This window comes from Danio rerio, chromosome 20, assembly GCF_049306965.1.
Source record: "Danio rerio strain Tuebingen ecotype United States chromosome 20, GRCz12tu, whole genome shotgun sequence".
In the NCBI taxonomy this organism is placed as follows: Eukaryota; Metazoa; Chordata; class Actinopteri; order Cypriniformes; family Danionidae; genus Danio; species Danio rerio.
Genome location: NC_133195.1, coordinates 13442017 through 13730374, shown reverse-complemented (window position 1 = coordinate 13730374; position 288358 = coordinate 13442017).

The following is a 288358-nucleotide window of genomic DNA, read 5'->3' as shown; positions in this document are numbered from 1 at the left end:
AAGCAAATAGCAAGTGAAAATCTATGTCTCTGACTGAGTTTGCATTACTGTGATTTGACCTCTCTGCTGGCTGAGATAAGTTCATTTTCAACGTCCAATTCAGAATGTAATAAAACCAGATCCAGCCATAAAATGCATCATTCTTTTTTGTTTTAGACAACATTTCATGCACTGTTAAACATGTTAAAGCAAGTTGCAAGTGAAAATCTATGTCTCTGACTGAGTTTGCATTACTGTGATTTGACCTCTCTGCTGGCTGAGATAAGCTCATTTTCAACGTCCAATTCAGAATGTAATAAAACCAGATACAGCCATAAAATGCATCATTCTTTTTTGTTTTAGACAACATTTCATGCACTGTTAAACATGTTAAAGCAAGTTGCAAGTGAAAATCTATGTCTCTGACTGAGTTTGCATTACTGTGATTTGACCTCTCTGCTGGCTGAGATAAGCTCATTTTCAACGTCCAATTCAGAATGTAATAAAACCAGATCCAGCCATAAAATGCATCATTCTTTTTTGTTTTAGACAACATTTCATGCACTGTTAAACATGTTAAAGCAAGTTGCAAGTGAAAATCTATGTCTCTGACTGAGTTTGCATTACTGTGATTTGACCTCTCTGCTGGCTGAGATAAGCTCATTTTCAACGTCCAATTCAGAAAGTGATAAAAACAGATCCAGCCATAAAATGCATCATTCTTTTTTTGTTTTAGACAACATTTCATACACTGTTAAACATGTTAAAGCAAGTTGCAAGTGAAAATCTATGTCTCTGACTGAGTTTGCATTACTGTGATTTGACCTCTCTGCTGGCTGAGATAAGCTCATTTTCAACGTCCAATTCAGAATGTAATAAAACCTGATCCAGCTATAAAATGCATCATTCTTTTTTGTTTTAGACAACATTTCATGCACTGTTAAACATGTTAAAGCAAGTTGCAAGTGAAAATCTATGTCTCTGACTAAGTTTGCATTACTGTGATTTGACCTCTCTGCTGGCTGAGATAAGCTCATTTTCAACGTCCAATTCAGAATGTAATAAAACCTGATCCAGCTATAAAATGCATCATTCTTTTTTGTTTTAGACAACATTTCATGCACTGTTAAACATGTTAAAGCAAGTTGCAAGTGAAAATCTATGTGTCTGACTGAGTTTGCATTACTGTGATTTGACCTCTCTGCTGGCTGAGATAAGCTCATTTTCAACGTCCAATTCAGAATGTAATAAAACCAGATCCAGCTATAAAATGCATCATTCTTTTTTGTTTTAGACAACATTTCATGCATTGTTAAACATGTTATAGCAAGTTGCAAGTGAAAATCTATGTCTCTGACTGAGTTTGCATTACTGTGATTTGACCTCGCTGCTGGCTGAGATAAGCTCATTTTCAACGTCCAATTCAGAATGTAATAAAACCAGATCCAGCCATAAAATGCATCATTCTTTTTTGTTTTAGACAACATTTCATGCACTGTTAAACATGTTAAAGCAAGTTGCAAGTGAAAATCTATGTCTCTGACTGAGTTTGCATTACTGTGATTTGACCTCTCTGCTGGCTGAGATAAGCTCATTTTCAACGTCCAATTCAGAATGTAATAAAACCAGATCCAGCTATAAAATGCATCATTCTTTTTTGCTTTAGACAACATTTCATGCATTGTTAAACATGTTATAGCAAGTTGCAAGTGAAAATCTATGTCTCTGACTGAGTTTGCATTACTGTGATTTGACCTCTCTGCTGGCTGAGATAAGCTCATTTTCAACGTCCAATTCAGAATGTAATAAAACCAGATCCAGCTATAAAATGCATCATTCTTTTTTGTTTTAGATAACATTTCATGCACTGTTAAACATGTTAAAGCAAGTTGCAAGTGAAAATCTATGTCTCTGACTGAGTTTGCATTACTGTGATTTGACCTCTCTGCTGGCTGAGATAAGCTCATTTTCAACGTCCAATTCAGAATGTAATAAAACCTGATCCAGCCATAAAATGCATCATTCTTTTTTGTTTTAGACAACATTTCATGCACTGTTAAACATGTTAAAGCAAGTTGCAAGTGAAAATCTATGTCTCTGACTGAGTTTGCATTACTGTGATTTGACCTCTCTGCTGGCTGAGATAAGCTCATTTTCAATGTCCAATTCAGAATGTAATAAAACCTGATCCAGCTATAAAATGCATCATTCTTTTTTGTTTTAGACAACATTTCATGCACTGTTAAACATGTTAAAGCAAGTTGCAAGTGAAAATCTATGTCTCTGACTGAGTTTGCATTACTGTGATTTGACCTCTCTGCTGGCTGAGATAAGCTCATTTTCAACGTCCATTTCAGAAAGTGATAAAACCAGATCCAGCCATAAAATGCATCATTCTTTTTTAATTTAGACAACATTTCATGCACTGTTAAACATGTTAAAGCAAGTTGCAAGTGAAAATCTATGTCTCTGACTAAGTTTGCATTACTGTGATTTGACCTCTCTGCTGGCTGAGATAAGCTCATTTTCAACGTCCAATTCAGAATGTAATAAAACCTGATCCAGCTATAAAATGCATCATTCTTTTTTGTTTTAGACAACATTTCATGCACTGTTAAACATGTTAAAGCAAGTTGCAAGTGAAAATCTATGTCTCTGACTGAGTTTGCATTACTGTGATTTGACCTCTCTGCTGGCTGAGATAAGCTCATTTTTAACGTCCATTTCAGAAAGTGATAAAAACAGATCCAGCCATAAAATGCATCATTCTTTTTTGTTTTAGACAACATTTCATGCACTGTTAAACATGTTAAAGCAAGTTGCAAGTGAAAATCTATGTCTCTGACTGAGTTTGCATTACTGTGATTTGACCTCTCTGCTGGCTGAGATAAGCTCATTTTCAACGTCCAATTCAGAATGTAATAAAACCTGATCCAGCTATAAAATGCATCATTCTTTTTTGTTTTAGACAACATTTCATGCACTGTTAAACATGTTAAAGCAAGTTGCAAGTGAAAATCTATGTCTCTGACTGAGTTTGCATTACTGTGATTTGACCTCTCTGCTGGCTGAGATAAGCTCATTTTCAACGTCCAATTCAGAAAGTGATAAAAACAGATCCAGCTATAAAATGCATCATTCTTTTTTGTTTTAGACAACATTTCATGCACTGTTAAACATGTTAAAGCAAGTTGCAAGTGAAAATCTATGTCTCTGACTAAGTTTGCATTACTGTGATTTGACCTCTCTGCAGGCTGAGATAAGCTCATTTTCAACGTCCAATTCAGAATGTAATAAAACCTAATCCAGCTATAAAATGCATCATTCTTTTTTGTTTTAGATAACATTTCATGCACTGTTAAACATGTTAAAGCAAGTTGCAAGTGAAAATCTATGTCTCTGACTGAGTTTGCATTACTGTGATTTGACCTCTCTGCTGGCTGAGATAAGCTCATTTTCAACGTCCAATTCAGAATGTAATAAAACCTGATCCAGCCATAAAATGCATCATTCTTTTTTGTTTTAGACAACATTTCATGCACTGTTAAACATGTTAAAGCAAGTTGCAAGTGAAAATCTATGTCTCTGACTGAGTTTGCATTACTGTGATTTGACCTCTCTGCTGGCTGAGATAAGCTCATTTTCAACGTCCAATTCAGAATGTAATAAAACCTGATCCAGCTATAAAATGCATCATTCTTTTTTGTTTTAGACAACATTTCATGCACTGTTAAACATGTTAAAGCAAGTTGCAAGTGAAAATCTATGTCTCTGACTGAGTTTGCATTACTGTGATTTGACCTCTCTGCAGGCTGAGATAAGCTCATTTTCAACGTCCATTTCAGAAAGTGATAAAACCAGATCCAGCCATAAAATGCATCATTCTTTTTTAATTTAGACAACATTTCATGCACTGTTAAACATGTTAAAGCAAGTTGCAAGTGAAAATCTATGTCTCTGACTAAGTTTGCATTACTGTGATTTGACCTCTCTGCTGGCTGAGATAAGCTCATTTTCAACGTCCAATTCAGAATGTAATAAAACCTGATCCAGCTATAAAATGCATCATTCTTTTTTGTTTTAGACAACATTTCATGCACTGTTAAACATGTTAAAGCAAGTTGCAAGTGAAAATCTATGTCTCTGACTGAGTTTGCATTACTGTGATTTGACCTCTCTGCTGGCTGAGATAAGCTCATTTTCAACGTCCAATTCAGAATGTAATAAAACCAGATCCAGCCATAAAATGCATCATTCTTTTTTGTTTTAGACAACATTTCATGCACTGTTAAACATGTTAAAGCAAGTTGCAAGTGAAAATCTATGTCTCTGACTGAGTTTGCATTACTGTGATTTGACCTCTCTGCTGGCTGAGATAAGCTCATTTTCAACGTCCAATTCAGAATGTAATAAAACCAGATCCAGCCATAAAATGCATCATTCTTTTTTGTTTTAGACAACATTTCATGCACTGTTAAACATGTTAAAGCAAGTTGCAAGTGAAAATCTATGTCTCTGACTGAGTTTGCATTACTGTGATTTGACCTCTCTGCTGGCTGAGATAAGCTCATTTTCAACGTCCAATTCAGAAAGTGATAAAAATTGATCCAGACATAAAATGCATAATTCTTTTTTGTTTTAGACAACATTTCATGCACTGTTAAACATGTTAAAGCAAGTTGCAAGTGAAAATCTATGTCTCTGACTGAGTTTGCATTACTGTGATTTGACCTCTCTGCTGGCTGAGATAAGCTCATTTTCAACGTCCAATTCAGAATGTAATAAAACCTGATCCAGCTATAAAATGCATCATTCTTTTTTGTTTTAGACAACATTTCATGCACTGTTAAACATGTTAAAGCAAGTTGTAAGTGAAAATCTATGTCTCTGACTGAGTTTGCATTACTGTGATTTGACCTCTCTGCTGGCTGAGATAAGCTCATTTTCAACGTCCAATTCAGAATGTAATAAAACCAGATCCAGCCATAAAATGCATCCTTCTTTTTTGTTTTAGACAACATTTCATGCACTGTTAAACATGTTAAAGCAAGTTGCAAGTGAAAATCTATGTCTCTGACTGAGTTTGCATTACTGTGATTTGACCTCTCTGCTGGCTGAGATAAGCTCATTTTCAACGTCCAATTCAGAATGTAATAAAACCAGATCCAGCCATAAAATGCATCATTCTTTTTTGTTTTAGACAACATTTCATGTACTGTTAAACATGTTAAAGCAAGTTGCAAGTGAAAATCTATGTCTCTGACTGAGTTTGCATTACTGTGATTTGACCTCTCTGCTGGCTGAGATAAGCTCATTTTCAACGTCCAATTCAGAATGTAATAAAACCTGATCCAGCTATAAAATGCATCATTCTTTTTTGTTTTAGACAACATTTCATGCACTGTCAAACATGTTAAAGCAAGTTGCAAGTGAAAATCTATGTCTCTGATTGAGTTTGCATTACTGTGATTTGACCTCTCTGCTGGCTGAGATAAGCTCATTTTCAACGTCCATTTCAGAAAGTGATAAAAACAGATCCAGCCATAAAATGCATCATTCTTTTTTAATTTAGACAACATTTCATGCACTGTTAAACATGTTAAAGCAAGTTGCAAGTGAAAATCTATGTCTCTGACTAAGTTTGCATTACTGTGATTTGACCTCTCTGCTGGCTGAGATAAGCTCATTTTCAACGTCCAATTCAGAATGTAATAAAACCTGATCCAGCTATAAAATGCATCATTCTTTTTTGTTTTAGACAACATTTCATGCACTGTTAAACATGTTAAAGCAAGTTGCAAGTGAAAATCTATGTCTCTGACTGAGTTTGCATTACTGTGATTTGACCTCTCTGCTGGCTGAGATAAGCTCATTTTCAACGTCCATTTCAGAAAGTGATAAAAACAGATCCAGCCATAAAATGCATCATTCTTTTTTGTTTTAGACAACATTTCATGCACTGTTAAACATATTAAAGCAAGTTGCAAGTGAAAATCTATGTCTCTGACTGAGTTTGCATTACTGTGATTTGACCTCTCTGCTGGCTGAGATAAGCTCATTTTCAACGTCCAATTCAGAATGTAATAAAACCTGATCCAGCTATAAAATGCATCATTCTTTTTTGTTTTAGACAACATTTCATGCACTGTTAAACATGTTAAAGCAAGTTGCAAGTGAAAATCTATGTCTCTGACTGAGTTTGCATTACTGTGATTTGACCTCTCTGCTGGCTGAGATAAGCTCATTTTCAACGTCCAATTCAGAAAGTGATAAAACCTGATCCAGCTATAAAATGCATCATTCTTTTTTGTTTTAGACAACATTTCATGCACTGTTAAACATGTTAAAGCAAGTTGCAAGTGAAAATCTATGTCTCTGACTGAGTTTGCATTACTGTGATTTGACCTCTCTGCTGGCTGAGATAAGCTCATTTTCAACGTCCAATTCAGAATGTAATAAAACCTGATCCAGCTATAAAATGCATCATTCTTTTTTGTTTTAGACAACATTTCATGCACTGTTAAACATGTTAAAGCAAGTTGCAAGTGAAAATCTATGTCTCTGACTGAGTTTGCATTACTGTGATTTGACCTCTCTGCTGGCTGAGATAAGCACATTTTCAACGTCCAATTCAGAATGTAATAAAACCTGATCCAGCTATAAAATGCATCATTCTTTTTTGTTTTAGACAACATTTCATGCACTGTTAAACATGTTAAAGCAAGTTGCAAGTGAAAATCTATGTCTCTGACTGAGTTTGCATTACTGTGATTTGACCTCTCTGCTGGCTGAGATAAGCTCATTTTCAACGTCCAATTCAGAAAGTGATAAAAACAGATCCAGCCATAAAATGCATCATTCTTTTTTGTTTTAGACAACATTTCATGCACTGTTAAACATGTTAAAGCAAGTTGCAAGTGAAAATCTATGTCTCTGACTGAGTTTGCATTACTGTGATTTGACCTCTCTGCTGGCTGAGATAAGCTCATTTTCAACGTCCAATTCAGAAAGTGATAAAAACAGATCCAGCCATAAAATGCATCATTCTTTTTTGTTTTAGACAACATTTCATGCACTGTTAAACATGTTAAAGCAAGTTGCAAGTGAAAATCTATGTCTCTGACTGAGTTTGCATTACTGTGATTTGACCTCTCTGCTGGCTGAGATAAGCTCATTTTCAACGTCCAATTCAGAAAGTGATAAAAACAGATCCAGCCATAAAATGCATCATTCTTTTTTGTTTTAGACAACATTTCATGCACTGTTAAACATGTTAAAGCAAGTTGCAAGTGAAAATCTATGTCTCTGACTGAGTTTGCATTACTGTGATTTGACCTCTCTGCTGGCTGAGATAAGCTCATTTTCAACGTCCAATTCAGAATGTAATAAAACCAGATCCAGCCATAAAATGCATCATTCTTTTTTGTTTTAGACAACATTTCATGCACCGTTAAACATGTTAAAGCAAGTTGCAAGTGAAAATCTATGTCTCTGACTGAGTTTGCATTACTGTGATTTGACCTCTCTGCTGGCTGAGATAAGCTCATTTTCAACGTCCAATTCAGAATGTAATAAAACCAGATCCAGCCATAAAATGCATCATTCTTTTTTGTTTTAGATAACATTTCATGCACTGTTAAACATGTTAAAGCAAGTTGCAAGTGAAAATCTATGTCTCTGACTGAGTTTGCATTACTGTGATTTGACCTTTCTGCTGGCTGAGATAAGCTCATTTTCAACGTCCAATTCAGAATGTAATAAAACCTGATCCAGCCATAAAATGCATCATTCTTTTTTGTTTTAGACAACATTTCATGCACTGTTAAACATGTTAAAGCAAGTTGCAAGTGAAAATCTATGTCTCTGACTGAGTTTGCATTACTGTGATTTGACCTCTCTGCTGGCTGAGATAAGCTCATTTTCAACGTCCAATTCAGAATGTCATAAAACCTGATCCAGCTATAAAATGCATCATTCTTTTTTGTTTTAGACAACATTTCATGCACTGTTAAACATGTTAAAGCAAATAGCAAGTGAAAATCTATGTCTCTGACTGAGTTTGCATTACTGTGATTTGACCTCTCTGCTGGCTGAGATAAACTCATTTTCAACGTCCAATTCAGAATGTAATAAAACCAGATCCAGCCATAAAATGCATCATTCTTTTTTGTTTTAGACAACATTTCATGCACTGTTAAACATGTTAAAGCAAGTTGCAAGTGAAAATCTATGTCTCTGACTGAGTTTGCATTACTGTGATTTGACCTCTCTGCTGGCTGAGATAAGCTCATTTTCAACGTCCAATTCAGAATGTAATAAAACCTGATCCAGCTATAAAATGCATCATTCTTTTTTGTTTTAGACAACATTTCATGCACTGTTAAACATGTTAAAGCAAGTTGCAAGTGAAAATCTATGTCTCTGACTGAGTTTGCATTACTGTGATTTGACCTCTCTGCTGGCTGAGATAAGCTCATTTTCAACGTCCAATTCAGAAAGTGATAAAAACAGATCCAGCCATAAAATGCTTCATTCTTTTTTGTTTTAGACAACATTTCATGCACTGTTAAACATGTTAAAGCAAGTTGCAAGTGAAAATCTATGTCTCTGACTGAGTTTGCATTACTGTGATTTGACCTCTCTGCTGGCTGAGATAAGCTCATTTTCAACGTCCAATTCAGAATGTAATAAAACCTGATCCAGCTATAAAATGCATCATTCTTTTTTGTTTTAGACAACATTTCATGCACTGTTAAACATGTTAAAGCAAGTTGCAAGTGAAAATCTATGTCTCTGACTGAGTTTGCATTACTGTGATTTGACCTCTCTGCTGGCTGAGATAAGCTCATTTTCAACGTCCAATTCAGAATGTAATAAAACCTGATCCAGCTATAAAATGCATCATTCTTTTTTGTTTTAGACAACATTTCATGCACTGTTAAACATGTTAAAGCAAGTTGCAAGTGAAAATCTATGTCTCTGACTAAGTTTGCATTACTGTGATTTGACCTCTCTGCTGGCTGAGATAAGCTCATTTTCAACGTCCAATTCAGAATGTAATAAAACCTGATCCAGCTATAAAATGCATCATTCTTTTTTGTTTTAGACAACATTTCATGCACTGTTAAACACGTTAAAGCAAGTAGCAAGTGAAAATCTATGTCTCTGACTGAGTTTGCATTACTGTGATTTGACCTCTCTGCTGGCTGAGATAAGCTCATTTTCAACGTCCAATTCAGAATGTAATAAACCCAGATCCAGCCATAAAATGCATCATTCTTTTTTGTTTTAGACAACATTTCATGCACTGTTAAACATGTTAAAGCAAGTTGCAAGTGAAAATCTATGTCTCTGACTGAGTTTGCATTACTGTGATTTGACCTCTCTGCTGGCTGAGATAAGCTCATTTTCAACGTCCAATTCAGAATGTAATAAAACCAGATCCAGCTATAAAATGCATCATTCTTTTTTGTTTTAGACAACATTTCATGCACTGTTAAACATGTTAAAGCAAGTTGCAAGTGAAAATCTATGTCTCTGACTGAGTTTGCATTACTGTGATTTGACCTCTCTGCTGGCTGAGATAAGCTCATTTTCAACGTCCAATTCAGAATGTAATAAAACCTGATCCAGCTATAAAATGCATCATTCTTTTTTGTTTTAGACAACATTTCATGCACTGTTAAACATGTTAAAGCAAGTTGCAAGTGAAAATCTATGTCTCTGACTGAGTTTGCATTACTGTGATTTGACCTCTCTGCTGGCTGAGATAAGCTCATTTTCAACGTCCATTTCAGAAAGTGATAAAACCAGATCCAGCCATAAAATGCATCATTCTTTTTTAATTTAGACAACATTTCATGCACTGTTAAACATGTTAAAGCAAGTTGCAAGTGAAAATCTATGTCTCTGACTAAGTTTGCATTACTGTGATTTGACCTCTCTGCTGGCTGAGATAAGCTCATTTTCAACGTCCAATTCAGAATGTAATAAAACCAGATCCAGCTATAAAATGCATCATTCTTTTTTGTTTTAGACAACATTTCATGCATTGTTAAACTTGTTATAGCAAGTTGCAAGTGAAAATCTATGTCTCTGACTGAGTTTGCATTACTGTGATTTGACCTCTCTGCTGGCTGAGATAAGCTCATTTTCAACGTCCAATTCAGAAAGTGATAAAACCAGATCCAGCCATAAAATGCATCATTCTTTTTTGTTTTAGACAACATTTCATGCACTGTTAAACATGTTAAAGCAAGTTGCAAGTGAAAATCTATGTCTCTGACTGAGTTTGCATTACTGTGATTTGACCTCTCTGCTGGCTGAGATAAGCTCATTTTCAACGTCCAATTCAGAAAGTGATAAAAACAGATCCAGCCATAAAATGCATCATTCTTTTTTGTTTTAGACAACATTTCATGCACTGTTAAACATGTTAAAGCAAGTTGCAAGTGAAAATCTATGTCTCTGACTGAGTTTGCATTACTGTGATTTGACCTCTCTGCTGGCTGAGATAAGCTCATTTTCAACGTCCAATTCAGAATGTAATAAAACCTGATCCAGCTATAAAATGCATCATTCTTTTTTGTTTTAGACAACATTTCATGCACTGTTAAACATGTTAAAGCAAGTTGCAAGTGAAAATCTATGTCTCTGACTAAGTTTGCATTACTGTGATTTGACCTCTCTGCTGGCTGAGATAAGCTCATTTTCAACGTCCAATTCAGAATGTAATAAAACCTGATCCAGCTATAAAATGCATCATTCTTTTTTGTTTTAGACAACATTTCATGCACTGTTAAACATGTTAAAGCAAGTTGCAAGTGAAAATCTATGTCTCTGACTGAGTTTGCATTACTGTGATTTGACCTCTCTGCTGGCTGAGATAAGCTCATTTTCAACGTCCATTTCAGAAAGTGATAAAAACAGATCCAGCCATAAAATGCATCATTCTTTTTTGTTTTAGACAACATTTCATGCACTGTTAAACATGTTAAAGCAAGTTGCAAGTGAAAATCTATGTCTCTGACTGAGTTTGCATTACTGTGATTTGACCTCTCTGCTGGCTGAGATAAGCTCATTTTCAACGTCCAATTCAGAATGTAATAAAACCTGATCCAGCTATAAAATGCACCATTCTTTTTTGTTTTAGACAACATTTCATGCACTGTTAAACATGTTAAAGCAAGTTGCAAGTGAAAATCTATGTCTCTGACTGAGTTTGCATTACTGTGATTTGACCTCTCTGCTGGCTGAGATAAGCTCATTTTCAACGTCCAATTCAGAAAGTGATAAAAACAGATCCAGCTATAAAATGCATCATTCTTTTTTGTTTTAGACAACATTTCATGCACTGTTAAACATGTTAAAGCAAGTTGCAAGTGAAAATCTATGTCTCTGACTAAGTTTGCATTACTGTGATTTGACCTCTCTGCTGGCTGAGATAAGCTCATTTTCAACGTCCAATTCAGAATGTAATAAAACCTAATCCAGCTATAAAATGCATCATTCTTTTTTGTTTTAGATAACATTTCATGCACTGTTAAACATGTTAAAGCAAGTTGCAAGTGAAAATCTATGTCTCTGACTGAGTTTGCATTACTGTGATTTGACCTCTCTGCTGGCTGAGATAAGCTCATTTTCAACGTCCAATTCAGAATGTAATAAAACCTGATCCAGCCATAAAATGCATCATTCTTTTTTGTTTTAGACAACATTTCATGCACTGTTAAACATGTTAAAGCAAGTTGCAAGTGAAAATCTATGTCTCTGACTGAGTTTGCATTACTGTGATTTGACCTCTCTGCTGGCTGAGATAAGCTCATTTTCAACGTCCAATTCAGAATGTAATAAAACCTGATCCAGCTATAAAATGCATCATTCTTTTTTGTTTTAGACAACATTTCATGCACTGTTAAACATGTTAAAGCAAGTTGCAAGTGAAAATCTATGTCTCTGACTGAGTTTGCATTACTGTGATTTGACCTCTCTGCTGGCTGAGATAAGCTCATTTTCAACGTCCATTTCAGAAAGTGATAAAACCAGATCCAGCCATAAAATGCATCATTCTTTTTTAATTTAGACAACATTTCATGCACTGTTAAACATGTTAAAGCAAGTTGCAAGTGAAAATCTATGTCTCTGACTAAGTTTGCATTACTGTGATTTGACCTCTCTGCTGGCTGAGATAAGCTCATTTTCAACGTCCAATTCAGAATGTAATAAAACCTGATCCAGCTATAAAATGCATCATTCTTTTTTGTTTTAGACAACATTTCATGCACTGTTAAACATGTTAAAGCAAGTTGCAAGTGAAAATCTATGTCTCTGACTGAGTTTGCATTACTGTGATTTGACCTCTCTGCTGGCTGAGATAAGCTCATTTTCAACGTCCATTTCAGAAAGTGATAAAAACAGATCCAGCCATAAAATGCATCATTCTTTTTTGTTTTAGACAACATTTCATGCACTGTTAAACATGTTAAAGCAAGTTGCAAGTGAAAATCTATGTCTCTGACTGAGTTTGCATTACTGTGATTTGACCTCTCTGCTGGCTGAGATAAGCTCATTTTCAACGTCCAATTCAGAATGTAATAAAACCTGATCCAGCTATAAAATGCATCATTCTTTTTTGTTTTAGACAACATTTCATGCACTGTTAAACATGTTAAAGCAAGTTGCAAGTGAAAATCTATGTCTCTGACTGAGTTTGCATTACTGTGATTTGACCTCTCTGCTGGCTGAGATAAGCTCATTTTCAACGTCCAATTCAGAAAGTGATAAAAACAGATCCAGCCATAAAATGCATCATTCTTTTTTGTTTTAGACAACATTTCATGCACTGTTAAACATGTTAAAGCAAGTTGCAAGTGAAAATCTATGTCTCTGACTGAGTTTGCATTACTGTGATTTGACCTCTCTGCTGGCTGAGATAAGCTCATTTTCAACGTCTAATTCAGAATGTAATAAAACCTGATCCAGCTATAAAATGCATCATTCTTTTTTGTTTTAGACAACATTTCATGCACTGTTAAACATGTTAAAGCAAGTTGCAAGTGAAAATCTATGTCTCTGACTGAGTTTGCATTACTGTGATTTGACCTCTCTGCTGGCTGAGATAAGCTCATTTTCAACGTCCAATTCAGAATGTAATAAACCCAGATCCAGCCATAAAATGCATCCTTCTTTTTTGTTTTAGACAACATTTCATGCACTGTTAAACATGTTAAAGCAAGTTGCAAGTGAAAATCTATGTCTCTGACTGAGTTCGCATTACTGTGATTTGACCTCTCTGCTGGCTGAGATAAGCTCATTTTCAACGTCCAATTCAGAATGTAATAAAACCAGATCCAGCTATAAAATGCATCATTCTTTTTTGTTTTAGACAACATTTCATGCACTGTTAAACATGTTAAAGCAAGTTGCAAGTGAAAATCTATGTCTCTGACTGAGTTTGCATTACTGTGATTTGACCTCTCTGCTGGCTGAGATAAGCTCATTTTCAACGTCCAATTCAGAATGTAATAAAACCAGATCCAGCCATAAAATGCATCATTCTTTTTTGTTTTAGACAACATTTCATGCACTGTTAAACATGTTAAAGCAAGTTGCAAGTGAAAATCTATGTCTCTGACTGAGTTTGCATTACTGTGATTTGACCTCTCTGCTGGCTGAGATAAGCTCATTTTCAACGTCCAATTCAGAATGTCATAAAACCTGATCCAGCTATAAAATGCATCATTCTTTTTTGTTTTAGACAACATTTCATGCACTGTTAAACATGTTAAAGCAARTAGCAAGTGAAAATCTATGTCTCTGACTGAGTTTGCATTACTGTGATTTGACCTCTCTGCTGGCTGAGATAAGCTCATTTTCAACGTCCAATTCAGAATGTAATAAAACCAGATCCAGCCATAAAATGCATCATTCTTTTTTGTTTTAGACAACATTTCATGCACTGTTAAACATGTTAAAGCAAGTTGCAAGTGAAAATCTATGTCTCTGACTGAGTTTGCATTACTGTGATTTGACCTCTCTGCTGGCTGAGATAAGCTCATTTTCAACGTCCAATTCAGAATGTAATAAAACCAGATCCAGCCATAAAATGCATCATTCTTTTTTGTTTTAGACAACATTTCATGCACTGTTAAACATGTTAAAGCAAGTTGCAAGTGAAAATCTATGTCTCTGACTGAGTTTGCATTACTGTGATTTGACCTCTCTGCTGGCTGAGATAAGCTCATTTTCAACGTCCAATTCAGAATKTAATAAAACCAGATCCAGCCATAAAATGCATCATTCTTTTTTGTTTTAGACAACATTTCATGCACTGTTAAACATGTTAAAGCAAGTTGCAAGTGAAAATCTATGTCTCTGACTGAGTTTGCATTACTGTGATTTGACCTCTCTGCTGGCTGAGATAAGCTCATTTTCAACGTCCAATTCAGAATGTAATAAAACCAGATCCAGCCATAAAATGCATCATTCTTTTTTGTTTTAGACAACATTTCATGCACTGTTAAACATGTTAAAGCAAGTTGCAAGTGAAAATCTATGTCTCTGACTGAGTTTGCATTACTGTGATTTGACCTCTCTGCTGGCTGAGATAAGCTCATTTTCAACGTCCAATTCAGAATGTAATAAAACCAGATCCAGCCATAAAATGCATCATTCTTTTTTGTTTTAGACAACATTTCATGCACTGTTAAACATGTTAAAGCAAGTAGCAAGTGAAAATCTATGTCTCTGACTGAGTTTGCATTACTGTGATTTGACCTCTCTGCTGGCTGAGATAAGCTCATTTTCAACGTCCAATTCAGAATGTAATAAAACCTGATCCAGCTATAAAATGCATCATTCTTTTTTGTTTTAGACAACATTTCATGCACTGTTAAACATGTTAAAGCAAGTTGCAAGTGAAAATCTATGTCTCTGACTGAGTTTGCATTACTGTGATTTGACCTCTCTGCTGGCTGAGATAAGCTCATTTTCAACGTCCAATTCAGAAAGTGATAAAAACAGATCCAGCCATAAAATGCATCATTCTTTTTTGTTTTAGACAACATTTCATGCACTGTTAAACATGTTAAAGCAAGTTGCAAGTGAAAATCTATGTCTCTGACTGAGTTTGCATTACTGTGATTTGACCTCTCTGCTGGCTGAGATAAGCTCATTTTCAACGTCCAATTCAGAATGTAATAAAACCTGATCCAGCTATAAAATGCATCATTCTTTTTTGTTTTAGACAACATTTCATGCACTGTTAAACATGTTAAAGCAAGTTGCAAGTGAAAATCTATGTCTCTGACTGAGTTTGCATTACTGTGATTTGACCTCTCTGCTGGCTGAGATAAGCTCATTTTCAACGTCCAATTCAGAATGTAATAAAACCTGATCCAGCTATAAAATGCATCATTCTTTTTTGTTTTAGACAACATTTCATGCACTGTTAAACATGTTAAAGCAAGTTGCAAGTGAAAATCTATGTCTCTGACTAAGTTTGCATTACTGTGATTTGACCTCTCTGCTGGCTGAGATAAGCTCATTTTCAACGTCCAATTCAGAATGTAATAAAACCTGATCCAGCTATAAAATGCATCATTCTTTTTTGTTTTAGACAACATTTCATGCACTGTTAAACATGTTAAAGCAAGTTGCAAGTGAAAATCTATGTCTCTGACTGAGTTTGCATTACTGTGATTTGACCTCTCTGCTGGCTGAGATAAGCTCATTTTCAACGTCCAATTCAGAATGTAATAAAACCAGATCCAGCTATAAAATGCATCATTCTTTTTTGTTTTAGACAACATTTCATGCATTGTTAAACATGTTAWAGCAAGTTGCAAGTGAAAATCTATGTCTCTGACTGAGTTTGCATTACTGTGATTTGACCTCTCTGCTGGCTGAGATAAGCTCATTTTCAACGTCCAATTCAGAATGTAATAAAACCAGATCCAGCYATAAAATGCATCATTCTTTTTTGTTTTAGACAACATTTCATGCACTGTTAAACATGTTAAAGCAAGTTGCAAGTGAAAATCTATGTCTCTGACTGAGTTTGCATTACTGTGATTTGACCTCTCTGCTGGCTGAGATAAGCTCATTTTCAACGTCCAATTCAGAATGTAATAAAACCTGATCCAGCTATAAAATGCATCATTCTTTTTTGTTTTAGACAACATTTCATGCACTGTTAAACATGTTAAAGCAAGTTGCAAGTGAAAATCTATGTCTCTGACTRAGTTTGCATTACTGTGATTTGACCTCTCTGCTGGCTGAGATAAGCTCATTTTCAACGTCCAATTCAGAATGTAATAAAACCTGATCCAGCTATAAAATGCATCATTCTTTTTTGTTTTAGACAACATTTCATGCACTGTTAAACATGTTAAAGCAAGTAGCAAGTGAAAATCTATGTCTCTGACTGAGTTTGCATTACTGTGATTTGACCTCTCTGCTGGCTGAGATAAGCTCATTTTCAACGTCCAATTCAGAATGTAATAAACCCAGATCCAGCCATAAAATGCATCATTCTTTTTTGTTTTAGACAACATTTCATGCACTGTTAAACATGTTAAAGCAAGTTGCAAGTGAAAATCTATGTCTCTGACTGAGTTTGCATTACTGTGATTTGACCTCTCTGCTGGCTGAGATAAGCTCATTTTCAACGTCCAATTCAGAATGTAATAAAACCAGATCCAGCTATAAAATGCATCATTCTTTTTTGTTTTAGACAACATTTCATGCACTGTTAAACATGTTAAAGCAAGTTGCAAGTGAAAATCTATGTCTCTGACTGAGTTTGCATTACTGTGATTTGACCTCTCTGCTGGCTGAGATAAGCTCATTTTCAACGTCCAATTCAGAATGTAATAAAACCTGATCCAGCTATAAAATGCATCATTCTTTTTTGTTTTAGACAACATTTCATGCACTGTTAAACATGTTAAAGCAAGTTGCAAGTGAAAATCTATGTCTCTGACTGAGTTTGCATTACTGTGATTTGACCTCTCTGCTGGCTGAGATAAGCTCATTTTCAACGTCCAATTCAGAATGTAATAAAACCAGATCCAGCTATAAAATGCATCATTCTTTTTTGTTTTAGACAACATTTCATGCACTGTTAAACATGTTAAAGCAAGTTGCAAGTGAAAATCTATGTCTCTGACTAAGTTTGCATTACTGTGATTTGACCTCTCTGCTGGCTGAGATAAGCTCATTTTCAACGTCCAATTCAGAATGTAATAAAACCTGATCCAGCTATAAAATGCATCATTCTTTTTTGTTTTAGACAACATTTCATGCACTGTTAAACATGTTAAAGCAAGTTGCAAGTGAAAATCTATGTCTCTGACTGAGTTTGCATTACTGTGATTTGACCTCTCTGCTGGCTGAGATAAGCTCATTTTCAACGTCCAATTCAGAATGTAATAAAACCAGATCCAGCTATAAAATGCATCATTCTTTTTTGTTTTAGACAACATTTCATGCATTGTTAAACATGTTATAGCAAGTTGCAAGTGAAAATCTATGTCTCTGACTGAGTTTGCATTACTGTGATTTGACCTCTCTGCTGGCTGAGATAAGCTCATTTTCAACGTCCAATTCAGAATGTAATAAAACCAGATCCAGCYATAAAATGCATCATTCTTTTTTGTTTTAGACAACATTTCATGCACTGTTAAACATGTTAAAGCAAGTTGCAAGTGAAAATCTATGTCTCTGACTGAGTTTGCATTACTGTGATTTGACCTCTCTGCTGGCTGAGATAAGCTCATTTTCAACGTCCAATTCAGAATGTAATAAAACCTGATCCAGCTATAAAATGCATCATTCTTTTTTGTTTTAGACAACATTTCATGCACTGTTAAACATGTTAAAGCAAGTTGCAAGTGAAAATCTATGTCTCTGACTAAGTTTGCATTACTGTGATTTGACCTCTCTGCTGGCTGAGATAAGCTCATTTTCAACGTCCAATTCAGAATGTAATAAAACCTGATCCAGCTATAAAATGCATCATTCTTTTTTGTTTTAGACAACATTTCATGCACTGTTAAACATGTTAAAGCAAGTAGCAAGTGAAAATCTATGTCTCTGACTGAGTTTGCATTACTGTGATTTGACCTCTCTGCTGGCTGAGATAAGCTCATTTTCAACGTCCAATTCAGAATGTAATAAACCCAGATCCAGCCATAAAATGCATCATTCTTTTTTGTTTTAGACAACATTTCATGCACTGTTAAACATGTTAAAGCAAGTTGCAAGTGAAAATCTATGTCTCTGACTGAGTTTGCATTACTGTGATTTGACCTCTCTGCTGGCTGAGATAAGCTCATTTTCAACGTCCAATTCAGAATGTAATAAAACCAGATCCAGCTATAAAATGCATCATTCTTTTTTGTTTTAGACAACATTTCATGCACTGTTAAACATGTTAAAGCAAGTTGCAAGTGAAAATCTATGTCTCTGACTGAGTTTGCATTACTGTGATTTGACCTCTCTGCTGGCTGAGATAAGCTCATTTTCAACGTCCAATTCAGAATGTAATAAAACCTGATCCAGCTATAAAATGCATCATTCTTTTTTGTTTTAGACAACATTTCATGCACTGTTAAACATGTTAAAGCAAGTTGCAAGTGAAAATCTATGTCTCTGACTGAGTTTGCATTACTGTGATTTGACCTCTCTGCTGGCTGAGATAAGCTCATTTTCAACGTCCAATTCAGAATGTAATAAAACCAGATCCAGCTATAAAATGCATCATTCTTTTTTGTTTTAGACAACATTTCATGCACTGTTAAACATGTTAAAGCAAGTTGCAAGTGAAAATCTATGTCTCTGACTGAGTTTGCATTACTGTGATTTGACCTCTCTGCTGGCTGAGATAAGCTCATTTTCAACGTCCAATTCAGAATGTAATAAAACCTGATCCAGCTATAAAATGCATCATTCTTTTTTGTTTTAGACAACATTTCATGCACTGTTAAACATGTTAAAGCAAGTTGCAAGTGAAAATCTATGTCTCTGACTGAGTTTGCATTACTGTGATTTGACCTCTCTGCTGGCTGAGATAAGCTCATTTTCAACGTCCATTTCAGAAAGTGATAAAACCAGATCCAGCCATAAAATGCATCATTCTTTTTTAATTTAGACAACATTTCATGCACTGTTAAACATGTTAAAGCAAGTTGCAAGTGAAAATCTATGTCTCTGACTAAGTTTGCATTACTGTGATTTGACCTCTCTGCTGGCTGAGATAAGCTCACTTTCAACGTCCAATTCAGAATGTAATAAAACCAGATCCAGCTATAAAATGCATCATTCTTTTTTGTTTTAGACAACATTTCATGCATTGTTTAACTTGTTATAGCAAGTTGCAAGTGAAAATCTATGTCTCTGACTGAGTTTGCATTACTGTGATTTGACCTCTCTGCTGGCTGAGATAAGCTCATTTTCAACGTCCAATTCAGAAAGTGATAAAACCAGATCCAGCCATAAAATGCATCATTCTTTTTTGTTTTAGACAACATTTCATGCACTGTTAAACATGTTAAAGCAAGTTGCAAGTGAAAATCTATGTCTCTGACTGAGTTTGCATTACTGTGATTTGACCTCTCTGCTGGCTGAGATAAGCTCATTTTCAACGTCCAATTCAGAAAGTGATAAAAACAGATCCAGCCATAAAATGCATCATTCTTTTTTGTTTTAGACAACATTTCATGCACTGTTAAACATGTTAAAGCAAGTTGCAAGTGAAAATCTATGTCTCTGACTGAGTTTGCATTACTGTGATTTGACCTCTCTGCTGGCTGAGATAAGCTCATTTTCAACGTCCAATTCAGAATGTAATAAAACCTGATCCAGCTATAAAATGCATCATTCTTTTTTGTTTTAGACAACATTTCATGCACTGTTAAACATGTTAAAGCAAGTTGCAAGTGAAAATCTATGTCTCTGACTAAGTTTGCATTACTGTGATTTGACCTCTCTGCTGGCTGAGATAAGCTCATTTTCAACGTCCAATTCAGAATGTAATAAAACCTGATCCAGCTATAAAATGCATCATTCTTTTTTGTTTTAGACAACATTTCATGCACTGTTAAACATGTTAAAGCAAGTTGCAAGTGAAAATCTATGTCTCTGACTGAGTTTGCATTACTGTGATTTGACCTCTCTGCTGGCTGAGATAAGCTCATTTTCAACGTCCATTTCAGAAAGTGATAAAAACAGATCCAGCCATAAAATGCATCATTCTTTTTTGTTTTAGACAACATTTCATGCACTGTTAAACATGTTAAAGCAAGTTGCAAGTGAAAATCTATGTCTCTGACTGAGTTTGCATTACTGTGATTTGACCTCTCTGCTGGCTGAGATAAGCTCATTTTCAACGTCCAATTCAGAATGTAATAAAACCTGATCCAGCTATAAAATGCACCATTCTTTTTTGTTTTAGACAACATTTCATGCACTGTTAAACATGTTAAAGCAAGTTGCAAGTGAAAATCTATGTCTCTGACTGAGTTTGCATTACTGTGATTTGACCTCTCTGCTGGCTGAGATAAGCTCATTTTCAACGTCCAATTCAGAATGTAATAAAACCAGATCCAGCTATAAAATGCATCATTCTTTTTTGTTTTAGACAACATTTCATGCACTGTTAAACATGTTAAAGCAAGTTGCAAGTGAAAATCTATGTCTCTGACTGAGTTTGCATTACTGTGATTTGACCTCTCTGCTGGCTGAGATAAGCTCATTTTCAACGTCCAATTCAGAATGTAATAAAACCTGATCCAGCTATAAAATGCATCATTCTTTTTTGTTTTAGACAACATTTCATGCACTGTTAAACATGTTAAAGCAAGTTGCAAGTGAAAATCTATGTCTCTGACTGAGTTTGCATTACTGTGATTTGACCTCTCTGCTGGCTGAGATAAGCTCATTTTCAACGTCCAATTCAGAATGTAATAAAACCAGATCCAGCTATAAAATGCATCATTCTTTTTTGTTTTAGACAACATTTCATGCACTGTTAAACATGTTAAAGCAAGTTGCAAGTGAAAATCTATGTCTCTGACTGAGTTTGCATTACTGTGATTTGACCTCTCTGCTGGCTGAGATAAGCTCATTTTCAACGTCCAATTCAGAATGTAATAAAACCTGATCCAGCTATAAAATGCATCATTCTTTTTTGTTTTAGACAACATTTCATGCACTGTTAAACATGTTAAAGCAAGTTGCAAGTGAAAATCTATGTCTCTGACTGAGTTTGCATTACTGTGATTTGACCTCTCTGCTGGCTGAGATAAGCTCATTTTCAACGTCCATTTCAGAAAGTGATAAAACCAGATCCAGCCATAAAATGCATCATTCTTTTTTAATTTAGACAACATTTCATGCACTGTTAAACATGTTAAAGCAAGTTGCAAGTGAAAATCTATGTCTCTGACTAAGTTTGCATTACTGTGATTTGACCTCTCTGCTGGCTGAGATAAGCTCACTTTCAACGTCCAATTCAGAATGTAATAAAACCAGATCCAGCTATAAAATGCATCATTCTTTTTTGTTTTAGACAACATTTCATGCATTGTTAAACTTGTTATAGCAAGTTGCAAGTGAAAATCTATGTCTCTGACTGAGTTTGCATTACTGTGATTTGACCTCTCTGCTGGCTGAGATAAGCTCATTTTCAACGTCCAATTCAGAAAGTGATAAAACCAGATCCAGCCATAAAATGCATCATTCTTTTTTGTTTTAGACAACATTTCATGCACTGTTAAACATGTTAAAGCAAGTTGCAAGTGAAAATCTATGTCTCTGACTGAGTTTGCATTACTGTGATTTGACCTCTCTGCTGGCTGAGATAAGCTCATTTTCAACGTCCAATTCAGAAAGTGATAAAAACAGATCCAGCCATAAAATGCATCATTCTTTTTTGTTTTAGACAACATTTCATGCACTGTTAAACATGTTAAAGCAAGTTGCAAGTGAAAATCTATGTCTCTGACTGAGTTTGCATTACTGTGATTTGACCTCTCTGCTGGCTGAGATAAGCTCATTTTCAACGTCCAATTCAGAATGTAATAAAACCTGATCCAGCTATAAAATGCATCATTCTTTTTTGTTTTAGACAACATTTCATGCACTGTTAAACATGTTAAAGCAAGTTGCAAGTGAAAATCTATGTCTCTGACTAAGTTTGCATTACTGTGATTTGACCTCTCTGCTGGCTGAGATAAGCTCATTTTCAACGTCCAATTCAGAATGTAATAAAACCTGATCCAGCTATAAAATGCATCATTCTTTTTTGTTTTAGACAACATTTCATGCACTGTTAAACATGTTAAAGCAAGTTGCAAGTGAAAATCTATGTCTCTGACTGAGTTTGCATTACTGTGATTTGACCTCTCTGCTGGCTGAGATAAGCTCATTTTCAACGTCCATTTCAGAAAGTGATAAAAACAGATCCAGCCATAAAATGCATCATTCTTTTTTGTTTTAGACAACATTTCATGCACTGTTAAACATGTTAAAGCAAGTTGCAAGTGAAAATCTATGTCTCTGACTGAGTTTGCATTACTGTGATTTGACCTCTCTGCTGGCTGAGATAAGCTCATTTTCAACGTCCAATTCAGAATGTAATAAAACCTGATCCAGCTATAAAATGCACCATTCTTTTTTGTTTTAGACAACATTTCATGCACTGTTAAACATGTTAAAGCAAGTTGCAAGTGAAAATCTATGTCTCTGACTGAGTTTGCATTACTGTGATTTGACCTCTCTGCTGGCTGAGATAAGCTCATTTTCAACGTCCAATTCAGAAAGTGATAAAAACAGATCCAGCTATAAAATGCATCATTCTTTTTTGTTTTAGACAACATTTCATGCACTGTTAAACATGTTAAAGCAAGTTGCAAGTGAAAATCTATGTCTCTGACTAAGTTTGCATTACTGTGATTTGACCTCTCTGCAGGCTGAGATAAGCTCATTTTCAACGTCCAATTCAGAATGTAATAAAACCTAATCCAGCTATAAAATGCATCATTCTTTTTTGTTTTAGATAACATTTCATGCACTGTTAAACATGTTAAAGCAAGTTGCAAGTGAAAATCTATGTCTCTGACTGAGTTTGCATTACTGTGATTTGACCTCTCTGCTGGCTGAGATAAGCTCATTTTCAATGTCCAATTCAGAATGTAATAAAACCTGATCCAGCCATAAAATGCATCATTCTTTTTTGTTTTAGACAACATTTCATGCACTGTTAAACATGTTAAAGCAAGTTGCAAGTGAAAATCTATGTCTCTGACTGAGTTTGCATTACTGTGATTTGACCTCTCTGCTGGCTGAGATAAGCTCATTTTCAACGTCCAATTCAGAATGTAATAAAACCTGATCCAGCTATAAAATGCATCATTCTTTTTTGTTTTAGACAACATTTCATGCACTGTTAAACATGTTAAAGCAAGTTGCAAGTGAAAATCTATGTCTCTGACTGAGTTTGCATTACTGTGATTTGACCTCTCTGCTGGCTGAGATAAGCTCATTTTCAACGTCCAATTCAGAATGTAATAAAACCTGATCCAGCTATAAAATGCATCATTCTTTTTTGTTTTAGACAACATTTCATGCACTGTTAAACATGTTAAAGCAAGATGCAAGTGAAAATCTATGTCTCTGACTGAGTTTGCATTACTGTGATTTGACCTCTCTGCTGGCTGAGATAAGCTCATTTTCAACGTCCAATTCAGAAAGTGATAAAAACAGATCCAGCTATAAAATGCATCATTCTTTTTTGTTTTAGACAACATTTCATGCACTGTTAAACATGTTAAAGCAAGTTGCAAGTGAAAATCTATGTCTCTGACTGAGTTTGCATTACTGTGATTTGACCTCTCTGCTGGCTGAGATAAGCTCATTTTCAACGTCCAATTCAGAATGTAATAAAACCTGATCCAGCTATAAAATGCATCATTCTTTTTTGTTTTAGACAACATTTCATGCACTGTTAAACATGTTAAAGCAAGTTGCAAGTGAAAATCTATGTCTCTGACTGAGTTTGCATTACTGTGATTTGACCTCTCTGCTGGCTGAGATAAGCTCATTTTCAACGTCCAATTCAGAATGTAATAAAACCAGATCCAGCCATAAAATGCATCATTCTTTTTTGTTTTTAGACAACATTTCATGCACTGTTAAACATGTTAAAGCAAGTTGCAAGTGAAAATCTATGTCTCTGACTAAGTTTGCATTACTGTGATTTGACCTCTCTGCTGGCTGAGATAAGCTCATTTTCAACGTCCAATTCAGAATGTAATAAAACCTGATCCAGCTATAAAATGCATCATTCTTTTTTGTTTTAGACAACATTTCATGCACTGTTAAACATGTTAAAGCAAGTAGCAAGTGAAAATCTATGTCTCTGACTGAGTTTGCATTACTGTGATTTGACCTCTCTGCTGGCTGAGATAAGCTCATTTTCAACGTCCAATTCAGAATGTAATAAAACCTGATCCAGCTATAAAATGCATCATTCTTTTTTGTTTTAGACAACATTTCATGCACTGTTAAACATGTTAAAGCAAGTTGCAAGTGAAAATCTATGTCTCTGACTAAGTTTGCATTACTGTGATTTGACCTCTCTGCTGGCTGAGATAAGCTCATTTTCAACGTCCAATTCAGAATGTAATAAAACCTGATCCAGCTATAAAATGCATCATTCTTTTTTGTTTTAGACAACATTTCATGCACTGTTAAACATGTTAAAGCAAGTTGCAAGTGAAAATCTATGTCTCTGACTGAGTTTGCATTACTGTGATTTGACCTCTCTGCTGGCTGAGATAAGCTCATTTTCAACGTCCAATTCAGAATGTAATAAAACCAGATCCAGCTATAAAATGCATCATTCTTTTTTGTTTTAGACAACATTTCATGCATTGTTAAACATGTTATAGCAAGTTGCAAGTGAAAATCTATGTCTCTGACTGAGTTTGCATTACTGTGATTTGACCTCTCTGCTGGCTGAGATAAGCTCATTTTCAACGTCCAATTCAGAATGTAATAAAACCAGATCCAGCCATAAAATGCATCATTCTTTTTTGTTTTAGACAACATTTCATGCACTGTTAAACATGTTAAAGCAAGTTGCAAGTGAAAATCTATGTCTCTGACTGAGTTTGCATTACTGTGATTTGACCTCTCTGCTGGCTGAGATAAGCTCATTTTCAACGTCCAATTCAGAATGTAATAAAACCTGATCCAGCTATAAAATGCATCATTCTTTTTTGTTTTAGACAACATTTCATGCACTGTTAAACATGTTAAAGCAAGTTGCAAGTGAAAATCATGTCTCTGACTAAGTTTGCGTTACTGTGATTTGACCTCTCTGCTGGCTGAGATAAGCTCATTTTCAACGTCCAATTCAGAATGTAATAAAACCTGATCCAGCTATAAAATGCATCATTCTTTTTTGTTTTAGACAACATTTCATGCACTGTTAAACATGTTAAAGCAAGTAGCAAGTGAAAATCTATGTCTCTGACTGAGTTTGCATTACTGTGATTTGACCTCTCTGCTGGCTGAGATAAGCTCATTTTCAACGTCCAATTCAGAATGTAATAAACCCAGATCCAGCCATAAAATGCATCATTCTTTTTTGTTTTAGACAACATTTCATGCACTGTTAAACATGTTAAAGCAAGTTGCAAGTGAAAATCTATGTCTCTGACTGAGTTTGCATTACTGTGATTTGACCTCTCTGCTGGCTGAGATAAGCTCATTTTCAACGTCCAATTCAGAATGTAATAAAACCAGATCCAGCTATAAAATGCATCATTCTTTTTTGTTTTAGACAACATTTCATGCACTGTTAAACATGTTAAAGCAAGTTGCAAGTGAAAATCTATGTCTCTGACTGAGTTTGCATTACTGTGATTTGACCTCTCTGCTGGCTGAGATAAGCTCATTTTCAACGTCCAATTCAGAATGTAATAAAACCTGATCCAGCTATAAAATGCATCATTCTTTTTTGTTTTAGACAACATTTCATGCACTGTTAAACATGTTAAAGCAAGTTGCAAGTGAAAATCTATGTCTCTGACTGAGTTTGCATTACTGTGATTTGACCTCTCTGCTGGCTGAGATAAGCTCATTTTCAACGTCCAATTCAGAATGTAATAAAACCAGATCCAGCTATAAAATGCATCATTCTTTTTTGTTTTAGACAACATTTCATGCACTGTTAAACATGTTAAAGCAAGTTGCAAGTGAAAATCTATGTCTCTGACTGAGTTTGCATTACTGTGATTTGACCTCTCTGCTGGCTGAGATAAGCTCATTTTCAACGTCCAATTCAGAATGTAATAAAACCTGATCCAGCTATAAAATGCATCATTCTTTTTTGTTTTAGACAACATTTCATGCACTGTTAAACATGTTAAAGCAAGTTGCAAGTGAAAATCTATGTCTCTGACTGAGTTTGCATTACTGTGATTTGACCTCTCTGCTGGCTGAGATAAGCTCATTTTCAACGTCCATTTCAGAAAGTGATAAAACCAGATCCAGCCATAAAATGCATCATTCTTTTTTAATTTAGACAACATTTCATGCACTGTTAAACATGTTAAAGCAAGTTGCAAGTGAAAATCTATGTCTCTGACTAAGTTTGCATTACTGTGATTTGACCTCTCTGCTGGCTGAGATAAGCTCATTTTCAACGTCCATTTCAGAAAGTGATAAAAACAGATCCAGCCATAAAATGCATCATTCTTTTTTGTTTTAGACAACATTTCATGCACTGTTAAACATGTTAAAGCAAGTTGCAAGTGAAAATCTATGTCTCTGACTGAGTTTGCATTACTGTGATTTGACCTCTCTGCTGCTGAGATAAGCTCATTTTCAACGTCCAATTCAGAATGTAATAAAACCTGATCCAGCTATAAAATGCACCATTCTTTTTTGTTTTAGACAACATTTCATGCACTGTTAAACATGTTAAAGCAAGTTGCAAGTGAAAATCTATGTCTCTGACTGAGTTTGCATTACTGTGATTTGACCTCTCTGCTGGCTGAGATAAGCTCACTTTCAACGTCCAATTCAGAATGTAATAAAACCTGATCCAGCTATAAAATGCATCATTCTTTTTTGTTTTAGACAACATTTCATGCACTGTTAAACATGTTAAAGCAAGTTGCAAGTGAAAATCTATGTCTCTGACTGAGTTTGCATTACTGTGATTTGACCTCTCTGCTGGCTGAGATAAGCTCATTTTCAACGTCCATTTCAGAAAGTGATAAAACCAGATCCAGCCATAAAATGCATCATTCTTTTTTAATTTAGACAACATTTCATGCACTGTTAAACATGTTAAAGCAAGTTGCAAGTGAAAATCTATGTCTCTGACTAAGTTTGCATTACTGTGATTTGACCTCTCTGCTGGCTGAGATAAGCTCATTTTCAACGTCCAATTCAGAATGTCATAAAACCTGATCCAGCTATAAAATGCATCATTCTTTTTTGTTTTAGACAACATTTCATGCACTGTTAAACATGTTAAAGCAAATAGCAAGTGAAAATCTATGTCTCTGACTGAGTTTGCATTACTGTGATTTGACCTCTCTGCTGGCTGAGATAAGCTCATTTTCAACGTCCAATTCAGAATGTAATAAAACCAGATCCAGCCATAAAATGCATCATTCTTTTTTGTTTTAGACAACATTTCATGCACTGTTAAACATGTTAAAGCAAGTTGCAAGTGAAAATCTATGTCTCTGACTGAGTTTGCATTACTGTGATTTGACCTCTCTGCTGGCTGAGATAAGCTCATTTTCAACGTCCAATTCAGAATGTAATAAAACCAGATCCAGCCATAAAATGCATCATTCTTTTTTGTTTTAGACAACATTTCATGCACTGTTAAACATGTTAAAGCAAGTTGCAAGTGAAAATCTATGTCTCTGACTGAGTTTGCATTACTGTGATTTGACCTCTCTGCTGGCTGAGATAAGCTCATTTTCAACGTCCAATTCAGAATGTAATAAAACCAGATCCAGCCATAAAATGCATCATTCTTTTTTGTTTTAGACAACATTTCATGCACTGTTAAACATGTTAAAGCAAGTTGCAAGTGAAAATCTATGTCTCTGACTGAGTTTGCATTACTGTGATTTGACCTCTCTGCTGGCTGAGATAAGCTCATTTTCAACGTCCAATTCAGAAAGTGATAAAAACAGATCCAGCCATAAAATGCATCATTCTTTTTTGTTTTAGACAACATTTCATGCACTGTTAAACATGTTAAAGCAAGTTGCAGTTGAAAATCTATGTCTCTGACTGAGTTTGCATTACTGTGATTTGACCTCTCTGCTGGCTGAGATAAGCTCACTTTCAACGTCCAATTCAGAATGTAATAAAACCTGATCCAGCTATAAAATGCATCATTCTTTTTTGTTTTAGACAACATTTCATGCACTGTTAAACATGTTAAAGCAAGTTGCAAGTGAAAATCTATGTCTCTGACTGAGTTTGCATTACTGTGATTTGACCTCTCTGCTGGCTGAGATAAGCTCATTTTCAACGTCCATTTCAGAAAGTGATAAAACCAGATCCAGCCATAAAATGCATCATTCTTTTTTAATTTAGACAACATTTCATGCACTGTTAAACATGTTAAAGCAAGTTGCAAGTGAAAATCTATGTCTCTGACTAAGTTTGCATTACTGTGATTTGACCTCTCTGCTGGCTGAGATAAGCTCATTTTCAACGTCCAATTCAGAATGTCATAAAACCTGATCCAGCTATAAAATGCATCATTCTTTTTTGTTTTAGACAACATTTCATGCACTGTTAAACATGTTAAAGCAAATAGCAAGTGAAAATCTATGTCTCTGACTGAGTTTGCATTACTGTGATTTGACCTCTCTGCTGGCTGAGATAAGCTCATTTTCAACGTCCAATTCAGAATGTAATAAAACCAGATCCAGCCATAAAATGCATCATTCTTTTTTGTTTTAGACAACATTTCATGCACTGTTAAACATGTTAAAGCAAGTTGCAAGTGAAAATCTATGTCTCTGACTGAGTTTGCATTACTGTGATTTGACCTCTCTGCTGGCTGAGATAAGCTCATTTTCAACGTCCAATTCAGAATGTAATAAAACCAGATCCAGCCATAAAATGCATCATTCTTTTTTGTTTTAGACAACATTTCATGCACTGTTAAACATGTTAAAGCAAGTTGCAAGTGAAAATCTATGTCTCTGACTGAGTTTGCATTACTGTGATTTGACCTCTCTGCTGGCTGAGATAAGCTCATTTTCAACGTCCAATTCAGAATGTAATAAAACCAGATCCAGCCATAAAATGCATCATTCTTTTTTGTTTTAGACAACATTTCATGCACTGTTAAACATGTTAAAGCAAGTTGCAAGTGAAAATCTATGTCTCTGACTGAGTTTGCATTACTGTGATTTGACCTCTCTGCTGGCTGAGATAAGCTCATTTTCAACGTCCAATTCAGAAAGTGATAAAAACAGATCCAGCCATAAAATGCATCATTCTTTTTTGTTTTAGACAACATTTCATACACTGTTAAACATGTTAAAGCAAGTTGCAAGTGAAAATCTATGTCTCTGACTGAGTTTGCATTACTGTGATTTGACCTCTCTGCTGGCTGAGATAAGCTCATTTTCAACGTCCAATTCAGAATGTAATAAAACCTGATCCAGCTATAAAATGCATCATTCTTTTTTGTTTTAGACAACATTTCATGCATTGTTAAACATGTTAAAGCAAGTTGCAAGTGAAAATCTATGTCTCTGACTGAGTTTGCATTACTGTGATTTGACCTCTCTGCTGGCTGAGATAAGCTCATTTTCAACGTCCATTTCAGAAAGTGATAAAAACAGATCCAGCCATAAAATGCATCATTCTTTTTTGTTTTAGACAACATTTCATGCACTGTTAAACATGTTAAAGCAAGTTGCAAGTGAAAATCTATGTCTCTGACTGAGTTTGCATTACTGTGATTTGACCTCTCTGCTGGCTGAGATAAGCTCATTTTCAACGTCCAATTCAGAATGTAATAAAACCAGATCCAGCTATAAAATGCATCATTCTTTTTTGTTTTAGACAACATTTCATGCATTGTTAAACATGTTATAGCAAGTTGCAAGTGAAAATCTATGTCTCTGACTGAGTTTGCATTACTGTGATTTGACCTCTCTGCTGGCTGAGATAAGCTCATTTTCAACGTCCAATTCAGAATGTAATAAAACCAGATCCAGCCATAAAATGCATCATTCTTTTTTGTTTTAGACAACATTTCATGCACTGTTAAACATGTTAAAGCAAGTTGCAAGTGAAAATCTATGTCTCTGACTGAGTTTGCATTACTGTGATTTGACCTCTCTGCTGGCTGAGATAAGCTCATTTTCAACGTCCAATTCAGAATGTAATAAAACCTGATCCAGCTATAAAATGCATCATTCTTTTTTGTTTTAGACAACATTTCATGCACTGTTAAACATGTTAAAGCAAGTTGCAAGTGAAAATCATGTCTCTGACTAAGTTTGCGTTACTGTGATTTGACCTCTCTGCTGGCTGAGATAAGCTCATTTTCAACGTCCAATTCAGAATGTAATAAAACCTGATCCAGCTATAAAATGCATCATTCTTTTTTGTTTTAGACAACATTTCATGCACTGTTAAACATGTTAAAGCAAGTAGCAAGTGAAAATCTATGTCTCTGACTGAGTTTGCATTACTGTGATTTGACCTCTCTGCTGGCTGAGATAAGCTCATTTTCAACGTCCAATTCAGAATGTAATAAACCCAGATCCAGCCATAAAATGCATCATTCTTTTTTGTTTTAGACAACATTTCATGCACTGTTAAACATGTTAAAGCAAGTTGCAAGTGAAAATCTATGTCTCTGACTGAGTTTGTATTACTGTGATTTGACCTCTCTGCTGGCTGAGATAAGCTCATTTTCAACGTCCAATTCAGAATGTAATAAAACCAGATCCAGCTATAAAATGCATCATTCTTTTTTGTTTTAGACAACATTTCATGCACTGTTAAACATGTTAAAGCAAGTTGCAAGTGAAAATCTATGTCTCTGACTGAGTTTGCATTACTGTGATTTGACCTCTCTGCTGGCTGAGATAAGCTCATTTTCAACGTCCAATTCAGAATGTAATAAAACCTGATCCAGCTATAAAATGCATCATTCTTTTTTGTTTTAGACAACATTTCATGCACTGTTAAACATGTTAAAGCAAGTTGCAAGTGAAAATCTATGTCTCTGACTGAGTTTGCATTACTGTGATTTGACCTCTCTGCTGGCTGAGATAAGCTCATTTTCAACGTCCAATTCAGAATGTAATAAAACCAGATCCAGCTATAAAATGCATCATTCTTTTTTGTTTTAGACAACATTTCATGCACTGTTAAACATGTTAAAGCAAGTTGCAAGTGAAAATCTATGTCTCTGACTGAGTTTGCATTACTGTGATTTGACCTCTCTGCTGGCTGAGATAAGCTCATTTTCAACGTCCAATTCAGAATGTAATAAAACCTGATCCAGCTATAAAATGCATCATTCTTTTTTGTTTTAGACAACATTTCATGCACTGTTAAACATGTTAAAGCAAGTTGCAAGTGAAAATCTATGTCTCTGACTGAGTTTGCATTACTGTGATTTGACCTCTCTGCTGGCTGAGATAAGCTCATTTTCAACGTCCATTTCAGAAAGTGATAAAACCAGATCCAGCCATAAAATGCATCATTCTTTTTTAATTTAGACAACATTTCATGCACTGTTAAACATGTTAAAGCAAGTTGCAAGTGAAAATCTATGTCTCTGACTAAGTTTGCATTACTGTGATTTGACCTCTCTGCTGGCTGAGATAAGCTCATTTTCAACGTCCATTTCAGAAAGTGATAAAAACAGATCCAGCCATAAAATGCATCATTCTTTTTTGTTTTAGACAACATTTCATGCACTGTTAAACATGTTAAAGCAAGTTGCAAGTGAAAATCTATGTCTCTGACTGAGTTTGCATTACTGTGATTTGACCTCTCTGCTGCTGAGATAAGCTCATTTTCAACGTCCAATTCAGAATGTAATAAAACCTGATCCAGCTATAAAATGCACCATTCTTTTTTGTTTTAGACAACATTTCATGCACTGTTAAACATGTTAAAGCAAGTTGCAAGTGAAAATCTATGTCTCTGACTGAGTTTGCATTACTGTGATTTGACCTCTCTGCTGGCTGAGATAAGCTCACTTTCAACGTCCAATTCAGAATGTAATAAAACCTGATCCAGCTATAAAATGCATCATTCTTTTTTGTTTTAGACAACATTTCATGCACTGTTAAACATGTTAAAGCAAGTTGCAAGTGAAAATCTATGTCTCTGACTGAGTTTGCATTACTGTGATTTGACCTCTCTGCTGGCTGAGATAAGCTCATTTTCAACGTCCATTTCAGAAAGTGATAAAACCAGATCCAGCCATAAAATGCATCATTCTTTTTTAATTTAGACAACATTTCATGCACTGTTAAACATGTTAAAGCAAGTTGCAAGTGAAAATCTATGTCTCTGACTAAGTTTGCATTACTGTGATTTGACCTCTCTGCTGGCTGAGATAAGCTCATTTTCAACGTCCAATTCAGAATGTCATAAAACCTGATCCAGCTATAAAATGCATCATTCTTTTTTGTTTTAGACAACATTTCATGCACTGTTAAACATGTTAAAGCAAATAGCAAGTGAAAATCTATGTCTCTGACTGAGTTTGCATTACTGTGATTTGACCTCTCTGCTGGCTGAGATAAGCTCATTTTCAACGTCCAATTCAGAATGTAATAAAACCAGATCCAGCCATAAAATGCATCATTCTTTTTTGTTTTAGACAACATTTCATGCACTGTTAAACATGTTAAAGCAAGTTGCAAGTGAAAATCTATGTCTCTGACTGAGTTTGCATTACTGTGATTTGACCTCTCTGCTGGCTGAGATAAGCTCATTTTCAACGTCCAATTCAGAATGTAATAAAACCAGATCCAGCCATAAAATGCATCATTCTTTTTTGTTTTAGACAACATTTCATGCACTGTTAAACATGTTAAAGCAAGTTGCAAGTGAAAATCTATGTCTCTGACTGAGTTTGCATTACTGTGATTTGACCTCTCTGCTGGCTGAGATAAGCTCATTTTCAACGTCCAATTCAGAATGTAATAAAACCAGATCCAGCCATAAAATGCATCATTCTTTTTTGTTTTAGACAACATTTCATGCACTGTTAAACATGTTAAAGCAAGTTGCAAGTGAAAATCTATGTCTCTGACTGAGTTTGCATTACTGTGATTTGACCTCTCTGCTGGCTGAGATAAGCTCATTTTCAACGTCCAATTCAGAAAGTGATAAAAACAGATCCAGCCATAAAATGCATCATTCTTTTTTGTTTTAGACAACATTTCATGCACTGTTAAACATGTTAAAGCAAGTTGCAGTTGAAAATCTATGTCTCTGACTGAGTTTGCATTACTGTGATTTGACCTCTCTGCTGGCTGAGATAAGCTCACTTTCAACGTCCAATTCAGAATGTAATAAAACCTGATCCAGCTATAAAATGCATCATTCTTTTTTGTTTTAGACAACATTTCATGCACTGTTAAACATGTTAAAGCAAGTTGCAAGTGAAAATCTATGTCTCTGACTGAGTTTGCATTACTGTGATTTGACCTCTCTGCTGGCTGAGATAAGCTCATTTTCAACGTCCATTTCAGAAAGTGATAAAACCAGATCCAGCCATAAAATGCATCATTCTTTTTTAATTTAGACAACATTTCATGCACTGTTAAACATGTTAAAGCAAGTTGCAAGTGAAAATCTATGTCTCTGACTAAGTTTGCATTACTGTGATTTGACCTCTCTGCTGGCTGAGATAAGCTCATTTTCAACGTCCAATTCAGAATGTCATAAAACCTGATCCAGCTATAAAATGCATCATTCTTTTTTGTTTTAGACAACATTTCATGCACTGTTAAACATGTTAAAGCAAATAGCAAGTGAAAATCTATGTCTCTGACTGAGTTTGCATTACTGTGATTTGACCTCTCTGCTGGCTGAGATAAGCTCATTTTCAACGTCCAATTCAGAATGTAATAAAACCAGATCCAGCCATAAAATGCATCATTCTTTTTTGTTTTAGACAACATTTCATGCACTGTTAAACATGTTAAAGCAAGTTGCAAGTGAAAATCTATGTCTCTGACTGAGTTTGCATTACTGTGATTTGACCTCTCTGCTGGCTGAGATAAGCTCATTTTCAACGTCCAATTCAGAATGTAATAAAACCAGATCCAGCCATAAAATGCATCATTCTTTTTTGTTTTAGACAACATTTCATGCACTGTTAAACATGTTAAAGCAAGTTGCAAGTGAAAATCTATGTCTCTGACTGAGTTTGCATTACTGTGATTTGACCTCTCTGCTGGCTGAGATAAGCTCATTTTCAACGTCCAATTCAGAATGTAATAAAACCAGATCCAGCCATAAAATGCATCATTCTTTTTTGTTTTAGACAACATTTCATGCACTGTTAAACATGTTAAAGCAAGTTGCAAGTGAAAATCTATGTCTCTGACTGAGTTTGCATTACTGTGATTTGACCTCTCTGCTGGCTGAGATAAGCTCATTTTCAACGTCCAATTCAGAAAGTGATAAAAACAGATCCAGCCATAAAATGCATCATTCTTTTTTGTTTTAGACAACATTTCATACACTGTTAAACATGTTAAAGCAAGTTGCAAGTGAAAATCTATGTCTCTGACTGAGTTTGCATTACTGTGATTTGACCTCTCTGCTGGCTGAGATAAGCTCATTTTCAACGTCCAATTCAGAATGTAATAAAACCAGATCCAGCCGTAAAATGCATCATTCTTTTTTGTTTTAGACAACATTTCATGCACTGTTAAACATGTTAAAGCAAGTTGCAAGTGAAAATCTATGTCTCTGACTGAGTTTGCATTACTGTGATTTGACCTCTCTGCTGGCTGAGATAAGCTCATTTTCAACGTCCAATTCAGAAAGTGATAAAAACAGATCCAGCCATAAAATGCATCATTCTTTTTTGTTTTAGACAACATTTCATGCACTGTTAAACATGTTAAAGCAAGTTGCAAGTGAAAATCTATGTCTCTGACTGAGTTTGCATTACTGTGATTTGACCTCTCTGCTGGCTGAGATAAGCTCATTTTCAACGTCCAATTCAGAATGTAATAAAACCTGATCCAGCTATAAAATGCATCATTCTTTTTTGTTTTAGACAACATTTCATGCACTGTTAAACATGTTAAAGCAAGTTGCAAGTGAAAATCTATGTCTCTGACTGAGTTTGCATTACTGTGATTTGACCTCTCTGCTGGCTGAGATAAGCTCATTTTCAACGTCCATTTCAGAAAGTGATAAAACTAGATCCAGCCATAAAATGCATCATTCTTTTTTAATTTAGACAACATTTCATGCACTGTTAAACATGTTAAAGCAAGTTGCAAGTGAAAATCTATGTCTCTGACTAAGTTTGCATTACTGTGATTTGACCTCTCTGCTGGCTGAGATAAGCTCATTTTCAACGTCCAATTCAGAATGTAATAAAACCTGATCCAGCTATAAAATGCATCATTCTTTTTTGTTTTAGACAACATTTCATGCACTGTTAAACATGTTAAAGCAAGTTGCAAGTGAAAATCTATGTCTCTGACTGAGTTTGCATTACTGTGATTTGACCTCTCTGCTGGCTGAGATAAGCTCATTTTCAACGTCCATTTCAGAAAGTGATAAAAACAGATCCAGCCATAAAATGCATCATTCTTTTTTGTTTTAGACAACATTTCATGCACTGTTAAACATGTTAAAGCAAGTTGCAAGTGAAAATCTATGTCTCTGACTGAGTTTGCATTACTGTGATTTGACCTCTCTGCTGGCTGAGATAAGCTCATTTTCAACGTCCAATTCAGAATGTAATAAAACCTGATCCAGCTATAAAATGCATCATTCTTTTTTGTTTTAGACAACATTTCATGCACTGTTAAACATGTTAAAGCAAGATGCAAGTGAAAATCTATGTCTCTGACTGAGTTTGCATTACTGTGATTTGACCTCTCTGCTGGCTGAGATAAGCTCATTTTCAACGTCCAATTCAGAAAGTGATAAAAACAGATCCAGCTATAAAATGCATCATTCTTTTTTGTTTTAGACAACATTTCATGCACTGTTAAACATGTTAAAGCAAGTTGCAAGTGAAAATCTATGTCTCTGACTGAGTTTGCATTACTGTGATTTGACCTCTCTGCTGGCTGAGATAAGCTCATTTTCAACGTCCAATTCAGAATGTAACAAAACCTGATCCAGCTATAAAATGCATCATTCTTTTTTGTTTTAGACAACATTTCATGCACTGTTAAACATGTTAAAGCAAGTTGCAAGTGAAAATCTATGTCTCTGACTGAGTTTGCATTACTGTGATTTGACCTCTCTGCTGGCTGAGATAAGCTCATTTTCAACGTCCAATTCAGAATGTAATAAAACCAGATCCAGCCATAAAATGCATCATTCTTTTTTGTTTTTAGACAACATTTCATGCACTGTTAAACATGTTAAAGCAAGTTGCAAGTGAAAATCTATGTCTCTGACTAAGTTTGCATTACTGTGATTTGACCTCTCTGCTGGCTGAGATAAGCTCATTTTCAACGTCCAATTCAGAATGTAATAAAACCTGATCCAGCTATAAAATGCATCATTCTTTTTTGTTTTAGACAACATTTCATGCACTGTTAAACATGTTAAAGCAAGTAGCAAGTGAAAATCTATGTCTCTGACTGAGTTTGCATTACTGTGATTTGACCTCTCTGCTGGCTGAGATAAGCTCATTTTCAACGTCCAATTCAGAATGTAATAAACCCAGATCCAGCCATAAAATGCATCATTCTTTTTTGTTTTAGACAACATTTCATGCACTGTTAAACATGTTAAAGCAAGTTGCAAGTGAAAATCTATGTCTCTGACTGAGTTTGCATTACTGTGATTTGACCTCTCTGCTGGCTGAGATAAGCTCATTTTCAACGTCCAATTCAGAATGTAATAAAACCAGATCCAGCTATAAAATGCATCATTCTTTTTTGTTTTAGACAACATTTCATGCACTGTTAAACATGTTAAAGCAAGTTGCAAGTGAAAATCTATGTCTCTGACTGAGTTTGCATTACTGTGATTTGACCTCTCTGCTGGCTGAGATAAGCTCATTTTCAACGTCCAATTCAGAATGTAATAAAACCTGATCCAGCTATAAAATGCATCATTCTTTTTTGTTTTAGACAACATTTCATGCACTGTTAAACATGTTAAAGCAAGTAGCAAGTGAAAATCTATGTCTCTGACTGAGTTTGCATTACTGTGATTTGACCTCTCTGCTGGCTGAGATAAGCTCATTTTCAACGTCCAATTCAGAATGTAATAAAACCAGATCCAGCCATAAAATGCATCATTCTTTTTTGTTTTTAGACAACATTTCATGCACTGTTAAACATGTTAAAGCAAGTTGCAAGTGAAAATCTATGTCTCTGACTAAGTTTGCATTACTGTGATTTGACCTCTCTGCTGGCTGAGATAAGCTCATTTTCAACGTCCAATTCAGAATGTAATAAAACCTGATCCAGCTATAAAATGCATCATTCTTTTTTGTTTTAGACAACATTTCATGCACTGTTAAACATGTTAAAGCAAGTAGCAAGTGAAAATCTATGTCTCTGACTGAGTTTGCATTACTGTGATTTGACCTCTCTGCTGGCTGAGATAAGCTCATTTTCAACGTCCAATTCAGAATGTAATAAACCCAGATCCAGCCATAAAATGCATCATTCTTTTTTGTTTTAGACAACATTTCATGCACTGTTAAACATGTTAAAGCAAGTTGCAAGTGAAAATCTATGTCTCTGACTGAGTTTGCATTACTGTGATTTGACCTCTCTGCTGGCTGAGATAAGCTCATTTTCAACGTCCAATTCAGAATGTAATAAAACCAGATCCAGCTATAAAATGCATCATTCTTTTTTGTTTTAGACAACATTTCATGCACTGTTAAACATGTTAAAGCAAGTTGCAAGTGAAAATCTATGTCTCTGACTGAGTTTGCATTACTGTGATTTGACCTCTCTGCTGGCTGAGATAAGCTCATTTTCAACGTCCAATTCAGAATGTAATAAAACCTGATCCAGCTATAAAATGCATCATTCTTTTTTGTTTTAGACAACATTTCATGCACTGTTAAACATGTTAAAGCAAGTAGCAAGTGAAAATCTATGTCTCTGACTGAGTTTGCATTTCTGTGATTTGACCTCTCTGCTGGCTGAGATAAGCTCATTTTCAACGTCCAATTCAGAATGTAATAAAACCTGATCCAGCTATAAAATGCATCATTCTTTTTTGTTTTAGACAACATTTCATGCACTGTTAAACATGTTAAAGCAAGTTGCAAGTGAAAATCTATGTCTCTGACTGAGTTTGCATTACTGTGATTTGACCTCTCTGCTGGCTGAGATAAGCTCATTTTCAACGTCCAATTCAGAATGTAATAAAACCTGATCCAGCTATAAAATGCATCATTCTTTTTTGTTTTAGACAACATTTCATGCACTGTTAAACATGTTAAAGCAAGTTGCAAGTGAAAATCTATGTCTCTGACTGAGTTTGCATTACTGTGATTTGACCTCTCTGCTGGCTGAGATAAGCTCATTTTCAACGTCCATTTCAGAAAGTGATAAAACCAGATCCAGCCATAAAATGCATCATTCTTTTTTGTTTTAGACAACATTTCATGCACTGTTAAACATGTTAAAGCAAGTAGCAAGTGAAAATCTATGTCTCTGACTGAGTTTGCATTACTGTGATTTGACCTCTCTGCTGGCTGAGATAAGCTCATTTTCAACGTCCAATTCAGAATGTAATAAAACCTGATCCAGCTATAAAATGCATCATTCTTTTTTGTTTTAGACAACATTTCATGCACTGTTAAACATGTTAAAGCAAGTTGCAAGTGAAAATCTATGTCTCTGACTAAGTTTGCATTACTGTGATTTGACCTCTCTGCTGGCTGAGATAAGCTCATTTTCAACGTCCAATTCAGAATGTAATAAAACCTGATCCAGCTATAAAATGCATCATTCTTTTTTGTTTTAGACAACATTTCATGCACTGTTAAACATGTTAAAGCAAGTTGCAAGTGAAAATCTATGTCTCTGACTGAGTTTGCATTACTGTGATTTGACCTCTCTGCTGGCTGAGATAAGCTCATTTTCAACGTCCAATTCAGAATGTAATAAAACCAGATCCAGCTATAAAATGCATCATTCTTTTTTGTTTTAGACAACATTTCATGCATTGTTAAACATGTTATAGCAAGTTGCAAGTGAAAATCTATGTCTCTGACTGAGTTTGCATTACTGTGATTTGACCTCTCTGCTGGCTGAGATAAGCTCATTTTCAACGTCCAATTCAGAATGTAATAAAACCAGATCCAGCCATAAAATGCATCATTCTTTTTTGTTTTAGACAACATTTCATGCACTGTTAAACATGTTAAAGCAAGTTGCAAGTGAAAATCTATGTCTCTGACTGAGTTTGCATTACTGTGATTTGACCTCTCTGCTGGCTGAGATAAGCTCATTTTCAACGTCCAATTCAGAATGTAATAAAACCTGATCCAGCTATAAAATGCATCATTCTTTTTTGTTTTAGACAACATTTCATGCACTGTTAAACATGTTAAAGCAAGTTGCAAGTGAAAATCATGTCTCTGACTAAGTTTGCGTTACTGTGATTTGACCTCTCTGCTGGCTGAGATAAGCTCATTTTCAACGTCCAATTCAGAATGTAATAAAACCTGATCCAGCTATAAAATGCATCATTCTTTTTTGTTTTAGACAACATTTCATGCACTGTTAAACATGTTAAAGCAAGTAGCAAGTGAAAATCTATGTCTCTGACTGAGTTTGCATTACTGTGATTTGACCTCTCTGCTGGCTGAGATAAGCTCATTTTCAACGTCCAATTCAGAATGTAATAAACCCAGATCCAGCCATAAAATGCATCATTCTTTTTTGTTTTAGACAACATTTCATGCACTGTTAAACATGTTAAAGCAAGTTGCAAGTGAAAATCTATGTCTCTGACTGAGTTTGCATTACTGTGATTTGACCTCTCTGCTGGCTGAGATAAGCTCATTTTCAACGTCCAATTCAGAATGTAATAAAACCAGATCCAGCTATAAAATGCATCATTCTTTTTTGTTTTAGACAACATTTCATGCACTGTTAAACATGTTAAAGCAAGTTGCAAGTGAAAATCTATGTCTCTGACTGAGTTTGCATTACTGTGATTTGACCTCTCTGCTGGCTGAGATAAGCTCATTTTCAACGTCCAATTCAGAATGTAATAAAACCTGATCCAGCTATAAAATGCATCATTCTTTTTTGTTTTAGACAACATTTCATGCACTGTTAAACATGTTAAAGCAAGTTGCAAGTGAAAATCTATGTCTCTGACTGAGTTTGCATTACTGTGATTTGACCTCTCTGCTGGCTGAGATAAGCTCATTTTCAACGTCCAATTCAGAATGTAATAAAACCAGATCCAGCTATAAAATGCATCATTCTTTTTTGTTTTAGACAACATTTCATGCACTGTTAAACATGTTAAAGCAAGTTGCAAGTGAAAATCTATGTCTCTGACTGAGTTTGCATTACTGTGATTTGACCTCTCTGCTGGCTGAGATAAGCTCATTTTCAACGTCCAATTCAGAATGTAATAAAACCTGATCCAGCTATAAAATGCATCATTCTTTTTTGTTTTAGACAACATTTCATGCACTGTTAAACATGTTAAAGCAAGTTGCAAGTGAAAATCTATGTCTCTGACTGAGTTTGCATTACTGTGATTTGACCTCTCTGCTGGCTGAGATAAGCTCATTTTCAACGTCCATTTCAGAAAGTGATAAAACCAGATCCAGCCATAAAATGCATCATTCTTTTTTAATTTAGACAACATTTCATGCACTGTTAAACATGTTAAAGCAAGTTGCAAGTGAAAATCTATGTCTCTGACTAAGTTTGCATTACTGTGATTTGACCTCTCTGCTGGCTGAGATAAGCTCATTTTCAACGTCCATTTCAGAAAGTGATAAAAACAGATCCAGCCATAAAATGCATCATTCTTTTTTGTTTTAGACAACATTTCATGCACTGTTAAACATGTTAAAGCAAGTTGCAAGTGAAAATCTATGTCTCTGACTGAGTTTGCATTACTGTGATTTGACCTCTCTGCTGCTGAGATAAGCTCATTTTCAACGTCCAATTCAGAATGTAATAAAACCTGATCCAGCTATAAAATGCACCATTCTTTTTTGTTTTAGACAACATTTCATGCACTGTTAAACATGTTAAAGCAAGTTGCAAGTGAAAATCTATGTCTCTGACTGAGTTTGCATTACTGTGATTTGACCTCTCTGCTGGCTGAGATAAGCTCACTTTCAACGTCCAATTCAGAATGTAATAAAACCTGATCCAGCTATAAAATGCATCATTCTTTTTTGTTTTAGACAACATTTCATGCACTGTTAAACATGTTAAAGCAAGTTGCAAGTGAAAATCTATGTCTCTGACTGAGTTTGCATTACTGTGATTTGACCTCTCTGCTGGCTGAGATAAGCTCATTTTCAACGTCCATTTCAGAAAGTGATAAAACCAGATCCAGCCATAAAATGCATCATTCTTTTTTAATTTAGACAACATTTCATGCACTGTTAAACATGTTAAAGCAAGTTGCAAGTGAAAATCTATGTCTCTGACTAAGTTTGCATTACTGTGATTTGACCTCTCTGCTGGCTGAGATAAGCTCATTTTCAACGTCCAATTCAGAATGTCATAAAACCTGATCCAGCTATAAAATGCATCATTCTTTTTTGTTTTAGACAACATTTCATGCACTGTTAAACATGTTAAAGCAAATAGCAAGTGAAAATCTATGTCTCTGACTGAGTTTGCATTACTGTGATTTGACCTCTCTGCTGGCTGAGATAAGCTCATTTTCAACGTCCAATTCAGAATGTAATAAAACCAGATCCAGCCATAAAATGCATCATTCTTTTTTGTTTTAGACAACATTTCATGCACTGTTAAACATGTTAAAGCAAGTTGCAAGTGAAAATCTATGTCTCTGACTGAGTTTGCATTACTGTGATTTGACCTCTCTGCTGGCTGAGATAAGCTCATTTTCAACGTCCAATTCAGAATGTAATAAAACCAGATCCAGCCATAAAATGCATCATTCTTTTTTGTTTTAGACAACATTTCATGCACTGTTAAACATGTTAAAGCAAGTTGCAAGTGAAAATCTATGTCTCTGACTGAGTTTGCATTACTGTGATTTGACCTCTCTGCTGGCTGAGATAAGCTCATTTTCAACGTCCAATTCAGAAAGTGATAAAAACAGATCCAGCCATAAAATGCATCATTCTTTTTTGTTTTAGACAACATTTCATGCACTGTTAAACATGTTAAAGCAAGTTGCAGTTGAAAATCTATGTCTCTGACTGAGTTTGCATTACTGTGATTTGACCTCTCTGCTGGCTGAGATAAGCTCACTTTCAACGTCCAATTCAGAATGTAATAAAACCTGATCCAGCTATAAAATGCATCATTCTTTTTTGTTTTAGACAACATTTCATGCACTGTTAAACATGTTAAAGCAAGTTGCAAGTGAAAATCTATGTCTCTGACTGAGTTTGCATTACTGTGATTTGACCTCTCTGCTGGCTGAGATAAGCTCATTTTCAACGTCCATTTCAGAAAGTGATAAAACCAGATCCAGCCATAAAATGCATCATTCTTTTTTAATTTAGACAACATTTCATGCACTGTTAAACATGTTAAAGCAAGTTGCAAGTGAAAATCTATGTCTCTGACTAAGTTTGCATTACTGTGATTTGACCTCTCTGCTGGCTGAGATAAGCTCATTTTCAACGTCCAATTCAGAATGTCATAAAACCTGATCCAGCTATAAAATGCATCATTCTTTTTTGTTTTAGACAACATTTCATGCACTGTTAAACATGTTAAAGCAAATAGCAAGTGAAAATCTATGTCTCTGACTGAGTTTGCATTACTGTGATTTGACCTCTCTGCTGGCTGAGATAAGCTCATTTTCAACGTCCAATTCAGAATGTAATAAAACCAGATCCAGCCATAAAATGCATCATTCTTTTTTGTTTTAGACAACATTTCATGCACTGTTAAACATGTTAAAGCAAGTTGCAAGTGAAAATCTATGTCTCTGACTGAGTTTGCATTACTGTGATTTGACCTCTCTGCTGGCTGAGATAAGCTCATTTTCAACGTCCAATTCAGAATGTAATAAAACCAGATCCAGCCATAAAATGCATCATTCTTTTTTGTTTTAGACAACATTTCATGCACTGTTAAACATGTTAAAGCAAGTTGCAAGTGAAAATCTATGTCTCTGACTGAGTTTGCATTACTGTGATTTGACCTCTCTGCTGGCTGAGATAAGCTCATTTTCAACGTCCAATTCAGAATGTAATAAAACCAGATCCAGCCATAAAATGCATCATTCTTTTTTGTTTTAGACAACATTTCATGCACTGTTAAACATGTTAAAGCAAGTTGCAAGTGAAAATCTATGTCTCTGACTGAGTTTGCATTACTGTGATTTGACCTCTCTGCTGGCTGAGATAAGCTCATTTTCAACGTCCAATTCAGAAAGTGATAAAAACAGATCCAGCCATAAAATGCATCATTCTTTTTTGTTTTAGACAACATTTCATACACTGTTAAACATGTTAAAGCAAGTTGCAAGTGAAAATCTATGTCTCTGACTGAGTTTGCATTACTGTGATTTGACCTCTCTGCTGGCTGAGATAAGCTCATTTTCAACGTCCAATTCAGAATGTAATAAAACCAGATCCAGCCGTAAAATGCATCATTCTTTTTTGTTTTAGACAACATTTCATGCACTGTTAAACATGTTAAAGCAAGTTGCAAGTGAAAATCTATGTCTCTGACTGAGTTTGCATTACTGTGATTTGACCTCTCTGCTGGCTGAGATAAGCTCATTTTCAACGTCCAATTCAGAAAGTGATAAAAACAGATCCAGCCATAAAATGCATCATTCTTTTTTGTTTTAGACAACATTTCATGCACTGTTAAACATGTTAAAGCAAGTTGCAAGTGAAAATCTATGTCTCTGACTGAGTTTGCATTACTGTGATTTGACCTCTCTGCTGGCTGAGATAAGCTCATTTTCAACGTCCAATTCAGAATGTAATAAAACCTGATCCAGCTATAAAATGCATCATTCTTTTTTGTTTTAGACAACATTTCATGCACTGTTAAACATGTTAAAGCAAGTTGCAAGTGAAAATCTATGTCTCTGACTGAGTTTGCATTACTGTGATTTGACCTCTCTGCTGGCTGAGATAAGCTCATTTTCAACGTCCATTTCAGAAAGTGATAAAACTAGATCCAGCCATAAAATGCATCATTCTTTTTTAATTTAGACAACATTTCATGCACTGTTAAACATGTTAAAGCAAGTTGCAAGTGAAAATCTATGTCTCTGACTAAGTTTGCATTACTGTGATTTGACCTCTCTGCTGGCTGAGATAAGCTCATTTTCAACGTCCAATTCAGAATGTAATAAAACCTGATCCAGCTATAAAATGCATCATTCTTTTTTGTTTTAGACAACATTTCATGCACTGTTAAACATGTTAAAGCAAGTTGCAAGTGAAAATCTATGTCTCTGACTGAGTTTGCATTACTGTGATTTGACCTCTCTGCTGGCTGAGATAAGCTCATTTTCAACGTCCATTTCAGAAAGTGATAAAAACAGATCCAGCCATAAAATGCATCATTCTTTTTTGTTTTAGACAACATTTCATGCACTGTTAAACATGTTAAAGCAAGTTGCAAGTGAAAATCTATGTCTCTGACTGAGTTTGCATTACTGTGATTTGACCTCTCTGCTGGCTGAGATAAGCTCATTTTCAACGTCCAATTCAGAATGTAATAAAACCTGATCCAGCTATAAAATGCATCATTCTTTTTTGTTTTAGACAACATTTCATGCACTGTTAAACATGTTAAAGCAAGATGCAAGTGAAAATCTATGTCTCTGACTGAGTTTGCATTACTGTGATTTGACCTCTCTGCTGGCTGAGATAAGCTCATTTTCAACGTCCAATTCAGAAAGTGATAAAAACAGATCCAGCTATAAAATGCATCATTCTTTTTTGTTTTAGACAACATTTCATGCACTGTTAAACATGTTAAAGCAAGTTGCAAGTGAAAATCTATGTCTCTGACTGAGTTTGCATTACTGTGATTTGACCTCTCTGCTGGCTGAGATAAGCTCATTTTCAACGTCCAATTCAGAATGTAACAAAACCTGATCCAGCTATAAAATGCATCATTCTTTTTTGTTTTAGACAACATTTCATGCACTGTTAAACATGTTAAAGCAAGTTGCAAGTGAAAATCTATGTCTCTGACTGAGTTTGCATTACTGTGATTTGACCTCTCTGCTGGCTGAGATAAGCTCATTTTCAACGTCCAATTCAGAATGTAATAAAACCAGATCCAGCCATAAAATGCATCATTCTTTTTTGTTTTTAGACAACATTTCATGCACTGTTAAACATGTTAAAGCAAGTTGCAAGTGAAAATCTATGTCTCTGACTAAGTTTGCATTACTGTGATTTGACCTCTCTGCTGGCTGAGATAAGCTCATTTTCAACGTCCAATTCAGAATGTAATAAAACCTGATCCAGCTATAAAATGCATCATTCTTTTTTGTTTTAGACAACATTTCATGCACTGTTAAACATGTTAAAGCAAGTAGCAAGTGAAAATCTATGTCTCTGACTGAGTTTGCATTACTGTGATTTGACCTCTCTGCTGGCTGAGATAAGCTCATTTTCAACGTCCAATTCAGAATGTAATAAACCCAGATCCAGCCATAAAATGCATCATTCTTTTTTGTTTTAGACAACATTTCATGCACTGTTAAACATGTTAAAGCAAGTTGCAAGTGAAAATCTATGTCTCTGACTGAGTTTGCATTACTGTGATTTGACCTCTCTGCTGGCTGAGATAAGCTCATTTTCAACGTCCAATTCAGAATGTAATAAAACCAGATCCAGCTATAAAATGCATCATTCTTTTTTGTTTTAGACAACATTTCATGCACTGTTAAACATGTTAAAGCAAGTTGCAAGTGAAAATCTATGTCTCTGACTGAGTTTGCATTACTGTGATTTGACCTCTCTGCTGGCTGAGATAAGCTCATTTTCAACGTCCAATTCAGAATGTAATAAAACCTGATCCAGCTATAAAATGCATCATTCTTTTTTGTTTTAGACAACATTTCATGCACTGTTAAACATGTTAAAGCAAGTAGCAAGTGAAAATCTATGTCTCTGACTGAGTTTGCATTACTGTGATTTGACCTCTCTGCTGGCTGAGATAAGCTCATTTTCAACGTCCAATTCAGAATGTAATAAAACCTGATCCAGCTATAAAATGCATCATTCTTTTTTGTTTTAGACAACATTTCATGCACTGTTAAACATGTTAAAGCAAGTTGCAAGTGAAAATCTATGTCTCTGACTGAGTTTGCATTACTGTGATTTGACCTCTCTGCTGGCTGAGATAAGCTCATTTTCAACGTCCAATTCAGAATGTAATAAAACCTGATCCAGCTATAAAATGCATCATTCTTTTTTGTTTTAGACAACATTTCATGCACTGTTAAACATGTTAAAGCAAGTTGCAAGTGAAAATCTATGTCTCTGACTGAGTTTGCATTACTGTGATTTGACCTCTCTGCTGGCTGAGATAAGCTCATTTTCAACGTCCATTTCAGAAAGTGATAAAACCAGATCCAGCCATAAAATGCATCATTCTTTTTTAATTTAGACAACATTTCATGCACTGTTAAACATGTTAAAGCAATTTGCAAGTGAAAATCTATGTCTCTGACTAAGTTTGCATTACTGTGATTTGACCTCTCTGCTGGCTGAGATAAGCTCATTTTCAACGTCCAATTCAGAATGTAATAAAACCAGATCCAGCTATAAAATGCATCATTCTTTTTTGTTTTAGACAACATTTCATGCATTGTTAAACTTGTTATAGCAAGTTGCAAGTGAAAATCTATGTCTCTGACTGAGTTTGCATTACTGTGATTTGACCTCTCTGCTGGCTGAGATAAGCTCATTTTCAACGTCCAATTCAGAAAGTGATAAAACCAGATCCAGCCATAAAATGCATCATTCTTTTTTGTTTTAGACAACATTTCATGCACTGTTAAACATGTTAAAGCAAGTTGCAAGTGAAAATCTATGTCTCTGACTGAGTTTGCATTACTGTGATTTGACCTCTCTGCTGGCTGAGATAAGCTCATTTTCAACGTCCAATTCAGAAAGTGATAAAAACAGATCCAGCCATAAAATGCATCATTCTTTTTTGTTTTAGACAACATTTCATGCACTGTTAAACATGTTAAAGCAAGTTGCAAGTGAAAATCTATGTCTCTGACTGAGTTTGCATTACTGTGATTTGACCTCTCTGCTGGCTGAGATAAGCTCATTTTCAACGTCCAATTCAGAATGTAATAAAACCAGATCCAGCAGTAAAATGCATCATTCTTTTTTGTTTTAGACAACATTTCATGCACTGTTAAACATGTTAAAGCAAGTTGCAAGTGAAAATCTATGTCTCTGACTGAGTTTGCATTACTGTGATTTGACCTCTCTGCTGGCTGAGATAAGCTCATTTTCAACGTCCAATTCAGAAAGTGATAAAAACAGATCCAGCCATAAAATGCATCATTCTTTTTTGTTTTAGACAACATTTCATGCACTGTTAAACATGTTAAAGCAAGTTGCAAGTGAAAATCTATGTCTCTGACTGAGTTTGCATTACTGTGATTTGACCTCTCTGCTGGCTGAGATAAGCTCATTTTCAACGTCCAATTCAGAATGTAATAAAACCTGATCCAGCTATAAAATGCATCATTCTTTTTTGTTTTAGACAACATTTCATGCACTGTTAAACATGTTAAAGCAAGTTGCAAGTGAAAATCTATGTCTCTGACTGAGTTTGCATTACTGTGATTTGACCTCTCTGCTGGCTGAGATAAGCTCATTTTCAACGTCCAATTCAGAAAGTGATAAAACTAGATCCAGCCATAAAATGCATCATTCTTTTTTAATTTAGACAACATTTCATGCACTGTTAAACATGTTAAAGCAAGTTGCAAGTGAAAATCTATGTCTCTGACTAAGTTTGCATTACTGTGATTTGACCTCTCTGCTGGCTGAGATAAGCTCATTTTCAACGTCCAATTCAGAATGTAATAAAACCTGATCCAGCTATAAAATGCATCATTCTTTTTTGTTTTAGACAACATTTCATGCACTGTTAAACATGTTAAAGCAAGTTGCAAGTGAAAATCTATGTCTCTGACTGAGTTTGCATTACTGTGACTTGACCTCTCTGCTGGCTGAGATAAGCTCATTTTCAACGTCCATTTCAGAAAGTGATAAAAACAGATCCAGCCATAAAATGCATCATTCTTTTTTGTTTTAGACAACATTTCATGCACTGTTAAACATGTTAAAGCAAGTTGCAAGTGAAAATCTATGTCTCTGACTGAGTTTGCATTACTGTGATTTGACCTCTCTGCTGGCTGAGATAAGCTCATTTTCAACGTCCAATTCAGAATGTAATAAAACCTGATCCAGCTATAAAATGCATCATTCTTTTTTGTTTTAGACAACATTTCATGCACTGTTAAACATGTTAAAGCAAGATGCAAGTGAAAATCTATGTCTCTGACTGAGTTTGCATTACTGTGATTTGACCTCTCTGCTGGCTGAGATAAGCTCATTTTCAACGTCCAATTCAGAAAGTGATAAAAACAGATCCAGCTATAAAATGCATCATTCTTTTTTGTTTTAGACAACATTTCATGCACTGTTAAACATGTTAAAGCAAGTTGCAAGTGAAAATCTATGTCTCTGACTGAGTTTGCATTACTGTGATTTGACCTCTCTGCTGGCTGAGATAAGCTCATTTTCAACGTCCAATTCAGAATGTAATAAAACCTGATCCAGCTATAAAATGCATCATTCTTTTTTGTTTTAGACAACATTTCATGCACTGTTAAACATGTTAAAGCAAGTTGCAAGTGAAAATCTATGTCTCTGACTGAGTTTGCATTACTGTGATTTGACCTCTCTGCTGGCTGAGATAAGCTCATTTTCAACGTCCAATTCAGAATGTAATAAACCCAGATCCAGCCATAAAATGCATCATTCTTTTTTGTTTTAGACAACATTTCATGCACTGTTAAACATGTTAAAGCAAGTTGCAAGTGAAAATCTATGTCTCTGACTGAGTTTGCATTACTGTGATTTGACCTCTCTGCTGGCTGAGATAAGCTCATTTTCAACGTCCAATTCAGAATGTAATAAAACCAGATCCAGCTATAAAATGCATCATTCTTTTTTGTTTTAGACAACATTTCATGCACTGTTAAACATGTTAAAGCAAGTTGCAAGTGAAAATCTATGTCTCTGACTAAGTTTGCATTACTGTGATTTGACCTCTCTGCTGGCTGAGATAAGCTCATTTTCAACGTCCAATTCAGAAAGTGATAAAACCAGATCCAGCCATAAAATGCATCATTCTTTTTTGTTTTAGACAACATTTCATGCACTGTTAAACATGTTAAAGCAAGTTGCAAGTGAAAATCTATGTCTCTGACTGAGTTTGCATTACTGTGATTTGACCTCTCTGCTGGCTGAGATAAGCTCATTTTCAACGTCCAATTCAGAAAGTGATAAAAACAGATCCAGCCATAAAATGCATCATTCTTTTTTTGTTTTAGACAACATTTCATGCACTGTTAAACATGTTAAAGCAAGTTGCAAGTGAAAATCTATGTCTCTGACTGAGTTTGCATTACTGTGATTTGACCTCTCTGCTGGCTGAGATAAGCTCATTTTCAACGTCCAATTCAGAATGTAATAAAACCAGATCCAGCCGTAAAATGCATCATTCTTTTTTGTTTTAGACAACATTTCATGCACTGTTAAACATGTTAAAGCAAGTTGCAAGTGAAAATCTATGTCTCTGACTGAGTTTGCATTACTGTGATTTGACCTCTCTGCTGGCTGAGATAAGCTCATTTTCAACGTCCAATTCAGAAAGTGATAAAAACAGATCCAGCCATAAAATGCATCATTCTTTTTTTGTTTTAGACAACATTTCATGCACTGTTAAACATGTTAAAGCAAGTTGCAAGTGAAAATCTATGTCTCTGACTGAGTTTGCATTACTGTGATTTGACCTCTCTGCTGGCTGAGATAAGCTCATTTTCAACGTCCAATTCAGAATGTAATAAAACCTGATCCAGCTATAAAATGCATCATTCTTTTTTGTTTTAGACAACATTTCATGCACTGTTAAACATGTTAAAGCAAGTTGCAAGTGAAAATATATGTCTCTGACTGAGTTTGCATTACTGTGATTTGACCTCTCTGCTGGCTGAGATAAGCTCATTTTCAACGTCCATTTCAGAAAGTGATAAAACTAGATCCAGCCATAAAATGCATCATTCTTTTTTAATTTAGACAACATTTCATGCACTGTTAAACATGTTAAAGCAAGTTGCAAGTGAAAATCTATGTCTCTGACTAAGTTTGCATTACTGTGATTTGACCTCTCTGCTGGCTGAGATAAGCTCATTTTCAACGTCCAATTCAGAATGTAATAAAACCTGATCCAGCTATAAAATGCATCATTCTTTTTTGTTTTAGACAACATTTCATGCACTGTTAAACATGTTAAAGCAAGATGCAAGTGAAAATCTATGTCTCTGACTGAGTTTGCATTACTGTGATTTGACCTCTCTGCTGGCTGAGATAAGCTCATTTTCAACGTCCAATTCAGAAAGTGATAAAAACAGATCCAGCTAAAAAATGCATCATTCTTTTTTGTTTTAGACAACATTTCATGCACTGTTAAACATGTTAAAGCAAGTTGCAAGTGAAAATCTATGTCTCTGACTGAGTTTGCATTACTGTGATTTGACCTCTCTGCTGGCTGAGATAAGCTCATTTTCAACGTCCAATTCAGAATGTAATAAAACCTGATCCAGCTATAAAATGCATCATTCTTTTTTGTTTTAGACAACATTTCATGCACTGGTAAACATGTTAAAGCAAGTTGCAAGTGAAAATCTATGTCTCTGACTGAGTTTGCATTACTGTGATTTGACCTCTCTGCTGGCTGAGATAAGCTCATTTTCAACGTCCAATTCAGAATGTAATAAAACCAGATCCAGCCATAAAATGCATCATTCTTTTTTGTTTTAGACAACATTTCATGCACTGTTAAACATGTTAAAGCAAGTTGCAAGTGAAAATCTATGTCTCTGACTGAGTTTGCATTACTGTGATTTGACCTCTCTGCTGGCTGAGATAAGCTCATTTTCAACGTCCAATTCAGAATGTAATAAAACCTGATCCAGCTATAAAATGCATCATTCTTTTTTGTTTTAGACAACATTTCATGCACTGTTAAACATGTTAAAGCAAGTTGCAAGTGAAAATCTATGTCTCTGACTGAGTTTGCATTACTGTGATTTGACCTCTCTGCTGGCTGAGATAAGCTCATTTTCAACGTCCATTTCAGAAAGTGATAAAACTAGATCCAGCCATAAAATGCATCATTCTTTTTTAATTTAGACAACATTTCATGCACTGTTAAACATGTTAAAGCAAGTTGCAAGTGAAAATCTATGTCTCTGACTAAGTTTGCATTACTGTGATTTGACCTCTCTGCTGGCTGAGATAAGCTCATTTTCAACGTCCAATTCAGAATGTAATAAAACCTGATCCAGCTATAAAATGCATCATTCTTTTTTGTTTTAGACAACATTTCATGCACTGTTAAACATGTTAAAGCAAGTTGCAAGTGAAAATCTATGTCTCTGACTGAGTTTGCATTACTGTGATTTGACCTCTCTGCTGGCTGAGATAAGCTCATTTTCAACGTCCATTTCAGAAAGTGATAAAAACAGATCCAGCCATAAAATGCATCATTCTTTTTTGTTTTAGACAACATTTCATGCACTGTTAAACATGTTAAAGCAAGTTGCAAGTGAAAATCTATGTCTCTGACTGAGTTTGCATTACTGTGATTTGACCTCTCTGCTGGCTGAGATAAGCTCATTTTCAACGTCCAATTCAGAATGTAATAAAACCTGATCCAGCTATAAAATGCATCATTCTTTTTTGTTTTAGACAACATTTCATGCACTGTTAAACATGTTAAAGCAAGATGCAAGTGAAAATCTATGTCTCTGACTGAGTTTGCATTACTGTGATTTGACCTCTCTGCTGGCTGAGATAAGCTCATTTTCAACGTCCAATTCAGAAAGTGATAAAAACAGATCCAGCTAAAAAATGCATCATTCTTTTTTGTTTTAGACAACATTTCATGCACTGTTAAACATGTTAAAGCAAGTTGCAAGTGAAAATCTATGTCTCTGACTGAGTTTGCATTACTGTGATTTGACCTCTCTGCTGGCTGAGATAAGCTCATTTTCAACGTCCAATTCAGAATGTAATAAAACCTGATCCAGCTATAAAATGCATCATTCTTTTTTGTTTTAGACAACATTTCATGCACTGGTAAACATGTTAAAGCAAGTTGCAAGTGAAAATCTATGTCTCTGACTGAGTTTGCATTACTGTGATTTGACCTCTCTGCTGGCTGAGATAAGCTCATTTTCAACGTCCAATTCAGAATGTAATAAAACCAGATCCAGCCATAAAATGCATCATTCTTTTTTGTTTTTAGACAACATTTCATGCACTGTTAAACATGTTAAAGCAAGTTGCAAGTGAAAATCTATGTCTCTGACTAAGTTTGCATTACTGTGATTTGACCTCTCTGCTGGCTGAGATAAGCTCATTTTCAACGTCCAATTCAGAATGTAATAAAACCTGATCCAGCTATAAAATGCATCATTCTTTTTTGTTTTAGACAACATTTCATGCACTGTTAAACATGTTAAAGCAAGTAGCAAGTGAAAAGCTATGTCTCTGACTGAGTTTGCATTACTGTGATTTGACCTCTCTGCTGGCTGAGATAAGCTCATTTTCAACGTCCAATTCAGAATGTAATAAACCCAGATCCAGCCATAAAATGCATCATTCTTTTTTGTTTTAGACAACATTTCATGCACTGTTAAACATGTTAAAGCAAGTTGCAAGTGAAAATCTATGTCTCTGACTGAGTTTGCATTACTGTGATTTGACCTCTCTGCTGCTGAGATAAGCTCATTTTCAACGTCCAATTCAGAATGTAATAAAACCTGATCCAGCTATAAAATGCACCATTCTTTTTTGTTTTAGACAACATTTCATGCACTGTTAAACATGTTAAAGCAAGTTGCAAGTGAAAATCTATGTCTCTGACTGAGTTTGCATTACTGTGATTTGACCTCTCTGCTGGCTGAGATAAGCTCACTTTCAACGTCCAATTCAGAATGTAATAAAACCTGATCCAGCTATAAAATGCATCATTCTTTTTTGTTTTAGACAACATTTCATGCACTGTTAAACATGTTAAAGCAAGTTGCAAGTGAAAATCTATGTCTCTGACTGAGTTTGCATTACTGTGATTTGACCTCTCTGCTGGCTGAGATAAGCTCATTTTCAACGTCCATTTCAGAAAGTGATAAAACCAGATCCAGCCATAAAATGCATCATTCTTTTTTAATTTAGACAACATTTCATGCACTGTTAAACATGTTAAAGCAAGTTGCAAGTGAAAATCTATGTCTCTGACTAAGTTTGCATTACTGTGATTTGACCTCTCTGCTGGCTGAGATAAGCTCATTTTCAACGTCCAATTCAGAATGTCATAAAACCTGATCCAGCTATAAAATGCATCATTCTTTTTTGTTTTAGACAACATTTCATGCACTGTTAAACATGTTAAAGCAAATAGCAAGTGAAAATCTATGTCTCTGACTGAGTTTGCATTACTGTGATTTGACCTCTCTGCTGGCTGAGATAAGCTCATTTTCAACGTCCAATTCAGAATGTAATAAAACCAGATCCAGCCATAAAATGCATCATTCTTTTTTGTTTTAGACAACATTTCATGCACTGTTAAACATGTTAAAGCAAGTTGCAAGTGAAAATCTATGTCTCTGACTGAGTTTGCATTACTGTGATTTGACCTCTCTGCTGGCTGAGATAAGCTCATTTTCAACGTCCAATTCAGAATGTAATAAAACCAGATCCAGCCATAAAATGCATCATTCTTTTTTGTTTTAGACAACATTTCATGCACTGTTAAACATGTTAAAGCAAGTTGCAAGTGAAAATCTATGTCTCTGACTGAGTTTGCATTACTGTGATTTGACCTCTCTGCTGGCTGAGATAAGCTCATTTTCAACGTCCAATTCAGAATGTAATAAAACCAGATCCAGCCATAAAATGCATCATTCTTTTTTGTTTTAGACAACATTTCATGCACTGTTAAACATGTTAAAGCAAGTTGCAAGTGAAAATCTATGTCTCTGACTGAGTTTGCATTACTGTGATTTGACCTCTCTGCTGGCTGAGATAAGCTCATTTTCAACGTCCAATTCAGAAAGTGATAAAAACAGATCCAGCCATAAAATGCATCATTCTTTTTTGTTTTAGACAACATTTCATGCACTGTTAAACATGTTAAAGCAAGTTGCAAGTGAAAATCTATGTCTCTGACTGAGTTTGCATTACTGTGATTTGACCTCTCTGCTGGCTGAGATAAGCTCACTTTCAACGTCCAATTCAGAATGTAATAAAACCTGATCCAGCTATAAAATGCATCATTCTTTTTTGTTTTAGACAACATTTCATGCACTGTTAAACATGTTAAAGCAAGTTGCAAGTGAAAATCTATGTCTCTGACTGAGTTTGCATTACTGTGATTTGACCTCTCTGCTGGCTGAGATAAGCTCATTTTCAACGTCCATTTCAGAAAGTGATAAAACCAGATCCAGCCATAAAATGCATCATTCTTTTTTAATTTAGACAACATTTCATGCACTGTTAAACATGTTAAAGCAAGTTGCAAGTGAAAATCTATGTCTCTGACTAAGTTTGCATTACTGTGATTTGACCTCTCTGCTGGCTGAGATAAGCTCATTTTCAACGTCCAATTCAGAATGTCATAAAACCTGATCCAGCTATAAAATGCATCATTCTTTTTTGTTTTAGACAACATTTCATGCACTGTTAAACATGTTAAAGCAAATAGCAAGTGAAAATCTATGTCTCTGACTGAGTTTGCATTACTGTGATTTGACCTCTCTGCTGGCTGAGATAAGCTCATTTTCAACGTCCAATTCAGAATGTAATAAAACCAGATCCAGCCATAAAATGCATCATTCTTTTTTGTTTTAGACAACATTTCATGCACTGTTAAACATGTTAAAGCAAGTTGCAAGTGAAAATCTATGTCTCTGACTGAGTTTGCATTACTGTGATTTGACCTCTCTGCTGGCTGAGATAAGCTCATTTTCAACGTCCAATTCAGAATGTAATAAAACCAGATCCAGCCATAAAATGCATCATTCTTTTTTGTTTTAGACAACATTTCATGCACTGTTAAACATGTTAAAGCAAGTTGCAAGTGAAAATCTATGTCTCTGACTGAGTTTGCATTACTGTGATTTGACCTCTCTGCTGGCTGAGATAAGCTCATTTTCAACGTCCAATTCAGAATGTAATAAAACCAGATCCAGCCATAAAATGCATCATTCTTTTTTGTTTTAGACAACATTTCATGCACTGTTAAACATGTTAAAGCAAGTTGCAAGTGAAAATCTATGTCTCTGACTGAGTTTGCATTACTGTGATTTGACCTCTCTGCTGGCTGAGATAAGCTCATTTTCAACGTCCAATTCAGAATGTGATAAAAACAGATCCAGCCATAAAATGCATCATTCTTTTTTGTTTTAGACAACATTTCATACACTGTTAAACATGTTAAAGCAAGTTGCAAGTGAAAATCTATGTCTCTGACTGAGTTTGCATTACTGTGATTTGACCTCTCTGCTGGCTGAGATAAGCTCATTTTCAACGTCCAATTCAGAATGTAATAAAACCAGATCCAGCCGTAAAATGCATCATTCTTTTTTGTTTTAGACAACATTTCATGCACTGTTAAACATGTTAAAGCAAGTTGCAAGTGAAAATCTATGTCTCTGACTGAGTTTGCATTACTGTGATTTGACCTCTCTGCTGGCTGAGATAAGCTCATTTTCAACGTCCAATTCAGAATGTAATAAACCCATATCCAGCTATAAAATGCATCATTCTTTTTTGTTTTAGACAACATTTCATGCACTGTTAAACATGTTAAAGCAAGTAGCAAGTGAAAATCTATGTCTCTGACTGAGTTTGCATTACTGTGATTTGACCTCTCTGCTGGCTGAGATAAGCTCATTTTCAACGTCCAATTCAGAATGTAATAAACCCAGATCCAGCCATAAAATGCATCATTCTTTTTTGTTTTAGACAACATTTCATGCACTGTTAAACATGTTAAAGCAAGTTGCAAGTGAAAATCTATGTCTCTGACTGAGTTTGCATTACTGTGATTTGACCTCTCTGCTGTTGAGATAAGCTCATTTTCAACGTCCAATTCAGAATGTAATAAAACCTGATCCAGCTATAAAATGCACCATTCTTTTTTGTTTTAGACAACATTTCATGCACTGTTAAACATGTTAAAGCAAGTTGCAAGTGAAAATCTATGTCTCTGACTGAGTTTGCATTACTGTGATTTGACCTCTCTGCTGGCTGAGATAAGCTCACTTTCAACGTCCAATTCAGAATGTAATAAAACCTGATCCAGCTATAAAATGCATCATTCTTTTTTGTTTTAGACAACATTTCATGCACTGTTAAACATGTTAAAGCAAGTTGCAAGTGAAAATCTATGTCTCTGACTGAGTTTGCATTACTGTGATTTGACCTCTCTGCTGGCTGAGATAAGCTCATTTTCAACGTCCATTTCAGAAAGTGATAAAACCAGATCCAGCCATAAAATGCATCATTCTTTTTTAATTTAGACAACATTTCATGCACTGTTAAACATGTTAAAGCAAGTTGCAAGTGAAAATCTATGTCTCTGACTAAGTTTGCATTACTGTGATTTGACCTCTCTGCTGGCTGAGATAAGCTCATTTTCAACGTCCAATTCAGAATGTCATAAAACCTGATCCAGCTATAAAATGCATCATTCTTTTTTGTTTTAGACAACATTTCATGCACTGTTAAACATGTTAAAGCAAATAGCAAGTGAAAATCTATGTCTCTGACTGAGTTTGCATTACTGTGATTTGACCTCTCTGCTGGCTGAGATAAGCTCATTTTCAACGTCCAATTCAGAATGTAATAAAACCAGATCCAGCCATAAAATGCATCATTCTTTTTTGTTTTAGACAACATTTCATGCACTGTTAAACATGTTAAAGCAAGTTGCAAGTGAAAATCTATGTCTCTGACTGAGTTTGCATTACTGTGATTTGACCTCTCTGCTGGCTGAGATAAGCTCATTTTCAACGTCCAATTCAGAATGTAATAAAACCAGATCCAGCCATAAAATGCATCATTCTTTTTTGTTTTAGACAACATTTCATGCACTGTTAAACATGTTAAAGCAAGTTGCAAGTGAAAATCTATGTCTCTGACTGAGTTTGCATTACTGTGATTTGACCTCTCTGCTGGCTGAGATAAGCTCATTTTCAACGTCCAATTCAGAATGTAATAAAACCAGATCCAGCCATAAAATGCATCATTCTTTTTTGTTTTAGACAACATTTCATGCACTGTTAAACATGTTAAAGCAAGTTGCAAGTGAAAATCTATGTCTCTGACTGAGTTTGCATTACTGTGATTTGACCTCTCTGCTGGCTGAGATAAGCTCATTTTCAACGTCCAATTCAGAAAGTGATAAAAACAGATCCAGCCATAAAATGCATCATTCTTTTTTGTTTTAGACAACATTTCATGCACTGTTAAACATGTTAAAGCAAGTTGCAAGTGAAAATCTATGTCTCTGACTGAGTTTGCATTACTGTGATTTGACCTCTCTGCTGGCTGAGATAAGCTCACTTTCAACGTCCAATTCAGAATGTAATAAAACCTGATCCAGCTATAAAATGCATCATTCTTTTTTGTTTTAGACAACATTTCATGCACTGTTAAACATGTTAAAGCAAGTTGCAAGTGAAAATCTATGTCTCTGACTGAGTTTGCATTACTGTGATTTGACCTCTCTGCTGGCTGAGATAAGCTCATTTTTAACGTCCATTTCAGAAAGTGATAAAACCAGATCCAGCCATAAAATGCATCATTCTTTTTTAATTTAGACAACATTTCATGCACTGTTAAACATGTTAAAGCAAGTTGCAAGTGAAAATCTATGTCTCTGACTAAGTTTGCATTACTGTGATTTGACCTCTCTGCTGGCTGAGATAAGCTCATTTTCAACGTCCAATTCAGAATGTCATAAAACCTGATCCAGCTATAAAATGCATCATTCTTTTTTGTTTTAGACAACATTTCATGCACTGTTAAACATGTTAAAGCAAATAGCAAGTGAAAATCTATGTCTCTGACTGAGTTTGCATTACTGTGATTTGACCTCTCTGCTGGCTGAGATAAGCTCATTTTCAACGTCCAATTCAGAATGTAATAAAACCAGATCCAGCCATAAAATGCATCATTCTTTTTTGTTTTAGACAACATTTCATGCACTGTTAAACATGTTAAAGCAAGTTGCAAGTGAAAATCTATGTCTCTGACTGAGTTTGCATTACTGTGATTTGACCTCTCTGCTGGCTGAGATAAGCTCATTTTCAACGTCCAATTCAGAATGTAATAAAACCAGATCCAGCCATAAAATGCATCATTCTTTTTTGTTTTAGACAACATTTCATGCACTGTTAAACATGTTAAAGCAAGTTGCAAGTGAAAATCTATGTCTCTGACTGAGTTTGCATTACTGTGATTTGACCTCTCTGCTGGCTGAGATAAGCTCATTTTCAACGTCCAATTCAGAATGTAATAAAACCAGATCCAGCCATAAAATGCATCATTCTTTTTTGTTTTAGACAACATTTCATGCACTGTTAAACATGTTAAAGCAAGTTGCAAGTGAAAATCTATGTCTCTGACTGAGTTTGCATTACTGTGATTTGACCTCTCTGCTGGCTGAGATAAGCTCATTTTCAACGTCCAATTCAGAATGTGATAAAAACAGATCCAGCCATAAAATGCATCATTCTTTTTTGTTTTAGACAACATTTCATACACTGTTAAACATGTTAAAGCAAGTTGCAAGTGAAAATCTATGTCTCTGACTGAGTTTGCATTACTGTGATTTGACCTCTCTGCTGGCTGAGATAAGCTCATTTTCAACGTCCAATTCAGAATGTAATAAAACCAGATCCAGCCGTAAAATGCATCATTCTTTTTTGTTTTAGACAACATTTCATGCACTGTTAAACATGTTAAAGCAAGTTGCAAGTGAAAATCTATGTCTCTGACTGAGTTTGCATTACTGTGATTTGACCTCTCTGCTGGCTGAGATAAGCTCATTTTCAACGTCCAATTCAGAATGTAATAAACCCATATCCAGCTATAAAATGCATCATTCTTTTTTGTTTTAGACAACATTTCATGCACTGTTAAACATGTTAAAGCAAGTTGCAAGTGAAAATCTATGTCTCTGACTGAGTTTGCATTACTGTGATTTGACCTCTCTGCTGGCTGAGATAAGCTCATTTTCAACGTCCAATTCAGAATGTAATAAACCCATATCCAGCTATAAAATGCATCATTCTTTTTTGTTTTAGACAACATTTCATGCACTGTTAAACATGTTAAAGCAAGTTGCAAGTGAAAATCTATGTCTCTGACTGAGTTTGCATTACTGTGATTTGACCTCTCTGCTGGCTGAGATAAGCTCATTTTCAACGTCCAATTCAGAATGTAATAAAACCAGATCCAGCCATAAAATGCATCATTCTTTTTTGTTTTAGACAACATTTCATGCACTGTTAAACATGTTAAAGCAAGTTGCAAGTGAAAATCTATGTCTCTGACTGAGTTTGCATTACTGTGATTTGACCTCTCTGCTGGCTGAGATAAGCTCATTTTCAACGTCCAATTCAGAATGTAATAAAACCAGATCCAGCCATAAAATGCATCATTCTTTTTTGTTTTAGACAACATTTCATGCACTGTTAAACATGTTAAAGCAAGTTGCAAGTGAAAATCTATGTCTCTGACTGAGTTTGCATTACTGTGATTTGACCTCTCTGCTGGCTGAGATAAGCTCATTTTCAACGTCCAATTCAGAAAGTGATAAAAACAGATCCAGCCATAAAATGCATCATTCTTTTTTGTTTTAGACAACATTTCATGCACTGTTAAACGTTAAAGCAAGTTGCAAGTGAAAATCTATGTCTCTGACTGAGTTTGCATTACTGTGAATTGACCTCTCTGCTGGCTGAGATAAGCTCATTTTCAACGTCCAATTCAGAATGTAATAAAACCTGATCCAGCTATAAAATGCATCATTCTTTTTTGTTTTAGACAACATTTCATGCACTGTTAAACATGTTAAAGCAAGTTGCAAGTGAAAATCTATGTCTCTGACTGAGTTTGCATTACTGTGATTTGACCTCTCTGCTGGCTGAGATAAGCTCATTTTCAACGTCCAATTCAGAATGTAATAAAACCTGATCCAGCTATAAAATGCATCATTCTTTTTTGTTTTAGACAACATTTCATGCACTGTTAAACATGTTAAAGCAAGTTGCAAGTGAAAATCTATGTCTCTGACTAAGTTTGCATTACTGTGATTTGACCTCTCTGCTGGCTGAGATAAGCTCATTTTCAACGTCCAATTCAGAATGTAATAAAACCTGATCCAGCTATAAAATGCATCATTCTTTTTTGTTTTAGACAACATTTCATGCACTGTTAAACATGTTAAAGCAAGTTGCAAGTGAAAATCTATGTCTCTGACTGAGTTTGCATTACTGTGATTTGACCTCTCTGCTGGCTGAGATAAGCTCATTTTCAACGTCCAATTCAGAATGTAATAAAACCAGATCCAGCTATAAAATGCATCATTCTTTTTTGTTTTAGACAACATTTCATGCATTGTTAAACATGTTATAGCAAGTTGCAAGTGAAAATCTATGTCTCTGACTGAGTTTGCATTACTGTGATTTGACCTCTCTGCTGGCTGAGATAAGCTCATTTTCAACGTCCAATTCAGAATGTAATAAAACCTGATCCAGCTATAAAATGCATCATTCTTTTTTGTTTTAGACAACATTTCATGCACTGTTAAACATGTTAAAGCAAGTTGCAAGTGAAAATCTATGTCTCTGACTGAGTTTGCATTACTGTGATTTGACCTCTCTGCTGGCTGAGATAAGCTCATTTTCAACGTCCAATTCAGAATGTAATAAAACCTGATCCAGCTATAAAATGCATCATTCTTTTTTGTTTTAGACAACATTTCATGCACTGTTAAACATGTTAAAGCAAGTTGCAAGTGAAAATCTATGTCTCTGACTAAGTTTGCATTACTGTGATTTGACCTCTCTGCTGGCTGAGATAAGCTCATTTTCAACGTCCAATTCAGAATGTAATAAAACCTGATCCAGCTATAAAATGCATCATTCTTTTTTGTTTTAGACAACATTTCATGCACTGTTAAACATGTTAAAGCAAGTAGCAAGTGAAAATCTATGTCTCTGACTGAGTTTGCATTACTGTGATTTGACCTCTCTGCTGGCTGAGATAAGCTCATTTTCAACGTCCAATTCAGAATGTAATAAACCCAGATCCAGCCATAAAATGCATCATTCTTTTTTGTTTTAGACAACATTTCATGCACTGTTAAACATGTTAAAGCAAGTTGCAAGTGAAAATCTATGTCTCTGACTGAGTTTGCATTACTGTGATTTGACCTCCCTGCTGGCTGAGATAAGCTCATTTTCAACGTCCAATTCAGAATGTAATAAAACCTGATCCAGCTATAAAATGCATCATTCTTTTTTGTTTTAGACAACATTTCATGCACTGTTAAACATGTTAAAGCAAGTTGCAAGTGAAAATCTATGTCTCTGACTGAGTTTGCATTACTGTGATTTGACCTCTCTGCTGGCTGAGATAAGCTCATTTTCAACGTCCATTTCAGAAAGTGATAAAAACAGATCCAGCCATAAAATGCATCATTCTTTTTTGTTTTAGACAACATTTCATGCACTGTTAAACATGTTAAAGCAAGTTGCAAGTGAAAATCTATGTCTCTGACTGAGTTTGCATTACTGTGATTTGACGTCTCTGCTGGCTGAGATAAGCTCATTTTCAACGTCCAATTCAGAATGTAATAAAACCTGATCCAGCTATAAAATGCATCATTCTTTTTTGTTTTAGACAACATTTCATGCACTGTTAAACATGTTAAAGCAAGATGCAAGTGAAAATCTATGTCTCTGACTGAGTTTGCATTACTGTGATTTGACCTCTCTGCTGGCTGAGATAAGCTCATTTTCAACGTCCAATTCAGAAAGTGATAAAAACAGATCCAGCTATAAAATGCATCATTCTTTTTTGTTTTAGACAACATTTCATGCACTGTTAAACATGTTAAAGCAAGTTGCAAGTGAAAATCTATGTCTCTGACTGAGTTTGCATTACTGTGATTTGACCTCTCTGCTGGCTGAGATAAGCTCATTTTCAACGTCCAATTCAGAATGTAATAAAACCTGATCCAGCTATAAAATGCATCATTCTTTTTTGTTTTAGACAACATTTCATGCACTGTTAAACATGTTAAAGCAAGTTGCAAGTGAAAATCTATGTCTCTGACTGAGTTTGCATTACTGTGATTTGACCTCTCTGCTGGCTGAGATAAGCTCATTTTCAACGTCCAATTCAGAATGTAATAAAACCAGATCCAGCCATAAAATGCATCATTCTTTTTTGTTTTAGACAACATTTCATGCACTGTTAAACATGTTAAAGCAAGTTGCAAGTGAAAATCTATGTCTCTGACTAAGTTTGCATTACTGTGATTTGACCTCTCTGCTGGCTGAGATAAGCTCATTTTCAACGTCCAATTCAGAATGTAATAAAACCTGATCCAGCTATAAAATGCATCATTCTTTTTTGTTTTAGACAACATTTCATGCACTGTTAAACATGTTAAAGCAAGTAGCAAGTGAAAATCTATGTCTCTGACTGAGTTTGCATTACTGTGATTTGACCTCTCTGCTGGCTGAGATAAGCTCATTTTCAACGTCCAATTCAGAATGTAATAAACCCAGATCCAGCCATAAAATGCATCATTCTTTTTTGTTTTAGACAACATTTCATGCACTGTTAAACATGTTAAAGCAAGTTGCAAGTGAAAATCTATGTCTCTGACTGAGTTTGCATTACTGTGATTTGACCTCTCTGCTGGCTGAGATAAGCTCATTTTCAACGTCCAATTCAGAATGTAATAAAACCAGATCCAGCTATAAAATGCATCATTCTTTTTTGTTTTAGACAACATTTCATGCACTGTTAAACATGTTAAAGCAAGTTGCAAGTGAAAATCTATGTCTCTGACTGAGTTTGCATTACTGTGATTTGACCTCTCTGCTGGCTGAGATAAGCTCATTTTCAACGTCCAATTCAGAATGTAATAAAACCTGATCCAGCTATAAAATGCATCATTCTTTTTTGTTTTAGACAACATTTCATGCACTGTTAAACATGTTAAAGCAAGTTGCAAGTGAAAATCTATGTCTCTGACTGAGTTTGCATTACTGTGATTTGACCTCTCTGCTGGCTGAGATAAGCTCATTTTCAACGTCCAATTCAGAATGTAATAAAACCTGATCCAGCTATAAAATGCATCATTCTTTTTTGTTTTAGACAACATTTCATGCACTGTTAAACATGTTAAAGCAAGTTGCAAGTGAAAATCTATGTCTCTGACTGAGTTTGCATTACTGTGATTTGACCTCTCTGCTGGCTGAGATAAGCTCATTTTCAACGTCCATTTCAGAAAGTGATAAAACCAGATCCAGCCATAAAATGCATCATTCTTTTTTAATTTAGACAACATTTCATGCACTGTTAAACATGTTAAAGCAAGTTGCAAGTGAAAATCTATGTCTCTGACTAAGTTTGCATTACTGTGATTTGACCTCTCTGCTGGCTGAGATAAGCTCATTTTCAACGTCCAATTCAGAATGTAATAAAACCAGATCCAGCTATAAAATGCATCATTCTTTTTTGTTTTAGACAACATTTCATGCATTGTTAAACTTGTTATAGCAAGTTGCAAGTGAAAATCTATGTCTCTGACTGAGTTTGCATTACTGTGATTTGACCTCTCTGCTGGCTGAGATAAGCTCATTTTCAACGTCCAATTCAGAAAGTGATAAAACCAGATCCAGCCATAAAATGCATCATTCTTTTTTGTTTTAGACAACATTTCATGCACTGTTAAACATGTTAAAGCAAGTTGCAAGTGAAAATCTATGTCTCTGACTGAGTTTGCATTACTGTGATTTGACCTCTCTGCTGGCTGAGATAAGCTCATTTTCAACGTCCAATTCAGAAAGTGATAAAAACAGATCCAGCCATAAAATGCATCATTCTTTTTTGTTTTAGACAACATTTCATGCACTGTTAAACATGTTAAAGCAAGTTGCAAGTGAAAATCTATGTCTCTGACTGAGTTTGCATTACTGTGATTTGACCTCTCTGCTGGCTGAGATAAGCTCATTTTCAACGTCCAATTCAGAATGTAATAAAACCTGATCCAGCTATAAAATGCATCATTCTTTTTTGTTTTAGACAACATTTCATGCACTGTTAAACATGTTAAAGCAAGTTGCAAGTGAAAATCTATGTCTCTGACTGAGTTTGCATTACTGTGATTTGACCTCTCTGCTGGCTGAGATAAGCTCATTTTCAACGTCCAATTCAGAATGTAATAAAACCTGATCCAGCTATAAAATGCATCATTCTTTTTTGTTTTAGACAACATTTCATGCACTGTTAAACATGTTAAAGCAAGTTGCAAGTGAAAATCTATGTCTCTGACTGAGTTTGCATTACTGTGATTTGACCTCTCTGCTGGCTGAGATAAGCTCATTTTCAACGTCCAATTCAGAATGTAATAAAACCTGATCCAGCTATAAAATGCATCATTCTTTTTTGTTTTAGACAACATTTCATGCACTGTTAAACATGTTAAAGCAAGTTGCAAGTGAAAATCTATGTCTCTGACTAAGTTTGCATTACTGTGATTTGACCTCTCTGCTGGCTGAGATAAGCTCATTTTCAACGTCCAATTCAGAATGTAATAAAACCTGATCCAGCTATAAAATGCATCATTCTTTTTTGTTTTAGACAACATTTCATGCACTGTTAAACATGTTAAAGCAAGTTGCAAGTGAAAATCTATGTCTCTGACTGAGTTTGCATTACTGTGATTTGACCTCTCTGCTGGCTGAGATAAGCTCATTTTCAACGTCCAATTCAGAATGTAATAAAACCAGATCCAGCTATAAAATGCATCATTCTTTTTTGTTTTAGACAACATTTCATGCATTGTTAAACATGTTATAGCAAGTTGCAAGTGAAAATCTATGTCTCTGACTGAGTTTGCATTACTGTGATTTGACCTCTCTGCTGGCTGAGATAAGCTCATTTTCAACGTCCAATTCAGAATGTAATAAAACCAGATCCAGCCATAAAATGCATCATTCTTTTTTGTTTTAGACAACATTTCATGCACTGTTAAACATGTTAAAGCAAGTTGCAAGTGAAAATCTATGTCTCTGACTGAGTTTGCATTACTGTGATTTGACCTCTCTGCTGGCTGAGATAAGCTCATTTTCAACGTCCAATTCAGAATGTAATAAAACCTGATCCAGCTATAAAATGCATCATTCTTTTTTGTTTTAGACAACATTTCATGCACTGTTAAACATGTTAAAGCAAGTTGCAAGTGAAAATCTATGTCTCTGACTAAGTTTGCATTACTGTGATTTGACCTCTCTGCTGGCTGAGATAAGCTCATTTTCAACGTCCAATTCAGAATGTAATAAAACCTGATCCAGCTATAAAATGCATCATTCTTTTTTGTTTTAGACAACATTTCATGCACTGTTAAACATGTTAAAGCAAGTAGCAAGTGAAAATCTATGTCTCTGACTGAGTTTGCATTACTGTGATTTGACCTCTCTGCTGGCTGAGATAAGCTCATTTTCAACGTCCAATTCAGAATGTAATAAACCCAGATCCAGCCATAAAATGCATCATTCTTTTTTGTTTTAGACAACATTTCATGCACTGTTAAACATGTTAAAGCAAGTTGCAAGTGAAAATCTATGTCTCTGACTGAGTTTGCATTACTGTGATTTGACCTCCCTGCTGGCTGAGATAAGCTCATTTTCAACGTCCAATTCAGAATGTAATAAAACCTGATCCAGCTATAAAATGCATCATTCTTTTTTGTTTTAGACAACATTTCATGCACTGTTAAACATGTTAAAGCAAGTTGCAAGTGAAAATCTATGTCTCTGACTGAGTTTGCATTACTGTGATTTGACCTCTCTGCTGGCTGAGATAAGCTCATTTTCAACGTCCATTTCAGAAAGTGATAAAAACAGATCCAGCCATAAAATGCATCATTCTTTTTTGTTTTAGACAACATTTCATGCACTGTTAAACATGTTAAAGCAAGTTGCAAGTGAAAATCTATGTCTCTGACTGAGTTTGCATTACTGTGATTTGACCTCTCTGCTGGCTGAGATAAGCTCATTTTCAACGTCCAATTCAGAATGTAATAAAACCTGATCCAGCTATAAAATGCATCATTCTTTTTTGTTTTAGACAACATTTCATGCACTGTTAAACATGTTAAAGCAAGATGCAAGTGAAAATCTATGTCTCTGACTGAGTTTGCATTACTGTGATTTGACCTCTCTGCTGGCTGAGATAAGCTCATTTTCAACGTCCAATTCAGAAAGTGATAAAAACAGATCCAGCTATAAAATGCATCATTCTTTTTTGTTTTAGACAACATTTCATGCACTGTTAAACATGTTAAAGCAAGTTGCAAGTGAAAATCTATGTCTCTGACTGAGTTTGCATTACTGTGATTTGACCTCTCTGCTGGCTGAGATAAGCTCATTTTCAACGTCCAATTCAGAATGTAATAAAACCTGATCCAGCTATAAAATGCATCATTCTTTTTTGTTTTAGACAACATTTCATGCACTGTTAAACATGTTAAAGCAAGTTGCAAGTGAAAATCTATGTCTCTGACTGAGTTTGCATTACTGTGATTTGACCTCTCTGCTGGCTGAGATAAGCTCATTTTCAACGTCCAATTCAGAATGTAATAAAACCAGATCCAGCCATAAAATGCATCATTCTTTTTTGTTTTAGACAACATTTCATGCACTGTTAAACATGTTAAAGCAAGTTGCAAGTGAAAATCTATGTCTCTGACTAAGTTTGCATTACTGTGATTTGACCTCTCTGCTGGCTGAGATAAGCTCATTTTCAACGTCCAATTCAGAATGTAATAAAACCTGATCCAGCTATAAAATGCATCATTCTTTTTTGTTTTAGACAACATTTCATGCACTGTTAAACATGTTAAAGCAAGTAGCAAGTGAAAATCTATGTCTCTGACTGAGTTTGCATTACTGTGATTTGACCTCTCTGCTGGCTGAGATAAGCTCATTTTCAACGTCCAATTCAGAATGTAATAAACCCAGATCCAGCCATAAAATGCATCATTCTTTTTTGTTTTAGACAACATTTCATGCACTGTTAAACATGTTAAAGCAAGTTGCAAGTGAAAATCTATGTCTCTGACTGAGTTTGCATTACTGTGATTTGACCTCTCTGCTGGCTGAGATAAGCTCATTTTCAACGTCCAATTCAGAATGTAATAAAACCTGATCCAGCTATAAAATGCATCATTCTTTTTTGTTTTAGACAACATTTCATGCACTGTTAAACATGTTAAAGCAAGTTGCAAGTGAAAATCTATGTCTCTGACTAAGTTTGCATTACTGTGATTTGACCTCTCTGCTGGCTGAGATAAGCTCATTTTCAACGTCCAATTCAGAATGTAATAAAACCTGATCCAGCTATAAAATGCATCATTCTTTTTTGTTTTAGACAACATTTCATGCACTGTTAAACATGTTAAAGCAAGTTGCAAGTGAAAATCTATGTCTCTGACTGAGTTTGCATTACTGTGATTTGACCTCTCTGCTGGCTGAGATAAGCTCATTTTCAACGTCCAATTCAGAATGTAATAAAACCTGATCCAGCTATAAAATGCATCATTCTTTTTTGTTTTAGACAACATTTCATGCACTGTTAAACATGTTAAAGCAAGTTGCAAGTGAAAATCTATGTCTCTGACTAAGTTTGCATTACTGTGATTTGACCTCTCTGCTGGCTGAGATAAGCTCATTTTCAACGTCCAATTCAGAATGTAATAAAACCTGATCCAGCTATAAAATGCATCATTCTTTTTTGTTTTAGACAACATTTCATGCACTGTTAAACATGTTAAAGCAAGTTGCAAGTGAAAATCTATGTCTCTGACTGAGTTTGCATTACTGTGATTTGACCTCTCTGCTGGCTGAGATAAGCTCATTTTCAACGTCCAATTCAGAATGTAATAAAACCAGATCCAGCTATAAAATGCATCATTCTTTTTTGTTTTAGACAACATTTCATGCATTGTTAAACATGTTATAGCAAGTTGCAAGTGAAAATCTATGTCTCTGACTGAGTTTGCATTACTGTGATTTGACCTCTCTGCTGGCTGAGATAAGCTCATTTTCAACGTCCAATTCAGAATGTAATAAAACCAGATCCAGCCATAAAATGCATCATTCTTTTTTGTTTTAGACAACATTTCATGCACTGTTAAACATGTTAAAGCAAGTTGCAAGTGAAAATCTATGTCTCTGACTGAGTTTGCATTACTGTGATTTGACCTCTCTGCTGGCTGAGATAAGCTCATTTTCAACGTCCAATTCAGAATGTAATAAAACCTGATCCAGCTATAAAATGCATCATTCTTTTTTGTTTTAGACAACATTTCATGCACTGTTAAACATGTTAAAGCAAGTTGCAAGTGAAAATCTATGTCTCTGACTAAGTTTGCATTACTGTGATTTGACCTCTCTGCTGGCTGAGATAAGCTCATTTTCAACGTCCAATTCAGAATGTAATAAAACCTGATCCAGCTATAAAATGCATCATTCTTTTTTGTTTTAGACAACATTTCATGCACTGTTAAACATGTTAAAGCAAGTAGCAAGTGAAAATCTATGTCTCTGACTGAGTTTGCATTACTGTGATTTGACCTCTCTGCTGGCTGAGATAAGCTCATTTTCAACGTCCAATTCAGAATGTAATAAACCCAGATCCAGCCATAAAATGCATCATTCTTTTTTGTTTTAGACAACATTTCATGCACTGTTAAACATGTTAAAGCAAGTTGCAAGTGAAAATCTATGTCTCTGACTGAGTTTGCATTACTGTGATTTGACCTCCCTGCTGGCTGAGATAAGCTCATTTTCAACGTCCAATTCAGAATGTAATAAAACCTGATCCAGCTATAAAATGCATCATTCTTTTTTGTTTTAGACAACATTTCATGCACTGTTAAACATGTTAAAGCAAGTTGCAAGTGAAAATCTATGTCTCTGACTGAGTTTGCATTACTGTGATTTGACCTCTCTGCTGGCTGAGATAAGCTCATTTTCAACGTCCATTTCAGAAAGTGATAAAAACAGATCCAGCCATAAAATGCATCATTCTTTTTTGTTTTAGACAACATTTCATGCACTGTTAAACATGTTAAAGCAAGTTGCAAGTGAAAATCTATGTCTCTGACTGAGTTTGCATTACTGTGATTTGACCTCTCTGCTGGCTGAGATAAGCTCATTTTCAACGTCCAATTCAGAATGTAATAAAACCTGATCCAGCTATAAAATGCATCATTCTTTTTTGTTTTAGACAACATTTCATGCACTGTTAAACATGTTAAAGCAAGATGCAAGTGAAAATCTATGTCTCTGACTGAGTTTGCATTACTGTGATTTGACCTCTCTGCTGGCTGAGATAAGCTCATTTTCAACGTCCAATTCAGAAAGTGATAAAAACAGATCCAGCTATAAAATGCATCATTCTTTTTTGTTTTAGACAACATTTCATGCACTGTTAAACATGTTAAAGCAAGTTGCAAGTGAAAATCTATGTCTCTGACTGAGTTTGCATTACTGTGATTTGACCTCTCTGCTGGCTGAGATAAGCTCATTTTCAACGTCCAATTCAGAATGTAATAAAACCTGATCCAGCTATAAAATGCATCATTCTTTTTTGTTTTAGACAACATTTCATGCACTGTTAAACATGTTAAAGCAAGTTGCAAGTGAAAATCTATGTCTCTGACTGAGTTTGCATTACTGTGATTTGACCTCTCTGCTGGCTGAGATAAGCTCATTTTCAACGTCCAATTCAGAATGTAATAAAACCAGATCCAGCCATAAAATGCATCATTCTTTTTTGTTTTAGACAACATTTCATGCACTGTTAAACATGTTAAAGCAAGTTGCAAGTGAAAATCTATGTCTCTGACTAAGTTTGCATTACTGTGATTTGACCTCTCTGCTGGCTGAGATAAGCTCATTTTCAACGTCCAATTCAGAATGTAATAAAACCTGATCCAGCTATAAAATGCATCATTCTTTTTTGTTTTAGACAACATTTCATGCACTGTTAAACATGTTAAAGCAAGTAGCAAGTGAAAATCTATGTCTCTGACTGAGTTTGCATTACTGTGATTTGACCTCTCTGCTGGCTGAGATAAGCTCATTTTCAACGTCCAATTCAGAATGTAATAAACCCAGATCCAGCCATAAAATGCATCATTCTTTTTTGTTTTAGACAACATTTCATGCACTGTTAAACATGTTAAAGCAAGTTGCAAGTGAAAATCTATGTCTCTGACTGAGTTTGCATTACTGTGATTTGACCTCTCTGCTGGCTGAGATAAGCTCATTTTCAACGTCCAATTCAGAATGTAATAAAACCAGATCCAGCTATAAAATGCATCATTCTTTTTTGTTTTAGACAACATTTCATGCACTGTTAAACATGTTAAAGCAAGTTGCAAGTGAAAATCTATGTCTCTGACTGAGTTTGCATTACTGTGATTTGACCTCTCTGCTGGCTGAGATAAGCTCATTTTCAACGTCCAATTCAGAATGTAATAAAACCTGATCCAGCTATAAAATGCATCATTCTTTTTTGTTTTAGACAACATTTCATGCACTGTTAAACATGTTAAAGCAAGTTGCAAGTGAAAATCTATGTCTCTGACTAAGTTTGCATTACTGTGATTTGACCTCTCTGCTGGCTGAGATAAGCTCATTTTCAACGTCCAATTCAGAATGTAATAAAACCTGATCCAGCTATAAAATGCATCATTCTTTTTTGTTTTAGACAACATTTCATGCACTGTTAAACATGTTAAAGCAAGTTGCAAGTGAAAATCTATGTCTCTGACTGAGTTTGCATTACTGTGATTTGACCTCTCTGCTGGCTGAGATAAGCTCATTTTCAACGTCCAATTCAGAATGTAATAAAACCTGATCCAGCCATAAAATGCATCATTCTTTTTTGTTTTAGACAACATTTCATGCACTGTTAAACATGTTAAAGCAAGTTGCAAGTGAAAATCTATGTCTCTGACTGAGTTTGCATTACTGTGATTTGACCTCCCTGCTGGCTGAGATAAGCTCATTTTCAACGTCCAATTCAGAATGTAATAAAACCTGATCCAGCTATAAAATGCATCATTCTTTTTTGTTTTAGACAACATTTCATGCACTGTTAAACATGTTAAAGCAAGTTGCAAGTGAAAATCTATGTCTCTGACTGAGTTTGCATTACTGTGATTTGACCTCTCTGCTGGCTGAGATAAGCTCATTTTCAACGTCCATTTCAGAAAGTGATAAAAACAGATCCAGCCATAAAATGCATCATTCTTTTTTGTTTTAGACAACATTTCATGCACTGTTAAACATGTTAAAGCAAGTTGCAAGTGAAAATCTATGTCTCTGACTGAGTTTGCATTACTGTGATTTGACCTCTCTGCTGGCTGAGATAAGCTCATTTTCAACGTCCAATTCAGAATGTAATAAAACCTGATCCAGCTATAAAATGCATCATTCTTTTTTGTTTTAGACAACATTTCATGCACTGTTAAACATGTTAAAGCAAGATGCAAGTGAAAATCTATGTCTCTGACTGAGTTTGCATTACTGTGATTTGACCTCTCTGCTGGCTGAGATAAGCTCATTTTCAACGTCCAATTCAGAAAGTGATAAAAACAGATCCAGCTATAAAATGCATCATTCTTTTTTGTTTTAGACAACATTTCATGCACTGTTAAACATGTTAAAGCAAGTTGCAAGTGAAAATCTATGTCTCTGACTGAGTTTGCATTACTGTGATTTGACCTCTCTGCTGGCTGAGATAAGCTCATTTTCAACGTCCAATTCAGAATGTAATAAAACCAGATCCAGCCATAAAATGCATCATTCTTTTTTGTTTTAGACAACATTTCATGCACTGTTAAACATGTTAAAGCAAGTTGCAAGTGAAAATCTATGTCTCTGACTGAGTTTGCATTACTGTGATTTGACCTCTCTGCTGGCTGAGATAAGCTCATTTTCAACGTCCAATTCAGAAAGTGATAAAAACAGATCCAGCCATAAAATGCATCATTCTTTTTTGTTTTAGACAACATTTCATGCACTGTTAAACATGTTAAAGCAAGTTGCAAGTGAAAATCTATGTCTCTGACTGAGTTTGCATTACTGTGATTTGACCTCTCTGCTGGCTGAGATAAGCTCATTTTCAACGTCCAATTCAGAATGTAATAAAACCTGATCCAGCTATAAAATGCATCATTCTTTTTTGTTTTAGACAACATTTCATGCACTGTTAAACATGTTAAAGCAAGTTGCAAGTGAAAATCTATGTCTCTGACTAAGTTTGCATTACTGTGATTTGACCTCTCTGCTGGCTGAGATAAGCTCATTTTCAACGTCCAATTCAGAATGTAATAAAACCAGATCCAGCTATAAAATGCATCATTCTTTTTTGTTTTAGACAACATTTCATGCACTGTTAAACATGTTAAAGCAAGTTGCAAGTGAAAATCTATGTCTCTGACTGAGTTTGCATTACTGTGATTTGACCTCTCTGCTGGCTGAGATAAGCTCATTTTCAACGTCCATTTCAGAAAGTGATAAAAACAGATCCAGCCATAAAATGCATCATTCTTTTTTGTTTTAGACAACATTTCATGCACTGTTAAACATGTTAAAGCAAGTTGCAAGTGAAAATCTATGTCTCTGACTGAGTTTGCATTACTGTGATTTGACCTCTCTGCTGCTGAGATAAGCTCATTTTCAACGTCCAATTCAGAATGTAATAAAACCTGATCCAGCTATAAAATGCACCATTCTTTTTTGTTTTAGACAACATTTCATGCACTGTTAAACATGTTAAAGCAAGTTGCAAGTGAAAATCTATGTCTCTGACTGAGTTTGCATTACTGTGATTTGACCTCTCTGCTGGCTGAGATAAGCTCATTTTCAACGTCCAATTCAGAAAGTGATAAAAACAGATCCAGCTATAAAATGCATCATTCTTTTTTGTTTTAGACAACATTTCATGCACTGTTAAACATGTTAAAGCAAGTTGCAAGTGAAAATCTATGTCTCTGACTAAGTTTGCATTACTGTGATTTGACCTCTCTGCAGGCTGAGATGAGCTCATTTTCAACGTCCAATTCAGAATGTAATAAAACCTAATCCAGCTATAAAATGCATCATTCTTTTTTGTTTTAGATAACATTTCATGCACTGTTAAACATGTTAAAGCAAGTTGCAAGTGAAAATCTATGTCTCTGACTGAGTTTGCATTACTGTGATTTGACCTCTCTGCTGGCTGAGATAAGCTCATTTTCAACGTCCAATTCAGAATGTAATAAAACCTGATCCAGCCATAAAATGCATCATTCTTTTTTGTTTTAGACAACATTTCATGCACTGTTAAACATGTTAAAGCAAGTTGCAAGTGAAAATCTATGTCTCTGACTGAGTTTGCATTACTGTGATTTGACCTCTCTGCTGGCTGAGATAAGCTCATTTTCAACGTCCAATTCAGAATGTAATAAAACCAGATCCAGCCATAAAATGCATCATTCTTTTTTGTTTTAGACAACATTTCATGCACTGTTAAACATGTTAAAGCAAGTTGCAAGTGAAAATCTATGTCTCTGACTGAGTTTGCATTACTGTGATTTGACCTCTCTGCTGGCTGAGATAAGCTCATTTTCAACGTCCAATTCAGAATGTGATAAAAACAGATACAGCCATAAAATGCATCATTCTTTTTTGTTTTAGACAACATTTCATACACTGTTAAACATGTTAAAGCAAGTTGCAAGTGAAAATCTATGTCTCTGACTGAGTTTGCATTACTGTGATTTGACCTCTCTGCTGGCTGAGATAAGCTCATTTTCAACGTCCAATTCAGAATGTAATAAAACCAGATCCAGCCGTAAAATGCATCATTCTTTTTTGTTTTAGACAACATTTCATGCACTGTTAAACATGTTAAAGCAAGTTGCAAGTGAAAATCTATGTCTCTGACTGAGTTTGCATTACTGTGATTTGACCTCTCTGCTGGCTGAGATAAGCTCATTTTCAACGTCCAATTCAGAAAGTGATAAAAACAGATCCAGCCATAAAATGCATCATTCTTTTTTGTTTTAGACAACATTTCATGCACTGTTAAACATGTTAAAGCAAGTTGCAAGTGAAAATCTATGTCTCTGACTGAGTTTGCATTACTGTGATTTGACCTCTCTGCTGGCTGAGATAAGCTCATTTTCAACGTCCAATTCAGAATGTAATAAACCCATATCCAGCTATAAAATGCATCATTCTTTTTTGTTTTAGACAACATTTCATGCACTGTTAAACATGTTAAAGCAAGTTGCAAGTGAAAATCTATGTCTCTGACTGAGTTTGCATTACTGTGATTTGACCTCTCTGCTGGCTGAGATAAGCTCATTTTCAACGTCCAATTCAGAATGTAATAAAACCAGATCCAGCCATAAAATGCATCATTCTTTTTTGTTTTAGACAACATTTCATGCACTGTTAAACATGTTAAAGCAAGTTGCAAGTGAAAATCTATGTCTCTGACTGAGTTTGCATTACTGTGATTTGACCTCTCTGCTGGCTGAGATAAGCTCATTTTCAACGTCCAATTCAGAATGTAATAAAACCAGATCCAGCCATAAAATGCATCATTCTTTTTTGTTTTAGACAACATTTCATGCACTGTTAAACATGTTAAAGCAAGTTGCAAGTGAAAATCTATGTCTCTGACTGAGTTTGCATTACTGTGATTTGACCTCTCTGCTGGCTGAGATAAGCTTATTTTCAACGTCCAATTCAGAAAGTGATAAAAACAGATCCAGCCATAAAATGCATCATTCTTTTTTGTTTTAGACAACATTTCATGCACTGTTAAACGTTAAAGCAAGTTGCAAGTGAAAATCTATGTCTCTGACTGAGTTTGCATTACTGTGATTTGACCTCTCTGCTGGCTGAGATAAGCTCATTTTCAACGTCCAATTCAGAATGTAATAAAACCTGATCCAGCTATAAAATGCATCATTCTTTTTTGTTTTAGACAACATTTCATGCACTGTTAAACATGTTAAAGCAAGTTGCAAGTGAAAATCTATGTCTCTGACTGAGTTTGCATTACTGTGATTTGACCTCTCTGCTGGCTGAGATAAGCTCATTTTCAACGTCCAATTCAGAATGTAATAAAACCTGATCCAGCTATAAAATGCATCATTCTTTTTTGTTTTAGACAACATTTCATGCACTGTTAAACATGTTAAAGCAAGTTGCAAGTGAAAATCTATGTCTCTGACTAAGTTTGCATTACTGTGATTTGACCTCTCTGCTGGCTGAGATAAGCTCATTTTCAACGTCCAATTCAGAATGTAATAAAACCTGATCCAGCAATAAAATGCATCATTCTTTTTTGTTTTAGACAACATTTCATGCACTGTTAAACATGTTAAAGCAAGTTGCAAGTGAAAATCTATGTCTCTGACTGAGTTTGCATTACTGTGATTTGACCTCTCTGCTGGCTGAGATAAGCTCATTTTCAACGTCCAATTCAGAATGTAATAAAACCAGATCCAGCTATAAAATGCATCATTCTTTTTTGTTTTAGACAACATTTCATGCATTGTTAAACATGTTATAGCAAGTTGCAAGTGAAAATCTATGTCTCTGACTGAGTTTGCATTACTGTGATTTGACCTCTCTGCTGGCTGAGATAAGCTCATTTTCAACGTCCAATTCAGAATGTAATAAAACCAGATCCAGCCATAAAATGCATCATTCTTTTTTGTTTTAGACAACATTTCATGCACTGTTAAACATGTTAAAGCAAGTTGCAAGTGAAAATCTATGTCTCTGACTGAGTTTGCATTACTGTGATTTGACCTCTCTGCTGGCTGAGATAAGCTCATTTTCAACGTCCAATTCAGAATGTAATAAAACCTGATCCAGCTATAAAATGCATCATTCTTTTTTGTTTTAGACAACATTTCATGCACTGTTAAACATGTTAAAGCAAGTTGCAAGTGAAAATCTATGTCTCTGACTGAGTTTGCATTACTGTGATTTGACCTCTCTGCTGGCTGAGATAAGCTCATTTTCAACGTCCAATTCAGAATGTAATAAAACCTGATCCAGCTATAAAATGCATCATTCTTTTTTGTTTTAGACAACATTTCATGCACTGTTAAACATGTTAAAGCAAGTAGCAAGTGAAAATCTATGTCTCTGACTGAGTTTGCATTACTGTGATTTGACCTCTCTGCTGGCTGAGATAAGCTCATTTTCAACGTCCAATTCAGAATGTAATAAACCCAGATCCAGCCATAAAATGCATCATTCTTTTTTGTTTTAGACAACATTTCATGCACTGTTAAACATGTTAAAGCAAGTTGCAAGTGAAAATCTATGTCTCTGACTGAGTTTGCATTACTGTGATTTGACCTCCCTGCTGGCTGAGATAAGCTCATTTTCAACGTCCAATTCAGAATGTAATAAAACCTGATCCAGCTATAAAATGCATCATTCTTTTTTGTTTTAGACAACATTTCATGCACTGTTAAACATGTTAAAGCAAGTTGCAAGTGAAAATCTATGTCTCTGACTGAGTTTGCATTACTGTGATTTGACCTCTCTGCTGGCTGAGATAAGCTCATTTTCAACGTCCATTTCAGAAAGTGATAAAAACAGATCCAGCCATAAAATGCATCATTCTTTTTTGTTTTAGACAACATTTCATGCACTGTTAAACATGTTAAAGCAAGTTGCAAGTGAAAATCTATGTCTCTGACTGAGTTTGCATTACTGTGATTTGACCTCTCTGCTGGCTGAGATAAGCTCATTTTCAACGTCCAATTCAGAATGTAATAAAACCTGATCCAGCTATAAAATGCATCATTCTTTTTTGTTTTAGACAACATTTCATGCACTGTTAAACATGTTAAAGCAAGTAGCAAGTGAAAATCTATGTCTCTGACTGAGTTTGCATTACTGTGATTTGACCTCTCTGCTGCTGAGATAAGCTCATTTTCAACGTCCAATTCAGAATGTAATAAAACCTGATCCAGCTATAAAATGCACCATTCTTTTTTGTTTTAGACAACATTTCATGCACTGTTAAACATGTTAAAGCAAGTTGCAAGTGAAAATCTATGTCTCTGACTGAGTTTGCATTACTGTGATTTGACCTCTCTGCTGGCTGAGATAAGCTCATTTTCAACGTCCAATTCAGAAAGTGATAAAAACAGATCCAGCTATAAAATGCATCATTCTTTTTTGTTTTAGACAACATTTCATGCACTGTTAAACATGTTAAAGCAAGTTGCAAGTGAAAATCTATGTCTCTGACTAAGTTTGCATTACTGTGATTTGACCTCTCTGCAGGCTGAGATGAGCTCATTTTCAACGTCCAATTCAGAATGTAATAAAACCTAATCCAGCTATAAAATGCATCATTCTTTTTTGTTTTAGATAACATTTCATGCACTGTTAAACATGTTAAAGCAAGTTGCAAGTGAAAATCTATGTCTCTGACTGAGTTTGCATTACTGTGATTTGACCTCTCTGCTGGCTGAGATAAGCTCATTTTCAACGTCCAATTCAGAATGTAATAAAACCAGATCCAGCCATAAAATGCATCATTCTTTTTTGTTTTAGACAACATTTCATGCACTGTTAAACATGTTAAAGCAAGTTGCAAGTGAAAATCTATGTCTCTGACTGAGTTTGCATTACTGTGATTTGACCTCTCTGCTGGCTGAGATAAGCTCATTTTCAACGTCCAATTCAGAAAGTGATAAAAACAGATCCAGCCATAAAATGCATCATTCTTTTTTGTTTTAGACAACATTTCATGCACTGTTAAACATGTTAAAGCAAGTTGCAAGTGAAAATCTATGTCTCTGACTGAGTTTGCATTACTGTGATTTGACCTCTCTGCTGGCTGAGATAAGCTCATTTTCAACGTCCAATTCAGAATGTCATAAAACCTGATCCAGCTATAAAATGCATCATTCTTTTTTGTTTTAGACAACATTTCATGCACTGTTAAACATGTTAAAGCAAGTTGCAAGTGAAAATCTATGTCTCTGACTGAGTTTGCATTACTGTGATTTGACCTCTCTGCTGGCTGAGATAAGCTCATTTTCAACGTCCAATTCAGAATGTAATAAAACCTGATCCAGCTATAAAATGCATCATTCTTTTTTGTTTTAGACAACATTTCATGCACTGTTAAACATGTTAAAGCAAGTTGCAAGTGAAAATCTATGTCTCTGACTAAGTTTGCATTACTGTGATTTGACCTCTCTGCTGGCTGAGATAAGCTCATTTTCAACGTCCAATTCAGAATGTAATAAAACCTGATCCAGCTATAAAATGCATCATTCTTTTTTGTTTTAGACAACATTTCATGCACTGTTAAACATGTTAAAGCAAGTTGCAAGTGAAAATCTATGTCTCTGACTGAGTTTGCATTACTGTGATTTGACCTCTCTGCTGGCTGAGATAAGCTCATTTTCAACGTCCAATTCAGAATGTAATAAAACCAGATCCAGCTATAAAATGCATCATTCTTTTTTGTTTTAGACAACATTTCATGCATTGTTAAACATGTTATAGCAAGTTGCAAGTGAAAATCTATGTCTCTGACTGAGTTTGCATTACTGTGATTTGACCTCTCTGCTGGCTGAGATAAGCTCATTTTCAACGTCCAATTCAGAATGTAATAAAACCAGATCCAGCCATAAAATGCATCATTCTTTTTTGTTTTAGACAACATTTCATGCACTGTTAAACATGTTAAAGCAAGTTGCAAGTGAAAATCTATGTCTCTGACTGAGTTTGCATTACTGTGATTTGACCTCTCTGCTGGCTGAGATAAGCTCATTTTCAACGTCCAATTCAGAATGTAATAAAACCTGATCCAGCTATAAAATGCATCATTCTTTTTTGTTTTAGACAACATTTCATGCACTGTTAAACATGTTAAAGCAAGTTGCAAGTGAAAATCTATGTCTCTGACTAAGTTTGCATTACTGTGATTTGACCTCTCTGCTGGCTGAGATAAGCTCATTTTCAACGTCCAATTCAGAATGTAATAAAACCTGATCCAGCTATAAAATGCATCATTCTTTTTTGTTTTAGACAACATTTCATGCACTGTTAAACATGTTAAAGCAAGTAGCAAGTGAAAATCTATGTCTCTGACTGAGTTTGCATTACTGTGATTTGACCTCTCTGCTGGCTGAGATAAGCTCATTTTCAACGTCCAATTCAGAATGTAATAAACCCAGATCCAGCCATAAAATGCATCATTCTTTTTTGTTTTAGACAACATTTCATGCACTGTTAAACATGTTAAAGCAAGTTGCAAGTGAAAATCTATGTCTCTGACTGAGTTTGCATTACTGTGATTTGACCTCTCTGCTGGCTGAGATAAGCTCATTTTCAACGTCCAATTCAGAATGTAATAAAACCTGATCCAGCTATAAAATGCATCATTCTTTTTTGTTTTAGACAACATTTCATGCACTGTTAAACATGTTAAAGCAAGTTGCAAGTGAAAATCTATGTCTCTGACTGAGTTTGCATTACTGTGATTTGACCTCTCTGCTGGCTGAGATAAGCTCATTTTCAACGTCCATTTCAGAAAGTGATAAAACCAGATCCAGCCATAAAATGCATCATTCTTTTTTAATTTAGACAACATTTCATGCACTGTTAAACATGTTAAAGCAAGTTGCAAGTGAAAATCTATGTCTCTGACTAAGTTTGCATTACTGTGATTTGACCTCTCTGCTGGCTGAGATAAGCTCATTTTCAACGTCCAATTCAGAATGTAATAAAACCAGATCCAGCTATAAAATGCATCATTCTTTTTTGTTTTAGACAACATTTCATGCATTGTTAAACTTGTTATAGCAAGTTGCAAGTGAAAATCTATGTCTCTGACTGAGTTTGCATTACTGTGATTTGACCTCTCTGCTGGCTGAGATAAGCTCATTTTCAACGTCCAATTCAGAAAGTGATAAAACCAGATCCAGCCATAAAATGCATCATTCTTTTTTGTTTTAGACAACATTTCATGCACTGTTAAACATGTTAAAGCAAGTTGCAAGTGAAAATCTATGTCTCTGACTGAGTTTGCATTACTGTGATTTGACCTCTCTGCTGGCTGAGATAAGCTCATTTTCAACGTCCAATTCAGAAAGTGATAAAAACAGATCCAGCCATAAAATGCATCATTCTTTTTTGTTTTAGACAACATTTCATGCACTGTTAAACATGTTAAAGCAAGTTGCAAGTGAAAATCTATGTCTCTGACTGAGTTTGCATTACTGTGATTTGACCTCTCTGCTGGCTGAGATAAGCTCATTTTCAACGTCCAATTCAGAATGTAATAAAACCTGATCCAGCTATAAAATGCATCATTCTTTTTTGTTTTAGACAACATTTCATGCACTGTTAAACATGTTAAAGCAAGTTGCAAGTGAAAATCTATGTCTCTGACTAAGTTTGCATTACTGTGATTTGACCTCTCTGCTGGCTGAGATAAGCTCATTTTCAACGTCCAATTCAGAATGTAATAAAACCAGATCCAGCTATAAAATGCATCATTCTTTTTTGTTTTAGACAACATTTCATGCATTGTTAAACTTGTTATAGCAAGTTGCAAGTGAAAATCTATGTCTCTGACTGAGTTTGCATTACTGTGATTTGACCTCTCTGCTGGCTGAGATAAGCTCATTTTCAACGTCCAATTCAGAAAGTGATAAAACCAGATCCAGCCATAAAATGCATCATTCTTTTTTGTTTTAGACAACATTTCATGCACTGTTAAACATGTTAAAGCAAGTTGCAAGTGAAAATCTATGTCTCTGACTGAGTTTGCATTACTGTGATTTGACCTCTCTGCTGGCTGAGATAAGCTCATTTTCAACGTCCAATTCAGAAAGTGATAAAAACAGATCCAGCCATAAAATGCATCATTCTTTTTTGTTTTAGACAACATTTCATGCACTGTTAAACATGTTAAAGCAAGTTGCAAGTGAAAATCTATGTCTCTGACTGAGTTTGCATTACTGTGATTTGACCTCTCTGCTGGCTGAGATAAGCTCATTTTCAACGTCCAATTCAGAATGTAATAAAACCTGATCCAGCTATAAAATGCATCATTCTTTTTTGTTTTAGACAACATTTCATGCACTGTTAAACATGTTAAAGCAAGTTGCAAGTGAAAATCTATGTCTCTGACTAAGTTTGCATTACTGTGATTTGACCTCTCTGCTGGCTGAGATAAGCTCATTTTCAACGTCCAATTCAGAATGTAATAAAACCTGATCCAGCTATAAAATGCATCATTCTTTTTTGTTTTAGACAACATTTCATGCACTGTTAAACATGTTAAAGCAAGTTGCAAGTGAAAATCTATGTCTCTGACTGAGTTTGCATTACTGTGATTTGACCTCTCTGCTGGCTGAGATAAGCTCATTTTCAACGTCCATTTCAGAAAGTGATAAAAACAGATCCAGCCATAAAATGCATCATTCTTTTTTGTTTTAGACAACATTTCATGCACTGTTAAACATGTTAAAGCAAGTTGCAAGTGAAAATCTATGTCTCTGACTGAGTTTGCATTACTGTGATTTGACCTCTCTGCTGGCTGAGATAAGCTCATTTTCAACGTCCAATTCAGAAAGTGATAAAAACAGATCCAGCTATAAAATGCATCATTCTTTTTTGTTTTAGACAACATTTCATGCACTGTTAAACATGTTAAAGCAAGTTGCAAGTGAAAATCTATGTCTCTGACTAAGTTTGCATTACTGTGATTTGACCTCTCTGCAGGCTGAGATAAGCTCATTTTCAACGTCCAATTCAGAATGTAATAAAACCTAATCCAGCTATAAAATGCATCATTCTTTTTTGTTTTAGATAACATTTCATGCACTGTTAAACATGTTAAAGCAAGTTGCAAGTGAAAATCTATGTCTCTGACTGAGTTTGCATTACTGTGATTTGACCTCTCTGCTGGCTGAGATAAGCTCATTTTCAACGTCCAATTCAGAATGTAATAAAACCTGATCCAGCCATAAAATGCATCATTCTTTTTTGTTTTAGACAACATTTCATGCACTGTTAAACATGTTAAAGCAAGTTGCAAGTGAAAATCTATGTCTCTGACTGAGTTTGCATTACTGTGATTTGACCTCTCTGCTGGCTGAGATAAGCTCATTTTCAACGTCCAATTCAGAATGTAATAAAACCTGATCCAGCTATAAAATGCATAATTCTTTTTTGTTTTAGACAACATTTCATGCACTGTTAAACATGTTAAAGCAAGTTGCAAGTGAAAATCTATGTCTCTGACTGAGTTTGCATTACTGTGATTTGACCTCTCTGCTGGCTGAGATAAGCTCATTTTCAACGTCCAATTCAGAATGTAATAAAACCTGATCCAGCTATAAAATGCATCATTCTTTTTTGTTTTAGACAACATTTCATGCACTGTTAAACATGTTAAAGCAAGTTGCAAGTGAAAATCTATGTCTCTGACTGAGTTTGCATTACTGTGATTTGACCTCTCTGCTGGCTGAGATAAGCTCATTTTCAACGTCCATTTCAGAAAGTGATAAAAACAGATCCAGCCATAAAATGCATCATTCTTTTTTGTTTTAGACAACATTTCATGCACTGTTAAACATGTTAAAGCAAGTTGCAAGTGAAAATCTATGTCTCTGACTGAGTTTGCATTACTGTGATTTGACCTCTCTGCTGGCTGAGATAAGCTCATTTTCAACGTCCAATTCAGAATGTAATAAAACCTGATCCAGCTATAAAATGCATCATTCTTTTTTGTTTTAGACAACATTTCATGCACTGTTAAACATGTTAAAGCAAGTTGCAAGTGAAAATCTATGTCTCTGACTGAGTTTGCATTTCTGTGATTTGACCTCTCTGCTGGCTGAGATAAGCTCATTTTCAACGTCCAATTCAGAAAGTGATAAAAACAGATCCAGCTATAAAATGCATCATTCTTTTTGTTTTAGACAACATTTCATGCACTGTTAAACATGTTAAAGCAAGTTGCAAGTGAAAATCTATGTCTCTGACTGAGTTTGCATTACTGTGATTTGACCTCTCTGCTGGCTGAGATAAGCTCATTTTCAACGTCCAATTCAGAATGTAATAAAACCTGATCCAGCTATAAAATGCATCATTCTTTTTTGTTTTAGACAACATTTCATGCACTGTTAAACATGTTAAAGCAAGTTGCAAGTGAAAATCTATGTCTCTGACTGAGTTTGCATTACTGTGATTTGACCTCTCTGCTGGCTGAGATAAGCTCATTTTCAACGTCCAATTCAGAATGTAATAAAACCAGATCCAGCCATAAAATGCATCATTCTTTTTTGTTTTAGACAACATTTCATGCACTGTTAAACATGTTAAAGCAAGTTGCAAGTGAAAATCTATGTCTCTGACTAAGTTTGCATTACTGTGATTTGACCTCTCTGCTGGCTGAGATAAGCTCATTTTCAACGTCCAATTCAGAATGTAATAAAACCTGATCCAGCTATAAAATGCATCATTCTTTTTTGTTTTAGACAACATTTCATGCACTGTTAAACATGTTAAAGCAAGTWGCAAGTGAAAATCTATGTCTCTGACTGAGTTTGCATTACTGTGATTTGACCTCTCTGCTGGCTGAGATAAGCTCATTTTCAACGTCCAATTCAGAATGTAATAAACCCAGATCCAGCCATAAAATGCATCATTCTTTTTTGTTTTAGACAACATTTCATGCACTGTTAAACATGTTAAAGCAAGTTGCAAGTGAAAATCTATGTCTCTGACTGAGTTTGCATTACTGTGATTTGACCTCTCTGCTGGCTGAGATAAGCTCATTTTCAACGTCCAATTCAGAATGTAATAAAACCAGATCCAGCTATAAAATGCATCATTCTTTTTTGTTTTAGACAACATTTCATGCACTGTTAAACATGTTAAAGCAAGTTGCAAGTGAAAATCTATGTCTCTGACTGAGTTTGCATTACTGTGATTTGACCTCTCTGCTGGCTGAGATAAGCTCATTTTCAACGTCCAATTCAGAATGTAATAAAACCAGATCCAGCTATAAAATGCATCATTCTTTTTTGTTTTAGACAACATTTCATGCACTGTTAAACATGTTAAAGCAAGTTGCAAGTGAAAATCTATGTCTCTGACTGAGTTTGCATTACTGTGATTTGACCTCTCTGCTGGCTGAGATAAGCTCATTTTCAACGTCCAATTCAGAATGTAATAAAACCTGATCCAGCTATAAAATGCATCATTCTTTTTTGTTTTAGACAACATTTCATGCACTGTTAAACATGTTAAAGCAAGTTGCAAGTGAAAATCTATGTCTCTGACTGAGTTTGCATTACTGTGATTTGACCTCTCTGCTGGCTGAGATAAGCTCATTTTCAACGTCCAATTCAGAATGTAATAAAACCTGATCCAGCTATAAAATGCATCATTCTTTTTTGTTTTAGACAACATTTCATGCACTGTTAAACATGTTAAAGCAAGTTGCAAGTGAAAATCTATGTCTCTGACTGAGTTTGCATTACTGTGATTTGACCTCTCTGCTGGCTGAGATAAGCTCATTTTCAACGTCCAATTCAGAATGTAATAAAACCAGATCCAGCCATAAAATGCATCATTCTTTTTTGTTTTAGACAACATTTCATGCACTGTTAAACATGTTAAAGCAAGTTGCAAGTGAAAATCTATGTCTCTGACTGAGTTTGCATTACTGTGATTTGACCTCTCTGCTGGCTGAGATAAGCTCATTTTCAACGTCCAATTCAGAATGTAATAAAACCAGATCCAGCCATAAAATGCATCATTCTTTTTTGTTTTAGACAACATTTCATGCACTGTTAAACATGTTAAAGCAAGTTGCAAGTGAAAATCTATGTCTCTGACTGAGTTTGCATTACTGTGATTTGACCTCTCTGCTGGCTGAGATAAGCTCATTTTCAACGTCCAATTCAGAAAGTGATAAAAACAGATCCAGCCATAAAATGCATCATTCTTTTTTGTTTTAGACAACATTTCATACACTGTTAAACATGTTAAAGCAAGTTGCAAGTGAAAATCTATGTCTCTGACTGAGTTTGCATTACTGTGATTTGACCTCTCTGCTGGCTGAGATAAGCTCATTTTCAACGTCCAATTCAGAATGTAATAAAACCAGATCCAGCCGTAAAATGCATCATTCTTTTTTGTTTTAGACAACATTTCATGCACTGTTAAACATGTTAAAGCAAGTTGCAAGTGAAAATCTATGTCTCTGACTGAGTTTGCATTACTGTGATTTGACCTCTCTGCTGGCTGAGATAAGCTCATTTTCAACGTCCAATTCAGAAAGTGATAAAAACAGATCCAGCCATAAAATGCATCATTCTTTTTTGTTTTAGACAACATTTCATGCACTGTTAAACATGTTAAAGCAAGTTGCAAGTGAAAATCTATGTCTCTGACTGAGTTTGCATTACTGTGATTTGACCTCTCTGCTGGCTGAGATAAGCTCATTTTCAACGTCCAATTCAGAATGTAATAAAACCTGATCCAGCCATAAAATGCATCATTCTTTTTTGTTTTAGACAACATTTCATGCATTGTTAAACATGTTAAAGCAAGTTGCAAGTGAAAATCTATGTCTCTGACTGAGTTTGCATTACTGTGATTTGACCTCTCTGCTGGCTGAGATAAGCTCATTTTCAACGTCCAATTCAGAATGTAATAAAACCAGATCCAGCCGTAAAATGCATCATTCTTTTTTGTTTTAGACAACATTTCATGCACTGTTAAACATGTTAAAGCAAGTTGCAAGTGAAAATCTATGTCTCTGACTGAGTTTGCATTACTGTGATTTGACCTCTCTGCTGGCTGAGATAAGCTCATTTTCAACGTCCAATTCAGAAAGTGATAAAAACAGATCCAGCCATAAAATGCATCATTCTTTTTTGTTTTAGACAACATTTCATGCACTGTTAAACATGTTAAAGCAAGTTGCAAGTGAAAATCTATGTCTCTGACTGAGTTTGCATTACTGTGATTTGACCTCTCTGCTGGCTGAGATAAGCTCATTTTCAACGTCCAATTCAGAATGTAATAAAACCTGATCCAGCTATAAAATGCATCATTCTTTTTTGTTTTAGACAACATTTCATGCAYTGTTAAACATGTTAAAGCAAGTTGCAAGTGAAAATCTATGTCTCTGACTGAGTTTGCATTACTGTGATTTGACCTCTCTGCTGGCTGAGATAAGCTCATTTTCAACGTCCAATTCAGAATGTTATAAAACCTGATCCAGCTATAAAATGCATCATTCTTTTTTGTTTTAGACAACATTTCATGCACTGTTAAACATGTTAAAGCAAGTTGCAAGTGAAAATCTATGTCTCTGACTGAGTTTGCATTACTGTGATTTGACCTCTCTGCTGGCTGAGATAAGCTCATTTTCAACGTCCAATTCAGAATGTAATAAAACCTGATCCAGCTATAAAATGCATCATTCTTTTTTGTTTTAGACAACATTTCATGCACTGTTAAACATGTTAAAGCAAGTTGCAAGTGAAAATCTATGTCTCTGACTRAGTTTGCATTACTGTGATTTGACCTCTCTGCTGGCTGAGATAAGCTCATTTTCAACGTCCAATTCAGAATGTAATAAAACCTGATCCAGCTATAAAATGCATCATTCTTTTTTGTTTTAGACAACATTTCATGCACTGTTAAACATGTTAAAGCAAGTWGCAAGTGAAAATCTATGTCTCTGACTGAGTTTGCATTACTGTGATTTGACCTCTCTGCTGGCTGAGATAAGCTCATTTTCAACGTCCAATTCAGAATGTAATAAACCCAGATCCAGCCATAAAATGCATCATTCTTTTTTGTTTTAGACAACATTTCATGCACTGTTAAACATGTTAAAGCAAGTTGCAAGTGAAAATCTATGTCTCTGACTGAGTTTGCATTACTGTGATTTGACCTCTCTGCTGGCTGAGATAAGCTCATTTTCAACGTCCAATTCAGAAAGTGATAAAACCAGATCCAGCCATAAAATGCATCATTCTTTTTTGTTTTAGACAACATTTCATGCACTGTTAAACATGTTAAAGCAAGTTGCAAGTGAAAATCTATGTCTCTGACTGAGTTTGCATTACTGTGATTTGACCTCTCTGCTGGCTGAGATAAGCTCATTTTCAACGTCCAATTCAGAAAGTGATAAAAACAGATCCAGCCATAAAATGCATCATTCTTTTTTGTTTTAGACAACATTTCATGCACTGTTAAACATGTTAAAGCAAGTTGCAAGTGAAAATCTATGTCTCTGACTGAGTTTGCATTACTGTGATTTGACCTCTCTGCTGGCTGAGATAAGCTCATTTTCAACGTCCAATTCAGAATGTAATAAAACCTGATCCAGCTATAAAATGCATCATTCTTTTTTGTTTTAGACAACATTTCATGCACTGTTAAACATGTTAAAGCAAGTTGCAAGTGAAAATCTATGTCTCTGACTGAGTTTGCATTACTGTGATTTGACCTCTCTGCTGGCTGAGATAAGCTCATTTTCAACGTCCAATTCAGAATTTAATAAAACCAGATCCAGCCATAAAATGCATCATTCTTTTTTGTTTTAGACAACATTTCATGCACTGTTAAACATGTTAAAGCAAGTTGCAAGTGAAAATCTATGTCTCTGACTGAGTTTGCATTACTGTTATTTGACCTCTCTGCTGGCTGAGATAAGCTCATTTTCAACGTCCAATTCAGAAAGTGATAAAAACAGATCCAGCCATAAAATGCATCATTCTTTTTTGTTTTAGACAACATTTCATGCACTGGTAAACATGTTAAAGCAAGTTGCAAGTGAAAATCTATGTCTCTGACTGAGTTTGCATTACTGTGATTTGACCTCTCTGCTGGCTGAGATAAGCTCATTTTCAACGTCCAATTCAGAATGTAATAAAACCTGATCCAGCTATAAAATGCATCATTCTTTTTTGTTTTAGACAACATTTCATGCACTGTTAAACATGTTAAAGCAAGTTGCAAGTGAAAATCTATGTCTCTGACTGAGTTTGCATTACTGTGATTTGACCTCTCTGCTGGCTGAGATAAGCTCATTTTCAACGTCCAATTCAGAATGTAATAAAACCAGATCCAGCTATAAAATGCATCATTCTTTTTTGTTTTAGATAACATTTCATGCACTGCTAAACATGTTAAAGCAAGTTGCAAGTGAAAATCTATGTCTCTGACTGAGTTTGCATTACTGTGATTTGACCTCTCTGCTGGCTGAGATAAGCTCATTTTCAACGTCCAATTCAGAATGTAATAAAACCTGATCCAGCCATAAAATGCATCATTCTTTTTTGTTTTAGACAACATTTCATGCACTGTTAAACATGTTAAAGCAAGTTGCAAGTGAAAATCTATGTCTCTGACTGAGTTTGCATTACTGTGATTTGACCTCTCTGCTGGCTGAGATAAGCTCATTTTCAACATCCAATTCAGAATGTAATAAAACCTGATCCAGCTATAAAATGCATCATTCTTTTTTGTTTTAGACAACATTTCATGCACTGTTAAACATGTTAAAGCAAGTTGCAAGTGAAAATCTATGTCTCTGACTGAGTTTGCATTACTGTGATTTGACCTCTCTGCTGGCTGAGATAAGCTCATTTTCAACGTCCATTTCAGAAAGTGATAAAACCAGATCCAGCCATAAAATGCATCATTCTTTTTTAATTTAGACAACATTTCATGCACTGTTAAACATGTTAAAGCAAGTTGCAAGTGAAAATCTATGTCTCTGACTAAGTTTGCATTACTGTGATTTGACCTCTCTGCTGGCTGAGATAAGCTCATTTTCAACGTCCAATTCAGAATGTAATAAAACCTGATCCAGCTATAAAATGCATCATTCTTTTTTGTTTAAGACAACATTTCATGCACTGTTAAACATGTTAAAGCAAGTTGCAAGTGAAAATCTATGTCTCTGACTGAGTTTGCATTACTGTGATTTGACCTCTCTGCTGGCTGAGATAAGCTCATTTTCAACGTCCATTTCAGAAAGTGATAAAAACAGATCCAGCCATAAAATGCATCATTCTTTTTTGTTTTAGACAACATTTCATGCACTGTTAAACATGTTAAAGCAAGTTGCAAGTGAAAATCTATGTCTCTGACTGAGTTTGCATTACTGTGATTTGACCTCTCTGCTGGCTGAGATAAGCTCATTTTCAACGTCCAATTCAGAATGTAATAAAACCTGATCCAGCTATAAAATGCATCATTCTTTTTTGTTTGAGACAACATTTCATGCACTGTTAAACATGTTAAAGCAAGTTGCAAGTGAAAATCTATGTCTCTGACTGAGTTTGCATTACTGTGATTTGACCTCTCTGCTGGCTGAGATAAGCTCATTTTCAACGTCCAATTCAGAAAGTGATAAAAAAAGATCCAGCCATAAAATGCATCATTCTTTTTTGTTTTAGACAACATTTCATGCACTGTTAAACATGTTAAAGCAAGTTGCAAGTGAAAATCTATGTCTCTGACTGAGTTTGCATTACTGTGATTTGACCTCTCTGCTGGCTGAGATAAGCTCATTTTCAACGTCCAATTCAGAATGTAATAAAACCTGATCCAGCTATAAAATGCATCATTCTTTTTTGTTTTAGACAACATTTCATGCACTGTTAAACATTTTAAAGCAAGTTGCAAGTGAAAATCTATGTCTCTGACTGAGTTTGCATTACTGTGATTTGACCTCTCTGCTGGCTGAGATAAGCTCATTTTCAACGTCCAATTCAGAATGTAATAAAACCAGATCCAGCCATAAAATGCATCATTCTTTTTTGTTTTAGACAACATTTCATGCACTGTTAAACATGTTAAAGCAAGTTGCAAGTGAAAATCTATGTCTCTGACTGAGTTTGCATTACTGTGATTTGACCTCTCTGCTGGCTGAGATAAGCTCATTTTCAACGTCCAATTCAGAAAGTGATAAAAACAGATCCAGCCATAAAATGCATCATTCTTTTTTGTTTTAGACAACATTTCATGCACTGTTAAACATGTTAAAGCAAGTTGCAAGTGAAAATCTATGTCTCTGACTGAGTTTGCATTACTGTGATTTGACCTCTCTGCTGGCTGAGATAAGCTCATTTTCAACGTCCGATTCAGAATGTAATAAAACCAGATCCAGCCATAAAATGCATCATTCTTTTTTGTTTTAGACAACATTTCATGCACCGTTAAACATGTTAAAGCAAGTTGCAAGTGAAAATCTATGTCTCTGACTGAGTTTGCATTACTGTGATTTGACCTCTCTGCTGGCTGAGATAAGCTCATTTTCAACGTCCAATTCAGAATTTAATAAAACCAGATCCAGCCATAAAATGCATCATTCTTTTTTGTTTTAGACAACATTTCATGCACTGTTAAACATGTTAAAGCAAGTTGCAAGTGAAAATCTATGTCTCTGACTGAGTTTGCATTACTGTGATTTGACCTCTCTGCTGGCTGAGATAAGCTCATTTTCAACGTCCAATTCAGAATGTAATAAAACCTGATCCAGCTATAAAATGCATCATTCTTTTTTGTTTTAGACAACATTTCATGCACTGTTAAACATGTTAAAGCAAGTTGCAAGTGAAAATCTATGTCTCTGACTGAGTTTGCATTACTGTGATTTGACCTCTCTGCTGGCTGAGATAAGCTCATTTTCAACGTCCAATTCAGAATTTAATAAAACCAGATCCAGCCATAAAATGCATCATTCTTTTTTGTTTTAGACAACATTTCATGCACTGTTAAACATGTTAAAGCAAGTTGCAAGTGAAAATCTATGTCTCTGACTGAGTTTGCATTACTGTTATTTGACCTCTCTGCTGGCTGAGATAAGCTCATTTTCAACGTCCAATTCAGAAAGTGATAAAAACAGATCCAGCCATAAAATGCATCATTCTTTTTTGTTTTAGACAACATTTCATGCACTGGTAAACATGTTAAAGCAAGTTGCAAGTGAAAATCTATGTCTCTGACTGAGTTTGCATTACTGTGATTTGACCTCTCTGCTGGCTGAGATAAGCTCATTTTCAACGTCCAATTCAGAATGTAATAAAACCTGATCCAGCTATAAAATGCATCATTCTTTTTTGTTTTAGACAACATTTCATGCACTGTTAAACATGTTAAAGCAAGTTGCAAGTGAAAATCTATGTCTCTGACTGAGTTTGCATTACTGTGATTTGACCTCTCTGCTGGCTGAGATAAGCTCATTTTCAACGTCCAATTCAGAATGTAATAAAACCAGATCCAGCTATAAAATGCATCATTCTTTTTTGTTTTAGATAACATTTCATGCACTGCTAAACATGTTAAAGCAAGTTGCAAGTGAAAATCTATGTCTCTGACTGAGTTTGCATTACTGTGATTTGACCTCTCTGCTGGCTGAGATAAGCTCATTTTCAACGTCCAATTCAGAATGTAATAAAACCTGATCCAGCCATAAAATGCATCATTCTTTTTTGTTTTAGACAACATTTCATGCACTGTTAAACATGTTAAAGCAAGTTGCAAGTGAAAATCTATGTCTCTGACTGAGTTTGCATTACTGTGATTTGACCTCTCTGCTGGCTGAGATAAGCTCATTTTCAACATCCAATTCAGAATGTAATAAAACCTGATCCAGCTATAAAATGCATCATTCTTTTTTGTTTTAGACAACATTTCATGCACTGTTAAACATGTTAAAGCAAGTTGCAAGTGAAAATCTATGTCTCTGACTGAGTTTGCATTACTGTGATTTGACCTCTCTGCTGGCTGAGATAAGCTCATTTTCAACGTCCATTTCAGAAAGTGATAAAACCAGATCCAGCCATAAAATGCATCATTCTTTTTTAATTTAGACAACATTTCATGCACTGTTAAACATGTTAAAGCAAGTTGCAAGTGAAAATCTATGTCTCTGACTAAGTTTGCATTACTGTGATTTGACCTCTCTGCTGGCTGAGATAAGCTCATTTTCAACGTCCAATTCAGAATGTAATAAAACCTGATCCAGCTATAAAATGCATCATTCTTTTTTGTTTAAGACAACATTTCATGCACTGTTAAACATGTTAAAGCAAGTTGCAAGTGAAAATCTATGTCTCTGACTGAGTTTGCATTACTGTGATTTGACCTCTCTGCTGGCTGAGATAAGCTCATTTTCAACGTCCATTTCAGAAAGTGATAAAAACAGATCCAGCCATAAAATGCATCATTCTTTTTTGTTTTAGACAACATTTCATGCACTGTTAAACATGTTAAAGCAAGTTGCAAGTGAAAATCTATGTCTCTGACTGAGTTTGCATTACTGTGATTTGACCTCTCTGCTGGCTGAGATAAGCTCATTTTCAACGTCCAATTCAGAATGTAATAAAACCTGATCCAGCTATAAAATGCATCATTCTTTTTTGTTTGAGACAACATTTCATGCACTGTTAAACATGTTAAAGCAAGTTGCAAGTGAAAATCTATGTCTCTGACTGAGTTTGCATTACTGTGATTTGACCTCTCTGCTGGCTGAGATAAGCTCATTTTCAACGTCCAATTCAGAAAGTGATAAAAAAAGATCCAGCCATAAAATGCATCATTCTTTTTTGTTTTAGACAACATTTCATGCACTGTTAAACATGTTAAAGCAAGTTGCAAGTGAAAATCTATGTCTCTGACTGAGTTTGCATTACTGTGATTTGACCTCTCTGCTGGCTGAGATAAGCTCATTTTCAACGTCCAATTCAGAATGTAATAAAACCTGATCCAGCTATAAAATGCATCATTCTTTTTTGTTTTAGACAACATTTCATGCACTGTTAAACATTTTAAAGCAAGTTGCAAGTGAAAATCTATGTCTCTGACTGAGTTTGCATTACTGTGATTTGACCTCTCTGCTGGCTGAGATAAGCTCATTTTCAACGTCCAATTCAGAATGTAATAAAACCAGATCCAGCCATAAAATGCATCATTCTTTTTTGTTTTAGACAACATTTCATGCACTGTTAAACATGTTAAAGCAAGTTGCAAGTGAAAATCTATGTCTCTGACTGAGTTTGCATTACTGTGATTTGACCTCTCTGCTGGCTGAGATAAGCTCATTTTCAACGTCCAATTCAGAAAGTGATAAAAACAGATCCAGCCATAAAATGCATCATTCTTTTTTGTTTTAGACAACATTTCATGCACTGTTAAACATGTTAAAGCAAGTTGCAAGTGAAAATCTATGTCTCTGACTGAGTTTGCATTACTGTGATTTGACCTCTCTGCTGGCTGAGATAAGCTCATTTTCAACGTCCGATTCAGAATGTAATAAAACCAGATCCAGCCATAAAATGCATCATTCTTTTTTGTTTTAGACAACATTTCATGCACCGTTAAACATGTTAAAGCAAGTTGCAAGTGAAAATCTATGTCTCTGACTGAGTTTGCATTACTGTGATTTGACCTCTCTGCTGGCTGAGATAAGCTCATTTTCAACGTCCAATTCAGAATTTAATAAAACCAGATCCAGCCATAAAATGCATCATTCTTTTTTGTTTTAGACAACATTTCATGCACTGTTAAACATGTTAAAGCAAGTTGCAAGTGAAAATCTATGTCTCTGACTGAGTTTGCATTACTGTGATTTGACCTCTCTGCTGGCTGAGATAAGCTCATTTTCAACGTCCAATTCAGAATGTAATAAAACCTGATCCAGCTATAAAATGCATCATTCTTTTTTGTTTTAGACAACATTTCATGCACTGTTAAACATGTTAAAGCAAGTTGCAAGTGAAAATCTATGTCTCTGACTGAGTTTGCATTACTGTGATTTGACCTCTCTGCTGGCTGAGATAAGCTCATTTTCAACGTCCAATTCAGAAAGTGATAAAAACAGATCCAGCCATAAAATGCATCATTCTTTTTTGTTTTAGACAACATTTCATGCACTGTTAAACATGTTAAAGCAAGTTGCAAGTGAAAATCTATGTCTCTGACTGAGTTTGCATTACTGTGATTTGACCTCTCTGCTGGCTGAGATAAGCTCATTTTCAACGTCTAATTCAGAATGTAATAAAACCTGATCCAGCTATAAAATGCATCATTCTTTTTTGTTTTAGACAACATTTCATGCACTGTTAAACATGTTAAAGCAAGTTGCAAGTGAAAATCTATGTCTCTGACTGAGTTTGCATTACTGTGATTTGACCTCTCTGCTGGCTGAGATAAGCTCATTTTCAACGTCCAATTCAGAATGTAATAAACCCAGATCCAGCCATAAAATGCATCATTCTTTTTTGTTTTAGACAACATTTCATGCACTGTTAAACATGTTAAAGCAAGTTGCAAGTGAAAATCTATGTCTCTGACTGAGTTTGCATTACTGTGATTTGACCTCTCTGCTGGCTGAGATAAGCTCATTTTCAACGTCCAATTCAGAATGTAATAAAACCAGATCCAGCTATAAAATGCATCATTCTTTTTTGTTTTAGACAACATTTCATGCACTGTTAAACATGTTAAAGCAAGTTGCAAGTGAAAATCTATGTCTCTGACTGAGTTTGCATTACTGTGATTTGACCTCTCTGCTGGCTGAGATAAGCTCATTTTCAACGTCCAATTCAGAATGTAATAAAACCAGATCCAGCCATAAAATGCATCATTCTTTTTTGTTTTAGATAACATTTCATGCACTGTTAAACATGTTAAAGCAAGTTGCAAGTGAAAATCTATGTCTCTGACTGAGTTTGCATTACTGTGATTTGACCTCTCTGCTGGCTGAGATAAGCTCATTTTCAACGTCCAATTCAGAATGTAATAAAACCAGATCCAGCCATAAAATGCATCATTCTTTTTTGTTTTAGACAACATTTCATGCACTGTTAAACATGTTAAAGCAAGTTGCAAGTGAAAATCTACGTCTCTGACTGAGTTTGCATTACTGTGATTTGACCTCTCTGCTGGCTGAGATAAGCTCATTTTCAACGTCCAATTCAGAATGTCATAAAACCTGATCCAGCCATAAAATGCATCATTCTTTTTTGTTTTAGATAACATTTCATGCACTGTTAAACATGTTAAAGCAAGTTGCAAGTGAAAATCTATGTCTCTGACTGAGTTTGCATTACTGTGATTTGACCTCTCTGCTGGCTGAGATAAGCTCATTTTCAACGTCCAATTCAGAATGTAATAAAACCAGATCCAGCCATAAAATGCATCATTCTTTTTTGTTTTAGATAACATTTCATGCACTGTTAAACATGTTAAAGCAAGTTGCAAGTGAAAATCTATGTCTCTGACTGAGTTTGCATTACTGTGATTTGACCTCTCTGCTGGCTGAGATAAGCTCATTTTCAACGTCCAATTCAGAATGTAATAAAACCAGATCCAGCCATAAAATGCATCATTCTTTTTTGTTTTAGACAACATTTCATGCACTGTTAAACATGTTAAAGCAAGTTGCAAGTGAAAATCTATGTCTCTGACTGAGTTTGCATTACTGTGATTTGACCTCTCTGCTGGCTGAGATAAGCTCATTTTCAACGTCCAATTCAGAATGTAATAAAACCAGATCCAGCCATAAAATGCATCATTCTTTTTTGTTTTAGATAACATTTCATGCACTGTTAAACATGTTAAAGCAAGTTGCAAGTGAAAATCTATGTCTCTGACTGAGTTTGCATTACTGTGATTTGACCTCTCTGCTGGCTGAGATAAGCTCATTTTCAACGTCCAATTCAGAATGTAATAAAACCAGATCCAGCCATAAAATGCATCATTCTTTTTTGTTTTAGACAACATTTCATGCACTGTTAAACATGTTAAAGCAAGTTGCAAGTGAAAATCTATGTCTCTGACTGAGTTTGCATTACTGTGATTTGACCTCTCTGCTGGCTGAGATAAGCTCATTTTCAACGTCCAATTCAGAATGTAATAAAACCTGATCCAGCTATAAAATGCATCATTCTTTTTTGTTTTAGACAACATTTCATGCACTGTTAAACATGTTAAAGCAAGTTGCAAGTGAAAATCTATGTCTCTGACTGAGTTTGCATTACTGTGATTTGACCTCTCTGCTGGCTGAGATAAGCTCATTTTCAACGTCCAATTCAGAAAGTGATAAAAACAGATCCAGCCATAAAATGCATCATTCTTTTTTGTTTTAGACAACATTTCATGCACTGTTAAACATGTTAAAGCAAGTTGCAAGTGAAAATCTATGTCTCTGACTGAGTTTGCATTACTGTGATTTGACCTCTCTGCTGGCTGAGATAAGCTCATTTTCAACGTCCAATTCAGAATGTAATAAAACCTGATCCAGCTATAAAATGCATCATTCTTTTTTGTTTTAGACAACATTTCATGCACTGTTAAACATGTTAAAGCAAGTTGCAAGTGAAAATCTATGTCTCTGACTGAGTTTGCATTACTGTGATTTGACCTCTCTGCTGGCTGAGATAAGCTCATTTTCAACGTCCAATTCAGAATGTAATAAAACCAGATCCAGCCATAAAATGCATCATTCTTTTTTGTTTTAGACAACATTTCATGCACTGTTAAACATGTTAAAGCAAGTTGCAAGTGAAAATCTATGTCTCATACTGAGTTTGCATTACTGTGATTTGACCTCTCTGCTGGCTGAGATAAGCTCATTTTCAACGTCCAATTCAGAATGTAATAAACCCAGATCCAGCCATAAAATGCATCATTCTTTTTTGTTTTAGACAACATTTCATGCACTGTTAAACATGTTAAAGCAAGTTGCAAGTGAAAATCTATGTCTCTGACTGAGTTTGCATTACTGTGATTTGACCTCTCTGCTGGCTGAGATAAGCTCATTTTCAACGTCCAATTCAGAATGTAATAAAACCAGATCCAGCTATAAAATGCATCATTCTTTTTTGTTTTAGACAACATTTCATGCACTGTTAAACATGTTAAAGCAAGTTGCAAGTGAAAATCTATGTCTCTGACTGAGTTTGCATTACTGTGATTTGACCTCTCTGCTGGCTGAGATAAGCTCATTTTCAACGTCCAATTCAGAATGTAATAAACCCAGATCCAGCCATAAAATGCATCATTCTTTTTTGTTTTAGACAACATTTCATGCACTGTTAAACATGTTAAAGCAAGTTGCAAGTGAAAATCTATGTCTCTGACTGAGTTTGCATTACTGTGATTTGACCTCTCTGCTGGCTGAGATAAGCTCATTTTCAACGTCCAATTCAGAATGTAATAAAACCAGATCCAGCTATAAAATGCATCATTCTTTTTTGTTTTAGACAACATTTCATGCACTGTTAAACATGTTAAAGCAAGTTGCAAGTGAAAATCTACGTCTCTGACTGAGTTTGCATTACTGTGATTTGACCTCTCTGCTGGCTGAGATAAGCTCATTTTCAACGTCCAATTCAGAATGTAATAAAACCAGATCCAGCCATAAAATGCATCATTCTTTTTTGTTTTAGATAACATTTCATGCACTGTTAAACATGTTAAAGCAAGTTGCAAGTGAAAATCTATGTCTCTGACTGAGTTTGCATTACTGTGATTTGACCTCTCTGCTGGCTGAGATAAGCTCATTTTCAACGTCCAATTCAGAATGTAATAAAACCAGATCCAGCCATAAAATGCATCATTCTTTTTTGTTTTAGACAACATTTCATGCACTGTTAAACATGTTAAAGCAAGTTGCAAGTGAAAATCTATGTCTCTGACTGAGTTTGCATTACTGTGATTTGACCTCTCTGCTGGCTGAGATAAGCTCATTTTCAACGTCCAATTCAGAATGTCATAAAACCTGATCCAGCTATAAAATGCATCATTCTTTTTTGTTTTAGACAACATTTCATGCACTGTTAAACATGTTAAAGCAAGTAGCAAGTGAAAATCTATGTCTCTGACTGAGTTTGCATTACTGTGATTTGACCTCTCTGCTGGCTGAGATAAGCTCATTTTCAACGTCCAATTCAGAATGTAATAAACCCAGATCCAGCCATAAAATGCATCATTCTTTTTTGTTTTAGACAACATTTCATGCACTGTTAAACATGTTAAAGCAAGTTGCAAGTGAAAATCTATGTCTCTGACTGAGTTTTCATTACTGTGATTTGACCTCTCTGCTGGCTGAGATAAGCTCATTTTCAACGTCCAATTCAGAATGTAATAAAACCAGATCCAGCTATAAAATGCATCATTCTTTTTTATTTTAGACAACATTTCATGCACTGTTAAACATGTTAAAGCAAGTTGCAAGTGAAAATCTATGTCTCTGACTGAGTTTGCATTACTGTGATTTGACCTCTCTGCTGGCTGAGATAAGCTCATTTTCAACGTCCAATTCAGAATGTAATAAAACCTGATCCAGCTATAAAATGCATCATTCTTTTTTGTTTTAGACAACATTTCATGCACTGTTAAACATGTTAAAGCAAGTTGCAAGTGAAAATCTATGTCTCTGACTGAGTTTGCATTACTGTGATTTGACCTCTCTGCTGGCTGAGATAAGCTCATTTTCAACGTCCAATTCAGAATGTAATAAAACCAGATCCAGCTATAAAATGCATCATTCTTTTTTGTTTTAGACAACATTTCATGCACTGTTACACATGTTAAAGCAAGTTGCAAGTGAAAATCTATGTCTCTGACTGAGTTTGCATTACTGTGATTTGACCTCTCTGCTGGCTGAGATAAGCTCATTTTCAACGTCCAATTCAGAATGTAATAAAACCAGATCCAGCTATAAAATGCATCATTCTTTTTTGTTTTAGACAACATTTCATGCATTGTTAAACATGTTATAGCAAGTTGCAAGTGAAAATCTATGTCTCTGACTGAGTTTGCATTACTGTGATTTGACCTTTCTGCTGGCTGAGATAAGCTCATTTTCAACGTCCAATTCAGAATGTAATAAAACCAGATCCAGCTATAAAATGCATCATTCTTTTTTGTTTTAGATAACATTTCATGCACTGTTAAACATGTTAAAGCAAGTTGCAAGTGAAAATCTATGTCTCTGACTGAGTTTGCATTACTGTGATTTGACCTCTCTGCTGGCTGAGATAAGCTCATTTTCAACGTCCAATTCAGAATGTAATAAAACCTGATCCAGCCATAAAATGCATCATTCTTTTTTGTTTTAGACAACATTTCATGCACTGTTAAACATGTTAAAGCAAGTTGCAAGTGAAAATCTATGTATCTGACTGAGTTTGCATTACTGTGATTTGACCTCTCTGCTGGCTGAGATAAGCTCATTTTCAACGTCCAATTCAGAATGTAATAAAACCTGATCCAGCTATAAAATGCATCATTCTTTTTTGTTTTAGACAACATTTCATGCACTGTTAAACATGTTAAAGCAAGTTGCAAGTGAAAATCTATGTCTCTGACTGAGTTTGCATTACTGTGATTTGACCTCTCTGCTGGCTGAGATAAGCTCATTTTCAACGTCCATTTCAGAAAGTGATAAAACCAGATCCAGCCATAAAATGCATCATTCTTTTTTAATTTAGACAACATTTCATGCACTGTTAAACATGTTAAAGCAAGTTGCAAGTGAAAATCTATGTCTCTGACTAAGTTTGCATTACTGTGATTTGACCTCTCTGCTGGCTGAGATAAGCTCATTTTCAACGTCCAATTCAGAATGTAATAAAACCTGATCCAGCTATAAAATGCATCATTCTTTTTTGTTTTAGACAACATTTCATGCACTGTTAAACATGTTAAAGCAAGTTGCAAGTGAAAATCTATGTCTCTGACTGAGTTTGCATTACTGTGATTTGACCTCTCTGCTGGCTGAGATAAGCTCATTTTCAACGTCCATTTCAGAAAGTGATAAAAACAGATCCAGCCATAAAATGCATCATTCTTTTTTGTTTTAGACAACATTTCATGCACTGTTAAACATGTTAAAGCAAGTTGCAAGTGAAAATCTATGTCTCTGACTGAGTTTGCATTACTGTGATTTGACCTCTCTGCTGGCTGAGATAAGCTCATTTTCAACGTCCAATTCAGAATGTAATAAAACCTGATCCAGCTATAAAATGCATCATTCTTTTTTGTTTTAGACAACATTTCATGCACTGTTAAACATGTTAAAGCAAGTTGCAAGTGAAAATCTATGTCTCTGACTGAGTTTGCATTACTGTGATTTGACCTCTCTGCTGGCTGAGATAAGCTCATTTTCAACGTCCAATTCAGAATGTAATAAAACCAGATCCAGCCATAAAATGCATCATTCTTTTTTGTTTTAGACAACATTTCATGCACTGTTAAACATGTTAAAGCAAGTTGCAAGTGAAAATCTATGTCTCTGACTGAGTTTGCATTACTGTGATTTGACCTCTCTGCTGGCTGAGATAAGCTCATTTTCAACGTCCAATTCAGAATGTCATAAAACCTGATCCAGCTATAAAATGCATCATTCTTTTTTGTTTTAGACAACATTTCATGCACTGTTAAACATGTTAAAGCAAGTTGCAAGTGAAAATCTATGTCTCTGACTGAGTTTGCATTACTGTGATTTGACCTCTCTGCTGGCTGAGATAAGCTCATTTTCAACGTCCAATTCAGAATGTAATAAAACCAGATCCAGCTATAAAATGCATCATTCTTTTTTGTTTTAGACAACATTTCATGCATTGTTAAACATGTTATAGCAAGTTGCAAGTGAAAATCTATGTCTCTGACTGAGTTTGCATTACTGTGATTTGACCTCTCTGCTGGCTGAGATAAGCTCATTTTCAACGTCCAATTCAGAATGTAATAAAACCAGATCCAGCCATAAAATGCATCATTCTTTTTTGTTTTAGACAACATTTCATGCACTGTTAAACATGTTAAAGCAAGTTGCAAGTGAAAATCTATGTCTCTGACTGAGTTTGCATTACTGTGATTTGACCTCTCTGCTGGCTGAGATAAGCTCATTTTCAACGTCCAATTCAGAATGTAATAAAACCTGATCCAGCTATAAAATGCATCATTCTTTTTTGTTTTAGACAACATTTCATGCACTGTTAAACATGTTAAAGCAAGTTGCAAGTGAAAATCTATGTCTCTGACTAAGTTTGCATTACTGTGATTTGACCTCTCTGCTGGCTGAGATAAGCTCATTTTCAACGTCCAATTCAGAATGTAATAAAACCTGATCCAGCTATAAAATGCATCATTCTTTTTTGTTTTAGACAACATTTCATGCACTGTTAAACATGTTAAAGCAAGTAGCAAGTGAAAATCTATGTCTCTGACTGAGTTTGCATTACTGTGATTTGACCTCTCTGCTGGCTGAGATAAGCTCATTTTCAACGTCCAATTCAGAATGTCATAAAACCTGATCCAGCTATAAAATGCATCATTCTTTTTTGTTTTAGACAACATTTCATGCATTGTTAAACTTGTTATAGCAAGTTGCAAGTGAAAATCTATGTCTCTGACTGAGTTTGCATTACTGTGATTTGACCTCTCTGCTGGCTGAGATAAGCTCATTTTCAACGTCCAATTCAGAAAGTGATAAAACCAGATCCAGCCATAAAATGCATCATTCTTTTTTGTTTTAGACAACATTTCATGCACTGGTAAACATGTTAAAGCAAGTTGCAAGTGAAAATCTATGTCTCTGACTGAGTTTGCATTACTGTGATTTGACCTCTCTGCTGGCTGAGATAAGCTCATTTTCAACGTCCAATTCAGAATGTAATAAACCCAGATCCAGCCATAAAATGCATCATTCTTTTTTGTTTTAGACAACATTTCATGCACTGTTAAACATGTTAAAGCAAGTTGCAAGTGAAAATCTATGTCTCTGACTGAGTTTGCATTACTGTGATTTGACCTCTCTGCTGGCTGAGATAAGCTCATTTTCAACGTCCAATTCAGAATGTAATAAAACCAGATCCAGCTATAAAATGCATCATTCTTTTTTGTTTTAGACAACATTTCATGCACTGTTAAACATGTTAAAGCAAGTTGCAAGCGAAAATCTATGTCTCTGACTGAGTTTGCATTACTGTGATTTGACCTCTCTGCTGGCTGAGATAAGCTCATTTTCAACGTCCAATTCAGAATGTAATAAAACCTGATCCAGCTATAAAATGCATCATTCTTTTTTGTTTTAGACAACATTTCATGCACTGTTAAACATGTTAAAGCAAGTTGCAAGTGAAAATCTATGTCTCTGACTGAGTTTGCATTACTGTGATTTGACCTCTCTGCTGGCTGAGATAAGCTCATTTTCAACGTCCAATTCAGAATGTAATAAAACCAGATCCAGCTATAAAATGCATCATTCTTTTTTGTTTTAGACAACATTTCATGCATTGTTAAACTTGTTATAGCAAGTTGCAAGTGAAAATCTATGTCTCTGACTGAGTTTGCATTACTGTGATTTGACCTCTCTGCTGGCTGAGATAAGCTCATTTTCAACGTCCAATTCAGAAAGTGATAAAACCAGATCCAGCCATAAAATGCATCATTCTTTTTTGTTTTAGACAACATTTCATGCACTGGTAAACATGTTAAAGCAAGTTGCAAGTGAAAATCTATGTCTCTGACTGAGTTTGCATTACTGTGATTTGACCTCTCTGCTAGCTGAGATAAGCTCATTTTCAACGTCCAATTCAGAATGTAATAAAACCTGATCCAGCTATAAAATGCATCATTCTTTTTTGTTTTAGACAACATTTCATGCACTGTTACACATGTTAAAGCAAGTTGCAAGTGAAAATCTATGTCTCTGACTGAGTTTGCATTACTGTGATTTGACCTCTCTGCTGGCTGAGATAAGCTCATTTTCAACGTCCAATTCAGAATGTAATAAAACCAGATCCAGCTATAAAATGCATCATTCTTTTTTGTTTTAGACAACATTTCATGCATTGTTAAACATGTTATAGCAAGTTGCAAGTGAAAATCTATGTCTCTGACTGAGTTTGCATTACTGTGATTTGACCTTTCTGCTGGCTGAGATAAGCTCATTTTCAACGTCCAATTCAGAATGTAATAAAACCAGATCCAGCTATAAAATGCATCATTCTTTTTTGTTTTAGATAACATTTCATGCACTGTTAAACATGTTAAAGCAAGTTGCAAGTGAAAATCTATGTCTCTGACTGAGTTTGCATTACTGTGATTTGACCTCTCTGCTGGCTGAGATAAGCTCATTTTCAACGTCCAATTCAGAATGTAATAAAACCTGATCCAGCCATAAAATGCATCATTCTTTTTTGTTTTAGACAACATTTCATGCACTGTTAAACATGTTAAAGCAAGTTGCAAGTGAAAATCTATGTATCTTACTGAGTTTGCATTACTGTGATTTGACCTCTCTGCTGGCTGAGATAAGCTCATTTTCAACGTCCAATTCAGAATGTAATAAAACCTGATCCAGCTATAAAATGCATCATTCTTTTTTGTTTTAGACAACATTTCATGCACTGTTAAACATGTTAAAGCAAGTTGCAAGTGAAAATCTATGTCTCTGACTGAGTTTGCATTACTGTGATTTGACCTCTCTGCTGGCTGAGATAAGCTCATTTTCAACGTCCATTTCAGAAAGTGATAAAACCAGATCCAGCCATAAAATGCATCATTCTTTTTTAATTTAGACAACATTTCATGCACTGTTAAACATGTTAAAGCAAGTTGCAAGTGAAAATCTATGTCTCTGACTGAGTTTGCATTACTGTGATTTGACCTCTCTGCTGGCTGAGATAAGCTCATTTTCAACGTCCAATTCAGAATGTAATAAAACCTGATCCAGCTATAAAATGCATCATTCTTTTTTGTTTTAGACAACATTTCATGCACTGTTAAACATGTTAAAGCAAGTTGCAAGTGAAAATCTATGTCTCTGACTGAGTTTGCATTACTGTGATTTGACCTCTCTGCTGGCTGAGATAAGCTCATTTTCAACGTCCAATTCAGAAAGTGATAAAAACAGATCCAGCTATAAAATGCATCATTCTTTTTTGTTTTAGACAACATTTCATGCACTGTTAAACATGTTAAAGCAAGTTGCAAGTGAAAATCTATGTCTCTGACTAAGTTTGCATTACTGTAATTTGACCTCTCTGCAGGCTGAGATAAGCTCATTTTCAACGTCCAATTCAGAATGTAATAAAACCTAATCCAGCTATAAAATGCATCATTCTTTTTTGTTTTAGACAACATTTCATGCACTGTTAAACATTTTAAAGCAAGTTGCAAGTGAAAATCTATGTCTCTGACTGAGTTTGCATTACTGTGATTTGACCTCTCTGCTGGCTGAGATAAGCTCATTTTCAACGTCCAATTCAGAATGTAATAAAACCAGATCCAGCCATAAAATGCATCATTCTTTTTTGTTTTAGACAACGTTTCATGCACTGTTAAACATGTTAAAGCAAGTTGCAAGTGAAAATCTATGTCTCTGACTGAGTTTGCATTACTGTGATTTGACCTCTCTGCTGGCTGAGATAAGCTCATTTTCAACGTCCAATTCAGAAAGTGATAAAAACAGATCCAGCCATAAAATGCATCATTCTTTTTTGTTTTAGACAACATTTCATGCACTGTTAAACATGTTAAAGCAAGTTGCAAGTGAAAATCTATGTCTCTGACTGAGTTTGCATTACTGTGATTTGACCTCTCTGCTGGCTGAGATAAGCTCATTTTCAACGTCCGATTCAGAATGTAATAAAACCAGATCCAGCCATAAAATGCATCATTCTTTTTTGTTTTAGACAACATTTCATGCACCGTTAAACATGTTAAAGCAAGTTGCAAGTGAAAATCTATGTCTCTGACTGAGTTTGCATTACTGTGATTTGACCTCTCTGCTGGCTGAGATAAGCTCATTTTCAACGTCCAATTCAGAATTTAATAAAACCAGATCCAGCCATAAAATGCATCATTCTTTTTTGTTTTAGACAACATTTCATGCACTGTTAAACATGTTAAAGCAAGTTGCAAGTGAAAATCTATGTCTCTGACTGAGTTTGCATTACTGTGATTTGACCTCTCTGCTGGCTGAGATAAGCTCATTTTCAACGTCCAATTCAGAATGTAATAAAACCTGATCCAGCTATAAAATGCATCATTCTTTTTTGTTTTAGACAACATTTCATGCACTGTTAAACATGTTAAAGCAAGTTGCAAGTGAAAATCTATGTCTCTGACTGAGTTTGCATTACTGTGATTTGACCTCTCTGCTGGCTGAGATAAGCTCATTTTCAACGTCCAATTCAGAAAGTGATAAAAACAGATCCAGCCATAAAATGCATCATTCTTTTTTGTTTTAGACAACATTTCATGCACTGTTAAACATGTTAAAGCAAGTTGCAAGTGAAAATCTATGTCTCTGACTGAGTTTGCATTACTGTGATTTGACCTCTCTGCTGGCTGAGATAAGCTCATTTTCAACGTCTAATTCAGAATGTAATAAAACCTGATCCAGCTATAAAATGCATCATTCTTTTTTGTTTTAGACAACATTTCATGCACTGTTAAACATGTTAAAGCAAGTTGCAAGTAAAAATCTATGTCTCTGACTGAGTTTGCATTACTGTGATTTGACCTCTCTGCTGGCTGAGATAAGCTCATTTTCAACGTCCAATTCAGAATGTAATAAACCCAGATCCAGCCATAAAATGCATCATTCTTTTTTGTTTTAGACAACATTTCATGCACTGTTAAACATGTTAAAGCAAGTTGCAAGTGAAAATCTATGTCTCTGACTGAGTTTGCATTACTGTGATTTGACCTCTCTGCTGGCTGAGATAAGCTCATTTTCAACGTCCAATTCAGAATGTAATAAAACCAGATCCAGCTATAAAATGCATCATTCTTTTTTGTTTTAGACAACATTTCATGCACTGTTAAACATGTTAAAGCAAGTTGCAAGTGAAAATCTATGTCTCTGACTGAGTTTGCATTACTGTGATTTGACCTCTCTGCTGGCTGAGATAAGCTCATTTTCAACGTCCAATTCAGAATGTAATAAAACCTGATCCAGCTATAAAATGCTACATTCTTTTTTGTTTTAGACAACATTTCATGCACTGTTAAACATGTTAAAGCAAGTTGCAAGTGAAAATCTATGTCTCTGACTGAGTTTGCATTACTGTGATTTGACCTCTCTGCTGGCTGAGATAAGCTCATTTTCAACGTCCAATTCAGAATGTAATAAAACCAGATCCAGCTATAAAATGCATCATTCTTTTTTGTTTTAGACAACATTTCATGCATTGTTAAACTTGTTATAGCAAGTTGCAAGTGAAAATCTATGTCTCTGACTGAGTTTGCATTACTGTGATTTGACCTCTCTGCTGGCTGAGATAAGCTCATTTTCAACGTCCAATTCAGAAAGTGATAAAACCAGATCCAGCCATAAAATGCATCATTCTTTTTTGTTTTAGACAACATTTCATGCACTGGTAAACATGTTAAAGCAAGTTGCAAGTGAAAATCTATGTCTCTGACTGAGTTTGCATTACTGTGATTTGACCTCTCTGCTGGCTGAGATAAGCTCATTTTCAACGTCCAATTCAGAATGTAATAAAACCTGATCCAGCTATAAAATGCATCATTCTTTTTTGTTTTAGACAACATTTCATGCACTGTTACACATGTTAAAGCAAGTTGCAAGTGAAAATCTATGTCTCTGACTGAGTTTGCATTACTGTGATTTGACCTCTCTGCTGGCTGAGATAAGCTCATTTTCAACGTCCAATTCAGAATGTAATAAAACCAGATCCAGCTATAAAATGCATCATTCTTTTTTGTTTTAGACAACATTTCATGCATTGTTAAACATGTTATAGCAAGTTGCAAGTGAAAATCTATGTCTCTGACTGAGTTTGCATTACTGTGATTTGACCTCTCTGCTGGCTGAGATAAGCTCATTTTCAACGTCCAATTCAGAATGTAATAAAACCAGATCCAGCTATAAAATGCATCATTCTTTTTTGTTTTAGATAACATTTCATGCACTGTTAAACATGTTAAAGCAAGTTGCAAGTGAAAATCTATGTCTCTGACTGAGTTTGCATTACTGTGATTTGACCTCTCTGCTGGCTGAGATAAGCTCATTTTCAACGTCCAATTCAGAAAGTGATAAAACCAGATCCAGCCATAAAATGCATCATTCTTTTTTGTTTTAGACAACATTTCATGCACTGTTAAACATGTTAAAGCAAGTTGCAAGTGAAAATCTATGTCTCTGACTGAGTTTGCATTACTGTGATTTGACCTCTCTGCTGGCTGAGATAAGCTCATTTTCAACGTCCAATTCAGAATGTAATAAAACCAGATCCAGCCATAAAATGCATCATTCTTTTTTGTTTTAGACAACATTTCATGCACTGTTAAACATGTTAAAGCAAGTTGCAAGTGAAAATCTATGTCTCTGACTGAGTTTGCATTACTGTGATTTGACCTCTCTGCTGGCTGAGATAAGCTCATTTTCAACGTCCAATTCAGAATGTAATAAAACCAGATCCAGCCATAAAATGCATCATTCTTTTTTGTTTTAGACAACATTTCATGCACTGTTAAACATGTTAAAGCAAGTTGCAAGTGAAAATCTATGTCTCTGACTGAGTTTGCATTACTGTGATTTGACCTCTCTGCTGGCTGAGATAAGCTCATTTTCAACGTCCAATTCAGAATGTAATAAAACCAGATCCAGCCATAAAATGCATCATTCTTTTTTGTTTTAGACAACATTTCATGCACTGTTAAACATGTTAAAGCAAGTTGCAAGTGAAAATCTATGTCTCTGACTGAGTTTGCATTACTGTGATTTGACCTCTCTGCTGGCTGAGATAAGCTCATTTTCAACGTCCAAATCAGAATGTAATAAAACCAGATCCAGCTATAAAATGCATCATTCTTTTTTGTTTTAGACAACATTTCATGCACTGTTAAACATGTTAAAGCAAGTTGCAAGTGAAAATCTATGTCTCTGACTGAGTTTGCATTACTGTGATTTGACCTCTCTGCTGGCTGAGATAAGCTCATTTTCAACGTCCAATTCAGAATGTAATAAACCCAGATCCAGCCATAAAATGCATCATTCTTTTTTGTTTTAGACATCATTTCATGCACTGTTAAACATGTTAAAGCAAGTTGCAAGTGAAAATCTATGTCTCTGACTGAGTTTGCATTACTGTGATTTGACCTCTCTGCTGGCTGAGATAAGCTCATTTTCAACGTCCAATTCAGAATGTAATAAAACCAGATCCAGCTATAAAATGCATCATTCTTTTTTGTTTTAGACAACATTTCATGCACTGTTAAACATGTTAAAGCAAGTTGCAAGTGAAAATCTATGTCTCTGACTGAGTTTGCATTACTGTGATTTGACCTCTCTGCTGGCTGAGATAAGCTCATTTTCAACGTCCAATTCAGAATGTAATAAAACCAGATCCAGCCATAAAATGCATCATTCTTTTTTGTTTTAGATAACATTTCATGCACTGTTAAACATGTTAAAGCAAGTTGCAAGTGAAAATCTATGTCTCTGACTGAGTTTGCATTACTGTGATTTGACCTCTCTGCTGGCTGAGATAAGCTCATTTTCAACGTCCAATTCAGAATGTAATAAAACCAGATCCAGCCATAAAATGCATCATTCTTTTTTGTTTTAGACAACATTTCATGCACTGTTAAACATGTTAAAGCAAGTTGCAAGTGAAAATCTATGTCTCTGACTGAGTTTGCATTACTGTGATTTGACCTCTCTGCTGGCTGAGATAAGCTCATTTTCAACGTCCAATTCAGAATGTCATAAAACCTGATCCAGCTATAAAATGCATCATTCTTTTTTGTTTTAGACAACATTTCATGCACTGTTAAACATGTTAAAGCAAGTTGCAAGTGAAAATCTATGTCTCTGACTGAGTTTGCATTACTGTGATTTGACCTCTCTGCTGGCTGAGATAAGCTCATTTTCAACGTCCAATTCAGAATGTAATAAAACCAGATCCAGCTATAAAATGCATCATTCTTTTTTGTTTTAGACAACATTTCATGCATTGTTAAACATGTTATAGCAAGTTGCAAGTGAAAATCTATGTCTCTGACTGAGTTTGCATTACTGTGATTTGACCTCTCTGCTGGCTGAGATAAGCTCATTTTCAACGTCCAATTCAGAATGTAATAAAACCAGATCCAGCCATAAAATGCATCATTCTTTTTTGTTTTAGACAACATTTCATGCACTGTTAAACATGTTAAAGCAAGTTGCAAGTGAAAATCTATGTCTCTGACTGAGTTTGCATTACTGTGATTTGACCTCTCTGCTGGCTGAGATAAGCTCATTTTCAACATCCAATTCAGAATGTAATAAAACCTGATCCAGCTATAAAATGCATCATTCTTTTTTGTTTTAGACAACATTTCATGCACTGTTAAACATGTTAAAGCAAGTTGCAAGTGAAAATCTATGTCTCTGACTGAGTTTGCATTACTGTGATTTGACCTCTCTGCTGGCTGAGATAAGCTCATTTTCAACGTCCAATTCAGAATGTAATAAAACCTGATCCAGCTATAAAATGCATCATTCTTTTTTGTTTTAGACAACATTTCATGCACTGTTAAACATGTTAAAGCAAGTTGCAAGTGAAAATCTATGTCTCTGACTGAGTTTGCATTACTGTGATTTGACCTCTCTGCTGGCTGAGATAAGCTCATTTTCAACGTCCAATTCAGAAAGTGATAAAAACAGATCCAGCTATAAAATGCATCATTCTTTTTTGTTTTAGACAACATTTCATGCACTGTTAAACATGTTAAAGCAAGTTGCAAGTGAAAATCTATGTCTCTGACTAAGTTTGCATTACTGTAATTTGACCTCTCTGCAGGCTGAGATAAGCTCATTTTCAACGTCCAATTCAGAATGTAATAAAACCTAATCCAGCTATAAAATGCATCATTCTTTTTTGTTTTAGACAACATTTCATGCACTGTTAAACATTTTAAAGCAAGTTGCAAGTGAAAATCTATGTCTCTGACTGAGTTTGCATTACTGTGATTTGACCTCTCTGCTGGCTGAGATAAGCTCATTTTCAACGTCCAATTCAGAATGTAATAAAACCAGATCCAGCCATAAAATGCATCATTCTTTTTTGTTTTAGACAACGTTTCATGCACTGTTAAACATGTTAAAGCAAGTTGCAAGTGAAAATCTATGTCTCTGACTGAGTTTGCATTACTGTGATTTGACCTCTCTGCTGGCTGAGATAAGCTCATTTTCAACGTCCAATTCAGAAAGTGATAAAAACAGATCCAGCCATAAAATGCATCATTCTTTTTTGTTTTAGACAACATTTCATGCACTGTTAAACATGTTAAAGCAAGTTGCAAGTGAAAATCTATGTCTCTGACTGAGTTTGCATTACTGTGATTTGACCTCTCTGCTGGCTGAGATAAGCTCATTTTCAACGTCCGATTCAGAATGTAATAAAACCAGATCCAGCCATAAAATGCATCATTCTTTTTTGTTTTAGACAACATTTCATGCACTGGTAAACATGTTAAAGCAAGTTGCAAGTGAAAATCTATGTCTCTGACTGAGTTTGCATTACTGTGATTTGACCTCTCTGCTGGCTGAGATAAGCTCATTTTCAACGTCCAATTCAGAATGTAATAAAACCTGATCCAGCTATAAAATGCATCATTCTTTTTTGTTTTAGACAACATTTCATGCACTGTTACACATGCTAAAGCAAGTTGCAAGTGAAAATCTATGTCTCTGACTGACTTTGCATTACTGTGATTTGACCTCTCTGCTGGCTGAGATAAGCTCATTTTCAACGTCCAATTCAGAATGTAATAAAACCAGATCCAGCTATAAAATGCATCATTCTTTTTTGTTTTAGACAACATTTCATGCATTGTTAAACATGTTATAGCAAGTTGCAAGTGAAAATCTATGTCTCTGACTGAGTTTGCATTACTGTGATTTGACCTCTCTGCTGGCTGAGATAAGCTCATTTTCAACGTCCAATTCAGAATGTAATAAAACCAGATCCAGCCATAAAATGCATCATTCTTTTTTGTTTTAGATAACATTTCATGCACTGTTAAACATGTTAAAGCAAGTTGCAAGTGAAAATCTATGTCTCTGACTGAGTTTGCATTACTGTGATTTGACCTCTCTGCTGGCTGAGATAAGCTCATTTTCAACGTCCAATTCAGAATGTAATAAAACCAGATCCAGCCATAAAATGCATCATTCTTTTTTGTTTTAGACAACATTTCATGCACTGTTAAACATGTTAAAGCAAGTTGCAAGTGAAAATCTATGTCTCTGACTGAGTTTGCATTACTGTGATTTGACCTCTCTGCTGGCTGAGATAAGCTCATTTTCAACGTCCAATTCAGAATGTCATAAAACCTGATCCAGCTATAAAATGCATCATTCTTTTTTGTTTTAGACAACATTTCATGCACTGTTAAACATGTTAAAGCAAGTTGCAAGTGAAAATCTATGTCTCTGACTGAGTTTGCATTACTGTGATTTGACCTCTCTGCTGGCTGAGATAAGCTCATTTTCAACGTCCAATTCAGAATGTAATAAAACCAGATCCAGCTATAAAATGCATCATTCTTTTTTGTTTTAGACAACATTTCATGCATTGTTAAACATGTTATAGCAAGTTGCAAGTGAAAATCTATGTCTCTGACTGAGTTTGCATTACTGTGATTTGACCTCTCTGCTGGCTGAGATAAGCTCATTTTCAACGTCCAATTCAGAATGTAATAAAACCAGATCCAGCCATAAAATGCATCATTCTTTTTTGTTTTAGACAACATTTCATGCACTGTTAAACATGTTAAAGCAAGTTGCAAGTGAAAATCTATGTCTCTGACTGAGTTTGCATTACTGTGATTTGACCTCTCTGCTGGCTGAGATAAGCTCATTTTCAACGTCCAATTCAGAATGTAATAAAACCTGATCCAGCTATAAAATGCATCATTCTTTTTTGTTTTAGACAACATTTCATGCACTGTTAAACATGTTAAAGCAAGTTGCAAGTGAAAATCTATGTCTCTGACTGAGTTTGCATTACTGTGATTTGACCTCTCTGCTGGCTGAGATAAGCTCATTTTCAACGTCCAATTCAGAATGTAATAAAACCTGATCCAGCTATAAAATGCATCATTCTTTTTTGTTTTAGACAACATTTCATGCACTGTTAAACATGTTAAAGCAAGTAGCAAGTGAAAATCTATGTCTCTGACTGAGTTTGCATTACTGTGATTTGACCTCTCTGCTGGCTGAGATAAGCTCATTTTCAACGTCCAATTCAGAATGTAATAAACCCAGATCCAGCCATAAAATGCATCATTCTTTTTTGTTTTAGACAACATTTCATGCACTGTTAAACATGTTAAAGCAAGTTGCAAGTGAAAATCTATGTCTCTGACTGAGTTTGCATTACTGTGATTTGACCTCTCTGCTGGCTGAGATAAGCTCATTTTCAACGTCCAATTCAGAATGTAATAAAACCAGATACAGCTATAAAATGCATCATTCTTTTTTGTTTTAGACAACATTTCATGCACTGTTAAACATGTTAAAGCAAGTTGCAAGTGAAAATCTATGTCTCTGACTGAGTTTGCATTACTGTGATTTGACCTCTCTGCTGGCTGAGATAAGCTCATTTTCAACTTCCAATTCAGAATGTAATAAAACCTGATCCAGCTATAAAATGCATCATTCTTTTTTGTTTTAGACAACATTTCATGCACTGTTAAACATGTTAAAGCAAGTTGCAAGTGAAAATCTATGTCTCTGACTGAGTTTGCATTACTGTGATTTGACCTCTCTGCTGGCTGAGATAAGCTCATTTTCAACGTCCAATTCAGAATGTAATAAAACCAGATCCAGCTATAAAATGCATCATTCTTTTTTGTTTTAGACAACATTTCATGCATTGTTAAACTTGTTATAGCAAGTTGCAAGTGAAAATCTATGTCTCTGACTGAGTTTGCATTACTGTGATTTGACCTCTCTGCTGGCTGAGATAAGCTCATTTTCAACGTCCAATTCAGAAAGTGATAAAACCAGATCCAGCCATAAAATGCATCATTCTTTTTTGTTTTAGACAACATTTCATGCACTGGTAAACATGTTAAAGCAAGTTGCAAGTGAAAATCTATGTCTCTGACTGAGTTTGCATTACTGTGATTTGACCTCTCTGCTGGCTGAGATAAGCTCATTTTCAACGTCCAATTCAGAATGTAATAAAACCTGATCCAGCTATAAAATGCATCATTCTTTTTTGTTTTAGACAACATTTCATGCACTGTTACACATGTTAAAGCAAGTTGCAAGTGAAAATCTATGTCTCTGACTGAGTTTGCATTACTGTGATTTGACCTCTCTGCTGGCTGAGATAAGCTCATTTTCAACGTCCAATTCAGAATGTAATAAAACCAGATCCAGCTATAAAATGCATCATTCTTTTTTGTTTTAGACAACATTTCATGCATTGTTAAACATGTTATAGCAAGTTGCAAGTGAAAATCTATGTCTCTGACTGAGTTTGCATTACTGTGATTTGACCTCTCTGCTGGCTGAGATAAGCTCATTTTCAACGTCCAATTCAGAATGTAATAAAACCAGATCCAGCTATAAAATGCATCATTCTTTTTTGTTTTAGATAACATTTCATGCACTGTTAAACATGTTAAAGCAAGTTGCAAGTGAAAATCTATGTCTCTGACTGAGTTTGCATTACTGTGATTTGACCTCTCTGCTGGCTGAGATAAGCTCATTTTCAACGTCCAATTCAGAATGTAATAAAACCTGATCCAGCCATAAAATGCATCATTCTTTTTTGTTTTAGACAACATTTCATGCACTGTTAAACATGTTAAAGCAAGTTGCAAGTGAAAATCTATGTCTCTGACTGAGTTTGCATTACTGTGATTTGACCTCTCTGCTGGCTGAGATAAGCTCATTTTCAACGTCCAATTCAGAATGTAATAAAACCTGATCCAGCTATAAAATGCATCATTCTTTTTTGTTTTAGACAACATTTCATGCACTGTTAAACATGTTAAAGCAAGTTGCAAGTGAAAATCTATGTCTCTGACTGAGTTTGCATTACTGTGATTTGACCTCTCTGCTGGCTGAGATAAGCTCATTTTCAACGTCCATTTCAGAAAGTGATAAAACCAGATCCAGCCATAAAATGCATCATTCTTTTTTAATTTAGACAACATTTCATGCACTGTTAAACATGTTAAAGCAAGTTGCAAGTGAAAATCTATGTCTCTGACTAAGTTTGCATTACTGTGATTTGACCTCTCTGCTGGCTGAGATAAGCTCATTTTCAACATCCAATTCAGAATGTAATAAAACCTGATCCAGCTATAAAATGCATCATTCTTTTTTGTTTTAGACAACATTTCATGCACTGTTAAACATGTTAAAGCAAGTTGCAAGTGAAAATCTATGTCTCTGACTGAGTTTGCATTACTGTGATTTGACCTCTCTGCTGGCTGAGATAAGCTCATTTTCAACGTCCATTTCAGAAAGTGATAAAAACAGATCCAGCCATAAAATGCATCATTCTTTTTTGTTTTAGACAACATTTCATGCACTGTTAAACATGTTAAAGCAAGTTGCAAGTGAAAATCTATGTCTCTGACTGAGTTTGCATTACTGTGATTTGACCTCTCTGCTGGCTGAGATAAGCTCATTTTCAACGTCCAATTCAGAATGTAATAAAACCTGATCCAGCTATAAAATGCATCATTCTTTTTTGTTTTAGACAACATTTCATGCACTGTTAAACATGTTAAAGCAAGTTGCAAGTGAAAATCTATGTCTCTGACTGAGTTTGCATTACTGTGATTTGACCTCTCTGCTGGCTGAGATAAGCTCATTTTCAACGTCCAATTCAGAAAGTGATAAAAACAGATCCAGCTATAAAATGCATCATTCTTTTTTGTTTTAGACAACATTTCATGCACTGTTAAACATGTTAAAGCAAGTTGCAAGTGAAAATCTATGTCTCTGACTGAGTTTGCATTACTGTGATTTGACCTCTCTGCTGGCTGAGATAAGCTCATTTTCAACGTCCAATTCAGAAAGTGATAAAAATTGATCCAGACATAAAATGCATAATTCTTTTTTGTTTTAGACAACATTTCATGCACTGTTAAACATGTTAAAGCAAGTAGCAAGTGAAAATCTATGTCTCTGACTGAGTTTGCATTACTGTGATTTGACCTCTCTGCTGGCTGAGATAAGCTCATTTTCAACGTCCAATTCAGAATGTAATAAACCCAGATCCAGCCATAAAATGCATCATTCTTTTTTGTTTTAGACAACATTTCATGCACTGTTAAACATGTTAAAGCAAGTTGCAAGTGAAAATCTATGTCTCTGACTGAGTTTGCATTACTGTGATTTGACCTCTCTGCTGGCTGAGATAAGCTCATTTTCAACGTCCAATTCAGAATGTAATAAAACCAGATCCAGCTATAAAATGCATCATTCTTTTTTGTTTTAGACAACATTTCATGCACTGTTAAACATGTTAAAGCAAGTTGCAAGTGAAAATCTATGTCTCTGACTGAGTTTGCATTACTGTGATTTGACCTCTCTGCTGGCTGAGATAAGCTCATTTTCAACGTCCAATTCAGAATGTAATAAAACCTGATCCAGCTATAAAATGCATCATTCTTTTTTGTTTTAGACAACATTTCATGCACTGTTAAACATGTTAAAGCAAGTTGCAAGTGAAAATCTATGTCTCTGACTGAGTTTGCATTACTGTGATTTGACCTCTCTGCTGGCTGAGATAAGCTCATTTTCAACGTCCAATTCAGAATGTAATAAAACCTGATCCAGCTATAAAATGCATCATTCTTTTTTGTTTTAGACAACATTTCATGCACTGTTAAACATGTTAAAGCAAGTTGCAAGTGAAAATCTATGTCTCTGACTGAGTTTGCATTACTGTGATTTGACCTCTCTGCTGGCTGAGATAAGCTCATTTTCAACGTCCAATTCAGAAAGTGATAAAAACAGATCCAGCTATAAAATGCATCATTCTTTTTTGTTTTAGACAACATTTCATGCACTGTTAAACATGTTAAAGCAAGTTGCAAGTGAAAATCTATGTCTCTGACTAAGTTTGCATTACTGTGATTTGACCTCTCTGCAGGCTGAGATAAGCTCATTTTCAACGTCCAATTCAGAATGTAATAAAACCTAATCCAGCTATAAAATGCATCATTCTTTTTTGTTTTAGATAACATTTCATGCACTGTTAAACATGTTAAAGCAAGTTGCAAGTGAAAATCTATGTCTCTGACTGAGTTTGCATTACTGTGATTTGACCTCTCTGCTGGCTGAGATAAGCTCATTTTCAACGTCCAATTCAGAATGTAATAAAACCTGATCCAGCCATAAAATGCATCATTCTTTTTTGTTTTAGACAACATTTCATGCACTGTTAAACATGTTAAAGCAAGTTGCAAGTGAAAATCTATGTCTCTGACTGAGTTTGCATTACTGTGATTTGACCTCTCTGCTGGCTGAGATAAGCTCATTTTCAACGTCCAATTCAGAATGTAATAAAACCTGATCCAGCTATAAAATGCATCATTCTTTTTTGTTTTAGACAACATTTCATGCACTGTTAAACATGTTAAAGCAAGTTGCAAGTGAAAATCTATGTCTCTGACTGAGTTTGCATTACTGTGATTTGACCTCTCTGCTGACTGAGATAAGCTCATTTTCAACGTCCATTTCAGAAAGTGATAAAACCAGATCCAGCCATAAAATGCATCATTCTTTTTTAATTTAGACAACATTTCATGCACTGTTAAACATGTTAAAGCAAGTTGCAAGTGAAAATCTATGTCTCTGACTGAGTTTGCATTACTGTGATTTGACCTCTCTGCTGGCTGAGATAAGCTCATTTTCAACGTCCAATTCAGAATGTAATAAAACCAGATCCAGCCATAAAATGCATCATTCTTTTTTAATTTAGACAACATTTCATGCACTGTTAAACATGTTAAAGCAAGTTGCAAGTGAAAATCTATGTCTCTGACTGAGTTTGCATTACTGTGATTTGACCTCTCTGCTGGCTGAGATAAGCTCATTTTCAACGTCCAATTCAGAAAGTGATAAAAACAGATCCAGCTATAAAATGCATCATTCTTTTTTGTTTTAGACAACATTTCATGCACTGTTGAACATGTTAAAGCAAGTTGCAAGTGAAAATCTATGTCTCTGACTGAGTTTGCATTACTGTGATTTGACCTCTCTGCTGGCTGAGATAAGCTCATTTTCAACGTCATATTCAGAATGTAATAAAACCTGATCCAGCTATAAAATGCATCATTCTTTTTTGTTTTAGACAACATTTCATGCACTGTTAAACATGTTAAAGCAAGTTGCAAGTGAAAATCTATGTCTCTGACTGAGTTTGCATTACTGTGATTTGACCTCTCTGCTGGCTGAGATAAGCTCATTTTCAACGTCCAATTCAGAATGTAATAAAACCAGATCCAGCCATAAAATGCATCATTCTTTTTTGTTTTAGACAACATTTCATGCACTGTTAAACATGTTAAAGCAAGTTGCAAGTGAAAATCTATGTCTCTGACTGAGTTTGCATTACTGTGATTTGACCTCTCTGCTGGCTGAGATAAGCTCATTTTCAACGTCCAATTCAGAATGTAATAAAACCAGATCCAGCCATAAAATGCATCATTCTTTTTTGTTTTAGACAACATTTCATGCACTGTTAAACATGTTAAAGCAAGTTGCAAGTGAAAATCTATGTCTCTGACTGAGTTTGCATTACTGTGATTTGACCTCTCTGCTGGCTGAGATAAGCTCATTTTCAACGTCCAATTCAGAAAGTGATAAAAATTGATCCAGACATAAAATGCATCATTCTTTTTTGTTTTAGACAACATTTCATGCATTGTTAAACATGTTATAGCAAGTTGCAAGTGAAAATCTATGTCTCTGACTGAGTTTGCATTACTGTGATTTGACCTCTCTGCTGGCTGAGATAAGCTCATTTTCAACGTCCAATTCAGAATGTAATAAAACCAGATCCAGCCATAAAATGCATCATTCTTTTTTGTTTTAGACAACATTTCATGCACTGTTAAACATGTTAAAGCAAGTTGCAAGTGAAAATCTATGTCTCTGACTGAGTTTGCATTACTGTGATTTGACCTCTCTGCTGGCTGAGATAAGCTCATTTTCAACGTCCAATTCAGAATGTAATAAAACCTGATCCAGCTATAAAATGCATCATTCTTTTTTGTTTTAGACAACATTTCATGCACTGTTAAACATGTTAAAGCAAGTTGCAAGTGAAAATCTATGTCTCTGACTGAGTTTGCATTACTGTGATTTGACCTCTCTGCTGGCTGAGATAAGCTCATTTTCAACGTCCAATTCAGAATGTAATAAAACCTGATCCAGCTATAAAATGCATCATTCTTTTTTGTTTTAGACAACATTTCATGCACTGTTAAACATGTTAAAGCAAGTAGCAAGTGAAAATCTATGTCTCTGACTGAGTTTGCATTACTGTGATTTGACCTCTCTGCTGGCTGAGATAAGCTCATTTTCAACGTCCAATTCAGAATGTAATAAACCCAGATCCAGCCATAAAATGCATCATTCTTTTTTGTTTTAGACAACATTTCATGCACTGTTAAACATGTTAAAGCAAGTTGCAAGTGAAAATCTATGTCTCTGACTGAGTTTGCATTACTGTGATTTGACCTCTCTGCTGGCTGAGATAAGCTCATTTTCAACGTCCAATTCAGAATGTAATAAAACCTGATCCAGCTATAAAATGCATCATTCTTTTTTGTTTTAGACAACATTTCATGCACTGTTAAACATGTTAAAGCAAGTTGCAAGTGAAAATCTATGTCTCTGACTGAGTTTGCATTACTGTGATTTGACCTCTCTGCTGGCTGAGATAAGCTCATTTTCAACGTCCAATTCAGAAAGTGATAAAAACAGATCCAGCTATAAAATGCATCATTCTTTTTTGTTTTAGACAACATTTCATGCACTGTTAAACATGTTAAAGCAAGTTGCAAGTGAAAATCTATGTCTCTGACTAAGTTTGCATTACTGTGATTTGACCTCTCTGCAGGCTGAGATAAGCTCATTTTCAACGTCCAATTCAGAATGTAATAAAACCTAATCCAGCTATAAAATGCATCATTCTTTTTTGTTTTAGATAACATTTCATGCACTGTTAAACATGTTAAAGCAAGTTGCAAGTGAAAATCTATGTCTCTGACTGAGTTTGCATTACTGTGATTTGACCTCTCTGCTGGCTGAGATAAGCTCATTTTCAACGTCCAATTCAGAATGTAATAAAACCTGATCCAGCCATAAAATGCATCATTCTTTTTTGTTTTAGACAACATTTCATGCACTGTTAAACATGTTAAAGCAAGTTGCAAGTGAAAATCTATGTCTCTGACTGAGTTTGCATTACTGTGATTTGACCTCTCTGCTGGCTGAGATAAGCTCATTTTCAACGTCCAATTCAGAATGTAATAAAACCTGATCCAGCTATAAAATGCATCATTCTTTTTTGTTTTAGACAACATTTCATGCACTGTTAAACATGTTAAAGCAAGTTGCAAGTGAAAATCTATGTCTCTGACTGAGTTTGCATTACTGTGATTTGACCTCTCTGCTGACTGAGATAAGCTCATTTTCAACGTCCATTTCAGAAAGTGATAAAACCAGATCCAGCCATAAAATGCATCATTCTTTTTTAATTTAGACAACATTTCATGCACTGTTAAAGATGTTAAAGCAAGTTGCAAGTGAAAATCTATGTCTCTGACTGAGTTTGCATTACTGTGATTTGACCTCTCTGCTGGCTGAGATAAGCTCATTTTCAACGTCCAATTCAGAATGTAATAAAACCAGATCCAGCCATAAAATGCATCATTCTTTTTTAATTTAGACAACATTTCATGCACTGTTAAACATGTTAAAGCAAGTTGCAAGTGAAAATCTATGTCTCTGACTGAGTTTGCATTACTGTGATTTGACCTCTCTGCTGGCTGAGATAAGCTCATTTTCAACGTCCAATTCAGAAAGTGATAAAAACAGATCAGCTATAAAATGCATCATTCTTTTTTGTTTTAGACAACATTTCATGCACTGTTGAACATGTTAAAGCAAGTTGCAAGTGAAAATCTATGTCTCTGACTGAGTTTGCATTACTGTGATTTGACCTCTCTGCTGGCTGAGATAAGCTCATTTTCAACGTCATATTCAGAATGTAATAAAACCTGATCCAGCTATAAAATGCATCATTCTTTTTTGTTTTAGACAACATTTCATGCACTGTTAAACATGTTAAAGCAAGTTGCAAGTGAAAATCTATGTCTCTGACTGAGTTTGCATTACTGTGATTTGACCTCTCTGCTGGCTGAGATAAGCTCATTTTCAACGTCCAATTCAGAATGTAATAAAACCAGATCCAGCCATAAAATGCATCATTCTTTTTTGTTTTAGACAACATTTCATGCACTGTTAAACATGTTAAAGCAAGTTGCAAGTGAAAATCTATGTCTCTGACTGAGTTTGCATTACTGTGATTTGACCTCTCTGCTGGCTGAGATAAGCTCATTTTCAACGTCCAATTCAGAATGTAATAAAACCAGATCCAGCCATAAAATGCATCATTCTTTTTTGTTTTAGACAACATTTCATGCACTGTTAAACATGTTAAAGCAAGTTGCAAGTGAAAATCTATGTCTCTGACTGAGTTTGCATTACTGTGATTTGACCTCTCTGCTGGCTGAGATAAGCTCATTTTCAACGTCCAATTCAGAAAGTGATAAAAATTGATCCAGACATAAAATGCATCATTCTTTTTTGTTTTAGACAACATTTCATGCATTGTTAAACATGTTATAGCAAGTTGCAAGTGAAAATCTATGTCTCTGAGTTTGCATTACTGTGATTTGACCTCTCTGCTGGCTGAGATAAGCTCATTTTCAACGTCCAATTCAGAATGTAATAAAACCAGATCCAGCCATAAAATGCATCATTCTTTTTTGTTTTAGACAACATTTCATGCACTGTTAAACATGTTAAAGCAAGTTGCAAGTGAAAATCTATGTCTCTGACTGAGTTTGCATTACTGTGATTTGACCTCTCTGCTGGCTGAGATAAGCTCATTTTCAACGTCCAATTCAGAATGTAATAAAACCTGATCCAGCTATAAAATGCATCATTCTTTTTTGTTTTAGACAACATTTCATGCACTGTTAAACATGTTAAAGCAAGTTGCAAGTGAAAATCTATGTCTCTGACTGAGTTTGCATTACTGTGATTTGACCTCTCTGCTGGCTGAGATAAGCTCATTTTCAACGTCCAATTCAGAATGTAATAAAACCTGATCCAGCTATAAAATGCATCATTCTTTTTTGTTTTAGACAACATTTCATGCACTGTTAAACATGTTAAAGCAAGTAGCAAGTGAAAATCTATGTCTCTGACTGAGTTTGCATTACTGTGATTTGACCTCTCTGCTGGCTGAGATAAGCTCATTTTCAACGTCCAATTCAGAATGTAATAAACCCAGATCCAGCCATAAAATGCATCATTCTTTTTTGTTTTAGACAACATTTCATGCACTGTTAAACATGTTAAAGCAAGTTGCAAGTGAAAATCTATGTCTCTGACTGAGTTTGCATTACTGTGATTTGACCTCTCTGCTGGCTGAGATAAGCTCATTTTCAACGTCCAATTCAGAATGTAATAAAACCAGATCCAGCTATAAAATGCATCATTCTTTTTTGTTTTAGACAACATTTCATGCACTGTTAAACATGTTAAAGCAAGTTGCAAGTGAAAATCTATGTCTCTGACTGAGTTTGCATTACTGTGATTTGACCTCTCTGCTGGCTGAGATAAGCTCATTTTCAACGTCCAATTCAGAATGTAATAAAACCTGATCCAGCTATAAAATGCATCATTCTTTTTTGTTTTAGACAACATTTCATGCACTGTTAAACATGTTAAAGCAAGTTGCAAGTGAAAATCTATGTCTCTGACTGAGTTTGCATTACTGTGATTTGACCTCTCTGCTGGCTGAGATAAGCTCATTTTCAACGTCCAATTCAGAATGTAATAAAACCAGATCCAGCTATAAAATGCATCATTCTTTTTTGTTTTAGACAACATTTCATGCATTGTTAAACTTGTTATAGCAAGTTGCAAGTGAAAATCTATGTCTCTGACTGAGTTTGCATTACTGTGATTTGACCTCTCTGCTGGCTGAGATAAGCTCATTTTCAACGTCCAATTCAGAAAGTGATAAAACCAGATCCAGCCATAAAATGCATCATTCTTTTTTGTTTTAGACAACATTTCATGCACTGTTAAACATGTTAAAGCAAGTTGCAAGTGAAAATCTATGTCTCTGACTGAGTTTGCATTACTGTGATTTGACCTCTCTGCTGGCTGAGATAAGCTCATTTTCAAAGTCCAATTCAGAATGTCATAAAACCTGATCCAGCTATAAAATGCATCATTCTTTTTTGTTTTAGACAACATTTCATGCACTGTTAAACATGTTAAAGCAAGTTGCAAGTGAAAATCTATGTCTCTGACTGAGTTTGCATTACTGTGATTTGACCTCTCTGCTGGCTGAGATAAGCTCATTTTCAACGTCCAATTCAGAATGTAATAAAACCAGATCCAGCTATAAAATGCATCATTCTTTTTTGTTTTAGACAACATTTCATGCATTGTTAAACATGTTATAGCAAGTTGCAAGTGAAAATCTATGTCTCTGACTGAGTTTGCATTACWGTGATTTGACCTCTCTGCTGGCTGAGATAAGCTCATTTTCAACGTCCAATTCAGAATGTAATAAAACCAGATCCAGCCATAAAATGCATCATTCTTTTTTGTTTTAGACAACATTTCATGCACTGTTAAACATGTTAAAGCAAGTTGCAAGTGAAAATCTATGTCTCTGACTGAGTTTGCATTACTGTGATTTGACCTCTCTGCTGGCTGAGATAAGCTCATTTTCAACGTCCAATTCAGAATGTAATAAAACCTGATCCAGCTATAAAATGCATCATTCTTTTTTGTTTTAGACAACATTTCATGCACTGTTAAACATGTTAAAGCAAGTTGCAAGTGAAAATCTATGTCTCTGACTGAGTTTGCATTACTGTGATTTGACCTCTCTGCTGGCTGAGATAAGCTCATTTTCAACGTCCAATTCAGAATGTAATAAAACCTGATCCAGCTATAAAATGCATCATTCTTTTTTGTTTTAGACAACATTTCATGCACTGTTAAACATGTTAAAGCAAGTAGCAAGTGAAAATCTATGTCTCTGACTGAGTTTGCATTACTGTGATTTGACCTCTCTGCTGGCTGAGATAAGCTCATTTTCAACGTCCAATTCAGAATGTAATAAACCCAGATCCAGCCATAAAATGCATCATTCTTTTTTGTTTTAGACAACATTTCATGCACTGTTAAACATGTTAAAGCAAGTTGCAAGTGAAAATCTATGTCTCTGACTGAGTTTGCATTACTGTGATTTGACCTCTCTGCTGGCTGAGATAAGCTCATTTTCAACGTCCAATTCAGAATGTAATAAAACCAGATCCAGCTATAAAATGCATCATTCTTTTTTGTTTTAGACAACATTTCATGCACTGTTAAACATGTTAAAGCAAGTTGCAAGTGAAAATCTATGTCTCTGACTGAGTTTGCATTACTGTGATTTGACCTCTCTGCTGGCTGAGATAAGCTCATTTTCAACGTCCAATTCAGAATGTAATAAAACCTGATCCAGCTATAAAATGCATCATTCTTTTTTGTTTTAGACAACATTTCATGCACTGTTAAACATGTTAAAGCAAGTTGCAAGTGAAAATCTATGTCTCTGACTGAGTTTGCATTACTGTGATTTGACCTCTCTGCTGGCTGAGATAAGCTCATTTTCAACGTCCAATTCAGAATGTAATAAAACCAGATCCAGCTATAAAATGCATCATTCTTTTTTGTTTTAGACAACATTTCATGCATTGTTAAACTTGTTATAGCAAGTTGCAAGTGAAAATCTATGTCTCTGACTGAGTTTGCATTACTGTGATTTGACCTCTCTGCTGGCTGAGATAAGCTCATTTTCAACGTCCAATTCAGAAAGTGATAAAACCAGATCCAGCCATAAAATGCATCATTCTTTTTTGTTTTAGACAACATTTCATGCACTGGTAAACATGTTAAAGCAAGTTGCAAGTGAAAATCTATGTCTCTGACTGAGTTTGCATTACTGTGATTTGACCTCTCTGCTGGCTGAGATAAGCTCATTTTCAACGTCCAATTCAGAATGTAATAAAACCTGATCCAGCTATAAAATGCATCATTCTTTTTTGTTTTAGACAACATTTCATGCACTGTTAMACATGTTAAAGCAAGTTGCAAGTGAAAATCTATGTCTCTGACTGAGTTTGCATTACTGTGATTTGACCTCTCTGCTGGCTGAGATAAGCTCATTTTCAACGTCCAATTCAGAATGTAATAAAACCAGATCCAGCTATAAAATGCATCATTCTTTTTTGTTTTAGACAACATTTCATGCAYTGTTAAACATGTTATAGCAAGTTGCAAGTGAAAATCTATGTCTCTGACTGAGTTTGCATTACTGTGATTTGACCTCTCTGCTGGCTGAGATAAGCTCATTTTCAACGTCCAATTCAGAATGTAATAAAACCAGATCCAGCTATAAAATGCATCATTCTTTTTTGTTTTAGAYAACATTTCATGCACTGTTAAACATGTTAAAGCAAGTTGCAAGTGAAAATCTATGTCTCTGACTGAGTTTGCATTACTGTGATTTGACCTCTCTGCTGGCTGAGATAAGCTCATTTTCAACGTCCAATTCAGAATGTAATAAAACCTGATCCAGCCATAAAATGCATCATTCTTTTTTGTTTTAGACAACATTTCATGCACTGTTAAACATGTTAAAGCAAGTTGCAAGTGAAAATCTATGTCTCTGACTGAGTTTGCATTACTGTGATTTGACCTCTCTGCTGGCTGAGATAAGCTCATTTTCAACGTCCAATTCAGAATGTAATAAAACCTGATCCAGCTATAAAATGCATCATTCTTTTTTGTTTTAGACAACATTTCATGCACTGTTAAACATGTTAAAGCAAGTTGCAAGTGAAAATCTATGTCTCTGACTGAGTTTGCATTACTGTGATTTGACCTCTCTGCTGGCTGAGATAAGCTCATTTTCAACGTCCATTTGAGAAAGTGATAAAACCAGATCCAGCCATAAAATGCATCATTCTTTTTTAATTTAGACAACATTTCATGCACTGTTAAACATGTTAAAGCAAGTTGCAAGTGAAAATCTATGTCTCTGACTAAGTTTGCATTACTGTGATTTGACCTCTCTGCTGGCTGAGATAAGCTCATTTTCAACATCCAATTCAGAATGTAATAAAACCTGATCCAGCTATAAAATGCATCATTCTTTTTTGTTTTAGACAACATTTCATGCACTGTTAAACATGTTAAAGCAAGTTGCAAGTGAAAATCTATGTCTCTGACTGAGTTTGCATTACTGTGATTTGACCTCTCTGCTGGCTGAGATAAGCTCATTTTCAACGTCCATTTCAGAAAGTGATAAAAACAGATCCAGCCATAAAATGCATCATTCTTTTTTGTTTTAGACAACATTTCATGCACTGTTAAACATGTTAAAGCAAGTWGCAAGTGAAAATCTATGTCTCTGACTGAGTTTGCATTACTGTGATTTGACCTCTCTGCTGGCTGAGATAAGCTCATTTTCAACGTCCAATTCAGAATGTAATAAAACCTGATCCAGCTATAAAATGCATCATTCTTTTTTGTTTTAGACAACATTTCATGCACTGTTAAACATGTTAAAGCAAGTTGCAAGTGAAAATCTATGTCTCTGACTGAGTTTGCATTACTGTGATTTGACCTCTCTGCTGGCTGAGATAAGCTCATTTTCAACGTCCAATTCAGAAAGTGATAAAAACAGATCCAGCTATAAAATGCATCATTCTTTTTTGTTTTAGACAACATTTCATGCACTGTTAAACATGTTAAAGCAAGTTGCAAGTGAAAATCTATGTCTCTGACTAAGTTTGCATTACTGTGATTTGACCTCTCTGCAGGCTGAGATAAGCTCATTTTCAACGTCCAATTCAGAATGTAATAAAACCTAATCCAGCTATAAAATGCATCATTCTTTTTTGTTTTAGATAACATTTCATGCACTGTTAAACATGTTAAAGCAAGTTGCAAGTGAAAATCTATGTCTCTGACTGAGTTTGCATTACTGTGATTTGACCTCTCTGCTGGCTGAGATAAGCTCATTTTCAACGTCCAATTCAGAATGTAATAAAACCTGATCCAGCCATAAAATGCATCATTCTTTTTTGTTTTAGACAACATTTCATGCACTGTTAAACATGTTAAAGCAAGTTGCAAGTGAAAATCTATGTCTCTGACTGAGTTTGCATTACTGTGATTTGACCTCTCTGCTGGCTGAGATAAGCTCATTTTCAACGTCCAATTCAGAATGTAATAAAACCTGATCCAGCCATAAAATGCATCATTCTTTTTTGTTTTAGACAACATTTCATGCACTGTTAAACATGTTAAAGCAAGTTGCAAGTGAAAATCTATGTCTCTGACTGAGTTTGCATTACTGTGATTTGACCTCTCTGCTGGCTGAGATAAGCTCATTTTCAACGTCCAATTCAGAATGTAATAAAACCTGATCCAGCTATAAAATGCATCATTCTTTTTTGTTTTAGACAACATTTCATGCACTGTTAAACATGTTAAAGCAAGTTGCAAGTGAAAATCTATGTCTCTGACTGAGTTTGCATTACTGTGATTTGACCTCTCTGCTGGCTGAGATAAGCTCATTTTCAACGTCCATTTCAGAAAGTGATAAAACCAGATCCAGCCATAAAATGCATCATTCTTTTTTAATTTAGACAACATTTCATGCACTGTTAAACATGTTAAAGCAAGTTGAAAGTGAAAATCTATGTCTCTGACTGAGTTTGCATTACTGTGATTTGACCTCTCTGCTGGCTGAGATAAGCTCATTTTCAACGTCCATTTCAGAAAGTGATAAAACCAGATCCAGCCATAAAATGCATCATTCTTTTTTAATTTAGACAACATTTCATGCACTGTTAAACATGTTAAAGCAAGTTGCAAGTGAAAATCTATGTCTCTGACTGAGTTTGCATTACTGTGATTTGACCTCTCTGCTGGCTGAGATAAGCTCATTTTCAACGTCCAATTCAGAAAGTGATAAAAATTGATCCAGACATAAAATGCATAATTCTTTTTTGTTTTAGACAACATTTCATGCACTGTTAAACATGTTAAAGCAAGTAGCAAGTGAAAATCTATGTCTCTGACTGAGTTTGCATTACTGTGATTTGACCTCTCTGCTGGCTGAGATAAGCTCATTTTCAACGTCCAATTCAGAATGTAATAAACCCAGATCCAGCCATAAAATGCATCATTCTTTTTTGTTTTAGACAACATTTCATGCACTGTTAAACATGTTAAAGCAAGTTGCAAGTGAAAATCTATGTCTCTGACTGAGTTTGCATTACTGTGATTTGACCTCTCTGCTGGCTGAGATAAGCTCATTTTCAACGTCCAATTCAGAATGTAATAAAACCAGATCCAGCTATAAAATGCATCATTCTTTTTTGTTTTAGACAACATTTCATGCACTGTTAAACATGTTAAAGCAAGTTGCAAGTGAAAATCTATGTCTCTGACTGAGTTTGCATTACTGTGATTTGACCTCTCTGCTGGCTGAGATAAGCTCATTTTCAACGTCCAATTCAGAATGTAATAAAACCTGATCCAGCTATAAAATGCATCATTCTTTTTTGTTTTAGACAACATTTCATGCACTGTTAAACATGTTAAAGCAAGTTGCAAGTGAAAATCTATGTCTCTGACTGAGTTTGCATTACTGTGATTTGACCTCTCTGCTGGCTGAGATAAGCTCATTTTCAACGTCCAATTCAGAATGTAATAAAACCTGATCCAGCTATAAAATGCATCATTCTTTTTTGTTTTAGACAACATTTCATGCACTGTTAAACATGTTAAAGCAAGTTGCAAGTGAAAATCTATGTCTCTGACTGAGTTTGCATTACTGTGATTTGACCTCTCTGCTGGCTGAGATAAGCTCATTTTCAACGTCCATTTCAGAAAGTGATAAAACCAGATCCAGCCATAAAATGCATCATTCTTTTTTAATTTAGACAACATTTCATGCACTGTTAAACATGTTAAAGCAAGTTGCAAGTGAAAATCTATGTCTCTGACTAAGTTTGCATTACTGTGATTTGACCTCTCTGCTGGCTGAGATAAGCTCATTTTCAACGTCCAATTCAGAATGTAATAAAACCTGATCCAGCTATAAAATGCATCATTCTTTTTTGTTTTAGACAACATTTCATGCACTGTTAAACATGTTAAAGCAAGTTGCAAGTGAAAATCTATGTCTCTGACTGAGTTTGCATTACTGTGATTTGACCTCTCTGCTGGCTGAGATAAGCTCATTTTCAACGTCCATTTCAGAAAGTGATAAAAACAGATCCAGCCATAAAATGCATCATTCTTTTTTGTTTTAGACAACATTTCATGCACTGTTAAACATGTTAAAGCAAGTTGCAAGTGAAAATCTATGTCTCTGACTGAGTTTGCATTACTGTGATTTGACCTCTCTGCTGGCTGAGATAAGCTCATTTTCAACGTCCAATTCAGAATGTAATAAAACCTGATCCAGCTATAAAATGCATCATTCTTTTTTGTTTTAGACAACATTTCATGCACTGTTAAACATGTTAAAGCAAGTTGCAAGTGAAAATCTATGTCTCTGACTGAGTTTGCATTACTGTGATTTGACCTCTCTGCTGGCTGAGATAAGCTCATTTTCAACGTCCAATTCAGAAAGTGATAAAAACAGATCCAGCTATAAAATGCATCATTCTTTTTTGTTTTAGACAACATTTCATGCACTGTTAAACATGTTAAAGCAAGTTGCAAGTGAAAATCTATGTCTCTGACTGAGTTTGCATTACTGTGATTTGACCTCTCTGCTGGCTGAGATAAGCTCATTTTCAACGTCATATTCAGAATGTAATAAAACCTGATCCAGCTATAAAATGCATCATTCTTTTTTGTTTTAGACAACATTTCATGCACTGTTAAACATGTTAAAGCAAGTTGCAAGTGAAAATCTATGTCTCTGACTGAGTTTGCATTACTGTGATTTGACCTCTCTGCTGGCTGAGATAAGCTCATTTTCAACGTCCAATTCAGAATGTAATAAAACCAGATCCAGCCATAAAATGCATCATTCTTTTTTGTTTTAGACAACATTTCATGCACTGTTAAACATGTTAAAGCAAGTTGCAAGTGAAAATCTATGTCTCTGACTGAGTTTGCATTACTGTGATTTGACCTCTCTGCTGGCTGAGATAAGCTCATTTTCAACGTCCAATTCAGAAAGTGATAAAAATTGATCCAGACATAAAATGCATCATTCTTTTTTGTTTTAGACAACATTTCATGCACTGTTAAACATGTTAAAGCAAGTTGCAAGTGAAAATCTATGTCTCTGACTGAGTTTGCATTACTGTGATTTGACCTCTCTGCTGGCTGAGATAAGCTCATTTTCAACGTCCAATTCAGAATGTAATAAAACCTGATCCAGCTATAAAATGCATCATTCTTTTTTGTTTTAGACAACATTTCATGCACTGTTAAACATGTTAAAGCAAGTTGCAAGTGAAAATCTATGTCTCTGACTGAGTTTGCATTACTGTGATTTGACCTCTCTGCTGGCTGAGATAAGCTCATTTTCAACGTCCATTTCAGAAAGTGATAAAACCAGATCCAGCCATAAAATGCATCATTCTTTTTTAATTTAGACAACATTTCATGCACTGTTAAACATGTTAAAGCAAGTTGCAAGTGAAAATCTATGTCTCTGACTGAGTTTGCATTACTGTGATTTGACCTCTCTGCTGGCTGAGATAAGCTCATTTTCAACGTCCATTTCAGAAAGTGATAAAACCAGATCCAGCCATAAAATGCATCATTCTTTTTTTAATTTAGACAACATTTCATGCACTGTTAAACATGTTAAAGCAAGTTGCAAGTGAAAATCTATGTCTCTGACTGAGTTTGCATTACTGTGATTTGACCTCTCTGCTGGCTGAGATAAGCTCATTTTCAACGTCCAATTCAGAAAGTGATAAAAATTGATCCAGACATAAAATGCATAATTCTTTTTTGTTTTAGACAACATTTCATGCACTGTTAAACATGTTAAAGCAAGTAGCAAGTGAAAATCTATGTCTCTGACTGAGTTTGCATTACTGTGATTTGACCTCTCTGCTGGCTGAGATAAGCTCATTTTCAACGTCCAATTCAGAATGTAATAAACCCAGATCCAGCCAAAAAATGCATCATTCTTTTTTGTTTTAGACAACATTTCATGCACTGTTAAACATGTTAAAGCAAGTTGCAAGTGAAAATCTATGTCTCTGACTGAGTTTGCATTACTGTGATTTGACCTCTCTGCTGGCTGAGATAAGCTCATTTTCAACGTCCAATTCAGAATGTAATAAAACCAGATCCAGCTATAAAATGCATCATTCTTTTTTGTTTTAGACAACATTTCATGCACTGTTAAACATGTTAAAGCAAGTTGCAAGTGAAAATCTATGTCTCTGACTGAGTTTGCATTACTGTGATTTGACCTCTCTGCTGGCTGAGATAAGCTCATTTTCAATGTCCAATTCAGAATGTAATAAAACCTGATCCAGCTATAAAATGCATCATTCTTTTTTGTTTTAGACAACATTTCATGCACTGTTAAACATGTTAAAGCAAGTTGCAAGTGAAAATCTATGTCTCTGACTGAGTTTGCATTACTGTGATTTGACCTCTCTGCTGGCTGAGATAAGCTCATTTTCAACGTCCAATTCAGAATGTAATAAAACCTGATCCAGCTATAAAATGCATCATTCTTTTTTGTTTTAGACAACATTTCATGCACTGTTAAACATGTTAAAGCAAGTTGCAAGTGAAAATCTATGTCTCTGACTGAGTTTGCATTACTGTGATTTGACCTCTCTGCTGGCTGAGATAAGCTCATTTTCAACGTCCATTTCAGAAAGTGATAAAACCAGATCCAGCCATAAAATGCATCATTCTTTTTTAATTTAGACAACATTTCATGCACTGTTAAACATGTTAAAGCAAGTTGCAAGTGAAAATCTATGTCTCTGACTGAGTTTGCATTACTGTGATTTGACCTCTCTGCTGGCTGAGATAAGCTCATTTTCAACGTCCAATTCAGAATGTAATAAAACCTGATCCAGCTATAAAATGCATCATTCTTTTTTGTTTTAGACAACATTTCATGCACTGTTAAACATGTTAAAGCAAGTTGCAAGTGAAAATCTATGTCTCTGACTGAGTTTGCATTACTGTGATTTGACCTCTCTGCTGGCTGAGATAAGCTCATTTTCAACGTCCATTTCAGAAAGTGATAAAAACAGATCCAGCCATAAAATGCATCATTCTTTTTTGTTTTAGACAACATTTCATGCACTGTTAAACATGTTAAAGCAAGTTGCAAGTGAAAATCTATGTCTCTGACTGAGTTTGCATTACTGTGATTTGACCTCTCTGCTGGCTGAGATAAGCTCATTTTCAACGTCCAATTCAGAATGTAATAAAACCTGATCCAGCTATAAAATGCATCATTCTTTTTTGTTTTAGACAACATTTCATGCACTGTTAAACATGTTAAAGCAAGTTGCAAGTGAAAATCTATGTCTCTGACTGAGTTTGCATTACTGTGATTTGACCTCTCTGCTGGCTGAGATAAGCTCATTTTCAACGTCATATTCAGAATGTAATAAAACCTGATCCAGCTATAAAATGCATCATTCTTTTTTGTTTTAGACAACATTTCATGCACTGTTAAACATGTTAAAGCAAGTTGCAAGTGAAAATCTATGTCTCTGACTGAGTTTGCATTACTGTGATTTGACCTCTCTGCTGGCTGAGATAAGCTCATTTTCAACGTCCAATTCAGAATGTAATAAAACCAGATCCAGCCATAAAATGCATCATTCTTTTTTGTTTTAGACAACATTTCATGCACTGTTAAACATGTTAAAGCAAGTTGCAAGTGAAAATCTATGTCTCTGACTGAGTTTGCATTACTGTGATTTGACCTCTCTGCTGGCTGAGATAAGCTCATTTTCAACGTCCAATTCAGAATGTAATAAAACCAGATCCAGCCATAAAATGCATCATTCTTTTTTGTTTTAGACAACATTTCATGCACTGTTAAACATGTTAAAGCAAGTTGCAAGTGAAAATCTATGTCTCTGACTGAGTTTGCATTACTGTGATTTGACCTCTCTGCTGGCTGAGATAAGCTCATTTTCAACGTCCAATTCAGAAAGTGATAAAAATTGATCCAGACATAAAATGCATCATTCTTTTTTGTTTTAGACAACATTTCATGCACTGTTAAACATGTTAAAGCAAGTTGCAAGTGAAAATCTATGTCTCTGACTGAGTTTGCATTACTGTGATTTGACCTCTCTGCTGGCTGAGATAAGCTCATTTTCAACGTCCAATTCAGAATGTAATAAAACCTGATCCAGCTATAAAATGCATCATTCTTTTTTGTTTTAGACAACATTTCATGCACTGTTAAACATGTTAAAGCAAGTTGCAAGTGAAAATCTATGTCTCTGACTGAGTTTGCATTACTGTGATTTGACCTCTCTGCTGGCTGAGATAAGCTCATTTTCAACGTCCAATTCAGAAAGTGATAAAAACAGATCCAGCTATAAAATGCATCATTCTTTTTTGTTTTAGACAACATTTCATGCACTGTTAAACATGTTAAAGCAAGTTGCAAGTGAAAATCTATGTCTCTGACTGAGTTTGCATTACTGTGATTTGACCTCTCTGCTGGCTGAGATAAGCTCATTTTCAACGTCATATTCAGAATGTAATAAAACCTGATCCAGCTATAAAATGCATCATTCTTTTTTGTTTTAGACAACATTTCATGCACTGTTAAACATGTTAAAGCAAGTTGCAAGTGAAAATCTATGTCTCTGACTGAGTTTGCATTACTGTGATTTGACCTCTCTGCTGGCTGAGATAAGCTCATTTTCAACGTCCAATTCAGAATGTAATAAAACCAGATCCAGCCATAAAATGCATCATTCTTTTTTGTTTTAGACAACATTTCATGCACTGTTAAACATGTTAAAGCAAGTTGCAAGTGAAAATCTATGTCTCTGACTGAGTTTGCATTACTGTGATTTGACCTCTCTGCTGGCTGAGATAAGCTCATTTTCAACGTCATATTCAGAATGTAATAAAACCTGATCCAGCTATAAAATGCATCATTCTTTTTTGTTTTAGACAACATTTCATGCACTGTTAAACATGTTAAAGCAAGTTGCAAGTGAAAATCTATGTCTCTGACTGAGTTTGCATTACTGTGATTTGACCTCTCTGCTGGCTGAGATAAGCTCATTTTCAACGTCCAATTCAGAATGTAATAAAACCAGATCCAGCCATAAAATGCATCATTCTTTTTTGTTTTAGACAACATTTCATGCACTGTTAAACATGTTAAAGCAAGTTGCAAGTGAAAATCTATGTCTCTGACTGAGTTTGCATTACTGTGATTTGACCTCTCTGCTGGCTGAGATAAGCTCATTTTCAACGTCCAATTCAGAATGTAATAAAACCAGATCCAGCCATAAAATGCATCATTCTTTTTTGTTTTAGACAACATTTCATGCACTGTTAAACATGTTAAAGCAAGTTGCAAGTGAAAATCTATGTCTCTGACTGAGTTTGCATTACTGTGATTTGACCTCTCTGCTGGCTGAGATAAGCTCATTTTCAACGTCCAATTCAGAAAGTGATAAAAATTGATCCAGACATAAAATGCATCATTCTTTTTTGTTTTAGACAACATTTCATGCACTGTTAAACATGTTAAAGCAAGTTGCAAGTGAAAATCTATGTCTCTGACTGAGTTTGCATTACTGTGATTTGACCTCTCTGCTGGCTGAGATAAGCTCATTTTCAACGTCCAATTCAGAATGTAATAAAACCTGATCCAGCTATAAAATGCATCATTCTTTTTTGTTTTAGACAACATTTCATGCACTGTTAAACATGTTAAAGCAAGTTGCAAGTGAAAATCTATGTCTCTGACTGAGTTTGCATTACTGTGATTTGACCTCTCTGCTGGCTGAGATAAGCTCATTTTCAACGTCCAATTCAGAAAGTGATAAAAACAGATCCAGCTATAAAATGCATCATTCTTTTTTGTTTTAGACAACATTTCATGCACTGTTAAACATGTTAAAGCAAGTTGCAAGTGAAAATCTATGTCTCTGACTGAGTTTGCATTACTGTGATTTGACCTCTCTGCTGGCTGAGATAAGCTCATTTTCAACGTCATATTCAGAATGTAATAAAACCTGATCCAGCTATAAAATGCATCATTCTTTTTTGTTTTAGACAACATTTCATGCACTGTTAAACATGTTAAAGCAAGTTGCAAGTGAAAATCTATGTCTCTGACTGAGTTTGCATTACTGTGATTTGACCTCTCTGCTGGCTGAGATAAGCTCATTTTCAACGTCCAATTCAGAATGTAATAAAACCAGATCCAGCCATAAAATGCATCATTCTTTTTTGTTTTAGACAACATTTCATGCACTGTTAAACATGTTAAAGCAAGTTGCAAGTGAAAATCTATGTCTCTGACTGAGTTTGCATTACTGTGATTTGACCTCTCTGCTGGCTGAGATAAGCTCATTTTCAACGTCCAATTCAGAAAGTGATAAAAATTGATCCAGACATAAAATGCATCATTCTTTTTTGTTTTAGACAACATTTCATGCACTGTTAAACATGTTAAAGCAAGTTGCAAGTGAAAATCTATGTCTCTGACTGAGTTTGCATTACTGTGATTTGACCTCTCTGCTGGCTGAGATAAGCTCATTTTCAACGTCCAATTCAGAATGTAATAAAACCTGATCCAGCTATAAAATGCATCATTCTTTTTTGTTTTAGACAACATTTCATGCACTGTTAAACATGTTAAAGCAAGTTGCAAGTGAAAATCTATGTCTCTGACTGAGTTTGCATTACTGTGATTTGACCTCTCTGCTGGCTGAGATAAGCTCATTTTCAACGTCCATTTCAGAAAGTGATAAAACCAGATCCAGCCATAAAATGCATCATTCTTTTTTAATTTAGACAACATTTCATGCACTGTTAAACATGTTAAAGCAAGTTGCAAGTGAAAATCTATGTCTCTGACTGAGTTTGCATTACTGTGATTTGACCTCTCTGCTGGCTGAGATAAGCTCATTTTCAACGTCCATTTCAGAAAGTGATAAAACCAGATCCAGCCATAAAATGCATCATTCTTTTTTTAATTTAGACAACATTTCATGCACTGTTAAACATGTTAAAGCAAGTTGCAAGTGAAAATCTATGTCTCTGACTGAGTTTGCATTACTGTGATTTGACCTCTCTGCTGGCTGAGATAAGCTCATTTTCAACGTCCAATTCAGAAAGTGATAAAAATTGATCCAGACATAAAATGCATAATTCTTTTTTGTTTTAGACAACATTTCATGCACTGTTAAACATGTTAAAGCAAGTAGCAAGTGAAAATCTATGTCTCTGACTGAGTTTGCATTACTGTGATTTGACCTCTCTGCTGGCTGAGATAAGCTCATTTTCAACGTCCAATTCAGAATGTAATAAACCCAGATCCAGCCAAAAAATGCATCATTCTTTTTTGTTTTAGACAACATTTCATGCACTGTTAAACATGTTAAAGCAAGTTGCAAGTGAAAATCTATGTCTCTGACTGAGTTTGCATTACTGTGATTTGACCTCTCTGCTGGCTGAGATAAGCTCATTTTCAACGTCCAATTCAGAATGTAATAAAACCAGATCCAGCTATAAAATGCATCATTCTTTTTTGTTTTAGACAACATTTCATGCACTGTTAAACATGTTAAAGCAAGTTGCAAGTGAAAATCTATGTCTCTGACTGAGTTTGCTTTACTGTGATTTGACCTCTCTGCTGGCTGAGATAAGCTCATTTTCAATGTCCAATTCAGAATGTAATAAAACCTGATCCAGCTATAAAATGCATCATTCTTTTTTGTTTTAGACAACATTTCATGCACTGTTAAACATGTTAAAGCAAGTTGCAAGTGAAAATCTATGTCTCTGACTGAGTTTGCATTACTGTGATTTGACCTCTCTGCTGGCTGAGATAAGCTCATTTTCAACGTCCAATTCAGAATGTAATAAAACCTGATCCAGCTATAAAATGCATCATTCTTTTTTGTTTTAGACAACATTTCATGCACTGTTAAACATGTTAAAGCAAGTTGCAAGTGAAAATCTATGTCTCTGACTGAGTTTGCATTACTGTGATTTGACCTCTCTGCTGGCTGAGATAAGCTCATTTTCAACGTCCATTTCAGAAAGTGATAAAACCAGATCCAGCCATAAAATGCATCATTCTTTTTTAATTTAGACAACATTTCATGCACTGTTAAACATGTTAAAGCAAGTTGCAAGTGAAAATCTATGTCTCTGACTGAGTTTGCATTACTGTGATTTGACCTCTCTGCTGGCTGAGATAAGCTCATTTTCAACGTCCAATTCAGAATGTAATAAAACCTGATCCAGCTATAAAATGCATCATTCTTTTTTGTTTTAGACAACATTTCATGCACTGTTAAACATGTTAAAGCAAGTTGCAAGTGAAAATCTATGTCTCTGACTGAGTTTGCATTACTGTGATTTGACCTCTCTGCTGGCTGAGATAAGCTCATTTTCAACGTCCATTTCAGAAAGTGATAAAAACAGATCCAGCCATAAAATGCATCATTCTTTTTTGTTTTAGACAACATTTCATGCACTGTTAAACATGTTAAAGCAAGTTGCAAGTGAAAATCTATGTCTCTGACTGAGTTTGCATTACTGTGATTTGACCTCTCTGCTGGCTGAGATAAGCTCATTTTCAACGTCCAATTCAGAATGTAATAAAACCTGATCCAGCTATAAAATGCATCATTCTTTTTTGTTTTAGACAACATTTCATGCACTGTTAAACATGTTAAAGCAAGTTGCAAGTGAAAATCTATGTCTCTGACTGAGTTTGCATTACTGTGATTTGACCTCTCTGCTGGCTGAGATAAGCTCATTTTCAACGTCATATTCAGAATGTAATAAAACCTGATCCAGCTATAAAATGCATCATTCTTTTTTGTTTTAGACAACATTTCATGCACTGTTAAACATGTTAAAGCAAGTTGCAAGTGAAAATCTATGTCTCTGACTGAGTTTGCATTACTGTGATTTGACCTCTCTGCTGGCTGAGATAAGCTCATTTTCAACGTCCAATTCAGAATGTAATAAAACCAGATCCAGCCATAAAATGCATCATTCTTTTTTGTTTTAGACAACATTTCATGCACTGTTAAACATGTTAAAGCAAGTTGCAAGTGAAAATCTATGTCTCTGACTGAGTTTGCATTACTGTGATTTGACCTCTCTGCTGGCTGAGATAAGCTCATTTTCAACGTCCAATTCAGAATGTAATAAAACCAGATCCAGCCATAAAATGCATCATTCTTTTTTGTTTTAGACAACATTTCATGCACTGTTAAACATGTTAAAGCAAGTTGCAAGTGAAAATCTATGTCTCTGACTGAGTTTGCATTACTGTGATTTGACCTCTCTGCTGGCTGAGATAAGCTCATTTTCAACGTCCAATTCAGAAAGTGATAAAAATTGATCCAGACATAAAATGCATCATTCTTTTTTGTTTTAGACAACATTTCATGCACTGTTAAACATGTTAAAGCAAGTTGCAAGTGAAAATCTATGTCTCTGACTGAGTTTGCATTACTGTGATTTGACCTCTCTGCTGGCTGAGATAAGCTCATTTTCAACGTCCAATTCAGAATGTAATAAAACCTGATCCAGCTATAAAATGCATCATTCTTTTTTGTTTTAGACAACATTTCATGCACTGTTAAACATGTTAAAGCAAGTTGCAAGTGAAAATCTATGTCTCTGACTGAGTTTGCATTACTGTGATTTGACCTCTCTGCTGGCTGAGATAAGCTCATTTTCAACGTCCATTTCAGAAAGTGATAAAACCAGATCCAGCCATAAAATGCATCATTCTTTTTTAATTTAGACAACATTTCATGCACTGTTAAACATGTTAAAGCAAGTTGCAAGTGAAAATCTATGTCTCTGACTGAGTTTGCATTACTGTGATTTGACCTCTCTGCTGGCTGAGATAAGCTCATTTTCAACGTCCATTTCAGAAAGTGATAAAACCAGATCCAGCCATAAAATGCATCATTCTTTTTTTAATTTAGACAACATTTCATGCACTGTTAAACATGTTAAAGCAAGTTGCAAGTGAAAATCTATGTCTCTGACTGAGTTTGCATTACTGTGATTTGACCTCTCTGCTGGCTGAGATAAGCTCATTTTCAACGTCCAATTCAGAAAGTGATAAAAATTGATCCAGACATAAAATGCATAATTCTTTTTTGTTTTAGACAACATTTCATGCACTGTTAAACATGTTAAAGCAAGTAGCAAGTGAAAATCTATGTCTCTGACTGAGTTTGCATTACTGTGATTTGACCTCTCTGCTGGCTGAGATAAGCTCATTTTCAACGTCCAATTCAGAATGTAATAAACCCAGATCCAGCCATAAAATGCATCATTCTTTTTTGTTTTAGACAACATTTCATGCACTGTTAAACATGTTAAAGCAAGTTGCAAGTGAAAATCTATGTCTCTGACTGAGTTTGCATTACTGTGATTTGACCTCTCTGCTGGCTGAGATAAGCTCATTTTCAACGTCCAATTCAGAATGTAATAAAACCAGATCCAGCCATAAAATGCATCATTCTTTTTTGTTTTAGACAACATTTCATGCACTGTTAAACATGTTAAAGCAAGTTGCAAGTGAAAATCTATGTCTCTGACTGAGTTTGCATTACTGTGATTTGACCTCTCTGCTGGCTGAGATAAGCTCATTTTCAACGTCCAATTCAGAAAGTGATAAAAATTGATCCAGACATAAAATGCATCATTCTTTTTTGTTTTAGACAACATTTCATGCACTGTTAAACATGTTAAAGCAAGTTGCAAGTGAAAATCTATGTCTCTGACTGAGTTTGCATTACTGTGATTTGACCTCTCTGCTGGCTGAGATAAGCTCATTTTCAACGTCCAATTCAGAATGTAATAAAACCTGATCCAGCTATAAAATGCATCATTCTTTTTTTTTTTTAGACAACATTTCATGCACTGTTAAACATGTTAAAGCAAGTTGCAAGTGAAAATCTATGTCTCTGACTGAGTTTGCATTACTGTGATTTGACCTCTCTGCTGGCTGAGATAAGCTCATTTTCAACGTCCATTTCAGAAAGTGATAAAACCAGATCCAGCCATAAAATGCATCATTCTTTTTTAATTTAGACAACATTTCATGCACTGTTAAACATGTTAAAGCAAGTTGCAAGTGAAAATCTATGTCTCTGACTGAGTTTGCATTACTGTGATTTGACCTCTCTGCTGGCTGAGATAAGCTCATTTTCAACGTCCATTTCAGAAAGTGATAAAACCAGATCCAGCCATAAAATGCATCATTCTTTTTTTAATTTAGACAACATTTCATGCACTGTTAAACATGTTAAAGCAAGTTGCAAGTGAAAATCTATGTCTCTGACTGAGTTTGCATTACTGTGATTTGACCTCTCTGCTGGCTGAGATAAGCTCATTTTCAACGTCCAATTCAGAAAGTGATAAAAATTGATCCAGACATAAAATGCATAATTCTTTTTTGTTTTAGACAACATTTCATGCACTGTTAAACATGTTAAAGCAAGTAGCAAGTGAAAATCTATGTCTCTGACTGAGTTTGCATTACTGTGATTTGACCTCTCTGCTGGCTGAGATAAGCTCATTTTCAACGTCCAATTCAGAATGTAATAAACCCAGATCCAGCCATAAAATGCATCATTCTTTTTTGTTTTAGACAACATTTCATGCACTGTTAAACATGTTAAAGCAAGTTGCAAGTGAAAATCTATGTCTCTGACTGAGTTTGCATTACTGTGATTTGACCTCTCTGCTGGCTGAGATAAGCTCATTTTCAACGTCCAATTCAGAATGTAATAAAACCAGATCCAGCTATAAAATGCATCATTCTTTTTTGTTTTAGACAACATTTCATGCACTGTTAAACATGTTAAAGCAAGTTGCAAGTGAAAATCTATGTCTCTGACTGAGTTTGCATTACTGTGATTTGACCTCTCTGCTGGCTGAGATAAGCTCATTTTCAACGTCCAATTCAGAATGTAATAAAACCTGATCCAGCTATAAAATGCATCATTCTTTTTTGTTTTAGACAACATTTCATGCACTGTTAAACATGTTAAAGCAAGTTGCAAGTGAAAATCTATGTCTCTGACTGAGTTTGCATTACTGTGATTTGACCTCTCTGCTGGCTGAGATAAGCTCATTTTCAACGTCCAATTCAGAATGTAATAAAACCTGATCCAGCTATAAAATGCATCATTCTTTTTTGTTTTAGACAACATTTCATGCACTGTTAAACATGTTAAAGCAAGTTGCAAGTGAAAATCTATGTCTCTGACTGAGTTTGCATTACTGTGATTTGACCTCTCTGCTGGCTGAGATAAGCTCATTTTCAACGTCCATTTCAGAAAGTGATAAAACCAGATCCAGCCATAAAATGCATCATTCTTTTTTAATTTAGACAACATTTCATGCACTGTTAAACATGTTAAAGCAAGTTGCAAGTGAAAATCTATGTCTCTGACTAAGTTTGCATTACTGTGATTTGACCTCTCTGCTGGCTGAGATAAGCTCATTTTCAACGTCCATTTCAGAAAGTGATAAAAACAGATCCAGCCATAAAATGCATCATTCTTTTTTAATTTAGACAACATTTCATGCACTGTTAAACATGTTAAAGCAAGTTGCAAGTGAAAATCTATGTCTCTGACTGAGTTTGCATTACTGTGATTTGACCTCTCTGCTGGCTGAGATAAGCTCATTTTCAACGTCCAATTCAGAAAGTGATAAAAACAGATCCAGCTATAAAATGCATCATTCTTTTTTGTTTTAGACAACATTTCATGCACTGTTAAACATGTTAAAGCAAGTTGCAAGTGAAAATCTATGTCTCTGACTGAGTTTGCATTACTGTGATTTGACCTCTCTGCTGGCTGAGATAAGCTCATTTTCAACGTCATATTCAGAATGTAATAAAACCTGATCCAGCTATAAAATGCATCATTCTTTTTTGTTTTAGACAACATTTCATGCACTGTTAAACATGTTAAAGCAAGTTGCAAGTGAAAATCTATGTCTCTGACTGAGTTTGCATTACTGTGATTTGACCTCTCTGCTGGCTGAGATAAGCTCATTTTCAACGTCCAATTCAGAATGTAATAAAACCAGATCCAGCCATAAAATGCATCATTCTTTTTTGTTTTAGACAACATTTCATGCACTGTTAAACATGTTAAAGCAAGTTGCAAGTGAAAATCTATGTCTCTGACTGAGTTTGCATTACTGTGATTTGACCTCTCTGCTGGCTGAGATAAGCTCATTTTCAACGTCCAATTCAGAAAGTGATAAAAATTGATCCAGACATAAAATGCATCATTCTTTTTTGTTTTAGACAACATTTCATGCACTGTTAAACATGTTAAAGCAAGTTGCAAGTGAAAATCTATGTCTCTGACTGAGTTTGCATTACTGTGATTTGACCTCTCTGCTGGCTGAGATAAGCTCATTTTCAACGTCCAATTCAGAATGTAATAAAACCTGATCCAGCTATAAAATGCATCATTCTTTTTTGTTTTAGACAACATTTCATGCACTGTTAAACATGTTAAAGCAAGTTGCAAGTGAAAATCTATGTCTCTGACTGAGTTTGCATTACTGTGATTTGACCTCTCTGCTGGCTGAGATAAGCACATTTTCAACGTCCAATTCAGAATGTAATAAAACCTGATCCAGCTATAAAATGCATCATTCTTTTTTGTTTTAGACAACATTTCATGCACTGTTAAACATGTTAAAGCAAGTTGCAAGTGAAAATCTATGTCTCTGACTGAGTTTGCATTACTGTGATTTGACCTCTCTGCTGGCTGAGATAAGCTCATTTTCAACGTCCAATTCAGAAAGTGATAAAAACAGATCCAGCCATAAAATGCATCATTGTTTTTTGTTTTAGACAACATTTCATGCACTGTTAAACATGTTAAAGCAAGTTGCAAGTGAAAATCTATGTCTCTGACTGAGTTTGCATTACTGTGATTTGACCTCTCTGCTGGCTGAGATAAGCTCATTTTCAACGTCCAATTCAGAAAGTGATAAAAACAGATCCAGCCATAAAATGTATCATTCTTTTTTGTTTTAGACAACATTTCATGCACTGTTAAACATGTTAAAGCAAGTTGCAAGTGAAAATCTATGTCTCTGACTGAGTTTGCATTACTGTGATTTGACCTCTCTGCTGGCTGAGATAAGCTCATTTTCAACGTCCAATTCAGAAAGTGATAAAAACAGATCCAGCTATAAAATGCATCATTCTTTTTTGTTTTAGACAATATTTCATGCACTGTTAAACATGTTAAAGCAAGTTGCAAGTGAAAATCTATGTCTCTGACTAAGTTTGCATTACTGTGATTTGACCTCTCTGCAGGCTGAGATAAGCTCATTTTCAACGTCCAATTCAGAATGTAATAAAACCTAATCCAGCTATAAAATGCATCATTCTTTTTTGTTTTAGATAACATTTCATGCACTGTTAAACATGTTAAAGCAAGTTGCAAGTGAAAATCTATGTCTCTGACTGAGTTTGCATTACTGTGATTTGACCTCTCTGCTGGCTGAGATAAGCTCATTTTCAACGTCCAATTCAGAATGTAATAAAACCTGATCCAGCCATAAAATGCATCATTCTTTTTTGTTTTAGACAACATTTCATGCACTGTTAAACATGTTAAAGCAAGTTGCAAGTGAAAATCTATGTCTCTGACTGAGTTTGCATTACTGTGATTTGACCTCTCTGCTGGCTGAGATAAGCTCATTTTCAACGTCCATTTCAGAAAGTGATAAAAACAGATCCAGCCATAAAATGCATCATTCTTTTTTGTTTTAGACAACATTTCATGCACTGTTAAACATGTTAAAGCAAGTTGCAAGTGAAAATCTATGTCTCTGACTGAGTTTGCATTACTGTGATTTGACCTCTCTGCTGGCTGAGATAAGCTCATTTTCAACGTCCAATTCAGAATGTAATAAAACCTGATCCAGCTATAAAATGCATCATTCTTTTTTGTTTTAGACAACATTTCATGCACTGTTAAACATGTTAAAGCAAGATGCAAGTGAAAATCTATGTCTCTGACTGAGTTTGCATTACTGTGATTTGACCTCTCTGCTGGCTGAGATAAGCTCATTTTCAACGTCCAATTCAGAAAGTGATAAAAACAGATCCAGCTATAAAATGCATCATTCTTTTTTGTTTTAGACAACATTTCAAGCACTGTTAAACATGTTAAAGCAAGTTGCAAGTGAAAATCTATGTCTCTGACTGAGTTTGCATTACTGTGATTTGACCTCTCTGCTGGCTGAGATAAGCTCATTTTCAACGTCCAATTCAGAATGTAATAAAACCTGATCCAGCTATAAAATGCATCATTCTTTTTTGTTTTAGACAACATTTCATGCACTGTTAAACATGTTAAAGCAAGTTGCAAGTGAAAATCTATGTCTCTGACTGAGTTTGCATTACTGTGATTTGACCTCTCTGCTGGCTGAGATAAGCTTATTTTCAACGTCCAATTCAGAATGTAATAAAACCAGATCCAGCCATAAAATGCATCATTCTTTTTTGTTTTTAGACAACATTTCATGCACTGTTAAACATGTTAAAGCAAGTTGCAAGTGAAAATCTATGTCTCTGACTAAGTTTGCATTACTGTGATTTGACCTCTCTGCTGGCTGAGATAAGCTCATTTTCAACGTCCAATTCAGAATGTACTAAAACCTGATCCAGCTATAAAATGCATCATTCTTTTTTGTTTTAGACAACATTTCATGCACTGTTAAACATGTTAAAGCAAGTAGCAAGTGAAAATCTATGTCTCTGACTGAGTTTGCATTACTGTGATTTGACCTCTCTGCTGGCTGAGATAAGCTCATTTTCAACGTCCAATTCAGAATGTAATAAACCCAGATCCAGCCATAAAATGCATCATTCTTTTTTGTTTTAGACAACATTTCATGCACTGTTAAACATGTTAAAGCAAGTTGCAAGTGAAAATCTATGTCTCTGACTGAGTTTGCATTACTGTGATTTGACCTCTCTGCTGGCTGAGATAAGCTCATTTTCAACGTCCAATTCAGAATGTAATAAAACCTGATCCAGCTATAAAATGCATCATTCTTTTTTTGTTTTAGACAACATTTCATGCACTGTTAAACATGTTAAAGCAAGTTGCAAGTGAAAATCTATGTCTCTGACTGAGTTTGCATTACTGTGATTTGACCTCTCTGCTGGCTGAGATAAGCTCATTTTCAACGTCCAATTCAGAATGTAATAAAACCTGATCCAGCTATAAAATGCATCATTCTTTTTTGTTTTAGACAACATTTCATGCACTGTTAAACATGTTAAAGCAAGTTGCAAGTGAAAATCTATGTCTCTGACTAAGTTTGCATTACTGTGATTTGACCTCTCTGCTGGCTGAGATAAGCTCATTTTCAACGTCCAATTCAGAATGTAATAAAACCTGATCCAGCTATAAAATGCATCATTCTTTTTTGTTTTAGACAACATTTCATGCACTGTTAAACATGTTAAAGCAAGTTGCAAGTGAAAATCTATGTCTCTGACTGAGTTTGCATTACTGTGATTTGACCTCTCTGCTGGCTGAGATAAGCTCATTTTCAACGTCCAATTCAGAATGTAATAAAACCAGATCCAGCCATAAAATGCATCATTCTTTTTTGTTTTAGACAACATTTCATGCACTGTTAAACATGTTAAAGCAAGTTGCAAGTGAAAATCTATGTCTCTGACTGAGTTTGCATTACTGTGATTTGACCTCTCTGCTGGCTGAGATAAGCTCATTTTCAACGTCCAATTCAGAATGTAATAAAACCTGATCCAGCTATAAAATGCATCATTCTTTTTTGTTTTAGACAACATTTCATGCACTGTTAAACATGTTAAAGCAAGTTGCAAGTGAAAATCTATGTCTCTGACTGAGTTTGCATTACTGTGATTTGACCTCTCTGCTGGCTGAGATAAGCTCATTTTCAACGTCCAATTCAGAATGTAATAAAACCTGATCCAGCTATAAAATGCATCATTCTTTTTTGTTTTAGACAACATTTCATGCACTGTTAAACATGTTAAAGCAAGTTGCAAGTGAAAATCTATGTCTCTGACTGAGTTTGCATTACTGTGATTTGACCTCTCTGCTGGCTGAGATAAGCTCATTTTCAACGTCCAATTCAGAATGTAATAAAACCTGATCCAGCTATAAAATGCATCATTCTTTTTTGTTTTAGACAACATTTCATGCACTGTTAAACATGTTAAAGCAAGTTGCAAGTGAAAATCTATGTCTCTGACTGAGTTTGCATTACTGTGATTTGACCTCTCTGCTGGCTGAGATAAGCTCATTTTCAACGTCCATTTCAGAAAGTGATAAAACCAGATCCAGCCATAAAATGCATCATTCTTTTTTAATTTAGACAACATTTCATGCACTGTTAAACATGTTAAAGCAAGTTGCAAGTGAAAATCTATGTCTCTGACTGAGTTTGCATTACTGTGATTTGACCTCTCTGCTGGCTGAGATAAGCTCATTTTCAACGTCCAATTCAGAATGTAATAAAACCTGATCCAGCTATAAAATGCATCATTCTTTTTTGTTTTAGACAACATTTCATGCACTGTTAAACATGTTAAAGCAAGTTGCAAGTGAAAATCTATGTCTCTGACTGAGTTTGCATTACTGTGATTTGACCTCTCTGCTGGCTGAGATAAGCTCATTTTCAACGTCCATTTCAGAAAGTGATAAAAACAGATCCAGCCATAAAATGCATCATTCTTTTTTGTTTTAGACAACATTTCATGCACTGTTAAACATGTTAAAGCAAGTTGCAAGTGAAAATCTATGTCTCTGACTGAGTTTGCATTACTGTGATTTGACCTCTCTGCTGGCTGAGATAAGCTCATTTTCAACGTCCAATTCAGAATGTAATAAAACCTGATCCAGCTATAAAATGCATCATTCTTTTTTGTTTTAGACAACATTTCATGCACTGTTAAACATGTTAAAGCAAGTTGCAAGTGAAAATCTATGTCTCTGACTGAGTTTGCATTACTGTGATTTGACCTCTCTGCTGGCTGAGATAAGCTCATTTTCAACGTCATATTCAGAATGTAATAAAACCTGATCCAGCTATAAAATGCATCATTCTTTTTTGTTTTAGACAACATTTCATGCACTGTTAAACATGTTAAAGCAAGTTGCAAGTGAAAATCTATGTCTCTGACTGAGTTTGCATTACTGTGATTTGACCTCTCTGCTGGCTGAGATAAGCTCATTTTCAACGTCCAATTCAGAATGTAATAAAACCAGATCCAGCCATAAAATGCATCATTCTTTTTTGTTTTAGACAACATTTCATGCACTGTTAAACATGTTAAAGCAAGTTGCAAGTGAAAATCTATGTCTCTGACTGAGTTTGCATTACTGTGATTTGACCTCTCTGCTGGCTGAGATAAGCTCATTTTCAACGTCCAATTCAGAATGTAATAAAACCAGATCCAGCCATAAAATGCATCATTCTTTTTTGTTTTAGACAACATTTCATGCACTGTTAAACATGTTAAAGCAAGTTGCAAGTGAAAATCTATGTCTCTGACTGAGTTTGCATTACTGTGATTTGACCTCTCTGCTGGCTGAGATAAGCTCATTTTCAACGTCCAATTCAGAAAGTGATAAAAATTGATCCAGACATAAAATGCATCATTCTTTTTTGTTTTAGACAACATTTCATGCACTGTTAAACATGTTAAAGCAAGTTGCAAGTGAAAATCTATGTCTCTGACTGAGTTTGCATTACTGTGATTTGACCTCTCTGCTGGCTGAGATAAGCTCATTTTCAACGTCCAATTCAGAATGTAATAAAACCTGATCCAGCTATAAAATGCATCATTCTTTTTTGTTTTAGACAACATTTCATGCACTGTTAAACATGTTAAAGCAAGTTGCAAGTGAAAATCTATGTCTCTGACTGAGTTTGCATTACTGTGATTTGACCTCTCTGCTGGCTGAGATAAGCTCATTTTCAACGTCCATTTCAGAAAGTGATAAAACCAGATCCAGCCATAAAATGCATCATTCTTTTTTAATTTAGACAACATTTCATGCACTGTTAAACATGTTAAAGCAAGTTGCAAGTGAAAATCTATGTCTCTGACTGAGTTTGCATTACTGTGATTTGACCTCTCTGCTGGCTGAGATAAGCTCATTTTCAACGTCCATTTCAGAAAGTGATAAAACCAGATCCAGCCATAAAATGCATCATTCTTTTTTTAATTTAGACAACATTTCATGCACTGTTAAACATGTTAAAGCAAGTTGCAAGTGAAAATCTATGTCTCTGACTGAGTTTGCATTACTGTGATTTGACCTCTCTGCTGGCTGAGATAAGCTCATTTTCAACGTCCAATTCAGAAAGTGATAAAAATTGATCCAGACATAAAATGCATAATTCTTTTTTGTTTTAGACAACATTTCATGCACTGTTAAACATGTTAAAGCAAGTTGCAAGTGAAAATCTATGTCTCTGACTGAGTTTGCATTACTGTGATTTGACCTCTCTGCTGGCTGAGATAAGCTCATTTTCAACGTCCAATTCAGAATGTAATAAACCCAGATCCAGCCATAAAATGCATCATTCTTTTTTGTTTTAGACAACATTTCATGCACTGTTAAACATGTTAAAGCAAGTTGCAAGTGAAAATCTATGTCTCTGACTGAGTTTGCATTACTGTGATTTGACCTCTCTGCTGGCTGAGATAAGCTCATTTTCAACGTCCAATTCAGAATGTAATAAAACCAGATCCAGCTATAAAATGCATCATTCTTTTTTGTTTTAGACAACATTTCATGCACTGTTAAACATGTTAAAGCAAGTTGCAAGTGAAAATCTATGTCTCTGACTGAGTTTGCATTACTGTGATTTGACCTCTCTGCTGGCTGAGATAAGCTCATTTTCAACGTCCAATTCAGAATGTAATAAAACCTGATCCAGCTATAAAATGCATCATTCTTTTTTGTTTTAGACAACATTTCATGCACTGTTAAACATGTTAAAGCAAGTTGCAAGTGAAAATCTATGTCTCTGACTGAGTTTGCATTACTGTGATTTGACCTCTCTGCTGGCTGAGATAAGCTCATTTTCAACGTCCAATTCAGAATGTAATAAAACCTGATCCAGCTATAAAATGCATCATTCTTTTTTGTTTTAGACAACATTTCATGCACTGTTAAACATGTTAAAGCAAGTTGCAAGTGAAAATCTATGTCTCTGACTGAGTTTGCATTACTGTGATTTGACCTCTCTGCTGGCTGAGATAAGCTCATTTTCAACGTCCATTTCAGAAAGTGATAAAACCAGATCCAGCCATAAAATGCATCATTCTTTTTTAATTTAGACAACATTTCATGCACTGTTAAACATGTTAAAGCAAGTTGCAAGTGAAAATCTATGTCTCTGACTAAGTTTGCATTACTGTGATTTGACCTCTCTGCTGGCTGAGATAAGCTCATTTTCAACGTCCATTTCAGAAAGTGATAAAAACAGATCCAGCCATAAAATGCATCATTCTTTTTTAATTTAGACAACATTTCATGCACTGTTAAACATGTTAAAGCAAGTTGCAAGTGAAAATCTATGTCTCTGACTGAGTTTGCATTACTGTGATTTGACCTCTCTGCTGGCTGAGATAAGCTCATTTTCAACGTCCAATTCAGAAAGTGATAAAAACAGATCCAGCTATAAAATGCATCATTCTTTTTTGTTTTAGACAACATTTCATGCACTGTTAAACATGTTAAAGCAAGTTGCAAGTGAAAATCTATGTCTCTGACTGAGTTTGCATTACTGTGATTTGACCTCTCTGCTGGCTGAGATAAGCTCATTTTCAACGTCATATTCAGAATGTAATAAAACCTGATCCAGCTATAAAATGCATCATTCTTTTTTGTTTTAGACAACATTTCATGCACTGTTAAACATGTTAAAGCAAGTTGCAAGTGAAAATCTATGTCTCTGACTGAGTTTGCATTACTGTGATTTGACCTCTCTGCTGGCTGAGATAAGCTCATTTTCAACGTCCAATTCAGAATGTAATAAAACCAGATCCAGCCATAAAATGCATCATTCTTTTTTGTTTTAGACAACATTTCATGCACTGTTAAACATGTTAAAGCAAGTTGCAAGTGAAAATCTATGTCTCTGACTGAGTTTGCATTACTGTGATTTGACCTCTCTGCTGGCTGAGATAAGCTCATTTTCAACGTCCAATTCAGAAAGTGATAAAAATTGATCCAGACATAAAATGCATCATTCTTTTTTGTTTTAGACAACATTTCATGCACTGTTAAACATGTTAAAGCAAGTTGCAAGTGAAAATCTATGTCTCTGACTGAGTTTGCATTACTGTGATTTGACCTCTCTGCTGGCTGAGATAAGCTCATTTTCAACGTCCAATTCAGAATGTAATAAAACCTGATCCAGCTATAAAATGCATCATTCTTTTTTGTTTTAGACAACATTTCATGCACTGTTAAACATGTTAAAGCAAGTTGCAAGTGAAAATCTATGTCTCTGACTGAGTTTGCATTACTGTGATTTGACCTCTCTGCTGGCTGAGATAAGCACATTTTCAACGTCCAATTCAGAATGTAATAAAACCTGATCCAGCTATAAAATGCATCATTCTTTTTTGTTTTAGACAACATTTCATGCACTGTTAAACATGTTAAAGCAAGTTGCAAGTGAAAATCTATGTCTCTGACTGAGTTTGCATTACTGTGATTTGACCTCTCTGCTGGCTGAGATAAGCTCATTTTCAACGTCCAATTCAGAAAGTGATAAAAACAGATCCAGCCATAAAATGCATCATTSTTTTTTGTTTTAGACAACATTTCATGCACTGTTAAACATGTTAAAGCAAGTTGCAAGTGAAAATCTATGTCTCTGACTGAGTTTGCATTACTGTGATTTGACCTCTCTGCTGGCTGAGATAAGCTCATTTTCAACGTCCAATTCAGAAAGTGATAAAAACAGATCCAGCCATAAAATGTATCATTCTTTTTTGTTTTAGACAACATTTCATGCACTGTTAAACATGTTAAAGCAAGTTGCAAGTGAAAATCTATGTCTCTGACTGAGTTTGCATTACTGTGATTTGACCTCTCTGCTGGCTGAGATAAGCTCATTTTCAACGTCCAATTCAGAAAGTGATAAAAACAGATCCAGCTATAAAATGCATCATTCTTTTTTGTTTTAGACAATATTTCATGCACTGTTAAACATGTTAAAGCAAGTTGCAAGTGAAAATCTATGTCTCTGACTAAGTTTGCATTACTGTGATTTGACCTCTCTGCAGGCTGAGATAAGCTCATTTTCAACGTCCAATTCAGAATGTAATAAAACCTAATCCAGCTATAAAATGCATCATTCTTTTTTGTTTTAGATAACATTTCATGCACTGTTAAACATGTTAAAGCAAGTTGCAAGTGAAAATCTATGTCTCTGACTGAGTTTGCATTACTGTGATTTGACCTCTCTGCTGGCTGAGATAAGCTCATTTTCAACGTCCAATTCAGAATGTAATAAAACCTGATCCAGCCATAAAATGCATCATTCTTTTTTGTTTTAGACAACATTTCATGCACTGTTAAACATGTTAAAGCAAGTTGCAAGTGAAAATCTATGTCTCTGACTGAGTTTGCATTACTGTGATTTGACCTCTCTGCTGGCTGAGATAAGCTCATTTTCAACGTCCATTTCAGAAAGTGATAAAAACAGATCCAGCCATAAAATGCATCATTCTTTTTTGTTTTAGACAACATTTCATGCACTGTTAAACATGTTAAAGCAAGTTGCAAGTGAAAATCTATGTCTCTGACTGAGTTTGCATTACTGTGATTTGACCTCTCTGCTGGCTGAGATAAGCTCATTTTCAACGTCCAATTCAGAATGTAATAAAACCTGATCCAGCTATAAAATGCATCATTCTTTTTTGTTTTAGACAACATTTCATGCACTGTTAAACATGTTAAAGCAAGATGCAAGTGAAAATCTATGTCTCTGACTGAGTTTGCATTACTGTGATTTGACCTCTCTGCTGGCTGAGATAAGCTCATTTTCAACGTCCAATTCAGAAAGTGATAAAAMCAGATCCAGCTATAAAATGCATCATTCTTTTTTGTTTTAGACAACATTTCAAGCACTGTTAAACATGTTAAAGCAAGTTGCAAGTGAAAATCTATGTCTCTGACTGAGTTTGCATTACTGTGATTTGACCTCTCTGCTGGCTGAGATAAGCTCATTTTCAACGTCCAATTCAGAATGTAATAAAACCTGATCCAGCTATAAAATGCATCATTCTTTTTTGTTTTAGACAACATTTCATGCACTGTTAAACATGTTAAAGCAAGTTGCAAGTGAAAATCTATGTCTCTGACTGAGTTTGCATTACTGTGATTTGACCTCTCTGCTGGCTGAGATAAGCTYATTTTCAACGTCCAATTCAGAATGTAATAAAACCAGATCCAGCCATAAAATGCATCATTCTTTTTTGTTTTTAGACAACATTTCATGCACTGTTAAACATGTTAAAGCAAGTTGCAAGTGAAAATCTATGTCTCTGACTRAGTTTGCATTACTGTGATTTGACCTCTCTGCTGGCTGAGATAAGCTCATTTTCAACGTCCAATTCAGAATGTAATAAAACCTGATCCAGCTATAAAATGCATCATTCTTTTTTGTTTTAGACAACATTTCATGCACTGTTAAACATGTTAAAGCAAGTWGCAAGTGAAAATCTATGTCTCTGACTGAGTTTGCATTACTGTGATTTGACCTCTCTGCTGGCTGAGATAAGCTCATTTTCAACGTCCAATTCAGAATGTAATAAACCCAGATCCAGCCATAAAATGCATCATTCTTTTTTGTTTTAGACAACATTTCATGCACTGTTAAACATGTTAAAGCAAGTTGCAAGTGAAAATCTATGTCTCTGACTGAGTTTGCATTACTGTGATTTGACCTCTCTGCTGGCTGAGATAAGCTCATTTTCAACGTCCAATTCAGAATGTAATAAAACCTGATCCAGCTATAAAATGCATCATTCTTTTTTGTTTTAGACAACATTTCATGCACTGTTAAACATGTTAAAGCAAGTTGCAAGTGAAAATCTATGTCTCTGACTGAGTTTGCATTACTGTGATTTGACCTCTCTGCTGGCTGAGATAAGCTCATTTTCAACGTCCAATTCAGAATGTAATAAAACCTGATCCAGCTATAAAATGCATCATTCTTTTTTGTTTTAGACAACATTTCATGCACTGTTAAACATGTTAAAGCAAGTTGCAAGTGAAAATCTATGTCTCTGACTAAGTTTGCATTACTGTGATTTGACCTCTCTGCTGGCTGAGATAAGCTCATTTTCAACGTCCAATTCAGAATGTAATAAAACCTGATCCAGCTATAAAATGCATCATTCTTTTTTGTTTTAGACAACATTTCATGCACTGTTAAACATGTTAAAGCAAGTTGCAAGTGAAAATCTATGTCTCTGACTGAGTTTGCATTACTGTGATTTGACCTCTCTGCTGGCTGAGATAAGCTCATTTTCAACGTCCAATTCAGAATGTAATAAAACCAGATCCAGCCATAAAATGCATCATTCTTTTTTGTTTTAGACAACATTTCATGCACTGTTAAACATGTTAAAGCAAGTTGCAAGTGAAAATCTATGTCTCTGACTGAGTTTGCATTACTGTGATTTGACCTCTCTGCTGGCTGAGATAAGCTCATTTTCAACGTCCAATTCAGAATGTAATAAAACCTGATCCAGCTATAAAATGCATCATTCTTTTTTGTTTTAGACAACATTTCATGCACTGTTAAACATGTTAAAGCAAGTTGCAAGTGAAAATCTATGTCTCTGACTAAGTTTGCATTACTGTGATTTGACCTCTCTGCTGGCTGAGATAAGCTCATTTTCAACGTCCAATTCAGAATGTAATAAAACCTGATCCAGCTATAAAATGCATCATTCTTTTTTGTTTTAGACAACATTTCATGCACTGTTAAACATGTTAAAGCAAGTWGCAAGTGAAAATCTATGTCTCTGACTGAGTTTGCATTACTGTGATTTGACCTCTCTGCTGGCTGAGATAAGCTCATTTTCAACGTCCAATTCAGAATGTAATAAACCCAGATCCAGCCATAAAATGCATCATTCTTTTTTGTTTTAGACAACATTTCATGCACTGTTAAACATGTTAAAGCAAGTTGCAAGTGAAAATCTATGTCTCTGACTGAGTTTGCATTACTGTGATTTGACCTCTCTGCTGGCTGAGATAAGCTCATTTTCAACGTCCAATTCAGAATGTAATAAAACCAGATCCAGCTATAAAATGCATCATTCTTTTTTGTTTTAGACAACATTTCATGCACTGTTAAACATGTTAAAGCAAGTTGCAAGTGAAAATCTATGTCTCTGACTGAGTTTGCATTACTGTGATTTGACCTCTCTGCTGGCTGAGATAAGCTCATTTTCAACGTCCAATTCAGAATGTAATAAAACCTGATCCAGCTATAAAATGCATCATTCTTTTTTGTTTTAGACAACATTTCATGCACTGTTAAACATGTTAAAGCAAGTTGCAAGTGAAAATCTATGTCTCTGACTGAGTTTGCATTACTGTGATTTGACCTCTCTGCTGGCTGAGATAAGCTCATTTTCAACGTCCAATTCAGAATGTAATAAAACCTGATCCAGCTATAAAATGCATCATTCTTTTTTGTTTTAGACAACATTTCATGCACTGTTAAACATGTTAAAGCAAGTTGCAAGTGAAAATCTATGTCTCTGACTGAGTTTGCATTACTGTGATTTGACCTCTCTGCTGGCTGAGATAAGCTCATTTTCAACGTCCATTTCAGAAAGTGATAAAACCAGATCCAGCCATAAAATGCATCATTCTTTTTTAATTTAGACAACATTTCATGCACTGTTAAACATGTTAAAGCAAGTTGCAAGTGAAAATCTATGTCTCTGACTAAGTTTGCATTACTGTGATTTGACCTCTCTGCTGGCTGAGATAAGCTCATTTTCAACGTCCAATTCAGAATGTAATAAAACCAGATCCAGCTATAAAATGCATCATTCTTTTTTGTTTTAGACAACATTTCATGCATTGTTAAACTTGTTATAGCAAGTTGCAAGTGAAAATCTATGTCTCTGACTGAGTTTGCATTACTGTGATTTGACCTCTCTGCTGGCTGAGATAAGCTCATTTTCAACGTCCAATTCAGAAAGTGATAAAACCAGATCCAGCCATAAAATGCATCATTCTTTTTTGTTTTAGACAACATTTCATGCACTGTTAAACATGTTAAAGCAAGTTGCAAGTGAAAATCTATGTCTCTGACTGAGTTTGCATTACTGTGATTTGACCTCTCTGCTGGCTGAGATAAGCTCATTTTCAACGTCCAATTCAGAAAGTGATAAAAACAGATCCAGCCATAAAATGYATCATTCTTTTTTGTTTTAGACAACATTTCATGCACTGTTAAACATGTTAAAGCAAGTTGCAAGTGAAAATCTATGTCTCTGACTGAGTTTGCATTACTGTGATTTGACCTCTCTGCTGGCTGAGATAAGCTCATTTTCAACGTCCAATTCAGAATGTAATAAAACCTGATCCAGCTATAAAATGCATCATTCTTTTTTGTTTTAGACAACATTTCATGCAYTGTTAAACATGTAATAGCAAGTTGCAAGTGAAAATCTATGTCTCTGACTGAGTTTGCATTACTGTGATTTGACCTCTCTGCTGGCTGAGATAAGCTCATTTTCAACGTCCAATTCAGAATGTAATAAAACCAGATCCAGCCATAAAATGCATCATTCTTTTTTGTTTTAGACAACATTTCATGCACTGTTAAACATGTTAAAGCAAGTTGCAAGTGAAAATCTATGTCTCTGACTGAGTTTGCATTACTGTGATTTGACCTCTCTGCTGGCTGAGATAAGCTCATTTTCAACGTCCAATTCAGAATGTAATAAAACCTGATCCAGCTATAAAATGCATCATTCTTTTTTGTTTTAGACAACATTTCATGCACTGTTAAACATGTTAAAGCAAGTTGCAAGTGAAAATCTATGTCTCTGACTAAGTTTGCATTACTGTGATTTGACCTCTCTGCTGGCTGAGATAAGCTCATTTTCAACGTCCAATTCAGAATGTAATAAAACCTGATCCAGCTATAAAATGCATCATTCTTTTTTGTTTTAGACAACATTTCATGCACTGTTAAACATGTTAAAGCAAGTAGCAAGTGAAAATCTATGTCTCTGACTGAGTTTGCATTACTGTGATTTGACCTCTCTGCTGGCTGAGATAAGCTCATTTTCAACGTCCAATTCAGAATGTAATAAACCCAGATCCAGCCATAAAATGCATCATTCTTTTTTGTTTTAGACAACATTTCATGCACTGTTAAACATGTTAAAGCAAGTTGCAAGTGAAAATCTATGTCTCTGACTGAGTTTGCATTACTGTGATTTGACCTCTCTGCTGGCTGAGATAAGCTCATTTTCAACGTCCAATTCAGAATGTAATAAAACCAGATCCAGCTATAAAATGCATCATTCTTTTTTGTTTTAGACAACATTTCATGCACTGTTAAACATGTTAAAGCAAGTTGCAAGTGAAAATCTATGTCTCTGACTGAGTTTGCATTACTGTGATTTGACCTCTCTGCTGGCTGAGATAAGCTCATTTTCAACGTCCAATTCAGAATGTAATAAAACCTGATCCAGCTATAAAATGCATCATTCTTTTTTGTTTTAGACAACATTTCATGCACTGTTAAACATGTTAAAGCAAGTTGCAAGTGAAAATCTATGTCTCTGACTGAGTTTGCATTACTGTGATTTGACCTCTCTGCTGGCTGAGATAAGCTCATTTTCAACGTCCAATTCAGAATGTAATAAAACCTGATCCAGCTATAAAATGCATCATTCTTTTTTGTTTTAGACAACATTTCATGCACTGTTAAACATGTTAAAGCAAGTTGCAAGTGAAAATCTATGTCTCTGACTGAGTTTGCATTACTGTGATTTGACCTCTCTGCTGGCTGAGATAAGCTCATTTTCAACGTCCATTTCAGAAAGTGATAAAACCAGATCCAGCCATAAAATGCATCATTCTTTTTTAATTTAGACAACATTTCATGCACTGTTAAACATGTTAAAGCAAGTTGCAAGTGAAAATCTATGTCTCTGACTAAGTTTGCATTACTGTGATTTGACCTCTCTGCTGGCTGAGATAAGCTCATTTTCAACGTCCAATTCAGAATGTAATAAAACCAGATCCAGCTATAAAATGCATCATTCTTTTTTGTTTTAGACAACATTTCATGCATTGTTAAACTTGTTATAGCAAGTTGCAAGTGAAAATCTATGTCTCTGACTGAGTTTGCATTACTGTGATTTGACCTCTCTGCTGGCTGAGATAAGCTCATTTTCAACGTCCAATTCAGAAAGTGATAAAACCAGATCCAGCCATAAAATGCATCATTCTTTTTTGTTTTAGACAACATTTCATGCACTGTTAAACATGTTAAAGCAAGTTGCAAGTGAAAATCTATGTCTCTGACTGAGTTTGCATTACTGTGATTTGACCTCTCTGCTGGCTGAGATAAGCTCATTTTCAACGTCCAATTCAGAAAGTGATAAAAACAGATCCAGCCATAAAATGTATCATTCTTTTTTGTTTTAGACAACATTTCATGCACTGTTAAACATGTTAAAGCAAGTTGCAAGTGAAAATCTATGTCTCTGACTGAGTTTGCATTACTGTGATTTGACCTCTCTGCTGGCTGAGATAAGCTCATTTTCAACGTCCAATTCAGAATGTAATAAAACCTGATCCAGCTATAAAATGCATCATTCTTTTTTGTTTTAGACAACATTTCATGCATTGTTAAACATGTAATAGCAAGTTGCAAGTGAAAATCTATGTCTCTGACTGAGTTTGCATTACTGTGATTTGACCTCTCTGCTGGCTGAGATAAGCTCATTTTCAACGTCCAATTCAGAATGTAATAAAACCAGATCCAGCCATAAAATGCATCATTCTTTTTTGTTTTAGACAACATTTCATGCACTGTTAAACATGTTAAAGCAAGTTGCAAGTGAAAATCTATGTCTCTGACTGAGTTTGCATTACTGTGATTTGACCTCTCTGCTGGCTGAGATAAGCTCATTTTCAACGTCCAATTCAGAATGTAATAAAACCTGATCCAGCTATAAAATGCATCATTCTTTTTTGTTTTAGACAACATTTCATGCACTGTTAAACATGTTAAAGCAAGTTGCAAGTGAAAATCTATGTCTCTGACTAAGTTTGCATTACTGTGATTTGACCTCTCTGCTGGCTGAGATAAGCTCATTTTCAACGTCCAATTCAGAATGTAATAAAACCTGATCCAGCTATAAAATGCATCATTCTTTTTTGTTTTAGACAACATTTCATGCACTGTTAAACATGTTAAAGCAAGTAGCAAGTGAAAATCTATGTCTCTGACTGAGTTTGCATTACTGTGATTTGACCTCTCTGCTGGCTGAGATAAGCTCATTTTCAACGTCCAATTCAGAATGTAATAAACCCAGATCCAGCCATAAAATGCATCATTCTTTTTTGTTTTAGACAACATTTCATGCACTGTTAAACATGTTAAAGCAAGTTGCAAGTGAAAATCTATGTCTCTGACTGAGTTTGCATTACTGTGATTTGACCTCTCTGCTGGCTGAGATAAGCTCATTTTCAACGTCCAATTCAGAATGTAATAAAACCAGATCCAGCTATAAAATGCATCATTCTTTTTTGTTTTAGACAACATTTCATGCACTGTTAAACATGTTAAAGCAAGTTGCAAGTGAAAATCTATGTCTCTGACTGAGTTTGCATTACTGTGATTTGACCTCTCTGCTGGCTGAGATAAGCTCATTTTCAACGTCCAATTCAGAATGTAATAAAACCTGATCCAGCTATAAAATGCATCATTCTTTTTTGTTTTAGACAACATTTCATGCACTGTTAAACATGTTAAAGCAAGTTGCAAGTGAAAATCTATGTCTCTGACTGAGTTTGCATTACTGTGATTTGACCTCTCTGCTGGCTGAGATAAGCTCATTTTCAACGTCCAATTCAGAATGTAATAAAACCTGATCCAGCTATAAAATGCATCATTCTTTTTTGTTTTAGACAACATTTCATGCACTGTTAAACATGTTAAAGCAAGTTGCAAGTGAAAATCTATGTCTCTGACTGAGTTTGCATTACTGTGATTTGACCTCTCTGCTGGCTGAGATAAGCTCATTTTCAACGTCCATTTCAGAAAGTGATAAAACCAGATCCAGCCATAAAATGCATCATTCTTTTTTAATTTAGACAACATTTCATGCACTGTTAAACATGTTAAAGCAAGTTGCAAGTGAAAATCTATGTCTCTGACTAAGTTTGCATTACTGTGATTTGACCTCTCTGCTGGCTGAGATAAGCTCATTTTCAACGTCCAATTCAGAATGTAATAAAACCAGATCCAGCTATAAAATGCATCATTCTTTTTTGTTTTAGACAACATTTCATGCATTGTTAAACTTGTTATAGCAAGTTGCAAGTGAAAATCTATGTCTCTGACTGAGTTTGCATTACTGTGATTTGACCTCTCTGCTGGCTGAGATAAGCTCATTTTCAACGTCCAATTCAGAAAGTGATAAAACCAGATCCAGCCATAAAATGCATCATTCTTTTTTGTTTTAGACAACATTTCATGCACTGTTAAACATGTTAAAGCAAGTTGCAAGTGAAAATCTATGTCTCTGACTGAGTTTGCATTACTGTGATTTGACCTCTCTGCTGGCTGAGATAAGCTCATTTTCAACGTCCAATTCAGAAAGTGATAAAAACAGATCCAGCCATAAAATGTATCATTCTTTTTTGTTTTAGACAACATTTCATGCACTGTTAAACATGTTAAAGCAAGTTGCAAGTGAAAATCTATGTCTCTGACTGAGTTTGCATTACTGTGATTTGACCTCTCTGCTGGCTGAGATAAGCTCATTTTCAACGTCCAATTCAGAATGTAATAAAACCTGATCCAGCTATAAAATGCATCATTCTTTTTTGTTTTAGACAACATTTCATGCACTGTTAAACATGTTAAAGCAAGTTGCAAGTGAAAATCTATGTCTCTGACTAAGTTTGCATTACTGTGATTTGACCTCTCTGCTGGCTGAGATAAGCTCATTTTCAACGTCCAATTCAGAATGTAATAAAACCTGATCCAGCTATAAAATGCATCATTCTTTTTTGTTTTAGACAATATTTCATGCACTGTTAAACATGTTAAAGCAAGTTGCAAGTGAAAATCTATGTCTCTGACTGAGTTTGCATTACTGTGATTTGACCTCTCTGCTGGCTGAGATAAGCTCATTTTCAACGTCCATTTCAGAAAGTGATAAAAACAGATCCAGCCATAAAATGCATCATTCTTTTTTGTTTTAGACAACATTTCATGCACTGTTAAACATGTTAAGGCAAGTTGCAAGTGAAAATCTATGTCTCTGACTGAGTTTGCATTACTGTGATTTGACCTCTCTGCTGGCTGAGATAAGCTCATTTTCAACGTCCAATTCAGAATGTAATAAAACCTGATCCAGCTATAAAATGCACCATTCTTTTTTGTTTTAGACAACATTTCATGCACTGTTAAACATGTTAAAGCAAGTTGCAAGTGAAAATCTATGTCTCTGACTGAGTTTGCATTACTGTGATTTGACCTCTCTGCTGGCTGAGATAAGCTCATTTTCAACGTCCAATTCAGAAAGTGATAAAAACAGATCCAGCTATAAAATGCATCATTCTTTTTTGTTTTAGACAACATTTCATGCACTGTTAAACATGTTAAAGCAAGTTGCAAGTGAAAATCTATGTCTCTGACTGAGTTTGCATTACTGTGATTTGACCTCTCTGCTGGCTGAGATAAGCTCATTTTCAACGTCCAATTCAGAAAGTGATAAAAACAGATCCAGCTATAAAATGCATCATTCTTTTTTGTTTTAGACAACATTTCATGCACTGTTAAACATGTTAAAGCAAGTTGCAAGTGAAAATCTATGTCTCTGACTAAGTTTGCATTACTGTGATTTGACCTCTCTGCAGGCTGAGATAAGCTCATTTTCAACGTCCAATTCAGAATGTAATAAAACCTAATCCAGCTATAAAATGCATCATTCTTTTTTGTTTTAGATAACATTTCATGCACTGTTAAACATGTTAAAGCAAGTTGCAAGTGAAAATCTATGTCTCTGACTGAGTTTGCATTACTGTGATTTGACCTYTCTGCTGGCTGAGATAAGCTCATTTTCAACGTCCAATTCAGAATGTAATAAAACCTGATCCAGCCATAAAATGCATCATTCTTTTTTGTTTTAGACAACATTTCATGCACTGTTAAACATGTTAAAGCAAGTTGCAAGTGAAAATCTATGTCTCTGACTGAGTTTGCATTACTGTGATTTGACCTCTCTGCTGGCTGAGATAAGCTCATTTTCAACGTCCAATTCAGAATGTAATAAAACCTGATCCAGCTATAAAATGCATCATTCTTTTTTGTTTTAGACAACATTTCATGCACTGTTAAACATGTTAAAGCAAGTTGCAAGTGAAAATCTATGTCTCTGACTGAGTTTGCATTACTGTGATTTGACCTCTCTGCTGGCTGAGATAAGCTCATTTTCAACGTCCATTTCAGAAAGTGATAAAACCAGATCCAGCCATAAAATGCATCATTCTTTTTTAATTTAGACAACATTTCATGCACTGTTAAACATGTTAAAGCAAGTTGCAAGTGAAAATCTATGTCTCTGACTAAGTTTGCATTACTGTGATTTGACCTCTCTGCTGGCTGAGATAAGCTCATTTTCAACGTCCAATTCAGAATGTAATAAAACCTGATCCAGCTATAAAATGCATCATTCTTTTTTGTTTTAGACAACATTTCATGCACTGTTAAACATGTTAAAGCAAGTTGCAAGTGAAAATCTATGTCTCTGACTGAGTTTGCATTACTGTGATTTGACCTCTCTGCTGGCTGAGATAAGCTCATTTTCAACGTCCAATTCAGAATGTAATAAAACCTGATCCAGCTATAAAATGCATCATTCTTTTTTGTTTTAGACAACATTTCATGCACTGTTAAACATGTTAAAGCAAGTTGCAAGTGAAAATCTATGTCTCTGACTGAGTTTGCATTACTGTGATTTGACCTCTCTGCTGGCTGAGATAAGCTCATTTTCAACGTCCATTTCAGAAAGTGATAAAAACAGATCCAGCCATAAAATGGATCATTCTTTTTTGTTTTAGACAACATTTCATGCACTGTTAAACATGTTAAAGCAAGTTGCAAGTGAAAATCTATGTCTCTGACTGAGTTTGCATTACTGTGATTTGACCTCTCTGCTGGCTGAGATAAGCTCATTTTCAACGTCCAATTCAGAATGTAATAAAACCTGATCCAGCTATAAAATGCATCATTCTTTTTTGTTTTAGACAACATTTCATGCACTGTTAAACATGTTAAAGCAAGATGCAAGTGAAAATCTATGTCTCTGACTGAGTTTGCATTACTGTGATTTGACCTCTCTGCTGGCTGAGATAAGCTCATTTTCAACGTCCAATTCAGAAAGTGATAAAAACAGATCCAGCTATAAAATGCATCATTCTTTTTTGTTTTAGACAACATTTCAAGCACTGTTAAACATGTTAAAGCAAGATGCAAGTGAAAATCTATGTCTCTGACTGAGTTTGCATTACTGTGATTTGACCTCTCTGCTGGCTGAGATAAGCTCATTTTCAACGTCCAATTCAGAATGTAATAAAACCTGATCCAGCTATAAAATGCATCATTCTTTTTTGTTTTAGACAACATTTCATGCACTGTTAAACATGTTAAAGCAAGTTGCAAGTGAAAATCTATGTCTCTGACTGAGTTTGCATTACTGTGATTTGACCTCTCTGCTGGCTGAGATAAGCTTATTTTCAACGTCCAATTCAGAATGTAATAAAACCTGATCCAGCTATAAAATGCATCATTCTTTTTTGTTTTAGACAACATTTCATGCACTGTTAAACATGTTAAAGCAAGTAGCAAGTGAAAATCTATGTCTCTGACTGAGTTTGCATTACTGTGATTTGACCTCTCTGCTGGCTGAGATAAGCTCATTTTCAACGTCCAATTCAGAATGTAATAAACCCAGATCCAGCCATAAAATGCATCATTCTTTTTTGTTTTAGACAACATTTCATGCACTGTTAAACATGTTAAAGCAAGTTGCAAGTGAAAATCTATGTCTCTGACTGAGTTTGCATTACTGTGATTTGACCTCTCTGCTGGCTGAGATAAGCTCATTTTCAACGTCCAATTCAGAATGTAATAAAACCAGATCCAGCTATAAAATGCATCATTCTTTTTTGTTTTAGACAACATTTCATGCACTGTTAAACATGTTAAAGCAAGTTGCAAGTGAAAATCTATGTCTCTGACTGAGTTTGCATTACTGTGATTTGACCTCTCTGCTGGCTGAGATTAGCTCATTTTCAACGTCCAATTCAGAATGTAATAAAACCTGATCCAGCTATAAAATGCATCATTCTTTTTTGTTTTAGACAACATTTCATGCACTGTTAAACATGTTAAAGCAAGTTGCAAGTGAAAATCTATGTCTCTGACTGAGTTTGCATTACTGTGATTTGACCTCTCTGCTGGCTGAGATAAGCTCATTTTCAACGTCCATTTCAGAAAGTGATAAAACCAGATCCAGCCATAAAATGCATCATTCTTTTTTAATTTAGACAACATTTCATGCACTGTTAAACATGTTAAAGCAAGTTGCAAGTGAAAATCTATGTCTCTGACTAAGTTTGCATTACTGTGATTTGACCTCTCTGCTGGCTGAGATAAGCTCATTTTCAACGTCCAATTCAGAATGTAATAAAACCTGATCCAGCTATAAAATGCATCATTCTTTTTTGTTTTAGACAACATTTCATGCACTGTTAAACATGTTAAAGCAAGTTGCAAGTGAAAATCTATGTCTCTGACTGAGTTTGCATTACTGTGATTTGACCTCTCTGCTGGCTGAGATAAGCTCATTTTCAACGTCCAATTCAGAATGTAATAAAACCTGATCCAGCTATAAAATGCATCATTCTTTTTTGTTTTAGACAACATTTCATGCACTGTTAAACATGTTAAAGCAAGTTGCAAGTGAAAATCTATGTCTCTGACTGAGTTTGCATTACTGTGATTTGACCTCTCTGCTGGCTGAGATAAGCTCATTTTCAACGTCCATTTCAGAAAGTGATAAAAACAGATCCAGCCATAAAATGGATCATTCTTTTTTGTTTTAGACAACATTTCATGCACTGTTAAACATGTTAAAGCAAGTTGCAAGTGAAAATCTATGTCTCTGACTGAGTTTGCATTACTGTGATTTGACCTCTCTGCTGGCTGAGATAAGCTCATTTTCAACGTCCAATTCAGAATGTAATAAAACCTGATCCAGCTATAAAATGCATCATTCTTTTTTGTTTTAGACAACATTTCATGCACTGTTAAACATGTTAAAGCAAGATGCAAGTGAAAATCTATGTCTCTGACTGAGTTTGCATTACTGTGATTTGACCTCTCTGCTGGCTGAGATAAGCTCATTTTCAACGTCCAATTCAGAAAGTGATAAAAACAGATCCAGCTATAAAATGCATCATTCTTTTTTGTTTTAGACAACATTTCAAGCACTGTTAAACATGTTAAAGCAAGATGCAAGTGAAAATCTATGTCTCTGACTGAGTTTGCATTACTGTGATTTGACCTCTCTGCTGGCTGAGATAAGCTCATTTTCAACGTCCAATTCAGAATGTAATAAAACCTGATCCAGCTATAAAATGCATCATTCTTTTTTGTTTTAGACAACATTTCATGCACTGTTAAACATGTTAAAGCAAGTTGCAAGTGAAAATCTATGTCTCTGACTGAGTTTGCATTACTGTGATTTGACCTCTCTGCTGGCTGAGATAAGCTTATTTTCAACGTCCAATTCAGAATGTAATAAAACCTGATCCAGCTATAAAATGCATCATTCTTTTTTGTTTTAGACAACATTTCATGCACTGTTAAACATGTTAAAGCAAGTAGCAAGTGAAAATCTATGTCTCTGACTGAGTTTGCATTACTGTGATTTGACCTCTCTGCTGGCTGAGATAAGCTCATTTTCAACGTCCAATTCAGAATGTAATAAACCCAGATCCAGCCATAAAATGCATCATTCTTTTTTGTTTTAGACAACATTTCATGCACTGTTAAACATGTTAAAGCAAGTTGCAAGTGAAAATCTATGTCTCTGACTGAGTTTGCATTACTGTGATTTGACCTCTCTGCTGGCTGAGATAAGCTCATTTTCAACGTCCAATTCAGAATGTAATAAAACCAGATCCAGCTATAAAATGCATCATTCTTTTTTGTTTTAGACAACATTTCATGCACTGTTAAACATGTTAAAGCAAGTTGCAAGTGAAAATCTATGTCTCTGACTGAGTTTGCATTACTGTGATTTGACCTCTCTGCTGGCTGAGATAAGCTCATTTTCAACGTCCAATTCAGAATGTAATAAAACCTGATCCAGCTATAAAATGCATCATTCTTTTTTGTTTTAGACAACATTTCATGCACTGTTAAACATGTTAAAGCAAGTTGCAAGTGAAAATCTATGTCTCTGACTGAGTTTGCATTACTGTGATTTGACCTCTCTGCTGGCTGAGATAAGCTCATTTTCAACGTCCAATTCAGAATGTAATAAAACCTGATCCAGCTATAAAATGCATCATTCTTTTTTGTTTTAGACAACATTTCATGCACTGTTAAACATGTTAAAGCAAGTTGCAAGTGAAAATCTATGTCTCTGACTGAGTTTGCATTACTGTGATTTGACCTCTCTGCTGGCTGAGATAAGCTCATTTTCAACGTCCATTTCAGAAAGTGATAAAACCAGATCCAGCCATAAAATGCATCATTCTTTTTTAATTTAGACAACATTTCATGCACTGTTAAACATGTTAAAGCAAGTTGCAAGTGAAAATCTATGTCTCTGACTAAGTTTGCATTACTGTGATTTGACCTCTCTGCTGGCTGAGATAAGCTCATTTTCAACGTCCAATTCAGAAAGTGATAAAAACAGATCCAGCCATAAAATGCATCATTCTTTTTTGTTTTAGACAACATTTCATGCACTGTTAAACATGTTAAAGCAAGTTGCAAGTGAAAATCTATGTCTCTGACTGAGTTTGCATTACTGTGATTTGACCTCTCTGCTGGCTGAGATAAGCTCATTTTCAACGTCCAATTCAGAATGTAATAAAACCAGATCCAGCCATAAAATGCATCATTCTTTTTTGTTTTAGACAACATTTCATGCACTGTTAAACATGTTAAAGCAAGTTGCAAGTGAAAATCTATGTCTCTGACTGAGTTTGCATTACTGTGATTTGACCTCTCTGCTGGCTGAGATAAGCTCATTTTCAACGTCCAATTCAGAATGTAATAAAACCAGATCCAGCCATAAAATGCATCATTCTTTTTTGTTTTAGACAACATTTCATGCACTGTTAAACATGTTAAAGCAAGTTGCAAGTGAAAATCTATGTCTCTGACTGAGTTTGCATTACTGTGATTTGACCTCTCTGCTGGCTGAGATAAGCTCATTTTCAACGTCCAATTCAGAATGTAAAAAACCTATATCCAGCTATAAAATGCATCATTCTTTTTTGTTTTAGACAACATTTCATGCACTGTTAAACATGTTAAAGCAAGTTGCAAGTGAAAATCTATGTCTCTGACTGAGTTTGCATTACTGTGATTTGACCTCTCTGCTGGCTGAGATAAGCTCATTTTCAACGTCCAATTCAGAATGTAATAAAACCAGATCCAGCCATAAAATGCATCATTCTTTTTTGTTTTAGACAACATTTCATGCACTGTTAAACATGTTAAAGCAAGTTGCAAGTGAAAATCTATGTCTCTGACTGAGTTTGCATTACTGTGATTTGACCTCTCTGCTGGCTGAGATAAGCTCATTTTCAACGTCCAATTCAGAAAGTGATAAAAACAGATCCAGCCATAAAATGCATCATTCTTTTTTGTTTTAGACAACATTTCATGCACTGTTAAACATGTTAAAGCAAGTTGCAAGTGAAAATCTATGTCTCTGACTGAGTTTGCATTACTGTGATTTGACCTCTCTGCTGGCTGAGATAAGCTCATTTTCAACGTCCAATTCAGAATGTAATAAAACCTGATCCAGCTATAAAATGCATCATTCTTTTTTGTTTTAGACAACATTTCATGCACTGTTAAACATGTTAAAGCAAGTTGCAAGTGAAAATCTATGTCTCTGACTAAGTTTGCATTACTGTGATTTGACCTCTCTGCTGGCTGAGATAAGCTCATTTTCAACGTCCAATTCAGAATGTAATAAAACCTGATCCAGCTATAAAATGCATCATTCTTTTTTGTTTTAGACAACATTTCATGCACTGTTAAACATGTTAAAGCAAGTTGCAAGTGAAAATCTATGTCTCTGACTGAGTTTGCATTACAGTGATTTGACCTCTCTGCTGGCTGAGATAAGCTCATTTTCAACGTCCAATTCAGAATGTAATAAAACCAGATCCAGCTATAAAATGCATCATTCTTTTTTGTTTTAGACAACATTTCATGCATTGTTAAACATGTAATAGCAAGTTGCAAGTGAAAATCTATGTCTCTGACTGAGTTTGCATTACTGTGATTTGACCTCTCTGCTGGCTGAGATAAGCTCATTTTCAACGTCCAATTCAGAATGTAATAAAACCAGATCCAGCCATAAAATGCATCATTCTTTTTTGTTTTAGACAACATTTCATGCACTGTTAAACATGTTAAAGCAAGTTGCAAGTGAAAATCTATGTCTCTGACTGAGTTTGCATTACTGTGATTTGACCTCTCTGCTGGCTGAGATAAGCTCATTTTCAACGTCCAATTCAGAATGTAATAAAACCTGATCCAGCTATAAAATGCATCATTCTTTTTTGTTTTAGACAACATTTCATGCACTGTTAAACATGTTAAAGCAAGTTGCAAGTGAAAATCTATGTCTCTGACTAAGTTTGCATTACTGTGATTTGACCTCTCTGCTGGCTGAGATAAGCTCATTTTCAACGTCCAATTCAGAATGTAATAAAACCTGATCCAGCTATAAAATGCATCATTCTTTTTTGTTTTAGACAACATTTCATGCACTGTTAAACATGTTAAAGCAAGTAGCAAGTGAAAATCTATGTCTCTGACTGAGTTTGCATTACTGTGATTTGACCTCTCTGCTGGCTGAGATAAGCTCATTTTCAACGTCCAATTCAGAATGTAATAAACCCAGATCCAGCCATAAAATGCATCATTCTTTTTTGTTTTAGACAACATTTCATGCACTGTTAAACATGTTAAAGCAAGTTGCAAGTGAAAATCTATGTCTCTGACTGAGTTTGCATTACTGTGATTTGACCTCTCTGCTGGCTGAGATAAGCTCATTTTCAACGTCCAATTCAGAATGTAATAAAACCTGATCCAGCTATAAAATGCATCATTCTTTTTTGTTTTAGACAACATTTCATGCACTGTTAAACATGTTAAAGCAAGTTGCAAGTGAAAATCTATGTCTCTGACTGAGTTTGCATTACTGTGATTTGACCTCTCTGCTGGCTGAGATAAGCTCATTTTCAACGTCCAATTCAGAATGTAATAAAACCTGATCCAGCTATAAAATGCATCATTCTTTTTTGTTTTAGACAACATTTCATGCACTGTTAAACATGTTAAAGCAAGTTGCAAGTGAAAATCTATGTCTCTGACTGAGTTTGCATTACTGTGATTTGACCTCTCTGCTGGCTGAGATAAGCTCATTTTCAACGTCCATTTCAGAAAGTGATAAAACCAGATCCAGCCATAAAATGCATCATTCTTTTTTAATTTAGACAACATTTCATGCACTGTTAAACATGTTAAAGCAAGTTGCAAGTGAAAATCTATGTCTCTGACTAAGTTTGCATTACTGTGATTTGACCTCTCTGCTGGCTGAGATTAGCTCATTTTCAACGTCCAATTCAGAATGTAATAAAACCTGATCCAGCTATAAAATGCATCATTCTTTTTTGTTTTAGACAACATTTCATGCACTGTTAAACATGTTAAAGCAAGTTGCAAGTGAAAATCTATGTCTCTGACTGAGTTTGCATTACTGTGATTTGACCTCTCTGCTGGCTGAGATAAGCTCATTTTCAACGTCCATTTCAGAAAGTGATAAAACCAGATCCAGCCATAAAATGCATCATTCTTTTTTAATTTAGACAACATTTCATGCACTGTTAAACATGTTAAAGCAAGTTGCAAGTGAAAATCTATGTCTCTGACTAAGTTTGCATTACTGTGATTTGACCTCTCTGCTGGCTGAGATAAGCTCATTTTCAACGTCCAATTCAGAATGTAATAAAACCTGATCCAGCTATAAAATGCATCATTCTTTTTTGTTTTAGACAACATTTCATGCACTGTTAAACATGTTAAAGCAAGTTGCAAGTGAAAATCTATGTCTCTGACTGAGTTTGCATTACTGTGATTTGACCTCTCTGCTGGCTGAGATAAGCTCATTTTCAACGTCCAATTCAGAATGTAATAAAACCTGATCCAGCTATAAAATGCATCATTCTTTTTTGTTTTAGACAACATTTCATGCACTGTTAAACATGTTAAAGCAAGTTGCAAGTGAAAATCTATGTCTCTGACTGAGTTTGCATTACTGTGATTTGACCTCTCTGCTGGCTGAGATAAGCTCATTTTCAACGTCCATTTCAGAAAGTGATAAAAACAGATCCAGCCATAAAATGGATCATTCTTTTTTGTTTTAGACAACATTTCATGCACTGTTAAACATGTTAAAGCAAGTTGCAAGTGAAAATCTATGTCTCTGACTGAGTTTGCATTACTGTGATTTGACCTCTCTGCTGGCTGAGATAAGCTCATTTTCAACGTCCAATTCAGAATGTAATAAAACCTGATCCAGCTATAAAATGCATCATTCTTTTTTGTTTTAGACAACATTTCATGCACTGTTAAACATGTTAAAGCAAGATGCAAGTGAAAATCTATGTCTCTGACTGAGTTTGCATTACTGTGATTTGACCTCTCTGCTGGCTGAGATAAGCTCATTTTCAACGTCCAATTCAGAAAGTGATAAAAACAGATCCAGCTATAAAATGCATCATTCTTTTTTGTTTTAGACAACATTTCAAGCACTGTTAAACATGTTAAAGCAAGATGCAAGTGAAAATCTATGTCTCTGACTGAGTTTGCATTACTGTGATTTGACCTCTCTGCTGGCTGAGATAAGCTCATTTTCAACGTCCAATTCAGAATGTAATAAAACCTGATCCAGCTATAAAATGCATCATTCTTTTTTGTTTTAGACAACATTTCATGCACTGTTAAACATGTTAAAGCAAGTTGCAAGTGAAAATCTATGTCTCTGACTGAGTTTGCATTACTGTGATTTGACCTCTCTGCTGGCTGAGATAAGCTTATTTTCAACGTCCAATTCAGAATGTAATAAAACCTGATCCAGCTATAAAATGCATCATTCTTTTTTGTTTTAGACAACATTTCATGCACTGTTAAACATGTTAAAGCAAGTAGCAAGTGAAAATCTATGTCTCTGACTGAGTTTGCATTACTGTGATTTGACCTCTCTGCTGGCTGAGATAAGCTCATTTTCAACGTCCAATTCAGAATGTAATAAACCCAGATCCAGCCATAAAATGCATCATTCTTTTTTGTTTTAGACAACATTTCATGCACTGTTAAACATGTTAAAGCAAGTTGCAAGTGAAAATCTATGTCTCTGACTGAGTTTGCATTACTGTGATTTGACCTCTCTGCTGGCTGAGATAAGCTCATTTTCAACGTCCAATTCAGAATGTAATAAAACCAGATCCAGCTATAAAATGCATCATTCTTTTTTGTTTTAGACAACATTTCATGCACTGTTAAACATGTTAAAGCAAGTTGCAAGTGAAAATCTATGTCTCTGACTGAGTTTGCATTACTGTGATTTGACCTCTCTGCTGGCTGAGATAAGCTCATTTTCAACGTCCAATTCAGAATGTAATAAAACCTGATCCAGCTATAAAATGCATCATTCTTTTTTGTTTTAGACAACATTTCATGCACTGTTAAACATGTTAAAGCAAGTTGCAAGTGAAAATCTATGTCTCTGACTGAGTTTGCATTACTGTGATTTGACCTCTCTGCTGGCTGAGATAAGCTCATTTTCAACGTCCAATTCAGAATGTAATAAAACCTGATCCAGCTATAAAATGCATCATTCTTTTTTGTTTTAGACAACATTTCATGCACTGTTAAACATGTTAAAGCAAGTTGCAAGTGAAAATCTATGTCTCTGACTGAGTTTGCATTACTGTGATTTGACCTCTCTGCTGGCTGAGATAAGCTCATTTTCAACGTCCATTTCAGAAAGTGATAAAACCAGATCCAGCCATAAAATGCATCATTCTTTTTTAATTTAGACAACATTTCATGCACTGTTAAACATGTTAAAGCAAGTTGCAAGTGAAAATCTATGTCTCTGACTAAGTTTGCATTACTGTGATTTGACCTCTCTGCTGGCTGAGATAAGCTCATTTTCAACGTCCAATTCAGAAAGTGATAAAAACAGATCCAGCCATAAAATGCATCATTCTTTTTTGTTTTAGACAACATTTCATGCACTGTTAAACATGTTAAAGCAAGTTGCAAGTGAAAATCTATGTCTCTGACTGAGTTTGCATTACTGTGATTTGACCTCTCTGCTGGCTGAGATAAGCTCATTTTCAACGTCCAATTCAGAATGTAATAAAACCAGATCCAGCCATAAAATGCATCATTCTTTTTTGTTTTAGACAACATTTCATGCACTGTTAAACATGTTAAAGCAAGTTGCAAGTGAAAATCTATGTCTCTGACTGAGTTTGCATTACTGTGATTTGACCTCTCTGCTGGCTGAGATAAGCTCATTTTCAACGTCCAATTCAGAATGTAATAAAACCAGATCCAGCCATAAAATGCATCATTCTTTTTTGTTTTAGACAACATTTCATGCACTGTTAAACATGTTAAAGCAAGTTGCAAGTGAAAATCTATGTCTCTGACTAAGTTTGCATTACTGTGATTTGACCTCTCTGCTGGCTGAGATAAGCTCATTTTCAACGTCCAATTCAGAATGTAAAAAACCTATATCCAGCTATAAAATGCATCATTCTTTTTTGTTTTAGACAACATTTCATGCACTGTTAAACATGTTAAAGCAAGTTGCAAGTGAAAATCTATGTCTCTGACTGAGTTTGCATTACTGTGATTTGACCTCTCTGCTGGCTGAGATAAGCTCATTTTCAACGTCCAATTCAGAATGTAATAAAACCAGATCCAGCCATAAAATGCATCATTCTTTTTTGTTTTAGACAACATTTCATGCACTGTTAAACATGTTAAAGCAAGTTGCAAGTGAAAATCTATGTCTCTGACTGAGTTTGCATTACTGTGATTTGACCTCTCTGCTGGCTGAGATAAGCTCATTTTCAACGTCCAATTCAGAAAGTGATAAAAACAGATCCAGCCATAAAATGCATCATTCTTTTTTGTTTTAGACAACATTTCATGCACTGTTAAACATGTTAAAGCAAGTTGCAAGTGAAAATCTATGTCTCTGACTGAGTTTGCATTACTGTGATTTGACCTCTCTGCTGGCTGAGATAAGCTCATTTTCAACGTCCAATTCAGAATGTAATAAAACCTGATCCAGCTATAAAATGCATCATTCTTTTTTGTTTTAGACAACATTTCATGCACTGTTAAACATGTTAAAGCAAGTTGCAAGTGAAAATCTATGTCTCTGACTAAGTTTGCATTACTGTGATTTGACCTCTCTGCTGGCTGAGATAAGCTCATTTTCAACGTCCAATTCAGAATGTAATAAAACCTGATCCAGCTATAAAATGCATCATTCTTTTTTGTTTTAGACAACATTTCATGCACTGTTAAACATGTTAAAGCAAGTTGCAAGTGAAAATCTATGTCTCTGACTGAGTTTGCATTACAGTGATTTGACCTCTCTGCTGGCTGAGATAAGCTCATTTTCAACGTCCAATTCAGAATGTAATAAAACCAGATCCAGCTATAAAATGCATCATTCTTTTTTGTTTTAGACAACATTTCATGCATTGTTAAACATGTAATAGCAAGTTGCAAGTGAAAATCTATGTCTCTGACTGAGTTTGCATTACTGTGATTTGACCTCTCTGCTGGCTGAGATAAGCTCATTTTCAACGTCCAATTCAGAATGTAATAAAACCAGATCCAGCCATAAAATGCATCATTCTTTTTTGTTTTAGACAACATTTCATGCACTGTTAAACATGTTAAAGCAAGTTGCAAGTGAAAATCTATGTCTCTGACTGAGTTTGCATTACTGTGATTTGACCTCTCTGCTGGCTGAGATAAGCTCATTTTCAACGTCCAATTCAGAATGTAATAAAACCTGATCCAGCTATAAAATGCATCATTCTTTTTTGTTTTAGACAACATTTCATGCACTGTTAAACATGTTAAAGCAAGTTGCAAGTGAAAATCTATGTCTCTGACTAAGTTTGCATTACTGTGATTTGACCTCTCTGCTGGCTGAGATAAGCTCATTTTCAACGTCCAATTCAGAATGTAATAAAACCTGATCCAGCTATAAAATGCATCATTCTTTTTTGTTTTAGACAACATTTCATGCACTGTTAAACATGTTAAAGCAAGTAGCAAGTGAAAATCTATGTCTCTGACTGAGTTTGCATTACTGTGATTTGACCTCTCTGCTGGCTGAGATAAGCTCATTTTCAACGTCCAATTCAGAATGTAATAAACCCAGATCCAGCCATAAAATGCATCATTCTTTTTTGTTTTAGACAACATTTCATGCACTGTTAAACATGTTAAAGCAAGTTGCAAGTGAAAATCTATGTCTCTGACTGAGTTTGCATTACTGTGATTTGACCTCTCTGCTGGCTGAGATAAGCTCATTTTCAACGTCCAATTCAGAATGTAATAAAACCTGATCCAGCTATAAAATGCATCATTCTTTTTTGTTTTAGACAACATTTCATGCACTGTTAAACATGTTAAAGCAAGTTGCAAGTGAAAATCTATGTCTCTGACTGAGTTTGCATTACTGTGATTTGACCTCTCTGCTGGCTGAGATAAGCTCATTTTCAACGTCCAATTCAGAATGTAATAAAACCTGATCCAGCTATAAAATGCATCATTCTTTTTTGTTTTAGACAACATTTCATGCACTGTTAAACATGTTAAAGCAAGTTGCAAGTGAAAATCTATGTCTCTGACTGAGTTTGCATTACTGTGATTTGACCTCTCTGCTGGCTGAGATAAGCTCATTTTCAACGTCCATTTCAGAAAGTGATAAAACCAGATCCAGCCATAAAATGCATCATTCTTTTTTAATTTAGACAACATTTCATGCACTGTTAAACATGTTAAAGCAAGTTGCAAGTGAAAATCTATGTCTCTGACTAAGTTTGCATTACTGTGATTTGACCTCTCTGCTGGCTGAGATAAGCTCATTTTCAACGTCCAATTCAGAATGTAATAAAACCAGATCCAGCTATAAAATGCATCATTCTTTTTTGTTTTAGACAACATTTCATGCATTGTTAAACTTGTTATAGCAAGTTGCAAGTGAAAATCTATGTCTCTGACTGAGTTTGCATTACTGTGATTTGACCTCTCTGCTGGCTGAGATAAGCTCATTTTCAACGTCCAATTCAGAAAGTGATAAAACCAGATCCAGCCATAAAATGCATCATTCTTTTTTGTTTTAGACAACATTTCATGCACTGTTAAACATGTTAAAGCAAGTTGCAAGTGAAAATCTATGTCTCTGACTGAGTTTGCATTACTGTGATTTGACCTCTCTGCTGGCTGAGATAAGCTCATTTTCAACGTCCAATTCAGAATGTAATAAAACCTGATCCAGCTATAAAATGCATCATTCTTTTTTGTTTTAGACAACATTTCATGCACTGTTAAACATGTTAAAGCAAGTTGCAAGTGAAAATCTATGTCTCTGACTAAGTTTGCATTACTGTGATTTGACCTCTCTGCTGGCTGAGATAAGCTCATTTTCAACGTCCAATTCAGAATGTAATAAAACCTGATCCAGCTATAAAATGCATCATTCTTTTTTGTTTTAGACAACATTTCATGCACTGTTAAACATGTTAAAGCAAGTTGCAAGTGAAAATCTATGTCTCTGACTGAGTTTGCATTACTGTGATTTGACCTCTCTGCTGGCTGAGATAAGCTCATTTTCAACGTCCATTTCAGAAAGTGATAAAAACAGATCCAGCCATAAAATGCATCATTCTTTTTTGTTTTAGACAACATTTCATGCACTGTTAAACATGTTAAAGCAAGTTGCAAGTGAAAATCTATGTCTCTGACTGAGTTTGCATTACTGTGATTTGACCTCTCTGCTGGCTGAGATAAGCTCATTTTCAACGTCCAATTCAGAAAGTGATAAAAACAGATCCAGCTATAAAATGCATCATTCTTTTTTGTTTTAGACAACATTTCATGCACTGTTAAACATGTTAAAGCAAGTTGCAAGTGAAAATCTATGTCTCTGACTAAGTTTGCATTACTGTGATTTGACCTCTCTGCAGGCTGAGATAAGCTCATTTTCAACGTCCAATTCAGAATGTAATAAAACCTAATCCAGCTATAAAATGCATCATTCTTTTTTGTTTTAGATATTATTTCATGCACTATTAAACATGTTAAAGCAAGTTGCAAGTGAAAATCTATGTCTCTGACTGAGTTTGCATTACTGTGATTTGACCTCTCTGCTGGCTGAGATAAGCTCATTTTCAACGTCCAATTCAGAATGTAATAAAACCTGATCCAGCCATAAAATGCATCATTCTTTTTTGTTTTAGACAACATTTCATGCACTGTTAAACATGTTAAAGCAAGTTGCAAGTGAAAATCTATGTCTCTGACTGAGTTTGCATTACTGTGATTTGACCTCTCTGCTGGCTGAGATAAGCTCATTTTCAACGTCCAATTCAGAATGTAATAAAACCTGATCCAGCTATAAAATGCATCATTCTTTTTTGTTTTAGACAACATTTCATGCACTGTTAAACATGTTAAAGCAAGTTGCAAGTGAAAATCTATGTCTCTGACTGAGTTTGCATTACTGTGATTTGACCTCTCTGTTGGCTGAGATAAGCTCATTTTCAACGTCCATTTCAGAAAGTGATAAAACCAGATCCAGCCATAAAATGCATCATTCTTTTTTAATTTAGACAACATTTCATGCACTGTTAAACATGTTAAAGCAAGTTGCAAGTGAAAATCTATGTCTCTGACTAAGTTTGCATTACTGTGATTTGACCTCTCTGCTGGCTGAGATAAGCTCATTTTCAACGTCCAAATTCAGAATGTAATAAAACCTGATCCAGCTATAAAATGCATCATTCTTTTTTGTTTTAGACAACATTTCATGCACTGTTAAACATGTTAAAGCAAGTTGCAAGTGAAAATCTATGTCTCTGACTGAGTTTGCATTACTGTGATTTGACCTCTCTGCTGGCTGAGATAAGCTCATTTTCAACGTCCATTTCAGAAAGTGATAAAAACAGATCCAGCCATAAAATGCATCATTCTTTTTTGTTTTAGACAACATTTCATGCACTGTTAAACATGTTAAAGCAAGTTGCAAGTGAAAATCTATGTCTCTGACTGAGTTTGCATTACTGTGATTTGACCTCTCTGCTGGCTGAGATAAGCTCATTTTCAACGTCCAATTCAGAATGTAATAAAACCTGATCCAGCTATAAAATGCATCATTCTTTTTTGTTTTAGACAACATTTCATGCACTGTTAAACATGTTAAAGCAAGTTGCAAGTGAAAATCTATGTCTCTGACTGAGTTTGCATTACTGTGATTTGACCTCTCTGCTGGCTGAGATAAGCTCATTTTCAACGTCCAATTCAGAAAGTGATAAAAACAGATCCAGCTATAAAATGCATCATTCTTTTTGTTTTAGACAACATTTCATGCACTGTTAAACATGTTAAAGCAAGTTGCAAGTGAAAATCTATGTCTCTGACTGAGTTTGCATTACTGTGATTTGACCTCTCTGCTGGCTGAGATAAGCTCATTTTCAACGTCCAATTCAGAATGTAATAAAACCTGATCCAGCTATAAAATGCATCATTCTTTTTTGTTTTAGACAACATTTCATGCACTGTTAAACATGTTAAAGCAAGTTGCAAGTGAAAATCTATGTCTCTGACTGAGTTTGCATTACTGTGATTTGACCTCTCTGCTGGCTGAGATAAGCTCATTTTCAACGTCCAATTCAGAATGTAATAAAACCAGATCCAGCCATAAAATGCATCATTCTTTTTTGTTTTAGACAACATTTCATGCACTGTTAAACATGTTAAAGCAAGTTGCAAGTGAAAATCTATGTCTCTGACTGAGTTTGCATTACTGTGATTTGACCTCTCTGCTGGCTGAGATAAGCTCATTTTCAACGTCCAATTCAGAAAGTGATAAAAACAGATCCAGCTATAAAATGCATCATTCTTTTTGTTTTAGACAACATTTCATGCACTGTTAAACATGTTAAAGCAAGTTGCAAGTGAAAATCTATGTCTCTGACTGAGTTTGCATTACTGTGATTTGACCTCTCTGCTGGCTGAGATAAGCTCATTTTCAACGTCCAATTCAGAATGTAATAAAACCTGATCCAGCTATAAAATGCATCATTCTTTTTGTTTTAGACAACATTTCATGCACTGTTAAACATGTTAAAGCAAGTTGCAAGTGAAAATCTATGTCTCTGACTGAGTTTGCATTACTGTGATTTGACCTCTCTGCTGGCTGAGATAAGCTCATTTTCAACGTCCAATTCAGAATGTAATAAAACCTGATCCAGCTATAAAATGCATCATTCTTTTTTGTTTTAGACAACATTTCATGCACTGTTAAACATGTTAAAGCAAGTTGCAAGTGAAAATCTATGTCTCTGACTGAGTTTGCATTACTGTGATTTGACCTCTCTGCTGGCTGAGATAAGCTCATTTTCAACGTCCAATTCAGAAAGTGATAAAAACAGATCCAGCTATAAAATGCATCATTCTTTTTGTTTTAGACAACATTTCATGCACTGTTAAACATGTTAAAGCAAGTTGCAAGTGAAAATCTATGTCTCTGACTGAGTTTGCATTACTGTGATTTGACCTCTCTGCTGGCTGAGATAAGCTCATTTTCAACGTCCAATTCAGAATGTAATAAAACCTGATCCAGCTATAAAATGCATCATTCTTTTTTGTTTTAGACAACATTTCATGCACTGTTAAACATGTTAAAGCAAGTTGCAAGTGAAAATCTATGTCTCTGACTGAGTTTGCATTACTGTGATTTGACCTCTCTGCTGGCTGAGATAAGCTCATTTTCAACGTCCAATTCAGAATGTAATAAAACCAGATCCAGCCATAAAATGCATCATTCTTTTTTGTTTTAGACAACATTTCATGCACTGTTAAACATGTTAAAGCAAGTTGCAAGTGAAAATCTATGTCTCTGACTGAGTTTGCATTACTGTGATTTGACCTCTCTGCTGGCTGAGATAAGCTCATTTTCAACGTCCAATTCAGAAAGTGATAAAAACAGATCCAGCTATAAAATGCATCATTCTTTTTGTTTTAGACAACATTTCATGCACTGTTAAACATGTTAAAGCAAGTTGCAAGTGAAAATCTATGTCTCTGACTGAGTTTGCATTACTGTGATTTGACCTCTCTGCTGGCTGAGATAAGCTCATTTTCAACGTCCAATTCAGAATGTAATAAAACCTGATCCAGCTATAAAATGCATCATTCTTTTTTGTTTTAGACAACATTTCATGCACTGTTAAACATGTTAAAGCAAGTTGCAAGTGAAAATCTATGTCTCTGACTGAGTTTGCATTACTGTGATTTGACCTCTCTGCTGGCTGAGATAAGCTCATTTTCAACGTCCAATTCAGAATGTAATAAAACCAGATCCAGCCATAAAATGCATCATTCTTTTTTGTTTTAGACAACATTTCATGCACTGTTAAACATGTTAAAGCAAGTTGCAAGTGAAAATCTATGTCTCTGACTAAGTTTGCATTACTGTGATTTGACCTCTCTGCTGGCTGAGATAAGCTCATTTTCAACGTCCAATTCAGAATGTAATAAAACCTGATCCAGCTATAAAATGCATCATTCTTTTTTGTTTTAGACAACATTTCATGCACTGTTAAACATGTTAAAGCAAGTAGCAAGTGAAAATCTATGTCTCTGACTGAGTTTGCATTACTGTGATTTGACCTCTCTGCTGGCTGAGATAAGCTCATTTTCAACGTCCAATTCAGAATGTAATAAACCCAGATCCAGCCATAAAATGCATCATTCTTTTTTGTTTTAGACAACATTTCATGCACTGTTAAACATGTTAAAGCAAGTTGCAAGTGAAAATCTATGTCTCTGACTGAGTTTGCATTACTGTGATTTGACCTCTCTGCTGGCTGAGATAAGCTCATTTTCAACGTCCAATTCAGAATGTAATAAAACCAGATCCAGCTATAAAATGCATCATTCTTTTTTGTTTTAGACAACATTTCATGCACTGTTAAACATGTTAAAGCAAGTTGCAAGTGAAAATCTATGTCTCTGACTGAGTTTGCATTACTGTGATTTGACCTCTCTGCTGGCTGAGATAAGCTCATTTTCAACGTCCAATTCAGAATGTAATAAAACCTGATCCAGCCATAAAATGCATCATTCTTTTTTGTTTTAGACAACATTTCATGCACTGTTAAACATGTTAAAGCAAGTTGCAAGTGAAAATCTATGTCTCTGACTGAGTTTGCATTACTGTGATTTGACCTCTCTGCTGGCTGAGATAAGCTCATTTTCAACGTCCAATTCAGAATGTAATAAAACCTGATCCAGCTATAAAATGCATCATTCTTTTTTGTTTTAGACAACATTTCATGCACTGTTAAACATGTTAAAGCAAGTTGCAAGTGAAAATCTATGTCTCTGACTGAGTTTGCATTACTGTGATTTGACCTCTCTGCTGGCTGAGATAAGCTCATTTTCAACGTCCATTTCAGAAAGTGATAAAACCAGATCCAGCCATAAAATGCATCATTCTTTTTTAATTTAGACAACATTTCATGCACTGTTAAACATGTTAAAGCAAGTTGCAAGTGAAAATCTATGTCTCTGACTAAGTTTGCATTACTGTGATTTGACCTCTCTGCTGGCTGAGATAAGCTCATTTTCAACGTCCAATTCAGAATGTAATAAAACCTGATCCAGCTATAAAATGCATCATTCTTTTTTGTTTTAGACAACATTTCATGCACTGTTAAACATGTTAAAGCAAGTTGCAAGTGAAAATCTATGTCTCTGACTGAGTTTGCATTACTGTGATTTGACCTCTCTGCTGGCTGAGATAAGCTCATTTTCAACGTCCATTTCAGAAAGTGATAAAAACAGATCCAGCCATAAAATGCATCATTCTTTTTGTTTTAGACAACATTTCATGCACTGTTAAACATGTTAAAGCAAGTTGCAAGTGAAAATCTATGTCTCTGACTGAGTTTGCATTACTGTGATTTGACCTCTCTGCTGGCTGAGATAAGCTCATTTTCAACGTCCAATTCAGAAAGTGATAAAAACAGATCCAGCCATAAAATGCATCATTCTTTTTTGTTTTAGACAACATTTCATGCACTGTTAAACATGTTAAAGCAAGTTGCAAGTGAAAATCTATGTCTCTGACTGAGTTTGCATTACTGTGATTTGACCTCTCTGCTGGCTGAGATAAGCTCATTTTCAACGTCCAATTCAGAATGTAATAAACCCATATCCAGCTATAAAATGCATCATTCTTTTTTGTTTTAGACAACATTTCATGCACTGTTAAACATGTTAAAGCAAGTTGCAAGTGAAAATCTATGTCTCTGACTGAGTTTGCATTACTGTGATTTGACCTCTCTGCTGGCTGAGATAAGCTCATTTTCAACGTCCAATTCAGAATGTAATAAAACCAGATCCAGCCATAAAATGCATCATTCTTTTTTGTTTTAGACAACATTTCATGCACTGTTAAACATGTTAAAGCAAGTTGCAAGTGAAAATCTATGTCTCTGACTGAGTTTGCATTACTGTGATTTGACCTCTCGGCTGGCTGAGATAAGCTCATTTTTAACGTCCAATTCAGAATGTAATAAAACCAGATCCAGCCATAAAATGCATCATTCTTTTTTGTTTTAGACAACATTTCATGCACTGTTAAACATGTTAAAGCAAGTTGCAAGTGAAAATTTATGTCTCTGACTGAGTTTGCATTACTGTGATTTGACCTCTCTGCTGGCTGAGATAAGCTCATTTTCAACGTCCAATTCAGAAAGTGATAAAAACAGATCCAGCCATAAAATGCATCATTCTTTTTTGTTTTAGACAACATTTCATGCACTGTTAAACATGTTAAAGCAAGTTGCAAGTGAAAATCTATGTCTCTGACTGAGTTTGCATTACTGTGATTTGACCTCTCTGCTGGCTGAGATAAGCTCATTTTCAACGTCCAATTCAGAATGTAATAAAACCTGATCCAGCTATAAAATGCATCATTCTTTTTTGTTTTAGACAACATTTCATGCACTGTTAAACATGTTAAAGCAAGTTGCAAGTGAAAATCTATGTCTCTGACTAAGTTTGCATTACTGTGATTTGACCTCTCTGCTGGCTGAGATAAGCTCATTTTCAACGTCCAATTCAGAATGTAATAAAACCTGATCCAGCTATAAAATGCATCATTCTTTTTTGTTTTAGACAACATTTCATGCACTGTTAAACATGTTAAAGCAAGTTGCAAGTGAAAATCTATGTCTCTGACTGAGTTTGCATTACTGTGATTTGACCTCTCTGCTGGCTGAGATAAGCTCATTTTCAACGTCCAATTCAGAATGTAATAAAACCAGATCCAGCTATAAAATGCATCATTCTTTTTTGTTTTAGACAACATTTCATGCATTGTTAAACATGTAATAGCAAGTTGCAAGTGAAAATCTATGTCTCTGACTGAGTTTGCATTACTGTGATTTGACCTCTCTGCTGGCTGAGATAAGCTCATTTTCAACGTCCAATTCAGAATGTAATAAAACCAGATCCAGCCATAAAATGCATCATTCTTTTTTGTTTTAGACAACATTTCATGCACTGTTAAACATGTTAAAGCAAGTTGCAAGTGAAAATCTATGTCTCTGACTGAGTTTGCATTACTGTGATTTGACCTCTCTGCTGGCTGAGATAAGCTCATTTTCAACGTCCAATTCAGAATGTAATAAAACCTGATCCAGCTATAAAATGCATCATTCTTTTTTGTTTTAGACAACATTTCATGCACTGTTAAACATGTTAAAGCAAGTTGCAAGTGAAAATCTATGTCTCTGACTAAGTTTGCATTACTGTGATTTGACCTCTCTGCTGGCTGAGATAAGCTCATTTTCAACGTCCAATTCAGAATGTAATAAAACCTGATCCAGCTATAAAATGCATCATTCTTTTTTGTTTTAGACAACATTTCATGCACTGTTAAACATGTTAAAGCAAGTAGCAAGTGAAAATCTATGTCTCTGACTGAGTTTGCATTACTGTGATTTGACCTCTCTGCTGGCTGAGATAAGCTCATTTTCAACGTCCAATTCAGAATGTAATAAACCCAGATCCAGCCATAAAATGCATCATTCTTTTTTGTTTTAGACAACATTTCATGCACTGTTAAACATGTTAAAGCAAGTTGCAAGTGAAAATCTATGTCTCTGACTGAGTTTGCATTACTGTGATTTGACCTCTCTGCTGGCTGAGATAAGCTCATTTTCAACGTCCAATTCAGAATGTAATAAAACCTGATCCAGCTATAAAATGCATCATTCTTTTTTGTTTTAGACAACATTTCATGCACTGTTAAACATGTTAAAGCAAGTTGCAAGTGAAAATCTATGTCTCTGACTGAGTTTGCATTACTGTGATTTGACCTCTCTGCTGGCTGAGATAAGCTCATTTTCAACGTCCAATTCAGAATGTAATAAAACCTGATCCAGCTATAAAATGCATCATTCTTTTTTGTTTTAGACAACATTTCATGCACTGTTAAACATGTTAAAGCAAGTTGCAAGTGAAAATCTATGTCTCTGACTGAGTTTGCATTACTGTGATTTGACCTCTCTGCTGGCTGAGATAAGCTCATTTTCAACGTCCATTTCAGAAAGTGATAAAACCAGATCCAGCCATAAAATGCATCATTCTTTTTTAATTTAGACAACATTTCATGCACTGTTAAACATGTTAAAGCAAGTTGCAAGTGAAAATCTATGTCTCTGACTAAGTTTGCATTACTGTGATTTGACCTCTCTGCTGGCTGAGATAAGCTCATTTTCAACGTCCAATTCAGAATGTAATAAAACCAGATCCAGCTATAAAATGCATCATTCTTTTTTGTTTTAGACAACATTTCATGCATTGTTAAACTTGTTATAGCAAGTTGCAAGTGAAAATCTATGTCTCTGACTGAGTTTGCATTACTGTGATTTGACCTCTCTGCTGGCTGAGATAAGCTCATTTTCAACGTCCAATTCAGAAAGTGATAAAACCAGATCCAGCCATAAAATGCATCATTCTTTTTTGTTTTAGACAACATTTCATGCACTGTTAAACATGTTAAAGCAAGTTGCAAGTGAAAATCTATGTCTCTGACTGAGTTTGCATTACTGTGATTTGACCTCTCTGCTGGCTGAGATAAGCTCATTTTCAACGTCCAATTCAGAAAGTGATAAAAACAGATCCAGCCATAAAATGCATCATTCTTTTTTGTTTTAGACAACATTTCATGCACTGTTAAACATGTTAAAGCAAGTTGCAAGTGAAAATCTATGTCTCTGACTGAGTTTGCATTACTGTGATTTGACCTCTCTGCTGGCTGAGATAAGCTCATTTTCAACGTCCAATTCAGAATGTACTAAAACCTGATCCAGCTATAAAATGCATCATTCTTTTTTGTTTTAGACAACATTTCATGCACTGTTAAACATGTTAAAGCAAGTTGCAAGTGAAAATCTATGTCTCTGACTAAGTTTGCATTACTGTGATTTGACCTCTCTGCTGGCTGAGATAAGCTCATTTTCAACGTCCAATTCAGAATGTAATAAAACCTGATCCAGCTATAAAATGCATCATTCTTTTTTGTTTTAGACAACATTTCATGCACTGTTAAACATGTTAAAGCAAGTTGCAAGTGAAAATCTATGTCTCTGACTGAGTTTGCATTACTGTGATTTGACCTCTCTGCTGGCTGAGATAAGCTCATTTTCAACGTCCATTTCAGAAAGTGATAAAAACAGATCCAGCCATAAAATGCATCATTCTTTTTTGTTTTAGACAACATTTCATGCACTGTTAAACATGTTAAAGCAAGTTGCAAGTGAAAATCTATGTCTCTGACTGAGTTTGCATTACTGTGATTTGACCTCTCTGCTGGCTGAGATAAGCTCATTTTCAACGTCCAATTCAGAAAGTGATAAAAACAGATCCAGCTATAAAATGCATCATTCTTTTTTGTTTTAGACAACATTTCATGCACTGTTAAACATGTTAAAGCAAGTTGCAAGTGAAAATCTATGTCTCTGACTAAGTTTGCATTACTGTGATTTGACCTCTCTGCAGGCTGAGATAAGCTCATTTTCAACGTCCAATTCAGAATGTAATAAAACCTAATCCAGCTATAAAATGCATCATTCTTTTTTGTTTTAGACAACATTTCATGCACTGTTAAACATGTTAAAGCAAGTTGCAAGTGAAAATCTATGTCTCTGACTGAGTTTGCATTACTGTGATTTGACCTCTCTGCTGGCTGAGATAAGCTCATTTTCAACGTCCAATTCAGAAAGTGATAAAAACAGATCCAGCCATAAAATGCATCATTCTTTTTTGTTTTAGACAACATTTCATGCACTGTTAAACATGTTAAAGCAAGTTGCAAGTGAAAATCTATGTCTCTGACTGAGTTTGCATTACTGTGATTTGACCTCTCTGCTGGCTGAGATAAGCTCATTTTCAACGTCCAATTCAGAATGTAATAAAACCTGATCCAGCTATAAAATGCATCATTCTTTTTTGTTTTAGACAACATTTCATGCACTGTTAAACATGTTAAAGCAAGTTGCAAGTGAAAATCTATGTCTCTGACTAAGTTTGCATTACTGTGATTTGACCTCTCTGCTGGCTGAGATAAGCTCATTTTCAACGTCCAATTCAGAATGTAATAAAACCTGATCCAGCTATAAAATGCATCATTCTTTTTTGTTTTAGACAACATTTCATGCACTGTTAAACATGTTAAAGCAAGTTGCAAGTGAAAATCTATGTCTCTGACTGAGTTTGCATTACTGTGATTTGACCTCTCTGCTGGCTGAGATAAGCTCATTTTCAACGTCCAATTCAGAATGTAATAAAACCAGATCCAGCTATAAAATGCATCATTCTTTTTTGTTTTAGACAACATTTCATGCATTGTTAAACATGTAATAGCAAGTTGCAAGTGAAAATCTATGTCTCTGACTGAGTTTGCATTACTGTGATTTGACCTCTCTGCTGGCTGAGATAAGCTCATTTTCAACGTCCAATTCAGAATGTAATAAAACCAGATCCAGCCATAAAATGCATCATTCTTTTTTGTTTTAGACAACATTTCATGCACTGTTAAACATGTTAAAGCAAGTTGCAAGTGAAAATCTATGTCTCTGACTGAGTTTGCATTACTGTGATTTGACCTCTCTGCTGGCTGAGATAAGCTCATTTTCAACGTCCAATTCAGAATGTAATAAAACCTGATCCAGCTATAAAATGCATCATTCTTTTTTGTTTTAGACAACATTTCATGCACTGTTAAACATGTTAAAGCAAGTTGCAAGTGAAAATCTATGTCTCTGACTAAGTTTGCATTACTGTGATTTGACCTCTCTGCTGGCTGAGATAAGCTCATTTTCAACGTCCAATTCAGAATGTAATAAAACCTGATCCAGCTATAAAATGCATCATTCTTTTTTGTTTTAGACAACATTTCATGCACTGTTAAACATGTTAAAGCAAGTAGCAAGTGAAAATCTATGTCTCTGACTGAGTTTGCATTACTGTGATTTGACCTCTCTGCTGGCTGAGATAAGCTCATTTTCAACGTCCAATTCAGAATGTAATAAACCCAGATCCAGCCATAAAATGCATCATTCTTTTTTGTTTTAGACAACATTTCATGCACTGTTAAACATGTTAAAGCAAGTTGCAAGTGAAAATCTATGTCTCTGACTGAGTTTGCATTACTGTGATTTGACCTCTCTGCTGGCTGAGATAAGCTCATTTTCAACGTCCAATTCAGAATGTAATAAAACCTGATCCAGCTATAAAATGCATCATTCTTTTTTGTTTTAGACAACATTTCATGCACTGTTAAACATGTTAAAGCAAGTTGCAAGTGAAAATCTATGTCTCTGACTGAGTTTGCATTACTGTGATTTGACCTCTCTGCTGGCTGAGATAAGCTCATTTTCAACGTCCAATTCAGAATGTAATAAAACCTGATCCAGCTATAAAATGCATCATTCTTTTTTGTTTTAGACAACATTTCATGCACTGTTAAACATGTTAAAGCAAGTTGCAAGTGAAAATCTATGTCTCTGACTGAGTTTGCATTACTGTGATTTGACCTCTCTGCTGGCTGAGATAAGCTCATTTTCAACGTCCATTTCAGAAAGTGATAAAACCAGATCCAGCCATAAAATGCATCATTCTTTTTTAATTTAGACAACATTTCATGCACTGTTAAACATGTTAAAGCAAGTTGCAAGTGAAAATCTATGTCTCTGACTAAGTTTGCATTACTGTGATTTGACCTCTCTGCTGGCTGAGATAAGCTCATTTTCAACGTCCAATTCAGAATGTAATAAAACCAGATCCAGCTATAAAATGCATCATTCTTTTTTGTTTTAGACAACATTTCATGCATTGTTAAACTTGTTATAGCAAGTTGCAAGTGAAAATCTATGTCTCTGACTGAGTTTGCATTACTGTGATTTGACCTCTCTGCTGGCTGAGATAAGCTCATTTTCAACGTCCAATTCAGAAAGTGATAAAACCAGATCCAGCCATAAAATGCATCATTCTTTTTTGTTTTAGACAACATTTCATGCACTGTTAAACATGTTAAAGCAAGTTGCAAGTGAAAATCTATGTCTCTGACTGAGTTTGCATTACTGTGATTTGACCTCTCTGCTGGCTGAGATAAGCTCATTTTCAACGTCCAATTCAGAAAGTGATAAAAACAGATCCAGCCATAAAATGCATCATTCTTTTTTGTTTTAGACAACATTTCATGCACTGTTAAACATGTTAAAGCAAGTTGCAAGTGAAAATCTATGTCTCTGACTGAGTTTGCATTACTGTGATTTGACCTCTCTGCTGGCTGAGATAAGCTCATTTTCAACGTCCAATTCAGAATGTACTAAAACCTGATCCAGCTATAAAATGCATCATTCTTTTTTGTTTTAGACAACATTTCATGCACTGTTAAACATGTTAAAGCAAGTTGCAAGTGAAAATCTATGTCTCTGACTGAGTTTGCATTACTGTGATTTGACCTCTCTGCTGGCTGAGATAAGCTCATTTTCAACGTCCAATTCAGAATGTAATAAAACCAGATCCAGCCATAAAATGCATCATTCTTTTTTGTTTTAGACAACATTTCATGCACTGTTAAACATGTTAAAGCAAGTTGCAAGTGAAAATCTATGTCTCTGACTGAGTTTGCATTACTGTGATTTGACCTCTCTGCTGGCTGAGATAAGCTCATTTTCAACGTCCAATTCAGAAAGTGATAAAAACAGATCCAGCCATAAAATGCATCATTCTTTTTTGTTTTAGACAACATTTCATGCACTGTTAAACATGTTAAAGCAAGTTGCAAGTGAAAATCTATGTCTCTGACTGAGTTTGCATTACTGTGATTTGACCTCTCTGCTGGCTGAGATAAGCTCATTTTCAACGTCCAATTCAGAATGTAATAAAACCTGATCCAGCTATAAAATGCATCATTCTTTTTTGTTTTAGACAACATTTCATGCACTGTTAAACATGTTAAAGCAAGTTGCAAGTGAAAATCTATGTCTCTGACTAAGTTTGCATTACTGTGATTTGACCTCTCTGCTGGCTGAGATAAGCTCATTTTCAACGTCCAATTCAGAATGTAATAAAACCTGATCCAGCTATAAAATGCATCATTCTTTTTTGTTTTAGACAACATTTCATGCACTGTTAAACATGTTAAAGCAAGTTGCAAGTGAAAATCTATGTCTCTGACTGAGTTTGCATTACAGTGATTTGACCTCTCTGCTGGCTGAGATAAGCTCATTTTCAACGTCCAATTCAGAATGTAATAAAACCAGATCCAGCTATAAAATGCATCATTCTTTTTTGTTTTAGACAACATTTCATGCATTGTTAAACATGTAATAGCAAGTTGCAAGTGAAAATCTATGTCTCTGACTGAGTTTGCATTACTGTGATTTGACCTCTCTGCTGGCTGAGATAAGCTCATTTTCAACGTCCAATTCAGAATGTAATAAAACCAGATCCAGCCATAAAATGCATCATTCTTTTTTGTTTTAGACAACATTTCATGCACTGTTAAACATGTTAAAGCAAGTTGCAAGTGAAAATCTATGTCTCTGACTGAGTTTGCATTACTGTGATTTGACCTCTCTGCTGGCTGAGATAAGCTCATTTTCAACGTCCAATTCAGAATGTAATAAAACCTGATCCAGCTATAAAATGCATCATTCTTTTTTGTTTTAGACAACATTTCATGCACTGTTAAACATGTTAAAGCAAGTTGCAAGTGAAAATCTATGTCTCTGACTAAGTTTGCATTACTGTGATTTGACCTCTCTGCTGGCTGAGATAAGCTCATTTTCAACGTCCAATTCAGAATGTAATAAAACCTGATCCAGCTATAAAATGCATCATTCTTTTTTGTTTTAGACAACATTTCATGCACTGTTAAACATGTTAAAGCAAGTAGCAAGTGAAAATCTATGTCTCTGACTGAGTTTGCATTACTGTGATTTGACCTCTCTGCTGGCTGAGATAAGCTCATTTTCAACGTCCAATTCAGAATGTAATAAACCCAGATCCAGCCATAAAATGCATCATTCTTTTTTGTTTTAGACAACATTTCATGCACTGTTAAACATGTTAAAGCAAGTTGCAAGTGAAAATCTATGTCTCTGACTGAGTTTGCATTACTGTGATTTGACCTCTCTGCTGGCTGAGATAAGCTCATTTTCAACGTCCAATTCAGAATGTAATAAAACCTGATCCAGCTATAAAATGCATCATTCTTTTTTGTTTTAGACAACATTTCATGCACTGTTAAACATGTTAAAGCAAGTTGCAAGTGAAAATCTATGTCTCTGACTGAGTTTGCATTACTGTGATTTGACCTCTCTGCTGGCTGAGATAAGCTCATTTTCAACGTCCAATTCAGAATGTAATAAAACCTGATCCAGCTATAAAATGCATCATTCTTTTTTGTTTTAGACAACATTTCATGCACTGTTAAACATGTTAAAGCAAGTTGCAAGTGAAAATCTATGTCTCTGACTGAGTTTGCATTACTGTGATTTGACCTCTCTGCTGGCTGAGATAAGCTCATTTTCAACGTCCATTTCAGAAAGTGATAAAACCAGATCCAGCCATAAAATGCATCATTCTTTTTTAATTTAGACAACATTTCATGCACTGTTAAACATGTTAAAGCAAGTTGCAAGTGAAAATCTATGTCTCTGACTAAGTTTGCATTACTGTGATTTGACCTCTCTGCTGGCTGAGATAAGCTCATTTTCAACGTCCAATTCAGAATGTAATAAAACCAGATCCAGCTATAAAATGCATCATTCTTTTTTGTTTTAGACAACATTTCATGCATTGTTAAACTTGTTATAGCAAGTTGCAAGTGAAAATCTATGTCTCTGACTGAGTTTGCATTACTGTGATTTGACCTCTCTGCTGGCTGAGATAAGCTCATTTTCAACGTCCAATTCAGAAAGTGATAAAACCAGATCCAGCCATAAAATGCATCATTCTTTTTTGTTTTAGACAACATTTCATGCACTGTTAAACATGTTAAAGCAAGTTGCAAGTGAAAATCTATGTCTCTGACTGAGTTTGCATTACTGTGATTTGACCTCTCTGCTGGCTGAGATAAGCTCATTTTCAACGTCCAATTCAGAATGTAATAAAACCTGATCCAGCTATAAAATGCATCATTCTTTTTTGTTTTAGACAACATTTCATGCACTGTTAAACATGTTAAAGCAAGTTGCAAGTGAAAATCTATGTCTCTGACTAAGTTTGCATTACTGTGATTTGACCTCTCTGCTGGCTGAGATAAGCTCATTTTCAACGTCCAATTCAGAATGTAATAAAACCTGATCCAGCTATAAAATGCATCATTCTTTTTTGTTTTAGACAACATTTCATGCACTGTTAAACATGTTAAAGCAAGTTGCAAGTGAAAATCTATGTCTCTGACTGAGTTTGCATTACTGTGATTTGACCTCTCTGCTGGCTGAGATAAGCTCATTTTCAACGTCCATTTCAGAAAGTGATAAAAACAGATCCAGCCATAAAATGCATCATTCTTTTTTGTTTTAGACAACATTTCATGCACTGTTAAACATGTTAAAGCAAGTTGCAAGTGAAAATCTATGTCTCTGACTGAGTTTGCATTACTGTGATTTGACCTCTCTGCTGGCTGAGATAAGCTCATTTTCAACGTCCAATTCAGAAAGTGATAAAAACAGATCCAGCTATAAAATGCATCATTCTTTTTTGTTTTAGACAACATTTCATGCACTGTTAAACATGTTAAAGCAAGTTGCAAGTGAAAATCTATGTCTCTGACTAAGTTTGCATTACTGTGATTTGACCTCTCTGCAGGCTGAGATAAGCTCATTTTCAACGTCCAATTCAGAATGTAATAAAACCTAATCCAGCTATAAAATGCATCATTCTTTTTTGTTTTAGATATTATTTCATGCACTATTAAACATGTTAAAGCAAGTTGCAAGTGAAAATCTATGTCTCTGACTGAGTTTGCATTACTGTGATTTGACCTCTCTGCTGGCTGAGATAAGCTCATTTTCAACGTCCAATTCAGAATGTAATAAAACCTGATCCAGCCATAAAATGCATCATTCTTTTTTGTTTTAGACAACATTTCATGCACTGTTAAACATGTTAAAGCAAGTTGCAAGTGAAAATCTATGTCTCTGACTGAGTTTGCATTACTGTGATTTGACCTCTCTGCTGGCTGAGATAAGCTCATTTTCAACGTCCAATTCAGAATGTAATAAAACCTGATCCAGCTATAAAATGCATCATTCTTTTTTGTTTTAGACAACATTTCATGCACTGTTAAACATGTTAAAGCAAGTTGCAAGTGAAAATCTATGTCTCTGACTGAGTTTGCATTACTGTGATTTGACCTCTCTGTTGGCTGAGATAAGCTCATTTTCAACGTCCATTTCAGAAAGTGATAAAACCAGATCCAGCCATAAAATGCATCATTCTTTTTTAATTTAGACAACATTTCATGCACTGTTAAACATGTTAAAGCAAGTTGCAAGTGAAAATCTATGTCTCTGACTAAGTTTGCATTACTGTGATTTGACCTCTCTGCTGGCTGAGATAAGCTCATTTTCAACGTCCAAATTCAGAATGTAATAAAACCTGATCCAGCTATAAAATGCATCATTCTTTTTTGTTTTAGACAACATTTCATGCACTGTTAAACATGTTAAAGCAAGTTGCAAGTGAAAATCTATGTCTCTGACTGAGTTTGCATTACTGTGATTTGACCTCTCTGCTGGCTGAGATAAGCTCATTTTCAACGTCCATTTCAGAAAGTGATAAAAACAGATCCAGCCATAAAATGCATCATTCTTTTTTGTTTTAGACAACATTTCATGCACTGTTAAACATGTTAAAGCAAGTTGCAAGTGAAAATCTATGTCTCTGACTGAGTTTGCATTACTGTGATTTGACCTCTCTGCTGGCTGAGATAAGCTCATTTTCAACGTCCAATTCAGAATGTAATAAAACCTGATCCAGCTATAAAATGCATCATTCTTTTTTGTTTTAGACAACATTTCATGCACTGTTAAACATGTTAAAGCAAGTTGCAAGTGAAAATCTATGTCTCTGACTGAGTTTGCATTACTGTGATTTGACCTCTCTGCTGGCTGAGATAAGCTCATTTTCAACGTCCAATTCAGAAAGTGATAAAAACAGATCCAGCTATAAAATGCATCATTCTTTTTGTTTTAGACAACATTTCATGCACTGTTAAACATGTTAAAGCAAGTTGCAAGTGAAAATCTATGTCTCTGACTGAGTTTGCATTACTGTGATTTGACCTCTCTGCTGGCTGAGATAAGCTCATTTTCAACGTCCAATTCAGAATGTAATAAAACCTGATCCAGCTATAAAATGCATCATTCTTTTTTGTTTTAGACAACATTTCATGCACTGTTAAACATGTTAAAGCAAGTTGCAAGTGAAAATCTATGTCTCTGACTGAGTTTGCATTACTGTGATTTGACCTCTCTGCTGGCTGAGATAAGCTCATTTTCAACGTCCAATTCAGAATGTAATAAAACCAGATCCAGCCATAAAATGCATCATTCTTTTTTGTTTTAGACAACATTTCATGCACTGTTAAACATGTTAAAGCAAGTTGCAAGTGAAAATCTATGTCTCTGACTGAGTTTGCATTACTGTGATTTGACCTCTCTGCTGGCTGAGATAAGCTCATTTTCAACGTCCAATTCAGAAAGTGATAAAAACAGATCCAGCTATAAAATGCATCATTCTTTTTGTTTTAGACAACATTTCATGCACTGTTAAACATGTTAAAGCAAGTTGCAAGTGAAAATCTATGTCTCTGACTGAGTTTGCATTACTGTGATTTGACCTCTCTGCTGGCTGAGATAAGCTCATTTTCAACGTCCAATTCAGAATGTAATAAAACCTGATCCAGCTATAAAATGCATCATTCTTTTTGTTTTAGACAACATTTCATGCACTGTTAAACATGTTAAAGCAAGTTGCAAGTGAAAATCTATGTCTCTGACTGAGTTTGCATTACTGTGATTTGACCTCTCTGCTGGCTGAGATAAGCTCATTTTCAACGTCCAATTCAGAATGTAATAAAACCTGATCCAGCTATAAAATGCATCATTCTTTTTTGTTTTAGACAACATTTCATGCACTGTTAAACATGTTAAAGCAAGTTGCAAGTGAAAATCTATGTCTCTGACTGAGTTTGCATTACTGTGATTTGACCTCTCTGCTGGCTGAGATAAGCTCATTTTCAACGTCCAATTCAGAAAGTGATAAAAACAGATCCAGCTATAAAATGCATCATTCTTTTTGTTTTAGACAACATTTCATGCACTGTTAAACATGTTAAAGCAAGTTGCAAGTGAAAATCTATGTCTCTGACTGAGTTTGCATTACTGTGATTTGACCTCTCTGCTGGCTGAGATAAGCTCATTTTCAACGTCCAATTCAGAATGTAATAAAACCTGATCCAGCTATAAAATGCATCATTCTTTTTTGTTTTAGACAACATTTCATGCACTGTTAAACATGTTAAAGCAAGTTGCAAGTGAAAATCTATGTCTCTGACTGAGTTTGCATTACTGTGATTTGACCTCTCTGCTGGCTGAGATAAGCTCATTTTCAACGTCCAATTCAGAATGTAATAAAACCAGATCCAGCCATAAAATGCATCATTCTTTTTTGTTTTAGACAACATTTCATGCACTGTTAAACATGTTAAAGCAAGTTGCAAGTGAAAATCTATGTCTCTGACTGAGTTTGCATTACTGTGATTTGACCTCTCTGCTGGCTGAGATAAGCTCATTTTCAACGTCCAATTCAGAAAGTGATAAAAACAGATCCAGCTATAAAATGCATCATTCTTTTTGTTTTAGACAACATTTCATGCACTGTTAAACATGTTAAAGCAAGTTGCAAGTGAAAATCTATGTCTCTGACTGAGTTTGCATTACTGTGATTTGACCTCTCTGCTGGCTGAGATAAGCTCATTTTCAACGTCCAATTCAGAATGTAATAAAACCTGATCCAGCTATAAAATGCATCATTCTTTTTTGTTTTAGACAACATTTCATGCACTGTTAAACATGTTAAAGCAAGTTGCAAGTGAAAATCTATGTCTCTGACTGAGTTTGCATTACTGTGATTTGACCTCTCTGCTGGCTGAGATAAGCTCATTTTCAACGTCCAATTCAGAATGTAATAAAACCAGATCCAGCCATAAAATGCATCATTCTTTTTTGTTTTAGACAACATTTCATGCACTGTTAAACATGTTAAAGCAAGTTGCAAGTGAAAATCTATGTCTCTGACTAAGTTTGCATTACTGTGATTTGACCTCTCTGCTGGCTGAGATAAGCTCATTTTCAACGTCCAATTCAGAATGTAATAAAACCTGATCCAGCTATAAAATGCATCATTCTTTTTTGTTTTAGACAACATTTCATGCACTGTTAAACATGTTAAAGCAAGTAGCAAGTGAAAATCTATGTCTCTGACTGAGTTTGCATTACTGTGATTTGACCTCTCTGCTGGCTGAGATAAGCTCATTTTCAACGTCCAATTCAGAATGTAATAAACCCAGATCCAGCCATAAAATGCATCATTCTTTTTTGTTTTAGACAACATTTCATGCACTGTTAAACATGTTAAAGCAAGTTGCAAGTGAAAATCTATGTCTCTGACTGAGTTTGCATTACTGTGATTTGACCTCTCTGCTGGCTGAGATAAGCTCATTTTCAACGTCCAATTCAGAATGTAATAAAACCAGATCCAGCTATAAAATGCATCATTCTTTTTTGTTTTAGACAACATTTCATGCACTGTTAAACATGTTAAAGCAAGTTGCAAGTGAAAATCTATGTCTCTGACTGAGTTTGCATTACTGTGATTTGACCTCTCTGCTGGCTGAGATAAGCTCATTTTCAACGTCCAATTCAGAATGTAATAAAACCTGATCCAGCCATAAAATGCATCATTCTTTTTTGTTTTAGACAACATTTCATGCACTGTTAAACATGTTAAAGCAAGTTGCAAGTGAAAATCTATGTCTCTGACTGAGTTTGCATTACTGTGATTTGACCTCTCTGCTGGCTGAGATAAGCTCATTTTCAACGTCCAATTCAGAATGTAATAAAACCTGATCCAGCTATAAAATGCATCATTCTTTTTTGTTTTAGACAACATTTCATGCACTGTTAAACATGTTAAAGCAAGTTGCAAGTGAAAATCTATGTCTCTGACTGAGTTTGCATTACTGTGATTTGACCTCTCTGCTGGCTGAGATAAGCTCATTTTCAACGTCCATTTCAGAAAGTGATAAAACCAGATCCAGCCATAAAATGCATCATTCTTTTTTAATTTAGACAACATTTCATGCACTGTTAAACATGTTAAAGCAAGTTGCAAGTGAAAATCTATGTCTCTGACTAAGTTTGCATTACTGTGATTTGACCTCTCTGCTGGCTGAGATAAGCTCATTTTCAACGTCCAATTCAGAATGTAATAAAACCTGATCCAGCTATAAAATGCATCATTCTTTTTTGTTTTAGACAACATTTCATGCACTGTTAAACATGTTAAAGCAAGTTGCAAGTGAAAATCTATGTCTCTGACTGAGTTTGCATTACTGTGATTTGACCTCTCTGCTGGCTGAGATAAGCTCATTTTCAACGTCCATTTCAGAAAGTGATAAAAACAGATCCAGCCATAAAATGCATCATTCTTTTTGTTTTAGACAACATTTCATGCACTGTTAAACATGTTAAAGCAAGTTGCAAGTGAAAATCTATGTCTCTGACTGAGTTTGCATTACTGTGATTTGACCTCTCTGCTGGCTGAGATAAGCTCATTTTCAACGTCCAATTCAGAAAGTGATAAAAACAGATCCAGCCATAAAATGCATCATTCTTTTTTGTTTTAGACAACATTTCATGCACTGTTAAACATGTTAAAGCAAGTTGCAAGTGAAAATCTATGTCTCTGACTGAGTTTGCATTACTGTGATTTGACCTCTCTGCTGGCTGAGATAAGCTCATTTTCAACGTCCAATTCAGAATGTAATAAACCCATATCCAGCTATAAAATGCATCATTCTTTTTTGTTTTAGACAACATTTCATGCACTGTTAAACATGTTAAAGCAAGTTGCAAGTGAAAATCTATGTCTCTGACTGAGTTTGCATTACTGTGATTTGACCTCTCTGCTGGCTGAGATAAGCTCATTTTCAACGTCCAATTCAGAATGTAATAAAACCAGATCCAGCCATAAAATGCATCATTCTTTTTTGTTTTAGACAACATTTCATGCACTGTTAAACATGTTAAAGCAAGTTGCAAGTGAAAATCTATGTCTCTGACTGAGTTTGCATTACTGTGATTTGACCTCTCGGCTGGCTGAGATAAGCTCATTTTTAACGTCCAATTCAGAATGTAATAAAACCAGATCCAGCCATAAAATGCATCATTCTTTTTTGTTTTAGACAACATTTCATGCACTGTTAAACATGTTAAAGCAAGTTGCAAGTGAAAATCTATGTCTCTGACTGAGTTTGCATTACTGTGATTTGACCTCTCTGCTGGCTGAGATAAGCTCATTTTCAACGTCCAATTCAGAAAGTGATAAAAACAGATCCAGCCATAAAATGCATCATTCTTTTTTGTTTTAGACAACATTTCATGCACTGTTAAACATGTTAAAGCAAGTTGCAAGTGAAAATCTATGTCTCTGACTGAGTTTGCATTACTGTGATTTGACCTCTCTGCTGGCTGAGATAAGCTCATTTTCAACGTCCAATTCAGAATGTAATAAAACCTGATCCAGCTATAAAATGCATCATTCTTTTTTGTTTTAGACAACATTTCATGCACTGTTAAACATGTTAAAGCAAGTTGCAAGTGAAAATCTATGTCTCTGACTAAGTTTGCATTACTGTGATTTGACCTCTCTGCTGGCTGAGATAAGCTCATTTTCAACGTCCAATTCAGAATGTAATAAAACCTGATCCAGCTATAAAATGCATCATTCTTTTTTGTTTTAGACAACATTTCATGCACTGTTAAACATGTTAAAGCAAGTTGCAAGTGAAAATCTATGTCTCTGACTGAGTTTGCATTACTGTGATTTGACCTCTCTGCTGGCTGAGATAAGCTCATTTTCAACGTCCAATTCAGAATGTAATAAAACCAGATCCAGCTATAAAATGCATCATTCTTTTTTGTTTTAGACAACATTTCATGCATTGTTAAACATGTAATAGCAAGTTGCAAGTGAAAATCTATGTCTCTGACTGAGTTTGCATTACTGTGATTTGACCTCTCTGCTGGCTGAGATAAGCTCATTTTCAACGTCCAATTCAGAATGTAATAAAACCAGATCCAGCCATAAAATGCATCATTCTTTTTTGTTTTAGACAACATTTCATGCACTGTTAAACATGTTAAAGCAAGTTGCAAGTGAAAATCTATGTCTCTGACTGAGTTTGCATTACTGTGATTTGACCTCTCTGCTGGCTGAGATAAGCTCATTTTCAACGTCCAATTCAGAATGTAATAAAACCTGATCCAGCTATAAAATGCATCATTCTTTTTTGTTTTAGACAACATTTCATGCACTGTTAAACATGTTAAAGCAAGTTGCAAGTGAAAATCTATGTCTCTGACTAAGTTTGCATTACTGTGATTTGACCTCTCTGCTGGCTGAGATAAGCTCATTTTCAACGTCCAATTCAGAATGTAATAAAACCTGATCCAGCTATAAAATGCATCATTCTTTTTTGTTTTAGACAACATTTCATGCACTGTTAAACATGTTAAAGCAAGTAGCAAGTGAAAATCTATGTCTCTGACAGAGTTTGCATTACTGTGATTTGACCTCTCTGCTGGCTGAGATAAGCTCATTTTCAACGTCCAATTCAGAATGTAATAAACCCAGATCCAGCCATAAAATGCATCATTCTTTTTTGTTTTAGACAACATTTCATGCACTGTTAAACATGTTAAAGCAAGTTGCAAGTGAAAATCTATGTCTCTGACTGAGTTTGCATTACTGTGATTTGACCTCTCTGCTGGCTGAGATAAGCTCATTTTCAACGTCCAATTCAGAATGTAATAAAACCTGATCCAGCTATAAAATGCATCATTCTTTTTTGTTTTAGACAACATTTCATGCACTGTTAAACATGTTAAAGCAAGTTGCAAGTGAAAATCTATGTCTCTGACTGAGTTTGCATTACTGTGATTTGACCTCTCTGCTGGCTGAGATAAGCTCATTTTCAACGTCCAATTCAGAATGTAATAAAACCTGATCCAGCTATAAAATGCATCATTCTTTTTTGTTTTAGACAACATTTCATGCACTGTTAAACATGTTAAAGCAAGTTGCAAGTGAAAATCTATGTCTCTGACTGAGTTTGCATTACTGTGATTTGACCTCTCTGCTGGCTGAGATAAGCTCATTTTCAACGTCCATTTCAGAAAGTGATAAAACCAGATCCAGCCATAAAATGCATCATTCTTTTTTAATTTAGACAACATTTCATGCACTGTTAAACATGTTAAAGCAAGTTGCAAGTGAAAATCTATGTCTCTGACTAAGTTTGCATTACTGTGATTTGACCTCTCTGCTGGCTGAGATAAGCTCATTTTCAACGTCCAATTCAGAATGTAATAAAACCAGATCCAGCTATAAAATGCATCATTCTTTTTTGTTTTAGACAACATTTCATGCATTGTTAAACTTGTTATAGCAAGTTGCAAGTGAAAATCTATGTCTCTGACTGAGTTTGCATTACTGTGATTTGACCTCTCTGCTGGCTGAGATAAGCTCATTTTCAACGTCCAATTCAGAAAGTGATAAAACCAGATCCAGCCATAAAATGCATCATTCTTTTTTGTTTTAGACAACATTTCATGCACTGTTAAACATGTTAAAGCAAGTTGCAAGTGAAAATCTATGTCTCTGACTGAGTTTGCATTACTGTGATTTGACCTCTCTGCTGGCTGAGATAAGCTCATTTTCAACGTCCAATTCAGAAAGTGATAAAAACAGATCCAGCCATAAAATGCATCATTCTTTTTTGTTTTAGACAACATTTCATGCACTGTTAAACATGTTAAAGCAAGTTGCAAGTGAAAATCTATGTCTCTGACTGAGTTTGCATTACTGTGATTTGACCTCTCTGCTGGCTGAGATAAGCTCATTTTCAACGTCCAATTCAGAATGTACTAAAACCTGATCCAGCTATAAAATGCATCATTCTTTTTTGTTTTAGACAACATTTCATGCACTGTTAAACATGTTAAAGCAAGTTGCAAGTGAAAATCTATGTCTCTGACTAAGTTTGCATTACTGTGATTTGACCTCTCTGCTGGCTGAGATAAGCTCATTTTCAACGTCCAATTCAGAATGTAATAAAACCTGATCCAGCTATAAAATGCATCATTCTTTTTTGTTTTAGACAACATTTCATGCACTGTTAAACATGTTAAAGCAAGTTGCAAGTGAAAATCTATGTCTCTGACTGAGTTTGCATTACTGTGATTTGACCTCTCTGCTGGCTGAGATAAGCTCATTTTCAACGTCCATTTCAGAAAGTGATAAAAACAGATCCAGCCATAAAATGCATCATTCTTTTTTGTTTTAGACAACATTTCATGCACTGTTAAACATGTTAAAGCAAGTTGCAAGTGAAAATCTATGTCTCTGACTGAGTTTGCATTACTGTGATTTGACCTCTCTGCTGGCTGAGATAAGCTCATTTTCAACGTCCAATTCAGAAAGTGATAAAAACAGATCCAGCTATAAAATGCATCATTCTTTTTTGTTTTAGACAACATTTCATGCACTGTTAAACATGTTAAAGCAAGTTGCAAGTGAAAATCTATGTCTCTGACTAAGTTTGCATTACTGTGATTTGACCTCTCTGCAGGCTGAGATAAGCTCATTTTCAACGTCCAATTCAGAATGTAATAAAACCTAATCCAGCTATAAAATGCATCATTCTTTTTTGTTTTAGACAACATTTCATGCACTGTTAAACATGTTAAAGCAAGTTGCAAGTGAAAATCTATGTCTCTGACTGAGTTTGCATTACTGTGATTTGACCTCTCTGCTGGCTGAGATAAGCTCATTTTCAACGTCCAATTCAGAAAGTGATAAAAACAGATCCAGCCATAAAATGCATCATTCTTTTTTGTTTTAGACAACATTTCATGCACTGTTAAACATGTTAAAGCAAGTTGCAAGTGAAAATCTATGTCTCTGACTGAGTTTGCATTACTGTGATTTGACCTCTCTGCTGGCTGAGATAAGCTCATTTTCAACGTCCAATTCAGAATGTAATAAAACCTGATCCAGCTATAAAATGCATCATTCTTTTTTGTTTTAGACAACATTTCATGCACTGTTAAACATGTTAAAGCAAGTTGCAAGTGAAAATCTATGTCTCTGACTAAGTTTGCATTACTGTGATTTGACCTCTCTGCTGGCTGAGATAAGCTCATTTTCAACGTCCAATTCAGAATGTAATAAAACCTGATCCAGCTATAAAATGCATCATTCTTTTTTGTTTTAGACAACATTTCATGCACTGTTAAACATGTTAAAGCAAGTTGCAAGTGAAAATCTATGTCTCTGACTGAGTTTGCATTACTGTGATTTGACCTCTCTGCTGGCTGAGATAAGCTCATTTTCAACGTCCAATTCAGAATGTAATAAAACCAGATCCAGCTATAAAATGCATCATTCTTTTTTGTTTTAGACAACATTTCATGCATTGTTAAACATGTAATAGCAAGTTGCAAGTGAAAATCTATGTCTCTGACTGAGTTTGCATTACTGTGATTTGACCTCTCTGCTGGCTGAGATAAGCTCATTTTCAACGTCCAATTCAGAATGTAATAAAACCAGATCCAGCCATAAAATGCATCATTCTTTTTTGTTTTAGACAACATTTCATGCACTGTTAAACATGTTAAAGCAAGTTGCAAGTGAAAATCTATGTCTCTGACTGAGTTTGCATTACTGTGATTTGACCTCTCTGCTGGCTGAGATAAGCTCATTTTCAACGTCCAATTCAGAATGTAATAAAACCTGATCCAGCTATAAAATGCATCATTCTTTTTTGTTTTAGACAACATTTCATGCACTGTTAAACATGTTAAAGCAAGTTGCAAGTGAAAATCTATGTCTCTGACTAAGTTTGCATTACTGTGATTTGACCTCTCTGCTGGCTGAGATAAGCTCATTTTCAACGTCCAATTCAGAATGTAATAAAACCTGATCCAGCTATAAAATGCATCATTCTTTTTTGTTTTAGACAACATTTCATGCACTGTTAAACATGTTAAAGCAAGTAGCAAGTGAAAATCTATGTCTCTGACTGAGTTTGCATTACTGTGATTTGACCTCTCTGCTGGCTGAGATAAGCTCATTTTCAACGTCCAATTCAGAATGTAATAAACCCAGATCCAGCCATAAAATGCATCATTCTTTTTTGTTTTAGACAACATTTCATGCACTGTTAAACATGTTAAAGCAAGTTGCAAGTGAAAATCTATGTCTCTGACTGAGTTTGCATTACTGTGATTTGACCTCTCTGCTGGCTGAGATAAGCTCATTTTCAACGTCCAATTCAGAATGTAATAAAACCTGATCCAGCTATAAAATGCATCATTCTTTTTTGTTTTAGACAACATTTCATGCACTGTTAAACATGTTAAAGCAAGTTGCAAGTGAAAATCTATGTCTCTGACTGAGTTTGCATTACTGTGATTTGACCTCTCTGCTGGCTGAGATAAGCTCATTTTCAACGTCCAATTCAGAATGTAATAAAACCTGATCCAGCTATAAAATGCATCATTCTTTTTTGTTTTAGACAACATTTCATGCACTGTTAAACATGTTAAAGCAAGTTGCAAGTGAAAATCTATGTCTCTGACTGAGTTTGCATTACTGTGATTTGACCTCTCTGCTGGCTGAGATAAGCTCATTTTCAACGTCCATTTCAGAAAGTGATAAAACCAGATCCAGCCATAAAATGCATCATTCTTTTTTAATTTAGACAACATTTCATGCACTGTTAAACATGTTAAAGCAAGTTGCAAGTGAAAATCTATGTCTCTGACTAAGTTTGCATTACTGTGATTTGACCTCTCTGCTGGCTGAGATAAGCTCATTTTCAACGTCCAATTCAGAATGTAATAAAACCAGATCCAGCTATAAAATGCATCATTCTTTTTTGTTTTAGACAACATTTCATGCATTGTTAAACWTGTTATAGCAAGTTGCAAGTGAAAATCTATGTCTCTGACTGAGTTTGCATTACTGTGATTTGACCTCTCTGCTGGCTGAGATAAGCTCATTTTCAACGTCCAATTCAGAAAGTGATAAAACCAGATCCAGCCATAAAATGCATCATTCTTTTTTGTTTTAGACAACATTTCATGCACTGTTAAACATGTTAAAGCAAGTTGCAAGTGAAAATCTATGTCTCTGACTGAGTTTGCATTACTGTGATTTGACCTCTCTGCTGGCTGAGATAAGCTCATTTTCAACGTCCAATTCAGAAAGTGATAAAAACAGATCCAGCCATAAAATGCATCATTCTTTTTTGTTTTAGACAACATTTCATGCACTGTTAAACATGTTAAAGCAAGTTGCAAGTGAAAATCTATGTCTCTGACTGAGTTTGCATTACTGTGATTTGACCTCTCTGCTGGCTGAGATAAGCTCATTTTCAACGTCCAATTCAGAATGTACTAAAACCTGATCCAGCTATAAAATGCATCATTCTTTTTTGTTTTAGACAACATTTCATGCACTGTTAAACATGTTAAAGCAAGTTGCAAGTGAAAATCTATGTCTCTGACTAAGTTTGCATTACTGTGATTTGACCTCTCTGCTGGCTGAGATAAGCTCATTTTCAACGTCCAATTCAGAATGTAATAAAACCTGATCCAGCTATAAAATGCATCATTCTTTTTTGTTTTAGACAACATTTCATGCACTGTTAAACATGTTAAAGCAAGTTGCAAGTGAAAATCTATGTCTCTGACTGAGTTTGCATTACTGTGATTTGACCTCTCTGCTGGCTGAGATAAGCTCATTTTCAACGTCCATTTCAGAAAGTGATAAAAACAGATCCAGCCATAAAATGCATCATTCTTTTTTGTTTTAGACAACATTTCATGCACTGTTAAACATGTTAAAGCAAGTTGCAAGTGAAAATCTATGTCTCTGACTGAGTTTGCATTACTGTGATTTGACCTCTCTGCTGGCTGAGATAAGCTCATTTTCAACGTCCAATTCAGAAAGTGATAAAAACAGATCCAGCTATAAAATGCATCATTCTTTTTTGTTTTAGACAACATTTCATGCACTGTTAAACATGTTAAAGCAAGTTGCAAGTGAAAATCTATGTCTCTGACTAAGTTTGCATTACTGTGATTTGACCTCTCTGCAGGCTGAGATAAGCTCATTTTCAACGTCCAATTCAGAATGTAATAAAACCTAATCCAGCTATAAAATGCATCATTCTTTTTTGTTTTAGATATTATTTCATGCACTATTAAACATGTTAAAGCAAGTTGCAAGTGAAAATCTATGTCTCTGACTGAGTTTGCATTACTGTGATTTGACCTCTCTGCTGGCTGAGATAAGCTCATTTTCAACGTCCAATTCAGAATGTAATAAAACCTGATCCAGCCATAAAATGCATCATTCTTTTTTGTTTTAGACAACATTTCATGCACTGTTAAACATGTTAAAGCAAGTTGCAAGTGAAAATCTATGTCTCTGACTGAGTTTGCATTACTGTGATTTGACCTCTCTGCTGGCTGAGATAAGCTCATTTTCAACGTCCAATTCAGAATGTAATAAAACCTGATCCAGCTATAAAATGCATCATTCTTTTTTGTTTTAGACAACATTTCATGCACTGTTAAACATGTTAAAGCAAGTTGCAAGTGAAAATCTATGTCTCTGACTGAGTTTGCATTACTGTGATTTGACCTCTCTGCTGGCTGAGATAAGCTTATTTTCAACGTCCATTTCAGAAAGTGATAAAACCAGATCCAGCCATAAAATGCATCATTCTTTTTTGTTTTAGACAACATTTCATGCACTGTTAAACATGTTAAAGCAAGTTGCAAGTGAAAATCTATGTCTCTGACTGAGTTTGCATTACTGTGATTTGACCTCTCTGCTGGCTGAGATAAGCTCATTTTCAACGTCCAATTCAGAAAGTGATAAAAATTGATCCAGACATAAAATGCATCATTCTTTTTTGTTTTAGACAACATTTCATGCACTGTTAAACATGTTAAAGCAAGTTGCAAGTGAAAATCTATGTCTCTGACTGAGTTTGCATTACTGTGATTTGACCTCTCTGCTGGCTGAGATAAGCTCATTTTCAACGTCCAATTCAGAATGTAATAAAACCTGATCCAGCCATAAAATGCATCATTCTTTTTTGTTTTAGACAACATTTCATGCACTGTTAAACATGTTAAAGCAAGTTGCAAGTGAAAATCTATGTCTCTGACTGAGTTTGCATTACTGTGATTTGACCTCTCTGCTGGCTGAGATAAGCTCATTTTCAACGTCCAATTCAGAATGTAATAAAACCTGATCCAGCTATAAAATGCATCATTCTTTTTTGTTTTAGACAACATTTCATGCACTGTTAAACATGTTAAAGCAAGTTGCAAGTGAAAATCTATGTCTCTGACTGAGTTTGCATTACTGTGATTTGACCTCTCTGCTGGCTGAGATAAGCTTATTTTCAACGTCCATTTCAGAAAGTGATAAAACCAGATCCAGCCATAAAATGCATCATTCTTTTTTGTTTTAGACAACATTTCATGCACTGTTAAACATGTTAAAGCAAGTTGCAAGTGAAAATCTATGTCTCTGACTGAGTTTGCATTACTGTGATTTGACCTCTCTGCTGGCTGAGATAAGCTCATTTTCAACGTCCAATTCAGAAAGTGATAAAAATTGATCCAGACATAAAATGCATCATTCTTTTTTGTTTTAGACAACATTTCATGCACTGTTAAACATGTTAAAGCAAGTTGCAAGTGAAAATCTATGTCTCTGACTGAGTTTGCATTACTGTGATTTGACCTCTCTGCTGGCTGAGATAAGCTCATTTTCAACGTCCAATTCAGAATGTAATAAAACCTGATCCAGCTATAAAATGCATCATTCTTTTTTGTTTTAGACAACATTTCATGCACTGTTAAACATGTTAAAGCAAGTTGYAAGTGAAAATCTATGTCTCTGACTGAGTTTGCATTACTGTGATTTGACCTCTCTGCTGGCTGAGATAAGCTCATTTTCAACGTCCAATTCAGAATGTAATAAAACCTGATCCAGCTATAAAATGCATCATTCTTTTTTGTTTTAGACAACATTTCATGCACTGTTAAACATGTTAAAGCAAGTTGCAAGTGAAAATCTATGTCTCTGACTGAGTTTGCATTACTGTGATTTGACCTCTCTGCTGGCTGAGATAAGCTCATTTTCAACGTCCAATTCAGAAAGTGATAAAAACAGATCCAGCTATAAAATGCATCATTCTTTTTGTTTTAGACAACATTTCATGCACTGTTAAACATGTTAAAGCAAGTTGCAAGTGAAAATCTATGTCTCTGACTGAGTTTGCATTACTGTGATTTGACCTCTCTGCTGGCTGAGATAAGCTCATTTTCAACGTCCAATTCAGAATGTAATAAAACCTGATCCAGCTATAAAATGCATCATTCTTTTTTGTTTTAGACAACATTTCATGCACTGTTAAACATGTTAAAGCAAGTTGCAAGTGAAAATCTATGTCTCTGACTGAGTTTGCATTACTGTGATTTGACCTCTCTGCTGGCTGAGATAAGCTCATTTTCAACGTCCAATTCAGAATGTAATAAAACCAGATCCAGCCATAAAATGCATCATTCTTTTTTGTTTTAGACAACATTTCATGCACTGTTAAACATGTTAAAGCAAGTTGCAAGTGAAAATCTATGTCTCTGACTGAGTTTGCATTACTGTGATTTGACCTCTCTGCTGGCTGAGATAAGCTCATTTTCAACGTCCAATTCAGAAAGTGATAAAAACAGATCCAGCTATAAAATGCATCATTCTTTTTGTTTTAGACAACATTTCATGCACTGTTAAACATGTTAAAGCAAGTTGCAAGTGAAAATCTATGTCTCTGACTGAGTTTGCATTACTGTGATTTGACCTCTCTGCTGGCTGAGATAAGCTCATTTTCAACGTCCAATTCAGAATGTAATAAAACCTGATCCAGCTATAAAATGCATCATTCTTTTTTGTTTTAGACAACATTTCATGCACTGTTAAACATGTTAAAGCAAGTTGCAAGTGAAAATCTATGTCTCTGACTGAGTTTGCATTACTGTGATTTGACCTCTCTGCTGGCTGAGATAAGCTCATTTTCAACGTCCAATTCAGAATGTAATAAAACCAGATCCAGCCATAAAATGCATCATTCTTTTTTGTTTTAGACAACATTTCATGCACTGTTAAACATGTTAAAGCAAGTTGCAAGTGAAAATCTATGTCTCTGACTAAGTTTGCATTACTGTGATTTGACCTCTCTGCTGGCTGAGATAAGCTCATTTTCAACGTCCAATTCAGAATGTAATAAAACCTGATCCAGCTATAAAATGCATCATTCTTTTTTGTTTTAGACAACATTTCATGCACTGTTAAACATGTTAAAGCAAGTAGCAAGTGAAAATCTATGTCTCTGACTGAGTTTGCATTACTGTGATTTGACCTCTCTGCTGGCTGAGATAAGCTCATTTTCAACGTCCAATTCAGAATGTAATAAACCCAGATCCAGCCATAAAATGCATCATTCTTTTTTGTTTTAGACAACATTTCATGCACTGTTAAACATGTTAAAGCAAGTTGCAAGTGAAAATCTATGTCTCTGACTGAGTTTGCATTACTGTGATTTGACCTCTCTGCTGGCTGAGATAAGCTCATTTTCAACGTCCAATTCAGAATGTAATAAAACCAGATCCAGCTATAAAATGCATCATTCTTTTTTGTTTTAGACAACATTTCATGCACTGTTAAACATGTTAAAGCAAGTTGCAAGTGAAAATCTATGTCTCTGACTGAGTTTGCATTACTGTGATTTGACCTCTCTGCTGGCTGAGATAAGCTCATTTTCAACGTCCAATTCAGAATGTAATAAAACCTGATCCAGCCATAAAATGCATCATTCTTTTTTGTTTTAGACAACATTTCATGCACTGTTAAACATGTTAAAGCAAGTTGCAAGTGAAAATCTATGTCTCTGACTGAGTTTGCATTACTGTGATTTGACCTCTCTGCTGGCTGAGATAAGCTCATTTTCAACGTCCAATTCAGAATGTAATAAAACCTGATCCAGCTATAAAATGCATCATTCTTTTTTGTTTTAGACAACATTTCATGCACTGTTAAACATGTTAAAGCAAGTTGCAAGTGAAAATCTATGTCTCTGACTGAGTTTGCATTACTGTGATTTGACCTCTCTGCTGGCTGAGATAAGCTCATTTTCAACGTCCATTTCAGAAAGTGATAAAACCAGATCCAGCCATAAAATGCATCATTCTTTTTTAATTTAGACAACATTTCATGCACTGTTAAACATGTTAAAGCAAGTTGCAAGTGAAAATCTATGTCTCTGACTAAGTTTGCATTACTGTGATTTGACCTCTCTGCTGGCTGAGATAAGCTCATTTTCAACGTCCAATTCAGAATGTAATAAAACCTGATCCAGCTATAAAATGCATCATTCTTTTTTGTTTTAGACAACATTTCATGCACTGTTAAACATGTTAAAGCAAGTTGCAAGTGAAAATCTATGTCTCTGACTGAGTTTGCATTACTGTGATTTGACCTCTCTGCTGGCTGAGATAAGCTCATTTTCAACGTCCATTTCAGAAAGTGATAAAAACAGATCCAGCCATAAAATGCATCATTCTTTTTTGTTTTAGACAACATTTCATGCACTTTTAAACATGTTAAAGCAAGTTGCAAGTGAAAATCTATGTCTCTGACTGAGTTTGCATTACTGTGATTTGACCTCTCTGCTGGCTGAGATAAGCTCATTTTCAACGTCCAATTCAGAATGTAATAAAACCTGATCCAGCTATAAAATGCATCATTCTTTTTTGTTTTAGACAACATTTCATGCACTGTTAAACATGTTAAAGCAAGTTGCAAGTGAAAATCTATGTCTCTGACTGAGTTTGCATTACTGTGATTTGACCTCTCTGCTGGCTGAGATAAGCTCATTTTCAACGTCCAATTCAGAAAGTGATAAAAACAGATTCAGCTATAAAATGCATCATTCTTTTTTGTTTTAGAAAACATTTCATGCACTGTTAAACATGTTAAAGCAAGTTGCAAGTGAAAATCTATGTCTCTGACTGAGTTTGCATTACTGTGATTTGACCTCTCTGCTGGCTGAGATAAGCTCATTTTCAACGTCCAATTCAGAATGTAATAAAACCTGATCCAGCTATAAAATGCATCATTCTTTTTTGTTTTAGACAACATTTCATGCACTGTTAAACATGTTAAAGCAAGTTGCAAGTGAAAATCTATGTCTCTGACTGAGTTTGCATTACTGTGATTTGACCTCTCTGCTGGCTGAGATAAGCTCATTTTCAACGTCCAATTCAGAATGTAATAAAACCTGATCCAGCTATAAAATGCATCATTCTTTTTTGTTTAAGACAACAATTCATGCACAGTTAAACATGTTAAAGCAAGTTGCAAGTGAAAATCTATGTCTCTGACTGAGTTTGCATTACTGTGATTTGACCTCTCTGCTGGCTGAGATAAGCTCATTTTCAACGTCCAATTCAGAATGTAATAAAACCAGATCCAGCCATAAAATGCATCATTCTTTTTTGTTTTAGACAACATTTCATGCACTGTTAAACATGTTAAAGCAAGTTGCAAGTGAAAATCTATGTCTCTGACTGAGTTTGCATTACTGTGATTTGACCTCTCTGCTGGCTGAGATAAGCTCATTTTCAACGTCCAATTCAGAATGTAATAAAACCAGATCCAGCCATAAAATGCATCATTCTTTTTTGTTTTAGACAACATTTCATGCACTGTTAAACATGTTAAAGCAAGTTGCAAGTGAAAATCTATGTCTCTGACTGAGTTTGCATTACTGTGATTTGACCTCTCTGCTGGCTGAGATAAGCTCATTTTCAACGTCCAATTCAGAAAGTGATAAAAATTGATCCAGACATAAAATGCATCATTCTTTTTTGTTTTAGACAACATTTCATGCACTGTTAAACATGTTAAAGCAAGTTGCAAGTGAAAATCTATGTCTCTGACTGAGTTTGCATTACTGTGATTTGACCTCTCTGCTGGCTGAGATAAGCTCATTTTCAACGTCCAATTCAGAATGTAATAAAACCTGATCTAGCTATAAAATGCATCATTCTTTTTTGTTTTAGACAACATTTCATGCACTGTTAAACATGTTAAAGCAAGTTGTAAGTGAAAATCTATGTCTCTGACTGAGTTTGCATTACTGTGATTTGACCTCTCTGCTGGCTGAGATAAGCTCATTTTCAACGTCCAATTCAGAATGTAATAAAACCTGATCCAGCTATAAAATGCATCATTCTTTTTTGTTTTAGACAACATTTCATGCACTGTCAAACATGTTAAAGCAAGTTGCAAGTGAAAATCTATGTCTCTGATTGAGTTTGCATTACTGTGATTTGACCTCTCTGCTGGCTGAGATAAGCTCATTTTCAACGTCCAATTCAGAATGTAATAAAACCAGATCCAGCCATAAAATGCATCATTCTTTTTTGTTTTAGACAACATTTCATGTACTGTTAAACATGTTAAAGCAAGTTGCAAGTGAAAATCTATGTCTCTGACTGAGTTTGCATTACTGTGATTTGACCTCTCTGCTGGCTGAGATAAGCTCATTTTCAACGTCCAATTCAGAATGTAATAAAACCTGATCCAGCTATAAAATGCATCATTCTTTTTTGTTTTAGACAACATTTCATGCACTGTCAAACATGTTAAAGCAAGTTGCAAGTGAAAATCTATGTCTCTGATTGAGTTTGCATTACTGTGATTTGACCTCTCTGCTGGCTGAGATAAGCTCATTTTCAACGTCCAATTCAGAAAGTGATAAAAACAGATCCAGCCATAAAATGCATCATTCTTTTTTAATTTAGACAACATTTCATGCACTGTTAAACATGTTAAAGCAAGTTGCAAGTGAAAATCTATGTCTCTGACTGAGTTTGCATTACTGTGATTTGACCTCTCTGCTGGCTGAGATAAGCTCATTTTCAACGTCCAATTCAGAATGTAATAAAACCTGATCCAGCTATAAAATGCATCATTCTTTTTTGTTTTAGACAACATTTCATGCACTGTTAAACATGTTAAAGCAAGTTGCAAGTGAAAATCTATGTCTCTGACTGAGTTTGCATTACTGTGATTTGACCTCTCTGCTGGCTGAGATAAGCTCATTTTCAACGTCCAATTCAGAATGTAATAAAACCAGATCCAGCTATAAAATGCATCATTCTTTTTTGTTTTAGACAACATTTCATGCACTGTTAAACATGTTAAAGCAAGTTGCAAGTGAAAATCTATGTCTCTGACTGAGTTTGCATTACTGTGATTTGACCTCTCTGCTGGCTGAGATAAGCTCATTTTCAACGTCCAATTCAGAATGTAATAAAACCTGATCCAGCTATAAAATGCATCATTCTTTTTTGTTTTAGACAACATTTCATGCACTGTTAAACATGTTAAAGCAAGTTGCAAGTGAAAATCTATGTCTCTGACTGAGTTTGCATTACTGTGATTTGACCTCTCTGCTGGCTGAGATAAGCTCATTTTCAACGTCCAATTCAGAATGTAATAAAACCAGATCCAGCCATAAAATGCATCATTCTTTTTTGTTTTAGACAACATTTCATGCACTGTTAAACATGTTAAAGCAAGTTGCAAGTGAAAATCTATGTCTCTGACTAAGTTTGCATTACTGTGATTTGACCTCTCTGCTGGCTGAGATAAGCTCATTTTCAACGTCCAATTCAGAATGTAATAAAACCTGATCCAGCTATAAAATGCATCATTCTTTTTTGTTTTAGACAACATTTCATGCACTGTTAAACATGTTAAAGCAAGTAGCAAGTGAAAATCTATGTCTCTGACTGAGTTTGCATTACTGTGATTTGACCTCTCTGCTGGCTGAGATAAGCTCATTTTCAACGTCCAATTCAGAATGTAATAAACCCAGATCCAGCCATAAAATGCATCATTCTTTTTTGTTTTAGACAACATTTCATGCACTGTTAAACATGTTAAAGCAAGTTGCAAGTGAAAATCTATGTCTCTGACTGAGTTTGCATTACTGTGATTTGACCTCTCTGCTGGCTGAGATAAGCTCATTTTCAACGTCCAATTCAGAATGTAATAAAACCAGATCCAGCTATAAAATGCATCATTCTTTTTTGTTTTAGACAACATTTCATGCACTGTTAAACATGTTAAAGCAAGTTGCAAGTGAAAATCTATGTCTCTGACTGAGTTTGCATTACTGTGATTTGACCTCTCTGCTGGCTGAGATAAGCTCATTTTCAACGTCCAATTCAGAATGTAATAAAACCAGATCCAGCTATAAAATGCATCATTCTTTTTTGTTTTAGACAACATTTCATGCACTGTTAAACATGTTAAAGCAAGTTGCAAGTGAAAATCTATGTCTCTGACTGAGTTTGCATTACTGTGATTTGACCTCTCTGCTGGCTGAGATAAGCTCATTTTCAACGTCCAATTCAGAATGTAATAAAACCTGATCCAGCTATAAAATGCATCATTCTTTTTTGTTTTAGACAACATTTCATGCACTGTTAAACATGTTAAAGCAAGTTGCAAGTGAAAATCTATGTCTCTGACTAAGTTTGCATTACTGTGATTTGACCTCTCTGCTGGCTGAGATAAGCTCATTTTCAACGTCCAATTCAGAATGTAATAAAACCTGATCCAGCTATAAAATGCATCATTCTTTTTTGTTTTAGACAACATTTCATGCACTGTTAAACATGTTAAAGCAAGTTGCAAGTGAAAATCTATGTCTCTGACTGAGTTTGCATTACTGTGATTTGACCTCTCTGCTGGCTGAGATAAGCTCATTTTCAACGTCCAATTCAGAATGTAATAAAACCTGATCCAGCTATAAAATGCATCATTCTTTTTTGTTTTAGACAACATTTCATGCACTGTTAAACATGTTAAAGCAAGTTGCAAGTGAAAATCTATGTCTCTGACTAAGTTTGCATTACTGTGATTTGACCTCTCTGCTGGCTGAGATAAGCTCATTTTCAACGTCCAATTCAGAATGTAATAAAACCTGATCCAGCTATAAAATGCATCATTCTTTTTTGTTTTAGACAACATTTCATGCACTGTTAAACATGTTAAAGCAAGTTGCAAGTGAAAATCTATGTCTCTGACTGAGTTTGCATTACTGTGATTTGACCTCTCTGCTGGCTGAGATAAGCTCATTTTCAACGTCCAATTCAGAAAGTGATAAAAATTGATCCAGACATAAAATGCATCATTCTTTTTTGTTTTAGACAACATTTCATGCACTGTTAAACATGTTAAAGCAAGTTGCAAGTGAAAATCTATGTCTCTGACTGAGTTTGCATTACTGTGATTTGACCTCTCTGCTGGCTGAGATAAGCTCATTTTCAACGTCCAATTCAGAATGTAATAAAACCTGATCCAGCTATAAAATGCATCATTCTTTTTTGTTTTAGACAACATTTCATGCACTGTTAAACATGTTAAAGCAAGTTGCAAGTGAAAATCTATGTCTCTGACTGAGTTTGCATTACTGTGATTTGACCTCTCTGCTGGCTGAGATAAGCTCATTTTCAACGTCCATTTCAGAAAGTGATAAAACCAGATCCAGCCATAAAATGCATCATTCTTTTTTAATTTAGACAACATTTCATGCACTGTTAAACATGTTAAAGCAAGTTGCAAGTGAAAATCTATGTCTCTGACTAAGTTTGCATTACTGTGATTTGACCTCTCTGCTGGCTGAGATAAGCTCATTTTCAACGTCCAATTCAGAATGTAATAAAACCAGATCCAGCTATAAAATGCATCATTCTTTTTTGTTTTAGACAACATTTCATGCATTGTTAAACTTGTTATAGCAAGTTGCAAGTGAAAATCTATGTCTCTGACTGAGTTTGCATTACTGTGATTTGACCTCTCTGCTGGCTGAGATAAGCTCATTTTCAACGTCCAATTCAGAAAGTGATAAAACCAGATCCAGCCATAAAATGCATCATTCTTTTTTGTTTTAGACAACATTTCATGCACTGTTAAACATGTTAAAGCAAGTTGCAAGTGAAAATCTATGTCTCTGACTGAGTTTGCATTACTGTGATTTGACCTCTCTGCTGGCTGAGATAAGCTCATTTTCAACGTCCAATTCAGAAAGTGATAAAAACAGATCCAGCCATAAAATGCATCATTCTTTTTTGTTTTAGACAACATTTCATGCACTGTTAAACATGTTAAAGCAAGTTGCAAGTGAAAATCTATGTCTCTGACTGAGTTTGCATTACTGTGATTTGACCTCTCTGCTGGCTGAGATAAGCTCATTTTCAACGTCCAATTCAGAATGTAATAAAACCTGATCCAGCTATAAAATGCACCATTCTTTTTTGTTTTAGACAACATTTCATGCACTGTTAAACATGTTAAAGCAAGTTGCAAGTGAAAATCTATGTCTCTGACTGAGTTTGCATTACTGTGATTTGACCTCTCTGCTGGCTGAGATAAGCTCATTTTCAACGTCCAATTCAGAAAGTGATAAAAACAGATCCAGCTATAAAATGCATCATTCTTTTTTGTTTTAGACAACATTTCATGCACTGTTAAACATGTTAAAGCAAGTTGCAAGTGAAAATCTATGTCTCTGACTAAGTTTGCATTACTGTGATTTGACCTCTCTGCAGGCTGAGATAAGCTCATTTTCAACGTCCAATTCAGAATGTAATAAAACCTAATCCAGCTATAAAATGCATCATTCTTTTTTGTTTTAGATAACATTTCATGCACTGTTAAACATGTTAAAGCAAGTTGCAAGTGAAAATCTATGTCTCTGACTGAGTTTGCATTACTGTGATTTGACCTCTCTGCTGGCTGAGATAAGCTCATTTTCAACGTCCAATTCAGAATGTAATAAAACCTGATCCAGCCATAAAATGCATCATTCTTTTTTGTTTTAGACAACATTTCATGCACTGTTAAACATGTTAAAGCAAGTTGCAAGTGAAAATCTATGTCTCTGACTGAGTTTGCATTACTGTGATTTGACCTCTCTGCTGGCTGAGATAAGCTCATTTTCAACGTCCAATTCAGAATGTAATAAAACCTGATCCAGCTATAAAATGCATCATTCTTTTTTGTTTTAGACAACATTTCATGCACTGTTAAACATGTTAAAGCAAGTTGCAAGTGAAAATCTATGTCTCTGACTGAGTTTGCATTACTGTGATTTGACCTCTCTGCTGGCTGAGATAAGCTCATTTTCAACGTCCAATTCAGAATGTAATAAAACCTGATCCAGCCATAAAATGCATCATTCTTTTTTGTTTTAGACAACATTTCATGCACTGTTAAACATGTTAAAGCAAGTTGCAAGTGAAAATCTATGTCTCTGACTGAGTTTGCATTACTGTGATTTGACCTCTCTGCTGGCTGAGATAAGCTCACTTTCAACGTCCAATTCAGAATGTAATAAAACCTGATCCAGCTATAAAATGCATCATTCTTTTTTGTTTTAGACAACATTTCATGCACTGTTAAACATGTTAAAGCAAGTTGCAAGTGAAAATCTATGTCTCTGACTGAGTTTGCATTACTGTGATTTGACCTCTCTGCTGGCTGAGATAAGCTCATTTTCAACGTCCATTTCAGAAAGTGATAAAACCAGATCCAGCCATAAAATGCATCATTCTTTTTTAATTTAGACAACATTTCATGCACTGTTAAACATGTTAAAGCAAGTTGCAAGTGAAAATCTATGTCTCTGACTAAGTTTGCATTACTGTGATTTGACCTCTCTGCTGGCTGAGATAAGCTCATTTTCAACGTCCAATTCAGAATGTCATAAAACCTGATCCAGCTATAAAATGCATCATTCTTTTTTGTTTTAGACAACATTTCATGCACTGTTAAACATGTTAAAGCAAATAGCAAGTGAAAATCTATGTCTCTGACTGAGTTTGCATTACTGTGATTTGACCTCTCTGCTGGCTGAGATAAGCTCATTTTCAACGTCCAATTCAGAATGTAATAAAACCAGATCCAGCCATAAAATGCATCATTCTTTTTTGTTTTAGACAACATTTCATGCACTGTTAAACATGTTAAAGCAAGTTGCAAGTGAAAATCTATGTCTCTGACTGAGTTTGCATTACTGTGATTTGACCTCTCTGCTGGCTGAGATAAGCTCATTTTCAACGTCCAATTCAGAATGTAATAAAACCAGATCCAGCCATAAAATGCATCATTCTTTTTTGTTTTAGACAACATTTCATGCAGTGTTAAACATGTTAAAGCAAGTTGCAAGTGAAAATCTATGTCTCTGACTGAGTTTGCATTACTGTGATTTGACCTCTCTGCTGGCTGAGATAAGCTCATTTTCAACGTCCAATTCAGAATGTAATAAAACCAGATCCAGCCTTAAAATGCATCATTCTTTTTTGTTTTAGACAACATTTCATGCACTGTTAAACATGTTAAAGCAAGTTGCAAGTGAAAATCTATGTCTCTGACTGAGTTTGCATTACTGTGATTTGACCTCTCTGCTGGCTGAGATAAGCTCATTTTCAACGTCCAATTCAGAAAGTGATAAAAACAGATCCAGCCATAAAATGCATCATTCTTTTTTGTTTTAGACAACATTTCATACACTGTTAAACATGTTAAAGCAAGTTGCAAGTGAAAATCTATGTCTCTGACTGAGTTTGCATTACTGTGATTTGACCTCTCTGCTGGCTGAGATAAGCTCGTTTTCAACGTCCAATTCAGAATGTAATAAAACCAGATCCAGCCGTAAAATGCATCATTCTTTTTTGTTTTAGACAACATTTCATGCACTGTTAAACATGTTAAAGCAAGTTGCAAGTGAAAATCTATGTCTCTGACTGAGTTTGCATTACTGTGATTTGACCTCTCTGCTGGCTGAGATAAGCTCATTTTCAACGTCCAATTCAGAAAGTGATAAAAACAGATCCAGCCATAAAATGCATCATTCTTTTTTGTTTTAGACAACATTTCATGCACTGTTAAACATGTTAAAGCAAGTTGCAAGTGAAAATCTATGTCTCTGACTGAGTTTGCATTACTGTGATTTGACCTCTCTGCTGGCTGAGATAAGCTCATTTTCAACGTCCATTTCAGAAAGTGATAAAACCAGATCCAGCCATAAAATGCATCATTCTTTTTTAATTTAGACAACATTTCATGCACTGTTAAACATGTTAAAGCAAGTTGCAAGTGAAAATCTATGTCTCTGACTAAGTTTGCATTACTGTGATTTGACCTCTCTGCTGGCTGAGATAAGCTCATTTTCAACGTCCAATTCAGAATGTCATAAAACCTGATCCAGCTATAAAATGCATCATTCTTTTTTGTTTTAGACAACATTTCATGCACTGTTAAACATGTTAAAGCAAATAGCAAGTGAAAATCTATGTCTCTGACTGAGTTTGCATTACTGTGATTTGACCTCTCTGCTGGCTGAGATAAGCTCATTTTCAACGTCCAATTCAGAATGTAATAAAACCAGATCCAGCCATAAAATGCATCATTCTTTTTTGTTTTAGACAACATTTCATGCACTGTTAAACATGTTAAAGCAAGTTGCAAGTGAAAATCTATGTCTCTGACTGAGTTTGCATTACTGTGATTTGACCTCTCTGCTGGCTGAGATAAGCTCATTTTCAACGTCCAATTCAGAATGTAATAAAACCAGATCCAGCCATAAAATGCATCATTCTTTTTTGTTTTAGACAACATTTCATGCAGTGTTAAACATGTTAAAGCAAGTTGCAAGTGAAAATCTATGTCTCTGACTGAGTTTGCATTACTGTGATTTGACCTCTCTGCTGGCTGAGATAAGCTCATTTTCAACGTCCAATTCAGAATGTAATAAAACCAGATCCAGCCTTAAAATGCATCATTCTTTTTTGTTTTAGACAACATTTCATGCACTGTTAAACATGTTAAAGCAAGTTGCAAGTGAAAATCTATGTCTCTGACTGAGTTTGCATTACTGTGATTTGACCTCTCTGCTGGCTGAGATAAGCTCATTTTCAACGTCCAATTCAGAAAGTGATAAAAACAGATCCAGCCATAAAATGCATCATTCTTTTTTGTTTTAGACAACATTTCATACACTGTTAAACATGTTAAAGCAAGTTGCAAGTGAAAATCTATGTCTCTGACTGAGTTTGCATTACTGTGATTTGACCTCTCTGCTGGCTGAGATAAGCTCGTTTTCAACGTCCAATTCAGAATGTAATAAAACCAGATCCAGCCGTAAAATGCATCATTCTTTTTTGTTTTAGACAACATTTCATGCACTGTTAAACATGTTAAAGCAAGTTGCAAGTGAAAATCTATGTCTCTGACTGAGTTTGCATTACTGTGATTTGACCTCTCTGCTGGCTGAGATAAGCTCATTTTCAACGTCCAATTCAGAAAGTGATAAAAACAGATCCAGCCATAAAATGCATCATTCTTTTTTGTTTTAGACAACACTGTTAAACATGTTAAAGCAAGTTGCAAGTGAAAATCTATGTCTCTGACTGAGTTTGCATTACTGTGATTTGACCTCTCTGCTGGCTGAGATAAGCTCATTTTCAACGTCCAATTCAGAATGTAATAAACCCATATCCAGCTATAAAATGCATCATTCTTTTTTGTTTTAGACAACATTTCATGCATTGTTAAACATGTTATAGCAAGTTGCAAGTGAAAATCTATGTCTCTGACTGAGTTTGCATTACTGTGATTTGACCTCTCTGCTGGCTGAGATAAGCTCATTTTCAACGTCCAATTCAGAATGTAATAAAACCAGATCCAGCCATAAAATGCATCATTCTTTTTTGTTTTAGACAACATTTCATGCACTGTTAAACATGTTAAAGCAAGTTGCAAGTGAAAATCTATGTCTCTGACTGAGTTTGCATTACTGTGATTTGACCTCTCTGCTGGCTGAGATAAGCTCATTTTCAACGTCCAATTCAGAATGTAATAAAACCTGATCCAGCTATAAAATGCATCATTCTTTTTTGTTTTAGACAACATTTCATGCACTGTTAAACATGTTAAAGCAAGTTGCAAGTGAAAATCTATGTCTCTGACTGAGTTTGCATTACTGTGATTTGACCTCTCTGCTGGCTGAGATAAGCTCATTTTCAACGTCCAATTCAGAATGTAATAAAACCTGATCCAGCTATAAAATGCATCATTCTTTTTTGTTTTAGACAACATTTCATGCACTGTTAAACATGTTAAAGCAAGTAGCAAGTGAAAATCTATGTCTCTGACTGAGTTTGCATTACTGTGATTTGACCTCTCTGCTGGCTGAGATAAGCTCATTTTCAACGTCCAATTCAGAATGTAATAAACCCAGATCCAGCCATAAAATGCATCATTCTTTTTTGTTTTAGACAACATTTCATGCACTGTTAAACATGTTAAAGCAAGTTGCAAGTGAAAATCTATGTCTCTGACTGAGTTTGCATTACTGTGATTTGACCTCTCTGCTGGCTGAGATAAGCTCATTTTCAACGTCCATTTCAGAAAGTGATAAAAACAGATCCAGCCATAAAATGCATAATTCTTTTTTGTTTTAGACAACATTTCATGCACTGTTAAACATGTTAAAGCAAGTTGCAAGTGAAAATCTATGTCTCTGACTGAGTTTGCATTACTGTGATTTGACCTCTCTGCTGGCTGAGATAAGCTCATTTTCAACGTCCAATTCAGAATGTAATAAAACCAGATCCAGCTATAAAATGCATCATTCTTTTTTGTTTCAGACAACATTTCATGCACTGTTAAACATGTTAAAGCAAGTTGCAAGTGAAAATCTATGTCTCTGACTGAGTTTGCATTACTGTGATTTGACCTCTCTGCTGGCTGAGATAAGCTCATTTTCAACGTCCAATTCAGAATGTAATAAAACCAGATCCAGCTATAAAATGCATCATTCTTTTTTGTTTTAGGCAACATTTCATGCATTGTTAAACATGTTATAGCAAGTTGCAAGTGAAAATCTATGTCTCTGACTGAGTTTGCATTACTGTGATTTGACCTCTCTGCTGGCTGAGATAAGCTCATTTTCAACGTCCAATTCAGAATGTAATAAAACCAGATCCAGCCATAAAATGCATCATTCTTTTTTGTTTTAGACAACATTTCATGCACTGTTAAACATGTTAAAGCAAGTTGCAAGTGAAAATCTATGTCTCTGACTGAGTTTGCATTACTGTGATTTGACCTCTCTGCTGGCTGAGATAAGCTCATTTTCAACGTCCAATTCAGAATGTAATAAAACCTGATCCAGCTATAAAATGCATCATTCTTTTTTGTTTTAGACAACATTTCATGCACTGTTAAACATGTTAAAGCAAGTTGCAAGTGAAAATCTATGTCTCTGACTGAGTTTGCATTACTGTGATTTGACCTCTCTGCTGGCTGAGATAAGCTCATTTTCAACGTCCAATTCAGAAAGTGATAAAACCAGATCCAGCCATAAAATGCATCATTCTTTTTTGTTTTAGACAACATTTCATGCACTGTTAAACATGTTAAAGCAAGTAGCAAGTGAAAATCTATGTCTCTGACTGAGTTTGCATTACTGTGATTTGACCTCTCTGCTGGCTGAGATAAGCTCATTTTCAACGTCCAATTCAGAATGTAATAAACCCAGATCCAGCCATAAAATGCATCATTCTTTTTTGTTTTAGACAACATTTCATGCACTGTTAAACATGTTAAAGCAAGTTGCAAGTGAAAATCTATGTCTCTGACTGAGTTTGCATTACTGTGATTTGACCTCTCTGCTGGCTGAGATAAGCTCATTTTCAACGTCCATTTCAGAAAGTGATAAAAACAGATCCAGCCATAAAATGCATCATTCTTTTTTGTTTTAGACAACATTTCATGCACTGTTAAACATGTTAAAGCAAGTTGCAAGTGAAAATCTATGTCTCTGACTGAGTTTGCATTACTGTGATTTGACCTCTCTGCTGGCTGAGATAAGCTCATTTTCAACGTCCAATTCAGAATGTAATAAAACCTGATCCAGCTATAAAATGCATCATTCTTTTTTGTTTCAGACAACATTTCATGCACTGTTAAACATGTTAAAGCAAGTTGCAAGTGAAAATCTATGTCTCTGACTGAGTTTGCATTACTGTGATTTGACCTCTCTGCTGGCTGAGATAAGCTCATTTTCAACGTCCAATTCAGAAAGTGATAAAAACAGATCCAGCTATAAAATGCATCATTCTTTTTGTTTTAGACAACATTTCATGCACTGTTAAACATGTTAAAGCAAGTTGCAAGTGAAAATCTATGTCTCTGACTGAGTTTGCATTACTGTGATTTGACCTCTCTGCTGGCTGAGATAAGCTCATTTTCAACGTCCAATTCAGAATGTAATAAAACCTGATCCAGCTATAAAATGCATCATTCTTTTTTGTTTTAGACAACATTTCATGCACTGTTAAACATGTTAAAGCAAGTTGCAAGTGAAAATCTATGTCTCTGACTGAGTTTGCATTACTGTGATTTGACCTCTCTGCTGGCTGAGATAAGCTCATTTTCAACGTCCAATTCAGAATGTAATAAAACCAGATCCAGCCATAAAATGCATCATTCTTTTTTGTTTTAGACAACATTTCATGCACTGTTAAACATGTTAAAGCAAGTTGCAAGTGAAAATCTATGTCTCTGACTRAGTTTGCATTACTGTGATTTGACCTCTCTGCTGGCTGAGATAAGCTCATTTTCAACGTCCAATTCAGAATGTAATAAAACCTGATCCAGCTATAAAATGCATCATTCTTTTTTGTTTTAGACAACATTTCATGCACTGTTAAACATGTTAAAGCAAGTAGCAAGTGAAAATCTATGTCTCTGACTGAGTTTGCATTACTGTGATTTGACCTCTCTGCTGGCTGAGATAAGCTCATTTTCAACGTCCAATTCAGAATGTAATAAACCCAGATCCAGCCATAAAATGAATCATTCTTTTTTGTTTTAGACAACATTTCATGCACTGTTAAACATGTTAAAGCAAGTTGCAAGTGAAAATCTATGTCTCTGACTGAGTTTGCATTACTGTGATTTGACCTCTCTGCTGGCTGAGATAAGCTCATTTTCAACGTCCAAWTCAGAATGTAATAAAACCAGATCCAGCTATAAAATGCATCATTCTTTTTTGTTTTAGACAACATTTCATGCACTGTTAAACATGTTAAAGCAAGTTGCAAGTGAAAATCTATGTCTCTGACTGAGTTTGCATTACTGTGATTTGACCTCTCTGCTGGCTGAGATAAGCTCATTTTCAACGTCCAATTCAGAATGTAATAAAACCAGATCCAGCTATAAAATGCATCATTCTTTTTTGTTTTAGACAACATTTCATGCACTGTTAAACATGTTAAAGCAAGTTGCAAGTGAAAATCTATGTCTCTGACTGAGTTTGCATTACTGTGATTTGACCTCTCTGCTGGCTGAGATAAGCTCATTTTCAACGTCCAATTCAGAATGTAATAAAACCTGATCCAGCTATAAAATGCATCATTCTTTTTTGTTTTAGACAACATTTCATGCACTGTTAAACATGTTAAAGCAAGTTGCAAGTGAAAATCTATGTCTCTGACTGAGTTTGCATTACTGTGATTTGACCTCTCTGCTGGCTGAGATAAGCTCATTTTCAACGTCCATTTCAGAAAGTGATAAAACCAGATCCAGCCATAAAATGCATCATTCTTTTTTAATTTAGACAACATTTCATGCACTGTTAAACATGTTAAAGCAAGTTGCAAGTGAAAATCTATGTCTCTGACTAAGTTTGCATTACTGTGATTTGACCTCTCTGCTGGCTGAGATAAGCTCATTTTCAACGTCCAATTCAGAATGTAATAAAACCAGATCCAGCTATAAAATGCATCATTCTTTTTTGTTTTAGACAACATTTCATGCATTGTTAAACTTGTTATAGCAAGTTGCAAGTGAAAATCTATGTCTCTGACTGAGTTTGCATTACTGTGATTTGACCTCTCTGCTGGCTGAGATAAGCTCATTTTCAACGTCCAATTCAGAAAGTGATAAAACCAGATCCAGCCATAAAATGCATCATTCTTTTTTGTTTTAGACAACATTTCATGCACTGTTAAACATGTTAAAGCAAGTTGCAAGTGAAAATCTATGTCTCTGACTGAGTTTGCATTACTGTGATTTGACCTCTCTGCTGGCTGAGATAAGCTCATTTTCAACGTCCAATTCAGAAAGTGATAAAAACAGATCCAGCCATAAAATGCATCATTCTTTTTTGTTTTAGACAACATTTCATGCACTGTTAAACATGTTAAAGCAAGTTGCAAGTGAAAATCTATGTCTCTGACTGAGTTTGCATTACTTTGATTTGACCTCTCTGCTGGCTGAGATAAGCTCATTTTCAACGTCCAATTCAGAATGTAATAAAACCTGATCCAGCTATAAAATGCATCATTTTTTTTGTTTTAGACAACATTTCATGCACTGTTAAACATGTTAAAGCAAGTTGCAAGTGAAAATCTATGTCTCTGACTGAGTTTGCATTACTTTGATTTGACCTCTCTGCTGGCTGAGATAAGCTCATTTTCAACGTCCAATTCAGAATGTAATAAAACCTGATCCAGCTATAAAATGCATCATTCTTTTTTGTTTTAGACAACATTTCATGCACTGTTAAACATGTTAAAGCAAGTTGCAAGTGAAAATCTATGTCTCTGACTGAGTTTGCATTACTGTGATTTGACCTCTCTGCTGGCTGAGATAAGCTCATTTTCAACGTCCATTTCAGAAAGTGATAAAACCAGATCCAGCCATAAAATGCATCATTCTTTTTTAATTTAGACAACATTTCATGCACTGTTAAACATGTTAAAGCAAGTTGCAAGTGAAAATCTATGTCTCTGACTAAGTTTGCATTACTGTGATTTGACCTCTCTGCTGGCTGAGATAAGCTCATTTTCAACGTCCAATTCAGAATGTAATAAAACCAGATCCAGCTATAAAATGCATCATTCTTTTTTGTTTTAGACAACATTTCATGCATTGTTAAACTTGTTATAGCAAGTTGCAAGTGAAAATCTATGTCTCTGACTGAGTTTGCATTACTGTGATTTGACCTCTCTGCTGGCTGAGATAAGCTCATTTTCAACGTCCAATTCAGAAAGTGATAAAACCAGATCCAGCCATAAAATGCATCATTCTTTTTTGTTTTAGACAACATTTCATGCACTGTTAAACATGTTAAAGCAAGTTGCAAGTGAAAATCTATGTCTCTGACTGAGTTTGCATTACTGTGATTTGACCTCTCTGCTGGCTGAGATAAGCTCATTTTCAACGTCCAATTCAGAAAGTGATAAAAACAGATCCAGCCATAAAATGCATCATTCTTTTTTGTTTTAGACAACATTTCATGCACTGTTAAACATGTTAAAGCAAGTTGCAAGTGAAAATCTATGTCTCTGACTGAGTTTGCATTACTTTGATTTGACCTCTCTGCTGGCTGAGATAAGCTCATTTTCAACGTCCAATTCAGAATGTAATAAAACCTGATCCAGCTATAAAATGCATCATTCTTTTTTGTTTTAGACAACATTTCATGCACTGTTAAACATGTTAAAGCAAGTTGCAAGTGAAAATCTATGTCTCTGACTAAGTTTGCATTACTGTGATTTGACCTCTCTGCTGGCTGAGATAAGCTCATTTTCAACGTCCAATTCAGAATGTAATAAAACCTGATCCAGCTATAAAATGCATCATTCTTTTTTGTTTTAGACAACATTTCATGCACTGTTAAACATGTTAAAGCAAGTTGCAAGTGAAAATCTATGTCTCTGACTGAGTTTGCATTACTGTGATTTGACCTCTCTGCTGGCTGAGATAAGCTCATTTTCAACATCCATTTCAGAAAGTGATAAAAACAGATCCAGCCATAAAATGCATCATTCTTTTTTGTTTTAGACAACATTTCATGCACTGTTAAACATGTTAAAGCAAGTTGCAAGTGAAAATCTATGTCTCTGACTGAGTTTGCATTACTGTGATTTGACCTCTCTGCTGGCTGAGATAAGCTCATTTTCAACGTCCAATTCAGAACGTAATAAAACCTGATCCAGCTATAAAATGCACCATTCTTTTTTGTTTTAGACAACATTTCATGCACTGTTAAACATGTTAAAGCAAGTTGCAAGTGAAAATCTATGTCTCTGACTGAGTTTGCATTACTGTGATTTGACCTCTCTGCTGGCTGAGATAAGCTCATTTTCAACGTCCAATTCAGAAAGTGATAAAAACAGATCCAGCTATAAAATGCATCATTCTTTTTTGTTTTAGACAACATTTCATGCACTGTTAAACATGTTAAAGCAAGTTGCAAGTGAAAATCTATGTCTCTGACTAAGTTTGCATTACTGTGATTTGACCTCTCTGCAGGCTGAGATAAGCTCATTTTCAACGTCCAATTCAGAATGTAATAAAACCTGATCCAGCTATAAAATGCATCATTCTTTTTTGTTTTAGATAACATTTCATGCACTGTTAAACATGTTAAAGCAAGTTGCAAGTGAAAATCTATGTCTCTGACTGAGTTTGCATTACTGTGATTTGACCTCTCTGCTGGCTGAGATAAGCTCATTTTCAACGTCCAATTCAGAATGTAATAAAACCTGATCCACCTCTGCTGGCTGAGATAAGCTCATTTTCAACGTCCATTTCAGAAAGTGATAAAAACAGATCCAGCCATAAAATGCATCATTCTTTTTTGTTTTAGACAACATTTCATGCACTGTTAAACATGTTAAAGCAAGTTGCAAGTGAAAATCTATGTCTCTGACTGAGTTTGCATTACTGTGATTTGACCTCTCTGCTGGCTGAGATAAGCTCATTTTCAACGTCCAATTCAGAATGTAATAAAACCTGATCCAGCTATAAAATGCACCATTCTTTTTTGTTTTAGACAACATTTCATGCACTGTTAAACATGTTAAACCAAGTTGCAAGTGAAAATCTATGTCTCTGACTGAGTTTGCATTACTGTGATTTGACCTCTCTGCTGGCTGAGATAAGCTCATTTTCAACGTCCAATTCAGAAAGTGATAAAAACAGATCCAGCTATAAAATGCATCATTCTTTTTTGTTTTAGACAACATTTCATGCACTGTTAAACATGTTAAAGCAAGTTGCAAGTGAAAATCTATGTCTCTGACTAAGTTTGCATTACTGTGATTTGACCTCTCTGCAGGCTGAGATAAGCTCATTTTCAACGTCCAATTCAGAATGTAATAAAACCTAATCCAGCTATAAAATGCATCATTCTTTTTTGTTTTAGATAACATTTCATGCACTGTTAAACATGTTAAAGCAAGTTGCAAGTGAAAATCTATGTCTCTGACTGAGTTTGCATTACTGTGATTTGACCTCTCTGCTGGCTGAGATAAGCTCATTTTCAACGTCCAATTCAGAATGTAATAAAACCTGATCCAGCCATAAAATGCATCATTCTTTTTTGTTTTAGACAACATTTCATGCACTGTTAAACATGTTAAAGCAAGTTGCAAGTGAAAATCTATGTCTCTGACTGAGTTTGCATTACTGTGATTTGACCTCTCTGCTGGCTGAGATAAGCTCATTTTCAACGTCCAATTCAGAATGTAATAAAACCTGATCCAGCTATAAAATGCATCATTCTTTTTTGTTTTAGACAACATTTCATGCACTGTTAAACATGTTAAAGCAAGTTGCAAGTGAAAATCTATGTCTCTGACTGAGTTTGCATTACTGTGATTTGACCTCTCTGCTGGCTGAGATAAGCTCATTTTCAACGTCCATTTCAGAAAGTGATAAAACCAGATCCAGCCATAAAATGCATCATTCTTTTTTAATTTAGACAACATTTCATGCACTGTTAAACATGTTAAAGCAAGTTGCAAGTGAAAATCTATGTCTCTGACTAAGTTTGCATTACTGTGATTTGACCTCTCTGCTGGCTGAGATAAGCTCATTTTCAACGTCCAATTCAGAATGTAATAAAACCTGATCCAGCTATAAAATGCATCATTCTTTTTTGTTTTAGACAACATTTCATGCACTGTTAAACATGTTAAAGCAAGTTGCAAGTGAAAATCTATGTCTCTGACTGAGTTTGCATTACTGTGATTTGACCTCTCTGCTGGCTGAGATAAGCTCATTTTCAACGTCCATTTCAGAAAGTGATAAAACCAGATCCAGCCATAAAATGCATCATTCTTTTTTAATTTAGACAACATTTCATGCACTGTTAAACATGTTAAAGCAAGTTGCAAGTGAAAATCTATGTCTCTGACTAAGTTTGCATTACTGTGATTTGACCTCTCTGCTGGCTGAGATAAGCTCATTTTCAACGTCCAATTCAGAATGTAATAAAACCTGATCCAGCTATAAAATGCATCATTCTTTTTTGTTTTAGACAACATTTCATGCACTGTTAAACATGTTAAAGCAAGTTGCAAGTGAAAATCTATGTCTCTGACTGAGTTTGCATTACTGTGATTTGACCTCTCTGCTGGCTGAGATAAGCTCATTTTCAACGTCCATTTCAGAAAGTGATAAAACCAGATCCAGCCATAAAATGCATCATTCTTTTTTAATTTAGACAACATTTCATGCACTGTTAAACATGTTAAAGCAAGTTGCAAGTGAAAATCTATGTCTCTGACTAAGTTTGCATTACTGTGATTTGACCTCTCTGCTGGCTGAGATAAGCTCATTTTCAACGTCCAATTCAGAATGTAATAAAACCTGATCCAGCTATAAAATGCATCATTCTTTTTTGTTTTAGACAACATTTCATGCACTGTTAAACATGTTAAAGCAAGTTGCAAGTGAAAATCTATGTCTCTGACTGAGTTTGCATTACTGTGATTTGACCTCTCTGCTGGCTGAGATAAGCTCATTTTCAACGTCCAATTCAGAAAGTGATAAAAACAGATCCAGCTATAAAATGCATCATTCTTTTTGTTTTAGACAACATTTCATGCACTGTTAAACATGTTAAAGCAAGTTGCAAGTGAAAATCTATGTCTCTGACTGAGTTTGCATTACTGTGATTTGACCTCTCTGCTGGCTGAGATAAGCTCATTTTCAACGTCCAATTCAGAATGTAATAAAACCTGATCCAGCTATAAAATGCATCATTCTTTTTTGTTTTAGACAACATTTCATGCACTGTTAAACATGTTAAAGCAAGTTGCAAGTGAAAATCTATGTCTCTGACTGAGTTTGCATTACTGTGATTTGACCTCTCTGCTGGCTGAGATAAGCTCATTTTCAACGTCCAATTCAGAATGTAATAAAACCAGATCCAGCCATAAAATGCATCATTCTTTTTTGTTTTAGACAACATTTCATGCACTGTTAAACATGTTAAAGCAAGTTGCAAGTGAAAATCTATGTCTCTGACTAAGTTTGCATTACTGTGATTTGACCTCTCTGCTGGCTGAGATAAGCTCATTTTCAACGTCCAATTCAGAATGTAATAAAACCTGATCCAGCTATAAAATGCATCATTCTTTTTTGTTTTAGACAACATTTCATGCACTGTTAAACATGTTAAAGCAAGTAGCAAGTGAAAATCTATGTCTCTGACTGAGTTTGCATTACTGTGATTTGACCTCTCTGCTGGCTGAGATAAGCTCATTTTCAACGTCCAATTCAGAATGTAATAAAACCTGATCCAGCTATAAAATGCATCATTCTTTTTTAATTTAGACAACATTTCATGCACTGTTAAACATGTTAAAGCAAGTTGCAAGTGAAAATCTATGTCTCTGACTAAGTTTGCATTACTGTGATTTGACCTCTCTGCTGGCTGAGATAAGCTCATTTTCAACGTCCAATTCAGAATGTAATAAAACCTGATCCAGCTATAAAATGCATCATTCTTTTTTTGTTTTAGACAACATTTCATGCACTGTTAAACATGTTAAAGCAAGTTGCAAGTGAAAATCTATGTCTCTGACTGAGTTTGCATTACTGTGATTTGACCTCTCTGCTGGCTGAGATAAGCTCATTTTCAACGTCCAWTTCAGAAAGTGATAAAAACAGATCCAGCCATAAAATGCATCATTCTTTTTTGTTTTAGACAACATTTCATGCACTGTTAAACATGTTAAAGCAAGTTGCAAGTGAAAATCTATGTCTCTGACTGAGTTTGCATTACTGTGATTTGACCTCTCTGCTGGCTGAGATAAGCTCATTTTCAACGTCCAATTCAGAATGTAATAAAACCTGATCCAGCTATAAAATGCATCATTCTTTTTTGTTTTAGACAACATTTCATGCACTGTTAAACATGTTAAAGCAAGTTGCAAGTGAAAATCTATGTCYCTGACTGAGTTTGCATTACTGTGATTTGACCTCTCTGCTGGCTGAGATAAGCTCATTTTCAACGTCCAATTCAGAATGTAATAAAACCTGATCCAGCTATAAAATGCATCATTCTTTTTTGTTTTAGACAACATTTCATGCACTGTTAAACATGTTAAAGCAAGTTGCAAGTGAAAATCTATGTCTCTGACTGAGTTTGCATTACTGTGATTTGACCTCTCTGCTGGCTGAGATAAGCTCATTTTCAACGTCCATTTCAGAAAGTGATAAAAACAGATCCAGCCATAAAATGCATCATTCTTTTTTGTTTTAGACAACATTTCATGCACTGTTAAACATGTTAAAGCAAGTTGCAAGTGAAAATCTATGTCTCTGACTGAGTTTGCATTACTGTGATTTGACCTCTCTGCTGGCTGAGATAAGCTCATTTTCAACGTCCAATTCAGAATGTAATAAAACCTGATCCAGCTATAAAATGCATCATTCTTTTTTGTTTTAGACAACATTTCATGCACTGTTAAACATGTTAAAGCAAGTTGCAAGTGAAAATCTATGTCCCTGACTGAGTTTGCATTACTGTGATTTGACCTCTCTGCTGGCTGAGATAAGCTCATTTTCAACGTCCAATTCAGAATGTAATAAAACCTGATCCAGCTATAAAATGCATCATTCTTTTTTGTTTTAGACAACATTTCATGCACTGTTAAACATGTTAAAGCAAGTTGCAAGTGAAAATCTATGTCTCTGACTGAGTTTGCATTACTGTGATTTGACCTCTCTGCTGGCTGAGATAAGCTCATTTTCAACGTCCATTTCAGAAAGTGATAAAAACAGATCCAGCTATAAAATGCATCATTCTTTTTTGTTTTAGACAACATTTCATGCACTGTTAAACATGTTAAAGCAAGTTGCAAGTGAAAATCTATGTCTCTGACTGAGTTTGCATTACTGTGATTTGACCTCTCTGCTGGCTGAGATAAGCTCATTTTCAACGTCCAATTCAGAATGTAATAAAACCTGATCCAGCTATAAAATGCATCATTCTTTTTTGTTTTAGACAACATTTCATGCACTGTTAAACATGTTAAAGCAAGTTGCAAGTGAAAATCTATGTCTCTGACTGAGTTTGCATTACTGTGATTTGACCTCTCTGCTGGCTGAGATAAGCTCATTTTCAACGTCCAATTCAGAATGTAATAAAAACAGATCCAGCTATAAAATGCATCATTCTTTTTTGTTTTAGACAACATTTCATGCACTGTTAAACATGTTAAAGCAAGTTGCAAGTGAAAATCTATGTCTCTGACTGAGTTTGCATTACTGTGATTTGACCTCTCTGCTGGCTGAGATAAGCTCATTTTCAACGTCCAATTCAGAATGTAATAAAACCTGATCCAGCTATAAAATGCATCATTCTTTTTTGTTTTAGACAACATTTCATGCACTGTTAAACATGTTAAAGCAAGTAGCAAGTGAAAATCTATGTCTCTGACTGAGTTTGCATTACTGTGATTTGACCTCTCTGCTGGCTGAGATAAGCTCATTTTCAACGTCCAATTCAGAATGTAATAAACCCAGATCCAGCCATAAAATGCATCATTCTTTTTTGTTTTAGACAACATTTCATGCACTGTTAAACATGTTAAAGCAAGTTGCAAGTGAAAATCTATGTCTCTGACTGAGTTTGCATTACTGTGATTTGACCTCTCTGCTGGCTGAGATAAGCTCATTTTCAACGTCCAATTCAGAATGTAATAAAACCAGATCCAGCTATAAAATGCATCATTCTTTTTTGTTTTAGACAACATTTCATGCACTGTTAAACATGTTAAAGCAAGTTGCAAGTGAAAATCTATGTCTCTGACTGAGTTTGCATTACTGTGATTTGACCTCTCTGCTGGCTGAGATAAGCTCATTTTCAACGTCCAATTCAGAATGTAATAAAACCTGATCCAGCTATAAAATGCATCATTCTTTTTTGTTTTAGACAACATTTCATGCACTGTTAAACATGTTAAAGCAAGTTGCAAGTGAAAATCTATGTCTCTGACTGAGTTTGCATTACTGTGATTTGACCTCTCTGCTGGCTGAGATAAGCTCATTTTCAACGTCCATTTCAGAAAGTGATAAAACCAGATCCAGCCATAAAATGCATCATTCTTTTTTAATTTAGACAACATTTCATGCACTGTTAAACATGTTAAAGCAAGTTGCAAGTGAAAATCTATGTCTCTGACTAAGTTTGCATTACTGTGATTTGACCTCTCTGCTGGCTGAGATAAGCTCATTTTCAACGTCCAATTCAGAATGTAATAAAACCAGATCCAGCTATAAAATGCATCATTCTTTTTTGTTTTAGACAACATTTCATGCATTGTTAAACTTGTTATAGCAAGTTGCAAGTGAAAATCTATGTCTCTGACTGAGTTTGCATTACTGTGATTTGACCTCTCTGCTGGCTGAGATAAGCTCATTTTCAACGTCCAATTCAGAAAGTGATAAAACCAGATCCAGCCATAAAATGCATCATTCTTTTTTGTTTTAGACAACATTTCATGCACTGTTAAACATGTTAAAGCAAGTTGCAAGTGAAAATCTATGTCTCTGACTGAGTTTGCATTACTGTGATTTGACCTCTCTGCTGGCTGAGATAAGCTCATTTTCAACGTCCAATTCAGAAAGTGATAAAAACAGATCCAGCCATAAAATGCATCATTCTTTTTTGTTTTAGACAACATTTCATGCACTGTTAAACATGTTAAAGCAAGTTGCAAGTGAAAATCTATGTCTCTGACTGAGTTTGCATTACTGTGATTTGACCTCTCTGCTGGCTGAGATAAGCTCATTTTCAACGTCCAATTCAGAATGTAATAAAACCTGATCCAGCTATAAAATGCATCATTCTTTTTTGTTTTAGACATTTCATGCACTGTTAAACATGTTAAAGCAAGTTGCAAGTGAAAATCTATGTCTCTGACTGAGTTTGCATTACTGTGATTTGACCTCTCTGCTGGCTGAGATAAGCTCATTTTCAACGTCCAATTCAGAAAGTGATAAAAACAGATCCAGCCATAAAATGCATCATTCTTTTTTGTTTTAGACAACATTTCATGCACTGTTAAACATGTTAAAGCAAGTTGCAAGTGAAAATCTATGTCTCTGACTGAGTTTGCATTACTGTGATTTGACCTCTCTGCTGGCTGAGATAAGCTCATTTTCAACGTCCAATTCAGAATGTAATAAAACCAGATCCAGCTATAAAATGCATCATTCTTTTTTGTTTTAGACAACATTTCATGCACTGTTAAACATGTTAAAGCAAGTTGCAAGTGAAAATCTATGTCTCTGACTGAGTTTGCATTACTGTGATTTGACCTCTCTGCTGGCTGAGATAAGCTCATTTTCAACGTCCAATTCAGAATGTAATAAAACCTGATCCAGCTATAAAATGCATCATTCTTTTTTGTTTTAGACAACATTTCATGCACTGTTAAACATGTTAAAGCAAGTTGCAAGTGAAAATCTATGTCTCTGACTGAGTTTGCATTACTGTGATTTGACCTCTCTGCTGGCTGAGATAAGCTCATTTTCAACGTCCAATTCAGAATGTAATAAAACCAGATCCAGCTATAAAATGCATCATTCTTTTTTGTTTTAGACAACATTTCATGCACTGTTAAACATGTTAAAGCAAGTTGCAAGTGAAAATCTATGTCTCTGACTAAGTTTGCATTACTGTGATTTGACCTCTCTGCTGGCTGAGATAAGCTCATTTTCAACGTCCAATTCAGAATGTAATAAAACCTGATCCAGCTATAAAATGCATCATTCTTTTTTGTTTTAGACAACATTTCATGCACTGTTAAACATGTTAAAGCAAGTTGCAAGTGAAAATCTATGTCTCTGACTGAGTTTGCATTACTGTGATTTGACCTCTCTGCTGGCTGAGATAAGCTCATTTTCAACGTCCATTTCAGAAAGTGATAAAAACAGATCCAGCTATAAAATGCATCATTCTTTTTTGTTTTAGACAACATTTCATGCACTGTTAAACATGTTAAAGCAAGTTGCAAGTGAAAATCTATGTCTCTGACTGAGTTTGCATTACTGTGATTTGACCTCTCTGCTGGCTGAGATAAGCTCATTTTCAACGTCCAAATCAGAATGTAATAAAACCTGATCCAGCTATAAAATGCATCATTCTTTTTTGTTTTAGACAACATTTCATGCACTGTTAAACATGTTAAAGCAAGTTGCAAGTGAAAATCTATGTCTCTGACTGAGTTTGCATTACTGTGATTTGACCTCTCTGCTGGCTGAGATAAGCTCATTTTCAACGTCCAATTCAGAATGTAATAAAAACAGATCCAGCTATAAAATGCATCATTCTTTTTTGTTTTAGACAACATTTCATGCACTGTTAAACATGTTAAAGCAAGTTGCAAGTGAAAATCTATGTCTCTGACTGAGTTTGCATTACTGTGATTTGACCTCTCTGCTGGCTGAGATAAGCTCATTTTCAACGTCCAATTCAGAATGTAATAAAACCTGATCCAGCTATAAAATGCATCATTCTTTTTTGTTTTAGACAACATGTCATGCACTGTTAAACATGTTAAAGCAAGTAGCAAGTGAAAATCTATGTCTCTGACTGAGTTTGCATTACTGTGATTTGACCTCTCTGCTGGCTGAGATAAGCTCATTTTCAACGTCCAATTCAGAATGTAATAAACCCAGATCCAGCCATAAAATGCATCATTCTTTTTTGTTTTAGACAACATTTCATGCACTGTTAAACATGTTAAAGCAAGTTGCAAGTGAAAATCTATGTCTCTGACTGAGTTTGCATTACTGTGATTTGACCTCTCTGCTGGCTGAGATAAGCTCATTTTCAACGTCCAATTCAGAATGTAATAAAACCAGATCCAGCTATAAAATGCATCATTCTTTTTTGTTTTAGACAACATTTCATGCACTGTTAAACATGTTAAAGCAAGTTGCAAGTGAAAATCTATGTCTCTGACTGAGTTTGCATTACTGTGATTTGACCTCTCTGCTGGCTGAGATAAGCTCATTTTCAACGTCCAATTCAGAATGTAATAAAACCTGATCCAGCTATAAAATGCATCATTCTTTTTTGTTTTAGACAACATTTCATGCACTGTTAAACATGTTAAAGCAAGTTGCAAGTGAAAATCTATGTCTCTGACTGAGTTTGCATTACTGTGATTTGACCTCTCTGCTGGCTGAGATAAGCTCATTTTCAACGTCCATTTCAGAAAGTGATAAAACCAGATCCAGCCATAAAATGCATCATTCTTTTTTAATTTAGACAACATTTCATGCACTGTTAAACATGTTAAAGCAAGTTGCAAGTGAAAATCTATGTCTCTGACTAAGTTTGCATTACTGTGATTTGACCTCTCTGCTGGCTGAGATAAGCTCATTTTCAACGTCCAATTCAGAATGTAATAAAACCTGTTCCAGCTATAAAATGCATCATTCTTTTTTGTTTTAGACAACATTTCATGCATTGTTAAACTTGTTATTGCAAGTTGCAAGTGAAAATCTATGTCTCTGACTGAGTTTGCATTACTGTGATTTGACCTCTCTGCTGGCTGAGATAAGCTCATTTTCAACGTCCAATTCAGAAAGTGATAAAACCAGATCCAGCCATAAAATGCATCATTCTTTTTTGTTTTAGACAACATTTCATGCACTGTTAAACATGTTAAAGCAAGTTGCAAGTGAAAATCTATGTCTCTGACTGAGTTTGCATTACTGTGATTTGACCTCTCTGCTGGCTGAGATAAGCTCATTTTCAACGTCCAATTCAGAAAGTGATAAAAACAGATCCAGCCATAAAATGCATCATTCTTTTTTGTTTTAGACAACATTTCATGCACTGTTAAACATGTTAAAGCAAGTTGCAAGTGAAAATCTATGTCTCTGACTGAGTTTGCATTACTGTGATTTGACCTCTCTGCTGGCTGAGATAAGCTCATTTTCAACGTCCAATTCAGAATGTAATAAAACCTGATCCAGCTATAAAATGCATCATTCTTTTTTGTTTTAGACATTTCATGCACTGTTAAACATGTTAAAGCAAGTTGCAAGTGAAAATCTATGTCTCTGACTGAGTTTGCATTACTGTGATTTGACCTCTCTGCTGGCTGAGATAAGCTCATTTTCAACGTCCAATTCAGAAAGTGATAAAAACAGATCCAGCCATAAAATGCATCATTCTTTTTTGTTTTAGACAACATTTCATGCACTGTTAAACATGTTAAAGCAAGTTGCAAGTGAAAATCTATGTCTCTGACTGAGTTTGCATTACTGTGATTTGACCTCTCTGCTGGCTGAGATAAGCTCATTTTCAACGTCCAATTCAGAATGTAATAAAACCAGATCCAGCTATAAAATGCATCATTCTTTTTTGTTTTAGACAACATTTCATGCACTGTTAAACATGTTAAAGCAAGTTGCAAGTGAAAATCTATGTCTCTGACTGAGTTTGCATTACTGTGATTTGACCTCTCTGCTGGCTGAGATAAGCTCATTTTCAACGTCCAATTCAGAATGTAATAAAACCTGATCCAGCTATAAAATGCATCATTCTTTTTTGTTTTAGACAACATTTCATGCACTGTTAAACATGTTAAAGCAAGTTGCAAGTGAAAATCTATGTCTCTGACTGAGTTTGCATTACTGTGATTTGACCTCTCTGCTGGCTGAGATAAGCTCATTTTCAACGTCCAATTCAGAATGTAATAAAACCAGATCCAGCTATAAAATGCATCATTCTTTTTTGTTTTAGACAACATTTCATGCACTGTTAAACATGTTAAAGCAAGTTGCAAGTGAAAATCTATGTCTCTGACTAAGTTTGCATTACTGTGATTTGACCTCTCTGCTGGCTGAGATAAGCTCATTTTCAACGTCCAATTCAGAATGTAATAAAACCTGATCCAGCCATAAAATGCATCATTCTTTTTTGTTTTAGACAACATTTCATGCACTGTTAAACATGTTAAAGCAAGTTGCAAGTGAAAATCTATGTCTCTGACTAAGTTTGCATTACTGTGATTTGACCTCTCTGCTGGCTGAGATAAGCTCATTTTCAACGTCCAATTCAGAATGTAATAAAACCAGATCCAGCCATAAAATGCATCATTCTTTTTTGTTTTAGACAACATTTCATGCACTGTTAAACATGTTAAAGCAAGTTGCAAGTGAAAATCTATGTCTCTGACTGAGTTTGCATTACTGTGATTTGACCTCTCTGCTGGCTGAGATAAGCTCATTTTCAACGTCCAATTCAGAATGTAATAAAACCAGATCCAGCCATAAAATGCATCATTCTTTTTTGTTTTAGACAACATTTCATGCACTGTTAAACATGTTAAAGCAAGTTGCAAGTGAAAATCTATGTCTCTGACTGAGTTTGCATTACTGTGATTTGACCTCTCTGCTGGCTGAGATAAGCTCATTTTCAACGTCCAATTCAGAATGTAATAAAACCTGATCCAGCTATAAAATGCATCATTCTTTTTTGTTTTAGACAACATTTCATGCACTGTTAAACATGTTAAAGCAAGTTGCAAGTGAAAATCTATGTCTTTGACTGAGTTTGCATTACTGTGATTTGACCTCTCTGCTGGCTGAGATAAGCTCATTTTCAACGTCCATTTCAGAAAGTGATAAAAACAGATCCAGCCATAAAATGCATCATTCTTTTTTGTTTTAGACAACATTTCATGCACTGTTAAACATGTTAAAGCAAGTTGCAAGTGAAAATCTATGTCTCTGACTGAGTTTGCATTACTGTGATTTGACCTCTCTGCTGGCTGAGATGAGCTCATTTTCAACGTCCAATTCAGAATGTAATAAAACCTGATCCAGCTATAAAATGCATCATTCTTTTTTGTTTTAGACAACATTTCATGCACTGTTAAACATGTTAAAGCAAGTTGCAAGTGAAAATCTATGTCTCTGACTGAGTTTGCATTACTGTGATTTGACCTCTCTGCTGGCTGAGATAAGCTCATTTTCAACGTCCAATTCAGAAAGTGATAAAAACAGATCCAGCTATAAAATGCATCATTCTTTTTGTTTTAGACAACATTTCATGCACTGTTAAACATGTTAAAGAAAGTTGCAAGTGAAAATCTATGTCTCTGACTGAGTTTGCATTACTGTGATTTGACCTCTCTGCTGGCTGAGATAAGCTCATTTTCAACGTCCAATTCAGAATGTAATAAAACCTGATCCAGCTATAAAATGCATCATTCTTTTTTGTTTTAGACAACATTTCATGCACTGTTAAACATGTTAAAGCAAGTTGCAAGTGAAAATCTATGTCTCTGACTGAGTTTGCATTACTGTGATTTGACCTCTCTGCTGGCTGAGATAAGCTCATTTTCAACGTCCAATTCAGAATGTAATAAAACCAGATCCAGCCATAAAATGCATCATTCTTTTTGTTTTAGACAACATTTCATGCACTGTTAAACATGTTAAAGCAAGTTGCAAGTGAAAATCTATGTCTCTGACTAAGTTTGCATTACTGTGATTTGACCTCTCTGCTGGCTGAGATAAGCTCATTTTCAACGTCCAATTCAGAATGTAATAAAACCTGATCCAGCTATAAAATGCATCATTCTTTTTTGTTTTAGACAACATTTCATGCACTGTTAAACATGTTAAAGCAAGTAGCAAGTGAAAATCTATGTCTCTGACTGAGTTTGCATTACTGTGATTTGACCTCTCTGCTGGCTGAGATAAGCTCATTTTCAACGTCCAATTCAGAATGTAATAAAACCAGATCCAGCTATAAAATGCATCATTCTTTTTTGTTTTAGACAACATTTCATGCACTGTTAAACATGTTAAAGCAAGTTGCAAGTGAAAATCTATGTCTCTGACTGAGTTTGCATTACTGTGATTTGACCTCTCTGCTGGCTGAGATAAGCTCATTTTCAACGTCCAATTCAGAATGTAATAAAACCAGATCCAGCTATAAAATGCATCATTCTTTTTTGTTTTAGACAACATTTCATGCACTGTTAAACATGTTAAAGCAAGTTGCAAGTGAAAATCTATGTCTCTGACTGAGTTTGCATTACTGTGATTTGACCTCTCTGCTGGCTGAGATAAGCTCATTTTCAACGTCCATTTCAGAAAGTGATAAAACCAGATCCAGCCATAAAATGCATCATTCTTTTTTAATTTAGACAACATTTCATGCACTGTTAAACATGTTAAAGCAAGTTGCAAGTGAAAATCTATGTCTCTGACTAAGTTTGCATTACTGTGATTTGACCTCTCTGCTGGCTGAGATAAGCTCATTTTCAACGTCCAATTCAGAATGTAATAAAACCAGATCCAGCCATAAAATGCATCATTCTTTTTTGTTTTAGACAACATTTCATGCACTGTTAAACATGTTAAAGCAAGTTGCAAGTGAAAATCTATGTCTCTGACTGAGTTTGCATTACTGTGATTTGACCTCTCTGCTGGCTGAGATAAGCTCATTTTCAACGTCCAATTCAGAAAGTGATAAAAACAGATCCAGCCATAAAATGCATCATTCTTTTTTGTTTTAGACAACATTTCATGCACTGTTAAACATGTTAAAGCAAGTTGCAAGTGAAAATCTATGTCTCTGACTGAGTTTGCATTACTGTGATTTGACCTCTCTGCTGGCTGAGATAAGCTCATTTTCAACGTCCAATTCAGAATGTAATAAAACCTGATCCAGCTATAAAATGCATCATTCTTTTTTGTTTTAGACAACATTTCATGCACTGTTAAACATGTTAAAGCAAGTTGCAAGTGAAAATCTATGTCTCTGACTAAGTTTGCATTACTGTGATTTGACCTCTCTGCTGGCTGAGATAAGCTCATTTTCAACGTCCAATTCAGAATGTAATAAAACCTGATCCAGCTATAAAATGCATCATTCTTTTTTGTTTTAGACAACATTTCATGCACTGTTAAACATGTTAAAGCAAGTTGCAAGTGAAAATCTATGTCTCTGACTGAGTTTGCATTACTGTGATTTGACCTCTCTGCTGGCTGAGATAAGCTCATTTTCAACGTCCATTTCAGAAAGTGATAAAAACAGATCCAGCCATAAAATGCATCATTCTTTTTTGTTTTAGACAACATTTCATGCACTGTTAAACATGTTAAAGCAAGTTGCAAGTGAAAATCTATGTCTCTGACTGAGTTTGCATTACTGTGATTTGACCTCTCTGCTGGCTGAGATAAGCTCATTTTCAACGTCCAATTCAGAATGTAATAAAACCTGATCCAGCTATAAAATGCATCATTCTTTTTTGTTTTAGACAACATTTCATGCACTGTTAAACATGTTAAAGCAAGTTGCAAGTGAAAATCTATGTCTCTGACTGAGTTTGCATTACTGTGATTTGACCTCTCTGCTGGCTGAGATAAGCTCATTTTCAACGTCCAATTCAGAATGTAATAAAACCAGATCCAGCCATAAAATGCATCATTCTTTTTGTTTTAGACAACATTTCATGCACTGTTAAACATGTTAAAGCAAGTTGCAAGTGAAAATCTATGTCTCTGACTAAGTTTGCATTACTGTGATTTGACCTCTCTGCTGGCTGAGATAAGCTCATTTTCAACGTCCAATTCAGAATGTAATAAAACCTGATCCAGCTATAAAATGCATCATTCTTTTTTGTTTTAGACAACATTTCATGCACTGTTAAACATGTTAAAGCAAGTAGCAAGTGAAAATCTATGTCTCTGACTGAGTTTGCATTACTGTGATTTGACCTCTCTGCTGGCTGAGATAAGCTCATTTTCAACGTCCAATTCAGAATGTAATAAAACCAGATCCAGCTATAAAATGCATCATTCTTTTTTGTTTTAGACAACATTTCATGCACTGTTAAACATGTTAAAGCAAGTTGCAAGTGAAAATCTATGTCTCTGACTGAGTTTGCATTACTGTGATTTGACCTCTCTGCTGGCTGAGATAAGCTCATTTTCAACGTCCAATTCAGAATGTAATAAAACCAGATCCAGCTATAAAATGCATCATTCTTTTTTGTTTTAGACAACATTTCATGCACTGTTAAACATGTTAAAGCAAGTTGCAAGTGAAAATCTATGTCTCTGACTGAGTTTGCATTACTGTGATTTGACCTCTCTGCTGGCTGAGATAAGCTCATTTTCAACGTCCAATTCAGAATGTAATAAAACCTGATCCAGCTATAAAATGCATCATTCTTTTTTGTTTTAGACAACATTTCATGCACTGTTAAACATGTTAAAGCAAGTTGCAAGTGAAAATCTATGTCTCTGACTGAGTTTGCATTACTGTGATTTGACCTCTCTGCTGGCTGAGATAAGCTCATTTTCAACGTCCATTTCAGAAAGTGATAAAACCAGATCCAGCCATAAAATGCATCATTCTTTTTTAATTTAGACAACATTTCATGCACTGTTAAACATGTTAAAGCAAGTTGCAAGTGAAAATCTATGTCTCTGACTAAGTTTGCATTACTGTGATTTGACCTCTCTGCTGGCTGAGATAAGCTCATTTTCAACGTCCAATTCAGAATGTAATAAAACCAGATCCAGCCATAAAATGCATCATTCTTTTTTGTTTTAGACAACATTTCATGCACTGTTAAACATGTTAAAGCAAGTTGCAAGTGAAAATCTATGTCTCTGACTGAGTTTGCATTACTGTGATTTGACCTCTCTGCTGGCTGAGATAAGCTCATTTTCAACGTCCAATTCAGAAAGTGATAAAAACAGATCCAGCCATAAAATGCATCATTCTTTTTTGTTTTAGACAACATTTCATGCACTGTTAAACATGTTAAAGCAAGTTGCAAGTGAAAATCTATGTCTCTGACTGAGTTTGCATTACTGTGATTTGACCTCTCTGCTGGCTGAGATAAGCTCATTTTCAACGTCCAATTCAGAATGTAATAAAACCTGATCCAGCTATAAAATGCATCATTCTTTTTTGTTTTAGACAACATTTCATGCACTGTTAAACATGTTAAAGCAAGTTGCAAGTGAAAATCTATGTCTCTGACTAAGTTTGCATTACTGTGATTTGACCTCTCTGCTGGCTGAGATAAGCTCATTTTCAACGTCCAATTCAGAATGTAATAAAACCTGATCCAGCTATAAAATGCATCATTCTTTTTTGTTTTAGACAACATTTCATGCACTGTTAAACATGTTAAAGCAAGTTGCAAGTGAAAATCTATGTCTCTGACTGAGTTTGCATTACTGTGATTTGACCTCTCTGCTGGCTGAGATAAGCTCATTTTCAACGTCCATTTCAGAAAGTGATAAAAACAGATCCAGCCATAAAATGCATCATTCTTTTTTGTTTTAGACAACATTTCATGCACTGTTAAACATGTTAAAGCAAGTTGCAAGTGAAAATCTATGTCTCTGACTGAGTTTGCATTACTGTGATTTGACCTCTCTGCTGGCTGAGATAAGCTCATTTTCAACGTCCAATTCAGAATGTAATAAAACCTGATCCAGCTATAAAATGCATCATTCTTTTTTGTTTTAGACAACATTTCATGCACTGTTAAACATGTTAAAGCAAGTTGCAAGTGAAAATCTATGTCTCTGACTGAGTTTGCATTACTGTGATTTGACCTCTCTGCTGGCTGAGATAAGCTCATTTTCAACGTCCATTTCAGAAAGTGATAAAACCAGATCCAGCCATAAAATGCATCATTCTTTTTTAATTTAGACAACATTTCATGCACTGTTAAACATGTTAAAGCAAGTTGCAAGTGAAAATCTATGTCTCTGACTAAGTTTGCATTACTGTGATTTGACCTCTCTGCTGGCTGAGATAAGCTCATTTTCAACGTCCAATTCAGAATGTAATAAAACCAGATCCAGCTATAAAATGCATCATTCTTTTTTGTTTTAGACAACATTTCATGCATTGTTAAACTTGTTATAGCAAGTTGCAAGTGAAAATCTATGTCTCTGACTGAGTTTGCATTACTGTGATTTGACCTCTCTGCTGGCTGAGATAAGCTCATTTTCAACGTCCAATTCAGAATGTAATAAACCCAGATCCAGCCATAAAATGCATCATTCTTTTTTGTTTTAGACAACATTTCATGCACTGTTAAACATGTTAAAGCAAGTTGCAAGTGAAAATCTATGTCTCTGACTGAGTTTGCATTACTGTGATTTGACCTCTCTGCTGGCTGAGATAAGCTCATTTTCAACGTCCAATTCAGAATGTAATAAAACCTGATCCAGCTATAAAATGCATCATTCTTTTTTGTTTTAGACAACATTTCATGCACTGTTAAACATGTTAAAGCAAGTTGCAAGTGAAAATCTATGTCTCTGACTGAGTTTGCATTACTGTGATTTGACCTCTCTGCTGGCTGAGATAAGCTCATTTTCAACGTCCAATTCAGAATGTAATAAAACCTGATCCAGCTATAAAATGCATCATTCTTTTTTGTTTTAGACAACATTTCATGCACTGTTAAACATGTTAAAGCAAGTTGCAAGTGAAAATCTATGTCTCTGACTAAGTTTGCATTACTGTGATTTGACCTCTCTGCTGGCTGAGATAAGCTCATTTTCAACGTCCAATTCAGAATGTAAAAAAACCTGATCCAGCTATAAAATGCATCATTCTTTTTTGTTTTAGACAACATTTCATGCACTGTTAAACATGTTAAAGCAAGTTGCAAGTGAAAATCTATGTCTCTGACTGAGTTTGCATTACTGTGATTTGACCTCTCTGCTGGCTGAGATAAGCTCATTTTCAACGTCCATTTCAGAAAGTGATAAAAACAGATCCAGCCATAAAATGCATCATTCTTTTTTGTTTTAGACAACATTTCATGCACTGTTAAACATGTTAAAGCAAGTTGCAAGTGAAAATCTATGTCTCTGACTGAGTTTGCATTACTGTGATTTGACCTCTCTGCTGGCTGAGATAAGCTCATTTTCAACGTCCAATTCAGAATGTAATAAAACCTGATCCAGCTATAAAATCCACCATTCTTTTTTGTTTTAGACAACATTTCATGCACTGTTAAACATGTTAAAGCAAGTTGCAAGTGAAAATCTATGTCTCTGACTGAGTTTGCATTACTGTGATTTGACCTCTCTGCTGGCTGAGATAAGCTCATTTTCAACGTCCAATTCAGAAAGTGATAAAAACAGATCCAGCTATAAAATGCATCATTCTTTTTTGTTTTAGACAACATTTCATGCACTGTTAAACATGTTAAAGCAAGTTGCAAGTGAAAATCTATGTCTCTGACTAAGTTTGCATTACTGTGATTTGACCTCTCTGCAGGCTGAGATAAGCTCATTTTCAACGTCCAATTCAGAATGTAATAAAACCTAATCCAGCTATAAAATGCATCATTCTTTTTTGTTTTAGATAACATTTCATGCACTGTTAAACATGTTAAAGCAAGTTGCAAGTGAAAATCTATGTCTCTGACTGAGTTTGCATTACTGTGATTTGACCTCTCTGCTGGCTGAGATAAGCTCATTTTCAACGTCCAATTCAGAATGTAATAAAACCTGATCCAGCCATAAAATGCATCATTCTTTTTTGTTTTAGACAACATTTCATGCACTGTTAAACATGTTAAAGCAAGTTGCAAGTGAAAATCTATGTCTCTGACTGAGTTTGCATTACTGTGATTTGACCTCTCTGCTGGCTGAGATAAGCTCATTTTCAACGTCCAATTCAGAATGTAATAAAACCTGATCCAGCTATAAAATGCATCATTCTTTTTTGTTTTAGACAACATTTCATGCACTGTTAAACATGTTAAAGCAAGTTGCAAGTGAAAATCTATGTCTCTGACTGAGTTTGCATTACTGTGATTTGACCTCTCTGCTGGCTGAGATAAGCTCATTTTCAACGTCCATTTCAGAAAGTGATAAAACCAGATCCAGCCATAAAATGCATCATTCTTTTTTAATTTAGACAACATTTCATGCACTGTTAAACATGTTAAAGCAAGTTGCAAGTGAAAATCTATGTCTCTGACTAAGTTATGCATTACTGTGATTTGACCTCTCTGCTGGCTGAGATAAGCTCATTTTCAACGTCCAATTCAGAATGTAATAAAACCTGATCCAGCTATAAAATGCATCATTCTTTTTTAATTTAGACAACATTTCATGCACTGTTAAACATGTTAAAGCAAGTTGCAAGTGAAAATCTATGTCTCTGACTAAGTTTGCATTACTGTGATTTGACCTCTCTGCTGGCTGAGATAAGCTCATTTTCAACGTCCAATTCAGAATGTAATAAAACCTGATCCAGCTATAAAATGCATCATTCTTTTTTGTTTTAGACAACATTTCATGCACTGTTAAACATGTTAAAGCAAGTTGCAAGTGAAAATCTATGTCTCTGACTGAGTTTGCATTACTGTGATTTGACCTCTCTGCTGGCTGAGATAAGCTCATTTTCAACGTCCATTTCAGAAAGTGATAAAAACAGATCCAGCCATAAAATGCATCATTCTTTTTTGTTTTAGACAACATTTCATGCACTGTTAAACATGTTAAAGCAAGTTGCAAGTGAAAATCTATGTCTCTGACTGAGTTTGCATTACTGTGATTTGACCTCTCTGCTGGCTGAGATAAGCTCATTTTCAACGTCCAATTCAGAATGTAATAAAACCTGATCCAGCTATAAAATGCATCATTCTTTTTTGTTTTAGACAACATTTCATGCACTGTTAAACATGTTAAAGCAAGTTGCAAGTGAAAATCTATGTCTCTGACTGAGTTTGCATTACTGTGATTTGACCTCTCTGCTGGCTGAGATAAGCTCATTTTCAACGTCCAATTCAGAAAGTGATAAAAACAGATCCAGCTATAAAATGCATCATTCTTTTTTGTTTTAGACAACATTTCATGCACTGTTAAACATGTTAAAGCAAGTTGCAAGTGAAAATCTATGTCTCTGACTGAGTTTGCATTACTGTGATTTGACCTCTCTGCTGGCTGAGATAAGCTCATTTTCAACGTCCAATTCAGAATGTAATAAAACCAGATCCAGCCATAAAATGCATCATTCTTTTTTGTTTTAGACAACATTTCATGCACTGTTAAACATGTTAAAGCAAGTTGCAAGTGAAAATCTATGTCTCTGACTGAGTTTGCATTACTGTGATTTGACCTCTCTGCTGGCTGAGATAAGCTCATTTTCAACGTCCAATTCAGAATGTAATAAAACCAGATCCAGCCATAAAATGCATCATTCTTTTTTGTTTTAGACAACATTTCATGCACTGTTAAACATGTTAAAGCAAGTTGCAAGTGAAAATCTATGTCTCTGACTGAGTTTGCATTACTGTGATTTGACCTCTCTGCTGGCTGAGATAAGCTCATTTTCAACGTCCAATTCAGAAAGTGATAAAAATTGATCCAGACATAAAATGCATCATTCTTTTTTGTTTTAGACAACATTTCATGCACTGTTAAACATGTTAAAGCAAGTTGCAAGTGAAAATCTATGTCTCTGACTAAGTTTGCATTACTGTGATTTGACCTCTCTGCAGGCTGAGATAAGCTCATTTTCAACGTCCAATTCAGAATGTAATAAAACCTAATCCAGCTATAAAATGCATCATTCTTTTTTGTTTTAGATAACATTTTATGCACTGTTAAACATGTTAAAGCAAGTTGCAAGTGAAAATCTATGTCTCTGACTGAGTTTGCATTACTGTGATTTGACCTCTCTGCTGGCTGAGATAAGCTCATTTTCAACGTCCAATTCAGAATGTAATAATACCTGATCCAGCCATAAAATGCATCATTCTTTTTTGTTTTAGACAACATTTCATGCACTGTTAAACATGTTAAAGCAAGTTGCAAGTGAAAATCTATGTCTCTGACTGAGTTTGCATTACTGTGATTTGACCTCTCTGCTGGCTGAGATAAGCTCATTTTCAACGTCCAATTCAAAATGTAATAAAACCTGATCCAGCTATAAAATGCATCATTCTTTTTTGTTTTAGACAACATTTCATGCACTGTTAAACATGTTAAAGCAAGTTGCAAGTGAAAATCTATGTCTCTGACTGAGTTTGCATTACTGTGATTTGACCTCTCTGCTGGCTGAGATAAGCTCATTTTCAACGTCCATTTCAGAAAGTGATAAAACCAGATCCAGCCATAAAATGCATCATTCTTTTTTAATTTAGACAACATTTCATGCACTGTTAAACATGTTAAAGCAAGTTGCAAGTGAAAATCTATGTCTCTGACTAAGTTTGCATTACTGTGATTTGACCTCTCTGCTGGCTGAGATAAGCTCATTTTCAACGTCCAATTCAGAATGTAATAAAACCTGATCCAGCTATAAAATGCATCATTCTTTTTTGTTTTAGACAACATTTCATGCACTGTTAAACATGTTAAAGCAAGTTGCAAGTGAAAATCTATGTCTCTGACTGAGTTTGCATTACTGTGATTTGACCTCTCTGCTGGCTGAGATAAGCTCATTTTCAACGTCCATTTCAGAAAGTGATAAAAACAGATCCAGCCATAAAATGCATCATTCTTTTTTGTTTTAGACAACATTTCATGCACTGTTAAACATGTTAAAGCAAGTTGCAAGTGAAAATCTATGTCTCTGACTGAGTTTGCATTACTGTGATTTGACCTCTCTGCTGGCTGAGATAAGCTCATTTTCAACGTCCAATTCAGAATGTAATAAAACCTGATCCAGCTATAAAATGCATCATTCTTTTTTGTTTTAGACAACATTTCATGCACTGTTAAACATGTTAAAGCAAGTTGCAAGTGAAAATCTATGTCTCTGACTGAGTTTGCATTACTGTGATTTGACCTCTCTGCTGGCTGAGATAAGCTCATTTTCAACGTCCAATTCAGAAAGTGATAAAAACAGATCCAGCTATAAAATGCATCATTCTTTTTTGTTTTAGACAACATTTCATGCACTGTTAAACATGTTAAAGCAAGTTGCAAGTGAAAATCTATGTCTCTGACTAAGTTTGCATTACTGTGATTTGACCTCTCTGCAGGCTGAGATAAGCTCATTTTCAACGTCCAATTCAGAATGTAATAAAACCTAATCCAGCTATAAAATGCATCATTCTTTTTTGTTTTAGATAACATTTTATGCACTGTTAAACATGTTAAAGCAAGTTGCAAGTGAAAATCTATGTCTCTGACTGAGTTTGCATTACTGTGATTTGACCTCTCTGCTGGCTGAGATAAGCTCATTTTCAACGTCCAATTCAGAATGTAATAATACCTGATCCAGCCATAAAATGCATCATTCTTTTTTGTTTTAGACAACATTTCATGCACTGTTAAACATGTTAAAGCAAGTTGCAAGTGAAAATCTATGTCTCTGACTGAGTTTGCATTACTGTGATTTGACCTCTCTGCTGGCTGAGATAAGCTCATTTTCAACGTCCAATTCAAAATGTAATAAAACCTGATCCAGCTATAAAATGCATCATTCTTTTTTGTTTTAGACAACATTTCATGCACTGTTAAACATGTTAAAGCAAGTTGCAAGTGAAAATCTATGTCTCTGACTGAGTTTGCATTACTGTGATTTGACCTCTCTGCTGGCTGAGATAAGCTCATTTTCAACGTCCATTTCAGAAAGTGATAAAACCAGATCCAGCCATAAAATGCATCATTCTTTTTTAATTTAGACAACATTTCATGCACTGTTAAACATGTTAAAGCAAGTTGCAAGTGAAAATCTATGTCTCTGACTAAGTTTGCATTACTGTGATTTGACCTCTCTGCTGGCTGAGATAAGCTCATTTTCAACGTCCAATTCAGAATGTAATAAAACCTGATCCAGCTATAAAATGCATCATTCTTTTTTGTTTTAGACAACATTTCATGCACTGTTAAACATGTTAAAGCAAGTTGCAAGTGAAAATCTATGTCTCTGACTGAGTTTGCATTACTGTGATTTGACCTCTCTGCTGGCTGAGATAAGCTCATTTTCAACGTCCATTTCAGAAAGTGATAAAAACAGATCCAGCCATAAAATGCATCATTCTTTTTTGTTTTAGACAACATTTCATGCACTGTTAAACATGTTAAAGCAAGTTGCAAGTGAAAATCTATGTCTCTGACTGAGTTTGCATTACTGTGATTTGACCTCTCTGCTGGCTGAGATAAGCTCATTTTCAACGTCCAATTCAGAATGTAATAAAACCTGATCCAGCTATAAAATGCATCATTCTTTTTTGTTTTAGACAACATTTCATGCACTGTTAAACATGTTAAAGCAAGTTGCAAGTGAAAATCTATGTCTCTGACTGAGTTTGCATTACTGTGATTTGACCTCTCTGCTGGCTGAGATAAGCTCATTTTCAACGTCCAATTCAGAAAGTGATAAAAACAGATCCAGCTATAAAATGCATCATTCTTTTTTGTTTTAGACAACATTTCATACACTGTTAAACATGTTAAAGCAAGTTGCAAGTGAAAATCTATGTCTCTGACTGAGTTTGCATTACTGTGATTTGACCTCTCTGCTGGCTGAGATAAGCTCATTTTCAACGTCCAATTCAGAATGTAATAAAACCTGATCCAGCTATAAAATGCATCATTCTTTTTTGTTTTAGACAACATTTCATGCACTGTTAAACATGTTAAAGCAAGTTGCAAGTGAAAATCTATGTCTCTGACTGAGTTTGCATTACTGTGATTTGACCTCTCTGCTGGCTGAGATAAGCTCATTTTCAACGTCCAATTCAGAATGTAATAAAACCAGATCCAGCCATAAAATGCATCATTCTTTTTTGTTTTAGACAACATTTCATGCACTGTTAAACATGTTAAAGCAAGTTGCAAGTGAAAATCTATGTCTCTGACTGAGTTTGCATTACTGTGATTTGACCTCTCTGCTGGCTGAGATAAGCTCATTTTCAACGTCCAATTCAGAAAGTGATAAAAATTGATCCAGACATAAAATGCATCATTCTTTTTTGTTTTAGACAACATTTCATGCACTGTTAAACATGTTAAAGCAAGTTGCAAGTGAAAATCTATGTCTCTGACTGAGTTTGCATTACTGTGATTTGACCTCTCTGCTGGCTGAGATAAGCTCATTTTCAACGTCCAATTCAGAATGTAATAAAACCTGATCCAGCTATAAAATGCATCATTCTTTTTTGTTTTAGACAACATTTCATGCACTGTTAAACATGTTAAAGCAAGTTGTAAGTGAAAATCTATGTCTCTGACTGAGTTTGCATTACTGTGATTTGACCTCTCTGCTGGCTGAGATAAGCTCATTTTCAACGTCCAATTCAGAATGTAATAAAACCAGATCCAGCCATAAAATGCATCCTTCTTTTTTGTTTTAGACAACATTTCATGCACTGTTAAACATGTTAAAGCAAGTTGCAAGTGAAAATCTATGTCTCTGACTGAGTTTGCATTACTGTGATTTGACCTCTCTGCTGGCTGAGATAAGCTCATTTTCAACGTCCAATTCAGAATGTAATAAAACCAGATCCAGCCATAAAATGCATCATTCTTTTTTGTTTTAGACAACATTTCATGTACTGTTAAACATGTTAAAGCAAGTTGCAAGTGAAAATCTATGTCTCTGACTGAGTTTGCATTACTGTGATTTGACCTCTCTGCTGGCTGAGATAAGCTCATTTTCAACGTCCAATTCAGAATGTAATAAAACCTGATCCAGCTATAAAATGCATCATTCTTTTTTGTTTTAGACAACATTTCATGCACTGTTAAACATGTTAAAGCAAGTTGCAAGTGAAAATCTATGTCTCTGACTAAGTTTGCATTACTGTGATTTGACCTCTCTGCTGGCTGAGATAAGCTCATTTTCAACGTCCAATTCAGAATGTAATAAAACCTGATCCAGCTATAAAATGCATCATTCTTTTTTGTTTTAGACAACATTTCATGCACTGTTAAACATGTTAAAGCAAGTTGCAAGTGAAAATCTATGTCTCTGACTGAGTTTGCATTACTATGATTTGACCTCTCTGCTGGCTGAGATAAGCTCATTTTCAACGTCCATTTCAGAAAGTGATAAAAACAGATCCAGCCATAAAATGCATCATTCTTTTTTGTTTTAGACAACATTTCATGCACTGTTAAACATATTAAAGCAAGTTGCAAGTGAAAATCTATGTCTCTGACTGAGTTTGCATTACTGTGATTTGACCTCTCTGCTGGCTGAGATAAGCTCATTTTCAACGTCCAATTCAGAATGTAATAAAACCTGATCCAGCTATAAAATGCATCATTCTTTTTTGTTTTAGACAACATTTCATGCACTGTTAAACATGTTAAAGCAAGTTGCAAGTGAAAATCTATGTCTCTGACTGAGTTTGCATTACTGTGATTTGACCTCTCTGCTGGCTGAGATAAGCTCATTTTCAACGTCCAATTCAGACAGTGATAAAACCTGATCCAGCTATAAAATGCATCATTCTTTTTTGTTTTAGACAACATTTCATGCACTGTTAAACATGTTAAAGCAAGTTGCAAGTGAAAATCTATGTCTCTGACTGAGTTTGCATTACTGTGATTTGACCTCTCTGCTGGCTGAGATAAGCTCATTTTCAACGTCCAATTCAGAATGTAATAAAACCTGATCCAGCTATAAAATGCATCATTCTTTTTTGTTTTAGACAACATTTCATGCACTGTTAAACATGTTAAAGCAAGTTGCAAGTGAAAATCTATGTCTCTGACTGAGTTTGCATTACTGTGATTTGACCTCTCTGCTGGCTGAGATAAGCACATTTTCAACGTCCAATTCAGAATGTAATAAAACCTGATCCAGCTATAAAATGCATCATTCTTTTTTGTTTTAGACAACATTTCATGCACTGTTAAACATGTTAAAGCAAGTTGCAAGTGAAAATCTATGTCTCTGACTGAGTTTGCATTACTGTGATTTGACCTCTCTGCTGGCTGAGATAAGCTCATTTTCAACGTCCAATTCAGAAAGTGATAAAAACAGATCCAGCCATAAAATGCATCATTCTTTTTTGTTTTAGACAACATTTCATGCACTGTTAAACATGTTAAAGCAAGTTGCAAGTGAAAATCTATGTCTCTGACTGAGTTTGCATTACTGTGATTTGACCTCTCTGCTGGCTGAGATAAGCTCATTTTCAACGTCCAATTCAGAATGTAATAAAACCAGATCCAGCCATAAAATGCATCATTCTTTTTTGTTTTAGACAACATTTCATGCACTGTTAAACATGTTAAAGCAAGTTGCAAGTGAAAATCTATGTCTCTGACTGAGTTTGCATTACTGTGATTTGACCTCTCTGCTGGCTGAGATAAGCTCATTTTCAACGTCCAATTCAGAATGTACTAAAACCAGATCCAGCCATAAAATGCATCATTCTTTTTTGTTTTATACAACATTTCATGCACTGTTAAACATGTTAAAGCAAGTTGCAAGTGAAAATCTATGTCTCTGACTAAGTTTGCATTACTGTGATTTGACCTCTCTGCTGGCTGAGATAAGCTCATTTTCAACGTCCAATTCAGAATGTAATAAAACCTGATCCAGCTATAAAATGCATCATTCTTTTTTGTTTTAGACAACATTTCATGCACTGTTAAACATGTTAAAGCAAGTAGCAAGTGAAAATCTATGTCTCTGACTGAGTTTGCATTACTGTGATTTGACCTCTCTGCTGGCTGAGATAAGCTCATTTTCAACGTCCAATTCAGAATGTAATAAACCCAGATCCAGCCATAAAATGCATCATTCTTTTTTGTTTTAGACAACATTTCATGCACTGTTAAACATGTTAAAGCAAGTTGCAAGTGAAAATCTATGTCTCTGACTGAGTTTGCATTACTGTGATTTGACCTCTCTGCTGGCTGAGATAAGCTCATTTTCAACGTCCAATTCAGAATGTAATAAAACCAGATCCAGCTATAAAATGCATCATTCTTTTTTGTTTTAGACAACATTTCATGCACTGTTAAACATGTTAAAGCAAGTTGCAAGTGAAAATCTATGTCTCTGACTGAGTTTGCATTACTGTGATTTGACCTCTCTGCTGGCTGAGATAAGCTCATTTTCAACGTCCAATTCAGAATGTAATAAAACCAGATCCAGCTATAAAATGCATCATTCTTTTTTGTTTTAGACAACATTTCATGCACTGTTAAACATGTTAAAGCAAGTTGCAAGTGAAAATCTATGTCTCTGACTGAGTTTGCATTACTGTGATTTGACCTCTCTGCTGGCTGAGATAAGCTCATTTTCAACGTCCAATTCAGAATGTAATAAAACCTGATCCAGCTATAAAATGCATCATTCTTTTTTGTTTTAGACAACATTTCATGCACTGTTAAACATGTTAAAGCAAGTTGCAAGTGAAAATCTATGTCTCTGACTGAGTTTGCATTACTGTGATTTGACCTCTCTGCTGGCTGAGATAAGCTCATTTTCAACGTCCATTTCAGAAAGTGATAAAACCAGATCCAGCCATAAAATGCATCATTCTTTTTTAATTTAGACAACATTTCATGCACTGTTAAACATGTTAAAGCAAGTTGCAAGTGAAAATCTATGTCTCTGACTGAGTTTGCATTACTGTGATTTGACCTCTCTGCTGGCTGAGATAAGCTCATTTTCAACGTCCAATTCAGAATGTAATAAAACCAGATCCAGCCATAAAATGCATCATTCTTTTTTGTTTTAGACAACATTTCATGTACTGTTAAACATGTTAAAGCAAGTTGCAAGTGAAAATCTATGTCTCTGACTGAGTTTGCATTACTGTGATTTGACCTCTCTGCTGGCTGAGATAAGCTCATTTTCAACGTCCAATTCAGAATGTAATAAAACCTGATCCAGCTATAAAATGCATCATTCTTTTTTGTTTTAGACAACATTTCATGCACTGTTAAACATGTTAAAGCAAGTTGCAAGTGAAAATCTATGTCTCTGACTAAGTTTGCATTACTGTGATTTGACCTCTCTGCTGGCTGAGATAAGCTCATTTTCAACGTCCAATTCAGAATGTAATAAAACCTGATCCAGCTATAAAATGCATCATTCTTTTTTGTTTTAGACAACATTTCATGCACTGTTAAACATGTTAAAGCAAGTTGCAAGTGAAAATCTATGTCTCTGACTGAGTTTGCATTACTATGATTTGACCTCTCTGCTGGCTGAGATAAGCTCATTTTCAACGTCCATTTCAGAAAGTGATAAAAACAGATCCAGCCATAAAATGCATCATTCTTTTTTGTTTTAGACAACATTTCATGCACTGTTAAACATATTAAAGCAAGTTGCAAGTGAAAATCTATGTCTCTGACTGAGTTTGCATTACTGTGATTTGACCTCTCTGCTGGCTGAGATAAGCTCATTTTCAACGTCCAATTCAGAATGTAATAAAACCTGATCCAGCTATAAAATGCATCATTCTTTTTTGTTTTAGACAACATTTCATGCACTGTTAAACATGTTAAAGCAAGTTGCAAGTGAAAATCTATGTCTCTGACTGAGTTTGCATTACTGTGATTTGACCTCTCTGCTGGCTGAGATAAGCTCATTTTCAACGTCCAATTCAGACAGTGATAAAACCTGATCCAGCTATAAAATGCATCATTCTTTTTTGTTTTAGACAACATTTCATGCACTGTTAAACATGTTAAAGCAAGTTGCAAGTGAAAATCTATGTCTCTGACTGAGTTTGCATTACTGTGATTTGACCTCTCTGCTGGCTGAGATAAGCTCATTTTCAACGTCCAATTCAGAATGTAATAAAACCTGATCCAGCTATAAAATGCATCATTCTTTTTTGTTTTAGACAACATTTCATGCACTGTTAAACATGTTAAAGCAAGTTGCAAGTGAAAATCTATGTCTCTGACTGAGTTTGCATTACTGTGATTTGACCTCTCTGCTGGCTGAGATAAGCACATTTTCAACGTCCAATTCAGAATGTAATAAAACCTGATCCAGCTATAAAATGCATCATTCTTTTTTGTTTTAGACAACATTTCATGCACTGTTAAACATGTTAAAGCAAGTTGCAAGTGAAAATCTATGTCTCTGACTGAGTTTGCATTACTGTGATTTGACCTCTCTGCTGGCTGAGATAAGCTCATTTTCAACGTCCAATTCAGAAAGTGATAAAAACAGATCCAGCCATAAAATGCATCATTCTTTTTTGTTTTAGACAACATTTCATGCACTGTTAAACATGTTAAAGCAAGTTGCAAGTGAAAATCTATGTCTCTGACTGAGTTTGCATTACTGTGATTTGACCTCTCTGCTGGCTGAGATAAGCTCATTTTCAACGTCCAATTCAGAATGTAATAAAACCAGATCCAGCCATAAAATGCATCATTCTTTTTTGTTTTAGACAACATTTCATGCACTGTTAAACATGTTAAAGCAAGTTGCAAGTGAAAATCTATGTCTCTGACTGAGTTTGCATTACTGTGATTTGACCTCTCTGCTGGCTGAGATAAGCTCATTTTCAACGTCCAATTCAGAATGTACTAAAACCAGATCCAGCCATAAAATGCATCATTCTTTTTTGTTTTATACAACATTTCATGCACTGTTAAACATGTTAAAGCAAGTTGCAAGTGAAAATCTATGTCTCTGACTAAGTTTGCATTACTGTGATTTGACCTCTCTGCTGGCTGAGATAAGCTCATTTTCAACGTCCAATTCAGAATGTAATAAAACCTGATCCAGCTATAAAATGCATCATTCTTTTTTGTTTTAGACAACATTTCATGCACTGTTAAACATGTTAAAGCAAGTAGCAAGTGAAAATCTATGTCTCTGACTGAGTTTGCATTACTGTGATTTGACCTCTCTGCTGGCTGAGATAAGCTCATTTTCAACGTCCAATTCAGAATGTAATAAACCCAGATCCAGCCATAAAATGCATCATTCTTTTTTGTTTTAGACAACATTTCATGCACTGTTAAACATGTTAAAGCAAGTTGCAAGTGAAAATCTATGTCTCTGACTGAGTTTGCATTACTGTGATTTGACCTCTCTGCTGGCTGAGATAAGCTCATTTTCAACGTCCAATTCAGAATGTAATAAAACCAGATCCAGCTATAAAATGCATCATTCTTTTTTGTTTTAGACAACATTTCATGCACTGTTAAACATGTTAAAGCAAGTTGCAAGTGAAAATCTATGTCTCTGACTGAGTTTGCATTACTGTGATTTGACCTCTCTGCTGGCTGAGATAAGCTCATTTTCAACGTCCAATTCAGAATGTAATAAAACCAGATCCAGCTATAAAATGCATCATTCTTTTTTGTTTTAGACAACATTTCATGCACTGTTAAACATGTTAAAGCAAGTTGCAAGTGAAAATCTATGTCTCTGACTGAGTTTGCATTACTGTGATTTGACCTCTCTGCTGGCTGAGATAAGCTCATTTTCAACGTCCAATTCAGAATGTAATAAAACCTGATCCAGCTATAAAATGCATCATTCTTTTTTGTTTTAGACAACATTTCATGCACTGTTAAACATGTTAAAGCAAGTTGCAAGTGAAAATCTATGTCTCTGACTGAGTTTGCATTACTGTGATTTGACCTCTCTGCTGGCTGAGATAAGCTCATTTTCAACGTCCATTTCAGAAAGTGATAAAACCAGATCCAGCCATAAAATGCATCATTCTTTTTTAATTTAGACAACATTTTATGCACTGTTAAACATGTTAAAGCAAGTTGCAAGTGAAAATCTATGTCTCTGACTAAGTTTGCATTACTGTGATTTGACCTCTCTGCTGGCTGAGATAAGCTCATTTTCAACGTCCAATTCAGAATGTAATAAAACCAGATCCAGCTATAAAATGCACCATTCTTTTTTGTTTTAGACAACATTTCGTGCACTGTTAAACATGTTAAAGCAAGTTTCAAGTGAAAATCTATGTCTCTGACTGAGTTTGCATTACTGTGATTTGACCTCTCTGCTGGCTGAGATAAGCTCATTTTCAACGTCCAATTCAGAAAGTGATAAAAACAGATCCAGCTATAAAATGCATCATTCTTTTTTGTTTTAGACAACATTTCATGCACTGTTAAACATGTTAAAGCAAGTTGCAAGTGAAAATCTATGTCTCTGACTGAGTTTGCATTACTGTGATTTGACCTCTCTGCTGGCTGAGATAAGCTCATTTTCAACGTCCAATTCAGAATGTAATAAAACCTGATCCAGCCATAAAATGCATCATTCTTTTTTGTTTTAGACAACATTTCATGCACTGTTAAACATGTTAAAGCAAGTTGCAAGTGAAAATCTATGTCTCTGACTGAGTTTGCATTACTGTGATTTGACCTCTCTGCTGGCTGAGATAAGCTCATTTTCAACGTCCAATTCAGAATGTAATAAAACCTGATCCAGCTATAAAATGCATCATTCTTTTTTGTTTTAGACAACATTTCATGCACTGTTAAACATGTCAAAGCAAGTTGCAAGTGAAAATCTATGTCTCTGACTGAGTTTGCATTACTGTGATTTGACCTCTCTGCTGGCTGAGATAAGCTCATTTTCAACGTCCATTTCAGAAAGTGATAAAACCAGATCCAGCCATAAAATGCATCATTCTTTTTTAATTTAGACAACATTTCATGCACTGTTAAACATGTTAAAGCAAGTTGCAAGTGAAAATCTATGTCTCTGACTAAGTTTGCATTACTGTGATTTGACCTCTCTGCTGGCTGAGATAAGCTCATTTTCAACGTCCAATTCAGAATGTAATAAAACCTGATCCAGCTATAAAATGCATCATTCTTTTTTGTTTTAGACAACATTTCATGCACTGTTAAACATGTTAAAGCAAGTTGCAAGTGAAAATCTATGTCTCTGACTGAGTTTGCATTACTGTGATTTGACCTCTCTGCTGGCTGAGATAAGCTCATTTTCAACGTCCATTTCAGAAAGTGATAAAAACAGATCCAGCCATAAAATGCATCATTCTTTTTTGTTTTAGACAACATTTCATGCACTGTTAAACATGTTAAAGCAAGTTGCAAGTGAAAATCTATGTCTCTGACTGAGTTTGCATTACTGTGATTTGACCTCTCTGCTGGCTGAGATAAGCTCATTTTCAACGTCCAATTCAGAATGTAATAAAACCTGATCCAGCTATAAAATGCATCATTCTTTTTTGTTTTAGACAACATTTCATGCACTGTTAAACATGTTAAAGCAAGTTGCAAGTGAAAATCTATGTCTCTGACTAAGTTTGCATTACTGTGATTTGACCTCTCTGCTGGCTGAGATAAGCTCATTTTCAACGTCCAATTCAGAATGTAATAAAACCAGATCCAGCTATAAAATGCATCATTCTTTTTTGTTTTAGACAACATTTCATGCACTGTTAAACATGTTAAAGCAAGTTGCAAGTGAAAATCTATGTCTCTGACTGAGTTTGCATTACTGTGATTTGACCTCTCTGCTGGCTGAGATAAGCTCATTTTCAACGTCCAATTCAGAATGTAATAAAACCTGATCCAGCTATAAAATGCATCATTCTTTTTTGTTTTAGACAACATTTCATGCACTGTTAAACATGTTAAAGCAAGTTGCAAGTGAAAATCTATGTCTCTGACTAAGTTTGCATTACTGTGATTTGACCTCTCTGCTGGCTGAGATAAGCTCATTTTCAACGTCCAATTCAGAATGTAATAAAACCTGATCCAGCTATAAAATGCATCATTCTTTTTTGTTTTAGACAACATTTCATGCACTGTTAAACATGTTAAAGCAAGTTGCAAGTGAAAATCTATGTCTCTGACTGAGTTTGCATTACTGTGATTTGACCTCTCTGCTGGCTGAGATAAGCTCATTTTCAACGTCCATTTCAGAAAGTGATAAAAACAGATCCAGCCATAAAATGCATCATTCTTTTTTGTTTTAGACAACATTTCATGCACTGTTAAACATGTTAAAGCAAGTTGCAAGTGAAAATCTATGTCTCTGACTGAGTTTGCATTACTGTGATTTGACCTCTCTGCTGGCTGAGATAAGCTCATTTTCAACGTCCAATTCAGAATGTAATAAAACCTGATCCAGCTATAAAATGCACCATTCTTTTTTGTTTTAGACAACATTTCATGCACTGTTAAACATGTTAAAGCAAGTTGCAAGTGAAAATCTATGTCTCTGACTGAGTTTGCATTACTGTGATTTGACCTCTCTGCTGGCTGAGATAAGCTCATTTTCAACGTCCAATTCAGAATGTAATAAAACCTGATCCAGCTATAAAATGCATCATTCTTTTTTGTTTTAGACAACATTTCATGCACTGTCAAACATGTTAAAGCAAGTTGCAAGTGAAAATCTATGTCTCTGATTGAGTTTGCATTACTGTGATTTGACCTCTCTGCTGGCTGAGATAAGCTCATTTTCAACGTCCATTTCAGAAAGTGATAAAAACAGATCCAGCCATAAAATGCATCATTCTTTTTTAATTTAGACAACATTTCATGCACTGTTAAACATGTTAAAGCAAGTTGCAAGTGAAAATCTATGTCTCTGACTAAGTTTGCATTACTGTGATTTGACCTCTCTGCTGGCTGAGATAAGCTCATTTTCAACGTCCAATTCAGAATGTAATAAAACCTGATCCAGCTATAAAATGCATCATTCTTTTTTGTTTTAGACAACATTTCATGCACTGTTAAACATGTTAAAGCAAGTTGCAAGTGAAAATCTATGTCTCTGACTGAGTTTGCATTACTGTGATTTGACCTCTCTGCTGGCTGAGATAAGCTCATTTTCAACGTCCATTTCAGAAAGTGATAAAAACAGATCCAGCCATAAAATGCATCATTCTTTTTTGTTTTAGACAACATTTCATGCACTGTTTAACATATTAAAGCAAGTTGCAAGTGAAAATCTATGTCTCTGACTGAGTTTGCATTACTGTGATTTGACCTCTCTGCTGGCTGAGATAAGCTCATTTTCAATGTCCAATTCAGAATGTAATAAAACCTGATCCAGCTATAAAATGCATCATTCTTTTTTGTTTTAGACAACATTTCATGCACTGTTAAACATGTTAAAGCAAGTTGCAAGTGAATATCTATGTCTCTGACTGAGTTTGCATTACTGTGATTTGACCTCTCTGCTGGCTGAGATAAGCTCATTTTCAACGTCCAATTCAGAAAGTGATAAAACCTGATCCAGCTATAAAATGCATCATTCTTTTTTGTTTTAGACAACATTTCATGCACTGTTAAACATGTTAAAGCAAGTTGCAAGTGAAAATCTATGTCTCTGACTGAGTTTGCATTACTGTGATTTGACCTCTCTGCTGGCTGAGATAAGCTCATTTTCAACGTCCAATTCAGAATGTAATAAAACCTGATCCAGCTATAAAATGCATCATTCTTTTTTGTTTTAGACAACATTTCATGCACTGTTAAACATGTTAAAGCAAGTTGCAAGTGAAAATCTATGTCTCTGACTGAGTTTGCATTACTGTGATTTGACCTCTCTGCTGGCTGAGATAAGCACATTTTCAACGTCCAATTCAGAATGTAATAAAACCTGATCCAGCTATAAAATGCATCATTCTTTTTTGTTTTAGACAACATTTCATGCACTGTTAAACATGTTAAAGCAAGTTGCAAGTGAAAATCTATGTCTCTGACTGAGTTTGCATTACTGTGATTTGACCTCTCTGCTGGCTGAGATAAGCTCATTTTCAACGTCCAATTCAGAAAGTGATAAAAACAGATCCAGCCATAAAATGCATCATTCTTTTTTGTTTTAGACAACATTTCATGCACTGTTAAACATGTTAAAGCAAGTTGCAAGTGAAAATCTATGTCTCTGACTGAGTTTGCATTACTGTGATTTGACCTCTCTGCTGGCTGAGATAAGCTCATTTTCAACGTCCAATTCAGAATGTAATAAAACCAGATCCAGCCATAAAATGCATCATTCTTTTTTGTTTTAGACAACATTTCATGCACTGTTAAACATGTTAAAGCAAGTTGCAAGTGAAAATCTATGTCTCTGACTGAGTTTGCATTACTGTGATTTGACCTCTCTGCTGGCTGAGATAAGCTCATTTTCAACGTCCAATTCAGAATGTAATAAAACCAGATCCAGCCATAAAATGCATCATTCTTTTTTGTTTTATACAACATTTCATGCACTGTTAAACATGTTAAAGCAAGTTGCAAGTGAAAATCTATGTCTCTGACTGAGTTTGCATTACTGTGATTTGACCTCTCTGCTGGCTGAGATAAGCTCATTTTCAACGTCCAATTCAGAATGTAATAAAACCAGATCCAGCCATAAAATGCATCATTCTTTTTTGTTTTAGACAACATTTCATGTACTGTTAAACATGTTAAAGCAAGTTGCAAGTGAAAATCTATGTCTCTGACTGAGTTTGCATTACTGTGATTTGACCTCTCTGCTGGCTGAGATAAGCTCATTTTCAACGTCCATTTCAGAAAGTGATAAAAACAGATCCAGCCATAAAATGCATCATTCTTTTTTAATTTAGACAACATTTCATGCACTGTTAAACATGTTAAAGCAAGTTGCAAGTGAAAATCTATGTCTCTGACTAAGTTTGCATTACTGTGATTTGACCTCTCTGCTGGCTGAGATAAGCTCATTTTCAACGTCCAATTCAGAATGTAATAAAACCTGATCCAGCTATAAAATGCATCATTCTTTTTTGTTTTAGACAACATTTCATGCACTGTTAAACATGTTAAAGCAAGTTGCAAGTGAAAATCTATGTCTCTGACTGAGTTTGCATTACTGTGATTTGACCTCTCTGCTGGCTGAGATAAGCTCATTTTCAACGTCCAATTCAGAAAGTGATAAAAACAGATCCAGCTATAAAATGCATCATTCTTTTTTGTTTTAGACAACATTTCATGCACTGTTAAACATGTTAAAGCAAGTTGCAAGTGAAAATCTATGTCTCTGACTGAGTTTGCATTACTGTGATTTGACCTCTCTGCTGGCTGAGATAAGCTCATTTTCAACGTCCAATTCAGAATGTAATAAAACCTGATCCAGCCATAAAATGCATCATTCTTTTTTGTTTTAGACAACATTTCATGCACTGTTAAACATGTTAAAGCAAGTTGCAAGTGAAAATCTATGTCTCTGACTGAGTTTGCATTACTGTGATTTGACCTCTCTGCTGGCTGAGATAAGCTCATTTTCAACGTCCAATTCAGAATGTAATAAAACCAGATCCAGCCATAAAATGCATCATTCTTTTTTGTTTTAGACAACATTTCATGCACTGTTAAACATGTTAAAGCAAGTTGCAAGTGAAAATCTATGTCTCTGACTAAGTTTGCATTACTGTGATTTGACCTCTCTGCTGGCTGAGATAAGCTCATTTTCAACGTCCAATTCAGAATGTAATAAAACCTGATCCAGCTATAAAATGCATCATTCTTTTTTGTTTTAGACAACATTTCATGCACTGTTAAACATGTTAAAGCAAGTTGCAAGTGAAAATCTATGTCTCTGACTGAGTTTGCATTACTGTGATTTGACCTCTCTGCTGGCTGAGATAAGCTCATTTTCAACGTCCATTTCAGAAAGTGATAAAAACAGATCCAGCCATAAAATGCATCATTCTTTTTTGTTTTAGACAACATTTCATGCACTGTTAAACATGTTAAAGCAAGTTGCAAGTGAAAATCTATGTCTCTGACTGAGTTTGCATTACTGTGATTTGACCTCTCTGCTGGCTGAGATAAGCTCATTTTCAACGTCCAATTCAGAATGTAATAAAACCTGATCCAGCTATAAAATGCATCATTCTTTTTTGTTTTAGACAACATTTCATGCACTGTTAAACATGTTAAAGCAAGTTGCAAGTGAAAATCTATGTCTCTGACTGAGTTTGCATTACTGTGATTTGACCTCTCTGCTGGCTGAGATAAGCTCATTTTCAACGTCCAATTCAGAAAGTGATAAAAACAGATCCAGCTATAAAATGCATCATTCTTTTTTGTTTTAGACAACATTTCATGCACTGTTAAACATGTTAAAGCAAGTTGCAAGTGAAAATCTATGTCTCTGACTGAGTTTGCATTACTGTGATTTGACCTCTCTGCTGGCTGAGATAAGCTCATTTTCAACGTCCAATTCAGAATGTAATAAAACCAGATCCAGCCATAAAATGCATCATTCTTTTTTGTTTTAGACAACATTTCATGCACTGTTAAACATGTTAAAGCAAGTTGCAAGTGAAAATCTATGTCTCTGACTGAGTTTGCATTACTGTGATTTGACCTCTCTGCTGGCTGAGATAAGCTCATTTTCAACGTCCAATTCAGAAAGTGATAAAAATTGATCCAGACATAAAATGCATCATTCTTTTTTGTTTTAGACAACATTTCATGCACTGTTAAACATGTTAAAGCAAGTTGCAAGTGAAAATCTATGTCTCTGACTGAGTTTGCATTACTGTGATTTGACCTCTCTGCTGGCTGAGATAAGCTCATTTTCAACGTCCAATTCAGAATGTAATAAAACCTGATCCAGCTATAAAATGCATCATTCTTTTTTGTTTTAGACAACATTTCATGCACTGTTAAACATGTTAAAGCAAGTTGTAAGTGAAAATCTATGTCTCTGACTGAGTTTGCATTACTGTGATTTGACCTCTCTGCTGGCTGAGATAAGCTCATTTTCAACGTCCAATTCAGAATGTAATAAAACCAGATCCAGCCATAAAATGCATCATTCTTTTTTGTTTTAGACAACATTTCATGCACTGTTAAACATGTTAAAGCAAGTTGCAAGTGAAAATCTATGTCTCTGACTGAGTTTGCATTACTGTGATTTGACCTCTCTGCTGGCTGAGATAAGCTCATTTTCAACGTCCAATTCAGAATGTAATAAAACCAGATTTAGCCATAAAATGCATCATTCTTTTTTGTTTTAGACAACATTTCATGCACTGTTAAACATGTTAAAGCAAGTTGCAAGTGAAAATCTATGTCTCTGACTGAGTTTGCATTACTGTGATTTGACCTCTCTGCTGGCTGAGATAAGCTCATTTTCAACGTCCAATTCAGAATGTAATAAAACCTGATCCAGCTATAAAATGCATCATTCTTTTTTGTTTTAGACAACATTTCATGCACTGTTAAACATGTTAAAGCAAGTTGCAAGTGAAAATCTATGTCTCTGACTGAGTTTGCATTACTGTGATTTGACCTCTCTGCTGGCTGAGATAAGCTCATTTTCAACGTCCAATTCAGAATGTAATAAAACCAGATCCAGCCATAAAATGCATCATTCTTTTTTGTTTTAGACAACATTTCATGCACTGTTAAACATGTTAAAGCAAGTTGCAAGTGAAAATCTATGTCTCTGACTGAGTTTGCATTACTGTGATTTGACCTCTCTGCTGGCTGAGATAAGCTCATTTTCAACGTCCAATTCAGAATGTAATAAAACCTGATCCAGCCATAAAATGCATCATTCTTTTTTGTTTTAGACAACATTTCATGCACTGTTAAACATGTTAAAGCAAGTTGCAAGTGAAAATCTATGTCTCTGACTGAGTTTGCATTACTGTGATTTGACCTCTCTGCTGGCTGAGATAAGCTCATTTTCAACGTCCGATTCAGAAAGTGATAAAAATTGATCCAGACATAAAATGCATCCTTCTTTTTTGTTTTAGACAACATTTCATGCACTGTTAAACATGTTAAAGCAAGTTGCAAGTGAAAATCTATGTCTCTGACTGAGTTTGCATTACTGTGATTTGACCTCTCTGCTGGCTGAGATAAGCTCATTTTCAACGTCCAATTCAGAATGTAATAAAACCAGATCCAGCTATAAAATGCATCATTCTTTTTTGTTTTAGACAACATTTCATGCACTGTTAAACATGTTAAAGCAAGTTGTAAGTGAAAATCTATGTCTCTGACTGAGTTTGCATTACTGTGATTTGACCTCTCTGCTGGCTGAGATAAGCTCATTTTCAACGTCCAATTCAGAATGTAATAAAACCTGATCCAGCTATAAAATGCATCATTCTTTTTTGTTTTAGACAACATTTCATGCACTGTTAAACATGTTAAAGCAAGTTGCAAGTGAAAATCTATGTCTCTGACTGAGTTTGCATTACTGTGATTTGACCTCTCTGCTGGCTGAGATAAGCTCATTTTCAACGTCCAATTCAGAAAGTGATAAAACCTGATCCAGCTATAAAATGCATCATTCTTTTTTGTTTTAGACAACATTTCATGCACTGTTAAACATGTTAAAGCAAGTTGCAAGTGAAAATCTATGTCTCTGACTGAGTTTGCATTACTGTGATTTGACCTCTCTGCTGGCTGAGATAAGCTCATTTTCAACGTCCAATTCAGAATGTAATAAAACCTGATCCAGCTATAAAATGCATCATTCTTTTTTGTTTTAGACAACATTTCATGCACTGTTAAACATGTTAAAGCAAGTTGCAAGTGAAAATCTATGTCTCTGACTGAGTTTGCATTACTGTGATTTGACCTCTCTGCTGGCTGAGATAAGCACATTTTCAACGTCCAATTCAGAATGTAATAAAACCTGATCCAGCTATAAAATGCATCATTCTTTTTTGTTTTAGACAACATTTCATGCACTGTTAAACATGTTAAAGCAAGTTGCAAGTGAAAATCTATGTCTCTGACTGAGTTTGCATTACTGTGATTTGACCTCTCTGCTGGCTGAGATAAGCTCATTTTCAACGTCCAATTCAGAAAGTGATAAAAACAGATCCAGCCATAAAATGCATCATTCTTTTTTGTTTTAGACATTATTTCATGCACTGTTAAACATGTTAAAGCAAGTTGCAAGTGAAAATCTATGTCTCTGACTGAGTTTGCATTACTGTGATTTGACCTCTCTGCTGGCTGAGATAAGCTCATTTTCAACGTCCAATTCAGAATGTAATAAAAACAGATCCAGCCATAAAATGCATCATTCTTTTTTGTTTTAGACAACATTTCATGCACTGTTAAACATGTTAAAGCAAGTTGCAAGTGAAAATCTATGTCTCTGACTGAGTTTGCATTACTGTGATTTGACCTCTCTGCTGGCTGAGATAAGCTCATTTTCAACGTCCAATTCAGAATGTAATAAAACCAGATCCAGCCATAAAATGCATCATTCTTTTTTGTTTTATACAACATTTCATGCACTGTTAAACATGTTAAAGCAAGTTGCAAGTGAAAATCTATGTCTCTGACTAAGTTTGCATTACTGTGATTTGACCTCTCTGCTGGCTGAGATAAGCTCATTTTCAACGTCCAATTCAGAATGTAATAAAACCTGATCCAGCTATAAAATGCATCATTCTTTTTTGTTTTAGACAACATTTCATGCACTGTTAAACATGTTAAAGCAAGTAGCAAGTGAAAATCTATGTCTCTGACTGAGTTTGCATTACTGTGATTTGACCTCTCTGCTGGCTGAGATAAGCTCATTTTCAACGTCCAATTCAGAATGTAATAAACCCAGATCCAGCCATAAAATGCATCATTCTTTTTTGTTTTAGACAACATTTCATGCACTGTTAAACATGTTAAAGCAAGTTGCAAGTGAAAATCTATGTCTCTGACTGAGTTTGCATTACTGTGATTTGACCTCTCTGCTGGCTGAGATAAGCTCATTTTCAACGTCCAATTCAGAATGTAATAAAACCAGATCCAGCTATAAAATGCATCATTCTTTTTTGTTTTAGACAACATTTCATGCACTGTTAAACATGTTAAAGCAAGTTGCAAGTGAAAATCTATGTCTCTGACTGAGTTTGCATTACTGTGATTTGACCTCTCTGCTGGCTGAGATAAGCTCATTTTCAACGTCCAATTCAGAATGTAATAAAACCTGATCCAGCTATAAAATGCATCATTCTTTTTTGTTTTAGACAACATTTCATGCACTGTTAAACATGTTAAAGCAAGTTGCAAGTGAAAATCTATGTCTCTGACTGAGTTTGCATTACTGTGATTTGACCTCTCTGCTGGCTGAGATAAGCTCATTTTCAACGTCCAATTCAGAATGTAATAAAACCAGATCCAGCTATAAAATGCATCATTCTTTTTTGTTTTAGACAACATTTCATGCACTGTTAAACATGTTAAAGCAAGTTGCAAGTGAAAATCTATGTCTCTGACTAAGTTTGCATTACTGTGATTTGACCTCTCTGCTGGCTGAGATAAGCTCATTTTCAACGTCCAATTCAGAATGTAATAAAACCTGATCCAGCTATAAAATGCATCATTCTTTTTTGTTTTAGACAACATTTCATGCACTGTTAAACATGTTAAAGCAAGTTGCAAGTGAAAATCTATGTCTCTGACTGAGTTTGCATTACTGTGATTTGACCTCTCTGCTGGCTGAGATAAGCTCATTTTCAACGTCCATTTCAGAAAGTGATAAAAACAGATCCAGCCATAAAATGCATCATTCTTTTTTGTTTTAGACAACATTTCATGCACTGTTAAACATGTTAAAGCAAGTTGCAAGTGAAAATCTATGTCTCTGACTGAGTTTGCATTACTGTGATTTGACCTCTCTGCTGGCTGAGATAAGCTCATTTTCAACGTCCAATTCAGAATGTAATAAAAACAGATCCAGCTATAAAATGCATCATTCTTTTTTGTTTTAGACAACATTTCATGCACTGTTAAACATGTTAAAGCAAGTTGCAAGTGAAAATCTATGTCTCTGACTGAGTTTGCATTACTGTGATTTGACCTCTCTGCTGGCTGAGATAAGCTCATTTTCAACGTCCAATTCAGAATGTAATAAAACCTGATCCAGCTATAAAATGCATCATTCTTTTTTGTTTTAGACAACATTTCATGCACTGTTAAACATGTTAAAGCAAGTTGCAAGTGAAAATCTATGTCTCTGACTGAGTTTGCATTACTGTGATTTGACCTCTCTGCTGGCTGAGATAAGCTCATTTTCAACGTCCAATTCAGAATGTAATAAAACCTGATCCAGCTATAAAATGCATCATTCTTTTTTGTTTTAGACAACATTTCATGCACTGTTAAACATGTTAAAGCAAGTTGCAAGTGAAAATCTATGTCTCTGACTGAGTTTGCATTACTGTGATTTGACCTCTCTGCTGGCTGAGATAAGCTCATTTTCAACGTCCAATTCAGAATGTAATAAAACCTGATCCAGCTATAAAATGCATCATTCTTTTTTGTTTTAGACAACATTTCATGCACTGTTAAACATGTTAAAGCAAGTTGCAAGTGAAAATCTATGTCTCTGACTGAGTTTGCATTACTGTGATTTGACCTCTCTGCTGGCTGAGATAAGCTAATTTTCAACGTCCAATTCAGAAAGTGATAAAACCTGATCCAGCTATAAAATGCATCATTCTTTTTTGTTTTAGACAACATTTCATGCACTGTTAAACATGTTAAAGCAAGTTGCAAGTGAAAATCTATGTCTCTGACTGAGTTTGCATTACTGTGATTTGACCTCTCTGCTGGCTGAGATAAGCTCATTTTCAACGTCCATTTCAGAAAGTGATAAAAACAGATCCAGCCATAAAATGCATCATTCTTTTTTGTTTTAGACAACATTTCATGCACTGTTAAACATGTTAAAGCAAGTTGCAAGTGAAAATCTATGTCTCTGACTGAGTTTGCATTACTGTGATTTGACCTCTCTGCTGGCTGAGATAAGCTCATTTTCAACGTCCAATTCAAAATGTAATAAAACCTGATCCAGCTATAAAATGCATCATTCTTTTTTGTTTTAGACAACATTTCATGCACTGTTAAACATGTTAAAGCAAGTTGCAAGTGAAAATCTATGTCTCTGACTGAGTTTGCATTACTGTGATTTGACCTCTCTGCTGGCTGAGATAAGCTCATTTTCAACGTCCATTTCAGAAAGTGATAAAAACAGATCCAGCCATAAAATGCATCATTCTTTTTTGTTTTAGACAACATTTCATGCACTGTTAAACATGTTAAAGCAAGTTGCAAGTGAAAATCTATGTCTCTGACTGAGTTTGCATTACTGTGATTTGACCTCTCTGCTGGCTGAGATAAGCTCATTTTCAACGTCCAATTCAGAATGTAATAAAACCTGATCCAGCTATAAAATGCATCATTCTTTTTTGTTTTAGACAACATTTCATGCACTGTTAAACATGTTAAAGCAAGTTGCAAGTGAAAATCTATGTCTCTGACTGAGTTTGCATTACTGTGATTTGACCTCTCTGCTGGCTGAGATAAGCTCATTTTCAACGTCCAATTCAGAATGTAATAAAACCTGATCCAGCTATAAAATGCATCATTCTTTTTTGTTTTAGACAACATTTCATGCACTGTTAAACATGTTAAAGCAAGTTGCAAGTGAAAATCTATGTCTCTGACTGAGTTTGCATTACTGTGATTTGACCTCTCTGCTGGCTGAGATAAGCTCATTTTCAACGTCCAATTCAGAATGTAATAAAAACAGATCCAGCTATAAAATGCATCATTCTTTTTTGTTTTAGACAACATTTCATGCACTGTTAAACATGTTAAAGCAAGTTGCAAGTGAAAATCTATGTCTCTGACTGAGTTTGCATTACTGTGATTTGACCTCTCTGCTGGCTGAGATAAGCTCATTTTCAACGTCCAATTCAGAATGTAATAAAACCTGATCCAGCTATAAAATGCATCATTCTTTTTTGTTTTAGACAACATTTCATGCACTGTTAAACATGTTAAAGCAAGTTGCAAGTGAAAATCTATGTCTCTGACTGAGTTTGCATTACTGTGATTTGACCTCTCTGCTGGCTGAGATAAGCTCATTTTCAACGTCCAATTCAGAATGTAATAAAACCTGATCCAGCTATAAAATGCATCATTCTTTTTTGTTTTAGACAACATTTCATGCACTGTTAAACATGTTAAAGCAAGTTGCAAGTGAAAATCTATGTCTCTGACTGAGTTTGCATTACTGTGATTTGACCTCTCTGCTGGCTGAGATAAGCTCATTTTCAACGTCCAATTCAGAATGTAATAAAACCAGATCCAGCCATAAAATGCATCATTCTTTTTTGTTTTAGACAACATTTCATGCACTGTTAAACATGTTAAAGCAAGTTGCAAGTGAAAATCTATGTCTCTGACTGAGTTTGCATTACTGTGATTTGACCTCTCTGCTGGCTGAGATAAGCTCATTTTCAACGTCCAATTCAGAATGTAATAAAACCTGATCCAGCCATAAAATGCATCATTCTTTTTTGTTTTAGACAACATTTCATGCACTGTTAAACATGTTAAAGCAAGTTGCAAGTGAAAATCTATGTCTCTGACTGAGTTTGCATTACTGTGATTTGACCTCTCTGCTGGCTGAGATAAGCTCATTTTCAACGTCCGATTCAGAAAGTGATAAAAATTGATCCAGACATAAAATGCATCCTTCTTTTTTGTTTTAGACAACATTTCATGCACTGTTAAACATGTTAAAGCAAGTTGCAAGTGAAAATCTATGTCTCTGACTGAGTTTGCATTACTGTGATTTGACCTCTCTGCTGGCTGAGATAAGCTCATTTTCAACGTCCAATTCAGAATGTAATAAAACCAGATCCAGCTATAAAATGCATCATTCTTTTTTGTTTTAGACAACATTTCATGCACTGTTAAACATGTTAAAGCAAGTTGCAAGTGAAAATCTATGTCTCTGACTGAGTTTGCATTACTGTGATTTGACCTCTCTGCTGGCTGAGATAAGCTCATTTTCAACGTCCAATTCAGAATGTAATAAAACCAGATCCAGCCATAAAATGCATCATTCTTTTTTGTTTTATACAACATTTCATGCACTGTTAAACATGTTAAAGCAAGTTGCAAGTGAAAATCTATGTCTCTGACTAAGTTTGCATTACTGTGATTTGACCTCTCTGCTGGCTGAGATAAGCTCATTTTCAACGTCCAATTCAGAATGTAATAAAACCTGATCCAGCTATAAAATGCATCATTCTTTTTTGTTTTAGACAACATTTCATGCACTGTTAAACATGTTAAAGCAAGTAGCAAGTGAAAATCTATGTCTCTGACTGAGTTTGCATTACTGTGATTTGACCTCTCTGCTGGCTGAGATAAGCTCATTTTCAACGTCCAATTCAGAATGTAATAAACCCAGATCCAGCCATAAAATGCATCATTCTTTTTTGTTTTAGACAACATTTCATGCACTGTTAAACATGTTAAAGCAAGTTGCAAGTGAAAATCTATGTCTCTGACTGAGTTTGCATTACTGTGATTTGACCTCTCTGCTGGCTGAGATAAGCTCATTTTCAACGTCCAATTCAGAATGTAATAAAACCAGATCCAGCTATAAAATGCATCATTCTTTTTTGTTTTAGACAACATTTCATGCACTGTTAAACATGTTAAAGCAAGTTGCAAGTGAAAATCTATGTCTCTGACTGAGTTTGCATTACTGTGATTTGACCTCTCTGCTGGCTGAGATAAGCTCATTTTCAACGTCCAATTCAGAATGTAATAAAACCTGATCCAGCTATAAAATGCATCATTCTTTTTTGTTTTAGACAACATTTCATGCACTGTTAAACATGTTAAAGCAAGTTGCAAGTGAACATCTATGTCTCTGACTGAGTTTGCATTACTGTGATTTGACCTCTCTGCTGGCTGAGATAAGCTCATTTTCAACGTCCAATTCAGAATGTAATAAAACCAGATCCAGCTATAAAATGCATCATTCTTTTTTGTTTTAGACAACATTTCATGCACTGTTAAACATGTTAAAGCAAGTTGCAAGTGAAAATCTATGTCTCTGACTAAGTTTGCATTACTGTGATTTGACCTCTCTGCTGGCTGAGATAAGCTCATTTTCAACGTCCAATTCAGAATGTAATAAAACCTGATCCAGCTATAAAATGCATCATTCTTTTTTGTTTTAGACAACATTTCATGCACTGTTAAACATGTTAAAGCAAGTTGCAAGTGAAAATCTATGTCTCTGACTGAGTTTGCATTACTGTGATTTGACCTCTCTGCTGGCTGAGATAAGCTCATTTTCAACGTCCATTTCAGAAAGTGATAAAAACAGATCCAGCCATAAAATGCATCATTCTTTTTTGTTTTAGACAACATTTCATGCACTGTTAAACATGTTAAAGCAAGTTGCAAGTGAAAATCTATGTCTCTGACTGAGTTTGCATTACTGTGATTTGACCTCTCTGCTGGCTGAGATAAGCTCATTTTCAACGTCCAATTCAGAATGTAATAAAACCAGATCCAGCTATAAAATGCATCATTCTTTTTTGTTTTAGACAACATTTCATGCACTGTTAAACATGTTAAAGCAAGTTGCAAGTGAAAATCTATGTCTCTGACTGAGTTTGCATTACTGTGATTTGACCTCTCTGCTGGCTGAGATAAGCTCATTTTCAACGTCCAATTCAGAATGTAATAAAACCTGATCCAGCTATAAAATGCATCATTCTTTTTTGTTTTAGACATTTCATGCACTGTTAAACATGTTAAAGCAAGTTGCAAGTGAAAATCTATGTCTCTGACTGAGTTTGCATTACTGTGATTTGACCTCTCTGCTGGCTGAGATAAGCTCATTTTCAACGTCCAATTCAGAAAGTGATAAAAACAGATCCAGCCATAAAATGCATCATTCTTTTTTGTTTTAGACAACATTTCATGCACTGTTAAACATGTTAAAGCAAGTTGCAAGTGAAAATCTATGTCTCTGACTGAGTTTGCATTACTGTGATTTGACCTCTCTGCTGGCTGAGATAAGCTCATTTTCAACGTCCAATTCAGAATGTAATAAAACCAGATCCAGCTATAAAATGCATCATTCTTTTTTGTTTTAGACAACATTTCATGCACTGTTAAACATGTTAAAGCAAGTTGCAAGTGAAAATCTATGTCTCTGACTGAGTTTGCATTACTGTGATTTGACCTCTCTGCTGGCTGAGATAAGCTCATTTTCAACGTCCAATTCAGAATGTAATAAAACCTGATCCAGCTATAAAATGCATCATTCTTTTTTGTTTTAGACAACATTTCATGCACTGTTAAACATGTTAAAGCAAGTTGCAAGTGAAAATCTATGTCTCTGACTGAGTTTGCATTACTGTGATTTGACCTCTCTGCTGGCTGAGATAAGCTCATTTTCAACGTCCAATTCAGAATGTAATAAAACCAGATCCAGCTATAAAATGCATCATTCTTTTTTGTTTTAGACAACATTTCATGCACTGTTAAACATGTTAAAGCAAGTTGCAAGTGAAAATCTATGTCTCTGACTAAGTTTGCATTACTGTGATTTGACCTCTCTGCTGGCTGAGATAAGCTCATTTTCAACGTCCAATTCAGAATGTAATAAAACCTGATCCAGCCATAAAATGCATCATTCTTTTTTGTTTTAGACAACATTTCATGCACTGTTAAACATGTTAAAGCAAGTTGCAAGTGAAAATCTATGTCTCTGACTGAGTTTGCATTACTGTGATTTGACCTCTCTGCTGGCTGAGATAAGCTCATTTTCAACGTCCAATTCAGAATGTAATAAAAACAGATCCAGCCATAAAATGCATCATTCTTTTTTGTTTTAGACAACATTTCATGCACTGTTAAACATGTTAAAGCAAGTTGCAAGTGAAAATCTATGTCTCTGACTGAGTTTGCATTACTGTGATTTGACCTCTCTGCTGGCTGAGATAAGCTCATTTTCAACGTCCAATTCAGAATGTAATAAAACCAGATCCAGCCATAAAATGCATCATTCTTTTTTGTTTTATACAACATTTCATGCACTGTTAAACATGTTAAAGCAAGTTGCAAGTGAAAATCTATGTCTCTGACTAAGTTTGCATTACTGTGATTTGACCTCTCTGCTGGCTGAGATAAGCTCATTTTCAACGTCCAATTCAGAATGTAATAAAACCTGATCCAGCTATAAAATGCATCATTCTTTTTTGTTTTAGACATCATTTTATGCACTGTTAAACATGTTAAAGCAAGTAGCAAGTGAAAATCTATGTCTCTGACTGAGTTTGCATTACTGTGATTTGACCTCTCTGCTGGCTGAGATAAGCTCATTTTCAACGTCCAATTCAGAATGTAATAAACCCAGATCCAGCCATAAAATGCATCATTCTTTTTTGTTTTAGACAACATTTCATGCACTGTTAAACATGTTAAAGCAAGTTGCAAGTGAAAATCTATGTCTCTGACTGAGTTTGCATTACTGTGATTTGACCTCTCTGCTGGCTGAGATAAGCTCATTTTCAACGTCCAATTCAGAATGTAATAAAACCAGATCCAGCTATAAAATGCATCATTCTTTTTTGTTTTAGACAACATTTCATGCACTGTTAAACATGTTAAAGCAAGTTGCAAGTGAAAATCTATGTCTCTGACTGAGTTTGCATTACTGTGATTTGACCTCTCTGCTGGCTGAGATAAGCTCATTTTCAACGTCCAATTCAGAATGTAATAAAACCAGATCCAGCTATAAAATGCATCATTCTTTTTTGTTTTAGACAACATTTCATGCACTGTTAAACATGTTAAAGCAAGTTGCAAGTGAAAATCTATGTCTCTGACTGAGTTTGCATTACTGTGATTTGACCTCTCTGCTGGCTGAGATAAGCTCATTTTCAACGTCCAATTCAGAATGTAATAAAACCTGATCCAGCTATAAAATGCATCATTCTTTTTTGTTTTAGACAACATTTCATGCACTGTTAAACATGTTAAAGCAAGTTGCAAGTGAAAATCTATGTCTCTGACTGAGTTTGCATTACTGTGATTTGACCTCTCTGCTGGCTGAGATAAGCTCATTTTCAACGTCCATTTCAGAAAGTGATAAAAACAGATCCAGCCATAAAATGCATCATTCTTTTTTGTTTTAGACAACATTTCATGCACTGTTAAACATGTTAAAGCAAGTTGCAAGTGAAAATCTATGTCTCTGACTGAGTTTGCATTACTGTGATTTGACCTCTCTGCTGGCTGAGATGAGCTCATTTTCAACGTCCAATTCAGAATGTAATAAAACCTGATCCAGCTATAAAATGCATCATTCTTTTTTGTTTTAGACAACATTTCATGCACTGTTAAACATGTTAAAGCAAGTTGCAAGTGAAAATCTATGTCTCTGACTGAGTTTGCATTACTGTGATTTGACCTCTCTGCTGGCTGAGATAAGCTCATTTTCAACGTCCAATTCAGAAAGTGATAAAAACAGATCCAGCTATAAAATGCATCATTCTTTTTGTTTTAGACAACATTTCATGCACTGTTAAACATGTTAAAGCAAGTTGCAAGTGAAAATCTATGTCTCTGACTGAGTTTGCATTACTGTGATTTGACCTCTCTGCTGGCTGAGATAAGCTCATTTTCAACGTCCAATTCAGAATGTAATAAAACCTGATCCAGCTATAAAATGCATCATTCTTTTTTGTTTTAGACAACATTTCATGCACTGTTAAACATGTTAAAGCAAGTTGCAAGTGAAAATCTATGTCTCTGACTGAGTTTGCATTACTGTGATTTGACCTCTCTGCTGGCTGAGATAAGCTCATTTTCAACGTCCAATTCAGAATGTAATAAAACCAGATCCAGCCATAAAATGCATCATTCTTTTTGTTTTAGACAACATTTCATGCACTGTTAAACATGTTAAAGCAAGTTGCAAGTGAAAATCTATGTCTCTGACTRAGTTTGCATTACTGTGATTTGACCTCTCTGCTGGCTGAGATAAGCTCATTTTCAACGTCCAATTCAGAATGTAATAAAACCTGATCCAGCTATAAAATGCATCATTCTTTTTTGTTTTAGACAACATTTCATGCACTGTTAAACATGTTAAAGCAAGTWGCAAGTGAAAATCTATGTCTCTGACTGAGTTTGCATTACTGTGATTTGACCTCTCTGCTGGCTGAGATAAGCTCATTTTCAACGTCCAATTCAGAATGTAATAAAACCAGATCCAGCTATAAAATGCATCATTCTTTTTTGTTTTAGACAACATTTCATGCACTGTTAAACATGTTAAAGCAAGTTGCAAGTGAAAATCTATGTCTCTGACTGAGTTTGCATTACTGTGATTTGACCTCTCTGCTGGCTGAGATAAGCTCATTTTCAACGTCCAATTCAGAATGTAATAAAACCAGATCCAGCTATAAAATGCATCATTCTTTTTTGTTTTAGACAACATTTCATGCACTGTTAAACATGTTAAAGCAAGTTGCAAGTGAAAATCTATGTCTCTGACTGAGTTTGCATTACTGTGATTTGACCTCTCTGCTGGCTGAGATAAGCTCATTTTCAACGTCCAATTCAGAATGTAATAAAACCTGATCCAGCTATAAAATGCATCATTCTTTTTTGTTTTAGACAACATTTCATGCACTGTTAAACATGTTAAAGCAAGTTGCAAGTGAAAATCTATGTCTCTGACTGAGTTTGCATTACTGTGATTTGACCTCTCTGCTGGCTGAGATAAGCTCATTTTCAACGTCCATTTCAGAAAGTGATAAAACCAGATCCAGCCATAAAATGCATCATTCTTTTTTAATTTAGACAACATTTCATGCACTGTTAAACATGTTAAAGCAAGTTGCAAGTGAAAATCTATGTCTCTGACTAAGTTTGCATTACTGTGATTTGACCTCTCTGCTGGCTGAGATAAGCTCATTTTCAACGTCCAATTCAGAATGTAATAAAACCAGATCCAGCCATAAAATGCATCATTCTTTTTTGTTTTAGACAACATTTCATGCACTGTTAAACATGTTAAAGCAAGTTGCAAGTGAAAATCTATGTCTCTGACTGAGTTTGCATTACTGTGATTTGACCTCTCTGCTGGCTGAGATAAGCTCATTTTCAACGTCCAATTCAGAAAGTGATAAAAACAGATCCAGCCATAAAATGCATCATTCTTTTTTGTTTTAGACAACATTTCATGCACTGTTAAACATGTTAAAGCAAGTTGCAAGTGAAAATCTATGTCTCTGACTGAGTTTGCATTACTGTGATTTGACCTCTCTGCTGGCTGAGATAAGCTCATTTTCAACGTCCAATTCAGAATGTAATAAAACCTGATCCAGCTATAAAATGCATCATTCTTTTTTGTTTTAGACAACATTTCATGCACTGTTAAACATGTTAAAGCAAGTTGCAAGTGAAAATCTATGTCTCTGACTGAGTTTGCATTACTGTGATTTGACCTCTCTGCTGGCTGAGATAAGCTCATTTTCAACGTCCAATTCAGAATGTAATAAAACCAGATCCAGCTATAAAATGCATCATTCTTTTTTGTTTTAGACAACATTTCATGCACTGTTAAACATGTTAAAGCAAGTTGCAAGTGAAAATCTATGTCTCTGACTGAGTTTGCATTACTGTGATTTGACCTCTCTGCTGGCTGAGATAAGCTCATTTTCAACGTCCAATTCAGAATGTAATAAAACCTGATCCAGCTATAAAATGCATCATTCTTTTTTGTTTTAGACAACATTTCATGCACTGTTAAACATGTTAAAGCAAGTTGCAAGTGAAAATCTATGTCTCTGACTGAGTTTGCATTACTGTGATTTGACCTCTCTGCTGGCTGAGATAAGCTCATTTTCAACGTCCATTTCAGAAAGTGATAAAACCAGATCCAGCCATAAAATGCATCATTCTTTTTTAATTTAGACAACATTTCATGCACTGTTAAACATGTTAAAGCAAGTTGCAAGTGAAAATCTATGTCTCTGACTAAGTTTGCATTACTGTGATTTGACCTCTCTGCTGGCTGAGATAAGCTCATTTTCAACGTCCAATTCAGAATGTAATAAAACCAGATCCAGCCATAAAATGCATCATTCTTTTTTGTTTTAGACAACATTTCATGCACTGTTAAACATGTTAAAGCAAGTTGCAAGTGAAAATCTATGTCTCTGACTGAGTTTGCATTACTGTGATTTGACCTCTCTGCTGGCTGAGATAAGCTCATTTTCAACGTCCAATTCAGAAAGTGATAAAAACAGATCCAGCCATAAAATGCATCATTCTTTTTTGTTTTAGACAACATTTCATGCACTGTTAAACATGTTAAAGCAAGTTGCAAGTGAAAATCTATGTCTCTGACTGAGTTTGCATTACTGTGATTTGACCTCTCTGCTGGCTGAGATAAGCTCATTTTCAACGTCCAATTCAGAATGTAATAAAACCTGATCCAGCTATAAAATGCATCATTCTTTTTTGTTTTAGACAACATTTCATGCACTGTTAAACATGTTAAAGCAAGTTGCAAGTGAAAATCTATGTCTCTGACTAAGTTTGCATTACTGTGATTTGACCTCTCTGCTGGCTGAGATAAGCTCATTTTCAACGTCCAATTCAGAATGTAATAAAACCTGATCCAGCTATAAAATGCATCATTCTTTTTTGTTTTAGACAACATTTCATGCACTGTTAAACATGTTAAAGCAAGTTGCAAGTGAAAATCTATGTCTCTGACTGAGTTTGCATTACTGTGATTTGACCTCTCTGCTGGCTGAGATAAGCTCATTTTCAACGTCCATTTCAGAAAGTGATAAAAACAGATCCAGCCATAAAATGCATCATTCTTTTTTGTTTTAGACAACATTTCATGCACTGTTAAACATGTTAAAGCAAGTTGCAAGTGAAAATCTATGTCTCTGACTGAGTTTGCATTACTGTGATTTGACCTCTCTGCTGGCTGAGATAAGCTCATTTTCAACGTCCAATTCAGAATGTAATAAAACCTGATCCAGCTATAAAATGCATCATTCTTTTTTGTTTTAGACAACATTTCATGCACTGTTAAACATGTTAAAGCAAGTTGCAAGTGAAAATCTATGTCTCTGACTGAGTTTGCATTACTGTGATTTGACCTCTCTGCTGGCTGAGATAAGCTCATTTTCAACGTCCATTTCAGAAAGTGATAAAACCAGATCCAGCCATAAAATGCATCATTCTTTTTTAATTTAGACAACATTTCATGCACTGTTAAACATGTTAAAGCAAGTTGCAAGTGAAAATCTATGTCTCTGACTAAGTTTGCATTACTGTGATTTGACCTCTCTGCTGGCTGAGATAAGCTCATTTTCAACGTCCAATTCAGAATGTAATAAAACCAGATCCAGCTATAAAATGCATCATTCTTTTTTGTTTTAGACAACATTTCATGCATTGTTAAACTTGTTATAGCAAGTTGCAAGTGAAAATCTATGTCTCTGACTGAGTTTGCATTACTGTGATTTGACCTCTCTGCTGGCTGAGATAAGCTCATTTTCAACGTCCAATTCAGAATGTAATAAACCCAGATCCAGCCATAAAATGCATCATTCTTTTTTGTTTTAGACAACATTTCATGCACTGTTAAACATGTTAAAGCAAGTTGCAAGTGAAAATCTATGTCTCTGACTGAGTTTGCATTACTGTGATTTGACCTCTCTGCTGGCTGAGATAAGCTCATTTTCAACGTCCAATTCAGAATGTAATAAAACCAGATCCAGCTATAAAATGCATCATTCTTTTTTGTTTTAGACAACATTTCATGCACTGTTAAACATGTTAAAGCAAGTTGCAAGTGAAAATCTATGTCTCTGACTGAGTTTGCATTACTGTGATTTGACCTCTCTGCTGGCTGAGATAAGCTCATTTTCAACGTCCAATTCAGAATGTAATAAAACCTGATCCAGCTATAAAATGCATCATTCTTTTTTGTTTTAGACAACATTTCATGCACTGTTAAACATGTTAAAGCAAGTTGCAAGTGAAAATCTATGTCTCTGACTGAGTTTGCATTACTGTGATTTGACCTCTCTGCTGGCTGAGATAAGCTCATTTTCAACGTCCAATTCAGAATGTAATAAAACCAGATCCAGCTATAAAATGCATCATTCTTTTTTGTTTTAGACAACATTTCATGCACTGTTAAACATGTTAAAGCAAGTTGCAAGTGAAAATCTATGTCTCTGACTAAGTTTGCATTACTGTGATTTGACCTCTCTGCTGGCTGAGATAAGCTCATTTTCAACGTCCAATTCAGAATGTAATAAAACCTGATCCAGCCATAAAATGCATCATTCTTTTTTGTTTTAGACAACATTTCATGCACTGTTAAACATGTTAAAGCAAGTTGCAAGTGAAAATCTATGTCTCTGACTGAGTTTGCATTACTGTGATTTGACCTCTCTGCTGGCTGAGATAAGCTCATTTTCAACGTCCAATTCAGAATGTAATAAAAACAGATCCAGCCATAAAATGCATCATTCTTTTTTGTTTTAGACAACATTTCATGCACTGTTAAACATGTTAAAGCAAGTTGCAAGTGAAAATCTATGTCTCTGACTGAGTTTGCATTACTGTGATTTGACCTCTCTGCTGGCTGAGATAAGCTCATTTTCAACGTCCAATTCAGAATGTAATAAAACCAGATCCAGCCATAAAATGCATCATTCTTTTTTGTTTTATACAACATTTCATGCACTGTTAAACATGTTAAAGCAAGTTGCAAGTGAAAATCTATGTCTCTGACTAAGTTTGCATTACTGTGATTTGACCTCTCTGCTGGCTGAGATAAGCTCATTTTCAACGTCCAATTCAGAATGTAATAAAACCTGATCCAGCTATAAAATGCATCATTCTTTTTTGTTTTAGACATCATTTTATGCACTGTTAAACATGTTAAAGCAAGTAGCAAGTGAAAATCTATGTCTCTGACTGAGTTTGCATTACTGTGATTTGACCTCTCTGCTGGCTGAGATAAGCTCATTTTCAACGTCCAATTCAGAATGTAATAAACCCAGATCCAGCCATAAAATGCATCATTCTTTTTTGTTTTAGACAACATTTCATGCACTGTTAAACATGTTAAAGCAAGTTGCAAGTGAAAATCTATGTCTCTGACTGAGTTTGCATTACTGTGATTTGACCTCTCTGCTGGCTGAGATAAGCTCATTTTCAACGTCCAATTCAGAATGTAATAAAACCAGATCCAGCTATAAAATGCATCATTCTTTTTTGTTTTAGACAACATTTCATGCACTGTTAAACATGTTAAAGCAAGTTGCAAGTGAAAATCTATGTCTCTGACTGAGTTTGCATTACTGTGATTTGACCTCTCTGCTGGCTGAGATAAGCTCATTTTCAACGTCCAATTCAGAATGTAATAAAACCTGATCCAGCTATAAAATGCATCATTCTTTTTTGTTTTAGACAACATTTCATGCACTGTTAAACATGTTAAAGCAAGTTGCAAGTGAAAATCTATGTCTCTGACTGAGTTTGCATTACTGTGATTTGACCTCTCTGCTGGCTGAGATAAGCTCATTTTCAACGTCCATTTCAGAAAGTGATAAAAACAGATCCAGCCATAAAATGCATCATTCTTTTTTGTTTTAGACAACATTTCATGCACTGTTAAACATGTTAAAGCAAGTTGCAAGTGAAAATCTATGTCTCTGACTGAGTTTGCATTACTGTGATTTGACCTCTCTGCTGGCTGAGATGAGCTCATTTTCAACGTCCAATTCAGAATGTAATAAAACCTGATCCAGCTATAAAATGCATCATTCTTTTTTGTTTTAGACAACATTTCATGCACTGTTAAACATGTTAAAGCAAGTTGCAAGTGAAAATCTATGTCTCTGACTGAGTTTGCATTACTGTGATTTGACCTCTCTGCTGGCTGAGATAAGCTCATTTTCAACGTCCAATTCAGAAAGTGATAAAAACAGATCCAGCTATAAAATGCATCATTCTTTTTGTTTTAGACAACATTTCATGCACTGTTAAACATGTTAAAGCAAGTTGCAAGTGAAAATCTATGTCTCTGACTGAGTTTGCATTACTGTGATTTGACCTCTCTGCTGGCTGAGATAAGCTCATTTTCAACGTCCAATTCAGAATGTAATAAAACCTGATCCAGCTATAAAATGCATCATTCTTTTTTGTTTTAGACAACATTTCATGCACTGTTAAACATGTTAAAGCAAGTTGCAAGTGAAAATCTATGTCTCTGACTGAGTTTGCATTACTGTGATTTGACCTCTCTGCTGGCTGAGATAAGCTCATTTTCAACGTCCAATTCAGAATGTAATAAAACCAGATCCAGCCATAAAATGCATCATTCTTTTTGTTTTAGACAACATTTCATGCACTGTTAAACATGTTAAAGCAAGTTGCAAGTGAAAATCTATGTCTCTGACTAAGTTTGCATTACTGTGATTTGACCTCTCTGCTGGCTGAGATAAGCTCATTTTCAACGTCCAATTCAGAATGTAATAAAACCTGATCCAGCTATAAAATGCATCATTCTTTTTTGTTTTAGACAACATTTCATGCACTGTTAAACATGTTAAAGCAAGTAGCAAGTGAAAATCTATGTCTCTGACTGAGTTTGCATTACTGTGATTTGACCTCTCTGCTGGCTGAGATAAGCTCATTTTCAACGTCCAATTCAGAATGTAATAAAACCAGATCCAGCTATAAAATGCATCATTCTTTTTTGTTTTAGACAACATTTCATGCACTGTTAAACATGTTAAAGCAAGTTGCAAGTGAAAATCTATGTCTCTGACTGAGTTTGCATTACTGTGATTTGACCTCTCTGCTGGCTGAGATAAGCTCATTTTCAACGTCCAATTCAGAATGTAATAAAACCAGATCCAGCTATAAAATGCATCATTCTTTTTTGTTTTAGACAACATTTCATGCACTGTTAAACATGTTAAAGCAAGTTGCAAGTGAAAATCTATGTCTCTGACTGAGTTTGCATTACTGTGATTTGACCTCTCTGCTGGCTGAGATGAGCTCATTTTCAACGTCCAATTCAGAATGTAATAAAACCTGATCCAGCTATAAAATGCATCATTCTTTTTTGTTTTAGACAACATTTCATGCACTGTTAAACATGTTAAAGCAAGTTGCAAGTGAAAATCTATGTCTCTGACTGAGTTTGCATTACTGTGATTTGACCTCTCTGCTGGCTGAGATAAGCTCATTTTCAACGTCCATTTCAGAAAGTGATAAAAACAGATCCAGCCATAAAATGCATCATTCTTTTTTGTTTTAGACAACATTTCATGCACTGTTAAACATGTTAAAGCAAGTTGCAAGTGAAAATCTATGTCTCTGACTGAGTTTGCATTACTGTGATTTGACCTCTCTGCTGGCTGAGATGAGCTCATTTTCAACGTCCAATTCAGAATGTAATAAAACCTGATCCAGCTATAAAATGCATCATTCTTTTTTGTTTTAGACAACATTTCATGCACTGTTAAACATGTTAAAGCAAGTTGCAAGTGAAAATCTATGTCTCTGACTGAGTTTGCATTACTGTGATTTGACCTCTCTGCTGGCTGAGATAAGCTCATTTTCAACGTCCAATTCAGAAAGTGATAAAAACAGATCCAGCTATAAAATGCATCATTCTTTTTGTTTTAGACAACATTTCATGCACTGTTAAACATGTTAAAGCAAGTTGCAAGTGAAAATCTATGTCTCTGACTGAGTTTGCATTACTGTGATTTGACCTCTCTGCTGGCTGAGATAAGCTCATTTTCAACGTCCAATTCAGAATGTAATAAAACCTGATCCAGCTATAAAATGCATCATTCTTTTTTGTTTTAGACAACATTTCATGCACTGTTAAACATGTTAAAGCAAGTTGCAAGTGAAAATCTATGTCTCTGACTGAGTTTGCATTACTGTGATTTGACCTCTCTGCTGGCTGAGATAAGCTCATTTTCAACGTCCAATTCAGAATGTAATAAAACCAGATCCAGCCATAAAATGCATCATTCTTTTTGTTTTAGACAACATTTCATGCACTGTTAAACATGTTAAAGCAAGTTGCAAGTGAAAATCTATGTCTCTGACTAAGTTTGCATTACTGTGATTTGACCTCTCTGCTGGCTGAGATAAGCTCATTTTCAACGTCCAATTCAGAATGTAATAAAACCTGATCCAGCTATAAAATGCATCATTCTTTTTTGTTTTAGACAACATTTCATGCACTGTTAAACATGTTAAAGCAAGTAGCAAGTGAAAATCTATGTCTCTGACTGAGTTTGCATTACTGTGATTTGACCTCTCTGCTGGCTGAGATAAGCTCATTTTCAACGTCCAATTCAGAATGTAATAAAACCAGATCCAGCTATAAAATGCATCATTCTTTTTTGTTTTAGACAACATTTCATGCACTGTTAAACATGTTAAAGCAAGTTGCAAGTGAAAATCTATGTCTCTGACTGAGTTTGCATTACTGTGATTTGACCTCTCTGCTGGCTGAGATAAGCTCATTTTCAACGTCCAATTCAGAATGTAATAAAACCAGATCCAGCTATAAAATGCATCATTCTTTTTTGTTTTAGACAACATTTCATGCACTGTTAAACATGTTAAAGCAAGTTGCAAGTGAAAATCTATGTCTCTGACTGAGTTTGCATTACTGTGATTTGACCTCTCTGCTGGCTGAGATAAGCTCATTTTCAACGTCCAATTCAGAATGTAATAAAACCTGATCCAGCTATAAAATGCATCATTCTTTTTTGTTTTAGACAACATTTCATGCACTGTTAAACATGTTAAAGCAAGTTGCAAGTGAAAATCTATGTCTCTGACTGAGTTTGCATTACTGTGATTTGACCTCTCTGCTGGCTGAGATAAGCTCATTTTCAACGTCCATTTCAGAAAGTGATAAAACCAGATCCAGCCATAAAATGCATCATTCTTTTTTAATTTAGACAACATTTCATGCACTGTTAAACATGTTAAAGCAAGTTGCAAGTGAAAATCTATGTCTCTGACTAAGTTTGCATTACTGTGATTTGACCTCTCTGCTGGCTGAGATAAGCTCATTTTCAACGTCCAATTCAGAATGTAATAAAACCAGATCCAGCTATAAAATGCATCATTCTTTTTTGTTTTAGACAACATTTCATGCACTGTTAAACATGTTAAAGCAAGTTGCAAGTGAAAATCTATGTCTCTGACTAAGTTTGCATTACTGTGATTTGACCTCTCTGCTGGCTGAGATAAGCTCATTTTCAACGTCCAATTCAGAATGTAATAAAACCTGATCCAGCTATAAAATGCATCATTCTTTTTTGTTTTAGACAACATTTCATGCACTGTTAAACATGTTAAAGCAAGTTGCAAGTGAAAATCTATGTCTCTGACTGAGTTTGCATTACTGTGATTTGACCTCTCTGCTGGCTGAGATAAGCTCATTTTCAACGTCCATTTCAGAAAGTGATAAAAACAGATCCAGCCATAAAATGCATCATTCTTTTTTGTTTTAGACAACATTTCATGCACTGTTAAACATGTTAAAGCAAGTTGCAAGTGAAAATCTATGTCTCTGACTGAGTTTGCATTACTGTGATTTGACCTCTCTGCTGGCTGAGATAAGCTCATTTTCAACGTCCAATTCAGAATGTAATAAAACCTGATCCAGCTATAAAATGCATCATTCTTTTTTGTTTTAGACAACATTTCATGCACTGTTAAACATGTTAAAGCAAGTTGCAAGTGAAAATCTATGTCTCTGACTGAGTTTGCATTACTGTGATTTGACCTCTCTGCTGGCTGAGATAAGCTCATTTTCAACGTCCATTTCAGAAAGTGATAAAACCAGATCCAGCCATAAAATGCATCATTCTTTTTTAATTTAGACAACATTTCATGCACTGTTAAACATGTTAAAGCAAGTTGCAAGTGAAAATCTATGTCTCTGACTAAGTTTGCATTACTGTGATTTGACCTCTCTGCTGGCTGAGATAAGCTCATTTTCAACGTCCAATTCAGAATGTAATAAAACCAGATCCAGCTATAAAATGCATCATTCTTTTTTGTTTTAGACAACATTTCATGCATTGTTAAACTTGTTATAGCAAGTTGCAAGTGAAAATCTATGTCTCTGACTGAGTTTGCATTACTGTGATTTGACCTCTCTGCTGGCTGAGATAAGCTCATTTTCAACGTCCAATTCAGAATGTAATAAACCCAGATCCAGCCATAAAATGCATCATTCTTTTTTGTTTTAGACAACATTTCATGCACTGTTAAACATGTTAAAGCAAGTTGCAAGTGAAAATCTATGTCTCTGACTGAGTTTGCATTACTGTGATTTGACCTCTCTGCTGGCTGAGATAAGCTCATTTTCAACGTCCAATTCAGAATGTAATAAAACCAGATCCAGCTATAAAATGCATCATTCTTTTTTGTTTTAGACAACATTTCATGCACTGTTAAACATGTTAAAGCAAGTTGCAAGTGAAAATCTATGTCTCTGACTGAGTTTGCATTACTGTGATTTGACCTCTCTGCTGGCTGAGATAAGCTCATTTTCAACGTCCAATTCAGAATGTAATAAAACCTGATCCAGCTATAAAATGCATCATTCTTTTTTGTTTTAGACAACATTTCATGCACTGTTAAACATGTTAAAGCAAGTTGCAAGTGAAAATCTATGTCTCTGACTAAGTTTGCATTACTGTGATTTGACCTCTCTGCTGGCTGAGATAAGCTCATTTTCAACGTCCAATTCAGAATGTAATAAAACCTGATCCAGCTATAAAATGCATCATTCTTTTTTGTTTTAGACAACATTTCATGCACTGTTAAACATGTTAAAGCAAGTTGCAAGTGAAAATCTATGTCTCTGACTGAGTTTGCATTACTGTGATTTGACCTCTCTGCTGGCTGAGATAAGCTCATTTTCAACGTCCATTTCAGAAAGTGATAAAAACAGATCCAGCCATAAAATGCATCATTCTTTTTTGTTTTAGACAACATTTCATGCACTGTTAAACATGTTAAAGCAAGTTGCAAGTGAAAATCTATGTCTCTGACTGAGTTTGCATTACTGTGATTTGACCTCTCTGCTGGCTGAGATAAGCTCATTTTCAACGTCCAATTCAGAATGTAATAAAACCAGATCCAGCTATAAAATGCATCATTCTTTTTTGTTTTAGACAACATTTCATGCACTGTTAAACATGTTAAAGCAAGTTGCAAGTGAAAATCTATGTCTCTGACTGAGTTTGCATTACTGTGATTTGACCTCTCTGCTGGCTGAGATAAGCTCATTTTCAACGTCCAATTCAGAATGTAATAAAACCTGATCCAGCTATAAAATGCATCATTCTTTTTTGTTTTAGACAACATTTCATGCACTGTTAAACATGTTAAAGCAAGTTGCAAGTGAAAATCTATGTCTCTGACTGAGTTTGCATTACTGTGATTTGACCTCTCTGCTGGCTGAGATAAGCTCATTTTCAACGTCCAATTCAGAATGTAATAAAACCAGATCCAGCTATAAAATGCATCATTCTTTTTTGTTTTAGACAACATTTCATGCACTGTTAAACATGTTAAAGCAAGTTGCAAGTGAAAATCTATGTCTCTGACTAAGTTTGCATTACTGTGATTTGACCTCTCTGCTGGCTGAGATAAGCTCATTTTCAACGTCCAATTCAGAATGTAATAAAACCTGATCCAGCCATAAAATGCATCATTCTTTTTTGTTTTAGACAACATTTCATGCACTGTTAAACATGTTAAAGCAAGTTGCAAGTGAAAATCTATGTCTCTGACTGAGTTTGCATTACTGTGATTTGACCTCTCTGCTGGCTGAGATAAGCTCATTTTCAACGTCCAATTCAGAATGTAATAAAAACAGATCCAGCCATAAAATGCATCATTCTTTTTTGTTTTATACAACATTTCATGCACTGTTAAACATGTTAAAGCAAGTTGCAAGTGAAAATCTATGTCTCTGACTAAGTTTGCATTACTGTGATTTGACCTCTCTGCTGGCTGAGATAAGCTCATTTTCAACGTCCAATTCAGAATGTAATAAAACCTGATCCAGCTATAAAATGCATCATTCTTTTTTGTTTTAGACATCATTTTATGCACTGTTAAACATGTTAAAGCAAGTAGCAAGTGAAAATCTATGTCTCTGACTGAGTTTGCATTACTGTGATTTGACCTCTCTGCTGGCTGAGATAAGCTCATTTTCAACGTCCAATTCAGAATGTAATAAACCCAGATCCAGCCATAAAATGCATCATTCTTTTTTGTTTTAGACAACATTTCATGCACTGTTAAACATGTTAAAGCAAGTTGCAAGTGAAAATCTATGTCTCTGACTGAGTTTGCATTACTGTGATTTGACCTCTCTGCTGGCTGAGATAAGCTCATTTTCAACGTCCAATTCAGAATGTAATAAAACCAGATCCAGCTATAAAATGCATCATTCTTTTTTGTTTTAGACAACATTTCATGCACTGTTAAACATGTTAAAGCAAGTTGCAAGTGAAAATCTATGTCTCTGACTGA